Here is a 288358-nt window from a genome sequence, read left to right on the forward strand (position 1 = left end):
ATTTTTAATCAAATAAGAAATAAATGACAATGCCCTATATCCATAAAGTTTTCTAGTTGCTTCCGTGGGGAATTAAGTGTTAAGTCTGGCTGCACAGTGCACAGTCTCACAGTAGGAAATGGATTAGGGCTGATACTTAATATTGATCCTGGTTAGTTAATGCCAGTGTAAAAATAACAGCACCAAACTGACCACTTTTTAGCTTACCTACTGAATAAAGTCTATTTAAAAAATACTTTAGGACTGTATTGAAAAAAAAAACAGACTTATCATTATATTTTTATTCATATTCCCAAACCTATATTGCTCCAGAAAGGACATTTTGATTCAAATATAGATTCTTGTTAGCTGTTATTCCAGAGACGCATACCTAAAAGGTTATTGATTTGGCTCTGAAGGACACAGTTTTTATTATGTGCAAAAACGTAGCTGGGTGCAAGCGTGAGAAATTAATGATGGCTTTGTAAGTGTCCATGCTGTGGTGTTGAATCAGTGGGGCAACTGTCAATCTATATGATAATACATCCCAACACTTCATAAAATCAGCGATGTGAAAAAACATTGATTTTGTTCAGCCACACAGAATTCGGCGGCTAGAAAGAGCAAGAACTGCACCGCAGTTAACACCTCGGCTTGTCTAATAGACATATTACATTTGTTTAAATATTTTATATCACAGCTTCATTTTCATAAATGCCACAATAATAAAAGTGCCAGCTTGTTTGACAGGCACATTATATTTTTAGAAGCTATCTTGTTGTACTGTCTTCATTCCAGGCAGTTACTGTATAGTATTTGCACCTTCAAGTTCAGTAATTATTTTCCTGGGCGACCTTGTTCAGTCACTTTGACTTTTAATTCCAGTGCCAGTATGTTAAATGACAGGCACACAATTTATTAACAAGGCATAGCAAAATAGTAAATCAATGTTTACTAATAAGTCCTTGCTTAAAGGTGCTGCTAAATAGTTTCAGTTCCTGTGACAGGGCATAAGCAAGCACATGGCTTGATTTTGAAAAACAGTAGGATTTGTGATATAGGAAAGCTTTATAAGCGCAGGGGCTGCATGACAAGGGATCCAAATGACCAGCAGCCAGATTACACTGGTTTATGTTTAGAGATTGGCATAATCAGATGCAACTGTGATTGGGTGAGAAGGAAAGAGTTAAGACAGGAGTAAGCTTGGCTTGGGGCTGAGAAAGAGAGGGATGTGATGTCAGTAAAAGAAGCACTCACTTCCTTATCTTCTGAGCAGGTAGAAATGTCCCACCCACGCTCCCTTTTTTACATAGTTTACAAAAATGTCAGGAGTTTTTTTTCTCTGTGTTCTCATGTTTTCTATAAATTATTGAATGTGGATGTTTTGCTGAATGCATTGTCACATTTATGTCACTGACTCTCACATAAATGTGAGAGTTAGCATTGTATTAATTTATGTTAATTCCAAATGCTTGATTCAGGGAATGTTTTACCATTAGAGTCAGGAGCACATTTTTTCCCTCTTGAAGCATAATTGGCACTGGCCTCAAGCAGGGCTGCTGAACGTCTCTCATGGTGAGGTATTTAGCTCCTGCTGGTAGCAGAGTTTGGGGCCATCCTCTCTGTAAGTGGAGGCAGCCTAATACTCAGTGGTGGATATAATGACATAGTCTTTAGGAACAAGGAACAGCAGAGCATAGTAGTGATGCTTAAAGAATTCTGGCTTTAGAATATTGCCTTGGGATAGGCTGAATAATAAGCAGAAACGGTGTCAATGAGGGCATTTTGTGACTCTGTCTTGCTTTTCCATACTTGAAACTGAAAGATATTGCTATTAAATGGATACTGTTATTTTTATTATATAATTGCCTTAGATTGTTTAACATAAACAATAAGAACACAGGGGCCATATTTTCGCATCAGAATGTAGATTGTATAGAAGAAGTCAAGCATGTCAACATGTCAACAAACAGGGTTGGATTGGGCCACCCAGACCCGACCCTTGCCGGCGCTCCCCCTGCCCGACTGTTCCTCCCCCTAAGTGTTAAATTTACCCGCTCGGGGGAGGACGTTGGGTGAGGGGCCCTGCAAGGGGGGGTTAGGGAGGCCCATGCGGGGTGGGGGCCCGGTGTGGGCAACTGCAGGGCCCCTGGGTGCCTTCACCCCCCAGTCCGACCCTGTCAACAAACTACAACCTTGTAGCCTGGTATATTGGCAGGGGTGGGAGCTGGTAACTGTTAAGGGCAACAGTTGTGCTCAGTGCATCCATCCTGCCTTCTGTTCCCAATCACATGCATTTGTGCACTGATGCTGAGGAACCCTGGAGCTACTCACACAGTGTCCAAAGTCAGTATGTGCATGGAATCTGTTCCTTAAGGACCACAAATACTAAATTATGTCACTGAGCAATCACTGGCATAACATTTGCAGGGTTCTATTTGCAATGAAGCACAAGCCAAGTTTCATGTTTTGACACATAAGCCACAATTTCATTAAGTGCATCATGGCCACAATTTAGTTGGAATTATGGAAAAAAAATTGTTCTTTGTACACTGTTTGTAAATTAACCCTTTAATGTCCCCTGTTCAAATTACCTTTCTAATGCTTAGTTTGTGTAATCCTAATTTCAAAATGGATGAGCATCCATTCCGTGTCCCTGTTCTCAATGAACAGTGTCAGATGCCCCAATGCCACTATAGAAGCTTCTACTGGTACAAAATCAAATAACAGTTAATCCCAGCAATCAATCCTAGTTCAGTCACATCTTACATAATAGAGCATTGAGAGGTATATAAGGAGATTCAATTGCATTATAAGAAGTAATGGGTTATTGCCTTAACAAGGACAAAACATTGATACAGTCTAAGCACCATATTTTAGAGGTTATGGATTTGTTTACATGTACAGCTACAATGCTGAAATCTTCTTCATCCTTCAGGAAACCTGCTTTCTCGAAGGCTAAGGGGTCTGGAATGTCAGGAATCATTGCCTCTCTTTGTACTGTATGTAAAATATCCCCCCCCCCCCCCACCATTGATTGTAGTCTTTAATTTTGATGAAAGAAAACATATTTTTGCTTATTGTTGTAATTAGAAAATAATTATGTATGTATGTATATCTTTATGAAGCGCTACTTATGTAAGCAGTGCTTTACAGTAGAATATATTAATACAAACAGGGGGTTAAAGATAATAATAGATAAATACAAAGCATAACAATTATGTTTTCACTATTTCTTGCACTACACAGAAAATGAAACTAAGAGGCCCATTTACTAAAATCCGAATTTTTGGGGCTAAAAATCACGATAAGTCGGAGTAACCACAATTATTTCTGATGTTCTAAAATGTCACGAAAATGCTTTTATCGATTGTACAAAAATATCTAAATTGTCTTCCGAAAATCACAAAATTTTCGGATCTGAACGTTCGTAAACGGCACGAAAGCCTTTCTGGCTTTGAAACCTTCAATGTATGATTTTGAAAGCCTTCCATAGGACTCAATGGCACTCGACAGATCCAACCTGGTGAAAAGTTAGTCACGATACCGAAGCTTGAATGAATTCCGAAATGCTTGTAGTCTTTGTGAAAAGTACAACTTTTTCGTGGAACTTAACGAAAACCACAAAAAAGTTGTGAAATTTTAATGAAATATTGTGGACATTCCGATATGTTCAATAAGTTAGAAAAAATATGATTTTATCTCATAAATACTTAATCGAGTTTTTGTAAATTGGCCCCTAAGTCTCTACTTTCTGTCTTGCTGAACAAGGTAAAAACAAATCAGCAGAATGTGACTTTATTCTCAATTTTAGATTTTGCCATGTTTGGGAAAAAAACATATAGAAATGGCAAGGTTAAACAGCCAGATAGCGCAGCGCATTTGTGGGCACTTTTGCAGTGGTGGCGGAATAAATACTCGGACTTTACTTTTGTTATATTTTGAGATATGAATAGCCCTTCACATCTTTACACGAGATATCACCAAAACAAACAGCAAAAATTCATGAAGCACGCCCTTGACATTTTCATTACATACTGGAAACTGTACAAAGTTTCCAAATTTCCATCTGTACAAAAACATATATATATATAATTTTAATCTACCATAGAGTTTGCAGACAGAGCTCGGTTAGCTATAATCTTTATCATTATTTTCTTATAAACATTGCCCACTTTGTCAGTTTGGTCACATGACACATGAAAATGCAGGTTTGTATAAGGTTACACATATGTAATATTTGTAAAAACTGCATGTACAAAAAGTATATCATCATATGAAAACACATTGAAGTCTGGTGCCATTTGAGAAATCCTCTTCATAAATGATGCCCTTATAAAGGTATGGGATCCGTTATCAGGAAACCTGAGATCCAGAAAGCTCTGAACTATAGAAAGCCTGTCTCCCATAGACTACATTTTAATAAAAAAAAATTCAGATTTTTCAAATTGATTTCCTTTTTCTTTATAATAATAAAACAGTACCTTGTACTTGATTCCAACTAAGATATAATTAATCCTTAATGGAGGCAAAACAATCCTATTGGGTTTAATTAATGTTTTATTGATTTTTAGCAGACTTAAGGTATGAAGATCCAAATTACGGAAAGACCCCTTATCCGGAATACCTTATCCGGAATACCCTTGGGTCCTATACTGTACTTTCCTTGAAAAATGCTTACACTTGTTCCTTAATTTTAGTGTTCCCTGTTATCATTCATCATTTTGAAGTCACATCTCATGAAGAAATCAACAATAACTTAGATGGACTTTATGTTAAAATTCAGTTTTTAAGTATAGCTATGGGACCTGTTATCCATAATGCTCAGGACTTGGGGTCTTCCAGATTAGGGATCTTTCCGTAAGTTTACTAAAAAAATCATCAAGTTTAATCAAGTTTAAACTTAATCAAGTTTAAAAAGTTATTGTTTAGTCTCCAATAAGAATTAATTATATCTTAGTTGGGATAAAGCACAAGGTACTGTTTTATTATTACAGAGAAAAAGGAAATCACTTTTAAAAATTAGAATAATTTGCTCAAAATGGAGTCTATGGGAGATGGCCTTCCCGTACGGGTTTACGGGATAACAGGTTTCTGGATAACGGACCCTATACCAGTAAAACCTTTTGCTACCTCTTTATAATAATTTGATATTCTCTACAGCACAAATATTCTACCCATTTTCTAGCCATTTCATATGATGTGTTGGAATGAAAATATTATATTTCCAAATGCATTTCAATACGTTTACAATATTTTTAAGCTGCATATATATTAGCATAATATTATATATTTAGCGCTAGTAAAAATGTTTACTGCCACGACTGATCTGAGTGAAAAAATCACGAAGAGCAAAAGGAAAGCATAGAAACTATCACAATAATATGCTGCTGTATATAAAACAAACCGCACAAATACTGCAATAAATACTCTTTAGTTATGTCTGACAGCAATTAGCTCTGGCTCATCTGCATTGTACAGTTACTCCATAAAAAAAATCCAAGGGATGTTTCACAGGTACATTAACTTTTTATATATAAAACCAATAGGTGTTATAAATAATATCTTATAGCCAGATGCTTTATTGGGAAGCTAATCAGGTTTGTAATAGCACATTGTCTAAGACAGTGTTGGTAAGAGGATAATTAATTTCTTCTATAGAACATTTTTCAGTTTATACACCTCAAGATAAATCTTTGTGAAGGAAAAAAACCCTACCGTTCTCTTCATCGGATTTATTTTCATTCTCCGAATCAGTCAGAGTGAGAGCTGAGTTTTCGCGGCTTGAGAGGCCAGAGCTGCGCCTTGATTTTATGCTTCTGCCCCATAATCGTATAGCATGCTCTGGAGACAGTCCTCCTTCTGTATCCGAATCAGCATCAGATGGTGCACTTAGGGCATAGCCTTGATGTAGTATTCCAATATCTGAGCAATAGCCACTTCTGTGGGGAGAAGGCTCACAGATTCCCAGCTCTGCCAGGGTAAAATTATTCCCTGCATGATAAACATAGCACGCATTAGAAAGAGATTCAAACGAATTAATGTTTAAAGACTACCAACTGGATTCCACCAGTTATGTACAAAAGATGTAAAATTAATTACTGGTATGATTACTGAAGCAACCTTCTCTAGGCTTGTAGTCTACACAAAACTGATATGAAGATACTTAAGGGCACATTTATGACAGATACATTGTGCAGAGTATAAGTGCAAGGACTGTCTTTGGACACAAGTACCTGTAAAGAATGGCATCAATGTGCAAGTTGCATTCATTTTTGTATGACTGCAGTAGCCATTAGTGATGGGCGAAACATTTCGCCAGGCATGGATTCACAGCAAATTTCTGTGTTTCGCCATTGGCAGATTGTTTTGCGAAACGGATGAAAAAATTTGCCGCGGAAATATTCGGCGCGCGTTCAAAAATTGTTGCGGGCAACACAAGTATAGCCGTGCGACAAAACAAAAGCCGCGAGACAAAACAAAAGCCGCGAGACAAAACAATAGCCGGGCAACAAAACAATAGCCGGGTGACAAAACAATAGCTGGGCGGCAAAACAATAGCCACGGCGACAATTTTTTTTGACGCGCGACATTTTCACCGTTTTGCGAATTTTTCACCGATTTGCGAATCTTTTGAAAGGTTCGCTAATTTTTCTGCGAAACGAAACGGGACAGATTCGCTCATCACTAGTACGGTGTAAGGTATAACACTATAATAAATGAAATTTTCTGCATTTAGGTTTGCTTTGACTTTAAAATTACAAAAAAAATAAATAAAAGTGCAATGCTAGATGATTCAATATATTAAACCTTGAGGCAGTTTGCCTAGGACTACAGCACATGAAGCCCAATTTAGTGAAGGTACATATAAGTGTAAGTCCACATGACTCAATAGCATGTTCTATTAGTTAACTGTGCAACTGTATCAAAATACTGTCATTGAACAAATCAGAACCCCACTGGCTCCCTAAAAGAAAGCAATGCACGCCAGTCAAGTGTACAGACATTGAACCAGTGTTGTTAGTCAAGTATCACAAGGGATTGTTCATAAATGAAGCTGATGTTTAAAGTCCTATGCTGGATGTTGCCACTTGACATCAAATTAGAAAAATAGATTCAGTGTTGACAAATGCAAGCTTTTTCACTTGAACAAAAATAACATTTTAAATGCTAGTTATAATTTTGGAAGCCTTCCTAATTTAGAATGATTAGGGGATTTTTGTGGACAATAGACTGTGCAACTGTAGATAGGGCTATAGTGATCTACAGATGGAGGCACATTTATCATTCTGATTTTAGTGGTTTTAGGGGCAGATTTACTAAAACTCTATAATTTCTCATTTATTAAAAAACTTTACTGAAATAATTTCCTCAAATGTCTAACATTTACTAGAAAAGTCTGTAGGGTTGATCCACTAAGGTGCCTTAAAATGAGCGTTATTTTTAGCATGCGTTAAATTTTATTGCATCTTATTTTTAGCAACTTAACGCACGATTCACTAAAAGGGTACTTGCATTCATTTAGACGTGATGCTGTTTGTGTTATTTAAGTCACGCGGACTATTTTCTCACACGGTATTTGATGCAACGCATGCTAATTAACGCACGCCCTATTAGCCATACACGCCATTACTTTCGGAAAACTACTGTTCTGAAAGTGACCATTTCCCTGCAAACTGGAGGCTGCATCACTCTAGGGCCAACACAGACTTGAATAAATCACACTGCAAAGTCCATATTTTATTGCCAAAAGCTCATTAACTGTATTTTTCTATAATTATCGCCTGCCCCAAGTAGGTGTTAATTTTCGCACAGACTAATGCAATATTTAGTGCGTCTAAGTGTTTGTGAATCATGTTTTAGTATTATTTCTGAGTGAGAATTAACGCAATGCGTTAAAATTAATGCCTTGCGATCATGTGTTTTTAGCGCATGTGATATGTGACTTAACGCATGTGATAATACTTTAGCAAATCGTGTGGTTTTTTGCATCAATTTTAACGCAAAAAAGCATGCGATAACGCTTAACGACCTTTAGTGAATCAACCCTTGTGTGAGAAAAAGTCTCAGCAATTGTGAGTTTTTCGGATTTCTTGCTGTGAAAATTTGAAATATCAGAGTTGTCGCACCAAAACCTCTACTGCAGTGAATTTTTGCACAAAAAAATCAAAAAACCTCTAAAGAGACAAAAGAAGGATCCTCAAGGAAAGGAAAGGGGCTTCTGCCATTAACTTCTACGTGATCTTGCTATGATTTAGCTGGCGATTTTTATCCATTCTGACACATAGTAAATCTCGAAAAAATTGCAACTTTTTTCTGCGGCTTTTAGCACCAAAAATTCGAATCGAGAAAAAAAAATCAGATGTTTAGTAAATGGTCCCCTTAGAGTTTTTTTGTAAAGAATTATGAATAAACTCATTTCCACTAAAACTATGAATGTCTAGTCATTTATTAAAAGATCTGAATATAAAAAGCACAAGTGAATTAAAATGCAGAAAATGCAGATCTTAAAAAAATAAATATTGAGAATAAAGTCTCTGCCTTTTGCTGTTAAGACCAACTACATATCTTTGGTAACTTGGATTGTAGTGTGATTTTATTTGATATAAAATGGAAGCATGATCCCAACTAGTTAATGCTGAAGCCCAATTATAACCAAATTATGAGTGCTCAAAGTAATAATAACATATGTTACATCAGCTGCAATGTGACCACTTGTCAGAACTTAATAAGAGCCTATCAAAATGTTCCTGATAGACAGTATAAGTGGAAAAGCTAAACTTTAATTCTGAATGAGTGAAATAAACACTGCCATGCTGGAACAAATCATTATAGAACAAATCATGCATGAAAAAGAGTTACATGGAAGAGAATTGCAAAACAGTAATTTTAATATTTTATTTGGTATTAAACACAATTTTGGTAAACACTAATGATCTTAGGGTATTAATAGAGCTGCTATTATAGAGAGGAGATTAAGCAGAAAATTTAGGCATAGTGACCAATATCTAATGTTGTTTCTTTTTCTTTTTTTTTTTGAACCTATAACTCTTTGAAAAGAAGGCAGTTTTGGAATTCTGAAGGTCAGTGACGATTTTATTGAGCCATCCCTATATGTTTCAGTTAACACAATGACCTTTAGCAAGGCAGCAGGATTATTAAGTATTATATACACTTCTGAGAACATCTGTAAAGAGGGTCAAAAATAAGGTCAGTGCCAGCAAGGACAGAGAATAAATGTGTGCATTTATGTAATTTATGATTATAAAAAAGAGCCAGAGAGAAATTTTACCACATAAAAACTTGTAGGGCATGAGGTCAGGTAGGAAGGCAAAATCCTAGGGTTATTACAATATAATTGCAAATTGAATGTCAAATCAAACCTTGAATATATGAGGGCAAAATGTGTGTGTGTCTAAATAAAAATTTGAATAAACTCATTTCCATGAATGTCTGACATTTACTAAAAAGTCTGAAATTAAAAAGTATGTGCGGGAAAAAGTCGCCAAAAGGTTTTCAATTTGTTGCACAAAAAACACCATAAAAAATCCAAAAACCTCTAAAGTTTCAAAGCAAAGGGAATCCTCCAGGTAAGGGAAGGAACGTGACATCTGCCACTGGATTCTACATGATCCCCACAAATTTTAGCTGGTGAATAGTCGTATTCGGATTTTTAGTAGTTTTGGTGCATAGTAAATCTCAAAAAAATTGCAACTCTTTTTGCACTAAGAAATAATCTGAATTGGAAAAAAATAAATATCTGACCATTAGTAAATAGCCCCCCTTTTGGAAATTACAAACAAGAAAGTCCATACACTCACGATTCACCTATTGGAAATGGCACTGCTATATTTGGGACCCTTCTGGAAAATGGGTGTCAAATAATAATAGTATTAATAATAATAATAATAATAATAAACCAAGGGGCACATTCATCAAAGTACGAGTTCGAGTCCCGAAGCTCAAACCTGGCCCAAGGAAAGTCACAATACTTAAGATTGAATGAATCTGAAACTTTTGTACTCAGCACGACAATACGATTTTTTGTCACAAAGTACAAACAAATCGCGCAAATCTACGAAAAGGTTGCAGAAAATAAGCACATATATATTAATAAGACTTCAGTACACCCATTAGGTGCCTACATGTCTCCAAGAAAACTCTGTATATGAAGGGCAACCTATACCAAAGAGCCTCAAGCAAAACCAAAAAGAGCTATGGGAAACTTGTGAGTCCTGAATAATCACTTTGATAAGACAACTGTACTCCAAGCTGGTACAATAAAAGCATATTATTTCTAACCAATATTTGAGTTTAGTTGACTCTTAACCTTATACAGTAGGTTCTTCAGCTATTCAAACAAACCCCTATGCCACAGTGCTGTATAACACAACATAGAATATTAACACAGATTGACTTTAAAAAAAAAATAGAGAGGCCCCTATATACCAAGAAATACACTCCTTTATGCAACCTCAAGAATGATTAAAAAATGCACTCCATTTAATATAGAAATGGTAAATAAGTTGTAGGCATTTTAAAATGCCAGTAGCAAAGAGTAGATGAAATTAAGTTTTATGTAGTTTTGTGTTGAACTTTGAAAAATAGGGTACTTGGGATGTATTTGTTTAAAGTGATGGGTTGCAGTATAAAATATCTAGTTTTGGGTTGTGAGGAATATAAATGCACAGTAATTTGGCCAGGGACTTTTCTCAGTCCTCTAAAATGTCATACCTGACTGCCCTCTTTGAGTATCATGAATATAAAGATGAAGATGGCTTTCAGTGAGGGTGCGTCCAGGAAGACTGAAAGTGAAATAAGAAGTACTGTATAGCACATTTAACACTATTTGGTCTGACAGGTTAAGACCCTCCTCTGGTTTAATGAGGCTGCTACATGAAAATCATTTGATAAAGGTAATTGGACATGTAATCATTTATGTTAGGTATGGAATCCAGCATCCTTAGCTCTTCTGTGCAAGTACATCATCCACTTTATAAATCTGATTTGATTTTATGATGCCATTCACAGCACTCAATAAAAGTCGGGGAAAATCCTACTCCTTTGATACTCTCATCACAACTGTTCCAGCAGAATGAGGTCTCTGATCATTTCATGCACATTCCTTCTGTTTTATAGGGTATATTTTATACCGCTTCACTTTCTGATACCTTCTCTAAGCCACAAACTGCCTGCTTTATTTTTTGTGCAACATCAAACCACCTCTTGGAAGATTCCCACGTTACAATTAATTACAGTTTCTGAGAGTTTTGTTCATCATTACTATAACAATTCTATTCTGAAGCCACCAAAACAAACCATTTATTTATTTGCCTCCGTTTTTACACTGCATGCACAGATGAACTAGCCTGCTCAGTAAGCATTTAACAGATTAGACACTCGAACATGGTTGCAGGCAAAGCTCTCTCATGTTTCTGCGTATTGCCTGATAAACACTTCAAAGTAAACTGCTCATAAATATGAAATGAAAAGGCGAGAAGTCGTTATGCACAGCTTTGAGATACAAATCTCTTTATTCCCCTCTGAAGTGGGGTTTGATTGACATAATGAGTTATAGATCCTGTCCAGGGACACATCGCCTTATCCCCTTTTCCTCAGGAGACTACAAGACTTGAAAGGAAACTATTTCTGAACTTCATGAGACAGAGCAAAAGAGAAAAAAAAGTTGAGCCTGACACATTTTCTGGTCCTCTATTTTTTAATAAAATGTTGTATTTTCCTAATATATGGCAAACATTAGGACCAGATCCATTAAAACAAATAATATGACTAATTTCCCCAGAGAGAAAGTTAGATTTTAATATGTAATATTACATTTCAATCACAAATGAAGCCGCACATCAGAACATCAAGGGGTCACTCATAACAGTCTGTATTTCTTCCAGCAAAACTGTAAAAAACTGTGGGGTGGTTTATTTATATAAAATGAATGGTGCAAAATTCTGCCAATTCCAAAGTAATGTAATTATTTATTCAAATAAAGAATTACTGGCACAAGGAGAATAATGTACCTAATTAAAACATTCATACATTTAAAATGTATCAGAATTCAAGATTCAAATTGTCTGTAGTGATGTAGGCATGGATTTGTGGCAAATTTCTGCGTTTAGCCACTGGTGAATTGTCTCACAAAACAGGCGTCACTGTGCAACAAAAAATGGCCGTCCGCGTAAAGAAAAAAAAGTTGAGCACGCCATCAGAAAAATGGCTCACATGACATTTTCGCAGTTTTGCAAATTTTTCGCCGTTTCACAAATCTTTTAAAAGATTTGCATATTTTTCGCAAAGAAAAACGGGACACATTCGCTCATCACTACTACTATTTTTGCAGAAAAAAACATTCTCTTTAATATAGGTTTGCAAACTTGAATTTCTGAGATTTAGGGGCAGATTTAAAGTGCATTGAAAGTGCATTTATTAAATAATAAACTCTAAATTTCTAAAAAGTCTCATAGGAATAAATAGAAAGTGGGAGAGTTTTTATATATTAAACTCTAAACTCACATTTTGATAAATCTGTCAATATAGATTGCCTTTGAAGCATTCAGTTGGTGTAAGTGATTAAGCACTATATAAAGAAAAGTAAACAAAATGCAAAATTAAAGGGTAAATAAACCCCCCAGAATTATTTCTTTGCATCATTTCCCCTGGATCAACAAATCAAGATAAAATCTAGATCAGAACCACAGGCTCTGGAAGAGGAAAAAAAATAATACTGGAATTGGTACTGATATGCTGTTTGGATATCAGAAACCTTGTAAATTGCTAATCCCATCAGAGATTGGGAAGTCCACGTATGAGTTTTATGATTGAAGAAAGCACTATAGCACCTTGTTTTATCTTATTTTTGCCCTACAGCACTTTATAAGAATCGCCACAGCACTTTGGAAACACAGAAAAATCTGTACATAGACTTCCTATGGTTCTGGACACAAATTTGTTTTGTAACATTCTGGTGTTTGTACTGAATGTTGTGCTTTGTTCTGTTATTTTGTTGTTTCTTTCCATAGCCTGTGGCGCTGATATAAATTTTATCTTGACTCAAAGCAATGCTATTAGTGATGAGTGAATCTGTCCCGAAAAAATCAGCAAAACACATTGTGCAACTTTTTTATTGTGCACGTCTTTTTTGTTGCGCGCAACATTCTTGACACAACCATGCCCATTTTTACGCAACCACTCCTATTTTGACATGGGTATGACTTTTTTTTGCCATGAAACTAATTTTGCAGTGTATTTCTGCAGAAGTTTTTCGAAAAAATTTGCCAATGGCAAAATGCGAAAATACGCTGCAAATCCATGCCTGCCGAAAAAATTTACTCATCACTAAATACTATTTGTCACTGGTGCCCTACCTGACCAACCCCCACCCAGTCATACCACCACAAATGCGACCATCTTTCCCCCCCTATCTTCCTATGCACAATGCATTGCCACTAGACTTCCTCACCAATCACTTTCCTCTGCTGCTCTCTGCTGACTCCCACCCAGCTGCTAACTCCCCCTGTACGTGTGACTCCACCTAGTTGCACCTACCCTTGCAGTCTTCCCCTTGTTTTTAGAAGCAAAACCTTAATGTGATAAAGCTCAACTCAAGTCCCAGTACATTTCTAACTTTTACATTTGGTTTGATGTAAAAACTAACAAACTGACATGATCATGGGACTTTTTAAAGTATTTAGTTGCAGGAACAGCACAAAGCATACACATATGATTTATCTTATTTATATTTTTCTTTGCCCTTTTTTTTAGTATTAGTAGTAGTAGTAGTAGTCATAGTAGTACTTAAAAGAACTTAAAAGATCCACAATAATGTTTTCTTTTTTTTTTTCATCTCAGGGATTAGGCTGTGACATTTGTTATTTTGTCATTCTCATCAAAAGCTGAACCAAAATGTTAACACTCCGAGTCAGTAGTGTTGAAGTGATTGACTACAGGAAATGACCAAGTACACAAATTTAAATGCGTCTCTGTTTTCCAAACCACACAAGCGGTGCTAATTAACCTGTCAGTGGTTTGTCTGCTCGCAGCTTTCTTTCGATGCATCCACATAACTACTCTCTATAAAACCTTGTGTGTCGCCGTTCCTCTTGTCATATGAATAGGTCATGGCACATGCTGTCCTTGCTTCTGTGCATTCTTGGTTTCAAGCTTGACTTTGTTGTGACCAAGATATTCTGACACTTATCATGCCAAAACTTGTTTGAGCATGATTCTCTTTTCCTTTCTCGAAAATAAAATGACATTTAATGCTTGGCAAAATTAAGCAAAACACTGAATATTCTAACTCATCAAGATATTTAGAAGATGTTTATATGTTGTTCACTTTTTTTGGCATCTGACTACCATGGGCAAAAATATCATACCTGATAAGCCATCTGTGTAAAGCACTGAGTAACATGTTGACGTTATATAAAATATAAAAATAATATTGAGGGACAGATGGTCGAATACTTAAAATTAAAATGCAACCAAGTGTTGATACTGGCATCTCCTAACTGCACCCTTTTATTATAATAAAATAGCATTATTATTTTCTGTCAGGCTAGGATAATGGTGCATAACACATACTGCAGCAGAGTTTTCAGGGAGAAACACAGAATTCAAAATCCCCCTGCTTGGGAATACCAAAGCAATTATTGCTGATGGATCAACATCAGTGTTTCTTTTAGGTTCGGCGGTACCATTAAAGTTGGAAGAAGGACATCGAGCACTTTCGGACGCTAGGGATCTGTTAAAATCCGAGCTTTATTTCATCATGTTTAAAAACAAAGAGTGCCTGACACGTTTCGTGCGTTTGGAGCACTTATTCATAGGCAGACATCAGTAAGTATCATGGAACTTTAAATAGTAAAAGTGATATGACGTAAGGGTAAGGGTGATGACCAAAGGCCACACCCACCCCCAATATTTAAAAAGACAGAAATGAGAAATACATTTTAGCAAGTTTCTTCTAACAGATTCCATCAAGGCTAGAAACCCATAAGAGGTTTAATAAATTAAATAAATCAAGAAACACATTAAGTATACAGTAGGTACCATTGGCAAGTCCCATGAAGGGAGAAGAGTAGTGATGAGTGAATCTGTACTGTTTCGCTTTGCCGAAAAAAATTGTGAATCTTTCAAAAGATTTGCGAAACGGTGAAAAATTTGAGGAACGTTGAAAATGTTGTGCGTCCAAAAAAACTAAATTGTTGCCCGCGACAATTCTTTTGATGCCTGCAACAATTCTTTTGACAATTTTTGGAGTGTGGCTAATTTTTCTGTGGCAAACTTTTTCATTTGTTTAGCGAAAAAGTCCGCTAATGGTGACACGGAAATTTGCCACGTATCCATGCCTGACAAAATATTTTGCCCATCACTATAGAAGAAGTCTTATATATACAACTATCAAATGCTTTAAAAATCCTTTCTAGTGTGCCTATTATAGCCAAGATAACCTCTGATGAAGAATCTTTACCCCCATGGCAAACATTCCATAATTATTGTTGAAATGTTTGTGTTATAATCATAATAAGACTGTCTAAATATAACAACCTTAAATCCCCCTCCTTCGAGCCAAACCTGTAAACAGAGAAGATCTGGTGGGAAAACAGAGCCAGATTTTCAGTTTGTCTTGCAGGACCAAAATAAAATCTTCACCAGAAGAGGACCTACCTTGATTCATTCTACTGCAAGGAGTTTGTATGGATCTATACAGTGTAGCAGTCAGAGGTGGAGGAAGATGTCTCAGCATATTGAAAATAAACATTACAAGGTACAGAAAGGGTAAACAAGGGTCATCCAGACTTTACAAACTGCTTATTTGAAGTCAAATTAATTTTTAATACATTTAAGAGCTTACAAGAATGTTCAGTTGCTGAAATACAGCAGCAGATGCAGCTTTTGTTGTTATTTTAATAACTGCAATGCCTTTTAGGTTAATTCATATGTCAACAATAAAATGACGAAACTGCTCAGTAATTAATATTTGTCAATCATTGTTGTTCATGATACCTGAAGTATTTATCCCTTTTACCGACGGTGACATCTAGTTGTTGTCAATGTCACCTAGTCTGGACATGTTTGTTGGTAATAAGATGTTTTAGTGGTGTAAGAGAAGAGCGTGGGGAGGTCTGACCATGCTGTGACAGATCAGTATAAACACAAAGTTTTGGAGTTGTGAAACTACAGTTATTTGTAGGATTTGTTAAATGCAATGCTGCCAAAGCATAAAACTTTTCCTATGACAGTTATTGGATTTTAAATGATTCAATACGGATCATCAAATGTATAGACCATTTGTTCCTGTTAATTTTGCTGATTTTGCGTCCTGCGCAGCAGTTTGCATTATTAACAAAGTGATATTAAAAAATATAATCATACAGTATTATAGAAACATACAGTAGATTCTACTGCACTTACATATATGTTATGTGATTTTGGAACCATGGCATTTGACCCTTTGCATAACAAGCATTTATGTCCTTCACATTGGCAAACAACTGAATTGCCAAAACACTTCTTCTGCAAAGCAACCTAGGCAATGGAAAAAGATGGTTCTGCAGACTATCCTATGATTTAAGGAATCATCTTTAACCTCATTCACTGCTAAACAGTTCATCTGTCCTCCTGCTGGTACCTGCAATTTGCCTGCAATCTGGTGATCCACAAAATCCACATATACTTGAGTTCCAGTTTTTATATACTGACAGATTGTCAGTTCTAGGTCCAAGTGAAAAATGTCCAGGGTATTCAGTTTGAGGATGTTCAATAGCAATGACTAAGTTTTTCTTTGCTTTCTTCCTGTATCAGCATCTCTTAAACAAAATAATTATAAAATAAAAATAATGTGCTGATGGGCACCATTTTAGCATGCTCCTCTCTCTTCATTAAAGGACAATGAAAGGTTAATCTAAATTAAAAGTAAGTCTAAAGGCATTCTTTTTAAGTACTTACTGCATATCTAAATTCCCAGATCCCTGCTTGCTTCTCTGAGATATGGTGCTGGCAGCCTACAGCAGTGTGAAGCCTACAGTGACATCACTGAAATCTCTCTCCCCTTCCTGTAGGTGCCAGCGGCAGCCTTCCTATTCTCTGAGCATGTGTGTAACTTGATCCTATCTCCTGTTCTGAGCTACACATGCCCACCAGCCAATCAGAAGCGGATCTGGCAGAGGGGAGGGGGGGAGGGAATGAAACACATGTGCAGTATGAAGCAAGGAGGGAAAGGAAGGGAGAATACCTTAGAGATGGCTGCCTGTTCTAGAAAATGTGAAGTAAGTGTGACTGAGTAAATATTTGATTAGGTGAGCCAAAAGTGTGGCGTTTTTACTAAACAATAGGAGGACTATTGGGCAGTATGCTTTTTACATTTTGACTTGCATTCTCCTTTAAGCCGTTATACACATGTAACATAATATATAACAATGAAGCATCATTACCGTAATTAAATTTTTTTTGACCCGTGTTCTTCCCAACTTTACATAGACAAACAAAAAAAAATACAAATATTAAATATAATAAAAGTGTGCAATAAAGTATTTACAATAAAAAAAATGCAATGAAATATTTGGAATTGTGCAGTGACCTTGTTTGGAGACCTGCACAGTGTAAGCATTTCTTACATGCCAGACCGAGGATTAAGAGCAGTAGTGGTGTGCCAGCAGAAAGTTTGTAGGGGGCAGCCAGGGTCACATAAGGGAACTTCAGCTTTAATTTCCCATATAAAACACCATCACAGGATAATGTGGTGGCAGCACCAAAGTGACAGGACACTGGGCAGTTGTGCTTCCTGTCCACCTTCTCCTCCTATTCCTCAGGGGATGGGGAGCTAGCAAGTGAGGAGCTGAGGCAGTCACTCTACAGCTCTACTTCTTCTGCAGCCCCCTCTGCCTAATCCTCTACATTGTCATCTCCTGTGAGGCCCCTGTCACGCCAGGTTACCCTCCCACAGTTCTTTGCCCACAAGGAATCTCTCTCCCTCAGCCACCTCCAAGTACAGAGGCTCAGTAGCTGCTGGCAAAGCTACTGGCTGTGCAGCTGCTGCCCTATCAGCTGGTCAACACAACCCCATTCTTCCAGCTGATGGCTTGCACTGTCCCTAGCTGGTGGATCCCCAACCACCATTATTTTGCCAGGAAGTCTGTCCCTGCCCTCCCCCAGCAGGGGGTGGATAATGAGTCCCTCTCACTGGACCACACTGTCGGCAGCAGGATGTACTGTACCACGGACACATGGACCAGCAGTCATGCCTGGTACATCTTATACTGCAGAATGGCTTACCCTGATAAGAGCTGGCCAGGGTGCAAGCAGGAGAGCTCCCCTAAGGGCTAGAGGTGCCTTCTCACAACCCCTTTCAGCTTCTGCTTCCTCCTCCTCTGCTGCTGTGCTGCCAGGGCAAGGTAGTAATGAGCCACCCCTGAAGCATATCCCTGCTTCCAGGCTCAGGTCCAGCAGTAGTTCATTCCTGCCATCTCTGAGCAAGAAATGTTGTGTGTGACAACCTGCTGGGTGCCCTCCACTTATGCCAACTGACCCATGTGCCTTGCTTTGCGCACATTCTCAATTTCATGGTGCAGAACATTCTGAAGAGCTACCCGGGGTTGGGTAATGTGCTGGAGAAGGCAGTAATGTATGTGGCCACTTTCGAAGGTCCCCCACCGCCAGCACTATAACGAGTTCTAAAATGCCCCTAAGCTGTTGTCATCACAGGCCTACAGATAATTATTATCAGGTCCAGCTTTACATCTCTTTAATTGGGCACCTCAACCAAGTGACAATTCAATCCCATGTGAGACAAATTCACGCTACACATCTTAATGAAATGCAGAAGAATTTAGAGAAAGGAATTATCCTGATTCACTATTAGATATAGGGAGATATAGTGGAGAGGTAAGTTCCTAGAGGAACCAATGACATCTGCTAGATATGGGTCAGTCAATACATGCATAACTTTTGTCACTTGCTATACAAAATCCAAATGCCAAAATCATTCAGAAGCCCTGGAACCTATTGAAATAAGCTTATCCAGATAAATGTCAATCATTTCCAGCTATGTCATATAAAAGTGCACCAAATGTACCTATATTGTAATTTTGTTATGCAACCCCAGTTTTATTACTAATGCTAGGTTGGATGTAAAAACATAATACATGTTCCACCAAAGTTTGTGTGAATGCTTTGGTTTGCCCATGTGCACATATTTATTAAAGAAGAAATAGGTTTTTGGATAATGAAATTACAAACCTTTTGGTCGAAGAGATTAAATATAGATAATTAGATTTAGATCATTTTTATTTATTTGTAATGAAATTGTACTATGCATTGTGAAGGTGATTATTAGGGTTTTAAACCCTTACACTGCATAAACTAACTGCCATTGCAAGATGATGCTTCTTGTTTAGATAACCGATCATGAAATATGTGTTCTGTTTTTAAAAGGGTTATGAGTGTGTAGAAGACTGACAGTGCAGTTGGTCAAGGAGGGCCTTGCTTTATCTGCAGGTACATACAGGCATGTTGACTGGTACTGATTAAATTGACCACAATGTGTGAGAATGTTGTAAGGCCCTTAGCTTTATGCAGGGTCAGGGACTAATGTGAATCAATCTTTTAGAAGGCATTTCCAGGAATTGGTGAAAAAATGTTTAGGCTTGGTATTTTAATAGTATTATTGTACAAAGTACTTTAGAGAACCTGGTTTTCATTTGAAGCTACTGTATGTTTTAAAATTTATGATTCTTAGGTACAGTAACAAATAATATAGTGTGCTGTTAGAATAGGGCTATCTGGGTCTGTGGTAGGCAGAGGGCTGTAGCATTTTTATTTTATTTTTTTGCTCACTTAATGGCTTTTGTTCAGAAGGTCACACAAAACATTATGGTGTGCTGGTAACTTGGGGCTGTTTTAATTTGTTTTTAGCATAGCCATTGTTGGAGAGTATTTAGTCTTGTGTTGAGGACATAGATAGCTGAACAACAGGACCCTTTGATTAAACATGAGGTCTGTGATCAATCCATAAAACAATTTTATCTGAAATGCTGGTTAGTGATGAGTGAATCTGTCGTGCTTTGCTTCGCCGAAAAATGTGTGAATCTTTCAAAAGATTTGTGAAACAGTGAAAATTTTGCAAAGCAGGGAAAATAGCACTCATCAAAAAAAAAAATTGTTGCATGCATCATTTTTTTTGCCACGCAATAAATTTTTTTCCTCAGTAAATTTTGACATCTGTTTTGCAAAACAATTCGCCAATGGCAAAATGCCGAAATTTGCAGCGAATCCATGCCTGACGAATTATTTCGCCCATCACTATGCTGATGCTATAAGTAGTGATGAGCGAATCTGTCCTGTTTTGTTAAAAAAAAATTGTGAAACGGCAAAAATATTTTGTCTAAAAAGTCTTGTTTCATGAATTTGTTTTGCCGCACATGATCTTTTTTTGCCGCTTGGCAGATTTTTTCCGCAACAAATTTGTGTGCCCATCTGGTGGACAAAATCCACCAATGGTAAAAAGCAGAAATTCGCCACAAATCCATGACTGGCGAAAAATTTTGCTCATCACTAGCTATAAGAAGTGAATTTGTCTTGGTGGTATAAGATTAACATACTGTATCTATAATCCCAACTATTCATGAGCAAATTTTTCAGCAGGCATTGATTCACAGCGAATTTCCGCGTTTCGCCATTGGAGGATTCTTTCGCAAACCAGCCTCAAAAAATTGCTGCAGAAAAATTAGACGTGCAACAAGTCTTTTTTCATGTTTCATTCATTTTTTGCTGTTTCCCTTATTTTTTTTAGTTTTGCTAATTTTTCGGTGAAGAGAAATTGGACAGATTCGCTCATCACTAATCCCAACAACTGGCCAACAACATTTTAGTAAATATTTTTGGAATGAGAACCTTAACTTAAGGGATTTTGTGGCTGTGTAGATATTTTTTGTTACTATTCATCAATATTTTCAGAAATCTCGCACAGATTTTGTAATTTCAGTTGTAGTAGAAAGCAAAAAGGTAGTGTTGGGTGAGGATACACAACAGCAGCACAGTTGGATCTAAAAGCACCAGTGATGCTCAACTAAACCAAAAAAAGGTAAATTGACTCACTATACTGTATAATTTGTATGTTTTGGGGTAAAATTACCTTAGTTAGAATATTATAGAATAACAGCCCACATTTTTGTATGCATGGTTTATATATTGGATTGAAACTTCTTTATTTTCTTTTATGCTGATGTTAATGGTTTCAGACATTCTTTTCATGTTGTACCAATAATATTGTTTACATCTGATTATAAACTATATATATACATATATACATACATACACACATTTTAATACACACATATATACACATATATATAACACACACATTTATCATTTATATCCTTTATTACCAGATTAAAAACCTTATTTAATCTAATAATATGTATGAAATTGTTAGGCAATTTGGTTGGTGGAAAATCAGTTGACCGTTAAATGGCTAATGTTGTAATTTGTTTCAATACCCAGCAGTTAAGGAACTTGTGACTTGAGAAGAATAAATACTCTGTAAGGCATGATATTTGCAAAGATTTGTATGATTAAGGCCAAAGTCACATTAAGGGTTTGTAGGCAGGTAGACAGATGCAAATCCGCTCTCATCTACAGCTCTCTATAGTTGCAGTAACAGACCTGTAATAGTAAGATTTGGCCTGAGTGCTGCTACATGGAGTGGAGAACAGTCCGTAAAAGGCAAAAGCAGGATTTTTTGGGACAATCTCTCCTTAAATGTAGATTCACTCAGGCTGAAGTTTGGCCTGTCAGTGCAGCTACATGGAGCTGCAGAAGAGAGCGGATCCACTTCTCTATGCCTGCCTACACATGCATGATATAGGCATGACATGAATGATAGTTATGACTTGTTTTTACTACAAAAGTTATGTTGTAAGACCATTGTAGTAATTTACTTGTTGATATTTTGAAAAGTAAACATAATTTGAAGGGTTTCTGTGTTGTGCTCTTTAATGGAAAACTATACCCCCAAAATGAATACGTAACCAACAGATTATATCATGTTAAGTGACCTATTAAAGAATCTTGCCAAACCAAAATATATATATATATATATATATATATATATATATATATGAAAAAAATAGTAAAGCAATCACAGGGCTTGTACAAAAAAATAAAATATTTTTATTTAAAATTATTAAATTAAAATACATTCTTTTTGATTTATATACAAGCCCTGTGATGAGTATGATAGTATGATACTATTTTTTCCAGTGTTCACTAGACTTAATCAGCACCCAGGCAGCTGTTACATTTGACTGCTCCTCTTGTTGTTGATAAAATATATATATATATCAATCAGTAAAATTTCCCTTTTACATCCTTTCCATTGATCCACCATTTAGTGATGGGCTGGGTGCTCCCTCAAAGATCACCTGAAAGGAAATAATGCAGCTCTAACTGTAACTGGAAGTAGTGTGGGAGCAATAGACATAACTCTGTTCATTAATTGGCTGATGGGGCCTAGCATGTATGTGTGCCTTGGCTTGTTTGTGTGCATTGTGAATCCTATTATCCCAGGGGGTGGCCCTTAATTCTTAAAATGGCAATTTTCTATTTAGGATTACCCAATGGCACATACTACTAAAAAAGTAGATTTATTCGAAAATGGTTTATTAACATGAAGCAGGGTTTTACATATGAGCTTGTTTAAGCAATATATTTTTTATAGAGACCTACATTGTTCGGGGGTATAGTTTTCCAACTAAAATTAACAAATTTGGGTTTAGAAGCCAGAGTTACCCTTTATGATTTATTAAAAACTGTGGAAAATGGCCCAGCTTGTGCCAAACAAAAAAGTAAAATAAAAAAAATGTAAATTACACTACTTAAAACCCATTGAGATGCTATAGAAGTCAAAGGAAATTGTGCCGGGACTTTTATTAAAAATGTGACTCACGGCTTTTCCGTCGTTTGTTGACACAACTTTATGAAATCTAATTGACCCTCTCTAGATTTTTGAATAATATTCCCAACGTGGCAGGAAAATAAAAAGAATTGAAAATGAATTGTGGGGAAAGTTTCGATTAGACAAAAACATGTTTTTCTGATCATGACATTTCCTACAATTTTTAACTAACGTGCCCCTTACTGGTGTGTCTTACAACCTGTGGGACAAATACCGTAGTATGATTTTTTTTTTAATATTTATAAAATATTGTAGTTTGTCCCCTGTTGGGCCCTCTGTACTCTCCCATCTCTGTACTACAGTGAAAACACTTTCTACACCAACACCAAGGGGCTGATTTACTAACCCACGAATCCGACCCGAATTGGAAAAGTTCCGACTTGAAAACGAACATTTTGCGACTTTTTCGTATGTTTTGCGATTTTTTCGGATTCTGTACGAATTTTTCGTTACCAATACGATTTTTGCGTAAAAACGCGAGTTTTTCGTATCCATTACGAAAGTTGCGTAAAAAGTTGCGCATTTTGCGTAGCGTTAAAACTTACGCGAAAAGTTGCGCATTTTTCGTAGCGTTAAAACTTAACGCTACGAAAAATGCGCAACTTTTCGCGTAAGTTTTGACGCTACGCAAAATGCGCAACTTTTTACGCAACTTTCGTAATGGATAGGAAAACTCGCGTTTTTACGCAAAAATCGTATTGGATCCGAAAAATTCGTAAAGAATCCGAAAAAATCGCAAAACATACGAAAAAATCGCAAAGTACCGATCATTACGAAAAAAACGCAATCGGACTCCATTCGACCCGTTCGTGGGTAAGTAAATCAGCCCCCAAGAGTTGCCATGATGGTTAAATTTATCTATGCACTCCTTGCCTCTTACCATCGTTAGGTCAATTAAAACATCTAATTTAACCAATAGAGATTAGTTTGACTGGAATCAGAAGCCTTTGTCCTAACGCTCATCTCCCCATAGAGCATTACATTATGATGTGTTAATTTCTCCATTATAAAAAGACATGTACATATTTAGCAGTGATAGGTCAATTCATTTAAAGAGCAATGCCTTTTGAGTTGTAATGATTGGTACCACTGCAATTAGCTTGAAATCTATTAAGCAATCAGGAGCAATTAAGCAAATACTTTCAAAAGTACTGCAAGAACTTGTCTTAAATGTGTTAACCTTCACATTATAATGAGAAAAACACTTTGTATTATGATGTTAACATTTTGGCTTTTCAGGGTCTGGGTGCAGAATTAACACAAGTCTACTATAGGAAATAATAATTAGTCAATGTACATAAATCTAACACTTTAGAAGATTACTTTTTTTCTTCTTTTACTGAACTAGGCTATTAAAATGATAACAATCCTTACAAGGACCTTATTAATAATAAAAAACAATAGTCATCTGTTAACCAGGCTACAAGAGTTGAAATGGATTCAATACAGTCAATTCAGATTTTCATCTGGATAAATATCTTTGGACAGATTCAGAAGCTAAAACATTTAATCATGTCTTGAATTTACCAAACAGGCATTTATTACCTCTACAAAAAAAAAAATTGGTGCACAAAACCAGCTTACACCTTAATCCTACAACCTCAACTAAAACAAAAAAATAGTTTCCATTGGTCAGTTATGCTAATTACATAGCACACACATACAAGACCCCGTTGGGGAAATTTTATATTATATATACAACAAGCCAGTATACAGAGTTGTTTTAATATGCTGTACCTTTCACTTGGACATAGACAGAAGATTTAATTTCATGTGATGGTAATGTTAGCAAGCAGGTAAACCAATAAAATAAACCAACAGGTAAACCAATAGAATGCTTTATTCTGTATGCAGAGATAGTACAAAGATCAAATGGTCATATACTGTAGGTGAGCCTCAATATGTGTGCTTTATTCTATTCAGGACACTACATTATCATTAAGATGACAATCGTGACCTTTGGTGAAGGAATGGTAGACTTAATTGTTTCACACAATTCCATGGCCGTTTGAAAATATGTTTATAAAAAATGGTAGTATGTTTGTTAACATACAGTAGTGTAGTATTAAAGGAAGGTAATCACACAACTGCAAGAGAACTTTCTAGCTTATTATGCCTAATAACATTAACATCTGACTGATGCTTGGTTATGTATAAAATACTACTAAAAGTGGAGTATTTTTAATAGAGTAGCAATTATTACTGAAACAGCATAATCAGGGACTGGGCTTTTAGAAACTTTTGCTTCAGTAGGGGTGTGTGTAGGATTTAGAAACGTCATGTGGCAGTGGGCTCATTCTGGGAAGAATTAGCAGATCTGGTTATTGACTATTGGGATTTTACAGCCCAAATGATATCTCAATAAACCCCCAACTGTGGACACTGCTTCTAAATAGACAGTTGTATAGTATGTGGCATTTCCAACAATGGTGACTGGAGAAAAAACTCCCTAAATAGCATACATGAACCACAGGAGTAATAATACTATGTTAATATCACCAAGAAGAAAGATGGATACATAGAGGAAAAACATATTTTTCCTTCAACTGCCAGTACAAATAGTCTTTTTGATATTGGCATCTCTAGTTTAACATTTTGATTGCTAACTTTTCTGCCATGCTGAGATTAATTTTCACACTGGCACAAGTTTCTCTAGGGACTTTACGATAATTTTATTTTAAATCCAATGGTATTTTCTTGCTTGTGTTTGACTCAAGAACATGGAGAAAATGTTTAAATCCAAAAATCTTACTATAAATTGTTACCTGTAATTGTATGTAACAAGATTAAAACTATGTGTTTAACAATAAATATAATAACTTGAAATTTGATGAAATTGCTCCAATAGCAGAAGCACTTCAAATATGTATCTAATATTATGTTAATTGTCTAATACTTTGGTTAATAGGGGAAGCCTAAACACTGAAAATATTAAATGCATCCTGCCATAAAAATATGTGTACATTGTATCTATTACAAATCTATTCTATTAAGGTCCATTTTTGTCTCATTATTTTCCACTTTCTGAACTGAAGTTATGTAAAATAAATATAGTACCAGTACAGTCAGATTCGAGGAAAATTAAGATTAGTGTATCAATAGGCACAAGGGGGATTACTCAACATTATATATGATATCATCAAATACACCAACATATTTTTTTTTATAAAAGGAAACAAATAAAATAAAAAAACTAGGTATTGAACTTTCAGAATGAATACTTAACCAAGACATACCTGTAAGTTATAATAAGTGACCTGTTAAATAATCTTACCATATTTATATAGCACAGATATAGAAAGCACTCACGGCAATAGGTATATAAACAGTTCGATTTTTTGCAGACTATATATATATATATATATATAATTCACAATCGGTCCGCACTCCCTCCTCGTTCACGTGTCTGGTAGTCTTAATGGGTGCTGCATCTGGTTGTTCCATGTATAAAATACTCCATGAGTTATGCGCACTCCAATTTTCAATACTTTATTGTAGATAGTTACATATTTATTACATCAACGTTTCGGTCCTGGTCTTGGACCTTGTTCACGATGTTATAACATCGTGAACAAGGTCCAAGACCAGGACCGAAACGTTGATGTAATAAATATGTAACTATCTACAATAAAGTATTGAAAATTGGAGTGCGCATAACTCATGGAGTATTTTATATATATATATATATATACATCCCTGACGAAAGTTTCTGTGTGGAACTGAAACGTTGGTTCAAATAACCTCTGATTATTTTTTCTGCAAAATTCTTCAACTGTGTGTGTAAATCCTGTGTGTGTCGTCACTTCTATGCCTATATATATATATATACATACACACCATTTTGTACTTTTATTTGTGCTTCCTCACTGATCACCTGACAGGAAATAACACAAGTACAACTCATTTATTGACTGATGTAACCTTTAGCTCCATGGTTTCTATATGAGATTATCCAGCGGCACTTACTATTACAAAAGTATTAATGAAGAGGCCTTATTTATACCAAAATACTGTTTTAAATATGAACTGTTTTACATGTTATATTTCATAAAAACCTGCAATGTTCAAAGAAATAGTTCCCTAAATTGTAATTACAGAAACAACTACTACATTTTGTAGTACGTTTTGCTTATTAAGTTCAAGTAATTACCAAAGGTGGCATAGATTTTATTTATTGGTCAATTTTCACCCTTTACAGACAATAATAAATATGACCTACATGACTTACAACACTGTATATAGATCTATCCATACCATACATATGACAGTTACCTTTGTGTGTGCAGTGACGGCCCATGGTTAGAATGGAGCCCTAAATACAGTAAGTTTTGTTTAGAAAAGTGAAGCTAGTAAAGCCTAGAATAGTTTTCTAGTTTCTTAAAATAGGAAAAAGGCATATTTAGCCCAAACACGTCAGGGTAATCCTTATATAAAAACTAGGCAGCAATACCACTTGTAAAAAATAAATAAAAAATGGTAATAAAGTGGCAAACATAATAAGACTTTAAAGTAAACCATTTAGGTTGAATAGGAGACTGGATACTTAGTTTAAAGGAATATTGAGTGTCCTTATACCAAGTGAGAGATTGATTTTTAATAAATATCTCCTTATTGTGTGGAAACACCATTAGCAAGCAAAATATTAGGTACAAGTGAGTGAGTGTATAGGGGAACATGTAAATGGGGCCCATCAAGGAAAAACCTCCATAAGGCCCCTTTGTGCTCTTATGCCCTGTAACTTATTTAGAAAAGTAGATGTAACCAGGTATTTGGCGCAAGTTAAAACTAGAGAGTGGTGTGTATTAGCATTTGGATGGATGCCATTTTGGACACAACATAATATTGCTTGGACACAACTTTGTACTGAATCTTCTGTTAAATGATCAATATATTATAAAATAGTTTTAAGAAGGATTACTTGTCCTAGTGGCTGATATGAATTGTAGACAGCTTTATATGGTCTTTGTTAATGTTTGGATCAAATCAGTATCAAGTAGAAGCTATGCAGGTATTAAGTGAAGCCTAGAGTTGAAGTATTGATCACCTCAGCCACTTTAATTATCTGCATAGTATCATGTTTAGGTAATACAGATTTTTTTTGGCATTTTGTTAAACAGCAGAAAAGTGTAGTGTTAATTCAACAACTGAGTTGTTTAGCAAAGTCTCAGACTTGCAGCAGCACAAAACTTTGAGAACAAATCATTGCGTGCGCCTTGCCTCATCTTACTGTCCAAAAGGGTATTAAAATAACACACTGTTTTTATTGCTATCCTGAACCATAAATAAATGTCATTTTAACAGTGGTGGTAAAGCACATAGAAATAACCTGAATTATTTCAGAAACGTGTGTTCTTTAAATAACCTCTTTCTATTGCCAGATAGCTATTCATGGTTATTATAGTTATTTTACAGCAGAAAATTCTTTATAAATAATATATTAACATTCCAGACATGAGAGAAAACACAGTTGGGCTCAGGCTCTAACATTCTTACAAAAATGTAGTCTTAGGGCTAACCCCCACAGTTAAAAAATACAGTTCAAAGGAATTATTTCTTCATGGTACATTTTTGTTCATCCCCGTATGTATATGGAAAACAAATAAATGCACTACCAATTTAAGGTCAAATAATAAAAGAAACCCATAACTTATTTAAACGATGTATTCTGTCTTTAAATGTAGCACTCTCTTACAAACACTGTCCCAACACTCTTCTACATGAGACTCTTTAATTAGAATTTGGAAAAAAGAATATGCAGATACTAATGACAAAGAACCAACATTCCACAAGGCAAAAACATTTTAGAAAACCAAACTTTGTTGAAATACACCAAATAGCTGAAGGGAAAGGTGTCTTTGGGAGTTTAATTTCAACAACATCCATCAGTTGTCTAACCAGGTTCAAGGTCTGGTTTACTGGTGCCTCTTGGACAACTGCAATTCTGGAAACTTATACAATCTTATAAAAACAACTTATGTTGTGTTAATATTAAAAATCATGGAATATAAGTCAACCTAATTCTGATAAAAGCTTATTATATCTATACTGGCATGACTGATCCAGATAAGACTAGCCCAAATCACAGCAAAGTACACCTGGGGGCCCATTCATTAAAATACGAATCCAAATCATGAAATACGATTCTTTTCATTTCAATATGAAAAGTTTGGAACTTTCATAGTGGACAAATACTATTTTGTCGCACAAATTGTCGCAAATCATGAAAAAGTTGCGGAAATTAACAAAATAATAGCAGAAAATATGCACAGTTCTAAAAGTTAGAAAAAATATGAATTTTTTGTAATCGTAACCAATCGCACATTGATAAATGTGCCACCTGGTCTTCAGCAGCATGTGTGTAAAGTCTAAGCTGTAGAAACACCAGAAATTCTTTAAGAATGATTGTGGAAAATGAAAATATTATGGACACTTTCTTACTTTTTGGCAATTTCGAAGACTTATTAATAAAAATACAAGGTAATATTTACCCCTAGAAAGATAAAGAATTAAAATGCATCCTGTATTAATAAAGATTCCTTTTCAAGTTGATATCAAATTTTAAAAATGCCCATTTCACTACCGCATTAATAAAAGTTTATTTAGCGCTACTATTGACTTGGTGATGTCCAATGAAATCAGTAGGACCAACTGAAAAAAAATGGTAGTTTAACACTATCAATAATGTAGGATTTATACAGGTTTCACAACAATATTATTTTTTTTCCCACAAGCTCAGGTTTTAGGAAGTATATAATTAATGACATGTTTAGGTGATATATTGGCAAACGAGGAAGCTCCTTCACTTCCTGCACTTAGATTATTCAGGCCAAATGAACACAGCAATAGAAAGCTGTCCAATGTGAGGGCCATCGAATTACAGTATCCTCAGTTCTGCCCACAGGCTAATCGGTCCAATATTGTGTAGAATTGGCCAATGTATGTCAACCTTTACCTCCAAGGAAAGCCATTAACTAAAGTGACCCATTTAGTTTTAGCTTTTTATAGTGCAGCACCTACATGTATATTAACAGATTTTATAAGCATTTAGGAAGTTAAAAAATAGACATAGCAGTATGAAAAGAGATGATTTCTTTTATAGCGTTAAAGCATGTTTCCTGCTGTACTGCATACAGAAGCTTTGCTGCATTTTCTTACTCAAGATAATATATTGCTTAACGGGACTACCACATTATTATTTCTTACAGTAAAAAAAAAGTCAAAGGTCTACTTACTTACATAAGAAAACTGATATCCTCTGGAGATTTGCTATACAATATTTCTGATCTAAAATACAAGTGATACATGCTGCAAGCTGATATTCAAACCTCTGCAGAGATTTCCTATTTTTTTTTCTATGAAAAACTATAAATGTGTGTAAGTTTATATAAGTCTCATAAAATTCTTAAATTTCACAAGTGGAGTAACCATGTTTCAAAGGCACTCTCTTGACAACATCTGTGTATAATTTTTATGCTTGGTCAATAAAATGCAGAACAAATAGCAAAGAGCACAGTCCCACGTGGTGATACATATTGTTGAAGAAGGAGCATACAGCATTATAAATAAAGGAATGTGCTGCTAGGAAAAATCAAACTGATATTTAACCTAGTTAAAAATAAGGTTTCTCTACCATAAATTTCCTTAAATAAATAAGTACAAGGAAATATTGCATGTCTACATGTAACATTTATCAGCATTCAACATGCCTTAGGAAGTCTCTAGATAGAGATCTATCCTGTCACTAAGCAGAAACAAAGAATGCCGCTGAGCCAAACAAAATGGTCACTATCACTATAAAGTATAGTATACAGTACATGGAAACACCAAAACAAAAGTAGAGAAGACACAGACCATATGAAATGGTCTAAATTCTCCAAAGAAGAGCTCTAGAAAAAGGCTGTGCCATCCAATACAAGAGGAGTTGGCCATTCAGAGGGTGTAAATCAGATTAAAACTTAACTTTAATTAGCAAATTTAAAATTACGACAATCTGAAACTGTCTATAGTTTTTTGTGCGTATTGTATATTTTTCAACAAAAGAGGGAAGCAGAGAGCTTTGCTGCTAATTTTATAGGGTGTAGTTAATTTAGGTCACCACTGGAGGAATCTGAAGAAAAGGGGACTTCCTGGAAGAATCTAGAAAAGTGGAAGAGGCCCAAAGGGTATTTTAAAGAAAGACATAAAGGGGCATGGTTCTTTTTGGCAATGTAAAAAAAGAAGGGAGGCAATCTAGGAGCCTGAGGCACCAGAAGCTGTCATGTTTAGGCTGTACAGGTATAGGACCCGTTATCCAAGGGTATTCCAGATTCTCCATACCTTATTTATACTAAAAAATCAATAAAACATTAACTAAACCCAAGGTTTAGGTTTGTTTTGTCTCCAATAAGAATTAAGTATAATCTTAGTTGGGACCAAATAAAAGGTACTGTTTTATTACTACAGAGAAAAAGGAAGTCAGTTTTAAAAATCTGAATTATTTGATTTAAATGGAGTCTATGGGAGAAAGGCTTTACGTAATTTGGAGTTTTCTGGATAATGGGTTTCCAGATAACAGATCCCATACCTGTACAGGAATAGACTGAGTCATAGCTCATCCTAGGGATGAGAGGCAGAGAGAACAGCTAGCAAGGGCAGTCTGTGTCTTGCCAAGGATTGAGAAGGGGGTTGTACCCTGATGTGTACCCTGCAAGTTAGGGCCCAAGTTCCTAAAGCGTAATGCCCAAGAAGGTATTCAGAGGGATCCAATATAAAGCACCTGGCACAGCTGGTACCATTGGGTTAAGTCCTGTAAAAGGAGATGTGAGAGTTTCCCTGAGGAAAAGTATTGGATGCTGAAGGCAGAGGTAGGTAAATGAATGAACAGAAGGAAAGGTGAAATATTTGTGACGAACTATAATTTGTAAAAGTGACAATTTAACCAGTGTGAATAATAACTTAACAACTACTGTATATACTAAAGATGTAAATGCTTCCCTGTTTAAAGAATGTGACCAGAATAAATGTAGATGCTTGTATAAAAGCTGAATAAAAGTTTGTGCGTGATGCAACTCCTGGCATTTTGTATGATAACTGCCCAAACAGGTAAAACTTTTGTTTATGTGGGCCCAGTTTATCTAAGTGCTTATATACTGTGGCCTACATACCACATTTTACACATAATTTGTCCCCATTGACTATGGTACATGGTCTTATTCTTTGCTAATTATATGCTGTTATACATAATAAGAAGACATTGAATGTTATGTACAAGTAATATACAATGCCCTTATCCATTTCTGTCAACATTATTGTTCCTTCATAGTTTGGACATAATAAGAAATGTTAACTTAGCAATGCACCTTCAAATCTTAGAGGCGATTCAAAAAAGAAAGGGTTTTTCAAATCTTGTTTTTTTACGGTTTCCCGCTTTTTTATTTCAGATCAGAACATAGTGTGTCTCTGCAAACCTACAATCTCCCACGCTCAAGAGAGTACTGATTGTTCATCGCAGAGCTGTTAATTCCATAGATCTCAGGGACAATGAATCTCTGTGGATATAGACATTCTATGATGTCCTTGGAAAATAGTTTTTCAAAAACAGATTAAAATAAATGTCTACGGAAGGAAGATAAGTAAACACAGCAATTTGGAGAGCTGAATACAAAATGCATCAGTCAAGAACACTGATCTTAACATGAACTTCTATTCAAATGCAACAGAAACTTACAAAATATTGTTTAGAAGGATGTTCTGTAATTTTGCTGTTCAGCATCAAACTCATGGTTTTTATGCTGTAACTCTCTGTCATGGGTGTCATGTTTTACAAAAGCAGTAGCGCTTAACAGGTAATAAACAGTTTGGGGGTCACATGAGGTTGGAGCCACATTCAAGTGTAAGTCTACAAATATGATGGAAGAGCTGCACACCATGAGGTAGTGTTGATACCTGGGTGCCTGTGCAAAAAATAAGTATACAGGCTGGAGTGACGGCACAAGTGTAAGTCTATGTAGGGCAGAGGGTCACAAAATAGGATAGAGATGAGTGCATACAATTCCAAAATGCCAGTTTTACATGTCAGGTGTAAATTAAGTTTGTAGAATAAAAGTAAATTCATATTACATTAACAGTATCAAAAGTTAAGTTTAACCTCACTGGATGCATCTGGAAAATACATTTTTCTTAGTTTTTAGTTCATAGCCCACAGTTCAAAATGAGCTCAAACATCATTGACTATACCCTCTCCCAAACACCACAACAGCTTCACTTCCATATGTTCCAGTGTTTCACTTTTTTAGCTAACCCTTTCTGGTAGGGAAAGTAATAGTCAATCTTATGGCTTACATGACTGGTTAAGTCAGGTGTGTATGCATTAAGATGCTGAAAATGCTAGGTAGGAATAGTGCATTTCTGGTGCTACCATATATATACAAATGCATAAGGGAAAACATTTGAGACTTTATTGAACTTTATAAAGTGAAAAAATGTGACTGTTGCTTAGATAAAGTCTTTATATATATCTATATGTTATTAACCAAAACAAATACCTATCCTTTCTGCTTTTTTTATTGGACTTCTCCAATATTTCCATTCCCAGTATCAATTAACTTCATTAACTGTACAGGATAGAAATATAACACATGCTACAAACATACCTTGTCTTGGAAATTCATCAGACTCCCTGTGAACAAGTTCTGAGACACGATTCCCATAATGCATTCTGTTTTCATGATCAAATGCCTTTAATGTTTCACTGGAGCTGTAAGACTTTTGAGTAGGCACTCTGCATTCTTCCCCATCCAATGAAGAGCTGGTGTATCGACATTCTTTCCCACAACGCCCTCTTGTCAGAGATCTGTGTCTACGATCTTTTATATCCATTTTGGATTCAGTGACTTAAGTTAGAAGTTTCTTGAAAACAAACTTGAACCTAAAAATGAACAGTTAGATATCAATATCTACCCAATGTTATCTAGATAGTATTTAACATAGTTTAGAATGGAACTTAAGAGTCTAACATATGTAGTCTATAGAAACTGGAGTCAAAACTTTTTAATGAATGCAGTGTTCTTACCATAATGGATCAAATGGATAATGTCACAGATGTTATAAGCAGAATATCTATTGCAATTATTCATCACAAAATAGGAAACAAAGACGACAGAAGGCTAATTTGCTTTACATTAAAAAAAATTAACTGAATTACTAAGAGGAAAGGTGTAGGTGTGAGTTTGAAGGTTAAAAACAAGCTGAAGGAAGAGTACTAACAGCACCAATTAATTCAATATATAAAAAGCATGAATGACATAAATACATTGAATAACATATAAACCAACAATATACTGGTATGCTGCAGTTACATAATCATATTGACTCCCTTCCCCACAGCTTACTTACTCTGCCCCCTCCTTTGTAAATCTTCTCATGACTCCTTTCTTATAACCAACCGCATTGGTTCCCACAATAACATGATAAGTGTTTAGACTTGCTGTTGGCTGAGCTTGTGAATCTTACTGCTGGCTTCAGCAAGAGAACACATTTACTATTGTGCTGAATGCAAAAAGGTTCTTTTATTAAATGTAAGGTCTGCCTGCATCCATTATTTTGTGCCCTTTACCTTGAGAGAAGGGTCAGTGTGCTGCGCTGAGCAGGATCATTTAATTAATGATGCAGGGGGGAAGATGGCAGCTGGGTAAAAGCTTATATTCAGTTTTAAAAAAAAGTTGTGCTGCTGTCAAACCCCTCTCATTTTTGTATTCAAAATAATGCAGTTCAGGTGGTGGAGCTGTGCCCTACTTATGAACATTGTCTGTTAATTTGGGTTTTACATGTTCATTAAGGAAACCTTTTATAGTATTGATAAACATATGTGAAGTCTGTCAATAACGGCCAGTCAACTTTAACAAGGTAAAGGAAATTTCCAGTACATAATATAATATGTCACCCTATATAAACTGTGTAGCAACTGCTAGTTTCATATAGTGTATATAAAAGAAGGGAAGGTTCAAATTCTAAACATTCCATAAAGTGCTAATATAGATTATATGTAACAGGTAGCTAGAAAAATATTAAAAAAAATTTTAATTCTATTTATTTTATTTCATTTCATTTACAAAGGAGGTTTCCAGGCATGAGCAAAAGAGGCCCAGTTATGGGTTTTATTTATTGGAAGCAGATGAAAAGATAGATATCTGCTACTGTACACCTAGTTATTCCAGATACTGTATTAGTTGTATGGTCCAGTTTGGTAATTTGAAATTTTGATCCTTGGTAGATGCTGTCAATATCTCAGGAGCCCAAATTCTGCAAAGAAGCGTGTCTATTGACATTTAACTGTATGAACTTGATTAAATGCTTTCATCCAGAAAAAGGATATTTTTAAAATCTTCCACCAAATGTGGAAAACTTGTTGGAATGATCATTTCTCCAGTGATTATATGTTTTTTTTTGTGAATCTTTTTTAATTTATACACTAAAGTACCATCTTTACAATATCTTTCTATTTTTATCAGCAATGTAAGATGCTTATGGAAATAGAAGGGTGCCACTATGAATTTTTTCCCTCTCCCATTTGGTAATGCATTCAATCAAAGCACTGGTTGTGATCTGCACGAAATGTGTGTGTACTAGAGAAATGGCATATTTATCACAATATTACTCATGTTGAAAACTCATGAAATGTGCTGCACTGGTTATATATTTTTGATACTAATGAGTGAATTTTCTTGCCAGGAATGGATTTGCTGTAAAATTGTGCATTTCACTATTGGCAATTTTTTTCATAAAACGGCCACAAAAATTCTCTGTGACTAAAATTTGCAGAGTAAGGAAAGTCGCAGTCATGTCGAATACGTCGTGGTCATGTTAAAAATTCATGGATGCATTAAAAAAGTTGCATGTGTCAAAAAAGGAGTCCAATAGCACATTCTATATGGATAGCTCATCCATATAGAAATAAGGCTCTAGTAATTAGATCTGTGGTACTTATGAGCTATACAGGGCAATAACAATTCACAATTTCTAAGCTGTTCCAGTGGAATTTTGTGTTGATACAGCAGTTATCCAAAATTTTAAATTAATTAATTAGCTTAGGAATTGATCATACTGTAAGTAGGCAGTGAGTTTTTCAATGTAACATATTGCATCTACAATTTTGTCCCAATCTTCAATATTTGGTTGGCTGGGATTCCTCCAGTCTAATGAAATTTGACTTTTGCCTCTACTAAGAGTGGAAGAAAATGTTCTCATGTGGAATGTCGGATCCCTTTGATAATGTAAAATATTAAACTGTATCTCTGTAAATTCATCATTTACATATCAATCCTGCTTGTTGGGCAGTCAAGTCTCAATATAGTCATATAGTCAGTATAGTCACAATATAATTAATTCCCATGTGTGTGTATTTCCCCTTTTCATTCATTTTTAATACCAGTACATAATATGAAGTAAAAGTAATTCATTAGATTTTATTCATTAGTCAGTCATTTTTGCTCACCTCCAAAGAAACATTCAAATTAGCTAGATGCCTGATAAAGTCACTTTATATGGCATAATTAAATAAAATCCTGGGCTATTCATTGTCTGTGAAGTTAAAATATTGTCAGTTCAAAAGATGCACACTGCATTCTTAAGTATGTAATGTTAATTACAAGTCTTTTGTATCAGTTTTGCTTTTAGCAGTAAGGAGAGCGAGTGAGATTAGCAAATGAGCCAAATACTTAGTATTAGATGAGCTCTTAATTTGCAGTATTAGTAGATTAAAACTGCTGGAGTCACATTTGATCTTCACTGGAGTGCCCAGCAAGGTTGTATATTGAAAGTCTCCCAATGCATTTTATCTCTTTTTAATGAGTACTTGAGAAGTTCTCAATATATTTTTGCTGCTAAGCACATCGTTATGCATTATATAACTGGAATATTTTTTGTTGAAAAGATACAGTACAGTGATGTGACAGATTAAAAAAAAATTCTTTTATTTCACTTTAAGCTTTAAATGGGCAGCTACAAATAGTAATGCTCTTTCATGACATTGTTTTCAGCAAGATTCACCAAGCTTGATATGCATGAGAAAATAAAAAGGTCCAACAGTCATTGTTGAGCTCTCTTGAACACACTAATTCACTTTGCTACGAAGCATTACACCTTCTCTATCCTTAGAAGAGTTCCATAAAGATGTTCAGCTCTGTAAGTTTAGCTTTTTGTATATAACAATGTTATGTACAGTATTAGCTCATAGACCTGGCTTATATATAAAGCATACAAATGATGCCATAAAATGTATGAAAATTTCAATTTAGACTATAGCAGTAGTAGCAAAAGATACGAAAAAATCGCAAAAGATACGAAAAAATCGCAAAATTACTGATCATTATGAAAAAAACGCAATCGGACGCATTCGGCCCGTTCGTGGGTTAGTAAATGTGCCCCTAAAGCTGACCATAGACGCACCAATATTATTGTACGAAACCTCGTTTTGCACGATATTCAGTGCATTTATGGTAGTTCGAAGAGGCGACCCATATCGCAGAAGGCTGCGGATATCGTCGACTCGTCGATCAGCCAGATTAAAAGATTTTGATCGGGCACCATTGCAGGCGACCAAGCAAAAATCTATGTTCAGGGCTGAATCACCAGGTGGAGGTAGAATTTTTATTCTTTCTACCTCCATATCTGATGATTCAGCCCTAAACGTCAGTTGAAGGTGGGAGCAATCTTTTGCACGAAAGATTGGAATTGTTATGTGTATGGACACTTTTTAGACATGGTAGCTAGAACTGGTGAGATCCTAAGTTCAACCTGATAACCTTATCTGATCTCACCAGTTCTAGCTACCATGCCCAAAATGTGTATAGTGTATGCAAGGAGCTTGTATGTTCTCCCCATTTCTATGTAGGTTTTCCCCTGGGTTTTCCAGTTTCATCCCAACTTTAAAAGGAAACAGGTAAGTTCATGGACTCTTGATTACACATTAGTGTGTGTAAATGCAACAGGACCTTTGATGGTATGGTCCTCCAGGGAAGGGACTGATGTCAATTATGAACATTCTTTTTAAATCACTAAATAAAATATTGCAGATACTGGGCCCAGTGGCATTTTTGTTTTGACATGGTATGAGCTCTAATTTCTAGGCTTAATGCCAGTTTATTTTTATATAAAGAGGTGTCATGCTGTTGCCATTATCATTACTGTAGATTTGCAATTTTAATTATGGGAACAAGTCCCTACTTCCCCTTTCATGTTGCTTTATCTGCTTTTATGATCACTGGGGTGTTTTTCTCTCACACAGATTTTGGCACTAGATATTTTCTTTTAAGATTTGTTATTTATCACTCTACCTCTTTATCATTTTCAGTAATTATTATTTTTTTTTTATCTTTTATTGACACATATTGCTATCTTCTTATTTACAAGTCATTTATTTATTTTGGCTGAAGTGAGTGGGTTTACCTTTGTGATGTGCTCTTTATTGGTGGGTCATTGGTCCGCCTTAGGTACTGTATATTTTTCTGCCATTGTTTATACTGAATTAGTCCCATAGGTGTAGCTTAACCTCTGCTCATCATATGTTTTATAAATGCTTGAGAAAACGAATTCCCAAACTGTAGATGTATTACACTAAGGGGAAGATTTATCTAAACGTGCGTTTAGAGTTTAATACATAAAAACTCACCCATGTTCTATTCATTTCTATGGGATTATTCCAAGCATATTTATCAAATGGTGAGTTCTAACTTTCATTGATAAGTATGCTTCTAAAAATCCCATAAAAATGAATAGTTTTTATGTATTAAGCTCTAAACTCACATTTTGATAAATCTGTCCCTTAAATGTCAACTTTCTGCCAACTAATAGAAATTATTTACTTAATAAGTATTACCATTGCGAAATTGCTTTTACCAAGGTCATGTGCATTTTGCAAGACTATACATAGTTGTGTCCACAGGGGTTTATGGGGGAGTGGCAAAAATGGGAAATGGGAAAGTTATTTTGTGTAAAACTGCAATTAAATGTGCATACATTTGGACTGATGAATGTTATTAAAGTTAACATAATAAAACAACAGGTTTCAAAAGAAATCCACATGTTGCTTTATTACATTTTTAAAGGATATTTATTTTTATTCTGAAAGGTTAATTGTGGGAAACTTTAAGATTGTTTTGACAGGATTTTTTTATTTAGAATTATGACTTTTGGAAAATGTTCACAAAGGGGCAGATTTATCAAAACACGAGTTCAAATCCCGAATGGGAAAAATTCGGATTGGAAACGAAAATTTCTGAAGATCGCAAATATCATGAAAATGCTTATAAAAAAATTGTATTAGTCACGATAATATGGTATTGGTGATCCTAAAGTCACAAAATTTTCATACCGAATTACTGTAAACAGCGGCAGAGCCTTTACTAATTTTTCGCGCAAGCGTCCGAAAAAGTTGCGCGGGCGCGGAAAAATCGGCGTAAACACGCTCGGAGCATTCGGATGAACGCTCTGAGCATTCGTGTCTTGATAAATCTTTCCCTTAATGTTCACTAAATACAGGTTTGTCTGGTTGGGCTGGAATCAGAACCACACTTGGGTGTTCAACAAATCAAAGAAGGAATTATACACCAGCGTTTTATATTCCAAAATTGAACTGTTTTGGTATCTTATTTAATTGTATGTTAATAATGCAAAGACAAAAGCCATCACACATTCAACCCTTCCAAATGATTCCCAGGGTATATCTGCAAACTTAGATTTATAGTTTTCAGGTTGCGAATGCCTTTAGCCATTTGCCAGTCTCAAAATAATGATCTGTACCCCTGAAGCTGAATCTCACCAATTTTATTTCTTGATAAACCCACTTGTTGGAGCCTTACAAGATGATGTCATGGGAAAGCAGTTCTTTACAAAATACATCAGTCAATAGCACTACTCCAGCAAAATCCTGCATTGAAATCTGTTTTTCAAAACAGCAAACATTTTTTTTTTTGGTATATTAAAGTTTTAATTTTGATGTGTGGCTTGTTTTTAGTTGACCAGGTGCCCATGTGACTTGTGCTCTGATCAACTTCAGTCACTCTTTGCTGCACTGCAATTTGGAGTGATATCACCCCTCCCTTTCCCCTTAGCAGCCTATCAGAACAGCATTTAATATTAAAACACTAAAGTCCGGCCATGACTCCTCCAGTTACACTGAGTAGGAGAAACAATTATTTATTTGAAAGCAGTTGCATTGTTAAGTGCTGGCTCTTTCTGAAAGCATGGGATGTAGGCACACTGAGATGGTGCCTACACACCAATATTACAACCAAAAACAACATTTATTGATTCAAGAATACAATTTTAAAAGCTTAAGGAATTATTTGCAATGTACACAATGTCATTTAGTAATAAAAATTACACCATAAAAATCATGACTAAGGGGTCTTTGGTGCTTAATGTAAGGTAAAACTAGAGAATGCATGTAAAGCCGAGGTCTACTGTGCTAAACTAGTCACTAAATGAATGGGGGCTTGCATGAGAAAATATATACCTTTACATGCTACTGTAAAAAAAATTATACTGTAAAACTGTTGTGACTTGGCTAAAAATAATAATTTGTCAAAAAAACAAACAGCTTTATCCAAGGGCAAGTGAATGGCTGGCAAAGAAGAGTAAAATTAATTAAACCCAATTGATTTACAGCATTCTAAACCCCAAATCTTGAACATTTAGGAGGAATAAAATCAGTTAAATTCAGAATTATGTGCCTGCTTTCTGGTATTTGTAATGGTTCCTTTAAAGCATGTTATTGTATATTTTATACATAGACACCCTGCTAGTCCAGCAAAACACACTGCTGGCAATCATTTCAAACCCCAAAAATCCAAATGACCTAATCTTATCAATTACTGTCCCTTCTGGTATTCTGATGTATAATACTGGATTAAAACACTGCAACAATACATCTGCAGTATACCTCATATTAAATTAATCACCTGCATTTATAAATTATTGTACTTCATTCGGCTCATACTGTATGCAAAATCAAAGTGCTTAAATGCCTCCTGATTATAAAACCTTGAGTGCCATAAACTATTGCAAAAAGAAATATTTCTTCCTTGAAAAATGCCATATATTTTTGACACATGAAAAAATATGTTAAAAAAATATAAAAAGAAAAAAATAAGTAATATAGTTTGATAATTTATACATAATTGTTACAAAATGAGTCTCATTGACTAAATTTTCTAAAATTTGCTAAAATTTCACCATGTTTTTTGACAAAAAAAACACATTTTTTTATGCAGGTTTGAGAAGAAAATATAAGAAAAAACAATAATTTATTCCAGTGCATTTAGAGTGATAAAATCCCCCTTTGACTTAATGCTTTGGCGCAACAAGAAACAGGGAAAAACGTCTATTGACACCAATGTGTTTGGCAACATTTTACAAATGTTTCAGCAAACAGGGCAGTTTCACTCATCCCTATTTGGAGCAAAAAAACAACACTTTTATGATAAAGGCAAACTCTTAACATAAATGAAACATATTGGACCCTATGATTTCCAAATCACAGAAACACAAATGGCAACATTTGAATAAGGTCACTTGACTAGACATAAAGTTTGCCATTAACACTGAAGGGATTTCTCAAGGTCTGGGGGTCTTACTGAGACCTAAACAAGGTATCCACAAAACTTGGTAGTTTTAAAAGCAGCCAATAGTCAGTCAGCTCTGGTAAGACCCTAATAAGAAAAAGAAAAGTAAGAATTTGGTTTCAGTGGGTCACTTGAGAGTCAATTGTATGTAGGGATGTAGCGAACCTAAAAAAAAAGTTCGTGAACTTACGAAAAAAGCGCGAATATTCGCGAACCCCATAGACTTCAATGGGAAGGCGAACTTTAAAACCTAGAAAAGCCATTTCTGGCCAGAAAACTGATTTTAAATTTGTTTAAAGGGTGCCACGACCTGGACAGGGGCATGCAGGAGGGGGATCAAGGGCAAAAATTTCTCTAAAAAATACTTTGTTGAAAAAGCGTTGCGTAAAAACGGGCAGACCTAGCGGAAATACGCGGCGTTTTTTGCTATTTCGCGCTATTTGCACCATGGAAACGGGATTTGCTTACACCAGTATTAGGCTGAAAAACGCCATGTGTGGTTGTGCGGAGTTTTTTAGGCTGAGAAAAAACACAGAGAAAAAACGCAGCGAACCCAAATTGCGGACATAATTGTATGTCTGTTTTTTTAATTTGTACCAAGGGGGACAATATATTAAGGTTAAGCAAGATTTAAATAAAGAAAAATAATGGCATAAAAAAAAACTTCATCTTCATCAAAAGCCTACCTCCAGTTTTGTGAAGACACATTGCTATTGAATTGTCATGATACACTTAAATTTGGAATATTATCTGTGAATTAATTACACAAACATTTTTATGAATAGTTTAAGACTAAAATTGGTATACAATTTTTGGATTATTAACATCATATTGATGATTATATCATATTAAGAAATTGTAAAGATGGAGACAAATTGCTGGAATGCTTTGGTTAAAACATCTTATAGTGTGTTTTAGTACTGTAATAAAAGATATTGGTGTATTTGCAGGTGCACATAATTTTTTACCATAAACATATTTTACTATTTCGTATGTAAACTGCAATTTCAAGTTTATGCCAGTTTAATCAATACCCCCATGGGAGCATTCTTTAACAAGAAACAGTACATTCTTCTTTAACATGAGTAAACAAAACACAAAATCACACTAATATACTATAAGAGTAGGGTTGCCATTTACTTTAAATATGAATGCAACTAATTCAAAATTAGTTGATGTACACAGCATGGCTGCGTATACTGTAATCTAAATTCTAGATATAATCCAATATTCCAGTATACATATGAATGATTTACCAATGTAATATCCATCCTATTTTAGCGGTTAGCTGTAGCCGCTTTATACATATACAGTATTTTCACAGCTCTGCATCAATAGACAACTGTTATTGATTTGTTAGACATGGGACTGTGCTACTAATTTGCCATTTTTATTTCCTAAAACAAAGATAGTAAGCTGATCAATGCATTTTTTTAAATAAAGGACTCATACCTATAATGTCTACTTTTCCTTATTTTTTTTTACTATAATATAACACTCCAATAATTTCTCGTCTTCAGTTTACCTACACACAGAGAGCGCGTGCAGATGGGATACACGGATGGATTGTGCTTGATGAACAGTAGTGATGTAGCGAACATCGCCGAAAATGTTCGCGAACCCGTTCGCGGACTTTCGCCAAAACTCGCGAATATTCGCGAACTTTGCGAACCCCATAGACTTCAATGGGAAGGCGAATTTTAAAACCTAGAAAAGCCATTTCTGGCCAGAAAACTGATTTTAAAGTTGTTTAAAGGGTGCCACGACCTGGACAGTGGCATGCAGGAGGGGGATCAAGGGCAAAAACTTCTCTGAAAAATACTTTGTAAAAAAATGCCAAAAAAAAACGCCAAAAAAAACGCCAAAAAATAACGCCAAAAAAACCCGCAAGCTATTCCTATGTATATACATAGGCGATAAAACAAAGCGAAAAAACGCGGCGGAAAAACCAAGGCGAAAAAACACGGCGCCAAAAAAAACCGCGGCGAACATCGGCAAAAGTCCGCGAATTTGCGCGAACGCGAACACCCGATGTTTGCGCGAATTAGTTCGCCGGCGAACAGTTCGCTACATCTCTAATGAACAGTTGTCTTTTTTCAACCCAAATTAAGATGTAACTACAGTACAGAGCAAACAAACTCTATTCAGAAAGCTCCCCAGTTGGATTGAAACCCCATACCCTGGTGGTATGAGTCAGCAAATTCCTTTTTTGAAATGGTATTGTTTATGCGTTGCAAAAATATTTTTTTTCTAAAATGTTTTTCTCTCTCTTATTCCCCCTTTTTCTGTTCCTTCTCCTTCATTAGACTGGTACTAGAGGGGATTCTATTTGTCTTCTCTGTTGTTTTAATATACTAAAATTACATTTAGAAAATATATACCTTTTTTTCTTGAGATAAATCTTAAGAATAATGTGTGAGTGAAGCAAGTGTTTGTAATATGAGAGACTCCGAGAAGCACTTTAAACACCTTACATTTTATTAGGGAGACTCTTGGTTTTTACAGCTTATGCTGTACCTTGAAACAACTGCAATAATTATATGTTGTTCCAAGAGAATGAATTACAATCTGTGAGCTGCGGTATTTGGTAGAAAATCAATGGTAAATATGAATGTACCAAATAAAAATACAATTACATCTTCACCCTAGGCTTATATCTGCTTGTTGTAACATGAATCTATAAACAACCATGCAGTTCATATAACTGATTTTGCTACAATAACTGTTATCTCTCTTTAGAAAATAGTAATAATACATAGCATTGCCTATGTTTACTAGTTCCAACCAAAACGGTATAAAATGATTGGCAATCAAGACTTTGTAGTGCTCACAGAACACATTTTATAAAAACAAAAACATACATGCACACATAAAAAACACATGTCCAATTTGCTTATCTTTAAAAGTACCAAAACATGCAACATTTTTAGTAGTGATGAGCGAATCTGACCCGATTCGCCGAAAAATTTGTGAATCTTTCAAAACATTCTCAAAACAACGAAAATGTTGCAGGTCAAAAAAATTGTATGAGTGATATGCGACAATTTTTTTGACAAGCGACAATTCTTTTCATGAACGAGATAATTCTTCTTGACATGTGACAATTCTTTTGATGCGCTTAGTTTGGTCAACCAGGACCAGTAAGTATCGACCACTGAAAGTTTAAAAGGGAACTAGACCTTGTATTTATTGTGTATTCATGTTTTTATTACAAATAGACATGACTAATAAATCTATTTATGCTATTTTGATTTTTTTGTTCTAATAGACTGAAGAGCCTTATATTAGCTGAACAAGTACACTGGGCTCCTAGAACACTAGTGTCTAAATATATTTTATTTGTGCACATTTTGCTAAACAGAATCTGTAAAGGTAATAAGATGTTTTCAATGGAATTCTATTTTAATACAAACTCCATAGCATCATTTTTTTCCTGTAAAGTAGTCAAACTTAATTCCAATAAATCGCTAGCTAACAAAATCCAGATATATTAATACTTCAGGGCTCCTCCCAAATCCACTAACTGGCACCACTTCAGGTAAACTTTGAGAGCAGCATGGGAAATACTGCATAATAATTTTCACTAGAAGTACAAGCTGGAAGAAACATAAAAGCATCAACCTCATTATTAGGCAGTTTTCTACCTATAGTGAAGGCTAAATATATCAGAAATAACAAAATCCTGCAGAGATGCTTTCTTTAAAATGTTTGAGGAGAGCTCTGTAAACAAGGTTATTATTTAAAAAGTGGAAAAAGAAGTAAAAATGGATGGCTACAAAACTTTTTTAGAAACACTTTGTAGAGGTAATTTATGATTTATGCTAGAGCACCAAGAAATGCAAAATGATACCCCTTAGTCCATTCAAGAACCACTTGCATCAGGGGCCTTGCTGCACTTTGCACCTCACATTGACTTCAGTATAGTGCTTCCAAACCCTGCCTTTTAATTTATAAATGGCCCCTTGGATCTTTTGGATTGAAAAAAAAATTGTCAACAGATGAAAAAATATAGCTTTGACAGTACCTAACTAACAGGTTGCGCTAGGGTTGCCACCTCTGCCAGCTAAGAAAGCCAGGCAGGGGACAGGGGTAACGTCCAGGGGGGTGGTGAGGAGGCGGGGTTGTGACATCATGGGTCAGAACCATGACATCATGGGGGTGGGGAAAGTTTTCCTAAAACCTGGCAGGAGGTTTTGACCTGGACAGCCCTTGCAAAAACCAGGCTGTCCTGGTCAAAACTGGACATGTGGCAACCCGTGGCTCAACATGTCCTCAATTTTCAATGTAAAAAATTGCAGTGTAAAAAAATGTTGATGTAAAAATGTGATCATTTAAATTGAGTGATATAAAGTGCACCATCTGGATCAAATACCTATATTAAGCAGTTTATCAATTTCCAAGTTTGTGAATTTGACACTCTTTTTCTAAATTAATAAACTTGCAGAAATTCAAATTTGAAACTACGGCTTGAATTTACCTATGACAACTCCCATTGACTTCTATTGAAGTCGCCAGCTTTTAGATGGTAAATATCAGGTCCAAAAAAACCTCAAGTTTTTGAACCATTTAAAGTTTTTGAACCATAACTCAAATTGGAGTATTTTAAGTGCAAAAAAAATTGAATCAAGAAAAAAAAATTAAACTCGACCCTTGATAAATCACCCCAGAAGTGTTCTGCATCCATCATCTTGTGCTGGTTGTTTTGCCACATGGCTTATTTTTATGTAACTTTTTCCAAGAGATACAGATGACCCCCTTCTTATTGGGTTCAGAAAAGGGAGATCTAGAGAATGTTCCTTAATGTACCTTTATTGGCTGAAGAGTATTAAGATCAAAAAAATATTAAAGTTCTTTCTGACATCTATAAACAATCATATGTATTTTAACTTTTTTCTCAACTTTCCCTTAACTACTCTTACCTGTGGACCAGGTATTGCATCACAAAGTATACTGTTTATATTAGTGAGATAATACCAGATCCATGAAAGAGGCAGAATAACACATTTTGTGCTTGTGTTTATATAAACATTGCATTTTCTGTGTAGACAATCATCCCCTAAAACCAGATTCGTGCCTTCTAAGGTAAATCCTTAATAACATCCATAGTTAGTTTTTTAAGGAAAATGCAGAAGCCCTAATAACCATTGAGCTCTAGTTTTTAAACCTTGCCTTTGAGACCTATTAAATTATCACAAACTCAAACTAAAAAATCTGCCATTTAAAACCTGCTGAGAAGCTTTAGCGGTTAGTATAAAGGGAATCGTCAGCATTCAAGAAGGTTAATGCTTGATTATTTTTCCCAAGATTTTTAAAATGTTGAGATTTTACAACCTTATGAAAAAAATAAATGGAACAATGCTATCTTTGTTTACATTCATCTCCCCCCCCCCAAAAAAAAATGCAAACTAAAGGAAAACAAGTCAAGTTTAGTCCTTTTTTTTTTTTTTTTAATGCATTTTGTCCTATGTGTTAGTGGGAACAAAGCATCTATTAATTTTGTTACCTCTTTTTATTCTATTTGTTTTTTTTTTTTTAAGTATTCCCACCTAAGAATAACATAGCGGCCCCTTTCTTTATCTTTTGTTCCTTGGCAATCTGTGTCAAATATTGTTCAACTGGAAGATCTTTCTTTGCTTCGTGGTTTTTGATGTTTCCGTGTTTTTTAATGCTTTTATTTGTACGACAATTCAAAAAAGTTTCATTTTTTGTGTTTTTTCCACATCTTTTTTTTGTTCGTGCTTTTTCAATTTCGGTCTTTTAATAAATGATTAGAAATTTGTGGTTTCATAAAACTCTCAAAATCCTAATGTTGATAAACCTGCCCATAAAAAACTATGACTGAGTGGTTTTCAGAATATGCCAAGAAACACTGAATAGTACCTAAGTTCTCCTGAGCATTAATAAGTCAAACTATGTGTGATATATGCATGGACAAACAAAAAAGGCAGATAGATAGATGTAAGTTAACTGTTCTTAGAACACACCAAAGTATGCCCTATCATTAGTGATAAGCGAATCTGTCCTGTTCCCCCCCACTTCGGCTAAACATTTCCAAAACGACAGCTAAATTCGCGAAACAGCAAAAAATTTGCGAGTTTGTTGCCTGATTTTTTTGTAGCCTGTGTCCTTTTTTCTTTGCCTGCGCTCATTCTTACATGACCGCGCCCTTTTTTGCTCAAACAAGCCTATTTTGACGCGCCCCATCCCTTTTTGATGTAGCCGCGGCTATTTTACCGCGCAACAAATTTTTCGGCTGCAAATTTTCTCAGAAGTTTTGCGAAACAATTTGCCAATTCGCTGCAAATCTATGCCTGCCAAAAAAATACGCTCATCACTACCTATCATATTTGTTAACGCATAGTATCTTTGTTAAGCTGATCCAATTCTCATCCATTATCTTTAGACGTTAAATGGTCCACGTGATAACAGTGACTAATATTTTGGCACAGAGGGATAACCAGATTGTGCAGATCAGATATTCCCTGGTTAGAAATTATAGCCTTTATATAGGTAGGTGGAGTCTGTGTCCTTTATTGATTTCTGTTAATGTGTGATCTGATGTGTGCCTGCAAGGGCCATGATTCAGGATATAATAACTGTCAATAATCATCTAGCAAAACAATGAATTCAGGGATGTTGTAAAACAGGATTTGTGAAAGGTTCAGTTTTTTTCAAACCATCTGTGCCAAATTTAACATAACTGTATTATTTTTACTGGTAAACCAAATAAATTGATATCAGAAGTAGGGATGTTTAAATGACAATTCACACAAAAAAATTCAAAATGTATCAAAATACTTAATAAAATCTTCTGCTGCCCTTCACCAACCAATGTTGCCTAATTAATGCTAACATGTTACATGCGACAATATTGTGTTATGGCACAACTGATAAGATAAAAAATCTAATGCTAATGAATACACACTGGAATTTTCTTTACATTTGTAAATGGCCTTAAAAGAATAGATAGACTTAAAGGAGAACTAAAGTACAATGAAGCAGGGTAGACATGTTGTATATTATGTTTTGGGCTCCTGTACCAGCCCAGGGCCCCCCATAGCCTTTTAGCAGTAAAGATCTGTGCCTCCATAGATGCCCCAGTAGCCCCCCATCTTCCTTCTGCTGATTCCCTGCACATGCTCTGTGCTGCTGGCACTTACCTGAGCTTAGGGACCCACTCACAATATACTGTATATATATAGAATATAAATGTCACAATATAAGGTTGATAAGTAATGAATTAATTAATCAATAGCATCAGAATTTAATAATCATCCCTGTAGCATCAGCCTATATGACAGGCCAACCTAACTTTCTGTGTGATAATTTGGGACAATCCCTAAATTTAGTTTTTCCCTGAAACCCCTAACAATATCCACATATATGTCAACTTTGAAGGCCCGAATCATTACTACTATTGAGATTCAGAACTGGTGCAATAAGTTCAGTTGATAAAATATGACTAGACTTATTTATTTTTAGGGTTTAGTTCTCCTTTAAGAGGTCACACCAGTCCATAGTTCTGGATTTTTTTTTTAGATATACATTTTCAGAAGCATATCTGTGATTTCAGTGTTTCTCATGCATAGTGATGAGCGCATTTCTTCGCCAGGCATGGTTTTGCAGCGAATTTCTGCATTTCGCCATTGTCGAATTGTTTTGTGAAATGAAAAAAAATTTGTCGCACATCAAAAGAAGTTGCGGTCACGTCAAAAATAGGTGCAGTTGTGGCAAAAATAGGCGTGGTTGTGGCAAGAAAAGAAACGCACAACGAAAAATTTGTGCAACAAATGCGTTTCGCAGGTTCTTACTTTGTTTCGTGAATTTTCCTGTTGTTTTGCGAATTTTTCGGTGAAGCAAAATCGGACAGCTTCGCTCATCCCTATGCCCCAATACTCTATTTTTAGATGGAGCATAAGTGGCTCTAGCCTCCATGCAGGGATTTCTCATTACATTTTACTGTGTATTGGTGCTTCCTGCTAAACTCAGCCAACAATGGCTGTAAATTGTTTAGTTCAGAAACTATTTCTTGAAGCATGATAAAGGTTGGAGATAAACAGCAATGACTAACAACTGACACTTGTTTTCAAACCTGACCTTGATACCAGCTAATAATGTCCGAAAGATGACATAGCTGTATAAGCTAGTGGATGGAAAATACCTAACGGATCTACTTGGTACTTGTACTGCAGACTGACCCACTTACTCTCATTTCCAAGATATCTAGAAAAAATAAGCTGCTAGAGTATGAGTGATACACTGGCATAACTGTACATCATGTGTGCCAACATCATCATTATATTTAATTAAATTTACTAAAGTAAGATGGGAAGCTTATTTACTGAAGTCTTGCATTTCCCTTGTCTATCTTTAAATATTCCTTTACTTGACGGCACTATTATAAAAACGCTTTTTAGCTGTATAACTCATTGACATTCGTTTAAATAATCAATGTCTGGCTCAAATCCAATTCATAAAAATTCCCCTTATATGCATTTTATATAACAAACAACCATTTTGTAGTGAAATTTTGATGTTGGCTGGCTACGTAAGTCATAATGAATCTGTGAAGAAAATTTTAGTCCAGGCGGCAACAACAGGAAATTGTCTGTAATAAATTTGCTGCATTTGCCATTCCAGATATATCATATAATTTGTTTATAATATAAATGTGCTCAGTATCCTTCTACTTTATTGTACCTTAAGACAGTTATGATTTCCATTAAGTTATAATCTTTTAGAAGCTCGGAGTATATCAAGCAGGCAGAAAAGCATGCATTAAGCTCTCGAAAAGAAATATGGAGAAATTATTCATTCCTAGCTGCAGTAATTTTAGGGTGATAAATAAACTTGTTCTTTCAGTAGTCTTTTAATTAATAGGCTTCAAACTTAGATGGACTACACCAAGAAACAAAGGATTAATAACTACCATTGAATTCTAAGGATTTCACCATCTCAGTGCTATAGAACAGCTGATATGGCAAAAACTAAGAAAAATGTATTTTCTAGAACATAAAGTCTGTAGCATCTTTATCTTTTTGTACAACTGTAAAGCTTCAAATCCTTTAGTTGTTAACACTTTAGTCATACTGTATATCTGGGTAAAAGGACATTGTTACTCTCCCCTGTATGTTAATGTTCAATAAGTACAGAAACCTTAATACCATTCCATTAAATTTGGCATTGGGTATAGTTTTTGGTGAGCAATAACATGGAAGAGGCTTTTTTGCTGCTCTGTATTAATGATCGTTTTCATGTTGCAGAGATATCAGTTCTTTGTATGGTGAAAACTGTGTGTTGAACAGCAAAAAACAAAAAAGTTTCTCTCACTAGGGGATCTTAAAATCCCCTAGTTAATAGGTTACTCCTGCCTATTCGTCTTTCCCATGATGTAGGGATTTTTTTTTTAACACATGTTAGGGGACTTCTAAAGTATAACACTTAATTAAAGAAGGCAATTTGAATTACTTGCTCTGTGGTACTACTCGCTTTATATGACTAAGGATTATGTTCACTAGTGATGAGCGAATCTGTCCCGTTTCGCCTCGCCATAAAATTTGCGAAACAGCAAGGAAATTCATGAAACAGCGAAAAATTTGCGGAACACATTTGTCGCACAATTTTTTAGTCGCCTGCATCTTTTTTGTCGCCCGCGTCTATTTTTTGTCGCCCGTGCTTTCTTGACATGACCACGCCCATTTTTGCCGCACCCGCGCTCAACTTGACGCGAATGAGCCCTGTTTTAATGCACCCAATTTGACGTGCAACATAAAAAATTCTGTGCAACGAATTTTTCCGTGACAAATTTTTCTGGAACTTTCGCAAAACAATGGCGAAATGTGGAAATTCACTGCCACCATATTTTAAAAATAGTATAAAGTACAAGCAAACATGACCCAAGTACTGGGGCGGGCATTTACTAGCATTCAGATTTTTTTCACGGTTCATATTATTTCTCAAAAATACAATTTTGGGCAAAAAACATGATTTTTTTTTTGTCCATTTATTATGGATCAAACATATCCAAAAATAAAAATACGCCATCTAAAAGCTGTGAAGGTCATGTAGAAGTCAATGACAGGTGTCTTATGTACAACTGTAAGATTTTTATTTACAACTGTAAGATCTTTCTTTGTTTCGTGGTTTTGGGGGTTTTGATACTTTAATTTGTGTGACAAAATGAAAAATTCATTTTCCCTAGTTTTTTTTTTCTTCTTTTTTTTTAAAGCTGTGTTATTAAATCCCTTGGCATTTGTAGTTATAAAAAAAATTGTTTATGGTTTCAAATAATAATTTATTTAGTGATGAAACTGACCTATTTTGCTTTGCTATAAAAAAGTTTGTGAAACAAAGATAATATACACAAAAATGTTGAAATATAAATTTTGTCAGGTGAATCGTAGTCAGTATGAGGGTTTCCCACTCCAAATCCATTAAAGTCAATGGGTGTCAAGTTCAGCTGCAGCATTGATAGGGTTTTAACTAACCTGGAAGTGACCCACCAATCAACTATTGGAGGAGGCTTTTTATAGACCTTGACCCTATCTGCTCGTTGTCTGAGCAAACAGGTTCTGTTATGTCAGTGCTGCAATTGTCCTAACCCTTTGTGTATGGCTCAGGTATTTTCTAGTTCCTGTCTACAGCTAAACCCCTGGTACTCCACAAACTCATGTCCATGCATGACCTTGACTAGCCATTCAAATCTGTCATTCTCCAGCCTCTCCCTCCAGCATTCCCAGAGACATTGCTATTTCCTGCCACTGGTGTTTAAGACTGCTGTCTTTGTCTCCAGTAGAGTGACCACTTCATCACTAGCTGCTGCTTCACTATCTGTTTCTGCCCCTTGGCCTGCACACTGTTATTACAGCAGGGAAGGAGCTGGGATACTTTGTAGACACTACCAAAGGACTCTGGTGTGGGGGTCCAGTACTCACAAGTGTAATTACTCCTTACACTGGCCATTTTTTTCTCTGACCAAATGCAAATGTTGCTGTATGATTTACTCATCCCTCATATCATTCCTATAAAAACAAACATCATTTTAATATGGTGGCTGGGCAAGAAACTATAAACTATACTATCTATAAATTAAAGCTAGATTATATAACTTCCTCAAAATAGTATTGTAATTCATAAATCATTCCTTTTGCCTACCTTGGTGACCTATGTAGTGATGAGCAAATTTTTTCTCCAGGCATGGATTCGCAGCGAATTTCCGCATTTCGTCGAATTGTTTTGTGAAACTTCTGTGAAAATTCAGTGTTGAAGTGCAGAATTTTTTTTGTCACACGGCAAAAAAGGGCATGGTTGTGGCAAAAATGGGCATGGTCATGCCAAAAAAGCGCAGACGACAAAATATAGCGGTGACAAAAAATAGATGCGGGCGACAATAAAATAGCTGCGGGTAACAAAAAAGATGCGGGTGACAAAAAAAAATAGCGCGACAAATGCATTTTGCAAATTTTCCAAACAGATTCGCTCATCACTAGACCTATGTTATTGTGCCTATCCCATTTTTGGCTTTTATATGCAAATAAATTAGGTTGAGGAGACTGCCTCATACAGACAAAAGCAAACAAAAGGAATTCTGGGAGTGAATTCCAAACTCTTAAAAAAATCCCATTTACATGGGTTTATCCTATAGGCTAAAGCTCACCCACTGTGTTTGAAGCTGAAGCCAGGACAATAGCTGATCAGATTCCCAATTACAGACCGGTTTCGCCCTTATTGGGGGCTCATCAGTGTAGTGTAGGGTTTTCTGATCAGCTTAGGTAGAGTCACCATGTGGTTCTACAAACAAATAAATTAGGTTGAGGAGACTGCCTCATACAGACAAAAGCAAACAAAAGGAATTCTGGGAATGAATTCCAAACTCTTAAAAAAATCCCATTTACATGGGTTTATCCTACAGGCTACAGCTCACCCACTGGGTTTGAAGCTGAAGCCAGGACAATAGCTGATCAGATTCCCAACTACAGACCGGTTTCGCCCTTTCTGGGGCTCATCAGTGTAGTGCAGGGTTTTCTGATCAGCTTAGGTAGAGTCACCATGTGGTTCTACAAACAAATAAATTAGGTTGAGGAGACAAACAAAAGCTTTTATATGGATTTCCATTCCCATTGCTAAGTATCTGGTGAACCTGGACTACATTTTACATATGGTGAGTCTGTTGCCGTTAACCTTATTTATCGGTGATTTACAGATCATTTTCTTTGAATGTCTCTATCAATATCAAATGACTAACAATTTAATTTGCAATCTTATACTTCTTGGGTACAAATGTGCAAATGTAATAAAATGTATTAACAGGAAAATAATTATCCCCATCTGTGAAAAAGACAATGAATTTGAATCACCAAGTTGGTTCAGATCAGTACATTGATGATTGGTATTTGCTTGTGGTAATTTTGGGGTTGTAGCCATACACATATTAAAAGTCCTACACATTAGTAAAAATAAAAATATGAATAGGTAAGAGACCAGGCCCTCTAGCAGTGGGTGAGACCACTCCATTTAGGTCACAGTAATCATAGCATAGTCTTATTTGAGATTATGTTGCAGAGGCAGCTGTAATAAAAATATAACAGTGCATTTTTAAAAAAAAATGAAACTAAGCAAAGCCTGTATGTTTTTTATCTAAATGTTAGTCTGAGATTTGAAAAAAAAAATAAAAAAAAAAACAACAACAACAAAAATATGCATTAGATTAGTTAGTCAAGTTAGCTGAAACTTCTGAAACTATTCTAAAAGAAATTCTTAAAAGCAATCAGGCAAGCAAAAACTGAGAATGAAAAGGACATTGCTGGGAAGATTAATAGAAATCCATAATTATCTTTAGCTATATTAATAGTATAAAATGAAGCAGGAGGGTGTAACACCATTGGTATTCGATTCTTTTGGAATGAGCTTCTTTTATTTCATTTACACCCCTGAAAAAAACATTTAATAATAGTTTTCTTTTTATTAGACAAAATTCTACAAGTTTAAGAGGTAAAGGGTTGATTGGTGTAGTGATGAGCAGAATTCTTTGCCAGGTTTCGCCGTGAAAAAAACACACATATACATCAATGGGAGCAAAAAAGTTGTGTAGTATGGAAAATGTTGTGGAAAAAAATGCCCATTGACTTCAATATGTTTTTGCTCATTTTTGCTGTTTCACAAATTTTTCTACAAAGCTAAAAAGGGACAGATTTGCTCATCGCTAGACATTAGGACATTATGCCTCTTGCCGCGACCATGCCCGTTTTGACGTGACCGCAACTTTTTTCTGACACATGTCAATTTTTTTCTCGACGAATCTTCACTGGGGAATATATTTTATACATACGTACAAGAATAAGAATCCAATCATTTAAACTGGAGGAATAGTTTAGTTTCACCATAAAAAAAAATTTGGGAAACGGCGAAACATCCGCTAAATGCATTTGTTGCTCAATTTTTTGTCGTCTGCATCTTTTTTTCACCCCCATATATTTTTTGTCGCCGGCCTTTTTTTTACATGACTGCACATGATTCTGATGCAACCACGCCCAATTTTGATGCATCCGCACCCAATTTTGATGCGCCCGTGCCTTTTTTTGAGGAGCAGTGAATTTTTCTGCTATGAATGTTCACAGAAGTTTCGTGAAACAATTCGCCAATGGCGAAATGCAGAAATTCGCTGCAAATCCATGCCTGCCGAAAAAATTTACTCATCCCTAGTCACATATAACTAGTGTTGGTGAAATACACTAACCTTTTTTTTAACCATTATACAGAACCTGGAAAAGCATTCCATGGGTTAAAAGCTGCTTTGTATAAACGTAAACCTTTATTAACCCTCTCTAACTTCAAGACATTTTGTTTAGTACACACAGATGCCTCCGATGTGGGGTCAGGGGGTTGGGGTATGTGCCGCTGTAGCCAGTGAAACTCTAAAAAGAATATATTTCTCACAGATTGTTTTTGTGGAGAAAAACAGGGGCTGTGTTCACTGAGGCTGGAAAAGAAAGTACAGATGTTATAAGTTATAACCTATGAATGTGAAATATGAATTCTCATTTACTGTAAATTAACAAATTAAGAAGACAAAAGTGCTAGGTAAGATAGGCAGCTTGAGAAAAATGACGTTTAACCATAATTATTTTTTAGTTTAAAATAGAAAAATGTCCTCTTGCAGGCATTTTTTCAGCGACATTTTTCTGACCACAAACAACTTGCATGTCTGGTATAAAATGGCATTTATACGGTATATATGAATTCATCATTTCTCACCAACAGAGTAAAATTATAGTGCTATAATTTGATGTATAGTGTAGGAGCAATTTACCTTTTTTTTTAAAGCAAGGCACAGAACTTATAACAAAGACTATATGCCCTCATATAAACCTTCACATAACTGTACTTCAGAAGTTGTTACTTTAATTCTACCTAGTTCTAAAAACTTTACAAAAAACAGATCAACCCAAATATTATGATTATTTGAATATAATGAAATTGTTTCCGTTAAGGAATTATTTTATTATACTTACATTATATTATAGATTTATAGACAGATTATAGTGCATCTGTGAAATACTCAACACACACTGTTATGTTATGGGAATGAGGTGTTGGGTATTGTACAACAGAGAAATAAAGTCTTATACTAGGAAATATTCCAGAAATGAGTGGGTCCCCTCCCCTGTTTTAACTTAGGAATAGTAACTATGTAACAATTAATACTTCTAATTTATTATGCATATGAAATATGTGATATAACGAGAGTTCTACACATTTCTGAAATAGAGTCAACATTTTGTGGTAGTTGCCCTGGTATAGTGCTTTTCAGGCTCCTCAAAATAATCCGAAAATATGTATTTGCTGGTAAAGAATTATTTGAGATGGTAAAGCTACTCTAGATGCTAATCAGTCATTAAAATGAGTGGTCACAAATACACAAAGTACAGGCCATTTACTAATGGTCAGAATTTTTTAAGCACTAAAAATCACAGAAAAAAATTCTACTTTTTCAAGTTTTACTTCTTTTCTTTCCTTGCTTCAAATTGTTAGTGGTTTTTTGGATTTTTGACACTGGTTTTCATGCGACACTTCGAAAAAGTAAAGGTTATCATGTGACAACTCAAAAAAGTTTCCATTTTTGCGACTGTTTACCGTGCATACTTTTTCCGTCCAGACTTTGTAGTAAATGTCAGACATTCATGGAATTAGTTTATTAAAATTTTAAAAACAAAAGAAAGTTACAGTTTTAGTAAATCTTCCCTTAGAGTTTTTAAAACAAAGCCACAGCCACTTAGATTAAGAGGGTCAAATTCATGTTCTCCAGGTGTTTTTTTTTTCATTAGAGGGTTAATTAAAATTAGTGTTAATTCATTTAGAGAAAACATTATCAGCCAAGTCTATATGAGTAGTGATGAGCGAATCTGTCCGATGAAAAATTCGCGAAACGCATTTGTCGGGTTTTTTTGTTGCCCGCGGCTATTTTTTTGTCGCAAAATTCCATGCAACAAATTTTTCTGTGGCCAATTTTGACGGAAGTTTCGCAAAACAATTCGCCAATGGCAAAATGCGGAAATTCACTGCGAATCCATGCCTGGCAAAAAAATTTGCTCATCACTATATATGAGAGTATCTCAGCAAATTATTTTGTGATTATCTGTGCATTCACATTTTATAGGTGCCTTGTTACAGATGCAAATCTGTCACATGAGAGTTCTACAGTAGGGCCTGTACACAAGCCATTTCTTATTTTAGGAACCAAACCTTGATCTCATTACTAAGTAATGTTCATTCTTTCTTGAGATACTAACCCCCATAATAAAAGGCACTAAGTTTGCCTGGTAGCAGTAACCCATAGCAGCCAATAAGGTGCTTGATTTTAAACAGGTTACCAGTAAATCCTGCCTTCTAATTGGCTGCTATGGCATACTGCTCCTGGGCAAACTTTTATTACATAATCTCCTAAGATTTTTTCCTAACTGATCTCTGCTACTGACCTTGGCTTTTACGTGTTCTTGCATTTGTGTCCTGATATCAGACTGAGCTTTAATTTTAACCTTTTCCGCTCCCTATAATTTTGGAATAGCCCTGTTGTTCTTTGATATGTGAAATCCTAGTTGTGCTAAGCATGCCTACCCCACTCCTACTGTTCTTTGGGTTCAGGTTCAACTAGTGTGGGCTGTAGGGGCAGCTAAACTTAATCTATCAGGAATTACCCATCTCTGGTGAGAACAGCCCTCCTTTTGAAATGTTGACCAGAATTCTTTAGCTTTCACTAAATCCATGGAAGCAATGAAGAGATGAAGTGCCTACCCCAGCCTCTCTGCTGCCCCTGATGTTTCCTCTCCTCCAGCACCAGCTATGAAACCTAACATCTCCTTACCAAAGGAGTAAAGAAGATAAATAAGGCTAAGTCTGCATCAGTTGTTTAAAGTGGACCTGTCACCCAGACATGAAAAGCTGTATAATGAAAGTCCTTTTCAAATTAAACATGAAACCAAAATTCATTTTTATTATGAACACATTCAAACCCATTATAAATGCAGTTAAAAATCCCAGCTGTCAATCATATGCTGCCTGCCCCGCCTCTATGCCTAAGGCAAGTTTAATTACTTAAACTTTCCATTCAGCACTCATATTCTCCATACCTTCTCACCATCTAATTGTGTAGCCAGTGCATGGGCATCAGGTCCCCCATTCTGGCACATACACAATATTTTGGGGTGATACAAAGCTTGCCTTAATAACAGTGTCCACAAAATGGCAGCTGCCTGCTGGCTGTGATTGCATATTCCCAACACTGAAGGAAACAAGATTTCTATAGTATGTGAAGTTAATTTTGCTTAACAAACACAATAGAAAAGAAATTGGAATTATTTCTTAGGGTGACATGTCCCCTTTAATGGAACAGAATATCCTATAGCTTGCATATATCAATGGTTTCTTTCATGCTACACTTTACAAAGAACCTAAGCAGAAACACTGCTTTAAACCACCAGCTTTGCATAAGTTTATTTGATATCCATAAAGATGAGCTGACCTGGGTTGGGAGTTCCTGATAGCCCACACAATTTAATTTTCATGGTAATCTGTCCAGTCTCCCTCTCCTTCTTAATCTCATAAAACCAAAACAGGACTTTATTTATTTCTTCTGAGAATTATCTTAGAAGTATAAGAAAGTTTCTCTACTGTAGGTATGCCTCCAGATAATTCTTCCTTAGACACTAGCCTTAAACACTACTTGTCTAACATCATTTATTTTCTGGATCCAAGGTAGGGCAATTAAAATCTCTACAATTGTGAGTCCCAATCTCAATTTGTTGAACATCATGGACTACCATTTTTAAATAAAACCAATCCCCTAGTCCCATTATTTCTCAGATGTTTTCACTAGTGGTTTCTTTTTCACAAAATCATTCTGAAACATTTAAGACATAATGCCATTACCAATGCTTTCTGTAAATCTGGGCTTCAACTAGGTACAAATACAAGCAATTATAAAGTTTCATTGATTCTTATTTTTGCAAAAAAAACATTGTTTTACAGCAACTTCTTTATTTTATAGTAAGCATTTTAGTGCTGTGTAGTAAGAAACTAAAAATGTTTTTGACAAAAAGAGTAAGCATCTTTACCCTCATCACATTTATAATTGTTCTAATGACTTACCATTGCCACTTGCCTGTCAAATTCCTATGCACTGACCAAACCTGACACATACTTACATATATTATAACTTGTTAAAGGGCCTTATTCTTCCTTTTTGTATACTGATAATACATATTTTATTAATTTAGAGCATAATCAAAGCTTCTAAAAACATTTAAATTGTTGAAAAAAGCCCCCATATGTAAAAAAAGGCAAGTTTGCCCTTGTGCAGTAATTCATAGCAACTAATCAGGCTTTTGTTTTTAAACAGGTGACCAGAAGTGATGGGCGAAATAATTCACCAGGTATGAATTTGCAGGGAATTTCGACATTCGCGGATTTCTCGCAAAAGGGCTGACCATATTCACTGTGCAACAAACAATTGTCACTGGTGTAAAAAAAAAGCTGTGCCATGCCGTTGTTTCTTATGTGCACGGCAAACAAAAAATTACTCACGCAACAATTTTTTTTACACACATTTTAGTTGTTTTTTTAATTTTTTGCTGTTTCGCGAATCTTTTCAAAGATTTTTGTATTTTTTGACAAAGCAAAACAGGACAGATTCGCTCATCACTAGTGATCAGTCCCATTGCTTCAGCATAAAATTTGTGAAATGGTGAAAAATTCATAAAGTGCTTGTTTTTGTGCAATTTTTTTTGTCTCCCGTGTCTTTTTTGGTCGCCCACGTCTTTTTTTTTGTCACCCGCACTTTTTTGATGCAACCCTGTGCCAATTTGACACAAGTGCACCCTTTTTTGCCACGTCTGCACCCAATTTGACGCACGACAAAAAAAAATTTACGCTCAGTGAATTTTCACAGAAGTTTAATGAAACAATTCGCCAGTGGCAAAATGAGGAGACTCGCTGCGAATCCATGCCTGGCGAAAAAAAATTTGCTCATCACTACTCATCACTAGTGACCAGTAAAATGTTACCTACTGATTGGTTGCTATGGCTTACTGCTTCTGTGCAAATGCATTGCTTTTTATTACATATAGATTAGGAATTGTTAGCCCACTAGCATAGGTTTATTGTAGTTTAGATATTAAGTACAAAGTACAGAGAGAAAAAATAGGTCACTTTGCAATGTTCTGCCTGATACTATGATCTTCTCTCTTACCTTGGAACAGCAAGAAAGCTCTTGTTTTGGCACTTATGCTGTTTATGCTAAGTTTGAAAAAGATGGGACTTGTTAAACAAATGTTTAAAAGCAAATTTGTATCTTCTGCTCTTAAAAAGGAGCTAATACAAATGCAAAGTATCACTATGAATAAAAAGAAAATATTTTACAATGTAAAAACTGAACAGTTTATGTACACATATACAAAATAAAATTGAGATTGTTTTGCTGCTATTATATTTTTCTCTGTCTCCCATAGTTTCTCCCTTAGGCAAATATGAATTGATGACTAAGGCATTTAACTTTCTCAGCATTTTCATTTACAGAAAGCTAAAAGAGGACTTGATATAAAAGGAAGTGCTTTTCATAAAAAAATCAAAATAAGCAGAGTAAAGGTGGCCCATACACGGGCTGATTCTAGCTGCCGATATCTGTTCCTTAGACCGATTTGGCAGCTTATTGGCACACATTATAGGCACAACTGACAGGTGCCTATACTCGCCCCAGGGCCAAACAATCTAATTAGCCCGATATCGGCCACCCGTAGGTGGGGATTTAGGGAGAAGATCTGCTCACTTGGCAACCTCGCGGTGGAACTTACGTGTATGGCCGCCTTAACTGTTGGGAGATCAGAGCTATAAAAAGTGCAAAGTCATTAGGTTTATACTTCAAAAATAGATTAAACAGTAAATAATCTACTTAAAAAATGTATATAAAATATATTTTTTTTAGCCAAAATCTTAAAATGGACCTTGTAAAAAAATCAAAACATTATGGTGCACATTTATCAAAGTACGATTGTATCCAAATACAAAAAATTCATATATTTTTTTTAAGTTTTCGTACTGTGCATATTTGTTGCGATTTTTTTGTTAATTTTCACAACTTTTCCGTACTTTGCGACAATTTGTACAACAAAATCCTATTTGTCGCACTGAGTACGAAAGTTTCAGATTCATTGAAGCTCCGGTATCGTGACTTTCCTTGGGCCAGGTTGGAGCTGCAGAGTGCCATTGAGCCCTATGGGAGACTTTCCTTGGGCCAGGTTGGAGCTGCAGGGTGCCATTGAGCCCTATGGGAGACTTTCCTTGGGCCAGGTTGGAGCTGCAGAGTGCCATTGAGCCCTATGGGAGACTTTCCTTGGGCCGGGTTGGAGCAGCAGAGTGCCATTGAGCCCTATGGGAGACTTTCCTTGGGCCAGGTTGGAGCTGCAGAGTGCCATTGAGCCCTATGGGAGGCTTTCCTTGGGCCAGGTTGGAGCTGCAGAGTGCCATTGAGTTCTATGGGAGACTTTCCTTGGGCCAGGTTGGAGCTGCAGAGTGCCATTGAGCCCTATGGGAGACTTTCCTTGGGCCAGGTTGGAGCTGCAGAGTGCCATTGAGCCCTATGGGAGACTTTCCTTGGGCCAGGTTGGAGCTGCAGAGTGCCATTGAGCCCTATGGGAGACTTTCCTTGGGCCGGGTTGGAGCTGCAGAGTGCCATTGAGCCCTGTGGGAGACTTTCCTTGGGCCAGGTTGGAGCTGCAGAGTGCCATTGAGCCCTATGGGAGACTTTCCTTGGGCCGGGTTGGAGCTGCAGAGTGCCATTGAGCCCTATGGGAGGCTTCCAAAATCATGCACAGAAGGATCAAAGTCAGAAAGGTTTTTTCCACCGTTTACAAGTGGTTGGATATGAAAATTTTGTGACTTTTGGATCTCCAATACGATATTATCGTGACTATTACAATTTTTCCGTAAGCATATTCGTGACATTTCCAATCATCAGAAACTCATACTTTGATGAATCTGCCCCAATGTACTTGTTCTTTAAAAAGTTGTAAATACAACATTACATACTTCTTTAACAATAAAGGTAAATAACATCAACCTCAAGGTTATTACAGGAATTTAACCATTGCCAAAGTATTTGTATCTTGCAGTAAAAAAAAGAAATACACCAATAACAAAAATGAAATCGTTGTTAACGCGGCACTGAGTTTAATTAGTGTAGATAATAGTTTAACCTTGAAAAATGATATAGCATTGTATTGTAGCATTTAAGAATTAGACAAGGATTATTCAATGTTCTACTCAGATTAAGAACTGTATATATTGAATGAATCAAACATTAAATAATAAGCTTTTCTACATCTGAGTTCTGGGTGTTGCGTAGACTAAGTACTTACATGGACAATGCACTTCTCTTCTAATACAGATACCTCAGAACAAACAATGTCATCAAAAATGACAAAAGGTCATTTAAAAGGTCAGCGATTGTATGGAGTGCTGCAATTCCGGCAAACGAATGCTTTTCTATCATTTCATCTATAAAATATACTTTTGTATAACTTATGAAATATGGTAGCAGCGGATTCAATTTTGCTGGGAAACACTAATTCGCGTCAATAGAATTTTTTGGGTGAAAGCGCTGAACCTGCATTATTGTATTTTATTAAACTATCGAACAAAATTACAAGAGAACCATCTATTTCAAGTTACATGGCATAATTGCAAAACTTTGGCAGTGAATTTAATAAAGTCATAGAATGTTATCATTCTGTTCTAGTGTTTAATTGCTTAATATTCGCTACCAGTACAGCGAGAATTAACTTCACATGTCTATAAATAAAGATGTACACATATTAGCTTTAAAATTCAAAGGCATATTATTTTGCTTCACTCTAAATTAAACAATAATTAAAACAATTACTCCATTTTAGAAGGTTCTAAATTAGTTTGGCATGCTAATTTTTTTGGTGATGAGTCCTAATTTAAATAGGCATAATGACACTTTAAGTGGCTGCATTTTGTGACAAATAGAAGGACCTAACTCTTTATGCATGTAATTTACTGGTTTACTTTTAAATACTCGTAAATACTTTCATGACCTGAAGTTTAGCAGGTCATGCAATGTCTTCAAAACAAAAATCAAATCCTACTTCTGATTCTCTGAAAGCCTTAGGAAGCTTTCCCTGGAGTCCGTGACTTTATTTTAAGATCTGTTAGGTGCTTTCTAACAGCTATCATTACAGAAAAAAACACCTTTCCACTCACTATGGGAATTTCTGTGCAGAACTCTTGGAAAAAAAAAAAAGAAAGAAAGATAAAGAATGACTGATTACAAGAAAAAAAACACCTTATTTAACCACTTATTAAAGGCCAATGCAAATTATTAAGAAATGCAACTAAACTAAAGGCCAATGAAACTATTTTTGGAAATAGTTTAAATCAAATGTATAAATTGTATAAATCAAAAGTGTACTAATATGGATTACTACCAATCTATGTAAGCTATGCTATATTTCAATAGTAAACTATACTTTTGAGTTTGAGGGCACGGCCGCATCAAAAAAACACGAACAAAAAAGACGCGGGCGACAAAAAAAAAACCATTGCGCGACAAATGCGTTTCGAGAATTTTTCACAGATTCACTCATCGCTATGGGCTACATTCATCAAATCACGAGTTCGAATCCCGAAATGGGTAAAATTCGGATTGGATATGATCCAATGATCTGATGATTCAAATATCACAAAAATGCTTACGAAAGAATCGGAATAGTCACGATAATATCATATTGGCACACCAAAAGTCACAAATTTTTCGCACTGAACGATTATAAACAGCGGGAAAACCTTTCCGACTTTGATCCTTCTGTGCATGATTTTGGAAGCCTCCCATAGGAATCAATGGCACTCTGCAGCTCCAACCTGGCCCAAGGAAAGTCTCCCATAGGGCTCAATGGCACTCTGCAGCTCCAACCCGGCCCAAGGAAAGTCTCCCATAGGGCTCAATGGCACTCTGCAGCTCCAACCCGGCCCAAGGAAATTCTCCCATAGGGCTCAATGGCACTCTGCAGCTCCAACCTGGCCCAAGGAAAGTCTCCCATAGGGCTCAATGGCACTCTGCAGCTCCAACCTGGCCCAAGGAAAGTCTCCCATAGGGCTCAATGGCACTCTGCAGCTCCAACCTGGCCCAAGGAAAGTCTCCCATAGGGCTCAATGGCACTCTGCAGCTCCACGATAATGAAGCTTGAATGAATCCAAAACTTACGTACTTGGCGCAACAATACGATTTTGTCGCACAAATTTTGTTGCACAAGGTACGAAATTGTAGCAGAAAATACGCTCAGAGCGTTCGTACATTAATAAATGTCCCCCCATGTGTGACTTTTTACAGGCTTGCGTCTAAGAAAAGCATAGGAACCAGGGGATGGTGGCTTCATGTTACTATTTGCATCCCAAAAGCAAAAGTAGTCAATCCTGATGGAACTCATATCTTTAAAGCAACCAGTACCAATATTTCCATTAAGCACGTCATGAGCCATGAAAAAAACAAGAAATACATACAATGAATAAAGGTTTTATATTCCCAGATAAAAAACAGTTATACTTGTTGTTTCTAAGACCAAAAAGGGACCAAGAGTAGCCACTCAGCTTTAGAATCTTAGACTTTAGACAGAAAAGTGCTTATTGGAATATATAACATGAACATGAAGTGGACTGAAATAAGGCAAAACATAAGTTAAGTATTACACATAAGAATCATAGCTCTTAATGGTTTTGTGTGCAGTTAGAGCCCAGGTGGTGCAAAAGGATAGAACATGGAGACAGTGTCTGTCTCTTGGAGGGAAAGTATCTTTTTCTTCTACCAAGAAGGTGGAGGATAATGGTGCACAGAAAGCGGGCATGTTAATAGTTTTGTTACAGTGGCTCTGAATGAAGTAGGCATTACTCAGAATATGATGAGGGGATAGGTGAGTGGATGTGAGGTGTAGTGATGGGCGAAAAGTTTCGCCAGGCATGGATTCGCGGCGAATTTCTGTGTTTCGCCATTGGCAGATTGTTTCGCGAAACGGATGAAAAATTTTGCCGCGGAAAAATTCGCCGCATGTCCAAAAATTGTAATAGCCGCGCAACAAAACAATAGCCGCGGGCGACGGAACAATAGCCGCGTGACAAAATAATAGCCGCGGGCGATGAAACAATAGCCGTGCAACAAAATAATAGCCACGGGCGACTAAACAATAGCCGCGCGACAAAATAATAGCCGCGGGCGACGAAACAATAGCCTCGCGACAAAATAATAGCCGCGGGCGACAAAACAATAGCCGCGCGACAAAGTAATAGCCGCGGGCGACAATTCGCTCATCACTAGTGATGAGCATTTTTTTTTACCGGGTATGGATTAGTTGTAAACATTTCCCTGTAAAAAATACATGAGAAAAATGTTTCCACTGTTACACTCTTCACTTGTGAGGTGCCCAAGGAGTGAGTAAAAGTAGACAATAAAAGTCAAAACGCATATGTATTATTTGCTTTCTATTATCTATGTGTTTGTCTACGTGCAGTGTTTTTGTTATAAAACTTTTAGTACAGCAGTACAGTACTTTAGTATTTAACCTACTGTCTAAGTACTAGAGTTACATTTACCCAACTGGTGGAAAATACACTAAACAGTATATCTCTCACAACCCCTAGACTCCCGCCACCTTGCTAATGTTTTTTCGTGGCACAGTATTATACATAATTAAAATACTGTCAATTTTACATCATAATGTTGATTATAAAATGTTTTTGTGGTGATTTTCTCTAATAAACTCCCTTGGACTGGAATTTTTTTTTATTATATTTAGAGAAGTTTTAATGCCATGACAGAAAACTAAATACAATATTCATTCTGCCTGACACCATGGTAAAAGTGATCTGCAGGGTAAAGAGATTTGTTTTCATTTTTACTTTTTTAGATTCATCAACAGCCAATCAAAGTTTAGCACAGCACAGCACAGCAACTAGCAGTTAAACAGGCTTCACTGTCTTTTTTCAACCTAAACTACATGTTAGAAATTAGAATAACAGTGAGACATTTGTGTTCATCTCAAAAACTTGAATATTTTTCTGATAAAGCAAAAAATATAACAATAAAACTATTTTCTATACTTTTTTATTTTAGTAATGAAATTATGTATATTAATAAACAAATCATTTGAATTAAAAGTGAAAAAAGAAGAATAACTTTCCCTACCAACGTCACTTAGCAACAGACTGACACACATGTTTGGCACATTGACAATGCATTGATTGATTGATTCCTTTTGTTACAGATATCAAGCCTTGTTTTTTGTTTCTTTTTTCTTAAAGAAAAATATTGAATCTATTGCACAGAATTCTAACATCCAACAGAATGAGTTCCAAATGCAATTTCTCTTTATCTCAGGCATAACCCTTCTTAAGAGGTCATTACTGTCATTACAATTTTAATAAGCAAATATACCCAAAAGCTATTATCTATGTATCAGTTAGCCACAATTTTAGTTAATGGGGAAATTAAATTCTTCCATTTGCTCATTTTCTCTTATCTTTCACATTCCTTTAATAAGGAGAGGTAGGTCTATTGATACTCTGGCAAAATTTAATATTCTTTAACATACACTGAATAAAGTCAATATTACACTCGGTCTGTATTTTAAAATGAACATGCTGCATGTGATTCAGGAGTAAAACAAGGATACTCCATTCTCAGAGACAAAATGATTTTAGAAAACACCAGTGGATATGCGGGTATACATGGATGTTATGTATTAGCATATTTTACATTAACACAAAGATTCCAGCCACATCGTGTAGAACATGACATATGCTTGGCAAGTGTTGAAATTAATATTTCATTGTAAAAATATCCTTATTTCATCAACAGAGTATAACAGAAATGGTCTAAAATAATTTAAAAACACTGTACCTTGCAACATTTTCTGTGTAACATTTGCAGAATACACAGATTACCAAAGTCCTAGCAGTCCAACAAGTAAAAAAAAAAAAAAAAAAAAAAAATATATATATATATATTATCATATGATATATATATATATATATCATAGCTGGAGAGTAATGAAATTAATACTGCACCAAGCCAATACAATCACATGTACACAGCAGTAAATCAGCCAAAAAAGATAAACTTAATCCTCTGTGCTCAATCAGCAGGAAAACATATGTGTCATTTGTGCTTTCAAAAGTCCCCAGAAGTTTCCTCTTGAGGCAACCTTGAAAAGCTGAAGCGACAAATAAGCGACACCCTGCAGGTGCCCCCAGCCAGGCACGTCCCCTAACCCCCCCCTCCCCCTGCAGGGGCCCCCCTAACCCCCCTCGCTGGGCCCCCCACCCGATGTCCTCCTCCAAGCGCGTAAATTTGACGCGTCAGGGGAGGAGCGGTTGAGAGGGGGAGCACTGGCAAGGGTCGGGTCTGGCCCAGTCCGAGCCTGGATAACTTTGATGTAGTTGGCCAGCTTGAAGTATATTGCAATATATGGACATACGATCCCTGTTTTGCTTAAAGTGGAGAGCATTTCTTGGTAGCTTAATGCACAGAATGTCTTAATGTCCTATATTTCTCTTGTTGATGTTGCTGTCTATATGTACTTTGTTCCCAGTCCTATAAATAAAAATATGAAAAAGAAATAGGCTACATGCACAAAGCATTTTGGCATAACAAAAAATCTTTTAAAAAAATGTATCAAACTGTATAATGTGGGAAATATTATGCATATCTGTCACCCACAGACTTAACTTTGTTAGCAAATGTTCAAATGTATTCCATAAATTCTGCACAACCTTGCTACGCCTTCTGCTATAACACAACTGCTTTAACTTGGCAAATACTGGACTGATGAAAAAAACTTCTGAGAGTCAGGGAAGTGTTGATACATGAGACAGAATTCAAACTAATTGCTTAGGAGTCCCCAGCTTGATAAACTCCTTCCTCTACTCTTTTTTCTTTTAATGCTTAGTGCACTTTGCCTAAATTATGGTACAGGTACGCGACCTGTTATCCAGAATGCTATAAACCTGGGGATTTTATGCTAGACACCTGGGGGTTTCTGGATAAGGGTTCTTTCCGTAATTTGGATCACCATACTTTAGGTCTACCAAAAGTAAACCCTCAAATAAACCCAATAGGATAGTTTTGCCACCATTAATGATTAACTATATCTTAGTTGTACAAGGTACCATTTTATAACCACAGAAAAAAGAAAATCTTAAATTCTTGAAACTTGAGTAATTTTTGTAATATGGAGCTTTCTGGTAATGGGTTTCCGGATAATGGGTCACATCTCTGTACTTTCTAAGCACAAGAAGCACTGAATACTGTAAACATGTGACTATAATATTTTAGCTTCAAACTCATGCAAACTTTCCCTGGGAATGGATGCATCTAATAAATGCCATTACCCTTATCATTATGGCGAGTACATATAAACTGTGTAATAAAATTATGTATTTAAATAGAGAGCTGGAAACCCAACTACTTTTGGTTCTATGAGTTACTCCATGAATTTACTGTATAATGACAATTTTTTTATAAGTGGTCACTATTTGAGCTTTTGTTCTCCATGTAAGCTAGAACAAGCTGCACATTTGGTAAGGCCATCTAACATGTAGAGAGGGAAACCAGAATATCAGCTGCAAAGCAGTTACTCTTAAATAGGTGAAGCCCAAAGAAAGCTCTTGTAAGGTAAAAAAAATAATAATAATGGAATATGATATTCAATACTTAATAAAAAATGCCAAGCTTATTTCATACCCATGTAAGAGCTCTTATTAGGTCATTTTGCTACAATACTAATTATACCAACCACTTTGATTCATTTCCTACTAATTTCAATACATATTTGACTATAATGTAGAAGCAACCCACAAGGGTATTTTATGTTAGGAAAATAATCATTAAATTATTATATAAAATCTTAACTTTGCAACCAAGCCTTCTAGCAATGAATCACAAGTATTCAGAGCTGTCACTCAGCACAAGTCAATAGATGTAATAAGAATTACATTTAACATCAAATACTGTAGAGTGTATTGGAAGCAGCTCTGCTGTGTTTATCGATTAACGTTTGCTATTAACCCTCATAAACAGCCCATCTCTCTTTGCCTCAACCCTATTCAAATCCTTTTTGTGGCTCTTTAAAATAAGCAAACTGTTGTCCTGCTGGCTTTATGTGGAAAACACGTTACTTATACTTGGTGGTTGGCTGACCTGATGCCTTTACACACATGCCAATGAAAATCATAAAGAGAAGGCTTTTTACATTGAGAAAAGGAGGGGGATAACTAAACAACAATACCTCACCACATTGGCAGTCAAAAAGATTAGTAACGCCAGAAATTAAATATTCATTTCACTTTAAGACAATTACATAGTTAATTTAGATTGAAAAACAACAAATGTCTATCAAGTTCTACCCCTCCAAATGACTCCCACTGCATATACAGTATATTATATATACAGTACCTATGATCTATTCACTCCCATGCTTTATATAAAAATATAATATATATATATATATATACAGGCTGGAGTGACGGCACGCACAGGATTTTCACAAAGGACTCACAGGATCAAAAAAAAAAATGGAATAAATCAGAGGTTTATTGTGACCAACGTTTCAGCTCCACACAGGAGCTTTCGTCAGGGATACAACACCATGTGAGGAACAAACAATTATAGCCCCAAAAAGGCGCCAAATGTTGTTGCTAGGCAACCCATACACAAAAACAGAGTGACCAAAGTGAACAATAAACAACTTAAGTCAAGGCTATAAAATACCTATAGCGTGCTTGTGACAACTTGTGTATAGTATACAAGTAAAATGATATCAGTATAACTGGGCATATGTATGCATGGACCCCCCAAAGTAGTACCTACCCACCCCAGACACGAAAGTGCCTCATTGCCTCATGGTGTGCAGCTCTTCCAGGATTTTTGTGTATATATATATATATATATATATATATATACATACATACATACATACATACATATATATATACATACACACATACATATATATATATATACCGTATATATATACATACATACATACATGCATACATATATATGTGGTTTGTCCCTGAGGAAGAGCACAGTTTGGTGCTCGAAACGTCGGATTTTTCCAATAAACCTTTTTTGTTTTCATAAAGTCCCTTTGTGTGCGGTACTCTGCTTGTCTATTGAATTGTTTGACCAGCACCGAGGGCAGTTGTTTTTTGCTCAGAGGGTGTGCTCCTCTCTGTTTTTGTACATACATATATATATATATATATATACATACATATATATATATATATTCCCGTATGTGGATGCATAAAGTCATTACCTTTTAAAACATTTGGGCATTGTGTGCAATTCAAACATCGATGCATACCCTTAGGGGCTGATTTACTAACCCACGAATCTGACCCGAATTGGAAAAGTTCCGACTTGAAAACGAACATTTTGCGACTTTTTCGTATGTTTTGCGATTTTTTCGGATTCTTTACGAATTTTTCGTTACCAATACGATTTTTGCGTAAAAACGTGAGTTTTTCGTATCCATTATGAAAGTTGCGTAAAAAGTTGCGCATTTTTCGTAGCGTTAAAACTTACGCGAAAAGTTGCGCATTTTTCGTAGCGTTAAAACTTAAAAGGTGCAAAGTTTCGCGTAAGTTTTAACGCTACGAAAAATCGCCAGATTTTACGCAACTTTCGTAATGGCTACGAAAAACTCGCGTTTTTACGCAAAAATCGTATTGGTAACGAAAAATTCGTAAAGAATCCGAAAAAATCGCAAAACATACGAAAAAATCGCAAAATACCGATCATTACGAAAAAAACGCAATCGGACTCATTTCGACCCGTTCGTGGGTAAGTAAATCAGCCCCTTAGTCTTAACTCCGAAAAATGTATGACCTTGTTTATTTTTAGTTTTAAGAACAGTAGAGGTGACTGAAGTACCAATAGTTCTACCTCTACGATATGAAATCAAAGGGGGTGCCTCAAATTCTTGTATAGATGGATATGCCCTTTAAGAATATATCAGTGTTTACGTAATATTTAGGCAATGGATTCACTATGATCAGAATCTCCTATCTTCCTGTATCTCTCGCTCCTGCGTTTCACTTACCAACCTCTTGACCCTAGAAAGTTGACTTACAGGGATTTAATTTTTTGTATGTGGTGGATGTTGGCTTTTAAAATGTAGAATTTGATTTCAATCCGTTGATTTAGTGAATAAGGAAGTACAAAAACGACCTTCAACATTTCTGTAAATTCGCACATCAAAAAAATGAATTTATTGGAGATCATAGGTCAGTGACAAAGTGATAGAAGGATGTATAACATTCAGTCTACTGTGGAACCACTTCAGGGAATCAATGTCACCCCATCATAGTACAAAGACATCATCAATGTATCTCCACCAAGCCAAACAATGTTCAGTGAAGTCCACATCGTGATATATGTACTGATCTTCCAACCTAGCCATAAAAGCATTGGCATATGACGGAGCTACGTTAGATCCCACCGCGGTTCCATGTAGCTGAAGGTAAAACTGATCCTTGAAAGTGAAATAGTTACATCTCAATATAATCTTCAAAGCTTGGACAAAAAAGGAAATTTGCTCATCAGAATAATGTGCCTGTTTCCTAAGTATCCACTCACATGCTTGGATTCCATCTTGGTGCTGGATCGAGGTGTAAAGACTGGCCACATCAAGTGTCACCAGAATGTGACACTTCAAGTGTCAAGTGTCTCCCTCACACCATCAAAGGAACTTGAGCGTTGTAAAACATGTTCAGTATCTTTTATGTACAAAGGTACCATTTGTATCAAAGGACTCAATACCTTATCCAGCATAATAGCTAAGGGTATATATATATATATATATTTATTGATACCTATTCCATAACAACTCTATACCTTGCAATCACTTTAATAAGATCGCAAGATGACACAACCCCACTATGAAAAACCACCTACTGTACACTGCTCCAAATTAAAGTTTAATTCTTCAAGTCTAAAGGGTTAGACTATGGTTCTCTGGTCTTTTCTATGTAAAAAGGATCCCTTGCCAGTTATAGTCTGTTATTCATATCCTGCATATGTAAAATGTTTTCTTTAAAGCACAAATTCAGTTTTCAGTTAGACAGTCTAGGACACATTTGCCACACCTTTATGATTCACCCGAGAAAAACCTTTAGGTGTTAGGAAAATTAAAACCAATCCATGGCTATATATAACATTGCAAGGACACTTGAAATGACTTTATTTTATAAGGTAATGTTTGTTTTTGTTTTTTTTTTACTATCAGGGCATCACAAAGTATGTTTGTAAAGTACAGAATACATTTATAGCATAACCATTTTAATGGAGTATAGACATTTTAGGTTAAAAGACCACCATAGAACCCCTCTAGACGTATCTAGAAGGTACTCAGAGGAATGTGTTGCTTATGGCAAAATGGTTTATAGGTGAAACACAAATGCAAATTGAGTTTTGTTCTATTTTACTCCCTTTGTTATATGTGGCCCCATCCATTTCATAGAAGTCAATAGTGCCATTTTCTACTGTCAAATCGTGGCAAACTTTTTTTTACTGTTTGATAAATATTCACCTCTGTGTGAGATTCACTTTATAAGCCACTTGGTGATGAGTTAAGTATATGCACATCTCCTGCTTGATTCAAATTGTTTCAGTACTTTGCCTGCCTATTTTTGTAATGTATTTGTGTCTGATTGCAACAGATATACACGGCTGAATCAGCATGTTTTATTTCTGATGTGATGACACTGATTAATGGCCTATTGCAAAAGGGTTTAAATATAGTATTAGGGCATTACTTAGTCACAACAGTCTCTTTTATAGATGCGGATACCACTGCAAAAAAAATCAGTAAAGTTATAAAAAAAAACAAGTTAAGACAGTGAATCCAAGAAGAGATTTTAATTACACCGGCATGGGACCTAATATCTAGAATGCTCTGGACCTGGTGTTTTCCAGATAAGAAATTGTTGTACAATTTAGATCACCATTAGTGATGAGTAAATTTTTTTGGCAGGCATGGATTCCCCGCAAATTTTTGCATTTCATCACTGGCGAATTGTTTTGCGAAAACAATTTTTTGTCACTTGGCAACAAAAAGCCATGGCTATGTCCAAATAGGCACAATTGCCTAAAAATGGGAGTGGTTGCATCAAGAAAAGCAGCGGGCGTAAAAAAAAAATAATACGTAGGCGACAAAAAAATTGCACTGCAAGTGCATTTCGCAAATTTTTCCGGACAGGACAGATTCACTCATCACTATACTTTAAGTCTATTTAAACATTAAATAATCCCAATAAGGTTGTTTTGCCTCCAATAAGGATTAAGGATATTTTAGTTGGGATCAAGTACATGCTACTGTTTCATAGTTACAAAGAAAATCTTTTTTTAAAAATGGGAATTGCATTATAATACATTATAATGGAGTCTATGGGAGATGACCTTCCTGTAATTTGGAGATTTCTGGATAATGGTTTCCAGATAATAGATCCTATACCTGTATTGAATTCTTTTCTATAATTCTCAATAGATCATGTTTTCATTTTCAAAAAATTATTTTCCACTTTGGAATGAATCATCAGAAAACAACTTTCTTGAATCATTAATGTCTAAGTGCGATTTGCATTGAGAATTACCAATTCAAATGAGTGTTATTGTTGGGCGTTGCTGCTGAGCTTCTCTGAGTGCTAACACCTGATAGAAAATGAATGCGTGCAACTGTCAGTCAAACTCATTTAGACAACCTAATCCATTCTTATATGTGCTAAAAAATATTTCTGTATTCTAAAGTTTGATCTTTTGTAAATCTGTCAATAATAAGAAAGTCCTACATTGCTCACCTTTATACGATGTTCTCTGTACATAAGTGGTAAAACTAATAACTAGACCCTTTATTCAGAGAGTTGCAGCACAGAAGTATAAATTCCTAATTCTCTGTTTCTGAACAGAAACTGTAAGAAGAGAATTTGACTTTGTTGATGCTAGGTGGCAGTGCAGCTCACAAAAATACCAACATCACCAGTGATTCGGTTTGCAAGAAGGTCTTTTGATGTTCAGCACAATACACAAAATCAAAGCAGCAAACCCATTAATAGATTTTGTGATAATCGTGGCTAGTTTCTAGGTCATCGAGTCAGTTAATTGAAACAATTATGACAATAATAATATTGTCATTGCTTACCAGCTGTAAAGTAGATGTTTTTATTAGGCTGTATTTGACATTTACTAATATGGTTTGTTGGACAGAAGCAGTTAAAAGCCTTTTTGATACAGACTAGGGTGATTCGTTCATTAACTATTTTTAGGTGTATATGTATAAGAACTCACATACACAAAACCCCCTTATTTTGCAATCCTTGGTGTATTAGTCTACAGAAGTAACCCAGGGGCTTAGACACTAAGGAGGCAATTTACCTTAAGGTGAATTTAAAATGGACATCAGTATTCTAATTTTGTTGTATATAATGAAAAGTGTTCTCTAGTTCTAGGAGCTCAAATTGACAAAGCAGTAGATACCATTCATTTTTTTTTTTTGAAGACCCACAGTTAGAGTTGGCACCTGTCCAGTTTTGACCCAGACAACCCAGTTTTTGGAAATGCTGTCCGGGTCAAAACTTCTTGCAGGACTCACAAGCATTACTACACTAATTGTGGCCCACTAGCCACATTTGCTTCAGACACCCTTAGAATCCGAATCCCAAATGGGAAAAAATCGGATTGGAAACGAAAATTTCTGAAGATCGCAAGTATCACGAAAATGCTTACGAAAAAATCGTATTAGTCACGATAATATCGTATTGGTGATCCAAAAGTCATGAAATTTTCGTACCGAACAATTGTAAACAGCGGTAAAACCTTTCCGATTTTTTTGTGGAAACGTCCGAAAAAGTCGTGCGGCATACGAAAAAGTCCTGCGTACGCCCGAAAAAATCGGCGAAAATACGCTCGAGCGTTCGTGCTTTTGTAAATGTGCCCCTTAAGGTCACAATCTCTATGGTGAAAATGCTACAATTCTGGTAAAATGGCAAAATTGCCCACCACACCAGGGTCACCATCTCACATCTCACCCCTTTAAAGTAGGACATTTATTAAATACACATGCTGCAAGTCAGATGTATGGATCAAGGATTTGCCCTCATTTACTACACTCTTTATAGGCAAATAGCATCCTAAAAACTGTCAACCTTGGTATATATGCTTTATAGGCTATACTTAAATCTTTATGTTGAACTGCTTTGTAATTTGATTGTGGCTCCATCTCTCTCTATGTTTCTTTGTTCACATTTGTATTTTAGTCTATGCAGTGTCTCACTCTCCTTCTCAATCTGTCTTATCATTTTCCCATTCCTCACTCTCATCTTTCCCCTTTGTGATTCCCTATCCCCTCTTCCTTCTCTCTCATTCTTTCTTTAATTGTTTTTTTCTTCTTTTCTTAATGTTCCCTGTAATGGATTTTTTGTACTAATATTCTATTTTACTATGCTTTCAGTATTGAATAGATGATGCTTGAAGACTTGTGTCCATGAGTCAAGGCAATGTGTCCCATAATTCAGAACTTTCTGGATAACGGGTTTCCGGATAACAGATATCATGCATGTACCTATATATGAAAAGGACTTACGAGATGCACTTTTCACTGATAGCTAGACAATTTAATTAAGTTTGCTGTACCCCTGCTGATACTGCATTTTATTCAGCTGTCTTTCTCTAGTTGCATCATATGCTAAGTCAGCTGATGAACAATTCCAACAATTCTGCATTGTGCAGCCTATCTAATAAAACCATCTAAAGAAAAATATATTCAAAGGTAGAAAAGAAGATTGTTTATGCCCCATGTTTCCAACTGTTATAGTAGAAGCTTGAAACATGCCCTCAAGAAATGCAAACATTTAAGATACAAGGGTAGTAAATAAATAGCAATCCAAAGCATTCAAGCAAAATATCAACTATTGTTACTAAGAATCCCCTTGGGACCTCTGCTGCTGCAGCTGCTGCTTCAATAATGGAATGGATTATGAAAAGAGTTGGATATAAAGTTTCATATTCATCAAGTTCAATTGACATCAGTTTTAAATAAGAAGAAAAAAGTCACAAATATAGTTGACCATACAAATGAAGTTGCTTTCATACACACCAGAAGGCGCTAGTGAGTTTAAACAAAATAGCCACTCCTTCAGGTAGGAGCGCATTATTTAATTTTCCTTCTATTATTCCCATAGAATCTTTCCATATGTCAAAAGCTAGAATGCCTCTGAAATGTATTAACTGATAGATATCAGACATTTGTTGGATTTTTGATCTCTCTCTCTGAGCTGGAATTTTGTATTAAGTTTCAATCAGTATATTTTGTTACACAGACATGGCAAATCATATAATACCCCTTCAATGTCTTCTGGCTATTCTAATAGATAACCTGGGGTCCCGGGGGTTTATCATCTACATGTTTGCATTAACTGGATCAGTATATGTACCAATGTTTATGTAATATACAGAAGTCCACTGATTACTCTAGGCACCAACAAAGTGTACAGTATCAACATTCTGTTTGTTATCAAGTGCAACTCTCCATAATATGCTATGTTATATATTCTTGTGGTCCAAGGTAATCTCATACAGGTACGGAACCTGTTATCCAGAATGCTCGGGACCTTGGATAAGGGGTCTTTCCCAAATTTGTATCTCCATACCTTAAATCTATTAAAACATCATTTAACCATTACATAAACTCAATACCACTCAAAATTGTTGAAGTGGAGATTGAGAAATGTCCACCTTTCAGCATTAAAAGTATGATTTCCATGTGATTCTTTAGGTGAAAGTCTGCTGTGCCTATTGACAGCTTGCAGTAGGAACCCAGTTTTTTACTGTGTAAGCAGGTATAGTAGACTTGCGTGTCATTCATCGGAACAGACTGGGTATCTACAATAGTTCTTGGATTAATATTAGATTCAAGTACCTTTAAAGGAACAGTAACATCAAAAAATTCAAGTGTATAAAAGAAATTCCAATATAATGTACTGTTGCCCTGCACTGGTACAACTACTATGGTTTATATAAAGAATGCAGCTGTGTAGCCATGGGGAGAAAAGGAGAAAAGGCACAGGCACATAGCAGATAACAGATAAAACACTATTGTATTCTACAGAGCTTATCCGTTATCTGCTATGTAACCTGTGCCTTTTCTCCTTTTTTCCAGCTTGAATGGCTGCCCCCGGGGCTACACAGCAGCTTATTATATATAAACTATAGTAGAGTTACTGTAGCAAACAAACAACTTTTACCAGTGCAGGGCAACAGTACATTATATTTAATTTACTTTAAAACTCTTTAATTTTTTGGTGTTACTGTTCCTTTAATGCCTTCGATACACTTACACTTAACACTTAAGTGCATTCGTTCTTACACAACTGCACGTGCTCATGCATTCCATCCTACCATCATGTGCAACCTTTTTAAATAGTCAGGGGCCACATGGGAAGCTCTTAAAACTTGCATGTCACCTAGTACTGTCTGTAATGAATTTTTGGACAACCTTAGTTTAGTCCAATATGGTAGCATTCCCCTACATAAAAATGCAATATGTAGGGTCTTGTTGAAATATATAAAGCATTACAGCAACTAATTTATTACTCCCACAGTCCTTCCTCTTACCAAGGGGAATCAGGACTATGATGAGCGAATCTGCCCCGTTTTGCTTAGCTGAAAAACTTGCGAATCTACAGAAAAATATTTAAAACAACAAAAAATTTGTGATACGCAGGTGTTGTGTGACTTTTTTTGACGTGGCCACACCCATTTTAATATGACTGCACCAATTTTGATGTGTGGTGAATTTTTCCGTGGCAAATTGTTGCTGAAGTTTCATAAACAATTCGCAATTTGCTGCAAAGCCATGCCTGGCGAAAAAATGTGCCCATCACTAATCAAGACAAATTTCCATAATAAATGCCTTGACACAGCCAAGCCAAAAGTAAATTTGTGCCAAGAAATCTCACAAAAAAACCTGTAATAAACTATTACAAGCCAGGAAAAATAATTAAACAATAAAGTAACAATGGAAACATACAGGCAACAAGTGTCAGATTTATTTTAAAAGCAGTTAGACCTAGTACTAGTCTGATGTTAAACACAGGTAATATAATAATAATCATCAGGTGTTTGTTTGGATAAATCTTTAAGTAAAATTCCTTTACTTAAGTATCTTAAAGACCCTTACATTGGCTAAATATTAGAAATGTTTATTTGTTTAAGTCACGCTAGCTGTGGAAACTAGGGCCTTAATTGCTACTTCCTTTTGAAAATATTACTGCAAGCATTTCCTCAAGTAATATTGACTGTATAATTGTAAACCCTCTGCAGCCCTGTTTCTATCGCATTATGGGCTGTATATGTTTTCATCTGAGATAATAATAAATAAACTTGATTATCATTGGCAATCCATACTATTGACTGACTGCAAAACTGTTTGAACATTGCTCACTTGAGGCCAGGTTGAATGTTCCCTGTGGAATTTGAACAATTAAATTGTAGAATTTATCAAGCCTGTATTGCCAGAGCCAGCACTTTTCCCAAGCTATTTATTTTTTTATTACTGCACCCAGAGACCTTTGTCCCCATAGGGTAAAACAATTCAATTGTGAATATGTGTGTATGTGTTACAAAGATCAGTGACATAAGATCAATGATACAGGTGCTTGCTTTCTTAGTCCAGTCTATGTTAGATATGGAAATTTAAATTAACATTTTTAAACAGTTAAGAGTAGTGGATGTTCTTCATCATAAATTTGTGAAGATGCATTTAATTAAGTGCCCTTTCATGCACAGGGTGCTTCATTGTCTGGCAGGCAATCTTATATCCCCTGGGTAATGAAGTGTACAACAATACCTGCCCCTTCCACCCCACATGTAAAACATATACATACGGCGATCCAAGGTAATCTCTCAAAATGCCTCAATGAGATTCCCACAAAATGAAATGGGCATGTACCGTTGTGTTCTTCATCGCCCATGGGAGAGGAATTTTCCTGCCAGCCTGTCAACCATATGGGCCCAAATAGTTTTTTGTTTTTGTTTTAAGAGGGATTCTTATTTGCACAAGATTTGCCATCTGTGTTTTAACAAGTGGAGGGAAATATGACTACAGTTCCTTTATGTTTCCATATTCTCAATAGGGGGTTGGAGAAAGGTACTAACATTGGTTACAACTTTTTTAGGAATAGTAAGTAGAAATGTTGGTTTTAAATGACTCTGTGTTAAGCAGTAAATATGCAAAACCCTAATATGAAAGATACTATATAGTAGTAAAAGTAAGTAGTATGGATGAATGTTGAGTGTTATTGGTCGGGTGAATGTATTTGTCCACTAACGGTTAACCTTAATGCCATGGGGTTAACCCTAGTACAACTGACACATGGACTGAGCATTAGTGATGAGCGAATTTTTTCGCCAGGCATCGATTCGCAGCAAATTTTCATTCGCGAAACTTCGGTGAAAATTTGCGCCAAATTTTTTTTTGTTGTGCGTCAAATTGGGTGGGGTTGCATCAAAATTGGGCGCAGTCACCTCAAAATGGGCGCGTAAAAAAAACGCGGGTGACAAAAAATAGATGCGGGCGACAAAAAAAAATTGTGCGACAAATGCAATTTGCGAATTTTCCGCCGTTGCGCAAATTTTCTTGCCGAATTTTATGGCAAAGTGAAACGGGACAGATTCACTTATCACTACTGAGAATCAGTTATCATAGTTACCCTGTAAAATACAAACTCAAATGCTCATAGACCCCTAGAAGTTAAGCTGCTGTTAGCTAATGGTCATGGATGTAAAAAGCAACTTGTCTGATTAAACAGCTCCATAGGCAGCCAGGTCTGTATTTTTGGACTGTTGTATTGCTGAAATGAAAGCTCTTTACACATGTCACCGAAGCATAGTGGGCTCAACAACATGAAGCTTCTGTATTATTTCAAAATGGTGGTGTCAATAATTATTTAACCACTTCAAGCATTATAAATTGTAGGATTCTCATATTTTTCTTTGTTCTGTCTGAATTGGATGTTGCCAATAATGTGCAATTCAGCAGCAAAAAAGACTCCCTTCTACCTGCCTGAGATTAGGAATGCTGCCTCCAACTGGGTCAAGTTTTCCTAAAGCAAAAAAATGAATCAGGGGCATGGTTTTAATGTATGTATGTATATATGTATGTATATCTGTATTTATAAAGCGCTACTTATGTACGCAGAGCTGTACAGTAGAATACATTAATACAAACAGGGAGTTATTAAGATAATAATAGATAAATACAAAGTATAACAATAAATACAAACAAATACAAGATACAGTTGCAAGAAGTTAAGAGTCAAAGACACAGAGGATGGAGGTCCCTGCCCCATAGAGCTTATTCTGTGGATACTAACTGACCCATGTTTTATAATAATATAGTATAATAAAAATCAAAATTATTGGAACATATTTAATTGTGTCTAAAGAGGGGGGTGTAATATGGAAGAACTGTTGCAACTACCTTTAAATGTAGTGGAAATCATAAGCAAAGATAAACTGTATAGTAGTTTCAAAGCAGGGAAATCATCTTTCTTAGTGTACACTGCTACAACTGTTCCACGGTCAGACATTTTTAAACGATGGACATTAAGCTTGCCACAGTTCAATAAAACAGCTGTTGGTTCACATGTAGTGATAAGCGAATCTGTCCCGTTTTTCTTTGCCAAAAAGTTTGCGAAACAGCGAAAATTTGCAAAATATATTAAAGTCAATGGGAGACAATTATTTTTTTTTTTAAAGCAAAATATGGGCATTTTTTTGAGGCGAAACCTGGCAAAAAATAAGGCTCATCACTATTCAAATGTATAGAATGTTTTTAGTAATTTGATATATATATATACAGGTATGGGACCTGTTATCCAGAATGCTCAGGGACCTGGGGTTTTCCGGATAAGGGATCTTTCTGTAATTTGGATCTCCATAACTTATGTCTGCTAAAAAGAATTTAAATATTGAATAAACCCAATAGGCTTGTTTTGCCCCCAATAAGGATTAATTATATCTTAGTTGGGATCAAGTTGGGATACATACATACAGGTATGGGATCCCTTATCCGGAAACTCGTTATTTTTTTGTATATATATATATATATATATATACAGTATATGATTAAAAAAAATGCCCATATGTGAGTGATTTCACCTTTGGTGAACTCTTAGATAAATATGTCCCTATATAGTTATATAGCTAATTAATTATTAGATGTATTCTACATATTTCTTTTAGTTCTATATGTAGCCATTTGATACACTTGATTTGCCATTCTACATTTTGGCAGAACAAAACGCTTTGTATAAAATAAGGTAACTTACATAACATTTTATGCAAAGGCTTGTCATGTTGAAATTGTTTGCTTCAGGACTGTTGTTTGTATTCAGAAATTTCTTTTACAATAGCAAATGGAAAAAGTACAATAAAGCAAAAGAAAAAAAGCAGTAGCGTTTCATCATGCCGTGTTGACGGTGGGCCATTCAGTTAAAATGCTACATGTAATTTTATGCTAATTATTTTACTGGGATTATTACAAATTCAATAAACATAAAAAGTTCCCTTGAAGACGCATATACTTAAATTTCCTTTATGGTTTTGTGCCAGTTGTTTCACGGCAATAGAAATGATGTAAAAGTGCTCACAAAATCTGACTTGTAATCGGCAGGAATGCTCGTAGTAAAACAACATTTTTCATTTTCTCACTTCATGTGAGAGCACAGAGAATTAATGGCAATTCGCTTAGGAATTTATTACACCTGCACCACGTTTACTCAAAGTGGGTCAGCAACTGCCTCGTATCATTAAGATGGAGACAAGGGAGTAAAAACTGACAAGTTAAAAATGAAAAGGCATTGTCCAACAGCTGGGACACAGTAAGGTCATTTTTGCTGTGTGCTTGGTTGGCAGTATGTATAGAGACAGTGTTTCGGTTATTTTCTCAGATATGAAAGTTTGGCTATTAACAGAAAATATTTAAGTAGAAAATTAGGTAAAATATTCTTTCATATACACGTACAAGAAAACTAAAAGCTACTAATAAGGTAAATAGTTGCAACTTGGATTTATATTTTTACAGTGGAAATCAAGAGAAGAATTAAACATCATAAGAATGTTTAGTAACAATACCTGACTTTAGGATATTCATAAACAAGACAATTCGATAAAATCTGGATTTTTGGGGTGACAATCATTTGAGTTGGTTGTAGCTCTAGGATTACCCAGAATCATCGACTCATCTGAACCGTTTAGTGGGATGCACTGGTGTTTGTGGTAAAAACACAAAAGTGTTTTTTTTGGCTTGTACGAAAGCAAGGGAGTTAAATAATTACGTAATTACATGGGGTTGACAAAAGACCAGAGTCCATCAAGTTCATTCCTTCCAAGTAAACCCAGCACACACAAACCCATACTGACCTATCTATACGCTCACATACATAGACCATATATACCAACATTGATACTAACTGTAGATTTTAGCATCACAATAGCCTTGGATACTATGCTCATCCAGGCCCCTCTTAAAAATATTAACAGAATCTGTCATCATATCATCACTCAGAAGGGCATTCCCCAACCTCACTGCCCTCAACGCGAAAAACCACCTACGCTGCTTCATATGAAAGTTCTGTTCCTCTAATCTAAAGGGGTGGCCTCTGATGTGTGGTCTTTTTAATGGGAAAAAAGAACATCCCCCATCTGCCTATAATCCCCTCTAATGTACTTGTATAGAGTAATCATGTCCCCTTGCAAGTGCTTTTTTCCAGAGAAAACAACCCCAACTTTGACAGTCTAACCTCATAGCTTAAATCTTCCATCCCCTTTACCAGTTTAGTTGCATGTTTCTGCACTCTCTCCAGCTCATTAATATCCTTAAGGACTGGAGCCCAAAACTGCACTGCATACTCATGGTGAGGCCTTACCAGAGACTTATAAAGAGGCAAAAATTTGTTTTCATCCCTTTGAATTTTTCAACACTGAACCTCATGTTCCATTCTGCTGCCCAGTTTTCCAATTTTATCAAATCGCTCTGCAAAGTGGAAGAACCTGGCATGGAACTTATAGTTTTGCACAATTTATTATCATCAGCAAAAATTGAAACAGTACTTTTCTATGTCCAGGTCATTAATAAACAAGTTAAAAAGCAAAGGACCAAGGAATGACCCCTGCAGTACTCAATTGCCCAATTAAAAAATGTTCCATTTACCACCACTCTTTGTAATCTATCCTTCAGCCAGTTTTCTATGCAATAACAAATATTATGTTCCAAGCCAATATTCCTTAATTATATCATTAACTTTCTGTAAAGTACTGTATCAAATGCTTCAGCAATATGTAAGCAGATGACATCCACTGCCATTCTAGCATCGAGCTTCCTTCTCACCTCCTCATAAAAGGCAATTAAGGGAGTATAGGAAGGCTAATCATTAATAAAAACAGATAGTTATATAAAGAAAAATATATTGCAAAAATAATTTGCATGGTTGCGTAATTTAAATATATAAAAATGCTGATGCACACCATCTAATTTTATCAAAAAAAGATACTCATTTTATTTGGATCAATGTTTCGTTCTTCAACCGGGACTTTTTTCAAGATACCTTGATAAAGGTCCCGGGTGAGGACTGAAACGTCGGCACATAATTAAGTTTTGAATGAAATGTTGGTTGGCAAGGGTAGATAAAGGGGTTGGTTTACATTCAGTTTGCATCAGTGAATACTAACCAAATGCCACATTAAGGGATAAATTTGGATTGGATACGATAATTTCTTAACATCGCAAATATCACGAATATGTTTACGAAAAAATCGTAAGCATGTGTGAAAAAAAGTTTTTCTCATTACTACTCGTCTTGTATGGGCAAATTTGTTTTGCTTGTATGTTGTAAAACCAGCCTGATCTCATCCTAAGAATGGTTACAAATGATTAATCTACTCAGTTAAGAAGAAGTACTAATGAAAACATATAACTTATTCAAGTTTAAAAAATGCAAATTCACAAGGCAGAAACATATTCCTGTAATACAGGCAAGACAATGCTGAAATCTCTCTCAAAGTGGATCATTGCCATTAAGCAAACATTCAAGAAAGGACTCAACATGCCTTCGGGGCAAGCAATATTTTGTTATAACTGAAGCAGATGCATCAAAGATTTAGTTCATTTTTGCCATCATGCAAAAAACATTGACTTTGGCATTTGTCTTTCTGAAAAAAGTAGGATGTTTTATTAATAAATGCTAGTCTCATTTACCCCATTGCAAAGCAGGATTTATCTGTGGCTCCTCTTTCCATATTTTCTGTCATTTATCATTATCATTATTTTCAGTAAATATAACAGGAATAGAATACTAAGCTGTTTTAACAACCTTCTCTCCAATTATCACTCGTGGTTGACTTTCTTGCTGTTCATACACAGAATTTGAATAAAAGATATCAAAGTTGGCATAAGCTTTAAACATGATCCTTGTATCTTTTGTCCTTCTGTAGAAGGAAAAAAAAAGGGAAAAAAAAGGGAAAAACAAACCAGCAGAATTATAGATACATGTCTCCAAATGCTGGAAATGATGATTTTAAAAAGTAGCAAAACTAAATAATTTCTATGGGATTATTTTTTTTGCACTGTGTTAAAGGGATACTGTCATGGATTTTATTTTATACACTGTTTACATAGCAAATAATTCAGAAAATGTTGTTGTGAGGGACCCTGTGATTTCTGATTCACAAAACAGTGAAAAATTAGTGAAACGCGGGTGTCACACATCTTTTTTTGACCATTTAGATGTGACCACATCTATTTTGATGCAACGGGACTCATTTTTGATGCGCAAAAAAATTTTTGAGCTAATTTTCAACTAAATTTTGCGAAACAATTCGCCAATGGCAAATTCGCTGCAAATTCATGCCTGGTGAAAAAATTTGCTCATCACTAATTGTGAGTATCTGTAGCAGAATTCAGGTATTCAAGGGCGCTGCTACCATGAGATGAGTTGAGAAATTTGCCTCAGAAGGCAGTGCCCCCCAACTTTAAGAGACAAATTTCTGTTTTTTAAAACAGAAATTTGACTCTGCTAGTTTCGAGAGCGTAACTAGCGATACGGCCCTCAGTGGACCCCCCATCGGCACTGTAAATATAAGCACTGGGGGTCGAGGGAGGCGGCATTGGAAAAGCCGCCTCGGGCAGCTTAGGGGCCAAAAACGCCCTTGCAAGTACTTATTTACAATATGGTGCAATGATTCTGGTTCCTGGGCCTATATGGCGAGATAAAAGGTAAACCTCATACCTGTAAACTAGGAATGCCAAAAGAACTTTGTGGTACTTGTTGCCGAGGAAACAGAACTATGATTTTGTTAATAAAACTAGTTACAAATATATTTACTGTATATTTAAACAAAGTATTGATGTAAAGTGATATTTCACCTATAAAGATATAAACATTTGTTTAAGATGGAAAAATCTAATTGTATAACTTATGTATTTCTTTATATTGTGCCCATTTTTTCTAAAGTACATCCTTGCCAGCAATACTCCAGATAATATAATGTGTAAAAATAAAATATTTTTCCTGTACCCAGCATTAATCCAACATTCTTGGTTACAAGCAGTGATTGCCCAATAATTTTTTGTACATAGCGTGTAGAAAAATAAGAACATTCAGGTTATTTTGGAAAAAAAACAAAACAAAGAAGTAAAAAGATTCAATTTTTTTCACATGCTATGATTTTCTTTTTAATAAACGGTCTTGCAGGAGAGAATTTAAAACCCAGTGGGGCAAAGCAAAGTAATACTGCACAAATTCTCACTTTAGTGTCAGTCAATTATCTCAGTTTGCTGCCTTATTTTGCAGCAAGACAATTTTCTCTGTGTTTTCAGTACAAAGAAATATATAAATAAACACCTTTTCCAGCCACTTTTCTTTGATCGTTAAAGAGGGGAGCTTAACGTATTTTACATATCTTAATATATTTATTAAATTCAAACAGAGTTTTTGTACACATGTGGAAAAATCAGTGTTCTATTTAAAGCTTTCCAGGGCATTAAGCTACCATGTTCTTTATAATCGGTCATTTTACTTACTGTAAATATACAGTTTGATAAATGTAACTATAACGCAATAATGCACTTGGTTATACATCATAATTAGAGAACATAAAAGGGAAAGCGTTAAATTTACTTCTATGAATAGGATCATTTTCTGCTCTTTATATCTGTGTTTATGCAAATAGAATAATACTAATATATTCTTCATGTTCTTGGCTTATATCAAGATACCCTCTAAAGCTTCATGTAATGTATTTCACTTTCATAAAGTTTACTGTGCTTTATAAATCTTAATCTATAGTGCTTTCCTACTTTATGATCTGTAGATTATTACATGATATATTGCCTATCAGTTATTTCAGATTTTTTTTAATGATTTTGTAATGAAATCTTTGCATAAAGAATCACATATGCTTTTTACCCCCTTTACCACTGTTTTATATCTCCCAATATCTTTATTTATTTGCTTATAATTCCCTTCAACATGTACATTATACAAATGAGCTAATATATATAAAGTTTCTTAAATTTCAGTCCCTTGAGTTGTGCTGCACAGGCACTCTGACCTTCAAAAATGGATTGAAATTGAGAAAAAAAAAATTTAAAATAGAAAAAACTCAAATACTTGAATGTGTGCTTATTTATTAAAAATAAAGTGCATTTTAAAAAGAGAATTGCTTAAAAATGTAGGAAAAAATGCAGTGAAATCACATTCTACCCTGCATTTTCAGTGAGTTTGCCAAATTCTTCAACCAACTACAATTATTCCAAATCTGCTCTTAGTCAATCAGCGAATTAAACCAAATTTAAAACAGCCAGTCTCAATCAGCATTCGCTCACTACTTCACAAAATTGGTCCAGGTGCCTTGCCCCAGGCCCGTCACTCAGGGAAGATTTTTTCACTACTAATTCTTCTTAAAAAATGACATAAATCAAGGTTTTTTTTATGGACAATCACCCCACTGATCCAATGGTCTGGGTGCAGCGCAAAGGGAGACCCAGCAGTCACAAGCACAATTTCTCCAATGGGTTCACACTCCAAACACAAGTGGACGTGGTTAAGAAACAAAGCTTTATTTCACACCAATCCTGACACATTTGATGTCTTTCAACTCGTAGTCATATTATGAGCAAATCCAGTTTTTTTTTTGCCAAAAAATTCGCAAATCTACCACACAAAATTTGTGAAACAGCAAAAATTTGCGGCATGACATGAATTGTCACCCGCATCAAAAAATTGGTGCCCACGTAAAAAGATTTCCATTTTTTTAGCCGCAAATCCATGCCTGGTGAATTATTTCGCCCATCACTAATTATATCTTTGATAATATGCATATGATTAGGTGTTGAAAGACAAGAAATGCGTCAGGATTGATGTAAAAATAAAGCTTTGTTTCTTAACCACTTCACTTGTGTTTGGAGCGCGCACCCATCTGAGAAATAGTGCTTGTGATTGGCAAATTCATCTCAAATTGGAAAATAGCTTTAATTTTCCCAATACAACCCCCAGACTTTGGTACTCAAGTTTTTTAGTTCATTGTGCTTATATAATTAATCTTGAAACTTATTTAGAATTTGAAATTTTGCTGCAAAAAAAAAAAACCTAAATTGCAGTTAAAAGATAAATTTGAATGTTGTTGAATCTACTCCTGAGCCTCGCATTTCTTTTTGTCCCTCTTGCCATTTTTCAAATGTTGGGAGGTATGCACTACTGGGTTCATCAGAGGCATGCCATGCCCTCTGCCATATAGTTTGTGGACTATTGATTTAAATTTCAGTAGGACAGTAATTTAATGAAGCTATACTATTTGAAATCAAGTTAAAGAGCAAGGATCATACCAATAACATCTAAAGAATTGAAATATATTGTAGTACAGGTATAGAACCCATTATCCCAAATGCTCGGGACCAAGGGTATTTCGGATAAGGGATCTTTCTGTAATTTGGATCTCCATACTTATTAGTCTACTAAAAAAATCAATAAAACATGAATTAAACCCAATAGGACTGTTCTGACCCCCAATAAGGATTAATTATATCTTAGTTGGGATCAGTTACAAGGTACTGTTTTATTTCTACAGAGAAAAAAGAAATAATTTGTAAAATTTGAACTTATTTGATTAAAATGGAGTCTATGGGCCCTCTGTAATTTGGAGCTTTCTGAATAACGGGTTTCCGAGTAAGGGATCCTATACCTGTATTACAAAAATCAGTTTGAGATGTTCTAAAAAAGGTTGAACAATATGGATTCTTAGATCAACACCCAATACTGTGAAATTCTGTTTACTTGTTGACTTACATAAAATAGGACTTACATAAATATCATTTTAGTAAGAACCTTTTTTTTCCTTTGTAAAAGTGATAAAATAAACACATTTCTTTGCAATGATCGTAGACTTTCTCTATTGTGTAAAAAAGGTGCTTCCATCATTCTTTTACAAAAATCTAAAACTTTAGTAACATAACTGTGACCTTCACATTTTATTATTACACAGTTTAAACCGATGACTTAGACCAGACATTGAAATAGTTTCTTTCATTCTGAACTTTCAAAAATCCTATTTGTAAGCGTCTTTGTTGAATTTCAGTTCAGTTTGTCATGTAAAATGTTTGGGGTTTCAAAACCTTTATAAACACATACACATTGTGTTAAATATTTGCAATAGACAATATAGAATCACTTTAAAGTGACATTCAGATTCTTGATATGAATTCTCTGCAGGACATTGAAAATGTGATTTAAACATCAGCACAGTTTCAATCCTTAGGGATCTCAGCAGAGAATAACAGATATATAATAAAAACAGCTGTGTGTCATAGCCATTTCTATTGAAAGAAAAAAAAAATAATGCTGGGTTTCACTGCATCATATGCTGCATGAAATGAGCATATGCTGAAATCAGCACACCATACTGAGACATTGATCGACTTTAGCTGAAAGCTATATGTTGTTATCAAACCAATGGAGGGAAATATTTGACAACAACAGCCCTTTATTACATATAAAGGGCACCAGGTAGGGACATTAAGTGCAGCACCAAACTCTCATAATCAAAGAGTGTAAAAACAGGGATGAAGCAGGCAGGGTCACTAGGGCGCTAACATGATAAACATAATAATTACACCCTATACAACTGTAAAAGGCAAAAGGTGTACCAATCGTGTGACCACGCCTACTTGGATTGTTTCTCTAGATTATCATCATTACAGTTCCTTTTTCACATTTATGCCCTATCTTTATTACTATGCTTAATTCTGAAAATACCATTCTTGTATACTGCCACAATATTAAGTTTCTTATATACGCAGCCAGCATGTTTTCACATTTTGTCTCACCATGTCCAGACACCATTTTTTGAGTGTTAAATTCTGTCTCTAGATGCAAGAGTGCAAAGCACAATAGAAAATGTCATAGACCACGCGGCACCTTTTGGCAGATTTTGGGATTTTATTTTCCTGTGTTAACTGGAAATCACATAACATAACAACATAATAGTATGAAGTAAATTGGCTGCATCTGTAGCTGCCTCAAACCACTAATGGGCTGGTGTAGGTGGTTTATCCTATTCTGCCCTTTGCATCTAAATAAATTTGTCTCTACATTGTCCCAACTAATATGGGAGAGAGATGCATGTATTAGACTTGTGGCTCTAAGCGTGATAAGAATTACAAACCTGGCAAAATATAAAAGCATCTGCCACCATCAGCGCAATTGTTATCTGCAACAGTTATCTTTAACATGTTAAAAAAAAACAAAAAAAAAAAAAACGATTGGTGTGTACAATTTCATTGTTGTTTTCTCTAATGCAAAATGGTATGGTTAATAAACTGGACGCTAGCAACCACATAGCTGCAGAAATTCCAAACTGGAAAGCTTCTGAACAAAAACCTAAATAATTAAAAAAAAAAAATTAAAAACCATAGCAAAAGTAAATGTTCTTTTACCTGGTCCTTGTGAGACAGATAATCAGTGCACTGATAACTCCCTTGCATAATGGTTTTAGTTATAATGAAGGGGGAAAGGAGGGTGTTATGCCTCCAGCATTGTTTTATTGCGCCACCTAGTGGTTTCTTAATATATAGGTTGTTATTGCTTTAAAAAAAGTCCTTTTCAGCTTACTATACTTTACCATATGCAGTTACCTCATGGCACATCTGTTCTTGCCCAGGCATCTAGGCCCTACTCCTACTCGGATGCCTCTCATCTTTTATATGTTTGTACATTATATGAATCACAATATTTGTTTACTGTACTTTATTATGCTATATAGTAAATGCTGCCATGTTTTCTGTTTCCCCAGTTTCACGCCTTCCCCTACACACTGCCCCAGGGTAATACGTAGTGTGGACAGAAGAGAGGGTAACTACATAGCCAACTCCAAAGGGGGCATTAACTAAAGCATAACTTTTAAGGGGGGGTCAGGCTTTTGGTGCCAAAAACTTGTTGTTGTTGCAGAAGAAAAAGCAATTTTTGTGTGTTTATGCAACAAAACTAAACAATTCCCACTTCAAAAATACGTCGGCTAAAACCTACTTAGATCATGTAAAAGTCAATGGCAAATATCCCTTTTATTATTGCATGATCTTTCTTTGCGTCACGGTTTTAGAGGTCTGGAGGTTTGTTGTGGTTTTGTGATATTTTTGTTTGTGTTTTTCATTACAGATCTTTTGATAAATGGAAATATTTTTTTTTTGTGGTTTCAAATATAAATCCTTAAAAAAAATCAAGAAATGAACACCATGGATTTAGACAAAAAGTATGTTTAGTACAAGCTGAATTCATTGAACTCGTGTTAAACAAAGCGATACACTGCATACTTTATATTCCAGTAAAAACTGACCTGACTGATATATACATATTCAGTTAATAAGCTAGTGCAGTGCTGTCCAACATCTGCGGTGCCGAGGGCTGGAATTTCTTGCGCATACATGGTGGAGGGCCGCTAATGGAAGCCACTCCCCCCTTTTAAACCACACCCACTTCAAACCACACCCATTTTATCACAATGGTGGTAGTGCAGCAAAAACCCAAATGCTTGGTCCTCACTGCAGGGATATCAACCATCATTCATATGTGAAAGAATTATATTATTTCATATTAAGACACACCCTAAAATCCATATGACTCTTCCCCTGTGGATAGCACAGCAGCCCCCAGTACATAATTACACACCTTAGGGACCATTTACTGGCTATTTCCAACTGCTAACAAACTCCCAGAACAAACCTCTGCCAGGTTCACCTCCCACAGGCAGCATAGGGTAGCACTCTGCCTGCCCTACCCTGCCTGTGTGTGCCATACTCTGCCCTACCCTGCCTGTGTGTGCCATACTCTGCCCTACCCTGCCTGTGTGCCATACTCTGCCCTACCCTGCCTGTGTGCCATACTCTACCTGCCATATGCTGCCTGTGTGTGCCATACTCTGCCCTACCCTGTCTGTGTGTTCAATACCCTCCCTGTCCTTTACTGCCTGTTTGTGCCATACCCTCCCTGCCCCATGCTGCCTATGTGACATACTCTGCCTACCCTATGCTGCCTACACACAGGCATGAGGTGTGAACAGTTGAACAATATGGGTGATTACAGCCTGAGCCTGAGGTGTGAACACTGCAGGGGGTAAACAATGCATAGATTAAAAGGTGTGAACAGTACAGGGGATTAGATGTTTAAACAATACAGAGGGATCACAGCCTGAATCTGAGGTGAGAACCATGCAGGGGGGCTGTTAATCTCAGTACTGATACCATTTAAAGCTTATACAAGGGTAAACCATCAAAGCAGCCAGACAGGTGGGGGGCCACAAAGAGGGGGGTCGCGGGCCGCATGCGGCCCGCAGGCCGCCAGTTGGACAGCACTGAGCTAGTGGATAAAAGGCCTCAGGTTCACTCAGGGAGATATTTGTACTAGGTGGGCTTTACTATATATTTTGAGGGTTTACCATCTCAGTAGTGATGAGTGAATCTGTTCCGTTTCGCTTCGCCGAAAAATTTGCGAATCTTTCAAAAGATCTGCGAAACGGCGAAAATGTTGTGCGGCAAAAAAAATTGTCACCCGCAGCTATTATTTTGTCGCACAGCTATTATTTTGTCGCACGGCTATTATTTTGTTGCCTGCGGCTATTATTTTGTCACACGGCTATTGTTTTGTCGCCCGCAGCTATTATTTTGTCGCACAGCTATTATTTTGTCACACGGCTATTATTTTGTTGCCGTTGGCTATTATTTTGTTGCACGGCTATTGTTTTGTTGCCCGCGGCTGTTATTTAGTTGCATGGCTATTCTTTTGTCTCCCACAGCTATTATTTCGGCGCGCGGCTATTCTTTTGATGCCCGTGACTATTCTTTTTTGACGCCGGCGACAATTTTTGGTCGTGCAGCGAATTTTTCCCCTGTGAATTTTTTCATCCATTTCGCGAAACAATCCGCCAATGGCGAAACGCGGAAATTCGCCGCAAATCCATGTCTGGCGAAACATTTTGCCCATCACTACATCTCAGTAATGGACCTTCTTAAAGTTAAACGTTTATTAAAATGAAGCCTTTGGTAGCGAGACACACACCAAAGAAAAGAGAGCAATTCGCACATTTATTTCCAACTATTTAAAAATCACAACATATGAATTTTTGCAGGAGCTGCCACTTTTCCACAGCAAGGAGTGCCTCATTAGCTTGTTGATTAGATGAGGGTAGGCACCGTGATGTGTGTCAGTGTAGCAGCCAGGCATTCTGCATGTTGAGCTAATTTGTTTGGGAACTTATTTTTGAACATTTAACTTAATCTCAACTTTATTTAGCCAAAAGCGATTGTGTGGATGCTTGTATGGTGATGGCAGTTCATTTTAATATTCATTTTGCAAAGTGTTAGCAGATAAAACAACCTATTTACAAGATTTTTATACAAAGATTACTTACTGACAACAGATGTGTCGGTGGAATTGTGAGCCAGATCATTTACTGGGAGATTGCAAGGAATCATAATGGTTTATAAACAATCAGTCCAATTTGACAGAATCAGATAAAATTACAATAATATGGATTACACTACAGTTATAAAACTAATTTTCTGCAATCACCGAATGTATTCAAGTATGCCAAGTGTTGGCCTTTATCGATTCTAAATAAAACATTTTAGCCAAATATCTTTTGAATTACTGTATAAATAAAAAAAATAAAATAAACAGCTGTACATATAGTTTCATGGATCTGCTGCCAATAATTTCCAAAAACAAAATCATTTTAAGGGTATATTATCTTTAAATGCTACATTGTCTGTGTATTGAAGTGCTGCCAGACGCTATTGCTAACTACTGTAGTATGAATAGATTTTAACTAGATAAGGAAGATTATTGCAGTTCATTATTACTCACTGGACTTTTTTAAATAAGGGCAGGACTCTACTGTGGCAAATTCTACTGATATTGCATCAGCAACAGGAGTTTCTCCAAAGCCTGACAGAAGTGAAGCTAGATGCGTTTCTCTGTAATAATAAAACAGTACCTTGTACTTGATCCCAACTAAGATATAATTAACCCTTATTGGAAGCAAAACAATCCTATTGGGTTTAATTAATTTTTAAATGGTTTTTAGTAGACTTTAGTTATGGCGATCCAAATTACGGAAAGATCCCTTATCCAGAAAACCCCAGGTCCCGAGCATTCTGGCTAACAGGTCCCAAACCTGTGCATTAGCCAAACCAAAATGTGTACATTTTACTACCTTCCCGCCACCATCTTCTTAAAGGGGTTGTTTGCCTTTAAATTAACTTGTATGATGTAGAAAATGCTATTCTTAAACAAATTGCAGGTATTTGCATTATTTAGCTTTTTGTTCAGCAGCTCTCCAGTTTGAAATTTCAGCAGCTTTCTGGTAGGTAGGGTCCAATTTAACCTAGTAACCAGGCAGTGGTTTGAAAAAGTGACAGGCATATGAATAGAGTAGGGTCTAAATAGAAAAATAAGTAATAAAAAGTAACAATAAAACTGTAACTTCACAGAGTCAGTGACCCCACATTTGAAAGGTGCCAAGGCAAATAATTCAAAAACGATAAAAAATGACCTATTGAAAAGTTGCTAAGAATAGACCATTCCATAACATACTAAAAGTTAACCTGAAGGTGAACATCACTTTAAAACCATACTGACCTGACGGGAATAGAACTGACTTAAGTAGTTTAGGGGTAATGTGACTGATGAGGCTATTTGATTTGATGTTAAGGACTGGAAACAATCCTGCAACATTCACCCATTAATAGGTTCCTAAAGAGAAGGGATAACATCCCTTCCAAGAAGAAATTAGCTGTTTATCACATGCAGTTTTGACAAATTCCTGCATAAGCCCAATGAACATCTTCACATTTGATAGTACTGCCAGATTAATGTAAAGTGAGCCTAATTCAAATATAATAGATAGAAGGAAACATTCAAAGCGTTTTTATTGATGTTGCCAAATAAGCAGATCATGGCCCAGATACAATGCCCAGATAGTGTATTCCTGGACCAATGACCAGATGACAATTGGGGCTCATGCAGACCCTTCAGCAGAGGACCCTGACAACAGCCCAAGCCAGCCCTCAAACCTACAGTTTTAACAATTTGTTTGAACCCATAACTGTGTGAGTACTGTATTCTGCCTATTGGGTCTTGAGTTGGCAAATCAACAGGCAGTGTTGTCCTGTATATGACTAGCTTGAATTAGATGGACTAAAGCCTAACTAAAGAAGTAGGCTAGAAATGCTGTACATTATGTTTAGGCCTCTCTACCAGCCCAAGGCAAACACAGCCATTTAGCAGGGAAGATCTGTGCCCCCAAAGATGCCCCAGTAGCTCCCCATTTTCCTTTCTGCTGATTCCCTGCACATGCTCTTTGCTGCTGTCACTTACGTGAGCTTAAGGACCCACTCACACTATACTGTATATATACAATATAAATGTCATAATATAAGGCTGATTAGTAATTTATTCAGATTCTCAACACATGACAGCTTCAAAACCAGCACAATTAGAATCAGAATTTAATAATCAGCCCTGTAGCATCAGCTTCTATGACAGACCAACCTAATTGTCTCCTTGATAATTTGCTACAACCCCTAAGCTAGCTTCTCATTAGCTGCCGAGGGCTCACTGAGCATGTGCAGTGTCACTGACACTTCTAACAGAATCCAAGATGGGGCATCTCTAAAGATGCTAAAACTTTAGGCTGGTGCAGTAGGCTTCTTATATAAAATATGGCATTTCTAGCCATATTCATTTTAAGGGTCTAATTCTACCTTTAGAATAGAAAACATTTTCTGGAAAAGTATTGCAACATCTCCCTTTCTAAAGTGTTGTTGAGCATACCTTTAAGCAAATGAAAAGGTAAATGGCAGTTTAATAAAACATAATAGGGTCTCACACTGCATCACAGGCTTCTATTGTCAAACAGAAGTTACATGAAGTATTTTGAAAGTACTTTATCTCAAAACTAAAAACAATAATAATCAAGTGTTTTTAATCCTTCCAAATCTATATTTTAATGAAACGGAATAAAAGTCGCCTTCGAAAATACATGCTCCAATAATTGCCTCTTTTGCAAAAGTATTTGCAAAATCCATCGGTGACATGCATGTCAAAGAAACAGATTAACTCTGACATAGTGGATTCAAGGATATTATCTCTAGGAGACATAGGGAAACAATAATCCATTTTATTTGCTTCCAAATGTTCATTTTCATTTTAGAATGAAAAGCAGTGTTTTATTTGCTCACTATCACATTGTATGTTAACCTTCATTCAAGTTTAGGATTTTACTGTTGTCATAGAGGTATGCAGATACTGCACACATAGCTGCCATAGACCAAGTAAGGCACCAGTGTGTCCATGCCAACTCTTCTGAATTGCAACTACACATAGATGCTATAGAATAAGTTACTCACTTTAGACAAGTAAGGCACCAGTGTGTCCATTCCACCACCTTCTGAATTGCAAAAGAATACAGGGAACCATGAAGTTATCCCTACCTTCAAGCTGGCAGTTCCCTCATGGTTCCCTCTGCTGGCTTTGTCAATAGGGGCAGCGGACATCAAAATAAACCCGAAAATGTGTTGGTTCTAACTCATCGGGCACAACTGCAGACACAACACTACTCTCATATGAAATTATTCTGGAATTTTGGGAAAAATTCTCCATGGTGGGTAAAAACTTTGCACACTGTGCTTGCATTCACAAATGTGCCAAATAAGGGCATTAAATACACACCTTTCTGTATTTGCCTTTTGTTCACACTGTTTTTCTGGGTAAAAATAATTATACACGGCATTATAAAGAGGCAAATATTGCAAATATTTTATTTTTTAACCACTTTTATTACACCCCTTCCTATGAATTTAGGAGCCAGGGTGGCTTTTCTAAGTCATGGTATAACTATGGTATACACCCTGCTCCTACTAGGGGACCTCACACCCAAGTTGGCCAGCTACACACACTGTCTATTCATTTATCCAGAGCCTGCAACAATTACACCCCATTGCTGCAATTTTGTTTTTGATTTATTCGCTCAACCACTAACCCCCACATCATATTAACCACCCTTCAATTCCTTCACATCTTGGTCTTATATAAGAGCCCTTGGTTTATTACCCCTTTAATTCTAACTTGACCACTCCCACCATGCAGGAGGTCCCGTAGTGATATCACCACACTCCACCACCTGATCTGTACCACCACATGCCCTCCCTCCTGCACTTGCATGCCTCATACCCCCTTCTGCCCAGAGAGGCTCTTCCTTTAATTTAAACATAATGATAGGTATCTCATAACTGCTGGACCACATTTTGATATTTTGTATTGATAAATCTGTAGTTCTGTTGTAACAGGTTTCCTGTAAATGTTCTGGTTCTGGTATTGTTTTATTTTCAGTATTAACAGATTTAATTGACATTTTGCAAATGCTCTGTTTTAATGATCTACAGAGGCACAAAGAAAAATATAACCATGCACTTTTATCTCTTGATTTCCATCATATATGATTTAGTTTGATCAAAACACTGTCCTATGACTTAATGTAATCTTTTGATTTTATTGTGCTCTTAATAATTAAATAAACTGGGACAGGAAATTAACAGTGGCAAAAAAAATGAAGCACTAATAAAATGGAATGTTTAATGTAGCTATCAACCTTCATGTCTTCATCTGCATTGTGAAATCTTTGTCAATCTTTGTGTCTTTCAATTCGTATTACTATAAATACGTAATTAGCTAGACAAAAACTATAACTTTTTATGAAATATTTCAAAGTTTGCAGATTTCTCCAACTTTTTAACCATCTATCCATTGCCTATTTATCCATCTAAATATTTAATTCCCTTTTGAAGTTTTATAATATCTGTATTTTTACTGGGACAGCTGGATGGAACCTCTCAGAGCTAGTCAAAGTAGTAAAAACTACTAGTTCAAATGATATATACAAACGAAAATATGTGTTGTTTATTTATTGACAGACAGATCAGAGTGTCGCTCGCCTATATACATGAGTCGCTTTATGGGGATTTTGTGTTCTCAGCAGCTTCTATTCATTTGAATGGTAAGGTAACTCCGGTGTCTTTTCAGACTGAAAGCACTCGCTTTTTCAGACCACAAAGCATTCACATTCAAGTGTGTTATGAGGTAAAATATAAACATGTGTCATTATAAATATCTTGGCAATATTTAATTTGTCAAGCAGGTAGCAACAAACCTTAAGGTTGGTCCCAGGGAATTTTCCCCCATATAAGCCTGTATAAGAAGTACACAAGCCAGGAACTGGCCTAGAAAGGCCAGACTTAGGGGCACATTTACTAACCCACGAACGGGTCGAAATGAGTCCGATTGCGTTTTTTTCGTAAAGATCGGTATTTTGCGATTTTTTCGTATTTTTTGCTATTTTTTCGGCGTCTTTACGAATTTTTCGTTACCAATACGATTTTTGCGTAAAAACGCGAGTTTTTCGTAGCCAAAACTCGCGTTTTTATGCAAAAATCGTATTGGTAACGAAAAATTCGTAAAGACGCCGAAAAAATCGCAAAACATACGAAAAAGTCGCAAAATGTTCGTTTTCAAGTCGGAACTTTTTCAATTCGGGTCGGATTCGTGGGTTAGTAAATCAGCCCCATAGTGTAGACGCCAAAGCAGGTGGGAGTCTGACACTTGTTAGGACTAATAAATAGCTAGGAGGTTTGGCGCTCTCGTCCCAGAGGGAAGAGGCAACTAGGGTAGTCAGCAAGGGCAGCCTGTGGCCCCAACAGCTATTAGGGAAGACCCAGGCAATGATGCAGCAGTTAGGGGATAAGTTGTTCAGGTGTAGGTTTGTACCTATTGGTACTGCAGTGAGGCAGTCCAAGAAGTTTGTGCAGTGTAGTGCTGTATACAAGTGGAAGGAATATTGACTGAATAGCACTAGCAGTGGCTAAGAGTATTATGCTAGTGCATTTACACATTGAAGAGTTGGAGACCTTGTGAGAAGAGAAGAAAAATGAGTGTGATACTTGTGAGAGAGAAGGAGAAGTATTCCTAAGATTTAAGTATATAGGAAGTTGGGTGTGACCATCCATGGTGCTTTACATTGCAGTTATTGGGAAGAAACCAAGATTCCATACATTTTGACAAATTCCAGTCTATACAATACTGACAAGTGTCATTCATTTCTATACAATTCTATTATTTAACATATCGAAGAAGAAACAGGTGGAAAAAAGGAGAGGTTACCATTCAAATCTCTACTCATATTTGCTCACTTGTTTTACAAATATAGGCACAAATACAAATGGAGCAAAATGCAGCCCAAATAGGTGAAGCTGCTTTAGAATGAGAACATGTGCAGTAAGTCTTTTTTGTATTGGGGTTAAGAATGGATGTATCTGTATAATCTTACTAGACTATAACCAAGTACTTTAAGCATGTTCATGGGAGAGACAGAAGAGAGAGACAGAGACAAACAGTGAGACAGAACGAGAGGATATCTGCGGGATGAATCTTGTTTTGCTTGTGGCAAGTTTCATTTCAACAAACAATCTAAATATTTATTTGGTTTAGCTAGAAAAAGACTCTCGATATATAACACAAAGCATGCAGAATACAATCATACGTTTTCTTATACAAAACGGTGCTCAGTAAAAGAACAATCAGATGAATGTGTCTAGAATAAGATACAACAAGAAACAGCAGAGAATTAGACTGGTGCCATCATGTATTCATATGCAAATAGCTTCCAAGCAAACCTAAATCAGATCAATTAAATCAAGCACTTGAACAATTAATGAACCTCTCATCAGGCAAATTAATTACAATTTCCTTTCATCGCTCAAGGTAATTGTACACAAAGAAATCAAGTTCAAAGACACAAATGCATTATGTGTTTTAGATGTGCTTTGATCATTTGATATTATTTTTCAAATTAAAAGGAAGGAGGTTATCAATTATATACTGATAAAAAAGTGTTTTTCTTTTCATAATGACGTACACAGCATTTCTAATACATGGTACGTTGCTGAGCTGTCGTTGGACCAATTAAAAAAAAATGCAAACAAAAAAAAGAGGAGAATAAGGAAACAAATTGAATTCAAATATAGCAGGTTTGTCTTGACAAGAGCAATATATGGATGGAAACAGGTATTTAATAGACATACCAGTTTTATAAACACCTATACTTGTCCAGGTAGATCTAAAAAAATCTATGGCTATTAGCAAGGAAAGATACATATTAATGGGTGAACTTGGTAAGTGCTGGCATTAGTCATTAATAGTTTATTTTTTACTTGATTATTTTAACATGATAATTAGTGTTAAACTATTCAGTGGCACCCCATAATTACTTGGGATGATGTCACGGAAAGCATTTAATATTTTAATACCTGTAATATGTAATACTCATTATACATTTTAAAAATGTATAGGGATCTGTGCTGTAATACACACCTAATATATATAAGTATAGTTTTTACACATGTGCATTTTTTTAAAAACTAGATATTTGTATATACCTCTAGTAAGGCTGACCTCAAGCTGCCTTTTGGTATTCATCAGCTCACTCTAAATAAACTCTTTATAGGAAAACTTGCCAATGTTGCATGGCACATGGAGTGAAAATAAATCAATGCAATCAACAAGTTAAACACAGAGTTAGCACAAAAGAATTCTTACTGTTGTATTAAATCAATCATTGTTTTTGACAAATGAGTCAGTCTTCTACAAATATTCTGAAAAGGGTCAAAAGTGATTTAAAAAAAAAAGTACTTCTATATCAAGAAGTCCAAAAGCTACGCACAGCATTTTATTATATGCTTTAAAACTTTGTGAAGATATGAAAAGAAAAAAAAGAATGCTCACAAAATAGCATGCACAATAGCAGTATAGCTTGTAGATGTTGAAGTATATTAAAGAATTTCCCCATATACAGTGTGAATTTAATATATAACAAATATATAAAATTCCAGCTTATACTACACACACTTTTCCTATTATGTGTTGGGGGTGATCCTTACAATAGGTGGGGAGTATCCTAAGGTGAATGACCTTGATGTATACTTTAAAGAAGAACTAAAGTTTAACAAAGGAAAATTCTTACAATAGGTGGTGAGTATCCTAAGTATGAGTGACCTTGCTGTATATACTTCAAAGAAGAACTGAAGCTTAACAAAGATGAAATTAACTAAAGATTAACAAAGAAGTATGGTAGACATGTTGCAGATAAGTTTTTGGCATCTGTACCAGCTCAAAGCAACCGCTGCCCTTTTGAAGGGAAGATTTGTGCCTCCAAAATTGCCTTAGTAGCTCCTCATTCTTTTTTCCCCACTATTCACAGCACATGCTTTGTGGTGCTCTCAGCTACCTTAGTTTAGGGACGGGTGCTAGAAAAACGCCTTTCGACTCCATTTGGTAAAGTTACAGCAAAATTTTGCCATTCCTTACACTTTTCCATTTTTCAGCAAAGTGGATCAGCCCTGTAGCATCAACCTAAGTTATACAGAAACCTTATTTTCTGCTTGAATATTTCTGCCAGCTATTAACCTTAGCTGCTTATTAGCTGCCCAGAGAACGCCGAGCATGTGAGTGTCACTGACACTTCTAACAAAATCCAAGATGTGCCAACTCTAAAGTCCTGGATCATTACTACTATAGAGAGTAAGATCACTATATAATATATGTCATTACAAGCCATATTCATTTTGAGAGTTTAGTTCTCTTTTAAAAACTGCTTGGTGAGAGGACCGGGGCAAACATAACTGACTGCTTTACATTGAGTTGGCTTTTTCATGATCCTAGTACTAAGAAATGTTATAGTGTTCTACCTTTGCAAATAGAATTGTGTTTATAGTGCCATAAATGTAGAGTGCCACTGGGAAATGAGAGCTTAAGTGAGCTAAGTGAATAAGTAATAAGGAAAATACCTTTTACTTCACAGTCTGAATGTCAAAGACTAACAATAGGTTAAATATATTCATCAAGTCCTTTGGCAGTAGGACGGTAGTTTACTACAGTTCTTCAGTACGAATGTGCAAATGCATAAATGTGCTGCTAAACACACTGGCTGTGATGAAGTTACAAGGTTAGGAATACAGAAAAGTGTTTTTTTATACAATAAGTAAATGGTGAAAAGAACAGAATATGGCATGGAAAGTGATTGTTGCAAGCCTTATGTAAAATGCCGAAGGACAATGAGAGGGCAATGAGCAAAGGGAAACAAAGCAACACATCCTGTGTTTAACTGTGCATCCTGTCCTCTCACTTGACAGTAAGTGGTAGGTGGGTGACACATGGGTCTACCATGGGATGCCACCTAGCTTGCATCATTTAGACCCACAATGTAGGCAGTGCCATTGGTCTTAAAAAATAAGTAAACCTTTTTTTTTTCTATGAGTAAGATTACTCTAAACAGCCTCCAGAATTACATACCTTTGGCCCAGCATTCTCTCTGACCTTGTTCCTCAGTTAGAAGGTGTTCATTTTTCTTTGCTCCTTGTGCAGAGTGAAGCCCCGCCCCACTTCCTGTTCAGGTCTCTCGTAAAAAAAAAAAAAAACCCTGCTAATGCACAGACTGGCTCGTGCTGCCTCCAGGCATGCGCAGAAGGCTCTCCACTCCGACAACCTTGTCAAATTGAAGAGAAAACTGAACAGGAAGTGGGGGCGGGGCTTCACTCTGAACAAGGAAGCAAAGAAAAAGAACACAGGTCAGAGGAGGAACCAGGTCAGAGAGAATGCTGGAACAAAGGTAGGTAATTCTGGAGGCTGTTTAGAGTAATTTTACTCACAGAAAAAAAAAGGTTTACTTATTCTTTAAAGCTTTGGGAAGCCCTGTATAGAGCTCTGTGTGTCTGACCACTGTGCTCTGTATCTTTTCTTTAACATAGCAATTGCCAAGTTGTCTCTGTATGGGGCATTACAGGGCACATTTTGCTCCTCTTAGTGCAGTTGCAGTTGTGGTCATGGCAATGGCAAATCATGCATCCAACAACCAATTGTAAGTAATGATTGGTAAGTGACAGTGACAATGGATAGGCAACACAGACAATACAGTGATAATGATTGTGGCAATGATCAGCAAATGGTGACAATGATCATTAAGTGATAGCAACAATCGCTACATAATAACAATCAAAAAGTGACACAGACAATTGAAATGTGACAGCAAATATTGGTATGAGGGGCATCAACAATCCATACATGACAGTGACAATTGGTATGTGACAATCATTAAGTAAACACAAACTAAGGTAGGCAATGCAGAGGACTGTTGATGCTAACAACCTGTAAGTGACACAAACAAGTGGTGACGCAGATGATCTGTGACAGTGGATGAGGATTGGCAAGTGAGGATGACAGGAAAGTGATAAGATGATTGCTAAGTGATGGCAACAATGCACTGGGTAAATTACATTTGCAATTGGTAGTGACGATGGTAAGTGACAGTGATGGCTGGTAATTGGTACAATTGGTAAGTAAAGATAATTATTTATAAATAAAGACAAAGCTAATTGGTAAGTTACTACAATTATTAAGTGATGATCACAATGGGTAGGCTACTGTACATTAAGTGATGGGCACAATTGATTAATGACAATCATGACTGATAAGTGATGACAATGATTTATAAGTGACAACAGCTATTAGTAAGAGGTAATGACTTTTGGTAAGTTATGCTGATGATTGGTAAGTGAAGATTTCTATTTGCCCTCACAAATTGGTAGGTTACAACAATGATAATGGTTGATTTCTTTTAACTGACAATGATCCATAAGTTACAACAATCAGTAGAACATGATGTTGATGATTGTTAAGTGACAACGATTCATAAGTGAAGACTGTGATAGGCAAGTGGTGATGAAGGCAGGTAAATGACATGACAACCATTATGTGATAACCACAATCCAATGATTTGTAATTAATGGTGATGAAATGTTGATTAATAACATTGATTGGCAAGTGATGATGAACTGCTAAATGACTACCATTATTGGTGAATGGATGAGAAGATAAGTACATGATGACTACAATGCCGGTAATGAATGATGTGACTACAGTAAGTGACAACAGTAAGTAACATAGATAATTGTTAAGCGATGTCAACAATCGGTAAGCTACAACACTAATAGGTTAGGGAGAATGACCCAGATTAGTAAGTGATAACAATCGTTAAGTGATGTCCACAATTCGTAAGTGACAGTCAGTACAAGTACAAGTCAGTACAAGCAATAAGTTGTAAATTACAGTGATGATTGGTTAGTGATAATGATGATTGGTAAGTGATGATGATGACTGGTAACTGGCAATGGTGCGGGACAGTAATTGGCAAGCAATGCCGATTTTAAGTGACGACAACAGTGAGTGCATCAATTTGTGAGAATAAAGTGAGAACAATTTGTTCAGATGGTAATGTTAATTTCTTTTCTGTTAAGAAAACAGAAGGGTTAAATGCTCTAGCCTCCTTAATAGGCAAGAAGTAAAATTATTTTTTACTCTTAATAGCAGAAAACTGAATGGTTTAAATTCAGGGGAATGACCCCTATAGTGCATAATTAATTTACAGTAATTAGTATCACCGGGGATCATTTATCAACATTAGGAAAATTTGCACCTGGGCAGTAACCCATAGCAACCAATCAGTGATTAGTTTTTGCCAGCCAGCTGCAGTTAGAAAGATAAAAGCAAAAATGTGTAAAATCTTAATTTTATCTGTAAACTCTGACATAAGACAAAGTGGGGACGAGTAATTCTGCTGGACCTGTAATAGCACAAAGCCACCCCTTCCTGTAGAGAGTATAAGTAGTTTATGAAAGGTTAAGGTGCAAATGAAAGAGTACAAAGTCATAGGCCTTGAGGCCAATGCATACAGCCTACCATAAGCAGACATTAAGTTTAGGACTCTCTAGCACATTGCCTCTTCCACCATTGCCCATGTGCTGCCCACCCTTGCTGCATGCAACACTGCCAAACACCTTACTGTGAGACTTTATCAGAGGCATTACATATGTTCTCTACTCTGTGCACATGTGGAACACCTCCAAGCAAGCTCAGGGTGCACAGGCACATAAGTACATTGATCCAAAGGCCATCAGGGCCCATTTTATTGATACTATTTAGTCATTTTAATATCAGGGCTGCTAGTACCTCCCAAGTTTTCCTTACCGCGTATTTAAATATAAATGTCCTTATTTGCGTATTCAGATTTTTCTTTTGATCAATAATTCTGCCTCGGTTCCACATCCTCCCCTCAAATGTCATCATTGTTCCATGACATGTTAAAACTACTGCGCCCCTTTCAGTCTCTGCGTGCTTTTAAAAGTGTCTCTGTTAGACGCATAACCTCCCTTCAGCTTTTAACATTCATCATGCATTGTAATGCATAATGCTTCCATCGTAACAACAACAAGAAAAAAATCTCAAGGATAGAATGAATGGAAGCCTTGTAAATGTTTTGTTCATCAGCTTGTATTGTGCACCAGATAAACACAACTGTAAATGAGGCTTTATGGTTTTTAGAGGGAAAAGCAGCAGCATAAACAACTATAGTTCCAAACTCTTTAGCTGAAAGACAGAAAGATACAGTCATAAGGATCCGGCAGAGTTAGTTTTCTTGCATTTATGTTCTCGCACTCTCATTTTTCTAAAGTACCTTTGTTTTCCTTGAATATAAAACCATCTGGTGTAATTAGTATTTCTTCAAAAATGTGGGATACTGCGTCAGTGCACATAGGTGCGAATAGGTAATTTGGTGCGTGAAGAAGAAAAACTATATGTTTTTCACTCGACAATTACCTGAAACACAAGATTTACAATTAAATCATATGGATTTATGTTTATAAAGGCCAAAGTTCAGTCTTCATTTGCAGAGGTGCTTTCACGGCACGCACAAATCCTTGGAAGGCAACAATTAAGGACTAAAAAACAGTGTGCAAGTCACTAACTGTTAATGTCATACCTAATTCATCTTGTTGAAGATATCAATAAGGCAATTAATTCTCTGCATCACCGTGTCTATAAAAACTGCATATAAGTATGCTTCATCTCTCTTTAAGGTGGAAACTACACACACAAAGGATCCTTGTATCAGCAAAATGCCATTTTAATTACAGATGACTTGAAATTTCCCTCCCTGTGTTCTGCTCCTCTGGCATACTTATACAGGCACAGGCTACTAAGGGCACGGGAGGTGTGAAGTGTGGGTGTGTAAATTTGTTTCAGCTCATAGCATTGCTGTCTCTTGGGAGAAATTGTGGCATACATAGGCGAAAACAGAATGTCACAATAATGTAAAATGCTAAATTTCCACAATTAAAACCAATCACTGAACAGTTTGCATTTTGGTGAAGTAGCTACAAACAAAATAAAACATAGCAAAACTAAGATATTAAAGGGTCCTTCACTCACAATAATTGAGCCTTGGCACCAGCAAGTCCACATACTCCAAATACCCGATGCAGTGTTGCTGGGGCCCCATGTAAAATGTACAGTATACTGTATGCATGTGTGTGAGTGTGATATTGATGTCATCAGTTATAAATTGTGCTTGGTCATGTGATTTGTGTTTATAAAAAAATATAAACCCGCCCCCCCATTTTAACATATTGGATATTAGAATTCATTTTGGAGTTCTGTATAAAAGCAAGCGGTCAAACTTTTTTGCCTCTCATAATAGGCAGATTTTTTTTATTCATAAGGAGCATATCAGCTTTTATCACTATTTTGTTTTATGGTCATTACAGATGCAAACCTGCAAGCCTGGTAATTTGTTCCAATGGACCTGACCAGGTACTGTGGGACTCCTCACTGATTCCTAACAACCCTCTGACCTCCTCAATTTAGCTGTACTTGTGTCAAAAAAAAACCTTGCCACTAGTGATGAGCGAATCTGCCCCGTTTTGCTTCGCCATATAATTTGCGAAACAAGAAAATTTGCGAAACGGCAAAAAATTCACAAAATGCATTTGTCGCAATGTATTTTGTCACCCTTATCTTTTTTGGTTGCCCGTGTCTGCTTTTTTTGACGTGCGGCAACATTTTTTTCTGATGCAACTATGCCCAATTTGACGCCTAGCAATTTTTTTTTTTATGCGCAACAAATTTTTCCGCAGCTAATTTTCACAGAAGTTTCGCAAAACAGTTCGCCAATGGCGAAATGTGGAAAATTCGCTGCAAATCCATGCCTGCTGAAAAAATTCGCTCATCACTACTTGCCACCTGTCTTCCAGTTGGCATCAATTCCATCCCATTCATGCTGGCCTCTACTGTAACATCTGCTGACATACAGTAGTAAAGAGGACTTTCCACAAGGTAGTCGATTAGAAAGGTAAGTAATCACTTAGCATGGGGTTTCAGAACATGGAGAAGCACAGAACAACCCTATGTACAGCCACAGTCTTTTTTTTCACACTGTCTAAAATGTTGTCACACTGCTTAAAACATCATAAAGTAACAAATGTATGTTATTTAATTTTTTATTCTAGATTAATTGAATTCTTAATGATTTTTTGGCAAATGGCATGGCCATAAACCCTGCTGACAAAATTTTAATGCGTGCAACAGAGTGCCCTGCGTGCTGTTGCCTTGAAATTTTCTTTCTGAACAAAGAACAGGATATGCATTTTAACCTGTCAAAAGAAACAATTATTTGCATTTATATTTATAGCCCAATGCCATTGCAGGTCATAGCTGCTAAAGGACCAAACCCAGCATAGACACAACAATGCCCAGGTATATTACAAATATGATGCTTGACATAGGGCAGATTTATCAAAACACGAGTTCGAATCCCGAATGGGAAAAATTCGTATTGGAAACGAAAATTTCTGAAGATCACAAATATCACGAAAATGCTTACGAAAAAATCGTATTAGTCACGATAATATCGTATTGGCAATCCAAAAGTCACAAAATTTTCGTACCAAACAGGGGCAAAACCGATCCGATTTTTTCGCGCTAAAAGTACAAAAAAGTCGCACAAGCGTCGAAAAAGTTTTGAAAGCGGCGAAAAAGTCGTGCAAGTATCGGAAAAGTCGCGCAAAACCTTAAACATTATGCCAGCTGTTGAAAAGTTCAGCAGCCAACCTGTGCCTTAGCTCATCAAATTTGTATCAGAAAAATACAATTGGTAACGACCTTAAAAGCTGTATCACAGGAGTCAATAGTGAAACATATCAGTAACAAATGTCAACAAAACATTGATTATCTAATTAAAAAAAACATTAGCAAAAACTGAAGAAATAAAGAAAGGAGTGGGTGGGATGGAATCTGCATTCCCTAGGCTTGTCCATGACCAAGTTAACCAATCACTGATTGCCCGCCCACAGGCAGCCAATAAGGTTAAACCTTAATAAGACCCGGGGTTGTCCCAGCAGCCTTGGCCCACCACCATTCACCTGGAGATGGGTGCAAGCTTTCCATGCTGACTGCAGTACAGAATTATATAAGATAAAGAAACACAGCAGTGATGCCATACATAAGCATCATACATTAAGACCCGGTAATAATGACCACTGCGCCTTTAATGCGGAGAGCTATGCCGTCCACCAGAGAAATAAATGTTTGAGAGCAAAATCCTAAACAACATGACCAGCTGAATGTCAATTAAATGTCAATTGCAATATTTCTATACAAGTTATTTTTCTTGTTTGTAGGAAAGTAAAATCACACATATCCCATGGATACCTGGACCTACTCCTGCTGCTTTTGGAGGAAGCTTTACAAAGCTCCATGCAGTGACATTTAACAGAAGCTGAATTTATAGCATGTGTCAGGGTCCACCAGCTGAGCTGTGGGTAAAAGGGAAAAGCTAGGGGTGACCTATTTTTCCCTTTAAAAAAATCTCTTTATATTTTGAATTTAAGTAAGCCCTTTTCATTATAGCACATGTTTTAGCAGATGAAATGTGCCAAACATATAGCCATACTTTGGCTGGGGATCCTGGAAGCTAAAATATAAAGTAATTCACAAAAAAAACCTTTGAATTTCCATTTTTATTAAAAAAAAAAAAAAATTTGCACTGTTTGTGATTTTTCTTTTTGACACATTAATTGTTCTTTTATATAGAGGCAGAACAAAGGCAAGCCAGTAGCATGCCATATTTATTCAATAAACGTTTAGCCACAGGGGTTATAGTATTTGCTTGCTCTGACACCGGCCAAATTATCTCAGTGGCCAACTTTTAAAAGTGTGCAATAATACTTGATCATTTCAGACGGCTGGTAGGCCCCTATGCATCATTTTAACAGCATGGTGGCGGATTGTGATCATCTTCATGTTTGAAAAAAAGCAGGGGACAAGTGTCAGGCACTGTGAATCATTCTCAAGGATTCCTCTTGTACTCGGAGATCTCAAAATGAAATAAAGCTGATTTAAAGATCTCATTTCGGCTTTTTATGTTTGTTGATAAAGGTTAAATGGAGGCTTGGCTGTAATAATAAATTACACCCTATGTATGTATTTATTTTAATTTGCTGCTTTTAAAACTGGAGCTCAGATGCCAAGCAGCTCTGCTAAAGAATTCTCTTTGCCAAAAGTGTGATCAGCCATGCAGAAATAATATAGCTGACAAATGTCTCCGCCTATGAAGAGAAAGAAAGGAATAGCTGTAAACTTCTATGTTTTTATAAACGTGTATTTGGTTTATCTATCATCTATCTACCTATCTATCTGTCTATCTATCTATCTATCTATCTATCTATCTATCTACCTATCTATCTATCTATCTATCATTTATTTATCTATCTCATCTATCTATCTATCTATCTATCTATCTATCTATCTATCATCTATCTATTATACGTAATATATGGTACATAATTAATTCATTTTTTAAATTGGCCAGCCATGAATATAATTTTTAATAGCTGTAAATAAATTTATCCTGACAAATAAAAAGATTCATTTTCAAGTGTGTAATGCATTTTGCAGTGGTCTGAATTTGTAGACTGGCAGTAATTGGAAGAATGTGCCACTCTTACAGTAATAATGGTCACTGTGATTACTCCATGGCCCATGGCAGGTTTGGTTTGTGGCAGGCCTACAAACTTCCCCGCAGTCAGTTGTGTGCAAAACAACAGGTACTTGTGTCAACATGCACTTCCATATAGTTGTGCTTGGTGTCACTGTCTCCCTCTAGCCTCTTTTTCCATGCCTATTGGCACAGGGGCACCTTGGAACTGCTGCCACCTCTGAATCAGGCAATGTCTCCAGGATTCCCAAAGCTCCCAGCATTAATAGGTGCAGCACAGATAAGCAAAGGTATCAGGTGCATGAGGCACAATGTTGCATTAAGCTTAACAGACTTTTAAGCTGACAGCTACATCCTATTCACATCAAACACAAGCACAATTGCATGACAAGGGGATTCCTCAAATAACCCTTCTCCTTGAGCCAACCCACTGAACCCCTTTGATACATACCTTGATAAAACACCAGGAGACAGATTTGGGGTAAAATGGCCACATAATGTATTCACATTTTAACAAATAAATAGGACCTTGATAAGTGATCTGCCTTTCCTCGCTGAAGACTTGAATTTTACTTCCATAGTTGCCATTTGAGATCAGCACTATGTAATCATGTGCCCCGTGCTCTGATAAACTTCCATCACATTTTACTGATGAGCTGCAAGTTGGAATGATATCATCCCCCTCCCAGCAGCCGATCAGCAGAACAATTGGAAGGGAGCAAGATAGCAGCTTCCAGTAGATATCAGAATAGCACTCAATAGTAAGAAATCCAAGTCCGGCCTGGGACTCCTCCAGTTACACGGGAGTAGGAGAAACAATTTGTTACATGAAAGCAGTTCTAATGTGTAGCGCTGGCTCCTTCTGAAAGCTCAGACTTAGGCACAATGCACTGAGATGGCTGCCTACATACCAATATTACAATTAAAAAATAAATATAATAGTTAGTTCAAGAATAACATTTTAAATGAGAGAGTGAATTATTTGCACAGCATAAATTAGAAATAAAAAGTACACCATAAAAATCATGACAGAATCCCTTTAAGAATTTAACAACAGATTTATTTTACAGCATGCTGCAAGGATTTTTACAAACACAGCAGGGAGGCATCTAATAGTATTTAGATGAAGTCACAACTCATTAGGGAGGTAGAGTGAGGCTCAGCAAACTTATTTGAATAATTAGTAGGAACCCAGCATTCTAGGAGCTGTATTCTCCAAGAGCAATAATCATAGCATGATTAGAAATATTGAAATATTGTTTTCTTTTGCAGCATAGCCTGCAGGGGGGTTGTACCAATCAAGATATACTGTGTTTGCCTGGCACATGATTTAGCTCCTGTTGTAAATTCAAGAATTTCAACAAGTCTGTTTTTGACAACAGTCAGATGTTAGGGCTAAAAATATAAACCAGCGAGTCTCTAGAGGAAAATTATGCATGTATTTGCCATATGCCTTTTCTGGGTTCTACTGGGTTATTTTAATCACTGTGTTGGAGGTAACAAAATGGCATACAGATTATAATAAGCTTGAATATTTAAATTGAATTAAGAACTTAATATGGGCCAGATGACAGAGCTTCAATTATTACCTCAAAATTAAAATCCACAATTAAAGTGTGAAAGCATTCAGTGGAAAACAATGTGAAATGCTTAAATTTGCATGTGTTCTCAAAGGTCATACAGAAGCTTTGTGATCTGTATTGAAGACTATTGAAGGGCCATAGAACCCTTTATTACCAAGCACAAACTCATATTGCTTATGATACCCAGCCAAATGACCTACTGGCTAACTGGTTGGAAATTTTTCTGCACATAAGTATAAAAATAATTAGCATTATGCATATTGTCTAACAACTTTTATCACGTACCCCCTTTGAACTTCTAATACTAATTCTAATAATTTACAACAGGAGAGGACTATTTTTGGACATAGGGGCAAACAACAAAATCAACCTTTAGTAGACCAAAGTGTTCTTATAAAAATTGGACCGTCTGAAGTATAACCGCTATCACTTTATGGATGATTGATTATATCTTTTACATGCTGAGAATATTCAGCAGATTCTTTGTTTGGAATTAATGATACCAATGTGATTGCAAGGGACAATATGCTGGGGGGGGCAGGTACAGTATAGAGAGAAATTGGTGCTTAAATCACAACAAAAACAGCCTAATTGGGTGTAATGATCATGCCAATTATCCTTTTCCAACTATTTCCAATGGTCTGTGTTTGTCATATACTGCTCACTTATTCTATATATCATAGTAACATAGTAACATAGTAAGTTGGGGTGAAAAAAGACATACGTCCATCACATTCAACCATAATGCCTATATATAACCTGCCTAACTACAAGTTGATCCAGAGGAAGGCCAAAAACCCCATCTGAAGCCTCTCTAATTTGTCGCAGAGGGGAAAAAATTCCTTCCTGACTCCAAGATGGCAATCGGACTAGTCCCTGGATCAACTTGTACTAAGAGCTATCTCCCATAACCCTGTATTCCCTCACTTGTACTGAGAGCTATCTCCCATACCCCTGTATTCCCTCACTTGTACTGAGAGCTATCTCCCATACCCCTGTATTCCCTCACTTGTACTGAGAGCTATCTCCCATAACCCTGTATTCCCTCACTTGTACTGAGAGCTATCTCCCATACCCCTGTATTCCCTCACTTGCTAAGAATCCATCCAGCCCCTTCTTAAAGTTATATAATGTATCAGCCAGCACGACTGATTCAGAGAGGGAATTCCACAACTTCACAGCTCTCACAGTAAAAAATCCTTTCCGAATATTTAAACGTTTGTTCTTTGTTAGTTCTTTTATTTTCAAAATAGTGTTACTTACTTTGGCTCCTTTTAAAGATCTAGTAACATCAAAATAAAAGTTGGTTGGACTGGTTCCTTGGTAAACTGGGAAAAATTCCAGTGAGCCCCAATCCTGTTGGGCTATATGCCCACAAGCCATCCAAGTTCAGGACGCTTCAAACTAAATAAATGGGTGTGCATTCAACTGTAAATGCAGGACCATCTTTAATTTCCCCCCCCCCCCAAGTGTGCAATGTGGCAGTGGCTGGGTTGCCCTCCTTATTCGGGTACCTGGTGGGCCCCGGGTACCCCAGTCTGACTGCACTATATGTTGATTCCTAGTATAGAGTGATTGATAAACTAAAATTATACACCTGAAGCCCAGGCCAAGCAAAATAATTCATAGTGGAGAGATAGGCATATGTTCAAATCCTATTGTTGGTATTACCAACATCTTTTACTACTCACAGAGATGGAATTCTAAATTATGTACAACAAAACAGAGCTGCAAGTTTAAACTTTCAAGCAAAATTTGAAATAAATTTTGTGCCGGCTTTTGAGACTATATAAATAGGTAAGCAAGCGGATAAAGCCTAAATTATGAGCCGAACAGGAAAGTGCATGCAGAAAATGGATGCTAAAACCTATCCAGGGAACAACCATGAATAAGAAATGTATAATAATCTTTTATAAAGATAATAACTACAAATGGATTTGCTTTCTCTGACTGCATGCAATTTGTGCATCAGTATTTATCTGTTATGCCACTGTATTGTTTACTTGCATATTATTTATTTGTGGTTTGAAATGTACAGTTCATAGATTCAATTTCAGGCTGTTTAAAATGCAGAAATCCATAGTTCTTTCTAGCAAAGCCCAATTCCCTAAAAACTGAGCATATATATGAATATTCATTTGCTTTTTTGTTGTTGTTTCTGCAAACGCACAACATACAATTTAACACTCTTTTTCAATAAAGTTGTTAACTTAATTTAAAAGGAACAATTTAAATAGGAAGAAATGCATACATAAAAAAGTGGATCAACAAGAAGATGATTATGCTTTATTTTCTAGTTTGATTTACAATTACATTAACCTAATGGATCAACAAGAAGATGATTATGCTTTATTTTCTAGTCTGATTTACTATTACATCGGCCTAATGAAGACAACTCAATTAAGATTGAATGTAAAGTAAAATGACAGAATTTGCTTTATGATAAAGTATATATGCAGTATAATAATTTTAGTAATACTAAGTAATTTACGTTAAAAGGGTTGTTCACCTTTAAATTAACTCTGTATGACATAGACGATGATCATATGTGACAATTGGCAAATGGTTTTAATTTCTGATTTTATTTATTTTTTTTTTTGTTTTTCAGTTATTTCATTTTTAATTGGCACCTCTCCAGTTTGCAATTTTAGCATAGCTATATGGTTGCTAGGGTCTTGTTTACCTTAGCAATCGGCACTGGTTTCAATGAGAGACTGGAATATGAATAAGAGAGGGACTGGATAGAAAGATAAGGAATAAATATTAACAATAATAATACATTTGTAAGCTCACAGAGCAATAGTTATCTGGCTGCGGGGGTCAGTGACCCAAATTTGACAGCTGGAAAGATGTAAAAGAGGAAGGCAAATAATTGAAAAAACCTATAAAAAAAATAATGAACTGGCTCCATTACAAGCAAATACTTTTAATTTTTGAAAATTATCTCCTTTTTGTTTGTAATAATAATAACAACGGTACCTAATACGTTATCCCAGCTAAGATATAATTAATTCTTGGAGGCAAAACAATCCAATTGGGTTTATGTAATGTTTCAATGATTTTAAGATCCCTTATATAAAAAAAAAATTTAGGTCCCGGACATTCTGGATAATGGGTTCAATACATGTAATAAAACTTGGACAGTCAACTATTTGCCAAACCTACCTGTAAATAACATTCTGACATTCTGGTTGATTGCTGTGGGAACCAGCACTGGTGATATTTATCACCTATGTTAGTATGTAAGCCCACAGAGATCCCAGTTCATGGGACCACAAAATACTGTATATACTCGAGTATAAGCCTAGTTTTTCAGCACTTGAGTCGGATGCCATGGGTCCCTCCAGACTAGCACCCTTTGTCCTTTGTGTGCAAATTAGGCCACCCGCAACCAGACCCTCCAGTGCCCTGGCCCGCACCCAAATTCATCTTTACCTACCATACTTACCTGTCCCATTCTAGCACTAGGCATGGCACTTTATATTCTATATAAACTATAAACAGTTTTGAAGGATTGAGCTAAGGGGTGTAGTACTCTTAAGTTATCATTGTTGATACCATATTGTTTTTGTTGACCCTCTCCTCCACTTACAGAGCTAACTTACTGTTTTTCTTTGAAATAAATATTTAAAAACATATACCCCACTGATGCCTCATTTAATGTAATTGTATTGGTATTTATTTTGATTATTGAAACTTAGCAGTAGCGGCTGCATCTCCCACCCTAGGCTTATACTCGAGTCAATACGTTTTTCCAGTTTTCTTAGGTAAAATTAGGTACCTCGGCTTATATTCGGATCGGCTTATACTCGAGTTTATACGGTAAACCATTTTACTCACCAGTAGATCCTTCTGGCAGACATGAGGGCATAAACTGAGATTAGAAGAAATGACGCTCCATCTTAGAGGTGCAGAAAGTACAGTAAGAGGCATTAAGCTGTGGAATTCTCTTCCTAAATTGTTTGCATTAGAAGATACATTAGATAACTTCAAGAACTTACTTACAGAATTGTGCTCTTAAAGCTACAATGGACTTTTGACACCTCTGACATAAATTGGAGATGACTTCAGATGGGGTTCTTACCTTCCTCTGGATCTATTTGATCAGAGTGTTTTTTAAACTAACAGATATTATTTAAAAACATATTACAACCTGCAAATGCTATTCACCATCTATACTTAATGTCAGGATAAATCATATAAAAGTTTATACAGTAGATTTTGTGCCAACTGAAATTAGATACCAAAGAAAGGCTTCTCATAGAGATCACTTTGTAAATTAATTGTCTTTAAGTGAAAGACAAGTTTTAATCCAAAACTAGGGAAACTTACAATGAATCCCCTTATGGTGTGGGTTTAAACAAGTGGAGGGTCAGATTTAGAGTAGATCCCCTCTTCCTTTAGATTCACATCAGTGCCCCACCTTCCAGTGACATCATGGGAGCATGATTGGCTGAGTGAGGCTGAAAAAATGGTTTATATTTGGTTTTAAAATTTCCTGACCTACCCATCACTACTTCCATCTACCCTTATGGTTCATGGCTAATGCAGAAGTTACCTAACTCATTTTTTTTTTATTTACAAGACAGATACAAAAGTTTACTTTTTAGATTGGTTTTAACATATTAGTTAACATTAGTGATGAGTGAATTTTTTCGCCAGGCATGGATTTGCAGTGAACTTCCGCATTTTGCCATTGGCGAATTGTTTAGCGAAACTTCTGGAAAAATTTGCAGCGGAAAAATTTGTCGCTCAGAAATTTTTTTATCAGAAATTTTCAGAAATTGGCGCGGCCACGTAAAAAATGCGGGTGACAAGAAACAGACACAGGTGACAAAAAATAGACGCGGGCGACAAAAACAAAATTGCACAACTAATGCATTTCGCTAATCTTTAACCATTTTGCAAATTTTCTTGCCTTTTCGTGAATTTTATGGCAAAGCGAAACAGGACAGATTCGCTCATCACTAGTTAACATCCAATTTTGATACATTGAACATTGAGTGCAGGATTAAACATGGATATGTGGATGTTGTTTTTTATATTTTAGGGCATTTGCACCGCTTTTTATATCTTATCTTGCCATTGTTTTTGTATACTTTCAAGAAAGCATCAAATTATTTGAGGACCATGCATAGCTCACTTCAAATAACACTATAAGGTAAGTATTCAATGTAGTGTAGTATAGTACTTTATTAAAGGACCAGTAACACCATTTAGACACCCAAGCCCCAATCAATAAACTTACAGTTTTTACTTGAAATACACTGCTGCATGCTGGTTTGGTATAATGTATCACCAAAAAATCCAAACTGACGCTTTCTTGTGGAGTATACAGGGTGTTCGCCATCTTGCAGGGCCTGCAGGCTTCTTCTCCCCTATGTGCGCGCTGCCGACAGCTTCTTCCTGCTTTTGGTTTCAAAAATCCCGCCTCCGTGACGTCACGTCGCTTAGCAACCAGGGAAGCTACTCTGCAATCGGCTTCAGCTTTCCCCTCAGCAGCCATTCCAACAGTCTGCCTCTCCTCCCACCGGCCAGCAGCGTTTCTCTCCCTCCAGCAGCCATTCCAACAGTCTGCCTCTCCTCCCACCGGCCAGCAGCGTTTCTCTCCCTCCAGCAGCCATTCCAACAGTCTGCCTCTCCTCCCACCGGCCAGCAGCGTTTCTCTCCCTCCAGCAGCCATTCCATCAGTCTGCCTCTCCTCCCACCGGCCATCCCTTCAGCGTGTCTTCAGCAGGGCAATCCCTGCACTTCCTGGTTACAGCCGGATGTCCTGTAAAGAGGAGAGATGTCGGGGGCGCCCACACACTGAGGGACTAGTCGCCATATCGCCATTCTTCAAAACTGTATCCATACCATGGTGAGGAGATTTACTTGGGATTTTTTTGCCAAATAGAAGGTAAATAAATACAATGCAGCTGGACATGGGTATTAGTTAGAGGGAGTAGTTTTTATTTTTTTAATAAAAATTTTTACTGTTACTGTTCCTTTAACCCACTGTACTTGGTTGGGTTTAGGACAACTTTTCACAAGTCCTTTTTAATTTCACATCTCTTTATACAGTGTTTACATGTGAAATTAGAAAGCACTTGTGAAAAGTTGTTCATAACCCAACCAAGTACAGTAATCACAAGCCCTTAGTTCCATGCAGAATGCACAAAGAAGAACACTTTTTGGAGTACAAAGTGCTCATCTGTTAATACAAGTAAGTAAAATACTGGTGTACTGTCCTTGTGTGTGAAAAACACTTTATTGTACAGGTAAGCCACTTTTCATACAAGATTTTACTGTACACTAAATATTTATTTAGTACTAAAATAAATTGAGCTCTTTTGACAACATATAATTCGATGCTTTGGTGCTCACCTAAACATATTTAGCTTTCAGTCTAGATATTTTGTTGGGTACATAACCTTATGACATCATTTGCTTTGAAACAGTTTGACTTTACTCCTATTTCTATTAGCATTTTAAAAGCTCATTTCAGATATTTATGGCAGAGCTGCTTCATTGGAAAGGTAATAATGAGCAGCTCCAGAGTTTTGTAAAATGCTGCAAAACTAAATCGTTAATCAGAAAGCAAATAAAGGCAACACTGCAAAATAATCACGTTCAAAAAGTAATTCTCAAAATAAATAAATGAAACAGGGTGCTGGATATTCTACATAAAGTGATTTTGGGGTAGAGTCTGAAGCACTAAAACAGGAGGATGTGGGGAGGCCTATTTACTAAAGGAGAATGAAAGTCATTTTGGCATTTTACTGCCAAGAGATTTGCCATATTAGTGGCACCTAGAACATTATATTTATTCTGCATAAAGCTGTACCATACCTGAATAAAGAGCCCTCGAAGCTTTCTCTGTTTGCTTAAGACAGCAGATGCCATTTTAAATAGCTTCCTGTTTGCAGTCTAGACGTTATAGTTCAGATCTCACATTCTTAAGGGAGGGGGGAGGGAGTTCTTAGCATTCTTATGGGAGGGGGAGCAGGAGAGGGGAGAGAGGAGAAAACTGTGCAGACTCTGGCCACGGGAATTAAGTATTTTTTTGAAAGAGGTAGTCAGACACCGGAACAACATGTTTACAAAAAAGGAGGCAAGAAATCCTGTGTTTCTTTTGATAGAGGACTAAGTGCAGCGTTTCTGTGAGTGCTTACGGTTGTATTTTCATAGATCTTTTTTATAAAGCTTACTTAGTTTTTACCTTTCCTTCTACTTTAATATTTGGATTTTAGAGTTTTCTGAAAGCATGAATTAACTAATTTCCATTAAATCCATGTGTTATGGACTGTAGTGTGGAGGAGCCCGTAACTGCCAGGAGTACCTTTTAGGTGTAGCAGGAGAGCCCAGCCAACCGCGGTGTTCACTGACACCCTTTTGGGCATTGACTCTGTGGCAGAGTTGCCAGGGATCCTACACACAGCCAAGGTATTCCAGTGAATGCAGTACAAAAAGTCAAGTCATGCAAAAGTTAATGGGAGGCAGCGGAGATTCGTGAGTCAATATTCAGGCAAAAAGTAAAAAACCAGCAAGGCAAACAAAACTAGGCTTTAGCTAAGATCTATAGCCACAGAACCAGATTGGGCACTTAAAACAAGCAAAAACCGGAATTTAAATTTAATTTTGGTACCAAAAGTGATGTCAGCGTTTCCACTGACGTCATGATGCAGCATCGAGTGGCACCAGCGCTACTGCGCATGCGCACACACATCTATGGCCAGTGCGCACTGAAGCACGCTGAGGATGGATGCGTGCAGGAGAGTGCTTAGCCAGAGGAGATGGCGCAGATCAAGGTAGGAACACGCGCTGGCCTGTTGAAACATTTCGCCCATCACTAATCCCAAACTAATAAAAATACAGAATGAAAACAAAGATAACGCAAACTCACTTATATTCATTTATAACCTTTTTGCATTTCTGAATGGTGAGGACTTGATAGATAAATATGCCTCTTGGTGTTGCACTTACATTTATATCAAAATTCGAGTTTGCGAATTTGAGTTTTTTAAATTAAATATGAAAACATTGGTTAAAAATGTAAAAAAGAAAAACTTGAATGCAGCAAAATTGCACTTTTCTCATAATTTTTAAGGAATCTACTATCTATTATTTTTTTTAAGACTTTGAAAAAGCACTTTTTTAAAAAAAAAACAAAAAACACTTACATTTTGCAACTCCCATTGACTTCTGCATGAACTTGCCATCTTTTAGATGGAGAACGTTTACATTCGAGTTTTTTGCTCATAATATATCTCAAACCCATGTGTCATCCCCCTAAACCTCCATCGCTTTCCTTCCTTCTCACCCTTTGTCTTTCCCGGTGGCAAAGACAATACATTTGTATAATAGTAAATATTTTGAACAGTACAACTCATTTTTTAAGAGCTATCCACATAGAACAAACTCTCAAATACCGGCAGCCTTTCCAAGAATTACAATAGGAAAAGGTACCTTGTTTAACTTAATTGATCCCACTGAGAAATATATCACCAGTGCAAGAGCTGTTGTTAATCTTGCATTCTCCTCATAAGAAATTTAAAAAGTATAAACAGGACAATATGAATATCTAACATTTTAAAAAAAATAGATTTATTTGCTTTATTTGTGATTTGCTACTGACATGGGTAAAAAAAAAAAGTATACAACCCTATACACCATAAATTCAGCATACAAGCATAGGGCCAATGGGAACATTATATTAAATAAATTTATGGATTCTGACCGTATATTTTGCATTACATTTCCTTCTGAATACAAAAGGAAACTAATATAATACCTGAAAACAGGTATTTAAATAACTGAAATATATTTTAAAAAACATTCACATCATTAGTGATAAATGATAATTTTCACCAGGTTTCACCATGAAAAATGCTTCAATGGGCACAAAAAAAGGAATGCGGAATGAAAAATGATTCCCCCCAAAAACCAGCCATTGAGTTCAACGCACTTTGCAAATGTGAAACTGGACAGATTTGCTCACCACTACCTTTTACCACCACTACCATTTACCATGAATCAAGTCAGCAGCATGCTTCCCAATGAACAGGCCCCTAAACAATGACCATCCCAATCCAAAGTGGAATCAAGATGGGAGGAAAACCCACTAGTGGAGGACCACACAAGTGCAGTGCTTAACCAAACCAGATCTAATCAGCCCATTGTTACCTACCATTAGTGATGAGTGAATCTGTCCCATTTCGCTTTGCCATAAAATTCACGAAACAGCAAGAAAATTTGTGAAACACATTTGTCACGCAATTTTCTTTTTTTTGTCACCCACGGTTTTTGACGTGAGATTCCCAATTTGACGAGCAACAAATTTTTCCTCGCGAGTTTTTCGCAAAACAATTTGCCAATGGCAAAATGCGGAAATTTACTTCGAATCCATGCCTGGCGAAAAAATTCACTCATCACTACCTACCACGTTGGTGGCCAAATCAGGCGGCAAACAAAAGAAGCATGTTTTTGATTAGTATTTTAGAGAAGACCAAGGTGAATGTACTTAAATTACCAGGGGATGAATTAGTATGAGGAGATTGTGATGAAACAACCTTACTAATCTAAAAGGAAAATATGAAATATTGTTTCAATCCATAAATGTATTCCAGTAGCCCCTCCTGAACAGTTGCACCAAATGGTGTGTAAGTAATAAACTTTGCTTTATGTGTTCCTTGTTTTGTAGCCAGCCACAATTCGTATTCTGGATACTACATGCAGACTAAACTGCCATGCTCACCAAATGGCACCCCCATCAGCCAGCAGTATTAGCTGTGATTGTTGCAATCACAATTTAAGGCCAGATAGATTCCTATAAAGGCCCTCCTCAAAAGTCATGTGATTGCCCCTCTGGAAGCTGCCTTTTTGTGGCAGAATCAAACCCTGTTTTGCATTTTTTTTTCATGGATTCCAATTCATAAGTCTTTATAGACACAAGGAAGATCACAGAGACTGCTCAGCTGTAACCATCACAGCTGTACACACATGTACCAATGACTAGCAGTAGCAGTGCCCAGCCCTGGCACCTTCCCTAGGTAGAACCACTAAGTGCAGACTGGCTGCCATTGAAGTTTTGTGTGTGAGTCCTACCCTATGTCCATGTCCATTGTCCTTAGCTTGGCAGCCATTACAGAGTTAACAATCTTTCCCATATGAACTTTAATTATGTGCAAAGCTGTAAAACGAAAGCTACATGTTTGTAAAGCATGTTGTTGCATTCAATATGCACTCAATTATTATTGATTATCCTAATAATACATTAACTATAATGTATTGTTTGATGGAGAATATGATTGAAAAAGAAAACAAAATAAAAAAAAAATATTTGTTCTATGAGTCATTTTCCACTATATTCAAACGTCAAACATTGCAAAATAAGTCATGTGTGAGCGCCCATTAAGAATTTTCATTTTCACTAATTCATTAGAGACATAAGTACTGTTTGAAAACCCTGCATTGTTTAATCTACATTCTTTGTTTAAACTTTCAATAATTAGCTTTTTTTTCCGTGTATCAAAAGACTTCAGATTCCATTTATGCAATCTTATCTATTATTTTCTTGTAAAATAAAATATACACAGATTTTTTTTCCCCAAACTATACCTTTCAAGAAACCTACTTTATTTTATCTACAGAAAAAAATAATCTGTCTTTTCTGCAAAGATTGCATTTTAAATCACATATACTTGCATATTTTATTTTATGAATAAATACATGTCGTCAGCATGTTTAGCAGTTGAAAGAAAACTTTTTTTTTTTTTTTTTTTACAAAGTCTCCTTTTGTGAATAATGTATGTTTTTAGAGAATAATTAGTTTGACAAACGTAATGCAAATATTGCAAATGTGTTGAGAAGTAATGTAGCATGACAAGTCCTACAATACCTGCATAAGAAATACCACATTAATAAAAAAAATTACTCTCTCTAAAGTACAAAAGCACTGGATAAGTTAAAAAAGGGAGTTTATCCACTGTCTATCCATATTTGAAGAGTTACATTAATGACACCAACATTTACATTATGTATTGCTTGTATCTGTTTGGGTGTATGTTATATTTTTATCAGGGCATCTGTTATCTTTAACGGCAGATTGAACCCAAAAGCTATAAGCATAACGTATGGAGAAATGGATGTTGCTAACTACATGGCGCACGAATGTGTTACGACACAAGATCTTTCTCAAATGTATACATTGCTATAATCATAAGAGATGCCTGCCAATACTGTATGGAGTTGAGTGAAATGCCATCTGATCCATTTGTAACACTGCAATGAAATAAACCTGTATTCCTAGTACTTCATAGAAACCTCATTTTGACAGCCAGCCTCACCTATGGTGCATTTTCACAGAAGCTGTCAGGTCTCGACCTCTTTATATACTGCCATGAAATGACTGTTAAATAAAGAATTTTACAACAGAATTTGATCCCAAATGACTTATTTTCTGCTATATATCTACAGTGAAACACTGCATGCCAGCTGTCTAAATTATTAATCATTAAAAGTACCAGTACCTGAGACATACTTCTATCCTGTTTTTTTTAATGTGATACCATATTTTATTAAGACACTTATCCTCCTCTACTAATTACTTTACTAATTACCAGTGCTATAGGAGGGTTTATAGTTCTCAGGGACATAGGACCAGTGATCCACGGAAGGGGAGCAGGAGGTGTGTTTGAAGGGGGGCAGGAGACATGTCCAGAAGGGGAGTAGGAAGATTGTTCAGAAGGAGAGCAGGGGGCATGTCCAGAAGGGGATCAGGGGGCATATTGCTGGTCTCCCTCCCCAACAAGATGCAGGTACGTGCACTCAGGGTCAGACGGGTGGTTGGGGGAAGCCATTGGGGGTGCAGGGGCCCTTTAGGCAATATCCCTGGTGGGCCCTGCACCCCCAGTCCGACCCTGCATTTACCACAATAAAGCTTAATCGTCACCATTTTTTTCACTGAATGTATGCACAAGAAAGGCAGGAAATAATCCAGTTTGCGGTAATCAAGGATTACAAAAATTTGTAGTCATTTACAGACAGCCAGAAATGAGGCGATTAAGAAATATAGCACACCTAAAAACACTCAGAGAAGTCCTCAGCGCGTATCTACTTTGCATTGTTGTGCCAGGCGTGCCACAATGATGTCACACACCTACACATTAATGTCACTGCCCCGGAAAAGAAGCAAAAAAAAAAAGAAAAATCTTCCAGTTGTAAAAGGGACATCCTCCACTGAGTTCAACACGATCTTGATTGGTTTAAGTTGGTGTATTTTTGCTTTTGAATTTATAGCAGTTTTGTAGCATAATAAATGGTGAAAAAAATCTGTTTTATTCACCACAAAAATCGTATTTTGACGTAAAAAAAAAGTAAATGCCCCCTTAATGTTTACTTATATTTCTTCATTGCCTGTAGGGATAATTTTGTCTATTTTTCAAAATCAGTATAAAATACCATTTGTCTGAATTTGCATCATTGTATGTACAAAATGTACTGTTGTTGCTTTTTTTTCCATTGCTGATAACTCTACCACAATAGTTAGAACTCAAGTGCATGTTGTATAATATATATTTATATGTTTTAAACAAATTTAAAAAAAAATGTTTGGGCCCATAAACAAACACTGTGTTGGGAAGATGTTTGGTGCCCCATGTCTTTATCTATAGATGACATACTGTATATTCTCTGTATATTTCATTTCTTTAAGAAATCCAAGTATCTATTACACTATGGGGCTGATTTACTAATCCACGAATCTGAATCCCGAATGGGAAAAAATCAGATTGGAAACGAACATTTTTTGCGATTTTTTCCGTTGCCGTCGCGACTTTTTCGTAGCCGTTACGACTTGCGCGAATTGTCGTGACTTTTTCGTATTGAGCGCTAGTAAACCGCGGGCAAACCTTTCAGATTTTTTCACGACGGCTACGAAAAAGTCGCGACGGCGACGAAGAAAAAACGCAAAATACCGATCATTATGAAAAAAACGCATTCGGACGCTTTCGATCCATTCGTGGATTAGTAAATTGGCCCCTATAGATTCACATTATTGTATCCTTTATATAGTCAAGTCTTTGACTATTTTACTTTAACTTATGACTGCATTTTTACTTTGTCTTGCATATTTTTATCTTTGGCAGGATAAAGAAATGTTATTTTCAAGACTTTTTCCATTAAGGTGGCAAGATGAATCATGAAATTTATCTTATAAAGTTAATCAAAATATTTTCATTAAATTGAAATTAAAATGGACACCCACTGTTTGTAATTAATATACTTATCATTAAAATACCACAAAATAACATTTCTAGAGACTCATTAACCTCTTCCAAGCTTAAAAGGTATGTAAAGCATAACACATCTAAGCTTTAATGATTGCTGGAAAGGTTATTAAACGATATCAAATAGCAGAATTTTAAATTAGGAGGTAATTTGACATGGGTTATTAAAAAATAAATGACATTAGGAATAAATAAAGGCTTAAAAGGCTACTCAATGAAATATTTATCTTAAATATGTTACTTTGTTCAGTACCCTTTCATATCAATATAAGGTTCTTAAATAGCACTGAACATTCCAGGCACCATACTGTGCAGGTAGAGTGGAAAATTAGCACATAAAAAAGTTTGAAAAAGTATAGTTCTTCAGTCTCTTATTTTCTTTGGTCTAGCCAAAAAGAATTGGTAATGGGTAGAATCAACTGTCAGACAATTATAGCCTCTCCCCAGGAAAAGGCTATATAAGGCAACAAGGTCCTACTTCCTCTTTGGCTGACAGTAGGAATAAGTGAAAGGTATCAAGAAGAATTGGTAGACAGGTAAGTTAGTGGTAGGTTAAAATTGTGAGTAGGTGGTGAGTGTCAGGGGTAGGGTAGTAAGATGAGCATCTAAAGCTCCAACAAGGAGAGAGGAAGGGAACAGTGTCCTAGCAGTACCTCCCCCATATAGGGACCCAGTGGAAGAGGGACTAGGTTATATAGAGTCTAGTTTCTCAAACACACAGCCGACCCTGATGGCTAGGAAGGAGCAGGGGAGTAGGCATCAGACTGGAGCCCAGTACCCTGGGATACCTTATGCTGATTATATTGTTGGTTGGGGAGTTTGTGTGTGATAGCATTTATGTAAGAAATTGTACTATTAACTGCTGATTTAATTGGCAACATTGTGAGAACCACCTGCTTCTTTAGGTATTGCAAGTTCACTTGTGTGTGATGGTGGAGCAAGTACAAGTTCAGCAAATAACCCAAGAAGTTGGGTTTATTTAGTATAGAAACCATGAAAAACTAATATAAAATGATGCCATATGCTGGGTGTGGTCTGATCACGCACAGGATGAGCTTCCAAAACATGCAGAACTGACTCTCCACAAAGTAATGGCCTAATTTAGGTCAGCAAGCAACTTGTGCAATTATAACTGATGCTCCCATACAAAATAAAAGATCCCCGCCCCTCTTTCAATCTAGTCTGGTTAATCAAACTGGACAATCAAAAACCAGTAGAAGGTAGTATTAGTGATTTTTTATCCCTTAATCAGAAGTCAGATAGTATTCTCCTCTTTTAGGAATCTGTAAAGACATACAGTACAAAACTCCATTACTGCTGAAATTGTGGCATACAAGAAACTGACTATCTGCATTGACTGAACTTCAGAGGCAAGTTTCCCAGCTTGATACACAAGCTGCCATTTCCTTTTCTCCAGAGAACTTAAAGTTACTACATCAGGCATAGGAAAATTACTCAGAAAGCCTCAAGCAAAAGGCCCAGCGCAAACCCTATTTTTCCAAAATAAATATTTATGAATTTAGGGAGAGGCACCCCACTCGTACAGAACCAGGAGAAATCAAAGAACTATTAGTAACATTCTACAAAGAGTTCTATACCTCCAAATAACTAACCACTAAGAATGTAATTAATTCCTTTATAAACCCTCTGGCCCTCCCAACACTCCCCAAGGAATACAAAAGTTTCTGGACTCAAATCTTACTGCTATAGAAGTCCAAATAACTATTGACTCATTCCCTTTGGGTAAAGCTGCTGGCTCAGATGGCATCCCAATAGAAATTTATAAAAGACAGTCCAAGACTATGACACCACTAAAACTAACTGAATAAGCTATTGTCCCACAACCAGGCAAAGATACCCAGCTATGTTAATCATTTAGACCCATCTCAACTTGCAGCAGAAGTCAAAATCTAATGCTAAGGTACTGGCATGGAGGCCCTGACCAGATAGGTTTTATACCTACTAAAACAACAGTCCTAAATACTAGGCAGCTGTAACTTAAAGGAGAAGGAAAGGCTAATAAAGAGTTAATCTCAAGCTGCAGGCATACCTTCAGTTGTCTCAATAGTGCCCTTAAGTCTCCCCATATTTCACCTGTTCAGAAGATCAGAAGCCAAACAGGAAAAAAAATATGCTGAGCAGGGTAAAGAATATTCCCATAATGCAACACTCCTGCACTGACAATAGGACCATATCCATAGCTTTCACATGTGCACACAGTAGGAGCGTCTGGTTGCCATGGCGATGCAGCCTACAGAAGAGCGAGAAGCGAGTAGCAGTGAGCGGTGAGGGGGGGGGGTGGTGGAGGATGTTAAATTGTGTGACATGCTGACATGCACACCCGGAAGGTGACAGATTTGAGTAGCGATGAGCTGGGGGGAGGGTGCTAAACTCTGCTGTGACATGCAGACCCGCCAGGTGGGGGGAGCGGGGGGGCAGGTAAACTCTGCTACACTTTGTGACATGCAGACCCGTCAAGTGCGGGGGGGTGGTTGTGGCAGAAGGCAAATGCAAGTGTCAGGCAAACATATGAAGGGAGGGGTCTGTGAACAGGTGCGGGGATCGGAGGGAGGGCTGGCTTGTGCTTTTCAGCAATAGCCCATACAGACATGCTGGACAAGATGGCGGCGCCGTTCACTGAAACACGTATGTAGGTTCTAGTATGTGTATCTCTGTAAATCTTTCATTAGGCCACCCAGAAATATAGCGTTTTTACACAGCAATAGTAGTACTTTTTAATAGTGTGCTTAATAGATTTGACTTTCCTTGTCCTTTAACCAAACAATGACACATGACAATAAAGGAAACAGAGCTATAGCAGCCTAAAGGTGGCCATACACGGGCCGACTATAGCTGCCGATATCGGTCCCTTGGACCGATTCGGCAGCTAATCGGCCCGTGTATGGGGAGAGCAGATCGGCCTGGCCGACCGATATCTGGCCTGAAATTGGCCAGATCTCGATCGGCCAGGTTAGAAAATCTGGTCGGATCGGGGACCGCATCGGCTCGTTGATGCGGTCCCCGATCCGACTGCCCCATTGCCGCCCACATAATCCGATCGTCTGGCCCCAGGGCCAAACGATCGGATTATTATTTTTTTTACCTAAATGGTCCCCGATATCGCCCACCCGTAGGTGGGGATATCGGGGGAAGATCCGCTCGCTTGGCGACATCGCCAAGCGAGCGGATCTGCTGGTGTATGGCCAGCTTTAGACAAAGCCAAGGCATTAATACCTCTGGCGTGTTGAGTTTTGAGTTTGGGCCCAAGTTTATCCAAATGGTCCAGCTACTGTGCAAATGCCCTAGAGCAACTCTCCACATAAACTCTTTTAGTACCCCTGGTTTCTCTCTCTCATGGGTCACAAGACAGATCTGCCCCATGTCCTCCCTTTTTTTTTTTTTACTGTGGTGTGCTCCCCCCCCCCCCCATTTTACCAACTGTGGGCAGTAACCACAGGATCACAACTGCTTTGGCAGAGCACTCTCTCCACAACACTTTAACAATAGTAACTCCCCCTTTGTTTACTTCCTGCATGGAATTTGTTATTGGTTGACGAATGCCATCCCTGGGTGGGGCAACTGTAATGTCAGAACCTGCATTTTAAAATTAGACTTGGAGAGTTCGCTGGACTTGCAAAAAAAAATCTTAATTGTGAAAGCACTATTTCAGGATAGGAGGATTCTGAATTGTTGCAGTATTGTCACATAGTAAATCTCAAAAAAGTGCGCAACTATTTGTTATACCATTTACTAACCGTTGGATTCTTTTTCCTGATTCAGATTTTTAGTGCTAAAATTTGCAGAAAAAAAAGGTTGTGAGATTTACTATGCGTCAAAATGGCTATTCGTTATTATAATTCAATTATTCACCACCTAAAACTTGCAGAGATCATGTAGAAGTCAATGGCAAATGTCCGTCCCCTTCCCTGGAGGATGCTTTTTTGGTTTGAAACTTAAGTGGTTTCAGATTTTTTATGCTGGGTTTTTGTGCAACAATTCAAAAAAGTCACTGTTGAGAAATCTTCCCCTTAACGCAAAAATATCACAATTGGGAAAAAAAATAGGACTGTTAGTAAATGGCCCCCTTAGAGTTCACCATTTGATAAATACGCTTCTAAAAATCTCATACGAATGGATAGAACATGGGTAAGTTTTTATGTATTAAGCTCTAAACTCACATTGTGATAAATTTGCGTTGGGAACCCGCAGTTCAGATTTTAGTATGCCCTTAAGAAAAAAATAAATGTGGGTTGTCATTTAAATGTGACCAAAAAACAAACAAACAAAAAAAACCATACATAATAAGCCCAAACTTCATTCACCAACAGATTTTAGGTTTTGACTATCAAAAGAGCTAAGGCAAAAGAGGTCAGTTTTGTTTATTATTTTGCATTTTGAGAGGAGGTAAAATAAATGCATAACCATTTGTCTGTCAATTCAAATGCCAGTAAAACACCCACATGTTTAGTTCCATAATAAAAGCAAGATTTTGACCTTGCACCTAAAGTACTATAATGTAAAAAAGATTTGCTTCTTAAATGTAGTTATGTACCCTTTGCAGACTCTTATTTATGTGAATCATTATTGAAATTATTGTTCACAAACACAAAACACGCTCCATCTAAACTACAGTAAGTGCTTAATGGACAAAAAAGAACTTGATGGCCAAGTGCTTGCACCTGTCATATCCCGCATAAGTACTTTCACATTAGGAAATAAAATATATATTTTTTGTCAACAGTCTGATATTCAGTGTAGAGACAAAACACTGGAGAAAAAAAAGGTTGTAATTCAGAGAGGGGAATGTAATAATAGTTGTTGAAAACTATGGGCCATGCAAACTATATTTGCTATTTGTGAGCAATTTATCCTTTGTGTGAATTCAATTTTAATTTTTGCCGACCTACAACTACAGGTATTTAACAAGCCATTAACCAGAGGAGTATTACACATTTTATATTTTGCATCAGAGAGCAATGTATGCAATAAAAGTTGTTACTGGAAAAGTAATGTTTATGCCCAAAAATACACCACATGAAATCCAGTCTTTAAAAAGGTAATTAAAATTTGAAATGTAGTAACTGTCTAATTAGGAATACTACACTGCGCCATGTGGTTTTTCTTGTTTATACAAATTTGATTTCTGTTTATTATATTTAAGCACAAGAGGTTAATGACCTAGTATTGCAAGTACTACAGTCATTTTCCCATAGTACAGGTATAGGACCCATTATCCAGAATGCTCGGGACCAAGGGTATTCCGGATAAGGGGTCTTTCCGTAATTTGGATCTCAATACCTTAAGTCTACTAAAAAATCAATAAAACATTAATTAAACCCAATAGGATTGTTTTGCATCCAATAAGGATTATTAATATCTTAGTTGGGATCAAGTACAAGGTACTGTTTTATTTCTACATAGAAAAAGAAAATCAGTATTAAAATTCTGAATTATTTTATTAAAATGGAGTCTATAGGATATGGGCTTTCTGTAATTCAGAGCTTTCTGGATAACGGGTTTCCGGATAAGGGGTCCCATACCTGTATTAGCAAATTGCAACAGAGGTTGCAGATTTAGCCATATACATTTTCTTTTTCTCAGGGCTTTTTTTTGTCAAAGGAACTGTGAAAGCAAAAAAAAAAAAAAAAAGTTTTAAAGTAATTAAAATATAATGTACTGCTGCCCTGCACTGGCTGTGTATTTGCTTCACAAAGACTACAATAGTTTATATAAATAAGCAGCTGTGTAGCCATGGGGTAGCCTTCTGTAAGGAGTAGAATAATTGATGTTACATAAGGGAGTGATTTATTCAAGTTATGGTTCAAATACTCAAATGTCTGGTATTTATTAAAGGAGAAGGAAAGGCTAATAAAGAGTTAATCTCAAGCTGCAGGCATACCTTCAGTTGTCTCAATAGTGCCCTTAAGTCTCCCAATATTTCTCCTGTTCAGAAGATCAGAAGCCAAACAGAGAAAAAAAACGCTGAGCTGAGTAGAGAAGATACCCATAATGCATCGCTTCCCCCAAGACTTAAGGACTTGTTACTGCAAGTGTCGCATTCGCAGAGGGCAGAAGCGTCCGGTTGCCATGGCGACGCAGCGTTGGCGAGTTCTCTGACAAGCAGGAGGGGGAAGGGGGGGCGGGCGGCGACTGTTTGTGGCAGGAGCGAGGGTTTGTGGAGCTTGGGGGGGTTTGTGGCAGGAGCAGGGGGGTTTGTGGAGCTTGGGGGGGTTTGTGGCAGGAGCGGGGGGGTTTGTGGAGCTGCAGAAACTTTGTGACAGGAGCGGGGAGCTGGCTTGTGCTTTTCAGCCCATAGAGACACGCTGGACAAGATGGCGGCGCCGTTCACTGAAACAAGCATGTAAGTTCTAGTATGTGTATCTCTGTAATTCTTTCATTAGGCAAGCCAGGAATATAGTGTTTTTACACAGCAATAGTTGTACTTTTTAATAGTGTGCTTAATAGATTTTGCCTTTCCTTCTCCTTTAAGAGCAAAAACCAAAAATTCCTATGTAAAACTTTGCCATCTAAAAGCCTGTGAGTTTCTATAAAAGTCAATGGGAGTTGTTGTCCTAGGCAAAATCAAGCCATATTTTAGAACTAAATTTTGTAAACTTGAAAAATTCAAGGTATTTGAGTTTTATATTCAAACAAGTTTTCCTTATTAATAAATAAGCAACCATTTGATATGCAAGTTTATTTGATTCGAAAAACAAACTTGAATTCACAAACTCAAAAACAGATAAATAAGGTAGAGAGAGAGAGAGGTTAAGTAGTATAAGGGCAGCTTGGTTGAGCTTTTTGTAGACGGTTGGGTGTAGGTTGAGTAGCCTAGTACCCCTGACCCCAGACTTCGATGCTGAAAGTCTGTTAAAGGTTATGGTATCCCTGACTCAAGGAGGAGGCAGGTAAGGCAGGCAGGGATTGCCTGGGATTATGAGTTTTGGTCATACTTTGCTGGGGAAGTTTGTGAGTGGCAAGTAACACAGTGGAAGCTATGCCAGTGATTAATAAAGTGTTCCTAAGTTCAACCGTGGAACCTCCTGATTCTTGACGTCTAAGGGGCTGATTCATCAAAGTACAAGTTCAAATCCCAAACTGGGTGAAATTCGGATTCAATACGATAATTTCTGATGATCGCAAATATCACGGAAATGCTTATGAAAAAATTGGATTAGTCAGGATAATATCGTATTGGCGATCCGAAAATCACAAAATTTTCGTATCTGAACAGCGGGAATACCTTTCTGACTGTGCATGATTTTGGAAGCCTCCCATAGGGCTCAATGGCACTCTGCAGGTCCAACCTGGCCCAAGGAAAGTCTCCCATAGGGCTCAATGGCACTCTGCAACTCCAACCTGGCCCAAGGAAAGTCTCCCATAGGGCTCAATGGCACTCTGCAGGTCCAACCTGGCCCAAGGAAAGTCTCCCATAGGGCTCAATGGCACTCTGCAGCTCCAACCTGGCCCAAGGAAAGTCTCCCATAGGGCTCAATGGCACTCTGCAGCTCCAACCCGGCCCAAGGAAAGTCTCCCATAGGGCTCAATGGCACTCTGCATCTCCAACCTGGCCCAAGGAAAGTCTCCCATAGGGCTCAATGGCACTCTGCAGCTCCAACCCGGCCCAAGGAAAGTCTCCCATAGGGCTCAATGGCACTCTGCAGCTCCAACCCGGCCCAAGGAAAGTCTCCCATAGGGCTCAAAGGCACTCTGCAGGTCCAACCTGGCCCAAGGAAAGTCACGATACCAAAGCTTGAATGAATCCAAAACTTTCATACTCTGTACGATTTTGTCACACAAATTTTGTCGTAAAGTACAAAAAAGTTGCACTAAGGTAAGAAAAAGTCACGCTAAGGTATGAAAAAGTCGCAGAAAATACCGCACAGTACGAAAACATACAAATTTGTTTTATTCGGAGCGATCATACTTTAATAAATAGGCCCCTAAGTGTTTACTACAACCCCCAGTGTGGTGACAGTGGTGAGAGTGAGAGTCGTCTAGGTCTGGAGATACAGTAAGTGGCAAGACACCATATTACAAGCCATTTAAGCTGGAAACAGCAAACACACCAGTTTAACTGTGCAGGGCAACAGTACATTATACTTTAAAAAAAAGTCATGCAACAAAAACGTTTCACAAATTTTCTGGCAAAGCGAAACGGGGCAGATTCGCTCATCACTAATCCTGTGGCACCAGGCATGGATTCACATCGATTTTCCGCATTTCAACATTGGAAAATTGTTTCACGAAACTTCTGCAAAAATCGTCAAAAAAAAAATCACAGTTGCATTAAAAAGGCGCGGTCGTGTAAAAAAACACGCAGGTGACAAAAAAAAACACGGGTGACAAACACGTTTTGCCATTTTTTTGCCATTTCACAAATTTCCTGGTCGTTTCGCAAATTTTACGGCAAAGCTAAACGGATTCGCTTATCACTCCTGTTCACCCCAAGATTTAAAGCACCCAAGATTTAAAGCAGAAACAGCTGACCTGAAACACACGTAATGGACATACCACAGCATTAAGATATATTGGGCAACTGTCCGGCAACGACACTCCTAGGCAAACATCCTCCATACTGCCTCAAACTAACGCTACTGAGAATCACATCTGAGCTCCCCTCAAGTCTTAGACCCAACAGATTTCTGCTTTCTTGGGGAAAAAATTGATTACCTCCAACTGGAAGGGATCACTACCCCCTACAGCACCTCAATAGGAATATTTAATGCATGACACAAGCTATCTTGATGTACTTAAACAAAGGGAGCATAGTACACCACAAAACAAGGGATTCCTAGTTGAAGGCATACCCCAGGTTACAGCGTTGAAGTAACCCATAACATCACAATGTATCATTTTGTATGCCAACATAACTTGAGCTGGCTAAATGTAACCTAGTACTGCATGTTAGTCTCTCCTCAAATTGAGTTGTACTACATAATGGGCATCTGTATAAATATCTATTTTTGGTGTTATGTATTATGTAAAGTATCTTTTGCTTTTCAGTAAACACTCAAATTTAAAAAACAAAACAAAACAATGTTCATGTATAGCTTAGTGATATAGCTTCACAAGACCAAATGGTTATAATAGCTTGATAAAAGCAAATAAGAATGAAATCTGTCAGTTGAGGTTATATTTCCTACCATTCAGGAAGGAGTTAACAGTATTTTCATTTGATGGCACACCATTGTGAGACAGCATAATCATCCTTGGCAAAATCCGCATACGACAATTTTCATAACAAATATTCGTTGAAACATGTTATAACATTATAGCAATTAGCTTCAGTCGCAAACAATCTTAAACATTTTTGAAAAGCACTTTTCTTTTGGCAAAGCTTTCAATAATACTATTAAATGGAAATATGTTTAAGAGTTCAGACAGAAATGCATGCAAAGCCAAGCTATTCAATCTTTGTGGGCTGACAGCTGATCTAAACTCATTTTTATTTTGCTTTTGGCATGAGAAATTCTCTTAGCACTGGCGGGCAGAGAAATGTACAGTGCAATGCCTACATTTGGATAAGTCATTTGCAGCTTTCCAGCTGTGTTAGGAGGTTTTTGCAATTGGTTAATCAAGCCTCTAACAGTAGGAACTATAATGACTAAAAGTGTACAGGATGAAGCTCTTCTTTTATGGTATTGTCCTATAGGAGAGTGAACAAGCAATGTTATGCATTCCGGCATGAAAACATTTTTCATCCTCACTTTTAAAAGCAATGTGCAAAAAAAACATACGCACACACAAGCACATAGCTCAAAGGGAACATTGGCTAACCATCATTAGTGTGGAACAAAAACATGGCCGGCCATAAGCCTAAAACTGTTACTTGTGTATTTGACCTCAATGTTCTGAGAATTCACTTGTCATCAAGATAAAAGGGATTTGCCAATAAATATTGCATAAAGATTATTTTTGGTGGGTCACTTAAAATTTTAACTTGCAGAGTGTATATAATTGCTTTCTATAATTCTCTCCCTTAAATGATGGGACTAAAGCCTCACCCTTCCTTTGACTGCAAAAATAAATCAATATAGGTCACCTCTAAATAAAGAGAAAACTGTCTAGTAAATGTATACTACTTCCCATTAATATATCTCAAGCCAATCATCGCTTGGATAATAAAAGTCACCGGAAATGGGTATTCCTTATAAAAATCACATAAACATTACAGATATTAAGACTTATGGAAGAATGCACAGCATTTGTTTCCCAGAATTCCATTGTAATTGTGAGTGCATACTACCTGCCATCCCACTGGGGATCACTCATCATTAATGAGGCTCAAAGAAAATGTATTCTTACAGCAGGGGTTAAAGGAACCGTAAAACTAAGAAATCCATTGTAGTCTGCTCCATTAACAGCTATATCCTGCAGAACATGTATTATAATATTTTATTAAAAATACTGTTATAAAACTCTGTTACTTCTTAATAAGACAATATGATGACATGCAGTTGACAAGGTCCAAGGTGCATTGCTCCACATCTTCTTCTTGCCAAACTTCTGCTAAAACTGGTTAGTTCTGGCAGCTCTGCTGATTATTTAGCCCCTTGTGTATTCCTCATCTTGATTTATCTCTGTAAGCGCTAGGAGCAGTAAATGCATAGCACAGGTCAGCCATAAATCTACGAACCACAGAAGACCCCATAAAGTTAATGTGTGCATTTCTTCATCACTGGCACTCAATGGTGATGTCATTAAACCAGGGCAGCTCAATAATGCCAGCACTGACATGCTTATAACACATGCATGTGAACTAGAAGCCAGGTATTCCCTCGAATTTCCCCCAGGAATGCCGGATGTAATGCCAGCAAGCCTGGTTGGTGCAAAATTGTCTTTTAAACTTTTAAAGCATGCTGGTCTTGCCTGTAACATGTGCTCACTAACTTGCATAAACTCAGGTATCCCCCTGGTCTCCATAGCCCCCTGGTTGTAACTTAGAGGATGTGCTTGACCACTGGTCCTGAAAACATTGTAATCTTTAAGAGTGGCCCTTTTTGGATAGGTTTGTTTATTGTTTATTCATGCTTACTGCTATGCAGCATTGCTGACAATAGGAGGAACTTTCTACAGCAGGCCACGAGGAGCAGAGCTGAATGCATTTCCTCTTGTCAAATACATTCTACAATTAAATCCTTCTATATGTTTGTGGGTCAAGAATTTACAAATGTGGAACACAATGTCAGATTAATAACTTCATGATCCACTGTGGGGATATTACTAAGAAACTAAACTAAAAAACCATACTCCAATCACACCAAGCATTTCTGTTTCCTTGTAGACCAAGTGATTTTTAGTCCTGAGCATTTTGCAATGTTTTTGTTAGCTTTTTCTTTCTTGTGTTCACCAAATATATATCCTGCAGGTTTGTCTACTTTTTCTGCATTCATGTGCGTATGAATCTGTGTGTGAATCAATAAATATCACCATCCCTATGAAACCTGCAGTAGACATCCTTAGAATGTTAAATATAAATAGAAAGCTCTCCAGCAAATACAGGGTAGCTCAAATCCAAGTGCATGTAGAAGTCCTAATGAGCTATTTGAAACAAATTTATATACAGACTCCATAAGCATATAGTATGGTATGCTATAATAGGTTTTTCAAGGAGACTCCTTAACTAGTAACAATTTGTAGTAATGCCTGCTACCATGATATTTATATATATATAGGAATTATTCCATATAAAATGGCATTTTCTACCAATAACAACAGTACACTATTACCACATATTTTTGGGAAATTTTATAAACCTTTTAACAAACATAAACAAAGTTCATCTTGAGTACATTTTAAAAGGTGGTAAAAGATATGTTCACCAGATACGTTTTATGCCTCCTACATATGCAAGATTTATAGGAAAGTACTGCTGGAACATCTGATGGTTGGTTGCGGAAGCTCACAGCGTCACTCAATGGTCAATGGCAAATTTTTCCTCGGCAAATTTTGTCGCCCGTTTCCCAAAAAATTCTTCTTCTGGCCATCACTAGTCATAATGTTAATTCTTATAGTGTAATTAGGTGAGTTTCTACTTGCGCCATCGCAAAAATGTTGTGGTTCACACTTTCTGAAGTCAGTGGTTGTGAACCTCCTACCTACTGAATTGCTTATTGATAACTTCAATCACTAGCTATTTCAAATGCAACAAAACATGGCCAAGCACCTCCCGACTTTAAGTAAACAACAGATATGGCTAAATGGAACATCAAAATGTCCAACTTTTATTACCTTGTATAAAGAAAACAAACTTCCTGAAACTATAATATATAAGACAAGTGACAAAAAGAAGTTACTATGAAAAATCTCCTATCCTTATACTGCCCTGTCAGAGCTAGTAATTTCCTAGAAACTAACATTAAACTGATATGAATATGGCACAATGTTCCGGCCAAGATGGCAATAATGTTCCCTCTATTGACAAAAAGGTATGTGGGGAAACGTGGCTAAGCAGGGACATTTAAACATATTTGATGGCAATGCAGAAATGTAAAACTTTATTTGATTCAATATTTAAGTCTACTATGAAACATATTGAGTATGAAACTTTTCTATCTTTCTATTTTCCAGAGCAGTCTTAAGCCTGCTATTATCCTCTATCAAATCCAGCAAGAAATCAAGGAACATATACTGTATATTACGGCCACATTCAAGCTTTTTATAGCCAGAAACTGGAAAACACCACCCCACCATAGTGAATATGAATAGGGACAGTTTTTAACGTTAGAGACTATACGATAAGGGAGAGTTTAGGGGTGTCAAGGCAAGCCAGTTAAGGGGGCTTTTACAGCTAGGGGGGTGTAGTTCTCCTACTCTCTTCCAATCTCAAAGAATGCCTTTTCCTCTGGAATGATCTACTAGTGAATGTGGCATCAGGCAGCTTATTATGTGGTCTCCTTAAATATTTATATGTACTGTACTAATAATCTTTTAATATAATCATTAATGCCTGGCAAACCTTTCTTCATTACTAGTGCTGAGCAAATTTATTCAGCAGGCATGGATTCACAGCGAATTTCTGAATTTTTACCATTGGCGAATTGTTTCACCAAACTTCAGCAAAAATTCACGATGGAAAAATTTGTCGTGCATCAAAAAAAGTCAAGGTTGTGTCAAATTGGGTGTGGTTTCATCAAAATAGGCACGGTCGCAGCAAAATGGGCACGGTCGCGGCAAAATAGGTGCGGTTGCGGCAAAAAAGACATGTACAAAACAAAAAAGTTGGGCGACAAACATGTTTCGCTGATTTTTTTCACCATTTCACACATTTTCCTGTCGTTTCACACATTTTTCAGCAAAGCAGAATGGGACAGATTTGCCCATCACTATTCATTACTGAAGTTTATACCTCGTATTAGCCTGGTTGCTCTTCCAAGAAGACAGGCAATGTTCCTATTGTGTATCTGAAACCCCAACTGCACTGCATATTCTAGCCCTTATGTGCGCTTTGGAAAGGGGAAAAACTAACCTGTCTCCCTGTGTGATGTACACGGAAGTTGTAAAAGAGAACTTTTTTAATTTTGTTTAGCAGTTTGTTAATATTGGGCTGGGTGTTGTTAAAATTAAAAAAAAACTGCAGTATTGTAATTGCTCCAATACTTTTAAAATATTTTGAAACTATAGATGTGCCATAAAGTTTTCACGGCTCCACAGAAATTTACAACATATGGTTTAATTACGGATTATATATAGAAAGTTATTTTATTCCATAAACAAGAGTACATGCACTAAAAATGTTGTACTTTAGCTGTCCTTACCCTTTAAAATATATTAAAATAGTAAAAGAACATTTTTAAGATAATTTACAAGGATTGTTAAAGCTGCTAAATCTTTTGCCTCTCTAATTATTAAGTGGTAGCTGCTGCAGAATTTAATTATATTTACCCAATATAAAGGCCATTCCTAAGCTGTTCCGTACATGAGCGTATATACAGCACTCTGACAGCAATATCATTTAAATAAAGTGCCAGTGCAAGATAAAATGAAAATATAATAAAACTCAGTAGTTATTTCTAAAAATAATATACTCGCAACAGATTAAATCTTTCTTTGTTTTGTCTCTTGCAGGCACGAGCATGAATATGATTCGGTTTATTAAAAGGGAACCTTTATTGAGGTTACATCTATAAAAGTGAATCATTCTAGCACATTTTATATGATGGTTCCATAATTATTCGGAACCTCTCTTCTTTAGGTTAGAGAGATATACACAGGAAGATATTTTTTTTTTTTGTTGCCAAGGAAACAGTAATATAAACTTTAAACATAAAGTCAGTTAGAGAAAAAAAAAAAGTGAGTATTGATTTCATAAACCCATTAATGCACAAACCTCCAGTATGCCCAAAATTAGTTTGAGTTCATTTCCCTGCCAACCTGGATTTGTTGTATAATAAATAAATAAATAATACATTGAATAGAAAAGATTGTAAGCCTCGAGATTGTTGCTTTTCTACTCAGAAATGTGCTCATGTGTATTTGCATGCATCAAATATTTTCTCTGCAGCCGGCAAAGTACTTTCAATGAGGATTCTCTAATGCCACCGTTACTTTTATTTTACAATCCAATACAGAGAGCTGCCGCTTGATGTACTGATGGTGGATATTCTGCTGCATATTTGAATATATCTACAGTTTGAAATATGACTGCTTTTGTACCTCATTGTGAGAACAGTTTATCATAGCCCTTTTTTTCACCTACTACTGGCAGAGAATTATTCGTTCATATTATATCTTCTTCCAAGCAGAATTATCAGTCATAATTCTTCCCAACACACACCGTGGCTTTCATGACCTCATACTGATCATTGGAAATAGCTTAAATTAACAGCTGATAATTACATTAATTGAATATCTTTGAATATAATTAAGTCTTGTGACAAAATAGATAGATATAAAGATGGATAGATAGCTATAAAGATAGATAGATATAAAGATAGATAGATAGATAGATAGATAGATAGATAGATAGATAGATAGATAGATAGATAGATAGGATGTATTTATTCTATTAGCACTTTTACAAGTGGCTTGGATGACTTCTTGGACAAGCATAATATCCAATTCTATTGTGATCTCAAGATCTGCAATTGGTATAGCTTTTGGTTTATATATACAGGTATGGGACCCATTATCTGGAAAACTGTTATCCAGAAAGTTCCGAATTACGGGAAGGCCATCTCCCATAGACTCCATTATAATCAAATAATTCACATTTTTAAAAAAAGATCTCTGTAATAATAAAACCATACCTTGTACTTGATCCCAACTAAGATATAATTGATCCTTATTGGAAGCAAAACAATCCTATTGGGTTTATTTAATGTTTAAGTGATTATTTACTACACTAAGGGGCATATTTATTAAGCTGTGTAAAATGAATGCGCTTAAAAAACTGTGTTAAATAAAGGAGAAGATCGCTGTCCGAACGCCAGATTTTACACTGTTATTTTACGTATGTTCCAGCGGGAGAAAAAACGCATAAAAAATTACGCAGATTTTACACAGCAAAGCCTGGCGATATGTGGCAAATTTTCTTGCCATTTTTTACACAGCATAATAAATATGCTGTGTAAATATAAAGTTCCACATTACGGAAAGACCCCTGATCTGGAAAACCCTAGGTCCAAGCATTCTGCATAATAGGTCCCATACCTGAATAGGGATGAGCAAAATTTTTTGCCATGTGTGGATTTGCTGTGAAATTTAAAATTTCCCTATTGGCTAATTTTTGTTGCAAAACAGGCGCCAGAAAAATCGCCACAAAAAAATCTGCATAGTGAGGAAAAAGTTGTGGTCACATCAAATAAATCACAGTGTGATGGGTGAAACAATTTGCCAGGCATGGATTTGCAGCAAATTTCCACGTTTTGCCATTGGTTGATTGTCGCTCGTGCCAAAGAAATTACACAGGTCAAAAAAAATAGTTGTGTGCGTCATCTTTTTGACACTTTTGTCATTTTGCAAATTTTCTGCCGTTTTGTTGGCAAAGTGAAATGGGACAGATTCGCTCATCACTAACAATCACATCAAATAAATCACAGTCACGTCAAAAAAGTTGCAGTCGCGGCAAAGTCACGCACGTCTGAAAAGCAGGGCGGTAGCCACGTTTCACAAATTTTTTGGCGAAGCAAAATGGGACAGATTCACTCATCACTATTGAAATAGTTTATAAATGTGAGTGTGATTATATGTCTATATACTGTAGGTATGTGTATATATATATGTACACTGGGGATTACTTGAAAGGGTTTTAAACGGATGGACTTTTGTCTTTTTTCAACCCAAATTAACTATGTAAGATAGATAGAGGATATTACAATTTTCAGCATGTTTATTTATAACATTGTATTTTTCAAAGTAAGATGAAATCTCATGTGTGTTATTATTTGCACTGGAAACGATATCCTGCAGTGAGGAATATCTTTGCTGTCATTAATAAGGGTGTTTTACAGCTATCTGCTATTCTATATGACTAGATGTTTTGAGCAAAAGTCATCAAGGGTATTTTTCTGCTTTGTTTGTCTCAAAGACAAGTTATTTATATATTTAGTCAAAAATAGTATATGTATGCATAGGACATTGGTTTTTAAATCATTTAGCACAGTAAGAAATGTTATTCTAATAAGCCTTCAATTACAGTTTAAAGATATTACAATTACAGATGTTGGATTAAATGGGGTATAAGACCCTTAACATTATAAATCTCCAAAATAATACAATTGTCCCAGAATCCCCACTCTGTGACAATCTGTATTTAATAATCAAACATTTTCTCTACATGATTTATGCTGCAGAGATTACTTTATTTCTAGAACTGTTAGAAGATGGTACGATTTTTCATTAAATATGCACGATTAGCCTGTAACATTTACATTTATTGACAAATGTTGCCACAAACATGTTAAGTGTGTTATTAAGTGTTTCTAGGAATATTAATCAGACAGTCAGTCAACTGGGGCTTCTTCTTTGTTTATGCTGTCTTGACTACACTGTGCCTTAATTATCTGTTTTAGGTGCTTTATCAATCAGAAAGGCCCTCTGAGGCTAATGCAATAAAAGACATAAAGACCAGTCACATCGCCAAGCCTTTTACTCCAAAAATGAAATGCAATGTAGTTATTTTTGTTAGAGTAGTTACTTACAGAAATCCAGTTGCGTAGGACAAAAAGGGGCAGATTTATTATGCTGTGTAAAAAACGGGGACAAAATTCACCACACATTGCCAGGCTTTGCAGTGTAAATAATAGTGTAGAATTGGTGTCATTTTTTAACGAGCTTTTTCATCCACTGGAACAGCTTTTTACACCGTTTCTTCAGTGAATTTCATTTTACACAGCATAAGTCTCAACAGCCCCATAGTCTAAAAACATTTAAAAAAATACATATGCAGTGCCCTCCGTAATGTTTGGGGCAAAGACACATTTTTCTATAATTTACCCCTCTGCTTCTCTGTGTAAAATTGTAAATCAAACAATTCAGACGTGAGTAAAGTGCACATTTCAGATTTAATTTAAAGTTATTTTCCTACATTTCAGTTTCACCATGTAGAAAATTGCACTTTTTAAAAAAAATGTACACTGAGGAGTAGAAGGGTCATTCAAAGATAAATTTGTCTTTGTCCCAAACATTATGGAGGTCACTGTTTAGTGAGAAGTATGGCAGGGATCCTAGGGTGAGGTATTGAAATAAGAGATAGGAGGCAATACATGACATGTTGAAAGACTTGTTTGTAACCAATTAACCATAGAAAACTGTGTATACTTGTGCCCATCTCACTACCAACAGGATGGGGAAAAAGATTACATGAAAATGTTCTCCTTAATCAGCCTCAGAGTAAGTGAAGATGTTGGTTTATATGATTCCCTGGTTAAAAACTCCATCGATACAATGGATTTGTATGCCCCCTAGTATGCCCAAGACCTTCATAGACCTCTTTCAATTTCATCATTGTAACAATCCCGTCAAACTCTTGAATGACCAGATATTTGTTCCACAGTGTGGAAAATCATAAATTGTACTGATATTTAATTGCTTGTTTGCATGTATTCAACATCTTCAAGGTCTTAGTGGTGATCTTTAATGTGTATCCAAAGTTCATTTTTTTTTTTTTTTGCACTATTCCTCCAGACAATTGCAAAAGGCAGACAGAGGACTTGTATTCATCTGGAAATTCTTGGAATATATGCCTATTTACAAAGTAGTTGAAGTACCAATATACCCTGGTTAAATATGCCTAATAAATAAGCTGTTAAAAGTAAAAACTAAGCCTTCCATGTGCCACTATGGACAAGAACAATTTACAGTATATTCCTTACATTTTAAGGCTATGAGTGGGATGCTGGGATTGGTAGGTCAGCAACATCTGGCCACTTGATCAACCATTGGTTCGTTATTTGCACTCCATTCTTTAAGTCTAATTATTATTTAAACATGAAATAAAACCAATAGGATTATTTTGTCACCAATACATTTTCATGAAGCATAGTTAGAATCAAGCATAAGGTACTGTTTTACTATTACAGAGAAAATGAGAGATGACCTTCCCATAATTTGGAGCTTTATGGTTAACGGGTTTCCAGGTATGGGCCAAGCACTGATGATTTAATTATTACTGGTTATGTCTATATCTCTGTGTATTTGTATCCAAATACATATTAATAGCAATAAAAGGATATTTCCCACACAGACAGTCATTTTAATTTAATTAAATAATTTGGGGTTTTTTTTTGCACTTTACTTTGTTAAATGAATGCAAAACATATCAGAGCTCATTTTCTAGTTCAAGTGTAATGTTTAAAGTGCAATTTTGAAAGGAGTGTTTTTTCTCCATAACTCCAGCATCATTGTGCCCACCAGGGGAGGTTGCCATCTGTGCCCAATTTTATAGGTGCAATTTCATTTTGTATTATGTTGCTGGCTGCAGTGGAAACGCTGAAACTACAACCTTTGAGGAGTCTGATTCATCTGAACAGACTGGCAGAGCACAAGTGCAAGGAGAAACTTTGAATGAAAGTACCCTTTTATAGTTAAAACTTTTATGATTTAACCTGGCAGTTATAGGCCTGAAAGTTTGGCAAGTTATTCATTAAGAGATAACATTTAAAATAGTGTCCTTGGGGATAGCATTATAATTTACAATCAGCATGGCTTTATAAAAGGACAGATCATGTCAAATTAATGTACTTGCTTAAATATGATAAAGTAATTAGGTAACTTGGAAGTAGAGTTGTAGTAGATGTGATTTTCTTAGATTTTGCCATGTTTAATAAACACATTTTGGACTCATTGGAGATATTATTACACAGATAGAAAACCAGTGTAGAAGACTGGCTTAGGGGGGCTGGTTTACATTTATATACATAATAGCTGTCAATTATACATTTTTTAATTGGACTAGGGTTCTACAGGGTGCAGCAGATTTCTGTATTGGTCCTACTTTTATTTAATCTGTTTATGAAGGACTGATGAGTTCTTGTGTATAGTGATGAGTAGGGATGTAGCAAACATCGCCAAAAATGTTCGCGGACCCGTTCGCGGACTTTCGGCAAAAGTCGCGAATATTCGCGAACTTTGCGAACCCCATAGACTTCAATGGGAAGGCGAACTTTAAAACCTAGAAAAGCCATTTCTGGCCAGAAAACTGATTTTAAAGTTGTTTAAAGGGTGCCCGCCTTTAAACCCGCCAAAAAATAACGCCAAAAAAAAAACGCAAGCTATTCCTATGTATACGCAAAGGCGAAAAACTGAAGCGAAAAAATGCGGCGGAAAAAACCGAGGCGAAAAAACGCGGCGCAAAAAAAAAACGTGGCGAACCCAAAATGGCGAACATCGCCAAAAGTTCGCGAATTTGCGGACTTGCGAACACCCGATGTTCTCGCGAATTAGTTCGCCGGCGAACAGTTCGCTACATCTCTAGTGATGAGCAATTTTTTTTTGCCAGGCATGGATTCACAGCGAATTTCCATATTTCCGCAGTCAAAACAAAAATGGGCGTAGCCACATAAAAATGGGTACGTCACACCAAAATGGGCGCAGTTGTGCCAAAATATGCCTGGTCATGGCAAAATAGGCACGGTCGTGTAAATAAAAAAAAAAAAAGATGCGGGCGGCAAAAAATTTTTCGCGCATTTTCACGGATTTACTGGTTGTTTTGCGAATTTTGTAGCGAAGCAAAAATGAGACAGATTCACTCAGTGCTACTTGTGCATAGCAAACTTAGTTGAAGCAAGCAATGCCAGTAGGTGCAAGATAGTTCTATGTATTAAAAGGTGTACATATTCACAGAAAAGGGAGGGATTCATCTCTGGTAAAGTCAAAATGTGCAGTGAAGCTTTTTCTTTTATCTTGAGTGCTCAAAAAGGACATTATTGACATAAACAAACTCAAAATCATTACAAACTGTTATAATTAAACATGTTTGGACAGCATACTGTGGCATCAAAGTAAAGTTACATAGTGAATTTCAACTATTATTTACTGCCTTATAAAAATACCCTATAGTCTTACAGTATTTCAAGTATTAGCTGGCGTTACATACAGTATAATACATCTTTTAATAATTAATTTAATTTTTTCCCTATTGATTTTTAAAGACAGTTGAGGAAATAAAAATGTACGAGTGCCACAGGTGTATTACACAGTGTAAGGATATAGCCCTTCTGAGTTGCTGAACACTACTGCACATTTATTAGATGAGAGTTGTTCTTCTCACCAGAAATAGAATTAAAAGAAAACTAGAATTTCCAGACTATGAAACTGGCTTAAACGATAATAATGAAAAGAAAAGCCTTTCATTCTAGAAGGAACACATTATTGGGTTCTGTATTTTGAGCAACAGTGGGTCGTAACAGTTGTATCTTTTGAGTTGTCAGTGTTGCTTCATTTTAAAGTGTATTTGATTCCAAGAAAGCATCTATAAACTGATTCCCCAGTAAGTCTGAAAGAGACTTATCTCCTTTTTTTAATCCCCAAACTGGCTTACTTTACAGAAGTGGACAGTATAATTCATGAGTAGATGGATTTGAGATGGAAAAATGAATTTATTAAAGCTTTAACTTTCAAATGCATTGGAGTTCTATTAAATTCATTGTATGAATAGAATTTATACTGTAACTGAATGCTATTTTCAAATCAGATATTATACTGAAATGCTGAAAGGATATTGAGCCTATACACTACAACATTTAAGACAATATCTGCCAGAAAAATATACATCTATGAGACTATTGTTGAAATGTTATTATCAGTGAAAAGAAACATTAATAGGGCAGAAACAATTCTAGGTCTATTGCTCTTATCAGTGAGTTACTATTCACTGATAAGAACTACTGGTATGCAGGTAGTACACAAAATTAGCATTATTCATATCACCTTTTCTTCTCTTAGTAAATGTATCAGGGTTGTACATTAGCAGGATTTGAGCAATTGTATTCATTTATTTTGCATGACTTTGTAACTTACGCTGGTTGCCATCTGGTGTGAAAACAACAGGGGTTTATGTCTGTATAAATTGTGTTATGAAAGGTATAGGCTAAAATCTGCACATCTTTGAGGTACCAGTACGGGACCTTAAATGATCTGATAGAAAAAAAAACAGCAATAATAAATCCAATGCCTTTCATGTAGGACTAGTGATGAGCGAATCTGTCCTGTTTTGGTTTGGCGAAAAAGTTTGAAACTGTATAAAACTTCATGATAATGCGGCTACCACAACTTTTACCTCACTAGCTGATTATTTTTCATGGCAAATTTTGAAAAATTCCGTCAATGTCAAATCCATGCTTGGAGAGTTTTGCCAGGTTTTGTGCAAATAACATATAATATCGTAATTAAGGATTAAACATATTTATCCATTTTATGAATTGACATATTCCTAATGCTAGCAGATAGGTTCACTAAGTAATTTTTTATTCTGTAATGTTGCTATATGTTCTACAATATTTTGGAGGTCTACCATTTGTGGCTAATAATGTCTTTGATCCTAATATATTCAGTTGTTCCCAATATAATTGCCCCAAGTCTTCACATCAAACACACTAGTGTGTTAGACAGTTCTTGTCTTTAAAATGGAGTGAGCATTTGAAGCCAGAACATATTCATCAAGAAGACCCCAAAGTACTTTTCTGTACTACATTAAATATACATTAAAAAAAAGATATCTTCAGGTTTTATAAATGGCGAATAGAGAATAGTACAATATATTCTCTATTCTCAAATTATAAAACCTGAAAATATCTTTTTTTTTAATATTGTACTATACAGATAATCTCCAAATGTAATCTTTCCTTATCAAGGTATCCATGCATATGGTTTAGTATAATTAGAACAGAATTAAATTAAGTAGAATTTTAATTAAAATTAGAAATTTCTTTTTGTTTGTCAGAGCTGCCAAGATTCATTCAAACCAACTGGTACATCAGCATTTGCTTCAATGTAAATATCTGTATTCTTCTTCGTAGGGGTGAATAAACTATTTTGACCTGTACAGTTTTGCAGTGAAATTTGGGGTTTGGCCCACAGCTAATTTTTTTTATGAATCTGCGCTAGTCATAATGCAGGGGAAAAGTGGTGTGTATTAAAACAAAATATATATTATCTGCCCATTGCCTGCCACATCAACCAATGGGATTGGACCCTGCCTGTGTCTATCTAAAGCTGGCCATACACGTGGCGATCTCACGATGTTTCGTACGACCGTCGGTCGCACGAAACATCGTCAGATCCGCCACACACCATTCAGGGCTGAATCGGCAGGTAAGGAGGTAGAAACAATAGGATTTCTACCTCCTTCTGCCGATTCAGCTCTGAAGGGAGAATTTTGGTCAGGCGCCTTCTATGGCGCCCGATCAAAATTTTCTAACTTGGCCGATCGGCGAGCCGACCGATTTCAGCAGCTTCCTGCGATATCGGTCGGCTCGCTGACATGCCATACACGCACCGATTATCGTACGAAACGAGGTTTCGTACGATAATATCGGTGCGTGTATGGCCACCTTAAGAAGCAGTCCAGGCAGTGCAAGAAATTAGCAACCTGGGAACCCTTTTGTCTATGAAGAACAATTGAAGCATAATGGAAAGGAGCTTCTTTAACTAGGTAGGGCAATGTAAAGTATATCAAATGTCAGATCTAAAATGCCTTAACCACAATTTAATCTTCCTTTCCCATTGACTCCAAAGCATTTCAGTGAGGTTTTGTGAAATTGTCTAAAAAGCGTTGCAAGTTACTTGTTACTAGTTCTTAAAGTTTGATAATTGTTAATAGTTTTTTTTTATTGAAACTTTGCCTGATGCAAGAAAAATAATTCTGCTTCATGTTGACAACAATTATGCACTGTTACAAAGTCATGAGTCATTTTTGAAGCAGTCTCCCCTTCCCAGAATCCCTGGCCCCCTTGTTTGTGCCAATAACAGATATTTGGGAGTGACAGAATCAGTAAAAGCTGATTTGCTGCTGTATGCCACGAGGCCATACCCCACTCCCAATAATATGGGCACAGGAGAGGGAATAGAAAGGAGCCAGGCTGGGCTGGGTGCTGATGAGAGCTTCATTTGCACATTTGCATTTAATTATTTACTTTAAGGGTATACAGGCCTGAACTCCTCTCTGACAGCTTCCAAATTGCCAATCAAAGGGATGCTGGGAATTATTGCAGGTAACCCTATGGGGTTATGGGTACAGACTGAAAACATTATATAGGCACATGGAGAGTTTATTTGCCATAGACCAGACTGTGGTCTGGTAAAGAAAAGGCCTATAATAGTCATAGCTGTGGGTTTGAATTTGCAAATATACTGTAAAAACTGTCTTCTTATAAGTAGCATTTTCTTGAAAATGTGTTTATATAAATACATGACTGAAATTATAAACAGGTAAGAATCAGTTGATTTGTAGAAGAGAAGCAGGGAAGCAGAATAGACCGACACGGCTTGAAATAAAGCCTTATGGGGCAACAAACCAGGGCCTTACTTACTGTATCTCTTTTGTTACTTGCAATACTATTTGGCTTTTGAAGGAAAACTATACCCCCAAACAATGTAGGTCTCTATAAAAATTATATTCCATAGACAGCTCATATGTAAAACCCTGCTTCATCTAAATAGGCCATTTTCATAAAAATATACTTTTAGTAGTAAAAAAGCTGCCATTTTAAGAATTAAGGGCCGCCTCCTGGGATCATAGGATTCACAGTGCACACAAACAAGCCAAGGCACACATACATGCTAGGCCCCATCAGCCAATTAATGGGCAAAGTTCTGCCTTTTGCTTCCACACTTCTTCCTGTTACAGTTGGAGCTGCATTATTTCCTTTCAGGTGATCTCTGAGGGAACACACAGCCCATCACTAAATGGTGGATCAAGGGAAAGGATGTAAAAGGCAATATTTACTAATATATATTCCAATTTGGCAAGATTCTTTAATAGGTCACTTAACATAATATAAACTATCTGTTGGTTGAGAATTAATTCTTGGGGTATAGTTTTTTTTAGCATTTCTTTACTCTGTGCACAACAGTTTGTTAAGCTATATGGTTATGTGATATCATATCACTTCCACCTGGTACAATGTCACTTGCATGGGGATTGGTGCCCAGGCCATTATCCCAGAGGCAAAACTGTGCCAAAAAGTGTATAGACAAAACAACATGCTATGTACAGGGAAGCCTTAGCACAATCACTGTCGCATTAATGTAAGAAATAGTCTTAAATTTGCTCACATCAAGTAACCCACAGCAACCAATCAAATGTTTGATTTTGATTGGTTGCTATGGGTTATTCGACAAGAAGCAGACATAGACCATTTATAACATTAACCCCTATATTCCTTTTCAGACATGATGTTTGTGCTCCCACTATAATAAATAGGCTGTGCAGCAATGCCACTCAGCTTGTTCAGCAACCAGTAGTATCAAACGTATGTGTCTCTATGGTAGAGGTAGAAACTTTGTATTATTGGTTATATATTCCCAGTAGAGGATTTTTGTAAAGCACAATATATACCTGTGATAAGCAGTTTAGAATCCTATACTCTTTAAGTGCTATAGAAATACAATACAGTGTTTGTGTATCACTGTAGAGTTCTTTATTTCTAAACTGCCTGACGCAGGACTGTGTTTTCTTAGAAAATGTGTGTACAGCATTCTTATTAGTTTCTTGCATACATACAAATTGTGTTTACAGTGAGCACCATAATTATGTCTAAAAAAAAATACAAAGCTTTTCCAGGTTTTCTATGAGATGGGAATAGTGGGGGTGAAGATGTTAGTCAAATAATATTGGCTCACTCCTACTGATTTCCGAATACATGCTTCCCATGCCCATGGTATACCATACCCTGCTTGGTATAATAGGCCAAGCAACTCAAGCATTACCGACAACACATGGATCGCTGTGTGATCCCACAGTAGATATTGAATAAACTGGAGGTCCACATTACTGCAGTTAAACTTAAAACAATTTATTTAAAATTCTAGTACAAACTTTTCTCAATCCTTCTCACCCAACTTGACAGTCAGAGTTCCCAAGCCAGTGAGCCACAACTCTTTGCAAACTTTCATTATAAGAGGTAGCCTGGCATACTGGTAGACTAGGGCCCTACATACCCTAATCCCTGTCTGTCCTGGTCCCAAACTGGGCGAGTGTCACTGGGACACTGGTCCCTCACTTTCTTCTTGTTGGAGCCTAACTGCTCTACTCACTACACTACCACTTACTCTCATCAACTGCAGCAAGCTCCCTAAGATCTTACTAATGCTGTCTTTCCTGCTCTTTCCAGCCAGACAACTACTGAGGCAACCAACCCCAGGCTCTCTGGCGTCATATGCTGTCCCCTTTTTCATCGGCCAAAAGAGAGGAATGCACTGCCATATATAGGCTTACAGGTGTGCTTGGCACCACCTGCTGGCTGTCCCTGCACACGTGTTTAACTATTTAGACAAATCCTTTACTCCTTTACAACCTTACTTAAATCTTAGTATCCCAACCAATATACAATTAATCCTTATTGTAGACCAAACGATACAACTGAAATTATTTTTTAATTTGCAAATATGGTGATCCAAAGATCCCCATATCCAGAAAACCCCAGGTCTGAAGCATTCTTGATAATAGGTCACATACCTGTGCTCTCTGCCTAAGTAGGATTAAAAAATCCTTTGTTGTCGTAGAAGGTGCTATACAGAGTGTGCCATGCTGTTGCAAAGAGGATTTACCCCTATGTGGGCATAAAGCAATTTTATGTTTTGGTATTTGGCATAGTATTTCTCCACATAAAAAATTAATTCCAGTAGCATACTGAATACTAGATCATAAGTGAATTGAGCATATATTAAGGACAAATGCCTTGTGTGCCTTAAATTGGCTCAGACCTTCAGTTAGAGAAGAACTAATGCCCCACAATTATTTTGCTCCTGCAAAGAGCTGCCATCCACAAAGGTGTATTATACAGTGAAACAAATGCTTTTGGATTACCTTTCTACCTTCCTGGCAAAATTTACTATTCTATTTCTACCATTTAGAAAGGGAAAAAAGAAAATCAGGAAGTATAGTATGTATAGCTTTTGATTGTACAGAGGACTTTTCCTTTAAAATGTTCCGGAGAAGCACAAAGAGATCTGACAAAACTGTCAAAAAATATCCAAATACAATATAAATCATGTATTACAAGGACATGATTATTATCAGAAGGCAGATGGAAACATGTATTGCGTTAAAGAATTATGCATTACCTGCTGAAATCCTCAGAAGAATACGCTGCAGGTGAAGGACTTGTTTGGTGCATAAAACTGGGGAACAATTACTTGGACCTCTTCTGCAGCAAATGATTCATATCCACTGAAGACATAAAAAAGAAGTATAATAAAACAATAAGTAAAATGCACTGTACGCAAGTAACCATAGCTGTATAGACATTTAGCATTAATACTTAATGTAGCAGTTTATTCTGTTATATATAAAATACAAAGTAGATTCCACTTTCCTCTATTTGCATTGTCGTTAGTGGCCCTGAAATTGAAAGAAAATTTATAAGAAACGTGAATGATATACAGTATTCATGAGGAATGGATCATACATTTTATTTGCCAGTACTGAGGTAATTACCGGGATGATTTTTACAGTTCTTTGCAGTACAGAAATAAATTGTAGGGATTTTATGTTTGGTACATTCACAGTTTATTTTTGAGTGGGAAGCTGTGAACACTGGGCATTGTTATATTTTTATAGCACGCATGCCATTTGCTGCAAAGATAATGATAATAGTATTTTCTACTCCTATAAAGACTTGCTATTTTTCTGCAGTTTTACACATAGAATGTTCCAGTATTGCAGAATGCCCCACCGAGTTTATTTATATTTTGACAATTAAGATATAAATGAGACTGAATTAAAAGTCAGAAACAAATACATTAGAAAAAAATACTTATTTCATATGAGATTTGTAGCTACTAATTTTAACAGCCAATAAATACACTGTATTGTTTGCAGGATTTGCTACTAAGTGATACACATGCCAGTTTTTTACCTGTCCTACTTGGTATGCCCACATTTAATAGGATAATAGTATATAAGCCTATCAGGGTCAGACTGGGGGGTGCAGGGCCCACCGGGGCTTCTGCCTCAGGAGCCCCTGTGCCCCCCAGTGGCCCCTGCCGCCCTCACCCTCCCCCCGCAGAGGCCCCAACACCCTCCAACCCCCCCACGAGCGCTCCTAAAAGAAACTTACCTGCGGCGCATCGGGGGAGGGAGACAGTGGATTGCGGGAGCGCCCTGGGGGGTATTGGATCTGGTCTGCCGGGCCCACTAGGGCCGGGGCCCACTGGGTTTTTTCCTGGTATCCCGGCGGCCCAGTACGATGCTGAAGCCTATCACATTTCAGGTATGGGATCAGTTATCTGGAAAACCGTTATGCAGAAAGCTCCGAATTATAGGAAGGTCACATCTCCCATAGACTTCATTTTAAATCAAATTATTAAAATGTTTTTAAATGAATGGCTCTTTCTCTGTAATACATGTTTAAGTTACTTTTTGGTAGACTTAAGGTATGGTGATCCAAATTACAGAAGACCCCTTATCCAAAAGACTTCAGGTCCCCAGCATTCTGGATATTCAGGTCCCATACCTTTACATATATGGTGAATGGAATCAGACTGTCCACCTTTCCTACAGTTTTTTGGAACATAATGTTCAGTCTGTAGTACAAGTTCCCTGGGATTCACAATTGGAGAAAATAAACCTTACACTTCTAAAGGATCACGGTACCTTTGCTAGACCCCAAAGATGTTCTTTTCTGAGTCCTTTTTTGATGTTTTGTTTTCCACCCAGTTCTAAACTCAATCTCTCTCTCTCTACATGCTAATTATTCTCTAGGTAAAGGTATGCTGAGGAATTAACCCTCTCAGGACCACTGTACATTAAGCAGTATAAGATTACCTGCGGCAAAACATCTTCCTTCAAACAGTTACCAATATTTCCCAGTACCGATATTTTACATAACTAATTTTACATAACATATTACTAATGTAATATTGACCCCATTGTGTAAAAAACACAAAACAAATACAATACAATTAATAGGGGTTAATTGATTGCATTTGATAAGCAGTCAGTTTGCAATACCTGCAGCCCACTTAAATGTATTTCACTGAAGTTTCCCTTATTTGACAGACCATTAACTTACTTTAACTAACAGTGTAACTGCTCCACATATTTTGAATGAAAACAAATATTCCTTCCTGGACATTCCACAGTCTCCCCTTTAATCTTTCTCCCTTTGATTGTAAGGCTATTTAGTAGATTCCATTGGTCATTATTGAATGCATTATGGTCTTTGGGTCTTTTGCATCAAATTGGATTTCTGGTTTGTCTGCTTGCCACCCACCTTGACCTCAGCCTGATTCTGATATTCAAATTTGCTTGATCGGTGCCTGCATTTTAAATTATTTCCTGTTCCTGGATCTGCCCAAATGTATCTAGCTTACCATGTTTTTACTCTTTACACAGACTTATGGCAAGCTCAGATGTTTAATTTTTTTGCATCTCACTGCATGTCCCCTTGCTTCTTTTTCTTCACAGGTTTCCGAAATTCCTCTGTGTAAAAGCATTAATACTTTTATTCAATCTTTCTTCTTCTTTCTAGCTTAAACCTTGCCTTTCCAACCAAGACGTGATTAAACCCGTGTTAAAGTAAACATATAGCATATGTTGAAAACTAAATTGAAATTGAGACCCTCTAGTCTTGTAGACAATACTAAATACTATGATGATGCTTGTTTCACTCTGAGCTAAAAATTATAATAAACTTGAAAAATGGGCATTTTTTGAGCCTCCCAGATGAGCTGTGGGCATGTTCAAACAGTCCCTGCCAAAAGCACATTAGGAGGGTGATAGCCAATCACAGCCCTGCAGTCACAAAGACAGGCTACAGTTCCCTATCAGGTCAGCCTAGCTGTTGATTGGTTTCTATCCTATAGTGCAGTGTGCCGAGTGCCACCAGCTCCCTTGCACAGCCTGGGGAAGGAGCCAACAGGAAGTGGAAAAGATAGGCAGGGCTAGTAGGGTTTTTAAAAAAACTTCTACTCAATCAGTCTGAAAGACATCTAAAGACATCAAAGTGCATTCCTTCTATATTGTACTTATTGTACATATTAGATAATTAATGTGATCCTTGTCCCAATAGCCTGCATTTCCCTCATTGTGATCCAAGGGCCACACAATTGTATGAGCCCTATATATTGCCTCCTCAAGGTGGGTATATCAGGGAAAGATCCGCTTGTTTGATGACCTTGCCAAAGGAGCAAATCTTTCAATATATGCCCAGTTTAACTGCAGCAGAGCAGATTGGTCAGACAAGTCATGCATTTTAACCCTATTTTACCTTTTTTGATATTCAGTTTTCCAAGGTTTTAATGTTTTGATGGAGAATTAAAGTATATAAATCCTATTTTACCCCTTTTAATATTCAGTTTTCCAAGGTTTTAATGTTTTGATGGAGAATTAAAGTGTATAAATCCTTGCTCGGTGTGCAAGCCTCTTACAAACAAAAGCAGTTTTCCAAGGTTGCCACATTAACTCAAAACAGAAAATACTGTAAGATTTCAGAACATAGCTCTAACTTCTAATGAGAACTAGAAGTTTAAGTGAGAACCTAATCATTTTAGGCCCACTGCCTTGCTTATAGGCAAGAACTGTAGCATCTTAATTTAGCCCTACAAGGTTGAAGGCTAAAACTGTACTGTAAGATAAAATCCATGGATACCGCACAGTTAGTAGTTATTGCCTAAGTACAAATTGTCTCTTATCAAAGCTGGAGTCAGTTAAGTCAATTAGTGGTTTTCACCTACATCTGTGATCAAAGAAGTATGTTGTATGTATTAAGATTTTTAACCAGAATGTGAGAAAAAGAGGCCCCTAAATATACAGTATGTTGCTATAGCAATTACCTTATACGACATTTACTGTAGCTATTCTGGAATAATAATTTTATATATATATATATATATATTTATATATATAATATATTTTCAATAAATTTTTGATAAAGCATTGAAGGGTGTGCTGGCCACAGATGATTATTATTTTCTGTATATATATACATATATATACATCCTAATTGTTGTAAATACTTTCTAACCTTAAAATAAATATGAATGTATTAATTTTATATAAAGACATACCTGATTCCTTAGACTGAAAGGAACCATGATGGTCGGTTAATGCTGGAGTCGAGCTCCCTACACAGAATGATTCACCTTCTCTATCATCTTCTTTCACTCATTACTGTAATTACATTACACTGTCACTGACATGGTTTCCTTTCAGTCAAGGTATGTCTGTGTAAAAATAAAATACATGTATATTTATTATTGGAAGATCCAATAGTGTTGCTGCACCCTTTTACATGAGCCCAACTAAATGTGCTCAGTTCAAAAAAAAGGTCTTTTGGAAGGAGTGCAGAAAGGGACAGACACATAGTGGTTTCAGTGGCATTAACACATAAAAAAACAATGAAATATCCAGTGGAGGGACCTCAGGTGAAATGTGGCCCTAAATGGGATTTTTATGCCCCTGAGTTTGCTCAGTCAGGCCATAGATTTTTTTAGTAGGACACCTCGATGCTGGAATGGCAGTTGATGTCATCTACTTGGACTTTGCTAAAGCGTTTGATACAGTACCTCACAGAAGGTTAATGATCAAATTAAGGAATATTGGCCTAGAACATAATATTTGTAATTGGATAGAGAACTGGCTGAAGGATAGATTACAAAGAGTGGGGGTAAATGGAACATTTTCTAATCAGACCAGTGTTGTTAGTGGAGTACCGCAGGGGTCAGTCCTTGGTCCTTTGCTTTTTAACTTGTTTATTAATGACCTGGAGGTGGGCATAGAGAGTACTGTTTCTATTTTTGCTGATGACACAAAATTGTGCAAAACTATAAGTTCCATGCAGGATGCTGCCGTTTTGCAGAGCGATTTGACAAAATTAGATAACTGGGCAGCAAACTGGAAAATGAGGTTCAATGTTGATAAGTGCAAAGTTATGCACTTTGGTAGGAATAATATAAACGCGAACTATCTACTGAATGGTAGTGTGTTGGGGGTTTCCTTAATGGAGAAGGATCTAGGGGTTTTTGTTGATAACAAGTTGTCTAATTCCAGGCAGTGTCATTCTGTGGCTACTAAAGCAAATAAAGTGCTGTCTTGTATAAAAAAGGGCATTGACTCAAGGGATGAGAACATAATTTTGCCCCTTTATAGGTCCCTGGTAAGGCCTCACCTTGAGTATGCAGTGCAGTTTTGGGCTCCAGTCCTTAAGAAGGATATTAATGAGCTGGAGAGAGTGCAGAGACGTGAAACTAAACTGGTAAAGGGGATGGAAGATTTAAACTATGAGGTGAGACTGTCGAGGTTGGGGTTGTTTTCTCTGGAAAAGAGGCACTTGCAAGGGGACATGATTACTCTGTACAAGTACATTAGAGGGGATTATAGGCAGATGGGGGGTGTTCTTTTGTCCCATAAAAACAATCAACACAGCAGAGGTCACCCCTTTAGATTAGAGGAACGGAGCTTCCATTTGAAGCAGCGTAGGTGGTTTATCACGGTGAGGGCAGTGAGGTTGGGGAATGCCCTTCCTAGAGATGGGGTAATGGCAGATTTTGTTAATGCCTTTAAGAGGGGCCTAGATGAGTTCTTGAACAATCAGAATATCCAAGGCTATTGTGATACTAATATTTATAGTTTATGTATGTGAGTGTATAGATTGGTAGGTGTGGGTTAGGTGTGCTGGGTTTACTTGGATGGGTTGAACTTGATGGACACTGGTCTTTTTTCAACCCTATGTAACTATGTAACTATTATAAGTTTAATATATTGTCGCTCCTGAATACAAACTATAAGAATCAGCCCACCGCCTGTAAGAAGTTGCACAACACTTCTACACAATACAGCTGGGACCTAATCATTCAATGCCTTGTTTTTTATTGTTTTCAGAAGCCGTAAAAATCTATTATTTAACAAATTCCCAAGAAAATAAGTATAAAAAGATCATAATGCTTTCATGAATTATGCATATCTAGTAGAAAGATGATATAATAAAATAGTACTGATATTATCAAAAGCTACACAGTGCAAAAAATGACGGGCCATTGTTTGCTGTAGCTCAGTTCTACTTTTCATTAATAATGTCATGTGATTTAAATGATTGATTATCAGGGATCAACGATATGTGTGAGAGTTGGCATTCCAGTGGGAGAGCTGAGGCCTATGTTTGGATGTAAGTTGTCTTATATACACTGTAGACAGGGAAAGACTCTGACTTGAAGCTATAGAAACTATATCAATATACAAATTATTAAACCATTTTCCCATCGCGGGGCATATTTACTAAAGTGCAAATTTTCTCCTCATCTAACGCTGCCAAAATGTTATGTCAAGCATTCATTTGGGCTGATGCCACACGTGGCGTTTTTTTACGCTGCGTATTTTCTAATTCTCTCGGCGGCTGAAAAACGCACAATATCATCATCCATAGAAATAACTTGAAAAGACTCGAAGCAAACCACACAATTCGTAAATACGCTAGAAAACGCCTTACCACGGATTTTTCAAGTGTTTGCCGAAATACGCCAGTATTTGCACAGCAAGCTATTCCTATGTATACACAAAGGCAGCTGCCAGACCGAGCGGAAATATGCGGCGTTTTTTACTATTTCGCACTATTAGCACCATGGAAACGGGATTTTCTACGTCACTAGTACTAGGCTGAAAAACGCCATAGTCAGGGGCTGTGTGGCTTGTGCGGCGTTTTTAGGCTGAGAACGTGTGGCATCAGCCTTAATATGATATTTCTGCTAATGTGTGCAAAATTTTGCAGGTGTAAATACTTTCCAGAATTATGCTAGCATATTTTCCTATACAGGATTAATAATGAGATGCTAACGTTTCGTCTGTATCTTTTTAATGGTAGTTCACCAGCCTGGTCTTGGTTACATATTGGTGTTCTTGATAAACTGGAGTATTTTCCAAAGTTCCTCAACAACATGATAATGTCATGGCAAATTTTTATCAAAATATGACATTTTTAACTTAAAAGAAGACCAACATTTGATAAAGAGCCCAACACAACAAAGAAGTCCCCACAGGTGTGCTTATTGTAGACAACTCCTCCACGCCTCAGCAGCACTCCATAATTAAAATAGACAACACGCACAATGATGTAGTAAAATCTAAACCAGAAAAGACCAGCTTACAGTATTCTACTTACAAAGTAGACTTTTCATACATGCGCCTCATAGTAAGTAGAGACTAGAGATGTAGTGAACCTCACAAAAAAAGTTTGGGAACCCATTCGCGAACTTCCGCCAAAAAGTGCGAACTTTGCGAACCCCATAGACTTCAATGAGAAGGCGAACTTTAAAAACTAGAAAATCCATTTCTGGCCAGAAAACTGATTTTAAAGTTTTTTAAAGGGTGCCACGACCTGGACAGTGGCATGCAGGAGGGGGACCAAGGGCAAAAATTTCTCTGAAAAATACGTTGTTGACACAGCGTTGCGTTTTGTGCTGTAAAGGGCAGAAATCACACTACATTTCTAAACTTGTGTAATAAACTGCTTTAAAACGTCCGGCGTCTACATGCCAATCAAGTTGTGTAAAGGTTACAGCCGGTTCACACGCAAAGACAAAACGCCGCAGTAGTGGATACGGAATATATTATTGCTGGTGGAAAAACATCGCTCAGGTGATTTTATTGCAATGCAATGTCACTAGTATGTGTAACGTGTTTGGTGCACTACTATGAATAACAGCAAACAGCACTGGACACATTAAAGAACAGTAAGTTAAATAAAAAAATAAAAAAATTAATAATAAAAAAAAAGTGATCTCTGGTTGGTGCTGGGGGTGAACTACTAGGAGCAGCACACCAGTCCCCAACACAGCTAGACTAATAGCACTCGGCTCTATAAATTACAGTAGCAAAGTACAAAAACACAAATAAAAAAAAATTATGTGAATGTGTGGTTGGTGCTGGTGCACTACATTGAGCAGCACACCTGTCTCCAACACACACAGGCGGAGCTGCAGTACACAATGAAAAGAAGACTGGAGTAACAGTAATCAGAAAATAAAAGCAGTCCTTACAAGGACTATTGGGTTACAGCAGATGATCAGCACAGGACAGCTGCCCACAGCAGCTACATACAGAGCAGTAGAAAGTAGATTACTAGTCAGCAAAGCTACCTAAACTGTCCCTCAAACCCCTGCACAGCTCTCTCCCTATGCTAACTCATCAAGCACACACAGCCAGAATGTAAAATGGCTGCTGGGCTTCAGTTTATATATGGAAGGGAGTGGTCCAGGGGTGGTCCAGCAGGGAGAGCTGCCTGATTGGCTGCCATGTATCTGCTGGCTCTGGGGTGAGAGGTCAAAATTTGGCTCCAGCTAAGGCGAACCCAAAATTGCGAACATCGCTAAAAGTTTGCGAACTTGAGAACTTGCGAACACCCGATTTTCATGCGAATTAGTTCTCCGGCGAACAGTTCGCTACATCTCTAGTAGAGACAAGCGTGTATCACTCCTCTCCCCGTTCCAGGTCTTAAACAAAAGGCCAAGGATCGTGAAGCATGTAACGGTGATTATACAATTTCCCTGCTATTGGATCTACTCATCGGGTCTTAGATTCAAAGTCTGAGACACGGTGAGTAGATCCAATAGCAGGGAAATTGTATAATAATTGTATAATTATATAATAACAATATAATAATCACCATTACTTGCTTCACAAGCCATTTGTTTAGGAACCGGAACGGGAGAGGAGTGATACATGCCTGTCTCCACTTACAATGAGGTGCATATATGAAAAGACTACTTTGTAAGTAGAATACTGTAAGCTGCTCTGTGCTGGTTTTGTTTTTACTACACTATTGTGCGTTTTTTCTATTTTAATTTTAGAGTGCAATAAGCACACCTGTGGGGAACTTTTATTACTATGGACTATGAGATCCACGCTTTTTTGGTGCTGCTGATTTCTATTTTCATACTTCTAGTGCAGTGTTATTATTCTGTATACTTTGGCCCACACAACATAGAACCCCCTAATATTCCTATCACTATAATCTGTTCCTTCAAAAAGTATAAATAAATACCATTTTAAAGCTGAAATCCAGCTGCAAAACAGTTCTTCTCTTTCTGCATCATTTGAAATCCTGGCAGGGGAGGAGGGACTAAAACATTATTGTTACAAATTGTAACAACATCTCTACAACCTCTCCTTATAGACAGCGTGCAGGAACTATATAACCCCCAATACTGCACTGTGATGTTACTTTCCTTATTGACATCACGTGTACAGGGAATTGTGGGATTTGGAGGAAGTAGGCTAAAGGCAAGTTGAGGACAGTTGACATTACACAAATCAGTCAGTCAGATCAGGAGGAGAACAAGGGGCCAGGCTTAGGTAGCTGTTCCAAACCATATTATTCTATTAAAAATCATGAAAAGGCTGTATATGTTTGATTGATGTGTATTGCAAAGTTGTTTAAAGTTATGTTACCTTTTCATAAAGCTTAAAGGGGAAGGAAAGGCAAAGTCACTTGGGGGTGCCAAAATGTTAGGCACCCCCAAGTGACTTTAACCGCTTACCTTGTACCCCGGGCTGGTGCCCCTGTTAGGAGAAAACTGCACCAGCCCGGGGTAGCTGCCGGCACTTCCTCCTTCCGGCCTCGCTGCGCGCGCATGCGCAGTAGAGTGAAAAGCCGAACTTAAACATTTAAGTCGGCTTTTTCGCTCTACTGTGCATGCCCGGCCACCGGCAGTTTAGGAAGTGGAAGGCGGAAGGAGGAAGCGCTGCGCTCCAGGTGCCCCGGGCTGGTGCTATTTTCTCCTAACAGGGGCACCAGCCCGGGGTACAAGGTAGGCGGTTAAAGTCACTTGGGGGTGCCTAACATTTTGGCACCCCCAAGTGACTTTACCTTTCTTTTTCCTTTAAGTTGTGTTTGGTTGTGTCCCGCCCCCCCCCCCTTTAGTAAATATGCCCCAAGTTTTCAAGTTCTGTAGTTACAAATTTTGCTTCACTGAAAAATTGGTGAACTTTTTCAAAATTTCAGTGAAATTCGTTAGAGTCAATATTTTTTTCTCACACCAAATGCATCAGAATCAGTGCACCTTTTTTCTGTCAAGGCCCAACTGCCCTTATTAGGTTAGAAGTCTGGACCAAGGAGGAAGCTGAGTTCAAAGAGTCCTATAGGCTGTATCCAAAGGGATTAAGAAAGGTTGTATTCAGGCAAAAGTCGGGCAGGAGCAATCAGTCGTAGTCAGAATCAAAGCAGGAAGACAGGAAACCGGAAGATCAAGTCAGAACAGCAATTCCGGTGCACCCAGGAACTTCACAAAGAAAGACCTATATTTGGGCATTGAACCTGAGTCTTAGGCATCTATTCAGTTTAAATTTTCACTATGGAGGGTGACGTAATGATATCACTCAATGGGCATTACCCCGCAGCGCACTGACATGATGTTGCGGCCATGGGGAAATGGAGTGCTCCTTGCAGTTTCCCAAGGATTTTCTCACTTCAAACACATTAAAAACAATGGGTATTTTTCTCGCATTTTTTTTATTAACCATGAGAAAACAATATGATATTTTGCCCCAGGGAACAAAATGTATGGTGAAATTCTAGTGCAGATTTGCAAATGTTTTCACCTCTCATGTTGCTGTGAAACTATTTGCTCATCCCAAACAGTAAACAGATTGCTCATAATAATATAGCCTAAGAAGTATACTAAGAACTATAGAGAGAGTCCAAATACCTGGGCAGTATATCATTAGGCTTGTGAGATGCATCAAAATATTTGCACAGACTGGCAATGTTGAGGCTAAATAGGGATGGAATCAGCATTAAAAATCCTATAAAGGAAGAACTGTATTTTACAGGAGTATTCATAGCTTGGTAGATATTGGGTAGGGCAGCCCAATAATATAATATATATATATATATAAGCTTTATATAGATTTATAGGAAAATGGCAGGAGAAAGGTCTATGTAAATACAGCCATAAGCACTCACAGAAAAGCTGCACTGAGTTCTCTATCAAAATAAACACAGGATTTTATGTCTTTTTTTGGGTACACATGTTCTTCTGTATCAGCCTTCATCTGTCAGAAACGTCCTTCTTTCTAGGTGGCACTAATGTGGCAAATCTATTGGCAGTAAAATGCCAAAATGACTTTCCTTCTCCTTTAAGACAGATATTACTTAGTCTAAATTTTAATTTCGCAATGTTTTTGCGATGTGTTTTGAATCAGCTTTGTCCTTCAGTGTATTTGAACTGACATTTATTACACAGCAGCAAAATGACCTACGGTATATACGTAATCGGACAAGAGAGAGTTACAGTGATTCAGAGCTTTTTTTAAAAGAAAGCAGCTGGGATAGAACCAATGGAATATCATTTAAATGCCTAGAAACCTGCTGGTGGAATGTGAAAGCTTGCAAGATGAAGTGCATTTTACTAAGGATATTAAGCGAGAGGTTTATAAAATATTAAATTAGGGCATCTTTAGGGATTCCCAGCAGCTGAATAATTTCCCCTTTTATTAACACTTTTATTACTGTCAGGAAAATTATCCTTATGGTTAGGAATGGACATTGACATTTGTCAAAAAATAGAATCTGCACTGTTTGGTGTAAGAGCAAATCAGCTCAGAGCTTGACTCTAAACCCCCTCTAAATCATTAACCCCTAATGCAAACTGCAAGTAGAGGTTAACATTTTTTATCCATAATGAAATGGATTTAGCACAAAGTAATATACTAGATCTCTAATACCTGATTTTTTTTTTTAGTTTTTGTTTACCAATTGGTAACCATTAGTGATGAGAGAATTTTTTCGCCAGACTTGAATTTGCAACAAATTTCCGCATTTCTCCAATGGCGAATTGTTTCGGGAAACTTCCAGAGAAATTCGCCGCAGAAAAATTAGAAAAAATTTTAAAGGCATTGTTAACCTTTGCACAGTCCTACCAAAGTGGTACATAACTGAAGCAGAAATGGATAGTTGACACTACGGGGCTGATTTACTAAGACATGAATTCGAATCCGAATTGGAAAAATTCCGATTGGAAAATGAACATTTTGCGACTCTTTCGTATTTTTTGCGTTTTTTTCGGCGCCTTTACGACTTTTCGGGAATTATCGCAACTTTTTCGTTAGCAATACGATTTGCGCGGAAAACGCAAGTTTTTTTGTAGCCATTACGACTTGCGCGAAAAAACACGAGTTTTTCGTAGCCATTCCGAAAGTTGCACAAAATCTGGCGATTTTTTCGTAGCATTAAATCTTGCGCGAAAAGTCGCGCCTTTTTCGTAGCGTTAAAACTTAAAAGGCGCAATGTTTCGCACAAGTTTTAATTCTACGAAAAAATCGCGACTTTTTGCGCAAGTTTTTACGCTACGAAAAAATCGCCAGATTTTGCGCAACTTTCGGAATGGCTACGAAAAACTTGCGTTTCTTCGCACAAATCGTATTGGTAACAAAAAGTCAAGATAATTTCCGAAAAAATCGCAAAATACCGATCATTACGAAAAAAACGCAATTGGACGCATTCGGCCCGTTCGTGGGTTAGTAAATGTGCCCCTACATGTAAAAACAATGTCAGCTCTTGATTTCCAGATGAAGTGCAGATTTTGTCAATGTATAAAAGTCTATAGTAATTACAGAATAACTTTATTTGCTTGCTTCTATAGATCTGATTGACACTATCGACTGTTGGGCATTGAGGTAGGGACTGGGCTTGCATAGTAGCCCTTAAAGCTGTGTGGTCACAATCTACCTTCTGTAATCTCTGCATTTACAGAGGACGGGATTGGCAACCTCCTTATCCAGATGGGGAAGTCCTAAGGTCCTAAGTAAAATGATGCATTTTGGTATGATAATGTATTTGTAGAACTGCTTCTTTTGCAATTTTCTACCACTTTGGTGTGGTTGCAAGATTTCTTCCTCGAAAAACCATTAGTGGCACACAGACACTGCCAGGCACTCTGAGCCATACTGTCAAAAAACATGTTACATTTTTATTTAATGCCTTTCTCATATGGGTGTAATAAGATCCTGGGATATAATAACAACACATTGTACAGGACCCCTTATCCGGAAACCCATTATCCAGAAAGTTCTGAATTACGGAAAGGCCATCTCCTATAGACTCCATTTTAATGAAATAAGTCACATTTTTAAAAATGGTTTCCTTTTTCTCTGTAATAGTAAAACAGAACCTTGTACTTGATCCCAACTAAGATATGATTAATCCGTATTCTTATAATTAATCCCTATTGAGTTGAATTACTGTTTAAATACTTTTTTTAGTAAACTTAAGGTAGGAGATCCAAATTACGGAAAGACCCCTTATCCAGAATATCTCAGGTCCCGAGCATTCTGGATAACAGGTCCCATAACTGTATTATATTTTGTTTGTCAGTTCAGATCAAGTGTGCGGGGCCAGAACAAATCTGAACCTATTCAGCCATTCAAATACAGTTATGAGACCTGTTATCCAGAATGCTTGAGACCAGGGGTTTTCTGGATAAGGGATCTTTCCGCAATTTGGATCTCCATACCTTAAGTCTACTAAAAATCATTTAAACATTAAATGAATTCAATAGGATTGTTTGATATTAAGAATGATAAATTATATCTTAGTTGGGATCAAGTGCAAGGTACTGTGCTGTTATTACAGAGAAAAAGGGAAATTATATCATGTCCCATATTGTAAAAAGAAAAGGAAATAGCCAGTTGGAGCATTATAATATTTTCAGTTCCTATCTTAGCAGACCCAACACCATACTCCAGTAGGCACAGATACAACATATTATAACCCATAAAGCTACTTTTCTCCCTAGTACAGCTCTATCTAGTGCATCACACACACTGCCACTACTACTCATTTGGTGGTAATACTTCCAATGCTGATACAAACTGCCGTAAAACTTGCAGAGAATGACACATGAACTGCCTGAGACAGTTGATACACTGCTACCTGTGGAACAATTAATCCCGCCTGGAGGCTGATACATAATTCACAACACTAGAACAGATCCTCTGTTCATTACAGTGTCATTCTGAGTGTTACTTCCAACATCCTGTTGCAAAAGTCAAGAATGGCTTAATGATGTAAGACACACTATTCCAAAAGAAAGAAAAATATACTGAAATGAATAAAAATAGCAGCCATTACATTCAAATGCTGTTCCTGGTTCCCACTGAAGCATTTTTAATCTTAAATAAAAACATATTATTTAAGGGTATTTAGCATAAAGCTGTTGGCATCCCACTTATATTCAAGCTGAAGAGCCATCTGCTGGCCCCATGGTTGAACCATAATGATATGCTGGCAAGCTGCTGTTCTTTACGAAGCTTCCTGAAATGTAAAGGAGCTTGTGTGTTAGGATGTTTAAGTTTCCAGTCCAAAATGGAAATTGTAACATTTTCTGAATAGCAAATATGTCTTACAAATATACCTTTTTATTTAAATCTTGTATTAAAACAAATGCTGCATGTAAACCTGATTGGGCTATAACTTTCATATCAGTGCTGATTAGCTGGAGGCTCGTGGGCTAAGTTGGATTCTCTGAACAGTTTTTTTCTGTGGCTCTCAAACTGCTCAGTGGATCCACTTGCTATTTTGTATGACAGCATAATTTGTTATAATGGTGTCCCGAACATTCATGTGCAAGCAGCATCTGTGGAGCAAGGCACTATGCACAAAGCTACCTTATATCTGCCCTGTTGCACCACACGTCTTAGCATCATAATGTTGCACAAGTGCATTGTCTGTAAATAGACATTCAGCACATTCTCCCAGTGCAAAGTAGAGATGTAGCGAACCTCACAAAAAAAGTTTGCGAACCCGTTCGCGAACTTCCGCCAAAAAGTGCAAATGTTCGCGAACTTTGCGAACCTCATAGACTTCAATGGGAAGGTGAACTTTAAAACCTAGAAAAGCCGTTTCTGGCCAGAAAACTGATTTTAAAGTTGTTTAAAGGGTGCCACGACCTGGACAGTGGCATGCTGGAGGGGGACCAAGGGCAAAAATTTCTCTGAAAAATACGTTGTTGACACAGCGTTGCGTTTTGTGCTGTAAGGCTGATGCGACACGTGGCGTTTTTCCGCGGCGTTTTTTCTAATTCTCTCGGCGGCTGAAAAACACCCGATTTCATCATCCATAGAAATAGCTTGAAAAGACTCGAAGCAAACCACACAATGCGGAAATACGCTAGCTATTCCTATGTATACGCAAAGGCAGCTGCCAGACCTAGCGGAAATACGCTGCGTTTTTTGCTATTTCGCACTATTAGCACCATGGAAACGGGATTTGCTTACGTCACCAGTACTAGGCTGAAAAACGCCATAGTCAGGGGCTGTGTAGCTTGTGCAGCGTTTTTAGGCCGAGAAAAAACGCAGCGGAAAAACGCCACGTGTGGCATCAGCCTAAGGCAAACCCAAAATTGCGAACATCGCTAAAAGTTCGCGAACTTGCGAACTTGCGAACACCCAATGTTCGCGCGAATTAGTTTGCCGGCGAACAGTTCGCTACATCTCTAGTGCAAAGGTGTCTCTTTGCTGCCTGGGTGACACTGAGCCATTTCCTCACTGTCTCTGACTCACGGGCCTATTTCTGAATATCCTGTTAAACTGTTCCTATGTTTTGTCCCTGGCCTATTACATGCACAGTTCTTTCTAATCAGAACCTCTTCCCAGTCCTGTCTCTGCCTAAACATTTCTGCTGCCATTTTAAGTACAGGTATGGGATCCCTTATCCGGAAACCCGTTATCCAGAAATTACGGAAAGGCCATCTCCCATAGACTCCATTATAAGCAAATAATTCTAATGTTTAGAAATGATTGCCTTTTCTTCTGTAATAATAAGACAGTACCTTGTACTTGATGCCAACTAAGATATAATTAATCCTTATTGGAGGTCAAACAAGCCTATTGGGTTTATTCAATAGTTAAATGATTTTTAGCAGACTTAAGTTATGGAGATCCAAATTACGGAAAGATCCCATATCCGGAAAACCCCAGGTCCCGAGCATTCTGGATAACAGGTCCCTATCTCTAAGGGAGCACACAGCCCATCACAAAATGGTGACTCAAGGGAAAAGATGAAGGGCAATATTTACCAATATATATATTCTGGTTTGGCCCCTTAATATGATATAAACTATCTGTTGGTCAAGTATTCATTTTGGGGGTTTAGTTTTTTCTTTAAAAGATATTTAAACAAAATCCATGAAATAAGATGTAGTACATCTTGCGTATATAACTTTAATCTGTGTTATTTTATTTTAAATTACATTTTGCCCAGAAATCTACCTTTGAGTAAGATATACTCCTCTTAAAACTCCTCAAGTTCTCACATATATATAATGAAAAACAAGAATTCAGCATAATATAACATTTGCAAAGCTCTGCTCAAGCACGAAAGACTTTTATACAATGGTGCTCGCTAGAAATACGAACTTGTGATCTGAAAAAATAATATGATTATGACATTATACAGCAGTAAGAACTCCTAAATTACATTTTAGCATATGTATGACTGAAAGCACCTTAAATGCTAAGTGTAGCATTTAGAAAATAATATGCAAGAGGAATGGCCGTAATAGGTTAGAAAAATCCCCAGCTGAGTCATTATTTAGTCAATCATAAGTAAAGATGTAAGGTGTTATTGCTATTTATTGTCATTAAAAAATCAAAAGATGAAAAGTAATAAAAATGTTTTTACCTTGACTTTTTTTGTACTTCTTTTGCACTTTTGCACAGCAGGTTCCCATAATGACTTAGTCTTGCTCTGCTCTATCATTAGCTGTGCACTCAGCAGTCTAATCCAACAAATCAGACTGCTCGGATTTCTCTCCCAGAGCCATGTTGCTGCCCAACAACAATAAGGGTTATTCTTATTTTTTCAAATTCTATTTGAATCAGTTGTTAGTATTTTATATAATTTTGAAAAAAAAAAACTATAAATAGCAGCAAAGAGCTGTTCTTCCTTATGGTCCTGTATAATAATTACAGATTAGGATTTCACTAGCAAATCTACATTATAATCTTTCCAGGTTTTATAGCTCAGGCATTTGTGTTATATGACTTCATAAGCAAAAGTAAGTGTTAACCCAGTGAACCCAGCACACATAAACCTATACTGACATATCTATGCACTCACATACTGTGCATAAACCATACATACCAACATCAATACTAGCTGTAGATATTAGTATCTCAATAGCCTTGGATTTTATGCTTGTTCAAGAACTCATCCAGGCCCCTCTTAAAGGCATTAACAGAATCTACTATCACAACATCACTAGGAAGGGCATTCCACAGCCTCACTGCCCTCACCGTGAAAAACCCCCTACTCTGCTTCAAATTAACGTTCTGTTCTTCTAATCTAAAGGGGAGGCCTCTGGTGCACGGATCGTTATTATAGGAAAAAGAACACCCCCTATCTGCCTATAATCCCCTCTAATGTACTTGTACAGAGTAATCATGTCCCCTCGCAAGCGCCTCTTTTCCAGAGAAAACAACCCCAACCCTGACAGTCTCACCTCATAGCTTAAATCTCCCATCCCCTTTACCAGTTTAGTTGCAGTCTCTGCACTCTCTCCAGCTCATTAATATCCTTCTTAAGGACTGGAGCCCAAAACTGCACTGCATACTAAGGGGCTGATTTACTAAGACACGAATTCCGACCGAATTGGAAAAATTCCGATTGGAAAACGAACATTTTGCGACTTTTTCGTATTTTTTGCGATTTTTTCGGCGCCTTTACGACTTTTCGGAAATTATCGCGACTTTTTCGTTACCAATACGATTTGCGCGAAAAAACACGAGTTTTTCGTAGCCATTCCGAAAGTTGCAATTTTTTCGTAGCGTTAAAACTTGTGCAAAAAGTTGCGCTTTTTTTGTAGCGTTAAAACTTAAAAGGCGCGATGTTTTGCGCAAGTTTTAACACTACGAAAAAATGGCAACTTTTTGCGCAAGTTTTAACGCTACGAAAAAATCGCAACTTTCGGAATGGCTACGAAAAACTCGCATTTTTCCGCAAAAATCGTATTGGTAACGAAAAAGTCGCGATAATTTTCCGAAAAAATCGCAAAATAACGATCATTACGAAAAAAACGCAATCGGACACATTCGGCCCGTTCGTGAGTAAGTAAATGGGCCCCTAAGGGTGAGGCCTTACAAGAGACTTATAAACTTTTTTTTACACAACCAGGGCCAATAATTTTACGCACGACAAGTTTTTCCACGGTGAATTTTTTCGGAAGTTTCACAAAACCATTTGCCAATGGCAAAATGCGGAAATTCGCTGTGAATCCATGCCTGCCGAAAAAATTCACTCATCACTAATGATAGCCAGAACACTGCTTCCTCCTTAACAGCTCTCTAAGCTGTTAGTAGTCAGTAACCAATCAGTGAGTTGGGGGTAGAGATGTAGCGAACTGTTCGCCGGCGAACAAATTCGCGCGAACATCGGGTGTTCGCGAACGCGTATGTTTGCGAACTTTCAGCGTATGTTCGCAGTTTGGCTTCGCGCTGCGTTTTCCGCGGTTTTTTTATCGGTGCAAAAAATATCGCACAAATTACACATGGCGTTTTTCCACAAATCCCGTTTTCATGGTGTTTAGCGCGAAAGAAAAAAAGCCGCGTATTTTCGCTAGAATATCTTGCTTTTTTTTTTGCGCAACGCTGTGCCAATAAAGTATTTTTTAGGGAAGTTTTTGCCCTTGATCCCCCTCCTGCATGCCCCTGTCCAGGTCGTGGCACCCTTTAAACAAATTTAAAATCAGTTTTCTGGCCAGAAATGGCTTTTCTAGTTTTTAAAGTTCGCCTTCCCATTGAAGTCTATGGGGTTCGCAAAGTCCGTGAATATTCGCGAGTTTTGGCGTAAGTTCGCGAACAGGTCCGCAAATTTTTTTTTTCAGGTTCGCTACATCCCTAGTTGGGGGGGGGGGATATGGGATATAGCTTTTCAGTTAGTTTGCTTTTGAATCTGACCTTGCTCACAAACTAACTGAACAGTCATGTCCCACATGGCCCCCTCTAAAATCACTGACTAACTTAGTGGTTAGAGAGCTGAAAGCAGGAAGTAGTGTTCTGGCTATTATGTGAGACATCTGCTCACTCCAGCCTTGATAGATTACATTTTTGTCTCACTAGCTATATTAGAAATATTTTTTATTTTTATCAGACTGTTTTACCCAGTTTCATTTTTACACTGAACGGTTCCTTTAAGCTCTAAACTTACATTTTGATTAATTTTGATTAGACACAAGTGAACTTTTTACCAGTTGGCTGAGAGTTACACAAGCAAAACTTCATGGCAGGCCAACTATGTGACAAGCATCTTATTTCACTAAATGTTTTGTGCTATGATATGTTACAATGCATAGAATTTTAAAAAGGGACTGATAAGAAAGACAAATTCATAATTTTCAAGAATCAATGGAAGATAATGACTACAGCTACATAAGACAATATAAAGTTGGAGGGGAAAAAAAGAAATGAAATAGCCTTCCAGAATATATGGTAAAATCAAACACATTAGGAATTCAAACATCAATAAATGAATTTAGTCTGCTTTTGTAGAACTGAAATTCGCTTATACAACAGCATTATTTATTATATAAGAAGAGATAAAGTAATGTAACTATTATTAAAAGAAAATAAGAAGCCATTGCAGTATAAATAAAACTTTCAGGACCCAGATGAGACCTTGATTCATTATAACAAATATAAATCACAAAGAACTCAGGAGTCTAGTATCTCTTTATAAATGCATATGTGTGTATACTGTCACCTTTAAAAATATATGCCCTCCCAGTTATGTGTTAAAGGTATAGTATACACCCCTTTTCGACATACATAGGGCTATTGCTAATCATACTTTTTGTCTATTGTTTTCATTAAGAAATATCTATGGTCTTTCTTATTTATGGCACTAAACAAGAATATGAAGCCAGTTTCACTTTAGTACTTCCTGTGTCACTTCTGGTCCCAAAGAACTTCAAAGGAGCTGATAAAACTAATTACCAGTCCACTGAGACAATGAGCTGCTCACAGGCTGCTGCCAAGTTTAGGGATGGGTTTTTTTTCTTAAAGGTAGATAGGGAGCACTGAACACATTGCCCAGTTTATAAACAAAAAAAAAATCCAAGCATTAGTAAATGGCCCCCCTTAATGTGATCATTTTTAGAAACTATTGTAAACAATAGTGAAATAGAAAATTATGACTTGCAAATAAAATCAATACCGTTATAACACTGTAGTTAAAAATGCTTTTCTTCTATAGAAACTTACTAGAGATACAGTGATCTCACTGCATAAGAGGAAGATTTTGGGGAGAACTGCTATTTGTTTTAATATTATTTAATATTGCAGTACAGTTAGGGGGTGATTTATCAATCAAGCACAGTTTCCCAGCGCTGAGCAAGTCTGCTATTGACCCTCATGTCTGATTCCAGTGTAGGGGGATCTAAAAATGAATCCTGGAGGGATTCCCATAAATGATACTGGCTAAACTATCCCATTGGCATGGAGACACAAGTGTATAATGGATACAGGTACATATCAACTAGTGCTGCCCTATTATACACATTTGATTACAGCATATCATATCTGTACTTACCTCTCCAAGCTTTAGCTTGGTATTTAGATGTCATTTGTTTACAACAGATTTCCAAATGTTACCATAGCTCTATCACCCAAGAAATCAGTTTAGAAGAAAATTGTTGTATTTTATAAACAAAAAAATCTAGATTCTTTCATTCATAGTTACATAGTTACATAGGGTTGAAAAAAGACCAGAGTCCATCAAGTTCAACCCATCCAAGTAAACCCAGCACACACAACCTATACTTACCAATCTATACTATCACATACATAAACTATATATACAACCACTAATACTAACTGTAGATATTAGTATCACAATAGCCTTGGATATTCTGATTGTTCAAGAACTCATTCTACAAACAACTTACTTTGATATTTAAGTTAAACTAGGATTTATATCACAACAGAGACACTTTTCAAAGCAAGGGTTTGCTGAGCAGACTGGGGGTTTCATACACAGCCTATTTATTATAGTGAGAGCACAAACTCTGAAGTCTGCCTTAGTCACTTTGCATATTCAAATCAACATGTCTGGGAAGGAACATAGTGTTTGTGCAGAGGTTCCCCTGTACATATCATGTTGTTCTGCCTATTCACCTACTTGCACAATTTGGCATCTCCCCATGTGTAATGCACAGAAACCCCCATGCAACTGGCTTTATAAACACTTTGAAACAAGTTATTGGTTTGATGGTTTATACTGGAGAGATCATAAGGTGCACATGGGTATCAATCTATTACATACAGAAAATACTTTGCAATGTGATAACGTATTCCCAATTGGACTGTTTTGTATAAGCAAAGTGATTAAAACTTTTGTCATAGCTTCAGTTCTCCAAATAATAACTAGTCAGTGCATGAATCTCCATTGACTTTCCTTTGGACACACTAAGTTGTGGGGTTTATTTTGTTATTTTTGTATCCTATGTGGGAGCATACGCAAATCAGCATGTCTCAAATTCGTTAACTTGAAAATTGGCCATGTAAAAAATTATGTGCTGTGTGTGTGCGGCAATTTTTACCCCTTCCGGATCCTATTTAGCATATGCTAATTCGGATTCGGTTCGGTATTCAGCCGAATCGCTTGGAATGGATTCGGGGGTTCGGCCGAACCCAAAAAACTGGATTCGGTGCATCCCTACTATAATTAAGCACTAAGGGGCCTACTCTTACACCTCTTGGTGTTCCTGGACTTGCACCGCCAAAAAGGGAGTAAACAACCCCTAGTGAATTCCTATATATATATATATATATATATATATATATATATATATATATGCACATGATAATATGTAGTCATTTTAAAATATTAGTTTACATTAGTTCTCTAAACATGCAGCATTCTAACTAGATTTTAAGAGAAAACTAATTCTAATAATCATTTAAAATAAAAAAAAAACATTGGAGCTCTGAAATGTTTAATAATGCAGTATAAGATTTGCCACTGACAAAATATGGTGTGACAAGGGAATGAGGCAGGGGCCAATGGTTCATATGCATAGCCTTCTTTTTCAGCAAATGGAAATGCTATCACACACACAGGCTTTGAATGAAAACAAACTAGTGTTATCGTATTGTTCCATGCAGGGATTTTTGGTCTTTGCGCTTTATCACCGGTTTTGGACACCGCACTTTTCTCTGTCAGCACATAATGCCTTTCATTCTAGGATTTAAGTAAGTTGAAAACATTAAACCCATCACAATCATTTAGCATGAAAGAAAATGCCCCTTTGATAAATATCCCGTACATGTACTCCCTGTGCGTTACATAATAACTCCCTGTACAAGCACTGATAATACAGTATCTGTGTAAAATACAGATTTATGGTTATTAAGCCCTGGCTCACAGTAGGTGTGTATAAGTTTGGGAATGCCATATCATATATGCTGTTTTATTTTTGTTGCTGTTTTCCTTTCACTGCCATTTGCTGCATGCTTGTGACCTTGGCCACATTTTACTTACAGTATATAACATTAAAACGGTTAAAATGTGCAATCAGTTTAGATACTAGTCTAGCTTGAGCAATATTTGCATCTTCCCAACCCTATTATCAGTGCTCGCTATGGGTAGCAATGTAGTATATGCACCACAGTACTAAATTGATGGGTGTCCCAAACTGCCATCTCAATCTGTCCCATTTCTTCTTTCTCCTGGAATGTGAAGAAAGATGCAGCTGACAGGTCTGTGACATGCCATGCCTTACCGTCTGTTCTTAACTGTCCTTAGCTGTTCATTATATAGACTGCTGTTCCTGCGAGATAATGATAGCCTCCACACAAACCTGTCACACATCAACTGCAGGACTCATTTCAATTAAAACATGCAGTCGGCATTTGTTGTTGTTTAGCTATAGCAAATCTACTTCAAACCATGAGATTTTTGTTTCATTCGTTGGAAAACAAACACATGTAAAGTAACATTGTAGATTATTCTAATAACGTTCATAACTAATACAGTGCCAAATTTAGTCATGTCAGTCTGCAAATAGTGTAGAGTTATTATTTATCTGTGTTTGTATGCAGCTGTACTGTATATGCATGTGTTTGTTTCTGAATTCAGATGGTTTATATTATCTCCAGCTATAAAATATTTACAGTTTTAGAATAGAGCAGGTACTGTATGTTGTATAGAATTATGTATACTTAACTATTGAATCTGCTGCCCTAAGTATTTGACTTAATGTCCTACCTTAGTGTTATTATTGTAGTGATGTTGTTTGAAATTGTGTGCACTTATCAGTTGGATTTGCAGGTTAAATGTATGACCCAATGTCTTGCCTGTTTTTTTCTACTAGAAAAAAACAAGTAGTTTCCAAGACGTCTTTGTGTTGTAGGTATCCTTAAACGTCCTTAGCTATAAGTTATGTCAAAGTATTTATTGTTAGTGTTATCAGTGTCCTATGGCACATAAAGTATCTACCTGTAACCTAACTTTCCAAACTGGACAATTTCAAACAAAATCGATATTTAACATTGCCCAGGCCTTCAGGGATCTTCACTTTCTAGGAAGCTATTTCCTTGTTGAAATCACAATTCTAATGATATAATAACAATTATAATAAGTCTCAATTATTCCTTCTGAATCAATATAATTTGAATTTGTGATTTGGATTCATATATCTCAAAATTCTTCTGGGCAGATTAGATTAATGGTTTATAAAACTTCTTAATATTTCCATGAAGACCAAAACTCAAGTACATAATAATAATAATACTTATATAATTATTATTATTATTATTATTATTATTATTATTATTATTATTATTATTATTAACATCCAACCTTTGGTAAGGGGGTAAGGTTATTTGGTCATAGTTTCAAAAATATGCAGGACAGCATATATAATAATAATAATAATAATAATAATAATAATAATAATAATAATAATAATAATAATAATAATTAAAAACTGATATAGTGTAGAACCCTGATTTTATGTTTCCCGGGGGGGGTGTCAAAGCGGTGCATCATAACAGCATAAATAATATAAAAAAAAAATGTAAAATCCAGGTACATAAAATTAGACTTCTCCTGTAGTTACGCTAGGTAATTAAAAAATAGAGAATAATTTCTAAAATATTAGAATAAATATAAAATGTTGTAACGGAAAAATACTGTAATCTCTATTCAGACTATGAGACTATGAGAAGCTAAAATTGTGCTTGTGAAGCCACCAAAGTTTGATTGTCTCTCTTCTTTGGTGGTGTAATTGCTTCTAGTATCACCACTTACAAGTGGCCTGAGTTATGCTTACCCCAGAGGTTCCCAAACTGTGGGGTTGGGCCATCTGGGGCAACATGGAGCAGTTGCAGGGTCTCATCCTAAAAAACAGTTAGGATGGCTACTTGCTTCCTAGATAAACTGAAAACCCTGAGTATCTGCTGTCCTGCATATTTTTGAAACTATGACCAAATAACCTTACCCCCTTACCAAAGGTTGGATGTTCAATAGGAGAGCCTAGCCAAAGGTTGGACCTTTAAGTTGAAACTGAAACTTCATACACTGAAAATGTATGACAGCTACTCTCAAAGTCTTATTGAAATGTTTGGGCACTGGTATGGTAATATTTTTAATGAAACTTTATGCTACTCCATGTCGTTTTGCATAGGTGAGAAATACAGGCTAGGTATAGAACCCTTTTATGGACACAATCTAACAGTGCAGGGTAAATATTGGTTACTAATATACAGTATCAGTAATCATGACTGGAGGGTAGGCACTGTTGTTGATTGCTATGTATTTGTGTGCTTGCACTGGGTAATACCTCTGGTTCCAAGGGGACAGTAGGGCTCATTAATGAACACACATGCAACTGCAAAGTACTAAATGGATGCAAAATTGTATAGATGCTAATAGATTATTAGCTGGAAGCTAAGCTGGAATGTTGGAAAAAGATGTTATTTACACACAAATGCAAAGCAAAACATTTATGGACATGGACGATTGACATTGTTTTCCATTGCTCTGGAATTATGGAAATATAATTTACATTGCAGGTTAAAAAAAAATATTTCTGAATCTTGAAAGTTGCACTGCTTTCGTAATTAAACTGTACAGTACTGTATGCAGTATTTGTTTACCACCTCAAAATTCTTTCAGTCTGAATTATGTGTGTGCCACATTGTCCTTTTATTTTTCCTTATTTCTCCTACTTGCTCAAAGGACTGTTGTTAAAGCCTGTTCCTTATGGGGCAGATTTATCAAAATTTGCAGCTTCCATCCAATATCACAAGGCCAAAATCACAGGTCTGTCTATCTGATTGTGCCACTTAATAATATCGGAAAAGCATTGCAAATGTTTTACAATGCAGATAACTATTCTATTAGCTATGTAAAAGCTATTCAAAGAAATTCTATTATTTAAAAGATGTAGTACCAACATTTTCAGGCAATTCTGGGTACTCCAGCATTTGAAGCCCCAGAGCACGATGCTGCTACCCCCATATTCCAGTGTTGGCAGGGAGCGTGTGTAGTGTTAGATTTGCATCACACATGTTTGAACAGAAGGGAATAAAAGTTCGGTCTTTGTCTAATCTAATCACAAAACCTTTTCCCACATTGCAAATAGGTCAATATCATGCTTCTTGGCAAACTCCAGGTGTGCTTTCACCTGTTTTTTTTTGAGTAATGGCTTCATTTGTGCTACCCTTTCATACAGGTCAGTGTTATGCAGAGTTCTCACCACAGCTGAAATAAAAATATAACACCAAATATAACTGTATGATTTTGTTATTCAGTAAATTAAAGTAATGGTCAAGCATCTAAGCATTATTGCAATGCACCATATATAGTAAATGTAAGGAATGATATGTGTATGTCACTTGTAAAATTGTGTGTATTCTATGAAACTATTTACCCCCTCTTAGAAAAGCACTCAGCTCATGGCCTTATACCTTTAGGGTCATGCAACCCTATCAATCACAACCCGTGTGTGCTGTCTGTGCTGCAAATCAGAATAAAATTGCACTTAAAATCAAAAGGCTTTCCTTTTCTTTTAGCAATGCTGTATTCTGTATCTTTTTTTTACTGCAAGAAGAAGGATTTTATTTTTATTTGTCAAAACAAATGTTGCAAATCTAGGCTACAACATCCTAATTTAACAAGCTGACACATTTAGAGCATTCAAACTTTCTCTTATAATAAACAAGTTTCTGGAATGCTGTTAATTCCCTCTTTTCATGGGTTAATGCTGTGTCTATTGTTCTGGAACAAAACCATAAATCAGCAGTATATCTTGCTAATATGAGCATATAGTTATGCCATTATTGACTGAGCACTGTAAGCAATTACTCTGTGTAATGAACAAAGAAAAGCATCTCAAACCATCAAACAATGATTTGGAACACGCCAAGCATGATGTGCTCTAGTTATGTAGTTACCTATCAACTGCAAAAACAAGAAGTGCCAATGTTGAAGAGAATATGTGAACCAGCAGCCCACCATCGTCCCTTATTTACACAACACAAGATATTTTGAGATATACAGTATAACAAAATGAACCACATAATCTATGGCTTCTGCGATTTCTTGACATTTCAGCTGATGTCCACTCATGCCTAGAGGTTGGTACCATATTTAACCAGTGTAGCATGTGCTGTGTATTTGGTTTGAAAAAAGAGAGGGGGATTTATCAATGCACATTCCCTGGTCCCCTGTTTCATAAGTAAATTATCTATGCTAGTGCATGTACTGTATTTGCAATAAACAGGGGTTTTTAGTTACAAGATTGGTAAGCCACCATACCATGTCAAGGTAAACCCCGTATGGCGGTCCTATCTCAAAGGGCTTAGTCCACCCCCATGCCTTCAGCTTTAATAGAGAGAGATTGCCAAGACCACAGCATTGGTTCTACAGGCTTAATCCTCCCCTGCTTGCGGCTTGTAAAGGAGAAGACTGCCCATTAACCAACACCCAGTTTTTTAAAGGCAAGTGGGGTGTGGGGGTGCTGCAACCACATGGAAGTTTGGCCATTCTTCCTGCAGAGTAACTCTGCTAAAATACATAGATACACAGAAGGGGGTTGTATTTGGCTTGAAGCACAAAATGGTGTCTGGGGTGTAATAGAAACATATCATAGGTAGATTACCTACGCCTTGTAATTAAGGTTCAAAAACAACCTTGATTTTCCACAGAGAGTGTCTGGAACCTTATGGTTACCAACTACTTAAATCAGCCAGCAATAGAAGGGTTTCCTAGAGTGCTGAGTGAGCTTTGTAACGAATTTAAAAAGATATAGCCAACTGAGATTTGAAAGCAAGTATAAATCTGAACCCAGGCACCCAGCACAATTTAAGAATTTGGTCATTTCAAGACCCAGCCCAACTCCTTTATCATCTCAACCCCAGATATTAATGAGGCTTAATGAGGCATTATTTACTAGCTGGAGAGGATTATCTAAAACAAAAGCAGTAAAAAGGTTATGGACACAAGACAACAAGCTAAACCACATAAATGTCTTAAAGCTCAGAGTTGCTTTTATACCCGTGAGCCACATTCAAATGGAAAAAGTTTTGGAGAGCAACACAAACATGTAAAAGGTTCCTGTGGGTGCAAATAAGAGCTATAATTGGTTTTATGCAATCAACACTTGCCTCCAAGCCAGAAATTAAAAAATAAGCACCTACTTTGAGGCCACTGGGAGCAACATCCAAGAAGTTGGTGAGCAACACGTTGCTCACGAACCACTGGTTGGGGATCACTCCCTTACAACAAATAATAACTCCATCATACCCTTCCACCTTCCATCTTCAAATGGAACACACAATGGCAAAAACAAAAAAGTCTCAAACTCAAATTATCCATAGTAACTCTATACAATCACTTGTTAAGAAAATACAAGAAGTACTTGGAAAGATATAAATAGATTGTTTGCCTCTCCAACACAGTCAAAAATGTTCATATTCAGAATTTAGTGAAAGGGTGCTTTGCAAACACTAATAGGTCTTTTGCCTTTCCTCCATCAGCTATAATCCATAAAGTGTTGCTAAAATTAAGAGAAAAGAGAGACTTGTTAACTCTTTACCCAATATGACCCTCCAAAATATGAGACCCTATCCTATTAGGATTATTTTAACTCTCAGAATATTTCTAGTAAGCTGCTCCTACAAGCTGGTGCTGGATAGCAATACTTTCCCTAAAACAAATATTATTTGCAGATCATAAATACATCTAAACACTTATTTCTCTGCACTTTGATGCAGCCAAAACTCATTATGCTTTGCCAGGTAACACAGGTTTACAGATTTGCTACCTCATTACTGTAATTTGTTTACTACAAAAGGCTATTCAAAGAATACTTATTTTCTTTAGCTGCAGACATTACTATTTTATCAAATATTGTTTTAGTTGAAAGCTTTTATAATATTCAATTACATTTATGACTAGGACAAGATCACTTGCAGAACTGTAAAAGAAGAATTGAAGAATTGTCTATGAGTTTGGTTATTTGTAATGATGAGTGAATCTGTCCCGTTTCACTTCGCCAAAAGATTTACGAATCTTTCAAAAAAAGAAAAATGTTGCGCGTCAAAAAAATTCTTTCAATGGCGCGAGACAATTCTTTTGATGAGAGACAATTCTTTTTGATGCGAGAGACAATTCTTTTGATGAGAGACAATTCTTTTTGATGCAAGAGACGATTCTTTTTGATGCAAGAGACAATTCTTTTGATGAGTGAGACCATTCTTTTTGGTGCAAGACAATTCTTTTGACACATGACAATACGTTTGAAGCGCAACAATTCTTTTTAGGAGTGAGACAATTCTTTTTTTACGCTCCCAACAATTAGTTTGACGTGGGGCGACAATTTTTGGATGAGCAGCAAATTTTTCTGCTGTAAATGTCATCGTTTCTCGTTTCGAGAAAAATAATCTGCCAATGGGGAAACACAGAAATTCACCGCAAATGCACGCCTGCCGAATTTTTTCACCCATCACTAAGGCCAAATGCCTTATGTAGAAAAGGTGCATAAACGCTAGCTATTTCCAAAAATAAATACATTTTTACATAGACTTACATTATTCTACATATTAACAGGGAACCAAAATAGCCCAACTCTGCCATGTAAGAACTGTTTTCTAAATCCCCTTAAACTGGCAGAGTTATGCACCCCCCTCCATCAACTTGTTTTATTGTGGAGTGATGGATTCTGGGACTTATATAGTTTCATAGTCACAGTTAAGTTGGGTTAAAAAAGACCAAAGTCCACCAAGTTCAACCCTTCAAGGTGAACCCCAGCACACACAAACCTATACTGACCTATCTATACACTCACATACATAAACCCATACTGACCTATCTATACACTCACATACAGACCCATATTGACCTATCTATCCACTCACATACAGACCCATACTGACCTATCTATACACTCACATACAGACCCATACTGACCTATCTATACACTCACATACAGACCCACACTGACCTATCTATACACTCACATACAGACCCATACTGACCTATCTATCCACTCACATACAGACCCATACTGACCTATCTATCCACTCACATACAGACCCATACTGACCTATCTATCCACTCACATACAGACCCATACTGACCTATCTATCCACTCATATACATAAACCCATACTGACCTATCTATACACTCACATACAGACCCATACTGACCTATCTATACACTCACATACAGACCCATCCTGACCTATCTATACACTCACATACAGACCCATACTGACCTATCTATACACTCACATACAGACCCATACTGTCCTATCTATACACTCACATACAGACCCATACTGACCTATCTATACACTCACATACAGACCCATACTGACCTATCTATACACTCACATACAGACCCACACTGACCTATCTATACACTCACATACAGACCCATACTGACCTATCTCTACACTCACATACAGACCCATACTGACCTATCTATACACTCACATACATAAACCCATACTGACCTATCTATACACTCACATACATAAACCCATACTGACCTATCTATACACTCACATGCAGACCCATACTGACCTATCTATACACTCACATACAGACCCACACTGACCTATCTATATACTCACATACAGACCCATACTGACCTATCTATACACTCACATACATAAACCCATACTGACCTATCTATACACTCACATACATAAACCCATACTGACCTATCTATACACTCACATGCAGACCCATACTGACCTATCTATACACTCACATACAGACCCACACTGACCTATCTATATACTCACATACAGACCCATACTGACCTATCTATACAATCACATACAGACCCATACTGACCTATCTATACACTCACATCCAGACCCATACTGACCTATCTATCCACTCACATACAGACCCACACTGACCTATCTATACACTCACACACAGACCCATACTGACCTATCTATACACTCACATACAGTGGCTTGCAAAAGTATTCGGCCCCCTTGAACTTTTCCACATTTTGTCACATTACAGCCACAAATATGAATCAATTTTATTGGAATTCCATGTGAAAGACCAATACAAAGTGGTGTACACGTGAGAAGTGGAACGAAAATCATACATGATTCCAAACATTTTTTACAAATAAATAACTGCAAAGTGGGGTGTGCATAATTATTCAGCCCCCTGAATCAATACTTTGTAGAACCACCTTTTGCTGCAATTACAGCTGCCAGGCTTTTAGGGTATGTCTCTACCAGCTTTGCACATCTACAGACTGAAATCCTTGCCCATTCTTCTTTGCAAAACAGCGCCAGCTCAGTCAGATTAGATGGACAGCGTTTGTGAACAGCAGTTTTCAGATCTTGCCACAGATTCTCGATTGGATTTAGATCTGGACTTTGACTGGGCCATTCTAACACATGGATATGTTTTGTTTTAAACCATTCCATTGTTGCCCTGGCTTTATGTTTAGGGTCGTTGTCCTGCTGGAAGGTGAACCTCCGCCCCAGTCTCAAGTCTTTTGCAGACTCCAAGAGGTTTTCTTCCAAGATTGCCCTGTATTTGGCTCCATCCATCTTCCCATCAACTCTGACCAGCTTCCCTGTCCCTGCTGAAGAGAAGCACCCCCAGAGCATGATGCTGCCACCACCATATTTGACAGTGGGGATGATGTGTTCAGAGTGATGTGCAGTGTTAGTTTTCCGCCACACAAAGCATTCCATTTTGGTCTCATCTGACCAGAGCACCTTCTTCCACATGTTTGCTGTGTCCCCCACATGGCTTGTGGCAAACTGCAAACAGGACTTCTTATGGTTTTCTGTTAACAATGGCTTTCTTCTTGCCACTCTACCATAAAGGCCAACTTTGTGCAGTGCACGACTAATAGTTGTCCTATGGACAGATTGCCCCACCTGAGCTGTAGATCTCTGCAGCTCGTCCAGAGTCACCATGGGCCTCTTGGCTGCATTTCTGATCAGCGCTCTCCTTGTTCGGCCTGTGAGTTTAGGTGGACGGCCTTGTCTTGGTAGGTTTACAGTTGTGCCATACTCCTTCCATTTCTGAATGATCGCTTGAACAGTGCTCCGTGGAATGTTCAAGGCTTTGGAAATCTTTTTGTAGCCTAAGCCTGCTTTAAATTTCTCAATAACTTTATCTCTGACCTGTCTGGTGTGTTCTTTGGACTTCATGGTGTTGTTGCTCCCAATATTCTCTTAGACAACGTCTGAGGCCGTCACAGAGCAGCTGTATTTGTACTGACATTAGATTACACACAGGTGCACTCTATTTAGTCATTAGCACTCATCAGGCAATGTCTATGGGCAACTGACTGCACTCAGACCAAAGGGGGCTGAATAATTACGCACACCCCACTTTGCAGTTATTTATTTGTAAAAAATGTTTGGAATCATGTATGATTTTTGTTCCACTTCTCACGTGTACACCACTTTGTATTGGTCTTTCACGTGGAATACCAATAAAATTGATTCATGTTTGTGGCTGTAATGTGACAAAATGTGGAAAAGTTCAAGGGGGCCGAATACTTTTGCAAGCCACTGTACATAAACTATATATACCAACATCAATACTACTCTTTCCATAGTGGGTGGTGCACCTGGAAAGCAGAGGGACTTCACATCCCAGAATCCATCACTTTTCAAAAGAACAGGATGAGGGAGGGGTTGCATGACACTGCCTACCAGAGGAAAAAAATGGTTTAAAGTTAGAGATAGATTATGTATGTGGAATAAGGTATGTCTGTGTAAAAAATATATATAATATATAAATAAAACCCACTAGTCAGGGGTTGGGATACTGGACATTTATATGGCTCTTACAGTCCGTGCCTCATATACAGTATATAGTGCCAGAAAATTGACGTTCAGGTCTGTTTACTAAATTGCATGTGTTGCTACTTATAATAAGCCAAATCAAAAATGTTTGCTCAGTCTATGACAAGTACAGACATTTATGTTAGTGGCTGCCTCAGGCACAAACTGACACAATTTTCTAAATATGGAAACCATATACTATTGTCATACACATGCTATGGTCCTGCCCTGAAATTCTCCCCATATATAAGACAAGATCGAATTTACAAAATTTACAAAATTGTGACTCCGAACATAATTCTTTTGGGCTCAAAAAGAGGAGTATTTTTTTATTTATTTTTTTTAAAACAGCACATTTTGTAAACTTCTGGAGATCTAGTAAAAAGAGGTGCAATTTTTTAGCCAGCCACAACACAAGATAGACAGAGATACACAAATTACTCCTTCTTTGACTAAATCCCCTGTACTGGTTCTCCCTGTGGTTATAACCAACAATGGAGATTATTTAAGTAAGGGGTAAGGTTATTTTTTAAAGGAGGTTCACTGCAAAAATATGATAAACAATAATAATATATATTATATATACAGGTATAGGACCCATTATCCAGAATGCTCGGGACCAAGGGCATTCCGGATAAGGGATCTTTCCGTAATTTGGATCTTCACACCTTAAGTCTACTAAAAAATCAATAAAACATTAATTAAACCCAATAGGAATCTTTTGCATCCAATAAGGATTATTTATATCTTAGTTTGGATCAATTACAAGATACTGTTTTATTTCTACATAGAAAAAGGAAATCAGTTTTAAAATTCTGAATTATTTGATTAAAATGGAGTCTATGGGAGACGGGCTTTCCGTAATTCGGAGCTTTCTGGATAACGGGTTTCCGGATAAGGGGTCCGATACCTGTAATATATAAATAAAAATGTATTAATTTATTCCCCTTTTTTCCATAAGCACAACTGAATAAACAAAATTTATTTGATGCGTGCAACTTTTTTTTTGTTTGACGCACTCGACTTTTTTTTGTTGTGCAGCAAATTTTTACCGTGGCAAATTTTTTGCACCCGTTTTGTGAAAAAATCTGCTAATGCCGAAATTGGCCGCAAATCCATGCCTGGTGAAAAATTGTGCTCATCACTACTTTGATGATTTGGACATATTTTTGCTAAAAGGCAAAACCATATTTTAGAAACTGATGTTTCTTACTCTTATTAAAATAAAAAACGATTAAACAGTAAATGCTATACAGTTATAGGATTTATTATGCTAATTGCTTGTGACCTGGGGTTTTCCAGATACGGCATCTTTCTATAATTTAGATTTTCAAACCATAAGTCTACTAAAAATCATTTAAGCATGAAACAGACCCAAAACAAGTAGATTTTGCCACCAAATTGGGTTCATGCAGCTTAATTGGGATCAATTACAAAGCACTGTCTTATTATTAAAGTGAAAAATAAAATCATTTTTAAAAGTTAGATTTATTTGTTTATAATGGAGTCTATTGCAGACAGACTTCACGTAATTTGGAGCTTTTTGAATATTGGGTTTCTGGATAATGGATCCTATGCCTGTACAACGCAAGTCTGAATAAAACACATAACTCATGACTATATTATAGCAAAAGAGGCTGATATCGATAGATCTGTAATTTGAAAAAAATAAAAAGGTTAGTTAGACGGGTAACTCATAGATATGGGTTATTGTCCTTTCTAATATACTAAGTACAGATATCTTGATGGAAGTGTGGAGTATTGTATAACTGTCTCAGGTGGTTAATCAGTTTGCTGGTACTTCAGGAGCCGAGTTACATATGTGCTGAGTGTAATCTGTTGTGTTAGGTTAAATGGAATGGATGGTAATAGCCTGTAACTTAATTTTCATTTCCCAGTATTTCTAGGGTTTTAATCTCAGGTGTTGTGTCTCCTATGGGAAAGTTCACATTTAATAACCGGAATGTAGAAGATTGCTCTCTGCAGAAATTGTTTGCTTTCATAGACATTGCTATGAGGCATCGTCTGAGCCATTCAGCTTTAAATAGAATATCCTTGTCTCATAGCAGAGTAAAGGTGCAGCTTTTAAAGCAGCTGTCTTGCGATGAAAAGCATGACTTAACTGTTTGTCTTTTTTTTTTTAAGCCAAATATAATGCTCAGGTTTACCCTGGGTTTTATTTAGCTGACAATTAAAACTTGCGCCTTTAGATCTGGTATAAGTGACAACAATGTTATTATGTAATTACAGAGCTCATTTGTGCCTTTGGGAAATAGTTATAACTATAAGTGCTAAACACAAATATCTAATAAAAGCGAAAGACTAGTTAATGAAAAAGAAAATATACAAGAATGTAAAAAAAGAAAAAAAGGACCAAAATGTGGTCTATTAATAACATGTTACTTTCAGCCCAGATTGGTGTTGGAGTTCTTCAGCAATGCAACTTGCACACTGAGGGACCCGCAAAGGGCACATGTATGTATGTATGTATATCTTTATTTATAAAGCGCTACTTATGTACGCAGCGCTGTACAGTAGAATACATTAATACAAACAGGGGGTTATTAAGATAATAATAGATAAATACAAAGTATAACAATAAATACAAATAAATACAAGGTACAGTTGCAATAAGTTAATAGTCAAAGACACAAGAGGATGGAGGTCCCTGCCCCGTAAAGCTTACAATCTATATGGTATATATGCTATAAAAATAGAAAGGTTCTGCTTTGGTCCTCCTAATCTTTATTATACATCCCTCAATTATCCAATTATCCATATGCATACCCTAATGTGTGTCTGAATAGCTCACTAGTCAGGGGTTGGGATACTGGACACTTATATGGCTCTTCCAGCCCGTGCCTCATATATATAGTGCCAGAAAATGGACGTTCAGGTCTGTTTACTAAATTGCATGTGTTGCTACTTATAATAACCCAAATCAAAAATGTTTGCTCAGTCTATGACAAGTACAAATATTTATGTTAGTGGCTGCCTCAGGCACAAACTGACACAGTTTTCTAAATATGGAAACCATATACTACTGTCATGCACATGCTATGGTCCTGCCCTGAAATTCTCACCATATACAAGACAAGGCCGAATTTCCAAAATTTACAAAATTGTGACTCTGAACATAATTCTTTTGGGCTCAAAAAGAGGAGTATTATTTAAAAAAAAAAAAGAAACAGCACATTTTGTACCCTTCTGGAGATCTAGTAAAAAGAGGTGCATTTTTTTAGCCAGTCACAGAGGGCCACAACACTTTAGACCCTGTCTAAATAAGGTTATTGCATAAGGTTATTGCTGGAGATACACAAATTCCTTCATCTTTAACTAAATCCCCTGTACTGGTTCTCCATGTGGTTATAACCAACAATGGAGATTATTTAAGTAAGTAAGTAAATAAGTAGAGTTTTATTGTCATCCCAACAATATAATTACAAGTACACAGTGGGACGAAATATCGTCCTCCTGAATCAAAAAGGTGCAATGCATAACTATAATTACTATAATAATAGAAAAGAAAATAAAATAAAAAAAAAGTTAAAAAAAGTAGGGGTAAGGTTATTTTTTAAAAGAAGGTTCACTGCTTATACACACACAGAACTGTTTAATATGTGACTACAAATGGACTTGTTTTAAAAGGAGGCTTTTTTTAGGGAGCAGAAAAGTCTGTATGATGACATTTTCCTTGATGGTCATATTTTATTTAAATACAAATACATGAATGTATTTATTTGCGTGTTTATTTTTTGGTTATTCTAAAACAAATTTGTGTACAATATTTCCTATGCATCCAGGGTTTATCAGAATCTGATTTGCAACGCCAAGAATGAGATATCCGGAGTACAATTTATTAGAAGATGTTTCATCATTTCACTTTTTCTAGGCATCTAAACATGCTGCCAAGACAGAACTGGCACAAATCCAACTGATTAAAAAATCATTTGAAGCAGACAGAAGCAAAACATTTTCCGTGTTGTTGTTCATCTAGAAACACTTGTTAGAGGCTTGATAAATTAGGCACTAATGTATATCAAAGTAGTTTTGAAACACATTGAGGTGTGTTTAGGAAAGCTGCAACCACTTATTACACATTTGCTTTTTCTGAGATTAAAAATCATTTTTTTCTTTTAAACGCTGAAATATTTTTATATGCTTAATTCACTCAGTATCTTTATTCCACAACCGCGCACTGTTTGGCAGCCAGCGCTTACAGACAGACACACATTTACACCCTATATTCAAGTGCTGCATGTTTATAACGAGACAGTTCCTGAAAGGAATGTACACAAACTATCTTGTAATGATACAGTATAAAAATATTCTTTGAACGTAAAGACTCTTCTACTTGTAAGAACACCCAAACACCGTTCAACATCTCTTTACTCTTCTTCTACACAAATGAAAACTTTCAAAGATGGACAATGCATTCCATTCAAAACACTGTATTATACATTTTTAATGTATAATGTACCATTATTTGTTGTCATGGGTAGTGGTACAACTTTTCAAGGGTTGAGGTTGATCTCAAAGGCCAATCATCAAGGATTATTTCATCTACAGATTGGGACAGAAAAGGGGGTCTCCATGATTTTAGGGTTGGACTCTATCATCCCATTAAATATACTAGAATTTTCTTTTATGCAAATTTTTTTTTTATACGGTCAATTTGTTTAGAGCAGAAATCCCCAACCAGTGGTTTGTGATCAACATGTTGCTCGCCAACCCCTTGGATATTGCTCCAATTGGCCTCAAAGCAGGTGCTCATTTTTGAATTCCTGGCTTGGAGGCAAGTATTGATTGCATTAAACCCAGTGTAAGGCCAAACAGAGCCTCCTGTAGGTTACCAGTCCACATATGGGCTACCAATTAGCCAATTATATTTGCACCACCTGGAACTTTTTCCATGCTTGTATTGCTCCCCAACACTTTCAATGTGGCTCACGGGTATAAAAGGTTGGGGATCCTTGTTATAGGGAAATCCAAGCAGCTCTGAGCTTTTATGCAGTTTAGCTTGTTGCCTTGAGACCATAACCTTTTTACTGCTTTTTTTTAAAGAATACTCTAGAGCTAGTAAAGTACATAAGGGGAGGTCCTCCTATGACAATCTAGACCAGGGATCCCCTGGTCTAGCATGTCATAGAAGGACTTCCCCTTATGTACTGTAAGGAAGTTGTGGGGTTTTTTGGGTTAAACCCCACTGCTATAATTATGAAGGAAAGCCCTGGAGATATAAGTGCAGGGGCTGCATGACAAGGGATCCAAATAACCAGCAGCCAGATTACACTGGTTTATGTTTAGAGATTGGCAGAACCAGGTGCAACTGTGATTAGGTGAGAAGGAAAGAGTTAAGGCAGGAGAAGGCCGGCCTGGGGAGGGACGAAGAAAGAGAGGGATGTGATGTCAGTAAAGTACTCACTTCCTTATCTTCTGAGCAGGTAGGAACATCCCACCCTCCCTCTTTTTGCATATTTTGCATATTTTGCAAAATTTCAGGAGTTTATCTTCTTTTGGTTTTCATATTATCTATTAATAAGTGAATGTGGAATTTTTCCTGAATGCATTGTTATATTGTGCTTTCAGTATCTTTATATAGTATAAACTTGAGAGTCAGCTTTGTGTTTAATTCATGTTAACAATGATTTCTTGATCCAGGGAATGTTTCCCATTGCCAAGGGGGTCAGGAAGGAATTTTTTCCCTCTTGAGGCATAATTGGCACTAGCTACAGGTTGGGTTTTTTGCCTTCCTCTGGATCAAAATAGTGGATATATGATAATATACAGTATTTTAAGTTTTATTTGTCACAGCAGCAGTAGGACCTTGTTAGAGTACTGCACAGGTAATTTTAGCAGAGGAAGAAAGGAGGTTCTCTCCTGTGACTGCACGGTGGGTTGATAGATACAGACGCTACTACTGCTTGTGCTAGGTGACAGCCTGCTTGGATTTCCTATCATCGAGATAATGCAGATCCAGGACCAGCAGCAGGGCTGCTGAACTTCTCTCATGGTTGGTAATGCAGAGTTTGGGGCCATCCTCTCTGTCGGTAGAGGCAGTCTAATAGTCATTCAAGTCTTCAGCGAGGAACGGCAGAGCATAGTAGCAACCTCTTATGGAATTATGGCTTTAGAATATTGCCTTGGGTTAGGCTGGCCTCAGAGTTTGGGGCCATCTTCTCTGTAGGTAGAGGCAGTCTAATACTCATTCAAGTCTTCAGCGAGGAACGGCAGAGCATAGTAGCAACCTTTTATGGAATTATGGCTTTAGAATATTGCCTTGGGTTAGGCTGGGAAGGTCCTATTTATTTGATAATATGTTTATAAATGCTGTGGCCCTTTTCTCCACCTGTCTCCTGGTGTTTCATTAAGGTCTGTAACAAGGGGGTTCAGTGGGGTGCCTCAAGGCGAAGGGTCGATTGAGGAGTCCCCTTGTCATGTGTTTTTTTGTATTGTACAGTGTATAAGAGCATAAACAAGCACATGGTTCTGCTGGGGAAAATAATATCTGTCTTTTGAAAGAAAACAAATGAGAACAATTAGTGGATAGACCTCAAATATTGTGGATCCTTTTGCAGACATATTACTATATACTAGGGATTCACAAAATGCACGATTTTAGGATCCGGCCGAACCCTGAATCCTTTGCAAAAGATTTAACTGAATACCAAAGCAAATCAGAACCCTAACTTGTATATCCAAATTACAATAAGGAAAGAAGAAGTGAGCAGTAAATTTTTTTAACTTGCATACTGTATTTTAAGAATTCGGTTTGGCCAGAGGCATGGATTCCCCCGAATATGAATCCTGCTGAAAAAGGCTGAATCTTGGCCGAATCCTGGATTCAGTGCACCTTTACTATATACCCACAGGGTCTATTCATTAAAACACGAGTTCGAATCCCGAATGGGAAAAATTCGGATTGAATACGATAATTTCTGAAGATCGCAAATTTCACGAAAATGCTTACGAAAAAATTGTATTAGTCACGATAATATCGTATTGGCGATCCGAAAGTCACAAAATTTTCGTGCCGAACGATTATAAACAGTGGCAGAACCTTTTCTGAATTTTTCTCGCAAGCGTACGAAAAAGTTGGGCAAGCGCGAAAAAAATCGGCAACAATACGCTCAGAGCGTTCGAGTCTTAATAAATCTCCCCCTTAGTGTCAGTACAAACACAGCACTAATAATACACAAATAAAAACACATTTCTACCCATTAAGTAAACACTATGAAAACTATAGATGCAGAGACTGATTGTGTGTGAAAAACATGTGCAGTTATTAAGTGACCTGCCATAAATAAGTGTAGAAGTCAATGCAGTCTCCATCATGCACAGAACTGATTGCAACTTTCTTATAGACTTCTAGCTGCCATGAGAACTACAGAGGCTGTGTAAGTCTCTGACAGTAATGGAGAACAGGTATAAGTCATACTCTATTTTTGTCATATGCCTGACTGTAACTGAACTTAACAGACAAGTAAAAAGGTAAGTGTTCACGAGGGTACTGGCAGTTAATTGCAAACTGTCATGTTTCGCCGAGAACAACAGATTTTATCTCCAGAAAATTAAAAGATAATTAGCAAATTAACAGAATTAGTAAATTAATCAAAAAGTATGACCTTTGACTAAATAATGGATTTTATTTTGTAATAATAATAATACAATGTAAGTGTAACATCCATCTGTTTTTTTTTGGTTGGTGGGGTCAGTGACCCTGAATACCAAAAATATTTTCAGCTACTGGCTAAAAAGAACCAGATTAGGAACACTAATAATTTTAAGAACATACAAAATAAAAAAGGAATCATAACAAATCCATCTAGAACTACTCATATTTTATGTAAAGGTGAATATACCCTTTAAGGTGTATTGTCTTTCAAATGAATACTATATGAACTACCTATAAACCAAAATGGAGTTAACCAATATTAATGATATAAAGTGCTAAATAACATGTCAGTGCATATATTACTAAAAGACAATATTATCAGGCCCAGATTTGTGGAGAGGCCACAAAGGCCCAGGCCTAGGGCGGCAGAAGTTTAGTGGCGGCATGCCGCCCCGCCGCAACAAAATTTTTAAATTTGGTTCCCATACGGAGCAGTCGGGACCTCTCCCCACTGCTCCATATGGGAGTTTAAAGGAGCATATGGGTGGGGGGGGGGCGACCAACAGGGGCGGCATCGGGGCGCCCAGAAGACAAATCTGGCTCTGAATATTATACACAATAACAATATAGATTAGTGTGTTTGCGTTTTAGGGTGTTTTACAGGAGTGAAAAATAGTTGAGGGGAGAAATGTTTCACCAGGCATGGATTCGCGGCGAATTTCCGCCATTGGCGGATTGTTTTGCAAAACGGATGAAAAAATTTGCCCAGAAAAAATTTGCTGCGCGTCCAAAAAGTGTTGCAAGAATAGTCACGCGTCCAAAAATTGCTGCAAGAATAGTCACGCGTCCAAAAATTGCTGCAAGAATAGTCCCGCATCCAAAAATTGTAACAAGAATAGTTGTGCAAAAATAGTCACAGGTGTCGAAAGAATAGTCGCACATCAAAAGAATAGTTTTTTCTTGGCACGCAACATTTTTACCGTTTGGCTAATTTTTCGCCCTTTCACAAATCCTGAAAAGATTTGAAAAGATTTGCAAATTTTTCGGTGAAGCGTAGCGGGACAGATTTGCTCGTCACTAGTGAAAAACACTTTTGCTATATGTTTAGTGATTAGGTGTGTATCTCTTCTCGTCCATAACTTTAGGGGTGGAGGCGAGTCAAAGAAGGGCACAAATGGATAAACTGGGTTGCAATTCAGTGAGTAGGCAGGGTATGGTGGCATACAGTGGAGGGGAGATTGGATATTCAGCAGTTCAGAGGTGGCCAGGGTGCGAATTTTACCACATTGCAATTTGTAATACCAGCTCATTGTGGTTGTTGGAGGTGGTGAAATACCCAATAAATACACAATAGAGAAGTAAAGGATTTGGAATCCAAAAGGCTTTGAGTAACTGACATACTGACAAGCAATAAACGTGTTTGTTTATTCTAACTGGCCTTCTCACACCTCTCAGTGTTCATAACACACTGTCCTCAGCTGCTTTAACAGCAGTGATCTCAATAATTTATAAATGGAGTAGGCAGAATGGTATCAATATTTTGCTTGTTGCTACTCTTTATGAATGTCAGATGCATTATATATATATATACCAGAATCCATGAAAAGTAAGTGGATTTGCAAAACCTAGGGACATGGATTTACTGATCCTTAAACTAAGCTCTGGACAACTCTTTTAGCCTCATCCTTATTCTTTTATCATTTTTATTATGCAAAGGAGTAGAGAATGTAGAGTGAAAATCTAATCGTCCATGAACTATATTATTGTATCTTTTAAATGGCACTGAGTTCATAGCTCAGTCATAATTGTTCAATAAAGTCATATTTCAATTGATTCTACAGTTGAAGTAGAAATATATGAGACTAACTTAAAATCACTTACATTAATTCTGCAGTATATTCCTAGCTAACCTAGAGCATGATACAGAATTCAATATTTACACAACAGTGCAACAGAGACATCTGAGACCTAGTCACATGTGCCTACTGGCCCACTAGGATACGAGGAAAACTCCTAGTGGGCACAGGTGTCAATGGACTCTCTTGCTTCTATCAATTTAGCCTATTTTATGGTCATTTCCTGCTTCTGTATAGGAAGGAAGAAGAACAGCTTCTCTTAAAGGGGAACTCCGCCTAAGCATGGTTCCCTGATGATCTGGCTGAATACTTTGAGATTTAAAAAAAAAATTAGCAGTAGTCGACTGTCCCCAACCTGCCTTCAGCCTTCATCCTCCCAACCCAACAATTCCCTGCACATGCAATCTCAATAAGGAAAGGAACATCACAGTGCAATGCATTGTGGGTTATGTATGTATCAATAGTAACATGAATTCCCTGCCAGGATTTTAAATGATGCATTTAAATGATGGATTTCAGCATATACAAATTGTATTTATTTATACTTTTTCAAGGAACAGATTACAGTGATATTTGGGGTTTCTGTGTTGTGTGGGGCTCTTTGACAAATTTTAGTTTGGAAGCTACCGTAGAACTTCCATTTAAAGTGGTGTTTTCCCTAAAATATTTGCCTAAAGGTACATGAAGCTCCACAGACTTTCTGCCTGGTTTCTTTGATGTTTAATATCTGCATATCTAGTCCCGTTTCAAATTAATTTTGTAATTAACACAACCAGTTGACACATATAACTGATTTTACTCCAGTTTCTATCCTAGTGTTAAAACATATGAATAGGACATTAGCACCTTGGCTAATTAGCCACCAACACGCCAATATCATTAACATCCGACAAATATACAATTGCTTCTATATTTTCATCACAAAGTATGTCAGTGTTTCTCTACCATATGCTGCCGTTCTATTTGCTTCTTATTAACATATCTACAATGTTCATTAACAGTTGAAAAGCGCTTTTTATGATACCGTCACTGAACATTTTGTCAGACACGTTCATAAGTAGAGGAAACCCAAATATTCTTTATATAGCATGTTTGCTAGCAACTGATCTATTACAAAGGGCTTTATACAGTATTTTGCTTTTTTGAACAAGAATACGTGAAATAGTAACACATAGGAAGATAATGCCTTTCTACTTTACAGCACTGGATGCAGACTGTGGGCACTTAATTATATGAGAAACAATGCACAATACAAAAATGAAATGCATTCTTTTAGTCAAAGGTCATAGCTTCTAATGGATAATTTACTATAATTATCTTTTAATTTTCTAGAGATAATACCTATTGTTCCCCATGAAACAAATATTTGCAATAAATCACTGGCAATTTTCTGATCTTGCATGCATTAACTCATTTGTCTCAATAAAATACACTAACAAGATTTCTTTCTCTGTTTATTATTTATATATCTCCCGCAAGATTACTCTTAAATTTGTTTCTGTAAAAAAGAATCACGTGAAGCCAAGTTTTTTTTAAATATAAAAATAGAATGCAAAAACACTACACATACATACAATGAAAACCTGCTTTTTATATTCAGGCAATTTATTCAGCAGTTTTCATGATGCAGAAATAGGGTGTCATTTCAATGTACCTTGTACACTTGTACAGGTATGGGACCTGTTATCCAGAATGCTCGGGACCTGGGGTTTCCGATAGGCTTGTTTTGCGTCCAATAAGGATTAATTATATCATAGTTGGGATCACGTACAAGGTACTGTTTTATCATTATAGACTAAAAGGAAGTCATTTTTAAAAATTAGAATTATTTGCTTATAATGGAGTCTATGGGAGATGGCCTTTCCGTAATTCGGAACTTTCTGGATAAGGGGTTTCCGGATCAGGGATCCCATACCTGTACTTGTGCAGTGTGTTTTCCATAATATCACCTGTTATTTTCTTTCCTACCTCTATATTAAAGACATTATAAGCCAAGTACAATATTCTAAATCTCATAACACTAAACTCTCCTGGTAGTCACTGCCACAAACACTGTAGCTATGGGGTTACTGGTGACTTCAGATATAAAATCTATATTTCCAACCCACCGCACTAGTAAATTTCAAACATCAGGCATTTAATGCATGTGTATGTGCATATACGGCATTAGCAGGTAAACCGGGTAATAAAACAATCAGGATGCAGGTTAAAATCAAATGAGAGTAGGACCCTGTACCCTTCACATGAGCATATTGCTAGACAATACCACACAACAGGGATAGACAGACATTAGTTCTGTGAATAGGTGAATATGGCTTGTGCAATACCTTTTGCCTATTGTTTTAATGACAAAAGTAATCATAGTTTTGTTTAATATTTCTTGAGCTTTAAACAGGGCAAATGGGGTTGTGTACTAGCAATCTAATTTTCTGCCTTGTAAGGACCAAACATGGAGAACCTTCCCTGTTTGCCCTTCTTAGTTCAGTTAATAACAAAAACTATAGATAATTAAAACAAGTTCATCAAAAGTCGTGTTCTCTGAACTTCTGTTGAACAGGGCTGAATACTGCCCCATTTATGGTTTAGAAAACTCATATATACATCAAGTTTAACATGTTACCCAATTAATTCTAACATGTAAGCTAGGCGGTGATTTCTCCATTAACTAAGCTTAGGTTTAACTGTTGTGCCTCCAGCCTGATGGCAAGTAGTCATGCTTAAGTTGTGGGAACCCAACACAGATAGGTAACTGAATAGATGGGGGCAGGCAATGTTACCTGCAAGTTTCGCTTTAACACCTATTCCCCATAGGTTTCAGTAATATATGAAGTCATTTTCATCTGCACTATTTTTCAAGACTTTTGCTCCAAAATTTATAGCAATAAAAACCTTTACTTTTTATACTTCATCAAGATTATTGCTGATATAATTCATTATAATTCAATTAGATAGCTAGATAGATAAATAAATAGATAGATAGATAGATAGATAGATAGATAGATAGATATAGATAGATAGGAACATAGATAATGATCAAATAATAAGATAAGATATAGCCTACACATGCAGAATAATAATCTGCTATATTACCATTGTGCATGATACTGTTTATTTGTGAATGTTAAAACAGTTCCTTGTTAGGCCTCATACCCTGCATGGCATTTGTTATATCTGGTGATAAGGGAAAAGATTAAAGTGTACATGACTCTTTATAAACAGAGTAAATTGTGCTGACAGAATGCCCATTTCAAAGACATCTAGCAGGTGGTCACTGCAAAGAAGCTGTGATAGGAAGATTATTCCTAATCTCTTTTGAAAAACCAATGTAAGTACTGTCTCCGATACAGAATATAGAAATACTCAGGGAACAGTTGATGAAAAACAAAAGGAAAATGCATTTGTCTGTAGTCCGGATAATAAGGCAGGATAATAAAACCTCTGTGGTAGAAGGTTTGTTGCACTTCTGTACCTGGAAGATCAAAACAGAGAATACGACAAAGCTAAAAAGGTTTTAGATATGTACCCTTCTGTACAGGTAACATGTTTCTACAGTTAGGTATTAATCCCTGTGAGTGAGAGACCATACAGTATTTTTAACAGAATGTGTCATTATAAATATCAGATAGATATAAAATCACTGACAGCCAAAATATGAAAAAAAGTACCAAGAGAGCTTTCCTTCAATTCTAAAATGAGAATTAAACAAGTTTAGAAAAAGGAAACTGTCAGATAGGATCAGTTACAGCAGTGATCCCCAACCAGTGGCTCAGGGACAACATGTTGCTCACCAACCCCTTGAATGTTGCTCTCAGTGCCCCCAAACCAGGTAGTTATTTTTGAATTCCTGAAATGGCGAAAAATCTGCTAAACGCAATTGTCGCATGACTTTTTTGTCGCCCCTGTCTTTTTTTTGTCTTTCTTTTTTGCTCCCTATTTTGAGACAATCGCGCCAAATTTGATGTGACCATGACTTTTTTTCACACAAGCTTCTCTCAAACAATTTGCCAAATGCGGAAATTTGCTGCCTGCCGAACAAATTCGCTCATGACTAATTGATATTCGAAGACAATTTGGAATTGGTTTTCATTTTTTAGTTTTTGTGTTTTTACAGCTATTTTATAATACAGGTATCAGACCTGTTATCCAGAATGATCGGTACCTGGGGTTTTCCAGATAAGGGATCTTTCCGTAATTTGAACCTCCATAATTTAAGTCTGTTATAAACCATTTAAATATTGAATAAACCCAATAGGATTGTTTTGCTTCCAATAAGTATTAATTATATCTTAGTTGGGATTAAGTACAAGGTACTGTTTTATTATTAGAGAGAAAAAGGAATTGGAATTATTTGCTTATAATGGTGTCTATGGGCCTTTCCGTAATTTGGAACTTTCTGCATAAGGGGTTTCAAATCTATGTGCGGGGTCTTTTGATCTCAAATCAAGCAGGTAACCTAGATTCTTTACAAAAGACTGCTGGATTATATAAAAAAAAATTTGGAAATGTTTGTCAAATAGGCCAACCAATCAAACAGGGCCAAATATTTTTCCATTTTTTTTCTAGAAACAGAAGCGCCTTGTATAAACAGACAGGTAATGGTTTGGGAAGCAGGCAAAAATTAGAGGAGACAAAAATTAGGCTGTCCTTTACAGGGCAGAAAATTGATTTTCTGTAAGCTGTAAATGATGTACAGTTTATGGTACTAAGAAATACGGAACAGTAAAAATATATGCAACCATATTTATGATATTTGGTGTCCTTTTTCTGATGATGACAGTACTTAAAATGCTGTCAATGTGTTACATAATAAATAGATAGAATAAATAAATAGAAGGCATTGCCATCTTTCTTTCTTTTCTTTCTCTATCCTGAGGAAGAAACCTGTGAGACTTCGATAGCTTTCTGTTTTATCTATAAATAAATACAATGTTTTTTTCACCTTAAAGTTAGCAGCGATGTTTTCTCTGGGGGCGAGTCCATAGAGTTCCCTTGTAAGGGCATTGTACGGTATAGAACCATCATTTTTTTCTCTCTCTTGAAAAATATTCTTTGTTTATCTCAGTTCTCAGTCAAAAACAACATTCTGATTCTACAATATTTATCGTGTAATATTTCATGGCATGTTTCATTCACAATATCCTAAAGTAACCTTGCTTTTTTGTGTTGAAGTACATTATATGGTCAAAAGTATGGGGTTACATTTTCTAATTGCTGGAATTATCACAAATTTAGCACAAAGCTACCAACAAAAATTGGCAATAGAATGAGTTATTCTGAAAAGCTCAATAACTTTTAATGTGGCAGCATCCAGGGCTGTTTGAAGGCACTAGTGGGCCCAGGGCCCCCTGAAATTTGTCATATACATATCTTCAAGCCAGTGAGCTTTATTATAATAGTGCAGGCAATTAATAAATGGTTTCTGTTTACCGAAGTAGACGTGTGTGCTATCCTGGGCCATCACACCACAAGACATATGCTCTGATCAAAAATTAAAGTGGAAAAAAATGAAAAGGTCTTAGAGCTTTTTTCAGTTGATGAAAACCAGGGGTCGGCCATTTTGTGGCATTGCTTTTTTCATACATTAAAGCAGATGTAAAGTTGGTGGGCCCTGAGCAAATGCCCTTTTCCCATTAATTAAAATGGCCCTGTTTCCATCATGGATGTCACCTTTGTAGCCATGTATTTCAGCAAATGTCTTATCCACTAAAGCTTCCTTGGCAACTTTATTTGACAAATTTGTTATGGATCTTTAAATTTTTTTTCTCTCAATCATTATATTAATGTAGAATTATTTGTAAATAGTATTATCAGTGCAGTATTATGGAGAATACAAATTAGTCTGTGCCATATTTACTCAAAGAAGACCAGTTACTTTTTATCTAGGAAATTATTGAGTAAAACTGTTATAAAACATACTACTTATTATACATAATGTATATATGTATACTGTGACATGCTGACTGCCTGTACACGTAATTTTGGGGGAATTAGCTATGGTAGGCAGGTAGCAGAGGATCAGGAGCATAGAGACAGGGACACCACGTGTGACATCACATCTCCATAAGTTTATTGGGGCACACTCTTCACAACATAAACATAACAGTTCACAGTTCATCAGTAAACAGTTCATAAAACATGTTTGATTTGTCCCTTCTTAAGAGCTCTAACCTTCCAGCGTAACTCTCACACACTGGAACCTTTTCCCGGGGCTTCTCACCATCCCCAATGACCTTCACACATCCACGGTGACTCTCACACTCGTGAACACTCAGCCCTGCTGTCTCTTTCTTCCTGGGATACCAGCTCCCCAGCCTCACTTTCGGCTTTTTACCAAGCCTTGTCCTTCCGTCATGGATACACGTAGTCACGACTCCCTCTGCTCCTTGCAGTAGCAGGCAGCATCCCCAGACCCTCTGGGAGTTCCTCATAGAGGCAAACAACCTTCCTGCCCTGTGCCCTGTTTTGAGAGACTCCTCACTTTATGGCTCCCTCTGCTCCTTGTTTCGGCAGGCATGGATTTGTGGCGAATTTCCGCATTTCGCCATTGGCGGATTGTTTCGCGAAACGGATGAAAAAAATTGCGACTAAATAATAGCTGCGGGTGACAAAATAATAGCCACGCGACGAAATAATAGGCGCGGGCGACAAAATAATAGCCACTCGACAAAAGAATAGCCGCGTGGGGGAAAGAGTAGCCGCGGGCGACAATTTTTTTTTTGACATGCAGCATTTTCTGCGTTTCGCAAATTTTCCGCCGTTTCGCAAATCTTTTCAAACATTCGCAAATTTTTCAGCGAAGCGAAATGGGACAGATTCGCTCATCACTACTTATCTGAAAAAAACCCAGGTTCCAAGCATTCTGGAAAACAGATCCCATACCTGTACTACTAGAACTACGTAATGTTTCATTTTTGCTGTATTTTTACCCATTTATTTTGGGTAAAAATAAAATATTTTTGGGTTATTTTCCATGCATGCCAATAAACCCAGAATTTACCACCTTTATATTAAAGGCATAAGATGTCAATGAATAAACAGTGTCTTATAAAAATTCTCACTACAAACCAACATAATCTAATCTTATTCAAGTTTTTTTAATGCCAGTAAAAACAGACCTACTGTATGCCCCAAACAATGTCGGTTAGGTGATGTTGTGCTACAAAAATGATATTTCTTTCTAATAAAGAAAGAACATTAAAGAGAAAAACTTACATTATATGAAAAAGTGTAGTGTACAACATTATGAGAGCAATTCCTTTTTAGGATCTTTTATTATTAGCATCAGTATTTTTAGCATCAGATGTAAGAAAAAGATATGGCCTTATGTTGTGGCTAAATATCTTTAAATTATATATTTTTCCTGTAGAAGATAAAGTGTAGTTCTATTTTAATACAATACCTGGCAGAGGAAGATGAGTCATTGTGTAACTGTGAGGCAAACATTTTAAGTCTTTGAACCCTTTCATCCATTTGTGTACAAGCCACTAGTAATGATAAAGTGCATCTGACAAACGGTAAAACATAATGATGATACACAAGGTCATTTGCTGCCAAAAGCCTGCCAGCACAGCTACTTCACAAAGTAAAGGTGCCTCCATTGTTTTGTACTACACAATGTTTTATGATCTCACCATTTCCTGTATATATTTCTAGAATGAATACGATCTCGTTGGGTTATATAAATGTAACCCCAAAGCTTTGCAGGAATGTTAAGTAATCTATCTATCTATCTATCTATCTATCTATCTATCTATCTATCTATCTATCATCTATCTATCTATCTATCTATCTATCTATCTATCATCTATCTATCTATCATCTATCTATCTATCATCTATCTATTATCTATCTATCTATCTATTGAGATTTTTTTGTCTATATATTTAAGTTCCTTTATTAAATAACACTGTAATTGTTTTGAAAGTTGTAGTACAAAGTAATACTTTTTAATGCTTTAGGACTGAAAACTGTATATGTATAGGATCCATTACCCAGGGATAAGGGATATTTCTGTAATTTGGTCACCAGACCTTAAGTCTGCTAAAAATCATTGAATCATTAAATACAATCAATAGGATTGTTTTGCCACCAATATGGATTCATGCAGCTTTGTTATCACCAAGTACAAGGTACTGTTTTATTAATACAGAGAAAAAGAAAATCAATGTTAAAAATTACAATTATTTCCTATAAATGGAGTCTATGGGAAATGGGCTTCCCCTTATTTGGAATCCGTTTGGATAATGGGTTTCCAGATAACGTATCCTATAACTATATAAACATTGCCAAAAAAAAATGCAAAATTATTTCTAAATGTTCTGTTGTATAGTACAGTGTTATTTGATTTTTTTTCTTTAGCATTTTGTTGAGAAAAGTAACTATTGCTATTGCGAAAACATGAGCTGATGAAAACAATGTTAAAAAACCTTTTAACAAAAATCAAGATATTTGAGGATGTCAAAAGGATATCATATGAACTGAAGAGTAGTAGGCTTTCTAGATAATGGAGCTTTCTAGATAATGGGTTTCCGCACAAGAGACACCATACCTGTATTGAAACAAACTAATTATATAAACCCTTACATGTTTGTGAGAATACATGTATGTAATACATATGAACCTTACAATATCCTGCCAGTTTAGGGGCTTAAATTATGTGTAGATAACAGCGACAGCAAAACACCAAGAGTAAAAAAACACAATTGATTTTGAAATATTATAAGGCTCATTTACATCCTCAAGAGCAGTGAGCAATTTCAAGTGCAATCACCATGGGCTCTATTGCGTAGATGTAAGTGAGCTTTGCCTGTGCTGCATGGAAGGAACCCTAGAGCTGCTGCCTAGCGAGGGTTTCCCTGCTTCAACAGACACAGTAGCACTCAATTTAGAATCAAAGGCAGAAAAGTCTCAATGGTGCCAAACACAACTATGCAGGAGTGCAAGGGGGCATTTTGACACAAAATGTGGAAAACTACAACTGCCTCATATAATATATACTTTGATTACATGATGGATGCAGCTCTCTATAAGGCACTCACATTGCTTAAAATATTATACTTATTTCTTCAGCATAGATTTATTTTTCAGGTTTTACATAAAGACAAACACAGCTCCCTTCACTTTAATTCACCATCTTTCCATAAAAGGTTCTCTCCATCTAAATAGCCCAGGTCATATGCCATAATGCAATGGGCACCTTTAAACTGAGTCATACAGGAGACCTTCCTCGCACACCCTGGCCCTCCAAGGGAAGAAGCTCGACGCGCAGTGCTGGAGGGATCAGCACCCTCCCAAACAGTCCCAGGAGATAGAAAGTGAGGCCCGGAGACGGGCGCAGCGTAGGGGGAGGGCCTGCATCACAGGGCAGGCTGCGCAAGCGGGGATTGGGCAGAGCAAATCTGGGGGTCAAGGGGGGTACAAAAGGAGTGGGCAAGTGGAGGGAGGGCCACTCAGCGCGGGAAGCGGGCGCAAAAGGTCAGGCGGCAGCCACAAGAGGCCCACCCACCCTCCCTATGTTAAAATAAGGAGAAGCAAGTATATAGTTTAGGACTGGGAAAGTAAGGGGATCTTATAGGGCAAGCAGTAAGCAAGCATTAATTAGCAGTCACAGCGTTGGCGGGTCCTTTGCCAGTCTGCCGGGCATGGTGTTGGACAGTACTGGACCGTTGGGGCAACCCCTAAGGTGGGTACCCACGGTGAGGTGGGATATGGTCAGTTAATTACCCAGGGGCGTGGTCCCTTGTGGATGGTTGGTGTGGATATTAACGCTATGCGTACCCACTGAGCTAGGTACAAGCGGCTAGTGGGTATTGCTGGCATCTGGAAGGGCAGACTGGCAGAGGGCCTTAAAAGTTATAAATTGTTATAAATTGTTATAATGTTACTATACTAATAGTGGTACTAACATACAAGGTATAATGTCAAAATGTTTACTTATGACTGTTTGTCAAGTAATAAAGCTGTGGCCATATCATCCAATCAAGGTGTTGTCACGCGTTTTATTTAAAGAATGGGGGTGGTTGAAAGGGAGCGAGAGATAGGCCGTGCACCTGGTCAAGCAATGGCACTCAGAGCAGTTACAAGCAGAGCAAACCCTTGCAAATTTTATTGCAGAAGTACAATGTTTTTCTCCCCCAAAATGTTGTACTTTCGCAATAAAATTTGCAAGTGTTCGCCCTGCTTGTAACTGCTCTGAGTGCCATTGCTTTCTATCTCTTGGCACCCAAGTCCCAAAGTCCTGGATCTAGGGTAGCAAAGTTTTAGGTGTGGCATACTGCCCACTAGCTGCATTGATGGGAAGCTCTATTGGCTACTGTGCCTGCTTTCAAACCTGTCCTTGGTGCAGCTCCTCATTCTACTGTAAAGTGATACGGTGGTTAAGAGGAGGAAGGAGTGGGCACAGCTCCGTAGCAATTCACACATGAGAGGTAAATTCACATTTTTTAGCTTCTAAAAAGAGTGGTATTAGCTATTTAGCCCCCACAAAACACTGTTATATGCCCACTATAAAGTCCATTCTGCTGCTGAGCTTCAGTCAGCAGGGAACAGGGCCCATGAGGCCCAGTTGGGACCTGCTCATTAGCCATATTTCAGTTAGTGATCAGTGTATACTTATTGCTTAATGCCATTAAAAAGAAACATATTTATTCATTTTAAATACACAGAAGAAAAGATGAGGACTATAAAGCATAATTGTAGGCTTTTTCAAAAGATTCTCATTGGGGCTTATTTATAAATAATGGGAAAATTTGCACCTGGGCAGTAACATCTGAATGGTTGCCATGGGTAACTGCCCAGTAGTGATAAGTGAAATTTTTCACCAGGCATGGATTCGTGCGAATTTCACCATTGGCTGATATTAATACAAAATAATTATGCGTGTGTAAAAAAAATGGTGCAACAAATTTTTTGATTGTGTGGGACAATTTCTTTTGTCGTGCATCATTTTTGCGTTTCTCGAATTTTTGGCCGGGAATCTGGGACATAAGTAATGCCCAGGTACACATGTCCAGTGTTTATAAATTACATCCTTTGTGTGTGATAGTAGAAATACATAATAAATTGTTTCTAAAATACTTTATGACTTATTTTACAAACATTGTTTAGAGAAAAGAAATCCTACATAGATATCACTGGCTCCACTTGAATCTACACATGTAATAGCAACGTAAGAACCAGCAGCTTTGCCATCTAATTGAGAAACAAAAATGTGCTGAGATGAATACAAGTGACAGGAAAGATGAAGCTGCTTTAGACAGAGTTTCAGTAACTTTTATTTATCTGCAAACAAAACCTTGGTTTGTTAACAAAAAGAGCCCGCAGCTTAATAAACAACATGTTCCTTGGCCCTGACAGAATGGAAAAGTCAACAAATTGAGTCTGCAAGAAGTTATATAATATACAAGTGACATGGTTTATTATTTTGTACTCCTTAAAGATTGGCAAGCAAGTTTATGGCAGAAAAAAAAAGTTAACACACCTCAAGCCATTTAACTGTGCTTGGGAAAAGGCCATTGTGCACACCCTTGTTTTGTAAATGTCAGAATGGGCACTCCTGCTGCTTTTTAACTGAGCCTGCTATGTTTTCACCCTCAGGTCTCAAGTTCCGAGTTTAAAGTACAGGGAAGAGCTGGGCCCATCTAGAAGGGTGCTCAAGGCAAGCCCTCAGCCTCATCTGTCCCCCCTCCCACAAATCCACTACTCACGCATTTTATTGTCAATAGATTAGTCACAAGAGTGCCACCTAGAATGCTATATTTATTCTGTAGAAAGCTTTACCACACCTGAGAAAACAGCCCTAGAAGCTCCCTCTGTTTGATTAAGATAGCAGCTGCCATATTAGCTTAGTCTGACTTCACTTCCAGGGAGCAGATTGGAGGCAGGAAAGAGCTTTCAGCTCAGATTACAGCACAGATGGAAGAAGAGGCAGAAGAGAGGGAGGGAGAGGGGAAAGGAGCAAACTTAGCAGACTCTGCTAAGAGCAGAAAGTTCGACACAGAAGATCCTTTATGCAGAATAGAAGGAACAAAATGTGGTGTTTCTTTTCACAAAGGACTCAGAGCTTACTAAGTTTTTACTTTTCCTTATTATTTAACAACACAACCCCCAGCTGCTAGTTCCCAGACTCCCCACCACTTCCCTCCCAGCAATTCCTCTAACCTTCCATCTTCTACACTTGCTCCTTGTAATATGCAGGGTCAGAGTTATAAGAGGCAGGTGAGGTATGTGTCTTTGGTCCTAGCGCCTTCCCCCACCAATGCTCCCTAAGCAAGTGCCTCTTATGCATAACCCAGGGGCAGGCACTGGTGCAGCAGACACTGTTTACCATTGTACACAACAGTAAGGGAAGAATTTATTAAAATTGGAGACAAACATTACCAGTGATGTTGCACTTAATATACCTGTTCAGAATTGTTAATTATGTTTAATTTAGTTTAGTTTAGAGCGATTCCACTCTAATATACATACATACAGCTAATGGGGCTTTGGATGCAAGTACCTTTAATAAATAAAGTTAACTAATGCAACCACTGCATCCATTTTTGCGTGATCACAACTTTGAGGCCCGGTATCTGTGAATGATAACTGGCTTTTGAGCAAGAAGAAAATATCTAAGCAGAAACTTAAAATTGGTCTGTTACAAAAATCTTTAGTTTACCCTGAAACATGAGTTGAACACAAACAGTGATGTGGCCCATAGCAACCAAGCAGCAATTAGATTTGAACAGTCACCTAAGAGTTAGAAATAAAAAAATCTGATTGGTTGCTATGGGCAACATCAATGGTGATATTTATCTCTGATCTTAGTAAACACGCCCACAAATCTCTTTAGAGGCAAGCATCGATTAAATCCTCTATTGCAAATGAACTGATTTATACAACATACTGGCTTACAATGCATAGTGAATAGTGATAGACTATCCCTTGCTGATCACAGTTACACGTGCATTTTTGGAAAGGATGCTATAGCAAAGCTGTTCTAGCTGAGGTAGATTTTTCACGTTAACATATAACTGATCCTTTGTAAGGATCTGAATGGCCAAGGCCTGTTTTAAACCAAAGCAGGGATCAAAACACAAGGAAAAGTTGAATATGAAAGTAAACACAGGGCTTATATCCTATACCAGTGACCTGATTTTGAGAATAGATGGTATTACGAGTGCAAGTAGTCTAGCAGAGAAAAACACAGAAATTGACAGATTGCCAGTCAAGTACTGAATGAAATACGTCCCAGTGTCTGCTGCTCTCATTCGACCAATTGCACATTAAAGTGCTGTAGAAATGCTTAATTCCTGTTAGAATGAAAAATCCAAAATAAGATTTTTAAATAAGTGTATTTTGCTATTGATTGTACCTGCACGTTTTTTGTGGGGAAATTGAAAAGAAAAAGAAGAACTAAAGTAAAGATAACAAACATAGCCGGAAATGTTCTGGGTGTGTGTATTAGTGCATACAGTACTGTACCTTCCCATGAAATCTGTCAAATACATTTGACGGAATAAATCTGTAACTAGTGTTAGAGTGTTCCTTGTTTATCCTGGGTGGATTAAATGATCTTTTTTTCTAAATCTCCCCTGTAACTCATACTGTTTTGAAATATATAATGCAATCTTATCCATTCTTAATGCTGCTCAGTAAAGAAAACTAGAGAGCCCAGCATCCACAAGACATTAGCAATTTATTTTGCCCCAATGCACACAAGAAACAATATATTGTATATATAGATATATTTTTTCCCTTTGTATTACAAAGGAGGCCAATGTTATTCCATTCCACTTTAGAAATGTCTTTCACATACATATATTTATGCCATTCACCTACCTATTATTTACCCCCAAACACTTCATCTAACTACTGATTTCTTCTTTTGCATTTTTGTCATGTAAGCCTATGCATGCGGGGTCATTTTTTTTAAACTAAAGTTACTGGTGGGGTTTATTCATCAACATTGGGCAAAAAAATAGCTATAACAACCAATCAGTGTTTAGTTTTTCTAGCTGGGTGTAAAATTGCCCAATGTTATTTAATGAGCCCTGTACAATTTTGATGCAGAATTGCACATTTTTAACCACCGTCATCTGCCTAGATTTTTATTTTATGGTTTAAGCTTTTTATTGTATTGGTTCTTCCAACTGGAAACAATGAATTTCAGATGTGATTTTCTGCCATAAAGCATAACATAAACATAAAAAGAAATAAAATATCTAAGATTTATCACAAATAAATGAGGTGCTTCATAGATTCCACAATGCATTTAGTTAGGAGGGTCATTATCATCATTTTTAAAAATATTTGTCAACAGGGTGTAACTCAGCACCTCATTGTCAGTTTGTCTTTCTGCTTCTACTTCAACAATATGTCTAAACCTCCATCAGTCTCCTACATCTTCATCTGTGATTTTGCTATTTTATATTGGTACTTGTATTACAAATATTATTTATATTAAAATGTGAATTTGTTTAGATTTCATAAAACTAAGCACTGTCTTTTTTTTATTTCTTACAAAACAATTGTGCCCCTTTTCAACTATTGTGCTCTTTTTTCATCTTTGGAATTTCATGCCTCATAGCATTAAACCCATATACAGGTATGGGATCCCTTATCCGGAAACCCCTTATCCAGAAAGTTCTGTATTATGGAAAGCCAATCTCCCATAGACTCCATTATAAGCGAATAATTCTAATTTTTGAAAATGATTTCCTTTTTCTCTGTAATAATAAAACAGTACCTTGTAGTTGATCCCAACTAAGATATAATGAATCCTCATTGGAGGCAAAACAATCCTATTGGGTTTATTCAATATTTGAATGATTTTCAGCAGACTTAAGTTATGGAGATCCAAATTTCGGAAAGATTCCTTATCCGGAAAACCTCAGGTCTATAGCATTCTGGATAACAGGTCCCATACCTGTACTTCTGGTAATGCTTTAAATTCTCCAAGTTGATTTGACTCCAACTTTGTATTCCTGCAAAACTACATTTTGTACAGTAGTGAGCATCTTGTCTTAATCCATACATTGCATTTCAAGTTTTTAAAATTGAATTAAATCTCTTTTAGCATACATAGAATTTGTTAAATTCTTGTTTTGTTTTTTTTCTTTTTGGGTGTGGGTTAAAGGGGTATGCTTTGATGCAAGTTTGATAAAGGACCCAATAAGGCCCAAAACAGGGTTGTTCTGTCTACTTTTTGAGCCAATAAAATCAAGTTGAAGCAAAAGTACTTAGATTTACAGTGTGCTGCAGTATTCTGGACTTGAAGGGTTATGCACAGTCACACTTACATAGCTTTGAGACTCATTAACTTAGCCTTGTAACCACAACAAATATTTGTTTTTTGTTATTTTAACAGAAAAAGTGCTAAATTGAAGATTTTCTTATCCAGTGTTTATGCATAACTCTTTTGTGTCTGTTCTTTATCATTGCTCAAAACCCTAAGGGGGCGGGTAACAAATCTACCCAAAATGCCTGTACACTGGCAGTTAAGTAAATTGCAAGTGGAAGACATACACATCGCTTAGTTTTTCTGGTCACCTGAAGTTTCCTCATGATTAAACTTTGGCCAACTTAACAATGCAAATACCTTCCCATCAGCGATTCACATTATTGCCGGTGGAAAGGCATTTCGGGGGGATTAGTTACCGGCAGTATTAAAGATTTATAGCTGGCAACTAATTTACCTGTGGGACATAAACCTAAAAGGCAATTTTGTAGATATAACCTAGTGCTTTATAAGTGATACTATAGAGGACAATGTACCTATTTTTTAACTCCTTAGATTTCACTGAGGAGTTCTGTGACCATATAAACATACAATGCCACAAGCCTCATGTGGTTTTCCTTGTGTCCATGGAAAGCTATTCAATTGTTCCTGAGAAGGGGAAATCCCAGGGATACTGTAATGGCCAGGGGGTTTCTCACTGATGAGCAGCAGTCCAGGGACAGTCATTTTTCAATGTGCTGAAGACTGTATTTGTACATGTTTGCAGTATAGGCATCTGACATTTCCTTAAAGGTCTTGTCCCCGTTTCATGCCAGATATCTGTAAAGAGGCTGCCTTTTTCTTCTGGACATGTTGGGGCTGGGCTTCCTTTTTGTACACATGTGAAAACAAACTTTTCTCTATCAATGCAAGGCTGAATTATGGATATCCTGTTTCCAAGCACCTCAGAGTGGAAACTGAACCATATTGGTGCCCATTAGCGGATTATTAAGTCATATGCACACCAATTAAAAAAAAAGTGAGAATTAACATTGGACCCCACTGCAAGTAAATGTAGCAAATGCCTTGTTAAAATAGTGCAATAACTACAGAACTTCTTCCCCAAAATAATAAAATGAGTGAATAAGCAATGTGCATGAGAGAATGAGCTTGTACATTGCTCCCTGCAAGTGTCCTGCTGTATATCTGAGCTGTGGGAAACTGATAGAGAGACCAGCCACAGAGAACAAGCCCCCAAAATATAAACATTAATATAGTTCTATCAAATTGTAACATTTGTACAGCAGACTATCCAAGCTTTAGCATTTTAGTTTAACTATCTAGATAATTCTACTACCATGAAATGTGGAAGGACATATAAAGGTGCCTAGGATTCTGGCATCTTTCCCAGTGGAAAAAACTTTACATATCCTTTAATGTCCAAAAAACAAATAAATTAGACCTGGCAATGATACAGTTATTCTGTTTGTAGTGATTATTAAAAACAGTATGTAATAATTCACTATAAATCAACCATATTTGTTAATAAACAATGCTGAAGACTATTTCTTTTGAAATCAAGTTAAGAAGAAAAGGTTACTGCCCTTTTTTATTTCAAATGAGTCCTGGCAAAACAGAAAAACCTCTAAAGCTGTCTAAAGCCGCTGGAAATGCCAAAAGTATCTGTGACAACCTTGAAAGGCTGCTCATCTTTATATCTGCCTTCACAATCCCTAGATAAAACAAAATAACCATTTCCTATGTTGTTCTGTGGAAATACCCATATAAGAATTGCTTAAGCGGATGTGGATCAGGGTGATGAGTTTTGTAAATTTAATATGAACGAATTTTGACTATATCTCATGCCACCAATGGCAATTGGCTGAATACCCTGTATTTTATTTAATAAAAAAGAGATTTGCTTGTGTGACTGGGGATTTACCAAATACAACTACAATTGAAGTCATAAAAGCCACTCCGTTTATCCAGTATCTGTGCTTCTACTTGTTAAAATCCTTGTTTCCTGAAAGCAGTCAAGCTTGCCTATACATTTATGAATGTCAAAATGCAAAGTAACCCTATGCTGACAGTAAAGAAACCATTAAACATTAGGTATTTGCCTTGGCAACATAGTAAAAGTAATTGGTCTAGTAATGGGTGAATCAGTCCCATTTTGCTGCGCCAAAAAATTTGTGAAACTGCTGAAAAATTTGTGAAACAGCTACTGACTTCTGAGACTTATGTGTTGCAAACGCAACTTCTGCGACTTTCTCAATCTAACAAAATATCTCGCTGTAGCACACATCTTGCATGTAGAGAGACAGGATTTCTTTCAAGTTTTAAAAAACTTGAATTACTTGATTAAAATGGAGTCTATGAGAGATGGCATTCTTGTAATATAAAACTTTTTGTATAATGGGTTTCCGAATAACGGATCAGTATTAGGTTTTCATTTTCATCATAGTTTCTTTTGATTTATTGTGGGTAGAATGTATATATATATGAGTGATACAATTGGTGAGGGATGACCAGTATAAAGTAGAGATGTAGCGAACTGTTCGGCGGCGAACTAATTCGCGCAAACTTTTGGCGATGTTCGCCATTTTGGGTTCGCCGCGGTTTTTTTTGCGCCGCATTTTTTTGCCTCGGTTTTTTCCGCTGCGTTTTTTCGCTTCGGTTTTTTGCCTTTGCGTATAGATAGGAATAGCTTGCGGGGTTTTTTTGGCGTTATTTTTTGGCGTTTTTTTTTGCGGTTTTTTTTACAAAGTATTTTTCAGAGAAATTTTTGCCCTTGATCCCCCTCCTGCATGCCACTGTCCAGGTCGTGGCACCCTTTAAACAACTTTAAAATCAGTTTTCTGGCCAGAAATGGCTTTTCTAGGTTTTAAAGTTCGCCTTCCCATTGAAGTCTATGGGGTTCGCAAAGTTCGCGAATATTCGCGAGTTTTGGCGAAAGTCCGCGAACGGGTTCGCGAACATTTTTGGCGATGTTCGCTACATCCCTAGTATAAAGGTCTTAAATATGGAAAACAAGCAGCATGGATTGGATTTATTATTATTTATGAGTATACTATAGTAATCTTGTTAGTCTGAAAGAGGGCAGAATTGAGGCATGACATGAAAAATTTATAGTGGAGGAAGTCTGCTAAATTGTGATCAGCAGCATAGGAATCTTGTGTGAGAATTTAGCCAGGGATAAAGGTTATCAGCACAACTGCGCTCTAGTTGCAAATGGGAGTAGGCGTTGATATTAGAGTTCAGAATTGAGTTATATCTATTTGTAAATACACCAGCATCAATAGAACAAATGAGGGAGGGCAGACTTAGAGTGATACTGCCTCACTGCCCTCACTGTAAAAAAACCCCTACACTGCTTCAAATCTAAAGGGGTAGCCTTTGGTACGCTGATCCTTTTTATGGGAAAAAAACATCCCCTAATTATCTATAACCCCCTCTAATGTACATGTAAAGAATAATCACGTCCCCTCGCAAGCGCCTTTTTTCCGAAGAAAACAACACCAACCTTGACAGTCTCACCTCATAGTTTAAATCTTCCATCCCCTTAACCAGTTTAGTTGCAGTCTCTGCACTCTCTCCAGCTCATTAATATCCTTCTTAAGGACTGGAGCCCAAAACTGCACTGCATACTCAGGGTGAGGCCTTACCATGTTCTTATTTAATCAAGACAGCACTTTATTTGCTTTAGTAGCCACTGAATGACATTGCCAAAATTAGACAACTTGTTCCCAGATCCTTCTCCATTAAGGATACCCCCAACACATTACCATTTAGTGTATAACTCGCATTTATATTATTTCTACCAAAGTGCATAACTTTTTTTAATTTTTCATTTTGCTGCCCATTTTTCCAATTTTATCAAATCCTACATGGAACTCATAGTTTTGAACAATTTAGTATCATCAGCAAAAATAGAAACAGTTGAAGATGACCCACTCAGCTTCGGCTTTACCCTATTCTTCACTTGTTGCCTTTCTAGCCCTGTCATTCAGCTCCTCCTCATTCTTTATGCTACCTCTCAAAAACCCTTAATCTGGTTTGTCCATCAGGACTATACCTCTTTTTTTCTTATATTGCAGAATCACATGAAAATATTGTTTGCTCTAGCCTTTCCCATAAGTGGGTCTGATCATACATACATGTTCTATTTCACTTTGCCAAAAAATTTGAGAAACATTGAAAAAATTCGCAAAATGCGAAAATTATGTACATAAAAAAATTTTTTGGTTGCACATAATTTTTCGACATGTGCAACAATTTTTTTTACCCCTGTGACTTTATTTGTCAAATTTGTGGCAAATTATTCCACAACAAATTTTCGTGCCCATTTTGTGAAACAATCCGCCAATAGCGAAACATGAAAATTCGCTGCGAATCTATGCCTGGCGAAAAATTTCACTCATAACTAATAGTGATGCCATTGCTTATACTTGCATTACATGGCTTATAGGTTTTTAAAATATTACATTTTGGTTTGTTGTAATTGATCCCAGGACTGATACATCCCTTGATGCTCTGATGTCCATTATAGGGCAGTCTTTAAGTTTTCCCAGTAAGTCTTGGTATCTATATTTGCATAAAAAATTTTATTTCAGTGTTTTGCTTTACAGTTTTCCATTTTATGTTGGGTTGGTTGGTCCAATTCCTGCTTAAGTATAAAAACTGACAGGTTGGTGGCTGAGTGTTGTTTATTTAATTGAATTCGTTCAATTTCGCCAAAGATTTTGCCTTTCAGGTGCTACGTAGTAAACTTTGGTTGGGCTAAAGAGCTTACAGCAAGTTTGCCAGAAGATGAATTACTCTGCAGTTAGATTTGCCTCTGTATGTGGTGGGTGGGGTTTGATTCTGTGCACTATAACAGACTGTATAAACAGAACCCATTGGTTAGCTGCTTCGTAAGTGGAGTAACATTGGAGATTAAAACAGAAGGCATCTGGAACAAAGAATTGGTGGATGTAAGTAAGATACCACTTTATACACACAAGTGAAAGATTTTGAGTAGCAAATATTTTGCTACCTGAGCAAGACCTAGCCAGGTTAAATATTTTTTAGGGAGAACTTCAGCAGGATGATGAGGCAGTTAGCTAACAGTAAGAGTAAAAAACCCTAGTGTAGGGAAAAGGAAAATGGAGGCTGATCTTGCAACATTGTGCAAGGAAGATTGAATGATGAACTTAGAAAGTAGTTCAATGAAGGGGATGATCTCTACAACAGCTAGAAGACAAGCTTCTTTCATAATGATTGGGAGGAGAGCAGGGCTAGGCCTATACAGGTTGTGTTTATAGGGCATTCCATTATTAAGAAAGTATATAGAGTATTCTGTATTCCTGATTGCTACAAATAAATGGTTTGCTGTCTAGTGCTGGGGTGTCATGGGCTTGTTTGCTATTCTTAGGTATCTTGTATTTACAATATAGCTTAATTTCATGTGGGAGATTCAATGTATTGTGTTACAGGATATAAGGGGTTAAATCAGTCAGTTAGTCTTGCTACATCCCTTAGGAGCACTGGAGCCAATCTGTCTGGTAAATCTAACACATTTCAATATTGGATCTCTATCAACTGATAGGAGTATTTCCTCACTATATCTTGTCTATTGCTTCTCCTATAGAGCTCAGAAAGGGAATTAGAACAAAGGCATGAAATAGTATCCTATTTCTTAGGTGAGGGGTGTAGAAGGACAATGGATACGTTGGAGATAGTGATGAGAAACATTTTTGGCAGGCATTGATTTGCGGCGAGTTTTCGTATTTTACCATTGACAGATTTTTTCACGAAACAGATGCAAAAATTTGCTGTGTGCCCAAAAAAACCATTATGCAGCAAATAAAAAGTAGTGCATGGCAAAAAAAAGTCTTGCATGGCAAAAAATGTTGCACGCAAAAAAGTTGCTGAATTTTTCCCCGTTTTGCTAAATTTTCCAGTTTCACAAAGTTTTCGGCAAAACAAGACAGATTTGTTTATCACTAGTTAGAGATGTTCAAAGAAAAAGGTAAGTATTTTGGAGACAGGCGAGGAAGCAAATGGCAAAATGGGTCTAAACCATTGTTGGAATTTTAAACCACCCTAAGCAGTCCCACATTTCCCCCCCATTAATGTCCTTTGAACAAAACTGCTGAATAAAACTACTAGTTGGACTAGTTGGGCATTAGTCTTTTTTCAACCCAAATTAACTATATAACTATGAACCCCTTCATACAATATGGTCAAAGAAACTTCAGTATTTTTTTTAAGCTTTATCATACGGGATAAAATCATTTTGTGATACTTATTTTATTACTAATAACATGTTATAGACGCTTTCATGGTGATGTGATTTTTATGAGATTTTGGGTCACAGATAATGTTTCCTGTACTTTTACAGTACATTCCCTCAATAAAAGCAGAAACCTTAAGGTATCATTTATCTTTTCCAAAAATCTCTTCAGTAAAATTGCATTTTTATTTTCAGAATGAATGGTTCCGCAATTAGTTATCTGAAATACTTCTGGCATTATTCAAAAGAAACATCTACTTTCGGAAAGCTAATAATACTTTTAAAACAAAAATGTCTCGAGAAGATCTGCCGCAGATAATGTCAAAATAATATGGGCAGAAAGTGAGAGGGGTCATATAATTGTCAGAATATATCATTTCATAATTATATCCATGCCATTTTTGCAAGGTCGTTGCATCACATGGGAATTTCCACTGCCCACTGCATATTTTATTCAAACATACACTATACATGAAAAAATGTATTTAAAAAGGCAGCTGTCATGTCTCCAATCACTGAATCGCCAAGGTAAAATATATTATCATAAGAACAATGTTACAATTCGCTTGTCAGCATAAAATAGTGAAATACGTTTTTTTAAACAGAGGATTTTATAATGGTGCACTTGATAATGATAATAAAAAAAGTAAAGAATACTATCGCTTATGTGAGAACAAGTCATCTGCCTGTTACATTTGTTATCCTGTAAGCTTTTCCAAGGGCTTAACTGGATTTATTTCAAGTCTATTTCAATTCATTTTTTGATACTGTTTTACTTAGCATTTGAAAGAAGCACTTTCTTAGTATGGACCTCAGCACTTTACTAAGGTTTTTCCAATAAATGATGGTTTATATAGCATGATACTACCACATGAAGCATATTTACTGTTGTCAGGACAAAATAACATGTAGTAATAATAATAATAATGATTCCATTTGTAGATTTTTATTACATTTAATTACATTATTCACACATGTATTTATTTATTTTCCTAATTTAAACATATGTCCAATTTATGTTTTATAGCAGGGATCTTTTATATGGGTTAGCCACATTCCAATGGAAAAAGTGTTGGGGACACAAGCATTAAAAAAGTTAAATGGGTGCCAATTAAGAGATATAATTGGCTATTTGGTAGCCCCTATGTAGACTGGCAGCCTACAGGTGGCTCTGTTTGGCAGTACACCTGGTTATACAATCAAAACTTGCCTTCAAGCCAAGAAAAATAAGTACAGGTATAGGATCCATTATCCAGAATGCTCGGGACCAAGGGTATTCCGGATAAGGGGTCTTTCCGTAATTTGGATCTCCATACCTTAAGTCTACTAAAAAATCAATTAAACATTAATTAAACCCAATAGGATTGTTCTGCATCTAATAAGGATTATTTATATCTTAGTTGTGATCAATTACAAGGTACTGTTTTATTTCTACATAGAAAAAGGAAATCAGTTTTAAAATTTTGAATTATTTGATTAAAATGGAGTCTATGGGAGACAGGCTTTCCGTAATTCGGAGCTTTCTGGATAACGGGTTTCCGGATAAGGGGTCTGATACCTGTACCTGCTTTGGGGCTCACTGTTAGGGATGTAGCGAACCTCAAAAAAAAAATTGCGAATATTCGCGAACTTTGCGAACCCCATAGACTTCAATGGGAAGGCGAACTTTAAAACCTAGAAAAGCCATTTCTGCCCAGAAAACTGATTTTAAAGTTGTTTAAAGGGTGCCACGACCTGGACAGTGGCATGCAGGAGGGGGATCAAGGGCAAAAACCTCTGAAAAATTGACACACGCCGTTTTTCGAAATGATCGGTAATTTTGCGACTTTTTCGTATTTTCCGGCGCTTTCGTAAAGTTATCGTAAGTTTTGCGACTTTTTCGGAGCTTTCGTAACGTTATCGTAAGTTTTGCGACTTTTTCGGAGCTTTCGTAACGTTATCGTAAGTTTTGCGACTTTTTCGGATCATTCGTAACGTTATCGTAAGTTTTGCGACTTTTTCGGAGCTTTCGTACCGTTATCGTAAGTTTTGCAACTTTTTCGGATCATTCGTACCGTTATCGTAAGTTTTGCGACTTTTTCGGATCATTCGTACCGTTATCGTAAGTTTTGCGACTTTTTTGGATCATTCGTAACGTTATCGTAAGTTTTGCGACTTTTTCGTACCGTTATCGTAAGTTTTGCGATTTTTTCGGAGCATTCGTACCGTTATCGTAAGTTTTGCGATTTTTTCGGTGCCGGCGAACCCAAATTGCGAACATCACGAAAAGTTCGCGAATTTGCGGACTTGCGAACACCCGATGTTCGCGCGAATTAGTTCGCCGGCGAACAGTTCGCTACATCTCTACTCACTGTTTATAGTGTGAGCTACACAGATTGTTCCCTAAGAATCCATACCCCAATATGTAATAAAAAGCACTAGGTTTGCCTCGGAGCAGTAACCTTTTATTACATAATTACCCCATAGTGTGTTGCTCCTGCTGCAGTCATATGTATTGTTTTTAACCATTGCATTTAAAATGGTATCCACAGAGACTAAACTGTATAATAACTAAAGCCATAGTTTTGGCATAGCCATAACCATAAACACTTTAATGTAGGGTGGAACACATATTCCAGAAGGCACATGGCTATGGGAAATCTAAAAACTAACTAAGGAGCAGGAGAAAATGAAATAAGCTGTAACTTGGAGCCCATGGATATAAATAGTACAAAGCGACCAGAGGACTCTGCAAAGAAAACATTAGTTGGTATTAAAGTGATACTGACACAAAAAAATAATTTTCAAAATATGAATGTATATTAAAAGTTCCCTATAGGTCATGTTGATCATTTCTCGCTGATAGGGCTGCTTCTGTAAGTAACTGTTTCTTGAAGTTCCTAAACCTGACTGTTTTGCCAACCTGACTGTCCCTTCTCAGCCTGTCAGTTATAGCTTCTAATGCTAACGGGCTCCTGCTGCACAAATATGGCCGCCCCCTCATAGAGGAACATGGGGGATCAAAAAGGTAGTGTAAAAGCATAAAGAAGTACTTTTTTGGAAAAAGTATTAAACTCATGCAAAGATCATGTTATAATATATTTAAAAACATTTCAGGTGTTAGTATCGCTTTTAGAATTATCCCCTTACAGTAATCATTTGTAAAATATAATTTAAAAGAAGTTAATAGATTACCATTAGATATTTCCTTAGTATGTCTAAATGAACATTTATTACACCAAGGAAATAGGAGAATCATGTAATTAAACTTATATATAAATAGAAACAATTCTTATTACACAGTTGGTATATATATTCAGTAAATGTAAATGTAAATTATTTTATTTTCTAAAGGCACAGACATTTAGGGGCCTATTTATCAACTTTAAGGAACATTGAGCAAACAAGTAAAAATAGGTGTTTTTCTACTATTGTGATTTTTTTTCTGTCATAAGCATTTTGCATACTGTCCAAATAGCATACTCCAAAGTTAATTTGTAAATGCCTGGATGCTCAGAAAAGTAGAAAGTAAAGTTAATCACAGTACAATAAACATATTATTGCATAGGTAATAGTATTATTTACAGTATTTCAGTTTTATGACACTTGGGCACATACAGCATACTGCAATATGGCACTAAGACTAAATTCTGTTCTTCAGCTATACCATTGTATGCTGCATTTGTGCTAAATATCTTACATAATGTTCCTATTTGTCTACATTTTTAAGATACATATAATGTTTCAGGGTTGGAAAAAAGGTGTACCTAGTAGGTAGGCACTTGGATTGCACAGGCAATTATCTTTCTTCAACAGCTGTCTTGGCAGTCAGTACCTTGGGTGACTTTATTCAATTTGGTCCCATTGTGCTCTACACTCTTTTTATCTTTGGGAAGGATGCAGTGGAAGCAAAAATGCTGCAAGCAAAGGGGATTGTTCAACAGTTTTTCTTATAAAGTAAGTTTCCTACCCAATATTGTTCTACGGTGGTTATGCATACCGATAACTGTTTGCTGTGGGTTACCAGACCAAAAGAAACTTGTATCTGTAATAACAGTACCGACCTGTATTAATTAACTCGAATTAATTAAAATTACAAAAACTACATGTCAAAATGTTTCATTAATTTAACTTAATAGGCCTAAGGATTCAATCTGAGTGGTATTTTACCAGCCCCACAGGAAAATGTAATTTGATGTTATTAATATAAAATAGAATATAAATATAGAAGTGATATAGACTTGTTTATAGCAGTAGAAATGTGAATAAGAATGTGTCTGCTATAAGCAGCATTAATGAATATAAAACAATCTATCCAATAAGCTATAAAGCAGAGGTTTACCTTAAAATAAACTATTAGTTTGTATAAAATAGACCAGTTTTAGTTGGTGAACTATCACTTTATAATGGTCAGATGTAAACAAAAGCCTTAAAGGAGATGGAAAGTCATTTTGGCATTTTACTGCCAATAAACCATATTAGTGGTACCTAGAACACTATATTTATTATGCAGAAAGCCTTATCATACCTGAGTAAAGGACCCTAGAAGCTTTCTCTGTTTGTTTAAGACTGCAGCTGCCATTTAAACTTGGTCTTATTGCTTCCTGCTTGCAGCTCTAGCCTTATAGCTCAGATTACACATTCCTATGGTTGGGGGGAGTGAGTTTTATGAATTATTATGGGAGGGGGGAGCAGGAGAGGGGAGATAGGAGAGAACTGAGCAGACTCTGGCCCCAGAAATAAAGGATTTTTCTAAGAGAGAATACGTCAGATACCAAAGAACATGTTTACAAAAAAGGAGACAAGAAATCCTGTGTTTCTTTTGATAGAGCAGCTTTTCTGTGAGTGTTTATGGCTGTATTTACATAGACCTTTCTGATAAAGCTTTCTTAGTTTTTACCTTTCCTTCTCCTTTAAGATTCAGGTAGATTTTAGCTTGTCATGGAACTTTTTTCTGGTAAATGTAAATGTTAAAATGTTTAGCTTTTTTTGCTGTGCTCCTAAATATTTTTTTATAACTGAATTGTGGGTTATCACAACAATGCTGAATGTGACTTATGCGACAATATACATGTCAAATACTCGGAAACATCTGCAATAATTAACTAATAATTCTAATGAAAATATGCCCCAAGGAAGAAAAATACTTAAACCATGCTTAAATATAAAAAGAGTGATAAGGAATTAACTTTTCTATGCCTTTGTAGTGTGTCAAGCACAGGGTTAAAGTCATATTTGGATAGGATGGGTTCATCTTATTAATCTACATTTAATCACTATTTTTGTAAGTCACTGATCTGTCTTACACTGATCATTAACTGATTGATTGTCGGGCCTTTGCCTTAACAGAAACTGCTGCCAAAATAAGTACGACCAAAGCAGGAAATCATTAGGAATGTTAAATTACACAAGGCTTCAAGGTTCCCAAAGTACAACTGCTTATATAAGATAACATGTTTTAGTCTCAAAGATACCTCTTGCTGTATTTGCACAAACTTGCTTGTAATGTTTGGTTTCTTTTAATAGTCAAATTGAATAAAAAAAAGTGTGGCAAGAACTTACTTTATAATGATTTGGTAATAATTAGGTATACACCTAAATATTGCAATTTCTTAAGTGTATGTGACTCATATAAGACAAAAGCACACACACATACTTAGTAGGTTATATCAACTGATAAGGGTATATCTTTTACCACCATGTCTTACTTATAAGACCCTTACACATGGGCATTCATATCTGTGCTCTCATGCGGAGGCTTTTTTTTGTACTTTTCACCACATGAAAATGTAGGCATTGACTAGACCTATTCTTCTCTATTGGTCCTGTGCCCACAGGAGTGCACTAAAATGCAGAACACAGATAAAACAGTGCATGTCATATTTTATCTGTATTTAGCATTTGTGTGCTCCTGTGGGTACAATCAGCATAGAGAATAATGTGGCAAGTCAACTCTTTTGTGTTCTCATGTATTGTAATGCACATAAAAGTTATCACATGTTAAAAAAAATTATATTTATTCGTAAGAGCCCATGGTGTTAGAATGTGCACATTTTTTTGCAGGTTGCGGTCAGATCTTCAATGAAAGAGAAACCAGAACATTACAAAAAGCTGGCTTAAGTGAAAGCATATTAATTAAAATATTTATTGCTACATATACAAAACCGTTTTAAAGATTTTCTGATAGATCATACATTATTTGTTAGATGAGTATCATTTCAATGCATATAGATCCAATTGAAAGGGATAGTTCAGCTTTAAATTAACTTTAAGTATGATATAGACCAGTGATCCCCAACAAGTTGCTCACCACCCCCTTTGATGTTGCTCCTAGTGGCCTCAAACAAAGTAGGTGCCCAATTTTAAATCTCTGGCTCGGAGGAAAGTTTTGGAAGCCCAGAGACACAGTATTACTCCAAGCAGAGCCTCCTGCAGGCTAGAAATCCACGTAGGGCTAACAAATACCCAATCACAGCCCTTATTTGGCATACCCAAAGAACTTTTTTTATGCGTTTGTTGCTCCCCAATGCTTTTTACATTTGAGTATGGCTCACAAGTAAAAAAAAGTATTTTTTTCCCCAGCAGCTTTTCATTTTGAAATTTTAGCAGCTATCTGGTTGATAAGGTCCAATATACCCTACTAAAATGGCAGTGGTTTGAATGAGAGGTTGGAAGATAAATATGAGAGGTCCCATATTAAAAAAATAATAAAAAGCAATAACAATAACATTGTAGACTCATAGATCACCAGATTTTCTTTTTATTTTTTTTTTGGGGGGGGGGGGGGCGGTTGCTGACAGGGTCAATGACCTTAATCTAAAAGAAGGAAAGAAGAGGAAGGTAAATAAAACAGTATAAAAGATTTAAAAAAAAAAACAGAAAACTTTCTAAGAATAGAAAATACTGTAACATATAAAGAGTATTCCTTTCATTTAATGTTTTTCTAAATGTTCCTCTATTTCTCCAAATGCTTTGTTCCTGAATATTAAAATTATAGAAAGACCCTATATGGAAAATTCCAAGCCCGATCCAATACATGTATTCAGCTACTCTTAAACCAATAACAGATTGACTTCATCCTTGTTCTTAAAATATAATGGATAACAAACAGTATTGTACACTGTATGACAATCAGTGTTGGACTGGGACCCCAGTGGCCCACCAGAAAACCTTAGACCATAGGCCCACTCTCCAAACTAGTTTTCCTCCTTTCCTCACCCAACCTCTTTATTCTCCTAGTCTCTTTAATTTACATGCTAGCATCTATTCTTCCATTTATTTCTCCTCTTTGTTCATATATAACCATGAAGCAGGCCAAATAGTCAGGAGCAGGAGGGCCCACTGACACCTGGGCCCATCAGGAGTTTTCCTGGATCCTGGTAGGCCAGTCCGACACTGATGACAATAGCAAGACGCAATGGAGTGGCCAGCCATTATTCCTTTATTCTGCTACCTGTAGCCCACCTGTGAATTTCACTGGTAGATGGTCTGGATTGTAAATATGTTAACGTAAGTGCAAATCAAATGCAGTAAACATAGCCCAGGATTATACTATGGTAACTAATAATGTTGTTAACAATTTGATAGAGATACAATGAGCTACTTTCTTCTTTTTTCCTCATTGAAATCCATCCATTAATTAAAACCCCATAAATCTGCCTGCAGAGTTAAATGTTAATGTTAAACATGTTATGTGACTTTTACATAATGGGCCTTTACATGCTAACAATACAAAGTGGCTCATTTACTAGTGCAGTAACCCATGACAACCAACTAAATTTTTGCTATCATTATTCTTTCTGCAAATCACTGAACAAAGTCTATCATTGATTGTTTGCTATGGGTTGCTGCCCAGGTGCAAATTAGCCCACTTTTAATTAATGAGACCAAGAATCTTTTAATTTGCATTTGCACATATTCTCCCAATTATCAGCATCACATATTGAAACTACATTGTCATTATAGCTTTTGGTTTCAAAGAAAATCTGATGGTGAAAAGGATAAAACATGTCAAGCTTAAGAAATAGACTTGATCACACAAATGATCTAATGAATATATTAAATAAATGTAGGAAGTAAATTGATTAAAGAGCTGAATTCAGTGTAAACATTGTTGTATTTTATTGACTAAAATGGGAATACAGATGTCTGCCATACAAGGTATATTCCGAATATTATGTTCCAAATGTATATATCATATATCATTATTCTATTGAAAAAGTAAATTATTCTAGGATAGAAAACCCATGGATATCAAATCTGTGCCCTCCAGTTTTTGTTCAGCTACATTTCCCACCATCACAGTGTGACCAAATACTCACAGAAAACCATGATGAAGCACCATAATTATTTTAAGAAACTGTATAAATGCAGCATAATAAGCCCCACAATCGTGCCAATTGAGCTTAATGTATAATTACAACACAGGACTACCAGTATTAACTATTGTCTAGAATGTATAGCATTTAGTGGTTTGAGAAATGTTTTCATCTAAGATGTCAGAATTCCCTTGGTTGCTTCAGGCATTCTTTCTGTAAATTTTGTATAAGCTTCTTGTATTTTGCAGTGAGGTTTGTTTTACTTGCATGCATTTACACATACTAGTCATGTAACTATCATGTCTATTGTTGGCAGATTTGTGTGTTAATAGCTAATGTAAATTATATATATATTGAATACATAGTAACATAGTAACATAGTAAGTTTGGTTGAAAAAACACATATGTCCATCACGTTCAACCATAATGCCTATATATAACCTGCCTAACTACTGGTTGATCCAGAGGAAGGCAAAAAAACCCATCTGAAGCCTCTCTAATTTGCCGCAGAGGGGAAAAAATTCCTTCCTGACTCCAAGATGGCAATCAGACATCTACAGTAGGACTGAAAAAATAGGAAATACAGAATAATAACCTTAGATCAATATGATATCATAATAAGTCTGAAATGTATGTATACCAAACTCCGCAACTTTTATTTTTGTGGCACATAAGCTCCCCTGTTTTTATAATATAGTATGAGCTATTTAAATATTATTTATTTGTTTATTGTTATTTATTTACTTATTTGTTAAGGGGCACATTTACTAATGGTAATTTTTTTCATGATTTATATTTTTTTGCACAAAAATGTCATTTTGTTTTGCCATTTATTATGCATCAAAACTGCAACAAATCTGAAAGTAAAAATACACTGTCTAAAAGCTGTCACGGTCATGTAGAAGTCAACAGCTCCTGTCCTTTATCAATTGGCTAATCTTTTCTTTGCTAAAAATCACTAAAACCATGAAATTGAGAATGTTGATAACTGGGCCTCCTTGTATGATCAGTAAACCATTTTGACTGCAACACAGCATTTTATACATTTTTTAATCAACATGGCCACTATACACAATTAGCTACTTCAATATCAAAGAGAGATCAGCCAGGAACAAAATGCAGTGAATGGTCATGTATAGTCTTACTGACACTGATTTAAAAGGTGGCATATAAGTGGTATTTCCCTATATAAGTATCTCTTGAACTGAGCCTAATATCATTTGCAAAATGTATACTGGGCACCTATACCCACCAAAACCCCTTGTACTCATCCAGGTAGTCTGTAACAAAGGGGGTTAGCTAAAAGGGGCAGGAAGGTTTGTTCAGCAAATAGCCTTACAAATATTATTGGTACCTTTACGTTGATGTTTGGTGTGACTTTAACAGACCAAAACTGCGCATTGGCATGAACCATATTGATTTTATTCAAAAGAATATCCTTAATGATTTATTTCAAACAAACATATTTAGTAATCAGAGGAAAATCTGGATTTTTTTTTCAGGAGACAAGACTGACTTAGATATGGTAAGGTTTTCATAGCATTAATACCTGATATTCAGCTATGATTTCTGGAGAATGAACCTATTGACTTAAACTGTCTAGTCTGCCCGTGTAAGTGATATGGGGAGCACAGTAACACTGCCGTCTTGTTTTTGTTTGTTTTTTTAACCTAAAAGCTGTGCTCTGCAGTCAAAAATACTGCACGACAAAAGAGATTTGTACAAATATACTGGTGAACATTGTGTCATTCTATACATGTTAAAGTCCCTAAAGTTATGGAAACTTCAGTGAACTTGCTTCAGTATTGTAATATTGCTGTTTTTTCTTAGACCGGTGAAAACATTATGCATTATAGAGAAATCTAGGTGTGGGATTACATCTGATTACCATATTGATACCAGAGAGGCAAGCAATTAATTTAACAAAAAAGGTGTTCCAATTTAGTTCATGGTAGCAAACTGACCCTGATCTCCCCTGATAATACATGTATAAAATAGCTCTGTGCTTGAGTTATATCCCAATCCTCATACCAGTTGGGTTCTATTAGTTGTAACATAATTGTTTGGAGATGAGAGCCATATGATAGTTCTTATTTCACCAAGCTATTTGTAACCCAACATTGCCAACACTACCTCTAAAGGAAATTTGATTTTTATAAGAGCTTGATATGTTAAACTCATTAAGTTATAATATGTGCACTAGTATCATATTATTCATATCTACCTAATGGTTTCCCCTCTATCTATGAATAAATATCCCATTTATATCTGTGTATTACATTATCTCAGCAGCACACCAAAGTAGCTGTGAGTTTTATTCAAGTTACGTTTCATTTAAATGTTCCATTCATACTGACTGCACTTTCAAAAATTATATATTTCCAACCAATATCCACTAAACATTTAACACAATTAACATGAAACCTAAAATTTAATTTTACTGAAAATATGTTGTATTTCTCTTCACTAAGACAGTTAACAAGGAAATTTGAGAATTTAAATTGACCCAAACAAAGTCATAAAATAAATCTTGCTCACACTAAACAAGTAAACATAACATGGCTTATGAACTTTCGAGTGGAGGTTTGGCAGCATGTGGTGGACTTTGCTCATCCGTGTAATTTCCTTATCATTGAGATATGAAGGTTGCATTGTCATTGCAGTGTGATAAATGCATCAAGATGTATTTGTATGTAATGGTTTTTGGCCAATTAATGTTTGCTGGCAAAATCTCTTTTTATTTTTGGCGCTCAGTTGAAGGTTGCTATTAAATTAGACAGAATTCTGATTTTGGCCTGTTCCCGATCTTACCTTGCTGCTGCAGTACCTGCCTATAATCTGCCCTTGACTTCCACCTTAATCTGAATGTTCTGTTCCCTCTACTCCTGACTTTGGCTTGCTTAAGTATTCAGATTCCCCCTATTCAAACCCTCTGTTTTTTGTAATGTCTTGCAGCTTCCTATCCTTGGGGTTTGGTGCAGTCTCATAAAGCATATTTCTAGATAGTCATAAAAGTACATTCAGGCCTTTGACTCAAGTGTGTATTCAATGTAGAATCCTGTGCAGAATAATATATTCCTGTCTTGCAGAAAGTACACTTTTGAGAGTCATCAAAATTGCATTACCAAGTTCATCGGCTCTCTAGGCTTTTTTCTTCCATTCAGTGTGGCCTACATTATCTCCCATATCTAACTCGTAAGTAAGTCAGTTGATGGGAATGAAAAGGCAAGCATTAAAAACTGCAAGTTTAGGCAGGAAAATTTGAGAACACAACTGATTGCGGGGAAAGCGCATATGTAAATAAGCCCTAATATTTTCATCTTGTTTTGCATTAAAGCATAAGTAAAACAGCATGGCTTTTCCAGATTGTTTTGCTGTTGGATAAACCAGAACACTGTTCTATAACAAAATCAAGTTGCCGTGCTGACTACTACTCGCAAAGTTAAAGCATAAGTAACCCAATGAACTCATTGGTGTTAAGTAATAACATAACATAGCAACATAGTTTCCATTTAGTTAAATAAAAGACACACTTCTAGTAATGAGCAAATCTTTCACTTTTTGATTTGCTATAAAAATTTGAGAAATGGCAAAAATTCGGGAAATGCATTAACGTCAGTGGGTGTTTTCTGCTGTGTTTTTTCCTCCACTCAAAATTTATTGAAGTCAGTGAAGTAAATGGGCTTTCCTTTGCTGTGTCTTTTTTTTTTTCCCAAAAAAGACTTTAAAGTCAATGGGTGTTTTTGTTGTGTTTTTTTCATGCAAGCAAAATGCATTCAATAGTCATTTTTTTCCACCTAAAATAAATTTAATTCAGTAGTTTTTTTCTGCTTTTTCACAGAAAATGTATTGAAGTCCACAGGCATTTTTTTGGTGGGCTTTTTGTGTTTTTCTCGCAGTAAACATATTTAAGGTAAGATTTTGCTGATAGCGCTGCAAATCCATCTTTGCCAAAACATTTTGCTCATAATTAACTGTAACCTGTTCTATGTGTAAAGTAATGGCAGATTTACATAAAGACTGACAGACAGACAACCACATATCTGGATGTGTAGCTATATATAACAATCTTTAGCTAAAGGAAATGGAAATATATAAAGCAAAACAAGAATCAAAATGTTAACGTTTATTATTACAGACAGATCACCAACTTAAACTTTTCAGTTTGTCAAGGAACAATTTCGTATGATGATGCCAACACATAGACATTTGGAGATTAAATCATTGCATTCATAGTGCTCTAGATTTCCTCTATTTGATTAAATATAAACACGAAGGTAAAGCACACAGAGCGCCTAACATTCATGTAACAAGGACCTCGAAGTATCCTTTGTACATGAAAGATCTTTTAAACACTTTACTTAAAGCATTCATGAAGGAAGATTGATTTCTTGCATAATATTTAATATCTCAACTCTTATTTACTGTAGGTGGTTTGGCAGTGAACATGCACTAAACAATTACAGGATTAAATGTTTTATATTGTATAAATTGCTATCGGTATGAATTGATAAAGTAAAACAATCAAGAATAAGCCTTATGGAATTGAACTAGCAGACAACAATAAGTCATTTTTTAGCTTGTGATTAGCATTATTACAATTCTTATGTATTTGTTAGGGATGCACCGAATCCAGGATTCGGTTTGGCATTCGGCCAAGATTCGGCCTTCTTCGGCAGGATTTGGATTAGGGCGAATTTATGGCCCTGGCCGAACCAAATCCAAATCCTAAAAATCACTTGACTTTTTGCCAAGTAAACACAGATGTTGAAACTTTTTTGCTGTGCGCTTTATGCGCAATGATATTTAACCCTTCCAAAACCTAATTAGCATATGCTAGTTAGGATTCAGATTTAGTTCGGTATTCGCCCTAATCCTTTACAAAGGATTCAGGGGTTTGGCCGAATCCGAAAAATTGGATTTCGTGCATCCCTATTGTTTGTTTACCAAAATGGTTTAATTTGTTTTATATACATTTTTTATTAGATTTATTTTCCACACTGGAAAAGGTTTCCTGGCATTAACCTACTGTTGATGTTGGACTTGAAATTAGTGATGAGTGAATCTGTCCCAATTCGCTTCGCCATAAAATTCACAAAACGGCAAGAAAATCCGCGAAACGGCGAAAAATGTTTCAGAGGCAAATTTTCACGGAAGTTTCGCAAAACAATTCGGCAATGGCGAAATGCGGAAATTCGCTGGGAATCCATGCCTGGAGAAAAAATTCGCTCATCACTAGATACTTGAAATCTAAAGTGCGGAAATGCAGATTTCTAGAGTGGTGATTTGGAAATCAGTCTACTGCTGAGATTTTTGACCTATAGAATAAGGATAAGTCAAAAATCTCTAAAGAACTGTATATATATTTGGTACTGGCATGTTCAGTGAAAACAAGGATTTCAAGTTAAACCCTTAGGGGCTGATTTACTAATCCACGAATACCGAATGGGAAAAAAACGGATTGGAAATGAACATTTTGCGACTTTTTCGTATTTTTTGCGATTTTTTCGTTGCCGTTGCGAGATTTTCGTGAATTGTCGCGACTTTTTCGTAGCCGTTACAACTTGCGTGAATTGTCGCGACTTTTTCGTATTGAGTGCTAGTAAACGCCGGGCAAACCTTTCCGATTTTTTTGCGACGGCTACGAAAAAGGCGTGACAATTTACGAAAAAGTTGCGACGGCGACGAAAAAAATCGCAAAATACCGATCATTACGAAAAAACCGCATTTGGACGCTTTTGATCCGTTTGTGGATTAGTAAATCAGCCCCATAATGTAGCTATATATAACATATTCTGCATTCTAACAATAAAAGCACAGTTTGGGTCATATTTTGGGGTAGTACCATGCTACATTGCTTCTGTCAAGTTGCTATAGTATCTTGTAATCATGTTAGCTTTTTGAACCATTCTTGACTTTTGCTGACCTATAACATGATTACCTACTGTATGCATGCACGTCAAGAATGAAAAAATGCCATTTATTTCTCAAACCTAACACCAAGTTCCACCTAATTAGGGATTATAGAATAGGTGTGAAAAGCAGAATGTACTCAAAGCCATGCTTCCCAGATTCACTTTTTAAAAATGTGTTTTAAAAATGAACACCAGAGATCTATCATTGCATTTATTTACTGTATGTATATATGTAACTTGTTTTATAAATACAAATCTGGACTAGGCTTGGAAACATTTTCCTATACAGCCTGTTGAATTTTTGCCCATGCATGCTCCAGCTACATTCTACAAAAGGTTTTATTAAGCTTCTGCATTAGTCCTACACTAACCTAGTGTTTGTTTCTTGATGTTACATTTATAAAGATAGTTTCTCAAGTCATTGAGGTGTCAATACTTTCTCTGTTCTCTATACACTCAGGGTATCCATTTTTCTTTAGATCCATTTAATGTGCTTTTTTTGGTCAGCACTGGGCATATCTTTTAACCCTGGTTCAATCAATCAATGTTTAGTGAGAATTATGTTAGGTGGGTCTTCCTGTGGTGCCGCTGTCACTCCCTCCCCCTTTTTCTTCATGTGATTAACATGCCAATAGTAACAACAAGGTCAAGAGCTAAATTAGAATTCTAGATTACAAAGTCAACCTTACAGCCATTTAAACATGTTCTTGTATTTCCATTAGACTCTACAAAATGACAGTTCAGCACAGATTATCATAAGAGCTGTGTGATCAAAATTCTAAATTGGTTTGAGATTTATTATTTATGAACCAAACTGTATAGCAAAATATCTGCCAAATATTTGGCTTATTCTGTCTGCCTATGTATTTTTCTCTATGGATCTCTTTACCACACATAACTAAATATGAATAAAATGCAAGTTCATTTGCAGTCAAGGCAGTACAGTATATCATTAATATTATTATGATTTTATATTTTATTGTTACTTAGCACTTTCTGGTATCTTTAGAAATCCTACTCATTATCTGCTTGTGGACTGTCCATTAATCATACACGGATGGAACAGGCTGTGCAGTGTCCTTGAAATACCTGGTAAATCTAGCTTTAATAAACTAACAGCTTTAATAATTTTCAATATTTTTTTCATTATTTTTGGAATTTTCATACACATACACAGACTAGATTTAAACTATGTTAAAATATAGTGTAGTTGTTTGTAAACAATTAATTGCAATTAGACAGTATATTCTTTGGTGCAAGTCATAGTTTTGGTGCATTGGTGCATTGGTGCAATGTTACTTACTCATACAGTCTTAAGAATTTAGACCCTCATTTGGTAATAATAAGGCAGTTCACTTATTTCTGTTTAGCCCCCATTGACTTGCAATGTGTCCCTGCTTAATTCAGTGATCCCCAACCAGTGGCTCGGGGGCAACATGTTGCTCACCAACCCCTTGGATGTTGCTCTCAGTGCCCCCAAACCAGGTAGTTATTTTTGAATTCCTGACTTGGGGGCAAGTTTAGGTTGAATAAAACCAAAATTTACCACCAAATAAAGCCCCCTGTAAGCTGACAGTGTGCATAGAGGCCCCTAATAGCCTCCATGAACGTTTATGATGCTTGTGTTGCTCTCCAAGTCTTTTTGTATTTGATTGTGGCTCACGAGTAAGAAAGGTTGGGGATTTGTACATATTAATTGCTCTGTACATCATATTTTGATATTGTCAGAGCAGAAAAAGTATTTTTTACACTTAACTAACATTTTACATAAAATCATAAAATAATAATGCATAAAATCTATGGCACTATCATTTAGAAATAATTATAGGGAAAATATTTTACATAGTGTTGTTCTGAAAAGGTTAAACCATCATCAGAACTATATAAACCCGCTGCACTCCAGCTGTTTTATTATTCAGCTCTTTGAATCAATTGTTTTTGGGTCAGTTAGCTTTTGGACTTTATGTCTGAAGGTGATTTTTTTTTTTTGTGTTTGCTTCTTACATTTATAAAATTGAAAAAATATATCATTCTCCTGTTTACTGAACTCCTATTTAAAAAATATTAACTTTTGGTCCATCTCCTATTTGAGTTTTTTTCCTCTTTTCTGCTTAAAAAAACTTTACAATTGAGACTGTTATGTGTCAAATGTGTTAAATGTGTTACGATAAATATTGTCGTTTTAATTAAAATGTTATAAAAGTTGTTGATTGAAAATACATTTGTATAAACGGAAACTGGCACTCAGCAATATGCTATTCTTTATTTTTATTGGGATAATTCACTGTTCAATTAAATGTTTGTAAGATGTAGACAGTGATATTCTGAAAAAAAAATGCATTTTTTTTTTTATTTATGTGGTTTTTTAAAAGTTTAGCTTGTTGTTCACTAGTTATTCATTTTGGAATTCTAGCAGCTATCTAGTTGCTAGGGTCCAATTTACCTAAGTAAATTTACCCTAGAGACTGAAAGAGGAATAGAAAAGTATCTTAATAGGATGATAAGTAATAAAAAGTAGCATTCACAATGACATTTTAGCCCCAAAGGCAACAGTTTTTTTGACTGCTGGGGTTAGTGACCCTTGTGTGAATGTTGGAAAGAAAATGTAAAGTAATTAAAGAAAAATAAAAAATAACAAATGAAGACCAATGGAAAGGTTCCTATCAATATAATATTTTAAAATACATATAATATTAAATTAGTGAAGGTAATGTTATTGCCTATATGCAACCAAATGGAGGTATAGATCCCCACAATGTTCTGTAACCCTTTGTTGGCCCTGTTGGCCTTTACCAGCTGCTCTACAGCAGAACACCATTACTAGTGATGGCCAAATCTTTCCTGTTTATCTCAATTTTGTAAAATGTCAAAAATTGTCAACGTTAATGGGCATTTTCTTACAGCAACTTTTTTCAAGCTGTGTGACTTTTATTTTTTTAGAATACATTGGAGGCTATGGGCATTTTTTTGGGGGGGAGGGGTTGCACTAAACCAGGATAATTAATTTAATGAATTTCAGCACCACGGAGTTATCCACTTCTTTCTGCTTCTTTTTTTACAATACATTGGAGGCTAGGGGCATTTTTGGGGGTTTTTTTTGCACTAAGCCCAGATAATTAATTTAATGAATTTCAGCACCATGGAGTTATCCACTTCTTTCTGCTTCTTCTTTCTTATAACTCTTAATACCCCCATGCCAAAACATGCAAAAGTTTGGCTTTTCACTCTACTGTGAACGTGCAGAAAGAAGAAAGAAGAGAGAAGAGGAAAGAAGAAGCAGGAGATCCCTCTATGGTGCTCGCTGTGCAGTTTTCTGCTGACAGAAGCACAAGTATCAGGTAAGTGATTACAATCACAGATAGATTCTACCATTTGGTGCCACCCTCCCCAATGCTTTAAACTTTAAGGTAGGGGCCTGTATACCAGCAAGGCACATTTAGGTATCAGTGTGCAAAGTGCAATTTAGTTCTGAGATGCAAACTCAACTGGCTGTGGGAACCCCAACATTCCCACCACATCCAGGGTTGTGGAAGCTCCAAGGTTCCCCAGCATCAATAGGCACACTTGTACAAGATTCATCTGAAGAGACAGGACAGATGCATTGCTGCTTGTGGCAAGGGTATTTGGGATGCATCCTAATTGGCGCATCTCACTGCACCAATTTTAGCTTGACTGCATGAGATGCAGACTGCTGTTAGACAATTGAAAAAAGTGTTTGCTGAATAAGCAATGAATTGCTGAATGGGGTCCACACTTGTACCCCTTAGTGCTCATGAACATATTTCTCTAGTTGTAGTAAATGCCCCACATTGTTTTAGACATTTTATATACAGTATTTACAGGCAGAAGTAGTGGAAATATATCCTTACACACTGCATTTGGCTGCTGCAATTTATGCTCTGTACCATATGTAATTTTTATGAAGCGGTTGCTATTAAAGAGTCCATTTAGAATTCTAGAAGAAGCATGGTTTTGCACCTCTGTGGTCTGAAGAGTTCACCCAAACATATTTGCTTGATGTTTTATTGAAAAAGGTTATAGATTTCTCACATAAAATGGCCATAGAACACACAAAAGACACAGTAGCTTTCAGAAAAAGATATTATAATAAATAGAAGAGCATAGCAGTATTCTACAGAATAACACAATGCACTATTATTTGCTGGAAGAAAAGGATTGTACCTTTTAATAATGAACTGCTGCTTATGAAGCTATGGGTGTAAGTCAACCTGTGTGAATTAGAGAAAGCGGTGCTTCTGGTTTCATAGTGGGCACAAGTTCAACAGATTGAAAAAAAGCAATTCTTTGCTAAACGAGCAATGTCCTCATTTGCATGCACATTGAGTTCTTGCAAAGATAATACTGCTACAAACATTTCCTTGGAATCCTATAAAGCTGGAAATCAAATTCTTCCCAGTTTAAAAAAAAAAAAGAAGAAAAAAAACACCCAAGAATACAGTGACACCAATTTATTAGGAGAGATGAGAAGCCAAACTCTAAGATACTGCTGGGGAAAGAATAAAAATGAAGCAATGGGCAGAATAGTTTTACAAGAGGAGTTTGTAGCAGCGCAACACAATAAATCTGTTGTAGTGGCTGTTCCAGTACAATGCCATGTTTTCAAACAGAATAGAGGTTAAAAGTGTAGAAATGTTTGAGGTTTCAGAGAAATATGTTACTTCAAGGACAATCTCATTTTTATTTCCATAGCTGTGTAGCTCCAAGTTGAGCACATAAGCTTCTAGTAAAACAAACTTAAAAGATCAGAGCGGCTCTGTATTTGTATACAGATTCCCAGGATGTATTTGGGAAACAGTGGGCTGAACTACTAAAGAGTTTTGTGACAGTGAATGGTTTTTATATTTACCTTCCTACTGTATCCAATATATAATTAAAGGGGACACAGAGTGCCCTACCAAACAACTGTCTACAGAGCACATTGATTGTACAAGGCACAGTGCTAGGCAAAATGGAAGGCACAGAGAATTCTCTTTTTCAGCTCACCAGTGTACAAGAAGGAGGAGAAATGGCCACTGTGTCTTAGCTGTAGACACTCTGTTAGTAGCCATGGGTAGGAAAATGTACAGAAATGATCACATCTATTATAGTGGCTAGTTTGTGGGGGCACAAGAGTTCCCAACCCACATTTAAGTGGCTGTATATCCAGGGTTGGACTGGCCCACCAGATACCTGGAAAAATACCTGGAAAACATGGACGGTGGGGCCCACAGAGGTAGCAGCCCCAATGGGCCTTGCACACCCTAGTCCGACCCTGTGTATACCAAGAACAACAGCAAAAAATGTACTTCTTTTTCATTAAGCTTGTGCTTATGCAGAATTTAAACTTAATATCTGTATTTCAAACTACATTGTGTGTGAACATCCTGCAGTTGCAGAATAGGTGACAATTTCTTTGTTAGATTAAAAATGCCATTTGGTCTAGTTTTATGTAGGTCAGAGAGTGTAATATTTTCATGGAGCACACAGCAGTCATAAGGGGTTATGTAATAATAGGCTCCAAGTTTGACCAGGAGAAGTAACCCATAGCAACCAATCAGCAGGTAGAATTTACCGATCACCTGTTGAAAAGCAAACACCTTATTGGCTGCTATGGTATACTCAGAGTTTTCTTCTTTGACACTATGGGGCTGATTTACTAAGACACGATTTCGAATCCCAATTGGAAAAATTCCGATGGGAAACGAACATTTTGCGATTTTTTCGTATTTTTTGTGATTTTTTCGACGTCTTTACGATTTTTGCGCAAAAACGCGAGTTTTCGTAGCCATTACGAAAGTTGCGCAAAGTCGCGATTTTTTCGTAGCGTTAAAACTTGCGCGAAACGTTGCGCCTTTTAAGTTTTAACACTACGAAAAAGGCGCGACTTTGCGCGCAAGTGTTAACGCTACGAAAAAATCGCGACTTTGCGCAACTTTCGTAATGGCTACGAAAAACTCGCGTTTTTACGCAAAAATCGTAAAGACGCCGAAAAACTCGCGTTTTTACGCAAAAATCGTAAAGATGCCGAAAAACTCGCGTTTTTACGCAAAAATCGTAAAGACGCCGAACAAAAACGCAAAATTACCGATCATTACGAAAAAAACGCAATCGGACGCATTCGGCCCGTTCGTGGGTTAGTAAATGTGCCCCTATGGATGACTAATGAATATTACATGTTTCCAAGCCTTGCGCACTAAATTTAGAGCAAGGTGCGAAAAACAGACCCACTTTCTACACTTTTTACTGTCCTCCAAAGTTTCCAACCTGAGACACAGTGCTTTGTGTTCCTAGAATTAGGCACAAAGAGCTGCAATCTATTGTTAATGTAGTGATATCTGTGTTGAGAATCGCTGCCTTTTGCATATAATTGCTCTATTTACTATTTTTTTTAAATTCCACTATTAGTTTATTCTCCAAATAGCCAATATTCCAATTATAAAATTCCATAAAAATACCCATCGTACTGGTTTTGGGTCACTAACAGCTAGTATTTATTGATTAGGGATGCCTGTTCCTTTACAAATGAACACATTTTGTTTCTATACATCCCTATTTTGCTTCTTTCTGTCTCCTTCCTAAATGATTGCAAGCACTTTGGGACAGGGACCCCATTATAAGTGTGTATGGAAACCCATAGAACTTAAGTTTTTATTTTCACTGCGTAGTTCATAATAACTATACCACTGCTGGTGTTTAAGCATTGTAAAGCACTGTGTACATTGTGTACACTGTGTACATTTGTCTTAATGTCCTACTGTATATATTTACAATGAGTGAGTGCATGTTGTTGTGTATATAAACTAAGTCATGCACAGTCCTGAGTGAGTTAATTCCCCTGGATAGTCTCACCTGGGGCATAATTAGCAGATAGAGATGCTAAGCAGCCCAGGAAGGCAAAAAAGACCAGTGTGAGCTGATTGCTAACAAAGAGTAGAGAGCTGTATGGAAAGCGGGTAGCAGTGTTGGATACTGTTGGTTCCCAAAAGTGGAGGACTTTACCGTGACTGTGAATTATTCTTTGTTTTGTTACCAGTATGGGACTTGCCCTATAAAGGGAAATACCTTGTGCTATAGTTAGTGCTCAAGCTTGGAAAGGGTTTTGTTTAGTTTTAATTTATGCATTTTATGTAATAAAGTGAAATATTTCATGCCAGCACTATTTCAGGGCTCAGTGCCAGGTCGATGCTGCACCACAACACCCCCCCAATTTTTTTTTTGCGTTAGAGTGGGAGTGCTCTCTGCACTAGAAGAGCTGAAATTCTTAATTTAAAAAATTTAATTTTCAGCTCTTAAAGTTGCCAGGAGCAGATTTTTGCAACCCCTGAGATGAGTTTTTTAACTTGCCTCGTGTCATCAGCACCCTTGTTTCATGCTAAAGAACTGTCTGCCTTATTGATCTTTCTCACAATACACACACACATACTGTAAATGGAGCAGCACTTCCAAATAAAGAATTTTCCTCTTCATGCTGACAAAACTTCCAGTGGAAAAGTGCATTTCTCTTAGTTTTATCCTGTAATCAAAGGAAAAAAACAAAACCAAATTCTATAACAGATATAGAACACTGCAATACATTTCATTGCCAAGTGCATAAGATGAAACAGAAGGACCTTTCAAAACCTTAAGAATTGTTCATTTTAAAAGGTAATCCAGTGTTAAAAGTTACAAACTGCAGTGTAATATAGCATATAGCGCAATATAACATTCCCGCATGCGGTAACTATTAAGAATGAAACAAAAACAGTAGAAAACTTTTAGGACAGTATGTTAATGCATGAAAATGAATCGACCTGCATCAAACACAACTATACGGAAGTCCAAAGAGTCCAAAGTATTTTTAATTAAGGGGTTTTACATACAACTGACTGCAGCAAAAATTTGCATGGCCACAAGTGTGGTAGCTGACGTAAATGGCTCCTCGGAAATGATGGTTGCAACTTTTGGGTATTTCAATTGTGTTGAAAGCAAGCTTGTGGCTGCTTTTATTATGGGGAATTATCCACCATTGTGTGAAAAAAAGGGTGATTTGGATCTATAAAAAGAATTGCACTGCATTCGTGAATGAGCCATAGCTCACTCATTTTTTGTTAAAATTAAGACAAAGTTGTGGCTTCTATTTTTGCATTGGTTTCTAACCCAAATTCTTTGCATGAATTCTTTATTTAAAACCTTTCTATAATGGTGAAGTAGTACTAAAGGTGGTGCAAAATTTAAATTTCCCAACTTTTGCCCTCAGAACAGCCTTAGCTCTTCAGGGTACAGTCTTTACTGTATACAGTATCCTCAGGTACTCCACTGAGATGTTGATTTATGCTGGCAGCAGTTCTACCAGTTGTTGTACTAAGGTGATTGAGGGGGAACATTTGCTTCAAATATCCTAGTCTATATGAGTTCCACATGTTGGAACTGAACTGATAGCTGATGAATGGACTTCACCCTGGATTAAGCTGAGTTCATATTCATGGAACCAATGCAGAGCAATTTTCGTCTTATGGAGCAGGACTTTTCCTTGATGTAAAAATTGTACATTTGCAGATGGTTACAGATTTATGCCACCACTAGCAAACTGCAATGCTGACACAAGGAAGAATGGTTGTGCTGACTTGTTTGGTTTTCTTGAAACTCTAGTCCTCCCATCAATGTCAAAGAAAGACAGATCAGGCAATCCTTTTGTTTTGTAATGTTAGCCAAGTTAAGCCATGTTTGACAACTTTGAGGTCATCTGATGAAATCCCCCATTCCTGTCAAGGATTTTTTTTTTTTTGCAGAAATTCTGTACTGGGTAGTTAGTTGACTATAGACAATCTGATTATCTGCAAACCTGACATCCTCCTTTCTTCTCTTCTACCAACTATTGCCATGATATTGACTGTGTTTCTTTAGTTTCTTTAGTGTTTAGTGGAGTAAGCAGGCCACCATGATAGCTAGAAAAATCCAACAAATCTTCACACCTAAATCATCATGCCTTATTCCTGCCATAATGAAGAGGCAGCTAAAACAGCAATATGTATCTACAATATATTTTGTCTTATCACATATGGCTTTGACCTTCTGTATGTAGTGACTAAACATTTTTTTAAAAAAAGGAAATTATGGTGACATCTGCAAAATATTGCTGGAAGACCTAAAGGTCAGACGTGGGCATATTTGTGCTTCCCATTCAAGTCCTTCAGAACGACTGCCCATATACCTGCCAATTTAATTTGATTGTTTGGCCCAGGCAACGCACCATGTATGGCCACCTTAAACCTGGCCCCTGTTCTCTTGCTGATCCAGCTGACTACTTTGAGAACAAAAAAACAAACATCACAGTGCAATGCATTGTGGGTATGGTGTGCTTAAGAAGCCAACGTTCCTCTTTAACCTTTAGTTTGGACAATACTTCTATAATAGCATCCAGTTAAATATAAAAAGGGAATACAGATCCTTTATAATTTTTATTGTAATGATATTACAATAAAGACAAATGTTAAGAGCAAAACATAATTCACAGGACGTGACTTTAGACACGAATTTAGCAAATTGAAGGGGATATTTCTCCATACTAATGGGAAAATTACCTCCTGGGCTGACTTCCTGTGGGACTGCAGTAACTTATAAAGCTAACAATAAAATGTGGGTGCTTTATTGCAGCCTGTTTTCCTTCTAAGAAGCGTAGGAAACATCAAAATTAATGGCACATATCCTCTGCTGCTATCACAGCCAGCGATGAAAATAGAATCCCATAAAAGCTACTGAGAGAAAGTTTTAGTTTCAGTTAATGTATGGAGAACTGGAAAATGTTATGTTGTGAAGAAATACACTAGGTGGAGCACAGGAACCAATAATAATAGCACAGACACAAGCGGAAAAAAAAATAGAAAGCAATGACGGAAATAACAACTGAACATCAATGTCTGTGAGGCTTTTCATATTTAAATCTATATAGCATATTGAAAACAATGTAATAAGCAGTCATTTGATTTGTAACAATGGATTCAATTACAGACTTCATTTATTTCTTTATTGATATAGCCTTTTTTTTTCTCTTTCTTCAGCATCAGAGATAGCAGAAATCACTTAGTACAGTCTTGGCACGGTGAATGGAAATAAGGGGATGCTTGGGATGCAGATACAGTACTGAGGCTTCTGTGGATATTAATGTACTATGTGTGTGATGAATATAATTGCTTTGCTCCGCACTGAGGCTGCAGAGACGCGCAAACATTTGCATTCATTCACAAATACTCTGGGTTTAGTTATTGAATTTATACTCTTATTTGATCCTGAAAGCTAAAAATAAAATAGTTCTAATACAGATTAATTCAAAAACAAACCAGGAAAAAAAACATTTTTTTTTTCCCCAAAACATTTTTGGGTTTTTTTTTCTTATAACATCAGCAGCCACACTTGAAGGGTTATTTTGATGTCTCCAAGTAATAGTGATAATGGCAGCCCTGCTGCTCCTAGCATCAGATTGGCAATTCAGTCCTATGTACAAAGCACATAGGTGTTCAGCCTAAGACATCCAAGTCTTGCTCTGCCAAAGTCTCTGCTTCTCTGGAAGCAAGGGCAGAAAACATAGCAGATTGCGCCCCTTTTATGCACTTTGAACCATGCCCTGCACTATGTAAATTAACCCCTTATGTATTTGTGTGATATTAAAAAGGATTCTTAAATTTAAATTCTAACTTGCCCATAAAATGTTTCAAAGAAAAGACTTCAAAGATATTCCCTGTGGTTTTCTTAAAAGATTAAAACATGACTATAACACTATTGCAAACAGTGTCTTAAGCCTATTGCATCTTCAGTACACACCCAAGCCCAGGAAGATGGCTGCATGCTTACTGCAGCACTTAAGGCTAATGCCACACGTGGTGTTTTTACGCTGTGTTTTTTTTCAGCCTAAAAACGCAGCACAAGCCACACAGCCCCTGACTATGGCGTTTTTCAGCCTAGTACTGGTGACATAGCAAATCCAGTTTCCCATGGTGCTAATAGTGCAAAATAGTAAAAAATGCTGCGTAGTTCAGCTAGGTCTGGCATCTGCCTTTGTGTATACATAGGAATAGCTTGCTTTGCAAATACTGGCGTATTTCAGCCAACGCTTGAAAAATCTGAGGTAAGGCGCTTTCTAGCGTATTTACGCATAGTGTGGTTTGCTTCGAGTCTTTTCAAGTTATTTCTATGGATGATGATATCAGGCGTTTTTCAGCCGCTGAGAGAATTAGAAAATATGCAGCGGAAAAACGCCACGTGTGGCATCAGCCTAAGAATTAAAGTTTGTGTCAGCTCACACCAACTATTTTCCATGTTTGGTCTATCTATTCTTTCTGTTTTTCTCCCCCTCTCTCTCTCTCATTATGTATATATATATATATATAAACAGGTATGGTACCTGCTATTCAGAATGCATGGAACCTGGGGGATTCCGGATAAGGAATCCGTAATTTGGATGTCCACAATTTAAGTCTGCTAAAAATAATTTAAACATTGAATAAACTCAATAGACTTGTTTTGCCCCAAATAAGGATTCAATATATCTTAGTTGGGATCAAGTATAAGCAAAATTATTTGCTTATAATGTAGAGTCTATGGGAGATGGCCTTTCCATAATTCAGAATATAGACTCAGAAAACAAACTCAGAAAATAAAACCATTAATACCTGCAAATTATATCCTTATCTACAGAGTTTAGTGAGGCCATTAGTTATAATTGGTACTTAGTCATATGATTTGTTTCACATGACTCAAAAAATGCACCTCCTGTGGTAAAATTTGAGGATAATTTTCTTAGATTTCAACAACCTGGAACAAAGACAAATACATTTGTTCATGGCAGTGAACTAAGTCTGTGACTGGTACTGGTGCTCCACTCCTTTTGTGGGCATATATGTGTATATAAGAGAGAGATATCTTCAGAAGAAGAGAAAGCAATGCAAATACAGAGAGATTTTGAGGCAAAGAGTGAATAAAGCTTGGCATTGATCAAGCCTTTGTCACAAACTGCCAACCTGTTGATACACCTGTGGAAGTAAAATGGAATTAAATTACTATGGTTACAAATCTGGAAACCAGAAAAAAAGTTTATGGAATAACATAATGCTGAAAATAATGACTATATAAGTACAGTATATGAATTCATCCACAAACATACATGAAAAGTATTTAATATAACAAAAGCAGGATAGAAAGAGGCATGGTTTGCAATGTTTGTGAGAAGGTGAAAGCCACTGGTAGCTGATATAAAGATAAGATAATGTAAATATGTTGGAAAGTATGAAAAATGATATCGCTTTTATGACAGCATGCAAAAATATTATCTAACCTCTAGTGCTAAGCTGGAGAGTACTGCTGGGGGCACATTCATCAAAGTACGATTGTTTCTGAATACAAAAAATTAGTATCTTTTCTAAGTCTATGAAGATTTTCATTCATCCAGGTCATGGTATATCTAGTATAAATAAATTTGAAGCAACTGGACTTGTTTAGTAATCATTGAAGACGTTTCACTACTCATCCGAGCAGCTTCTTCAGTTCAACAGCAGAACGAAACTCAGTCCCAACCAAGTATGTTTATTGTTAGATTTGTGCCTGAACACCACATACTTCAAATACAAGGACCAATTTTACAGGCAAAAACATGGCTGTGCAATGGGTTCACCAGTTTCTCCCATTGTAGCAAACTTGTATATGGAAGAAGTGGAAAGGAAGGCCCTACTCACATTCAATGGAACTACACCAAGTCACTGGTTCAGGTATGTAGATGACACATGGGTTAAAATCAGATCCAACGAAGTGGCGGCCTTTTCAGAACACATTAACTCAGTGGACAACAACATCAAGTTCACAAGGGAGGATGTCCATGAGAACAAACTTGCTTTTTTGGACTGTTTGATATCCATTCAAGAGGGGGGTATCTTGAAAACAGAAGTATACAGGAAACCCACTCACACGGATCAATATCTGTTGTTCGATTCCCACCATCCGCTGGAACACAAACTGGGTGTCATTAGAATTCTACACCACAGGGCGGAAAGTGTAACAACTGATACAGAGTCCAAGGACAAGGAATGTAAACATCTCAGAGGAGCACTGAAAGCTTGTGGCTACCCAGACTGGGCCTTTGTCAAAACAAGAGCAACTAAGCCCAACAGGAACACAAAAAGGAATAACCGTCCTGAGGCAGAGAGAAGGCGCAATATAGTCATCCCCTATGTAGCAGGAGTGTCGGAGAAACTCAGGAGAATTTTCAACAAACACCACATCCCTGTGTTTTTCAAACCTAGCAACACACTGAGACAAAAACTTGTACACCCAAAGGATCCAACACCAAAGGAAAAACAAAGCAATGTTGTATACGCAGTCCAGTGTAGCGAGGAGTGCACAGACCTTTACATTGGTGAGACAAAGCAACTGCTCTCTAAGCGAATGGCTCAGCATAGGAGGGCGAACACTACAGGCCAGGACTCTGCTGTCTTTCTACACCTAAAAGACAAGGGACACTCCTTTGAAAATAGCAATGTCCAAATTTTGGACAAAGAAGACCGCTGGTTTGAAAGAGGTGTAAAAGAGGCCATTCATGTCAAAGTGGAGAAACCATCCCTTAACAGAGGCGGGGGACTTCGACACCATCTGTCTGCTACATACAATGCTGTTCTAACATCTGTACCCCGGCAGTTTCAGAACTCTTCACACATCCATTCATGCAAATCTAACAAGTAACACCTGTTTGAAGAGTCGCATGATACTTGGGTAATCCTTTCAAAGTAACTCCACAGCATTCACACCTCTGTGAGTTTCAGATGTCACCTTTCTGAAGAGTTACATAGTGCCATTGTGATTGGATTAGTGGAAGAGTATACAGGTCCTTCTCAAAAAATTAGCATATTGTGATAAAGTTCATTATTTTCTGTAATGTACTGATTAGACTTTCATATATTTCATATATTTTAGATTCATCACACACAACTGAAGTAGTTTAAGCCTTTTATTGTTTTAATATTGATGACTTTGGCATACAGCTCATGAAAACCCAAAATTCCTATCTCAAAAAATTAGCACATTTCATCCGACCAATAAAAGAAAAGTGTTTTTAATACAAAAAAAGTCAACCTTCAAATAATTATGTTCAGTTATGCACTCAATACTTGGTCGGGAATCCTTTTGCAGAAATGACTGCTTCAATGCGGCGTGGCATGGAGGCAATCAGCCTGTGGCACTGCTGAGGTGTTATGGAGGCCCAGGATGCTTCGATAGCGGCCTTAAGCTCATCCAGAGTGTTGGGTCTTGTGTCACTCAACTTTCTCTTCACAATATCCCACAGATTCTCTATGGGGTTCAGGTCAGGAGAGTTGGCAGGCCAATTGAGCACAGTAATACCATGGTCAGTAAACCATTTCCCAGTGGTTTTGGCACTGTGAGCAGGTGCCAGGTTGTGCTGAAAAATGAAATCTTCATCTCCATAAAGCTTTTCAGCAGATGGAAGCATGAAGTGCTCCAAAATCTCCTGATAGCTAGCTGCATTGACCCTGCCCTTGATAAAACACAGTGGACCAACACCAGCAGCTGACATGGCACCCCAGACCATCACTGACTGTGGATACTTGACACTGGACTGCAGGCATTTTGGCATTTCCCTCTCCCCAGTCTTCCTCCAGACTCTGGCACCTTGATTTCCAAATGACATGCAAAATTTGCTTTCATCCGAAAAAAGTACTTTGGACCACTGAGCACCAGTCCAGTGCTGCTTCTCTGTAGCCCAGGTCAGGCGCTTCTGCCGCTGTTTCTGGTTCAGAAGTGGCTTGACCTGGGGAATGCGGCACCTGTAGCCCATTTCCTGCACACGCCATTTCAGTCCACTGCTTCCGCAGGTCCCCAAGGTCTGGAATCGGTCCTTCTCCACAATCTTCCTCAGGGCCTGGTCACCTCTTCTCGTTGCGCAGCGTTTTCTGCCACACTTTTTCCTTCCCACAGACTTCCCACTAAGGTGCCTTGATACAGCACTCTGGGAACAGTCTATTCGTTCAGAAATTTCTTTCTGTGTCTTACCCTCTTGCTTGAGGGTGTCAATGATGGCCTTCTGGGCAGCAGTCAGTTCGGCAGTCTTACTCATGATTGCGGTTTTGAGTAATGAACCAGACTGGGAGTTTTTAAAAGCCTCAGGAATCTTTTGCAGGTGTTTAGAGTTAATTAGTTGATTCAGATGATTAGGTTAATAGCTCGTTTAGAGAACCTTTTCATGATATGCTAATTTTTTGAGATAGGAATTTTGGGTTTTCATGAGCTGTATGCCACAATCATCAATATTAAAACAATAAAAGGCTTGAACTACTTCAGTTGTGTGTAGTGAATCTAAAATATATGAAAGTCTAATGTTTATCAGTACATTACAGAAAATAATGAACTTTATCACAATATGCTAATTTTTTGAGAAGGACCTGTATATGCTAGGACTTCCCATACCAGTCAGTTGAACTGAAGAAGCTGCTCGGATGAGTAGTGAAACGTCTTCAATGATTACTAAACAAGTCCAGTTGCTTCAAATTTATTTATACTAGATATCTTTTCTAAGTTTTCATACTGTTCGTATTTTTTGCAACTTTTTTGTTAATTTGCGCAACTTTTTTTTATATTATTTTTTTTTACCAAAATCTAAAAGTGATCAGAGTAGAAAAACTGTAGAAAACTGGACTATAGTTATTGCTTGGGGTAAAGAAATACCATTGTTTATCAGCTATTAATTTGTGGCTTATGTGGTGCAAGGTTTAGAGTGAGAATCAATTGCATTTAGTTTTCCAGATTCAGTACAATAATATTTAATTATCATTTCATCAACCGCTTATTTCTAAATAGTTCTAGGCAGTTCATACTATTCCATATCTTTGGTTACTAACTACAGTTATTATATACAGTTTAATATTTACATAGTAGAGAGACTTCAGTAACAATTAAAGAACAAGGAAAGCCTATTCACCAGGGTTAGGAAAACGTTAGGCACCCCTAGGGGCTGATTTACTAACCCACGAATTCGAATCCGAATTGGAAAAATTCCGATTGGAAAACGAACATTTTGCGACTTTTTCGTATTTTTTGCGATTTTTTCGGCGCCTTTACGACTTTTCGGAAATTATCGCGACTTTTTCGTTACCAATACGATTTGCGCGAAAAAACGCGAGTTTTTCGTAGCCATTCCGAAAGTTGCGATTTTTTCGTAGCGTTAAAACTTAAAAGGCGCGACGTTTTGCCCAAGTTTTAACACTACGAAAAAAATCGCAACTTTTTGCGGAATGGCTACGAAAAACTCGCGTTTTTCCGCAAAAATCGTATTGGTAACGAAAAAGTCGCGATAATTTTCTGAAAAAATCGCAAAATACCGATCATTACGAAAAAAACGCAATCGGACGCATTCGGCCCGTTCGTGAGTAAGTAAATGGGCCCCCTAGTGAATAGAATCCTTACGGTTTTTCTAACAGAACTGGTGCTAGCGAATCTGTCCCATTTTGCTTTGCTGAAAAATTTGCAAAACGGGCGAAAGATTTTGCTCATCACTAGATGATGCACCTGTTGGGGAAACATTGCACCGTGCAAGGGAAGATTGAATCGCAGTGCCACAAAGCCTTATTACCTTGTTTTCACAGTTGTCCCTCAGTTCACAATTTTAGGTCTTTGCACAACTGTACATGCTCAAGTCTAATGGGGAAGCCAGGTAAGCAAGGTAAGATGGCAATGTGGCCCCGCAATTCAAATTTCCTGGCCCTGCAAAGTTTTTTCCTAACAGGAGCACCAGTCTGGGGAATAAACCTGTACATTGTGAAGAGTCTAACATTTTGACAACCATAAGTGAATAGGACTTTCCTTGCCGTTAAGGGCTATGTTTCTGCAGCAATGGGGAAATACAACCAAAGGCGAAAAATGGAGCAATGCACACAAAAACAGAAATAAAGCAAAAGTTTGTAAACAGTTTGAGCCCTGTTTATTACATATTTAGTTAGTTACATAGCATAATGTTTTGTTGTATTTAATTGCATGATATTTTATATTGCTGATATAATTTTGTTCACAATTCCAATTATGTTTTCTGTTTCATGCAATTATTGCATCTCTGCAATGTCCATTAACTGCCAAAGTCTGTGATTTTATGTCAACGTTTTGTTGTTGTTACCTTGAATTTGGCTAAAACAGTGCCTATAGTGAGCCAGAGCTAAGCTCCTGACACTAATTTGGGTTTTAATGAATAGAAACTTAATGAAAAGGAACTTCCAGAGAGATACACACCTTGCATATGTATATATAAGACTTATCCAGAGCTACAGTAGGGTTGCAACCTTTAGGTGGCTGTAACTTCAGATGGGGGACTGGAATGTAATGTCACTGGGTGGGGACATGATGTTATGGGGGCGGACTGGTGACATCACATGGGGAGGGCTATGATGTGACAATTGGCCAATTGCCTTGTCAATTTTGTAGAGTCTTCCCTAATTTTCCAAATTGGGAAAACCAGGCAGGTGGTTTTGACCCAGACAGCCCTTCTGAAAATCGGGCTGTCTGGGTCAAAACCAGGTGCATTTATATATTTTACCCTAACAGCCAGTCATAGATTTAAATTAGAGACTGCAATATATTAGGAGAGGGTCTAAAAGGAATGGCAAGAAACCTGTAAAAGAAAACTAAGAAACCTGGAAAGAAACAGAAAAGAAAGGCAAATAATTCAAAAACTTTATAAAATCAAATAAAAGACCAATTAAAAATGAGCTAAGAATAGGGCATTCTATAACATACTAGAAGTTAATGTACAGGTGAACTTAAAAAAAAAATTGTTGCTTTTGGTGCCTAAAGCTTAAACTGAATTCTATATAGATGTGCCCAAATAACCTGCTGCCTCCTTCTTTAGAACAACTACCAAACCAACCAACCAATCAACCAACCCTTGTGGCAAGGTGCACTGGGCATTGCAAACATTGGGGGCTTCTTTGTCCAAGATTGAGCTTCAACTTGTGCCTAAAGACAAAAAGTTACATAAATATTTACCTAGTAGGGAAATCAGGGGTAAATTATTTTATGACTTGAGGTAACTGTAAATTGGAATTTCTAGAACAGTTCTATACATTGCTGACACTTGTTTTCTATGTAAAAAGGCCTAAAAGTTTTTTTATTTGTCGTTATGGGTAATTGCATTTTGTGACGTAGAGCATATGTTAGTAAATAACTCATTGATGGTATGTTGAAATTCAAAACATCATTTTTTTGTATATATTACCAATATACTGTAGATGTAATATACTGTATCTAAATTCAGCAGAAAGACAGATTTCATTTAGACAAAAAAGGTTAAACTCAACATATTTATGTTTTTTAACCTAAATGACTATGTTACTTGTCTTTCCATGTACCAAAGTAAACATTTAATGTTAAGCTGAATGAATTTAATATTCTTATGCTATAAATAGTGATGAGCGAATCTGTTCCGTTTCGCTTCGCCGGAAAATTCGCGAATCTTTAAAAAGATCCGCGAAAAGGCGAAAAATTCGCGAAACAGCGAAAATGTCGTGCGACAAAAAAAATGTGTCGCCTGCGGCTATTATTTTGTCGCGCGGCTATTGTTTCGTCGGCCGCGGCTATTATTTTGACGCGCGATTATTGTTTCGTCGCACGCGGCTATTATTTTGTCGCGCGGCTATTGTTTCATCGCACGCGGCTATTATTTTGTCGCGCGGCTATTATTTCGTCGAACGCGGCTATTATTTTGTCGCACGCGGCTATTATTTTGTCGCCCGCGACAATTCTTTTTTGACGCCGGCGACAATTTTTGGCCGTGCGGCGAATTTTTCCGCAGCGAATTTTTTCATCTGTTTCGCGAAACAATCCGCCAATGGCGAAACACGGAAATTTGCCGCGAATCCATGCCTGGCGAAACATTTCGCCCATCACTAGCTATAAAATAAGATTTCATGCAAGACAATAAAAGTACTGCAAAACAAATGACTGTAGAGCTCTGCAGAATCTATAGACCTTGATATGTGCTACTGTGTATCAATAGACATTTTATCCAGAAATGAGAACTTTACAGCGTACTGACAATGTGTTTGAAATAGTCTAAATTGAATGACCCTCTGTAAACTGCTATACTAGGGGAAGATGTACTACATTTTGTGTAGAGAAATCCTTGAGAATTCCTGGCAGTTAAAATTTTAGCACATTAGCAAAACAATATCAGGAAAATAACAAACTGGCTTGTTAATCAGATAAATGTGTAAATTAAACAGTATAGTTTTTACTGCTATGTGCTGTCGACAGTGGCGGGGGGCTGCTTCCTCTGAAAATTTGTGCACCCACTGCAGGCGTGGGGGTAGGATTCAGTGTGCACCAGGCCCCTCCAGAGATGGAGTTCAATTACACCACTGGCTGTCACCACTTTTACTAGTAATCCTCCTCTGAACTGTTAATCCCCTATGAAATTGCATGTGAATGAAACCAATAATTTCAGAGCAGACACCAAATAGTTAAATATAAAATATGTATTATGGTGAGCTATAGTAAACTGGACCTTAGATAGACTGAAGATCTATAATTGACACAGGGGTACTGAAAAGCCCATTTACACTCTGTAAATTTTACCCATGGACAATGATGTATATACAGAGTATGGATATCTTCCTTATGCCATTTTTTAGTAAGTGCAGATCACTTCTTCAATGCTATAATTACTATATTATGTGGTTATGTGGTTATTCTACCACAAATTTCTTGGGCCCGCTGGTACCTTAAAGCAGCCCTGCTTTCCACCACTAATATCAACCTCTGAACTAAAAAAAACCCAAGCACCACTTTTTATGGGTGGAAAAGAGGACAGCCAAGTTTATTAACCATAAGTTAACCCTCATATAACATTTTTACTAACATAATAAACTTAATAATAAACCAACTGGATCTCCACCACTAGCTGGTGAAGGCTGCTTTTCTGGAGATCCCCTGTTCCCTATGATATCTGAAACCCCGAGGCTAGCCTGTTTTTATTTAACCCCTCTCCTTTAAACTAAAATCCGGAACCGCTAGCCTTAGACCTAAACAATTTCTGCCCTCGGCTGCAACTATTAACCACACTGCCTGTTTCAACACCTCAGATAGGGGAGAAAGCATGGACTTCAAAGGTAGAATGATGACTGACTTCTTCTGTTCTGTACACTTCACTCTCTTCTTATTTTTCCCAACTAATCACCAGTACCCTTCCTAGCCCTGTCATGGCCCTGTTCCATTCACGTCCTTATGGGGCCCCCGGGGGCCCCCATTTAATCTGCTCTTCTACATTTTTGGTACAGAAAGGATTTGCCCTTTGAAATCCTGTGTTTAAATTACAACATTGCATTTTCTTTTTAAACATGTATTAACACCTGTCATATAGCTCCTTGAATAAGTCTCTTTCAAGAATGACCAGAGATTGCTGCCTTGACTTGAGTGAGGCACTTTAAATCTGTTACGAAAAGAGCAATAATACATAAGTAAAAAAGGAGCTATATGTGTTATTGCTGCTGTAAAATGTCTTGTAGAAAAATATAAGCTTTACCGACCATTTGTATGGTTAAAGATCAAGATTTCAAAGCATAAAACTGCTATTAGCGGAAAAGTGAGAGTTTCACTGGCGTCCTTTTATTTCACTGATATGTAGCACATTGATGGTTACGGTAGTTCCATTTTCAAACACAATTCGCTGCCACTCAAAAAAACTGGTAATATGCAGAAAAAAAGATTGATGAAAAAAGATTGAGAGTTGAAATTGCATCTATGCCACATTTCCTTCATAAGATTATATAAACATTTTCTGCACCTTCACAACACATTGCACTGACTATATGTCCTCTGAGATGCTCAATCATGCTGCAAAAGAGCACTTTTTCCCTTTAAAATTATAGCATGCTACAGTTACAACAATGTGTTCTCTCCGAATTGCTGGTTCTAATGTCACGGGGCTGAATTGTCATAGATCAAACTGGAGAATCCAGAAGGATTCCCAGCAGTCCAATCCATTATATAATTTATCAATACTTTCCTGAGTGTCAGGAAAATTGTAATGAATTGACACATTTATCAAGCTGATACCTGTGTCAATTCGGCAGAATGCATTCGACTGCTTTAGGAGGTGAAACACCATTGTGCTGTATTTCATGGTCTCACCCATCTGAACCCTTGCTCCTTGGTGTGTATTACATGCAGGAAGAAAGGAGTAAGACAATTGCTTTGTGTGTTGAAATGAATTTTAAATGCATAGAAAATTAATTGTTAAACAGTAATTCATTCCTGTCCTTTTTAACAGTGGAATGTGTTGGTGCAAAAGGTAGTAATTCATAAATCAGCCTTCAAAATGAAATCATAGCAATACTCAGCCCAATATTTGATGTACTGATATGAATTAGCAAAAACAAAACATCATCATATTTTTTGAATGGTGCTCCTACATGAAGCAGAGCTTTAGGGAAAGGAGCTTTGACTAGGTTAGGAAGGGATCACCCGCAATGCACAAAAATTTGCTTTTCTAGGGATGCCACTGGGTAGGAATGTTTGCTGGGAGTTGGGGTAAATCACCTGCATAAAAAGCACAAGGGTGCTGATGCTAGTTATTGGCATAGGGGCCTGGAAGATGTGTGTTCTATTTGGTTGCCTGCCTTTATTTGTTTACCTATTGCAATGGCAGGTTGGTGGCATAGTGTAGTGCCGCTAGCACTGCCAAAAGAGGTGTTTACTCTATATACTATAGAATGTGGCATTTCACCTAGTTTGTATATTTTAAAATAATCTTTGTGCTGTTTTTTTGCAATAAAACTGTGGCCCATTTAACATCCAAACATGGTTCTCCTAGCTCTTGCCTCTTGGGTGATGCTGCTCAGGGTCATGTAAAAGAGGTGTTTGCCATCATATAGAGTTAGGGGATAATTAGTGATGAGTGAATTTTTTCACCAGGCATGGATTTGCAGTGAATTTCCATGAAAATTTGCTGTGGAAAAAGTTGCGGTCATGTCAAAATTGGGTGCGGTCACATCAAAAAGACGTGGGCAAAAAAAAAAACACGGGTGACCCAAAAAATCACACGATGAATGCGTTTTGCAAATTTTTCGCCATTTCACAAATTTTCTTGACGTTTCGTGAATTTTATGGAGAAGCAAAATGGGACAGATTAATTCGCTCATCACTAAGGATAATTCATTGGGCACAGAGTGGGCCTGCTCCTTGATGCTGCCCTAGTCAAATCTATAATGAAGTTCAACACCCTGTTGAGCAAGGTTAATACTTGTAATTCTACTTTCCAAATTCAATATCACTGCCTAAAATCTCACTACATTCCTCAAAGTATTAGTTGAAATATTCCCATGTTGCCCAGTCACTGCCCTGGTCCAGCAACCCACACTTTCCAGCATGTTATAAGGACTGATTACAATGAGAACACTTGATGGTTATGGAAAGGGTTGGGACCAGTGGCAAAATTACAGAGGAAGCAGACCCCACATGGGGGGGCCGGGTCTGTTTTCTATATAGGATGCCCATGGGTGACCTGCAGCACACAAAATCATCTGATTCGCTTAATTATTTTTTGCATGTGACTGCCAATTCCACGCACCCCGTGGGTTACCCACTATTTCAGCTAGGGGGTGGGGGCCAGGGGAAACATTTTTGCTGGGGGACATGGTCCCCATAGTTACTTGATTATTTGAGATATCTTATTGATATGAATTGCTTATCTTATCTATATTTTTGCTTAATTCTTTAAATTTATTAATAATTCTGGTTAAAGATAGGGGCCTCTTTTACAAAGGCCCTGGATGTTTATGCTAGAGCAGTAAGCACTTGGGTTCAGGCCTTGCTACAATCTACTATTATATACTGTAGTAATATGACTGAATGCTTGTATTGCACATAATGATAAATAATAAAATAAAAATGCTGTATATATTATATCCTGTATTCAAAAGCACAAAGCAGTTTATATTTTCATATATTTATATATTTAACAGTTTATCTCTTGTAATAAAGTGGCCTTGAACATGGAATAATTAATCACAGACCCAGTCCTTAAATACAGACCTGAGGGGCAAGGTAATTGCTGCAGCAGAAGTACTCGTCTTAGCCTTTAAGAATGATTCCATTCTTGGAAGAAGGTCTTCTCCCACTACACAGGTAGCAGTATGGGAAAGGTACTGATCATCTGTGATTGTACTCATTTTTTTTTTTTGTCAAGCTAGATTTGGGAAAGCCACCCAACTGTAGTTAGGCTGCCAACTGTGTTCAGCCAGCACTCTGGCGCAAGGGTTTATTTTCTTGTTTCAATTTTTGTGCTTGTTACCAAAGGCTTTGTAATAGGCTAAACTGCAGGCACTTGTCTTTAGGAGATCAACCTCTGATAAAAAAAACCTCTGTGGTAAAAGGCCCTATGACACCGAGCCAGATGCCCCTGTAGGCCCAGGTGACATCTCTGTAACAGTAAAACAGTACCTTGTAATTGATGGTACTTGATGGTAACTAAGCTGCTTGAATCCATATTGATGGCAAAACTATTCCTATTGGGTTTATTTAATGTTTAAATTATTTTTAGCAGACTTAAGTTATGGAGATTCAGATTATGGAAAGACCCTTTATCCCAAAATAGCCAAGTCTTAAACAATCTGATAATAAATCCTATACCCGTGTTACATATTTAGTGCTGGTTATTTATAATGTAGAGTTACATGCAGGACTAAGGTAATACTCTTTCTGTTATTAGTTTTTTTGTGAGTGGATTGTTTAATTAGTGTTTTTTTGTCTGAAAGAATTAATAATAATGAGAAGAAAGTGTATACAGAGCATATTGTTTTATCAGTTATTTTCTTAAGAACATGCATGGGGCTCACATATTATAGGCCCCATAGAGCTGATGTGACAGGTCCAGACTGGGCCTTGGCATACTATTTACACAGAGGCCCATATAGCCCCCACATTCCCACTAAATAGTGACTGTTTATGGCATCTTACAGCAGCCCCTCTGGCAATTGCCAGAATCCAAAATTTGCAGAATTTGCTGCAACCCAGTTGGGCCCAGTTCTTAGGTTGAGGGCACACAGAGAGTTTGATCTGCTTTTCCCAGCTCTGTGTTTTTCCTTTAGTCTGCAAGAAGTGGATCCACTTCCCATGCTCCATGTTCCTGCACTGAAACCCACAATATACACCTGAGTGCAGGTCGGCATGAAAAACTCAAAAGCAGGGGTTTCAGGCCAACCTACACTTTGGATAGTGTAGTTTTCAGTGCAGGCACATGGAGCAGCATAGGAAAGCTGATCCACTTCTCTCTGCCTGAAGGAAAAACACAGGACTGAGAGAAGTAAGCTCTATGTGCCTAGGCCCTTAGATTTCTCAGGCAAACTGACAATGTTATAGATATTTCTAAGCCCTGTGTTTGGCCTAGGCATTCCCACTGGGGCTAAATAAACATGTAAGTTAATAAGATATCTTGTCCTGCAACAAATCCTTATTATACAAAGTGCGATGTTTAGCAGAACTACTGCTTCTATGGTTTGATTAAAGGAACACTTCATGGCATCATACAGTATATCTAAATGACAGGGTTGAGTCCAATAATATGCACAATTTTTCTTCCAATTTCACCTTATTGAAATTCCATTCCATCGTAGGGAGTGGATTTAGGAACCATTTTCTGTCTTTCCTAGATTACATTAAACATAAATTAGCTTTTAATTGCTATGCATTTTACCCACTGACATTTAAACTTTTGTATAAATTAACACTAACAATGACTAATAGAGCTGAGTTTCTGCGTGTATCTTATCTTATCGTTCTTTTTTTTCACCTTTCCTCACGCCAGGTTTTGTTCCATATTACTTTCTAAAATGCTCTTTTTAGTATGCCCTCAAAAAAAGTCAACAAGTGTTTTATCTTTTATAATGTAAATGCTTTAACTTAGCCAATGAATAAAAACCATCTTTGCTTCTTGTTTGAACTTGCATGTTCCTCACTGGCGAACCCCTAGTGGTCATAAACACAAATTCCACACAAAAACAGCACCAATTTAAATTTCCATTAAGCCACCATTATTGACAATCAAGGGCACAGCGTCTGTACATAAATGTTTCAGGCACCAAATGGCCTTTTAATAAGCTGATAAAGGATCTTTGGTGGTGTTATAGAAATGAAAATAGGTGCTGTTCTAGTATGGAGTTCAAATTATAAATAAATGCCACACCAATGTTTTAGCTTCTTTTTGAGGCCTTTTCAGATCCTGAAAAAAGGCTACAAAGTGCGACATAATCACATTGGAAATAATAGGCAGGCACTTGTCCAGAACACTGAGAAGTAGTAGACTTGAAAAGTAGTATGCATCTTGTCCTTGCAAAACTGCATGAAAAATTTGCCATTGCATGGCAAAAAGGTTGTTGTTGCGTCAAAAAAAGATGTGTGTATCAAAAAAGTCATGGGGTAGCCACATTTCACAATTTTTTGCCCCATTTTGCAAATTTTCCCACAAAGCGAAATGGGACAAATTCGCTCATCACTATGGAACAGTTTTTTAGTGTAAAATATCCCTAAAGATTTAAGTTGCTAGTTTTGCATGTTTCATTTCTCCTACTGGCACTTAATCATAGGCAGTTGCTCCAAGGTGACGATTGCTCCAGGGTTTCACAGTATCAATAGGTACACTTATGGGTATATTTATCATGCTATGTAAAAAAATGGAGAGAAACATTACTGGTGATGTTGCTCATAGCAGCCAATCAGATGCTTTGGTTTTCTAACTGTTGAAATCTAGCTGCTGATTGTTTGCCCTGGTCAACATCACCGGTAATGCTTCACTCCACTTTTTACACAGCATGATAAATATACCCCCAAAAAAGTGGAGTAAAACATTACTGGTGATGTTGCTCATAGCAGCCAATCAGATGCTTTGCTTTGGTTTTCTAACTGTTGAAATCTAATTGCTGATTGGTTGCCCTGGTCAACATCGCCGGTAATGCTTCACTCCACTTTTTACACAGCATGATAAATATATAAGTAGAAGAGGCAAGATGAACACTGGGACTAAAAGCAAGTAAACACATGTTCAAGGAGTGTGTTTGGACAATAGTACCTTAAATAAATGCAAAATAAGTGCAACATTTATATATATTTTGCCCCATTTACATTTGCAGTTGTAAATGAGTGTGCATGTGCAGGTAGATAACTGAGAGCTAAGTGCAAAAGGAGTGTGTTTTGTTCTGGTTATTGTGAAAAAGAATGACAATGTCATGGTGAAAACAAAAAAATTCTTGCATCATTTGCTTGTCTTTAATATCTGTTTATTCCCTTTTTTTCCTGTTCACTGTTTATGAGAAAAATATTGTGTGTGCAGATGAATTACAAGGTAAACTCCCCTCCGCTAGGATGCTTCTAATGTGAAAATCGCTTCACGTAAGACCTTCATCCATTGTTGATAATGAAATAGCGCTTGGTCTGTCTTGAGGTAGGCTTGCTGTTAGTTGGACAGTAAAATGGCAGCTCTTTCATTTATCCCTCTCTAGTAGGCAGTGTGCCTGTCAATCAGTCCACACAGGCAACGGGGGGTTCCTCCACAAAAGTAACAAGCAGAAAGAACAACACCATGTCCTGCAAAATACGTGATCAGCTTTAAAATAGGGAGATGGTGGAATACTTTCAGACAGCAATGAACAAACAAAAACACAATAAATACAAGCTATAGACCAACACATAGGGATTGCTGGCAACAGTATGTGCTATTGGCCTTACACAGCAGAATGTAAATCAATATCTTGTACAGATTCAATCTAATCAATCAAAGGAGTCAGCTGAGCTACATAGAATTAACACTTTAGCTATTGTGGTACTATGAAGCAAGGACTCTGACTGTATGTTATGGGGAATCTGACTGGCACTGTGTTTATACCTATATTTCCCCAATCCTGCTACTGGGCACCCTTCCCTCTCTTTTCTGGGTAGTTTAGCAATATGTTATAACAGCATCCTCAAAGAATATTCATGCTCCTAGGTTTGTTTTCTTATTGGAGTTTACCTAAATGAAACGCAGAGAGTGGAGTTAAACATTTTGGCCATTCCCACTTTGTAGCCACCTCCCAAAAATACCAGCCCAGTTAACAAAAATATCATATCTTTACAGCATTCCCTGCAAATAACACCATAAGCAGTCAAGTCTGCATTCAGTCATATAACTGATCCCCTAGCTACTGTGATCTCATTCATGTGAAGTACAGGTATGGAATCTGTTATCCAGAATGCTCAGTACCTGGGTTCTTTGGGATAAGGGATCTTTCTGTAGATCTCCATTAGTGATGGGCGAAATAATTTGGCAGGCATGTATTCACAGCAAATTTCTGTGTTTCACCATTGGTGGATTTGGTCAAAATTGACAAAATTTGTCACTGAAAAATTCACATGCAACAAATAATTGTCGCCCATGTCAAAAACAATTTAATGCGCGTGTTAAAAAAATGATGTGCGTCAAAAAAGCGAAACGGGGCAGATTGGCTCATCTCTAATCTCCATACTAAGGGGCACATTTACTAATCCACGAATCCGAATCACGAATGGGAAAAAATCGTATTGGAAACGAAAATTTCGGAAGATCGCAAATATCACGAAAATGCTTACGAAAAAATCGTATTAGTCACGATAATATCGTATTGGTGATCCGAAAGTCACTACATTTTCGGACCAAACAATTGTAAACAGCGGTAAAACCTTTCCAATTTTTTCGTGCAAACGTCCGAAAAAGTCGTGTGGCGTACGAAAAAGTCGTGCGCCGTGCGAAAAAGTCGTGCGGATGCCCGAAAAAAACGGCGAAAATACGCTCGGAGTGTTCGCATGAACGCTCGAGCGTTCGTGCTTTAGTAAATGTGCCCCTAAGTAAACATTAATACACTCAATAGGATTGTGTTGCCTCCAATAAGGATTTATTATAGCTTAGTTGGGATCAAGTACAGGTACTGTTTTATTATTACAGAGAGAAAGGAAACAATTTCTAAAAATTAGAATTATTTGTTTAAAATGAAGTCTATGGGAGATGTCTAGTATAAATGATTTATTTATACTAGATATACCATGACCTGGATGAATGAAAATCTTCATAGTCTATGGGAGATGGACTTCGTGTAATTCAGAGCTTTCTGTATAATGTGTTTCTTGATACCGGGTCCTACACCTGTAGTTTGTATTATTTAGAAATATACTTTTATGACAGTGTGTCCTCTAGGAATACCCTGCACATTCGAGGTTTCTTTTTATTCTAGTAAATGTAAATAATTCCAGGAGAAACTTTCATGCTTATAATATTGCTAACAAGTTACAGCTGCAAAGTCACTCCCACTATACAGGAGATTGAAAAAAATACAGATAAATACTTAATATTTGGAGGACAAAGCTGGATAAAATAAAGTATTTACTTGCCCAAATATCAGCATTTTACCTTTTGGGTTGACATTCCCTTTAATTGTCTTATTTACACAACAATCCCTCAGTTTCAGTCAAAATTCTCTTTGAAGGAAAAGGTGTCTTAAGTTATTAAAAGCCCCCCTGTGTGAATTAGAAGAGAGTCTGTTCAGTAGAAGAAATGAGCATATTCCAGGCACAAAGAACCAGCCATTTCCAGCACAGCACAGATAAAACATTTCAATCTGCACCTTGAAATTGTGCTAGTGCCCTTACACTGCAAAAGTTAAGCCAATCAATATCTTGTATGGAAATGCAATGATGTCCTAAGCTGTGCCGTTGTCTATGCAATTAAAATAAGGTTCAGTTGGCATGGAGTAATCGGACTAAAAGCAATCAAGTGCTATTTACCTTCCATAAAATTCCTAGATTTTTCTAGAGATAGACTAGCATAGCCCAGCATTTAAGTAATTGTTAATATAATGAAACCTGTTTTTGCTTATCACAGCTGTTAATTGTTTCAGTAGTGTCGGGCAGGGGTGGACTGGCCATCAGGATACCAAGGGAATATCGGGTGGGGGAATATCTGGTGCTCTGGGCCTGCTGCCTGCTTGGCATGTTTGGGGGGTGGAGGGTTTTAGTGGTGGTCAGAAGCTCTTAGCGGTGGGGGTTGTGGCACCTGAGGTGGTGGGTGAAATTTTCCGATGGGTCCCATGTACTCCAGAAAAATGAAAAATTAGAAAGCGTGGCACCCATTGGCCACTGTTTAGGCACTGCAGGGGTCATTAATAAAGACTAGGCAAATTTGCGCCTGGGCAGTAACCTATAGAAAACAATCATTGCATAGCCTTTTTCTTTCAGCTGCAGGTTGTGCAGTGAAAGCAAATACCAAATTGGTTGTGATGGGCTGGTGCCCAGGTGCAAATTTGCCAAGTCTTTATATATGACCCCCAATGAGTTCAAAAAGACTAAATTGAAGAGGATATCTTAGTTCTTTCCCTCTGTCTTTCCCTGTAAAGAATATGGATCCTGGACCCTCCGTCGAACATATGTTCACAGTCTGCTCTACATATGCTATCTGAACTTCATACTAATGAAATTGACTAAAAATAAATCTCAACCATTTACAATTTCCCATAACTAGAAAATATTTAAACCATTTTTAAATATTACTGTTTCCTATATACCTAGTAGATTTATAATAAAATGCTAATAATTAAATCCCAAAAATAAATATTTTTTTTAATGTCATAAACTTCAAGTTATATTTCACTTGGTTCTGGTCTATTCTCCTGCTTGAGTCTGAGAACAGGAGACATAAGGGTTGATTCACTAAAGTGCGTTAATTTTTATTGCACGCTTTTTTGCGTTAAAAAAGACGCGATAATTAGCACGCGATTCACTACAGTATTATCGCATGCATTAATTAGCGTGCAGAAAAGATAACTAACGCATGATTCACAAACACTTAGACGCGCTAAATATCGCATTAGACTATGCGAAAATTAACACCTACTTGAGGCAGGCGGTAATTATAGAAAAGTACAGTTAATGAGCTTTTGGCAATAAAATATGGACTTTGCAGTGTTATTTATTCAAGTCTGTGTTGGTCCTAGAGTGATGCAGCCTCCAGTTTGCCGCATATAAATAGTAGCCACATATAAATAGTAGCATATAGATATTTATATGTGGCTACTATTTATATGCACTATTTATATGTGGCTACTATTTATATGCTACTATTTATACGCGGCGACTATTAGCGCACATAATAATAGGCGTTAATTAGCGCGCATGCGGTAAATGCTGCACGTTTTAACGCACTTTAGTGAATCAGCCCTAAATTGTGTAAAAACAATGTGTCAGTGCATTATACTCTCTTTAATATAGAAGGAATGTACAGTAGCATTTTGGGTTGATTTGTTGAAAATTTCTGTCCTGCCCATCTGTTCCACTTCCTGCTGCCTCCTTTTCCAAACTGTGTAGGGGGCCAGCGGCATTCAGTCAGCACTCTGCTCTGTAAGATAGGAACCAATCAGCAGCTAGGCTGACCTGATAGGGAACTGATGACTCTTTGCTTGTGTGACTACAGAGTCGTGATTGGCTATCCCCCTCCTACTGTGCTTCTGGCAAGGACTATTGGAACATACACACACTTCATGTTAAATACAAACAGAGCCTGTAGCAGATCTATGGGGAGCTCCAATAAAGGGACCATTATTAAAGATAATAATTTTTAGCCCAGCACCATTTATTATTTCCTACAAGATTGGAGGGGTTTTTATTTATGCTATATGTCTCCTTTCAATAATTTAAGTTCAAGGTACCTACCCCTGCATATGCAGATCAGAGCGAGTACGTACACACTTGCCCATGTCCCGGGGTAAGTATGTTTATTGAATACTTTACATAATAATTTAAAATATTGTGGTTGGACTACCCTGGTCGGACTACGAAAGTGATTACACAAATGTCACAACAGAGAAAATGGTACATGAACAAAATAAATGAAACTGGTGCAGTATCTCTAATCAAAGGAAAAATAAGGTTTCCTTTTAAAATACATTTTTGCAGAGGATAAGTCCCCATAATCATAGTCATCAGCAGAAGAACTGTTTCCTTCAGCAAATTTCTGTGAGCCTCCGTTTCATAGCAGAATTTTACACTTGCTACAGATACAACATACATTATTGCCTAGCGCACAGCAATGAATCTTTTGCTCTGACTTGCAAAAAGTATTAAAAATGTATGCTCTCTCAAGCAAACTGATCTGATACATATACGCATAAACTATTTTGGATGCCACATATTTTCTTTGTTTTCTTTTTAATTGCTGCAAACACATTCCTCCATAAATGTGAAACAGATTGCAAATTGTTACTAAATGCCATTCCTTTTTTTTCTATTGATAAATGCAATTGCATTTGCTTTTTATGTTTAATATTAACACACAAAAAAATTAGTAGATAGCATTAGGTTTGAAAACATAAAAGTGTCTCTAGCTCCAACAACATAGCACAGCCTTGATATGACCAATCTCTGCTAGTTCCGCCTGTATTAAGTGGGTGGATTACACAGTTTCAGATTTTTGTGCTTTAAAATAAATAACGTTTTATTCCATTTGCATCAACTGCTGCCAGTTATAGTGGATTAGTAACACAGTCTAATAAACACAAAAGAAAACTATTAATTACCATCTGACCTACTATGTCAATCTGTTTTACCGCAAGTACCCATTAAATGACTATTACATTTCTTTCTCCGACATTAATTTCTAATCATAATTCAAAAGTATATTTTTGTACAATAGTCCAAAAGTGCAATTGCTGCCTACACAATGAGCAGAAGAACAGAATGAAACAGGCTCATGCTTATTAGGACTAAACGTAGACCAGATAATTAGAGGGAATTATTTTGTTATCGGGCGCTTTGGTGTTGATTTGCTCAGCTATACAGCAAGGTCTGTGCATATGTAAAAATCAAATATTGATTCAAATTGCACAAACTACAGCGAGTGTGGCTAATGCATTTACTGATGCTGTTTTTAACAACTGACAAATATAGCTTTATATTAACTTATATAGTGTAATTGCATGAGATCCCACATCAAAGGATGATCACTTTACCCCTAGGCCAACTCCTGTATGTGTTTTGGAGGTCCAGTATTTAATTAGCTTATTGATAATAAACTTCAAATTTTATTTTACATAGTTATTTTGAACTGACAAAAGACAAACAAACCCCACTGCACATACTTATACAGCCCTAACTATACTAACTTACTACGGGCTTACTAACAGGATGGTGGCTGGTTAAAGCAACTTCATCAACTCAACGAAAAAGGATAAGTTTGATTAACTTTAGTGGGGTTTATTTAACTGTTTTTTTTTTAATTTAAGTTTTTGCTGTTTTGAGTGCTTAATAACAAAGTTTGGTGAACTTATAAGCCTTACATCAAGTTTGCCAGTAGTTGCACTACTTTGTAGTTACATTCCCACATTTAATTTAAGGTGGGTTGGGATTGATTAGTTGCACCTGAACAGACCGCATAAACAGAACCCTTGGGACTCCAGTAAAGCTTGTCCTAGTGGTTAGCTACTCTTTAAGTGGGGGCTCTGTAAGTGGAGTTATAAACACAGGAGTTCATAACAGGAGTTATAAACACAGCCGTTTACACTTACACTTACACTAGTGGCCCACATTAGAGCCCTACAGGAACAAATTACAACACTGCGCTCTATTGACAATCTTGACTGAAGTCTCTTGCTCGGTGAGCAGGAGCTAGCGGGGTCAGATAATTTGAGAGGAAGAAAACAGCAGCAGGATGATGAGGCAGTCAGCTTGGTAACAGTAAGAAAATCTAGTGTGGAAAAAAAGAAAGGGGAGACCAATCCAGGGCTTGTGCATCCCAACAGATTTTCCAGATTGCGAGAAGAAGATGGTAGAGTGAACTCTAGACTGGCACTTCTAGATGGGACTGATCTCTTTAACAAGCGGGAGACCAGTTTCTCTAGTAGTGGTGGGGAGGAAAGCAGAGCTAGGCCTAAACAGATTCTGGTTATAGGGGATTCAATAATAAGGAAGGTGTATAGGGTAATCTGCTGTCCAAATCATTACAATCCTGGTGCCAGGGTTTGGAAAGTGGTTGATGGGGTTGACAAATTATTGAGTGGGGCTGGGCACGACCCAACTGTCTTGGTACATATTCGTACTAATAACAGAATTAAAAGGTCCTTCAATGTCAGTTTCTCTGAAGTTTTGCCTGTGCCACGTGCAAGTTTAGGAAGATGGCGGGAGCTTAGTGAGCTAAATGTTTAGATAAAGTCTTGGTGTAGGAAGGAAAGGTTTGGGTTCCTAGAGCACTGGACTGACTTTTTCTTGGGGTACAATCTATATAGCGATGACAAATTACACCTTAATGGAAGGGGGTCTGCAGTGCTAGGTGAAAGAATGGTTAAGAGGCTGGAGGAGTGTTTAAACTAGGAAATGGTGCATGAACTAGAGTATTATGGGAAAGCTAGTGTAGACCTGGCAGTGGGAAACATAAGGGGTCATGGGGGAGTGAGCGGGGCATACAGTTTACCAGCTAAGGAGATCCCTAAAAGCAAGCTAAAATAAACGTGAAAAGGAAATTGCAGCAAGGAGTAAAAAGAATCCAAAATTATTTTTTAAATATATAAATAGTAAAAAAATGGAGCAAGAAGGGGTGGGGCCCTTATTATCACAGAGAGGTCAGTTGGTTGATGAGAACAGGGAAAAAGGAGAAATTCTGAGTTTAGAAGTTCCCTTTTCATTCTTTATTTCAGTTATTCATTCTTTTTTAAGCTTTTGCATGTTTTATTGACCTCTTTGTACCTTAAAAAAGTTTAATCTGCCCCAACTAACTTGAACTCTTTAATGCCCCAATTACTGTAACTTGAACAGTAACGCTTGTATGAAATTATCAGCAAATGACAATTATAGGACATTAGTCTTATTATATAGAGTCTATAATCTATCATTAAATTAAAGGTAGCCATACACTGGTTATATACCTCTTTATAAACTCTTTACTGAATTTGGCTACTCAAGGAATCTGGTAATTTAGTGGGAAAAGCAATCCAGGGGTCCTCCCCCAATTGTGTAGCCTCTCTGTCAGATGAAGGAACCCCAATGAAATATTGATTAAGGGAGACCATAATTTAACTAATCTGTCAGATTAACTAATCTGACACTGAGGTTTACACATATCATTCTGTACAAAGATGCCTGCAAATATTGACTGATACAAAATGGATAGAGGGCCCTGCTCAGAATTTAAATGTAATCAATGGTGAATTCTTTTTTTTTATATGTTTTGGAGATTCCAAATCCACAGCACCCTATGAAAATATATTCTTTGTTAACGAATTTAGCACATTTTCCGTTGTTTCTTAATAAGGCCCTTAATCTCTACAACTGTGATTCCCCTCTCTGAATTATTACTGTATTATAAATATGTACTCTGCTGTAAATATTGGCAAATATATATATACACACATACAGATTAGTATGTTTTTCTACTTAGCAAAACAAGTATTTTACATTTTTAATGTAATATATTCTTCTAATAGCCTGACATATTTATTTATACATATCCTGTAAATATATATATATATATATATATATATATATATATATATAAGCTTCTTTTAAATAAACCTGAGGTCTGTTAATTCCTCTTAAATGTTTAGTGCAAAGTCTGTCACTTCAATTCATCCTAATTAATTGGTGGAGGGTGCTTGAAGTCTATCCATCTTCCTCAGTCCAGCAAACGACCAATATGTGTGATCTATGCATGTCTGATGCAGATGAAAACCATGTAAAGCAGTGCTGAATATAAATCACATATGTGAGCCTGTCATTATGGTCAACTTTAAGCAGAATATTTATTTGCAATAAAGCTAATTTATATGCTATAACAGAAGAAACATAGCATATTACTTGTAGAATTTTTTTTTGGGCAGGGCTCTCTTCACCTCTTGTATAGGTTATTGATTGCTTTATATGTTACTCTGTATGTCCAATGTATGAAACCAACTTATTGTACAGCGCTGCGGAATATGCTGGCGCTTTATAAATAAACGTTATTAATAATAATAATACAATATACTGCATATGACAAAAGACTAAAACAGTTTACCGTGCTTTGGGTACTGTCCAGCAAGTGGATGACTACCTAAATTGCCCAAGGTACCCAGTTTTCTCAGATTGGTTTGTCCTAGACTATTTACTGGTGCGTAATACACAATTTACTGAACACAATAAAACCTCTTTCAAGTCAGAAATCAAAATAAAAATGCCCACTCTGCTCAACTGCCAACTTTACACTTAAGGCTTTGAAATTAGGATAAAAGACCACAGTGGTAAAAGGAACAAAAGTTTTCACCAGATATAGTAACCCATAGATTTGGATGCTTGCTCTCAAACAGGCTATGCCAACATTTGTTAGGAATAACACTAAGGGGCTGATTTACTAAGACACGAATTGGAATCCGAAAAATTCCGATTGGAAAACGAAAATTTTGCGACTTTTTCGTATTTTTTGCGATTTTTTCGGCACCTTTACGACTTTTCGGAAATTATCGCGACTTTTCCGTTACCAATACGATTTGCGCGAAAAAACGTGAGTTTTTCGTAGCCATTACGACTTGCGCGAAAAAACGCGAGTTTTTCGTAGCCATTCCGAAAGTTGCGCAAAATCTGGCGATTTTTTCGTAGCGTTAAAACTTGCGCGAAAAGTCGCGCCTTTTTCGTAGCGTTAAAACTTAAAAGGCGCAATGTTTCGCGCAAATCACGACTTTTCGCTACAAAAAAATCGCCAGATTTTGTGCAACTTTCGGAATGGCTACGAAAAACTCGTGTTTTTTCGCGCAAATCGTATTGGTAACGAAAAAGTCGCGATAATTTCCGAAAAACTCACAAAATACCGATCATTACGAAAAAAACGCAATCGGACGCATTCGGCCCGTTCGTGGGTTAGTAAATGTGCCCCTAACTGTTTTGTTTTAACTTACTCTCAACAAAAAAGGAAAAAGCAGGTCCATTGTTATAGTTGCTCTGCCCAACATGTAATGGGCTAGTAACCAATAGAATGGCAGCTTTAGAAAGGACATGAGAATTCTGAAACATTCATATGATTATGGCATTATAATATAAAATAAAAGAGATTTTTAAAAACCTGTCCTGTAGAACTGGCTATACTGTATGTTTGTTAGCACAACTGCCTTGCATCCTTTCAAAAAGTGTTTTATGACAATAGTGAATGTGCTGGAACTGTTAATATACTAGTAACCAATAGCAATCAGTCAGCATGTAGTTCCTACTGATTACCTTTTTAGAAGAAAACATCTAATTGCTTAGTATGGGTCGCTATACCTAGCTCAGCAACTTTGATTACATTACCCCTAAGGAGTATTCGAACAGCAGTGAATCTTGAGGCACTAAAGTTTATAACTTGATTCCATTTCTAGGAATGCATCTAAAAACTCATGAGGGGGTGGAAGATATTGACAAAAACATTTCAGACATTGTGGTGAATCTTTTGACTGTCAGGGCCAGTATGGGGGTTGTGGAATTTTTTTTTTGACCTTTAAAACCTACAAAACCTACTCTACTATTATTTTACCAGACATCTCTTAAAGTCTATACTATTTATTAGTGAATAACATGTTCCTATATCATGCAGTATAATTGCTTGTAACAGTGATTTAGGCAGCATCAATAAAATCCATGGCAAATAAAATTTATCAGAAAATGCTAGTATTTATGAACTGTTGTTAATAAGTGAAGATAATTAGATTTCCTAAATGAAACCTGTCACTTGGGCAGGTACCAAGTTGCAAGGCAGTCGCCACCATGCAGTAATTATAGTCACTGATGTGTTACCCTGAGCTGGTGCAGCTCTACTTCAAAAAATGCACCAACCTGGAGAACTGCTTGCTGAGCACCTTGCCACCATATTCTTTCATCTTCAAGGCATACTCTGCGACAATTCTGTGGCATGCATAGTTACCCAGTACAGAAATCTCTTGAATAAGTTCTGTGCTGTGAATGTGCTGTCCCTAACTTAGGAGAATGCACAGAGATAAGCAAGCAGCTTGCAGTGTGGTGCAGTATCACAGGCTGGATACCAGTTAAGTGACTGGAATAACTGGGGTAGCCTAGCAGCTTGCCCCCCTAGGGCTTGCCCCTCAGTGATTTTACATTTCCTTGTTCTTTTAAATGAGAAATGATGAAGGAAGTATTTAAAAGGACAAGATATAACATTGAAGTAGAGACTCAAAAATTATACTTAACAATGTCATATTACTAAAATTGTGATGGGAAATTTACTGTTTACTGGAAAGGCTTTCCACTAGATGTTGGAACATTGTTGGTGGGATATGCTGCCATTCTTATGTAAAAAGTTGAGCACTGATGTTGGGCGATCAAGCCTAGTATGATTTGGCATTCCATTTCATCCCCTAGGTGTTCATTTGGGTTGAGATCAGGGTTCTGTACAAGCCAATCAGGTTCTACCTCTCCCATCTCTGCAACCCATTTCAGAGTAGACCATATTTTTGGCATGTTGATATTAGAGATGCACCGAATCCACAATTTTGGGATTCAACCAAACCCTTTGTGAAACATTTAGCAGGATACCAAACCAAATCTGAACCCTTATTTCCCCATGCAAATTAGGCTATGGAAGGGTTAAAGAGAACTGGGCACGCAGCATGTGGTTGAAAATGTTCAACTTCTGTGTTGAAACACTCTCACTCAGCAGAATGAAAATGAGTTGATGCAGAAAGATGCATCACACTTACACTTGAAATAGACTCATTTAGTGCAAATTAAAGGTATGATGCAAAATAAGTATTATTTAAAGAGACACTAATTAACTGTCAATAATAGTGAGTGACTTTACTGCTGGTGTGAAATACATCCTTGTTACACACATTGAAACATAAAGCTCTGGCCTGTGTACCTAATTAAACATATATAATACAATAAAACAAAATATATAAATTAATTGATAAAAAAACATATTTATAATTTATTTTCTATAATTTTATAAATAAATATAAATAAGTAAACATATACGTCTGTAAAGGTATTATACCCGTAGTTTAAAGATTCACATATATCAGCTCACTGTCACCTGCCAAGAATCACAAATATATTTGTCACCCACTATTCAGACCAGTACTGCTGGGATTTCATTCCCATAGCCTTAGGTTCTTGGTCTATGTTGTAGTTTTATTTGAAGGATCCAATCCCTTAAATGGTTGTGATAGATAAAAACTTAATCTAAGCCCTTTGTAGACTGGTGTGTCAAACGGGAAAGAGAAAGCACAAGGTGTTTTGAGGGATATTGGTAACTACAAGCCTCTGCAGATTCCCAATTGAATCTAGGAAGCACTGTGATTAAAAGATCAGCAGCTAGCTTTTACTGATCTAGCTCAGTTAGATTCATAAAAAAAACTGATATAACATGAAATAGTTATTTATTTTTTATTGTGTTCTCTTTTTTTAACGGTTTGGAATTGTACTTGGTGAAGGTAGCACCTGGGCAATAGATCTATGCTTTACTACTGTAACCATCTCTTGATATAGTGAGGGGAAGGTGCTAAAAAGTCATACATGGGGGAAAAGTCAGGGGAAGGTGCTAAAAAGTCATACACGGGGGAAAAGTCAACCATGCAATGCTTCACATTTAAGCATTTAAGACCAAAATGGCTTTAAGACCAAACAGCCAAACACAGATATCTGAAATAGAGATGTAGCGAACTGTTCGCCGGAGAACTAATTCGCACGAAAATCGGGTGTTCGCAAGTTCGCAAGTTCGCAAACTTTTAGCGAAGTTTGCAATTTTGGGTTCGCCTTAGCTGGAGCCAAATTTTGACCTCTCACCCCAGAGCCAGCAGATACATGGCAGCCAATCAGGCAGCTCTCCCTCCTGGACCACCCCCAGACCACTCCCTTCCATATATAAACCGAAGCCCAGCAGCCATTTTACATTCTGCCTGTGTGTGCTTGATGAGTTAGCATAGGGAGAGAGCTGTGCAGGGGTTTGAGGGACAGTTTAGGTAGCTTTGCTGACTAGTAATCTACTTTCTACTGCTCTGTATGTAGCTGCTGGGGACAGCTGTCCTGCTGATCTCATCTGCTGTAACCCAATACGTTACACATAGTAGTGACATTGCATTGCAAAAAAATCACCTGAGCAACGCTTTTCCACCAGCAATAATATATTCCGTATCCACTACTGCGGCGGACGTTTTAAAGCAGTTTATTACACAAGTTTAGAAATGTAGTGTGATTTCTGCCCTTTACAGCACAAAACGCAACGCTGTGTCAACAACGTATTTTTCAGATAAATTTTTGCCCTTGATCCCCCTCCTGCATGCCACTGTCCAGGTCGTGGCACCCTTTAAACAACTTTAAAATCAGTTTTCTGGCCAGAAATGGCTTTTCTAGGTTTTAAAGTTCGCCTTCTCATTGAAGTCTATGGGGTTCGCAAAGTTCGCAAAAGTTCGCACCTTTTGGCAGAAGTTCGCGAACGGGTTCGCGAACTTTTTTTGTGAGGTTCGCTACATCCCTAATCTGAAAGAAGACACATTAAGGGGCAGATTTATCAAAATTTTAGTTTGTGAAAAAAAAACAAAACGCAAACTCGAATTTTAATAAAGCAATTCCAAAGACTGTGATGGAGGAAGAAAGGTCCCAGCTTAATAAAACCATAAAATTACACATTGTGCCAGCTGCTGAACAAAGTAGGAGACATGAAGTAAAAACCTGATTCTCAAGAGTCTCTGCTTCAAAGAGCTGTATAAATCCACCTAGTGCCACTAAACTCACCAAATATGCCTTAAATGAATACTACTGTTGGCAGTGCAACCCCCCCCCCAACAGCTATATTAAACATAAAATACAATAATATTACTATTATAAAGGTAAATATAAAGTAAGCAAAAATACCTAAGCTGCATAAATGGAAGGGAGCTGCTTCCCCCAGGAAAAGAAAAAAACTGTCCCTGCTACCAAGCCACACCAATCAGCCAGCCAATACAAATGAAAGGGAGTTGGACAAGCTTTCTTGGACTTTTTTGCTGTATAATTTCCGAATTAAAGATATGATTAGGTCAAGTGAGAATTTGTAGGTTTAGATTAACAATTTGCAGAATAACATTATAAAAGGATACAGAAACAACCTAAATGCAGGTCATGAAACTCCGTAACTAAAAATATCCTTTATATTTTACAATAGGAGGTACATTACTCAATCATATTTAATTATTCAATCTTATTTAATTTTATAAGTAGTATAAGATGGTAGGATGGATGGTGCAAGTAATGAATAATAATATAAGAAAAGGGAAATTTAAAGATAGAGGGAGAAAGGAAATGTTCCTTATTCTTTTCTTTTCTAAATTGCTTAAAGGGCATACTTCTTATTTTGTAGGTACTCCTAAAAGAAGACATGGGGGGACGTCAACAGTAAGTAAAGAAAATATTATTTTTCTATGCCTTATACATATGCAGCCGGCAAGTGTTCACATTTTGTTTCACCGTGTCCAGGCACCATTTTTTGAATGCTAAATCCTGCTGCTAGATGGTGCTAGAGTGCAAAGAAAAACACTTTAGAAAATGCCATAGACCATGTGCCACCTGGTGGCGAATTTTGGTATTTTTTTCTCTGCGTTGATTAGAAGTGACATAATGCATTTGTATATAAAATTGCTCATAATCACTGTGTCATCGCCTCCATATCTTTAATTTTTTTTTTTTTTTTACAAATAGTGACCCTAGCCAGCTCTGCTTGTACTATAGATTGCAGCTATAAGTGCACAACATATGTTCTACACTATATTGGTGATTATTTATTTATTTATTATACTAGAACCCTATTATGCTGTTGAGCCACTGTGGTGACTGACTCTCCTCTTATGTCTTCCACTATCGTTATATTTACTTATGGTATTATCCTTCAGCACAATAGCATAAAAACATATTCCACTATTCCATTCTATTAATTCCTCCAATTCCTCTAGCAATTCTTCTATTGTACAAGGGTTAGTGTGATTCTACCTCTGAGGATTTAACACTTTAGCTGCTTGTAGTCTCTTACTATGCCAGTCATAATTAAGTGTAAAAAGACAGTTCAAAATTCTCCTTCTGAATTATAGGTATCACTTAGTGACTCCTCTCCAAAACTTTCACATGAATATCAAACATGAATAAATGTTCTTATTGCTGCATTACATCTCCACCGCATACCCTTGGCAAGACATTTTAGATATTGTTCCTGGGGTATAGCACTAAATATATATTTATCAATCTAATATCAATTTATATCTTTGGTAATCTTGTCTAATAGATGTAAAGTTTGGAATTGTCTTTGTATGTTCCCCCAACCAATATCTGTCTGAAAATCGAGCAAATGTCTATTGGCAGGTTAGATTTTCCTGTTTGATCAAACACAACATCAGCGGTGAAGAGTTTTGGTTTTGTGGCAACCACTTGCTCTCTGCTTCATGCTAATATTTCCAGTCTGTCAGTGGGTTCTATAAAGCATTTTTTTAATTACACTTTATATCTTACAATACATGGCCCTATAAAATACAATTAGATCTAAATTTTTTTAAAAATAGGTTCCCATACAGCAAAATACAGTGTATATAATCTATGTTTTACATTAAAATAGCTGGTGAAAAAAATCCTAATTTGAAAGGGGAAGCAGTGCTGTGCCAAGAGCTAATTGTGCCCGAGGCAAGTGCCTCTTGTCCTGTCTCACACACCAGCTGACCACTGACCCACCACCCTCCTGCGGCAACAAGACAAGACAGGCAGTTGCGGCATCATAGAGACCCTATGGTAACAATAATTATCTTTTTTTATATTAGGGCCCCCCAGAAGCTGTGCCAAAGACAGCTGCCTACCCCAGTTCCATCACTAAGAGGTAGTAAAATTCCCTGGCATATGACTACTTGCCATCCCAAGTACATCATTGCCACTTTCCCCAAATTAAGTGTCCCTCTTTACATGTCCAAAGCTGCAGAGCTGCATAACAGTGTTCATGGCCACCAGCTATAACCAAATGACCAAGTCCAGTTTGGAGTATGGATTTCAGTCAGTGTGTATGCTGCAACACAACTGTGCACATCTGTAGTTCCCTTGTAAATAGCATGATTTTAAAATACATTCTACCATTCCCATAATATTGAGTCTGGAGATGTCACTACTACAGTTAGGGGCAGATTAATCAATGTATGAAACTATTGCTCACCACAGCAAAATTCACTGACTTTCTATTCATTTCTATGTGATTTTTAGAAGCACATTTATCAAATGGGGAGTTCTTACTTTGACCCATTGATAAATACATTTCTAAAAACCCTACAGAAATGAAACAAAAAGTGCATACATTTTTCCGTGGTGAGCTCTAACTCACATGTTGATATATCTGCCCCTTAGAGTTAGTATTAACTGTTATAGGTTTTATTTATTTAGAACACTCTAGTTTTTTGATTAATTGAAAGAGCAGATAAAATTGATATACAGTCAAATCCAGAGAGGTAAAAAAACAGCTTAATAAAAAAATGTGTGATTTGATTTATCTTGTTCTTCATGAAATAAAGTAGCAGACATTTTTTTTTTCTCTCATTATATTATGAAATCGAACAACCATGAGAATATTTAACACTGGTCATAATTCAGTCATTTCGAGAACAGCAGTGACTTTTATGCCAACTTTCCATCTAGATGTGGGTTGGTATAATAAAATGTTCATTTAGGATCAGCAAAGCAAGAAATCATGAATCTGTTTTATTTCATCAAGCTCTGCATAGTTTTCACAGAACAGCTAAAAGACAAGCCAAAAGGCTTCTATGTCGGTATGTAATCATAAGAACACAAATCACGCATTAGCGGCAAATTTTGATAATGATTTAGCTTCTCTTAACTCCCCCTACAGAAAGAACCCAATAGACAATATTTAGACTTTACACTGATGCATCACAAAGAAATGTTGCTGAGGGATATACATTCCAGTCGGCCTTACAGGCTACAGTATGTATAGAATTTTGATATAAATTCCAAGGCTTTGTATGCTGGACTAATTTGCAAGGCTCTGAAATATAAGGAATCATTCATCACTGTATGTCAAACAAAATTAGGTTATACCATAAGAAACTTTATCACATTGAAACAAATGTTGAGGCCTGATGTTTAACAACACCTTTGTTGACAACTCATATTAGTCTATCATTAAATGTTAGGATCATATTATAGTATGGCTTGACACTCACTCTGTTTGTGGCACCTGATCCAGATTCTGATACCTTAACTGATTTTGAAATCTGACACAACTGATATCTCATTCACCCTTTGGTAAAAATAGTGTGTATCTGTAAGGAAGTGAAATTAAAGTTTATTGCAGAATGTATAAAGTTAAAACTATATTGGGTTTATCCACTAGCTGGCACCAACCACCGGGGTTGAGCACTGCCTCTTGGGCCTATTAACACCTATAGGCTTTTAAGAAGCATATTTATCAGCTGGTAAACTCTAATTTTCACCCAGTGATAAATACACTTCTTCAAATCACATAGGACTGAATAGAACATGGGTAAGATTTTATGTTTTAAACTCTAAACTCACATTTTGATAAATCTACCCCATATTGAGTCAGACCAGAAGGGAGCAGGGCCTTGTCAGAATTGCTAGATATGGGAGCCGAGTATTAGGAGCTCACTGTAGGGGTAAAAGTTAGGGTAGATAGAAAGGACAGCCCAAGTCCCAATGTAAAGTAAGATTTTTGGGTAGAGTCCAGGGCAATTGTGTGCCAGGTAGGAATCTGTTATCAGGTGTAAGTTAGGAGAACCTACAGGGGTTTGCAGAGAGGCAACTCGACTGAAGCTTGGACACTGTAAGGAGACAGGGGACCTGGAGGCTTGAGTGAGGAATGCTGTGTATAAAAGAGGAGAGAGGAAACATGGTGAGCTTGACTTGTGTAACTTGTGCACTGCTGTTTAATTGTCTCCAGTCTGCGTCTGTACTACCTGTGAGAAGCCTACAATAATATCTGCTGTTGTTCAGTGCAACATTTGTGTCATGACGACATGACTACAGTAAAGGCCTGGGTTGGTCCCAGGCTGAAATCATTAAAGTCATAGGTACGAACTTTACTTGTCAACTGTGTGGGCTAGGGGTAAAAAAAAACAAACAAACTTGTATGGGTAACTGTATGTGAGCCTCATTCTATTAACTAAGCATGACCATTATGAGTAAAACCATGAGACACACTGAAGACAAGAAGATCTTTGAATCTAATTGGGTTGACCCACAAGCAGGACCTGCAACCATGGTGGAAGCCTGAAAGTAAGGCTGATTTGACAGAAGCACACTCTTCCAGATCCAACCAACTTGAGAACCCCTCATGATAGGTACCCTACTCCCACCTGCATTTAACTATCTGCTTCCCATTAGCTACTTGCATTGCACTGCAGGTATCTGTAGGAATCCAATGCCACACAGGCCTCTTATTGTCCTAACTTAACCTGACACAATCAACTCTCAGACTCATGTAATAAAAAAAATTAAAAAGTTTATTACTAATTAAAGGAAGTCACTCAGATATTAGGTGTGTTTTTTAGGCCATTTTTTCTCTTGGGAGAATCAATGTAATTAGTTATGTAAATGGTTCAGGAGTCCAACTTAAACTCCCATCATCCTGATGGATATTCAGAGCAGATCCACATACTTATAAAGTGATATACAGGCATAGGTTCTGTTATTCAGGTCTTTTCATAAAACGTTCTAATTCTAAACTCAGAATTAAACTGATAAAAAAGTTCATATGATAACTGACTCTAATCTCAAAAACCCAAATATTGGCAATGTTACTCTCTGACGGCAGCCAAAGTGCTCTCCTAAACGCCTATGGAATTTGCTTAATTATTATAATTAAATTTTTCATTCATTCATGAATGTTTCATATACATTTATGCATTTTTATCTAATTGAGTGCTGTGCAGTATATCCATCAGACTTATAGTCCATCGGTTATAGTTGGAATTCAAAGTCCTTTATATTATAACCAACTCCTGTCCTCCTTAAATAAAATAAATGTGCCCAGAACACATTCCACGTATTCGAGTGACTGCTTCAGTCAGAAACAGTTTTTTGTATTCTAAGTTCAGAATGGTAGTTTGTCATATCGGGATCAGTCATGAGGATGAAGCATTTGAATATCAGGATCAGCCTCAGAATCAGGACCAGGTATCAGGATCAGAGTGAGGATTTATTGCAGTTTTCAGAGTGAGTCTGATGATGTTTGATGCTGACACCCGATGGAGCCCTAATATGAACACTGTACAACTGTTGATGACATTATGATACTTTCTGTGATACTGCAGTGTTTCTGGCAGACTGCTCTTGCAACTCCTAACTTTTTTCCAGCAAATACAGCAAAAAACACTCTTTCTTAGTGTATCAGTCAGCAAGCTGTCTAAAACTGTTTATTTGTTTGGGCAGTTTGTGTAAAAGCTGGTTCCCACAATCGATATTGCTTTGGTTAACAGAAATTTTACAACTGTAAACAGAATTGATTTGTTTTTAACTTTACCATCCTGTCATTATATATTGACTTCTGTGATTTCCCTTCAACTAAGCTGTGCACAAAGAAGCTTCCAACTTTATCTCATTAACGTCAGTTAAGTTTATATATATATATATGCAAAAAAGTTCTGTATTCATGGGTCTTTGTCAAATAAATAAATAAATAAATGAAGAACGAACGCTATATAAATATACACATATACATATACAATATTGTACAATTCCAGATCAACCTATTATTTCACTTTGGACCTTGACCATTTTCAATGTGTTTATAGCAGCAAGCTCAGTCATTGCAGACAAGACAGTGTGAAAGACACTAAAGCTCTTATATGTGTATCTTTTTAAAACAGCACGGCACAAGTAATGCTGTCCATTATTGCCTCCTGCTGCAATGATGCTAAACAGCATCCCTTTTTCTACTTAGAATACAGATGACTTCCAAAAAAAAAATCCTTATCTGTTTGATCACATACACACCCCCACCATTTTAATCTGAAACCTGTAAGAAATCCCAGGAGGGTCTTACATCAAGAAGACTTCAGAATTACAGTGACCACAGCGAAGGGCAATTCACCCGGCAGTGAAAATTGTAGGCAACATAAACGACAGCATTATTCAGAACCCCGGCACAGAACTCTGCACTTCCTAAAGTGCTCACATCGCTAGCCCCTTCCCACTCATTGAAGATAACTATGCACTGACACTCATAGTAAACGCACATGGAGCTGAAACCAGAAAAAAAAAAAACTGCATAAATGTCAATAAACCTGAATAGAGAAATCAATCGTTGCAAGAGCTCTAAGCCAAGTAACAAATGGCAGATATGTGGATTATAGCTGAACAATCCATGGGAAGAATATGATTTTATTACCATTTCTTCCTGCCTGCTCTGTACAGCAATCCAAAGCGGTAACTTCAATTTTGCGGCTCTGTCTCTCCACCAAAATGGTCCAGGAGTATAAACACCACATGGATATCCCACAGTGCCCAGTGAGACGTGTCAGCTTGAGCCCCCTCCGAGCAGCTAACCTTGGAACGGATCTCCCTTGCTTACTATGCAGTGCCAGGCAAGCAAGAGAAGCACCCGCTGCAGTTCTGTGTAATGTCCAACCTGCTTCTGAATCGAGCCAGGGCGAGGGCTGAATGAGAAGGATGTCCAATCCCCAGGCTTGCAGCTTCAGTGCTCACTTACATGGGAGATTGAGAGCTACCACTTGGCTTCCAGGCCAGGGGAAAAAAAGAGCCCAGACGTACACGGATCACCCTGGATAGCTCCTTCCCTGGACAGCTCCTTCTGCGTTCCAGTGATTCACCACTTGTGTTCCAGATCTCTGATAATATTCTATTCACCCTAACCTCCACCCCCCCCCCTCCATCCTGCATAGAAGCAATCACGTACTACTGGCATTTACACATCAGGAGGGATGAAAATGAGTCCTATAATGATTATTTAATAATAGAAAAAAAATGTTTGTTGGAATGGAAAAAAAGGAGGCGTTTAACTTGGCATTGGCTGGGAAATGGAAAAACACCTTAATGCTTATTTGTATTCTAGTAATTGGTTTTGTACCCTTGTCATTTCTGTGTACTTTCATTAAATTAGGCCTACGCATCTATATTGAGAAAACATGCATTGGAAGTGCCCCCCCCCACCCCAAGGTTTTCCTTTCAAGCAGGGCAAGATAAGGGGCCCCTGGTCCCCACAATAATGTTTAAAGGGTTGCAGCATCTGCTGATCCTCTGCCTCTCTCCTGATAACAATGCAGGCTTTCTCAGACAGGCAGCAAGCAGTCTGCTCCTTGTTACTTTCTTTCTTTTCATCCAGAGACAGCCTGGGACACAGCCTGCTCACATGATCAGTATAGCCAGGAGAAGGGAGGGGAGAGCAAGGCAAACTGCTGGCTAGGGAGGGATGCAGCATGGTGAGGGTGAGAGTGTGAATGATTGTGCTTGTTTGTTTCAGGCTGTTCTGATAGAGTGTCAATAAACATATTGAATCTGCTAGACTTTAAGTGCACTAAGTGGGGAGCAAGCCTACCTATGACTACCTATATATTGAGTGGGGGAGCATGGCTACCTGTATTTTGAGTGGGGAAACATGGCTACCTGTTTACTAAGTGAGGAGCATGGCTACCTGTATATTGAGTGGAGGAACATGGCTACCTGTTTACTAAGTGAGGAGCATGACTACCTGTTAACTTAATGGGGGAGCATGGCTACCTATGCACTGAGTAGCATGGCTACCTGTATATCGAGTTGGGGAGCATGACTACCTGTTAACTTAGTGGAGGAACATGACTACCTGTGCGCTTGGTGAGGAGCATGGCTACCTATGCACTAAGTGAGGAGCATGGCTACCTGTGCACTAAGTGAGGAGCACGGCTACCTGTGCACTAAGTGAGGAGCACGGCTACCTGTATATCGAGTGGGGGAACATGGCTACCTGTTTACTAAGTGAGGAGCATGTCTACCTGCCCACTTAGTGGAGGAACATGACTATCTTTGCGTTTAGGAAGGAGAATGGCTACTTGAGTATTGAGTGTGGGAGTATGAATACCTGTTCACTAAGTGGGGAGCACAGCTACCTGGGTATCGAGTGGGGGAGCATGGCTACTTGTGCACTAAGTGAGGAGCATGACTACTTGTTAACTTAGGGGGGGAGCATGACTACCTGTGCACTTGGTGAGGAGCATGGCTACCTAGATATCGAGTGTGGGAGCATGGCTACCTGTACACAGACATACCTAAATTAACAGATTAAAAGGAAAACATGATAGTCCGTCTCTGCTCTTAGGGACCATTTAGTCCCCCCTCAGACTCACAGTATAATTTAACCCCACCCTCACTTTTTTATCATTGTTAAATGATGGATTATGGGGCTTGAAATTCCTTTACTTTCCAGAGAATTTGTGCACCACCCACTATGAAAAGAAGAGGGACTTAAAGTCCCACAATTTATCACATTCATTCATTATTGAACACGGTGAGGTAGGGGGTTACATGACACTATGAGCCTAAGAAGGGTTTGAAAATGGTTCCTAAAATTTTGCCAGATCACTTGCTGGGCCCCACTAAATGCAAAAATGAGTGCTCTAAAATTTCTTAAAAAAAGATTTCCCATAGAAATGCTGCTTAAGCTCTGACTATGTGTCAGAGGGAAAATGGCCACTGGGTGAAAGCTGCTATTTTATTTAGGATAATTTGATAGTGCTGCTGAACGGAGGCGAAATATGAAGTACAAATGATATCTTTTGAGTCCGAAGCATGTGCCCAACTTATATACATGGTAGGAAAATTTAGGGTTTACATGCCATTATCCCTAGTAGTTATAAGTGGTTTTAGCCGCAAATTTGTCAGTGGTTAAGATGTATTTATTACATTTTCTCACCTCTACACTGGAGTATTCTAAAACATTTCAGAAGCCCTGATGACCCACTATTCATTGATATAAATGGGCAAATCAGCATGGGCTTGAAATTTTAATATCATCCCATTTACCCAGGAGTTCTTGAGTTGTGCTACCATAGAAATCTAAGGAAACATGATGAGCGGAATGCGGCTACCCAATGACTTTTTTAATGCGTGAAAATGTTTTATGACGCAACAGCGACTTCATTGACATGACCATGACTTTTTTATGTGATTATTATTTTCCTAATTTGACAATTTTTTTGTCGCTGTGACTTTTTGCGATTTTGTTTCACAAAAAAATTTACCAATAGCAAAATGCAGAATTTCGTGGCAAATCCATGCCTGTTAAAAAAAAATATGCACAACACTAGTCTTTTTCATGCTTTTGTAAATTTTAATGGATGAAATTTAAGAACTTATAGCTAGCAAAAAATGGAGGAACAGAATCAGGAACTCTTACTGGTGAGACCAGATGAGAAAATCAAGAAAGTTCCTCAAATATTGATAAATCTGCCAACTTCCATTATCAAAATGTGAGTTTAGAGCTTAATACATAAAACTCATGTTCTATTCATTCCTATGGGATTTTTAGAGGCATATTTATCAATGGGTGAAAGTTATAACTCACCATTTAATAACTATTCTTCTAAAAATCCCATAGGAATGAATAGAACATGGGTGAGTTTTTATGTATTAAGCTCTAAACTCACATTTTAATAAATCTGCCCCTAAGTCAAGGGTAAAAGCATAGCACTGGTGTAATTATGGTTATGGGCTCTGATCCCTCAGAATATTTTCGAAAAATGCCACTGACTTATATTACTTGTGTCATTGCTTCAACTTCTGAACAAGAAATAAAGAAAGGAATAATAAGGAAGGAGTAATATCAGCTCAGATCTAATGGACAGAGAAATGTTTGACTTTTTAATGAAGTAACACATTAATTTCTAATGCATAATTATACAGCAGAGAGAAAATACAGTATATGTCTACAATTGAATCCACTAAAGCGCTCAAATAAAGTTCAATAGATGTCATGCATTTTTTATTTTTTTTTTTTGCTTTTTTTATTGACAATGTGAGTCTAGTAAATAAATTGTATGGATTAAAGTTCAGAATAAAAGTGAGACAATAAAAAAAATAGTGGGCGATAAATATTATTGTTCCCATGTTTTCATTATGCAATATATTTAATTGTGTTTGGACTAATTATAGATACCCCTCCCCTGATATTTAAAATAGGTTTACACTATATATATTTTGTACCAGGTACGGCAGTTATAAATATCAAACAAATGTTAAAGGAATTATCTCACTGGTTACTTTAGGCCAATATAACCTCATGACTTTAGATTCCAATTATCTGTGAAGCTGTCAAAGGCACCAGAGAGCACATTAGAATTGCTCAGTAATACAGTACATGCCTTAGTTATACATTTTCCCATGGACAAGATAGACTAATTATGTATGGCTTATGAGCATGCACTGTGTTATTGCAAATAAGTTATCAGAAATTAGCTGTCGTATAAAGTAATATTATATAACTGCAGACTGATGTAAAACAAGGTGTTTATTTCATATTATCATTGTCTTAACAATGCTGCTGCATTTGAGCCATATTTAATTGTGATGGCACCTAGTAGGGTGAAGGAGGAAAGGGGCTTTAAGTGATTTACTGGAAGCTTTCTGGAGACTTTGATAGATTTGTTATTTTTTAGCCTCGCAACATAACTGCTTTATGCCTTCTAAATAATATTGACCTTGTCCATCTTAGCTAATATGTGTCTATAAGGCTAGGGAACAGTGATGAGCGTGTCTGTCCTATTTTGCTTCACCAAAAGATGCTCAAATCATTGAAGAGATTCGCGAAATAACGAAAAATGAGTGAAACGGCGAAAATTTCACACGTCAAAAAAAATTATACGCACAACGCTTTTTTGACGCACATCATTTTTTTTTGCCACGGGTGATTATTTTTTTTTACATGGGTGACCATTTTTTTATCTGTCTGACAATTTTTTGATGTGGCTGACACATCAAAAATTTTTTGGCTCGCATCGAATTTTATCGCCCGTTTAGCGAAAAAATATGCCAATGGCGAAATCTGCAAATTCACTGGGAATTGATATTCTAATACAAGTTGTATTTCTTTAGTGCCATTCATTTACCTGTATAGATGTCACAGGAAGGCCCAAAGTCCTAGACACATTTGTAATTTATCAATATATATATATATTTTATTTATTTATTTTTTTAATACAACTTTCAAAGTTTTAGGGATTATTGTTCCATGCAAATACCATCAAGGATGTAGATCAAAGAACAGCCCACAGCTGACATCAGTGAGTTTTCAAGTTTTTTCCCTTATGCCCCCATCTCACATGCTGCTGTAACATAATAAAAGAAAGGAGAGAAAGAATGAGAACTTGGAGCTCTGATTGATAATGGTTTTGAGAATGAAAGAAGCTAAAAGAAGACTAATGTGCTATGGAGCTGCTCTTATAGAGGTATTACCAAATTATAAAAGGTAATGCACCTCTTGTTGAGAATTATAAAGATATATTATTAGTCAACTCAGTTCCATGTTAAGCATAGTGCAACATAATCTGCTGTGTCATGAATATTCATGGTATTGCCATGCCTCACTGAATTCTAATATCCTTATGCCCTTACTGTAAGAGACACATTACCCTATATTATCATTATTGCTGCTACATCATTTTCTACTAATATAGGAGCAGTGGAGAATGAGCCAGATGAAGAAAGTCCCTGGATAAGAGGCCTGGTTTAATGATCCTGCTTGACAGCAGTGTTACAAACTAACTTTATAGCCTCTGAGTCTTAACTTCCATCTCCTCATCTCCTCGTCCAGCTCACCGTCCATTGCTGACCTCATAAATAATAGGTACAGTGCTTTTTTACCCAGGCCAGAACTGGCAGTCTGTGGATTTTGGCAAATTCCTGAGGCAATGCTGTAAGATGCCATAGACAGTTAATCTATTAAGGGCTGGTGGGGGCTGTTTGAACAGAATGACCAGTGAAGCAGATGTTCACTGTTTTAGAGGGATAAACCCACCCTTTTTTCAACCCTCCTTCCTGACGAAGGGAGGTATTGTCCAACCACAACACTGAATATTTTACTATGGTCGTTCTGTAGCAAAATAAATCTTCAAAGTTCCTTAATAATCCAAATTAGTGTAGTTCCTATCTTTGCTGTAAATTCTGGTATTTCCAGAGCTCCCACAGTGGGCTGGGTCAATAGGCGCCACAGACTTGCATCCAAAAAGCTACATGCTTATGCTATTCTAACACCATATGCCAAAAGTAATGCCATCCAATTAACCCAGTTATCCCGATTAACCAACAACTACAAAAAAAAAAAAGAGTTTGTCTTGATGAACTGGACAAAATTGTGGTGAACACAGCACTGCACTTGGATTCTGGAATTGTGGGAAATAATGCTACATTGTGGGTAAAAATATAAGAAGGTCTGTGTTCCAAATTGCACTTTGCATACTGTAGCTGCTGTCATAAATAAGTCCTAAAGAGTGAAGTGCCAAGAAAGAGTGTATGACATATAATATAGCCATGCACCCTTATGCATCCAGTCTAGATGGGTGAATGCCAAACACAGTCTCTTAACTTAACAAGGTAAAATAACAAAATATCAAGTAGAAACTAAAAAAGGAAGTTTGAGAACAAACTTCATGTTGGTTTGAAAAATGTGAAGTCACTGAATCAAATCTGATTCTGTTGTTGGCTCCACCCAGTTGTTCTAACCTCGGACCATAGTTATATAGTAAAATCACAATTTTGGGGACCACTCTCCCCACTTTTCCCAACCTGCAGTCACCAAGTGACCAACTGTGATGTGTTTGGGGACCCTGGCTTTAATACTGTGAGAATGGCAGCAGGTTCAATTTCCCCATTGAAAGTCAAAAGGTAAAATCTGATTGGCTACTTGTGGCTCCTCCCATTTTTTTTCCAACCTCGAACCACAGTTACCTGGTGACTAACTCTGTAAAGTTTGGGGACCCTGGTATTAATATTTAAAAAGCGGCAGCAGTTTAAATATACACCAATGAAAGCCTATAGGTAAAATCTGATTGGCTGTTGTCAAACCAACAGAACAAAAAGTTCAGTGTTCCTTTGATAAAAAATAAATTGATGTATATTACATAAGATAAGCTTTAAGTGTTTTTTTTTTTGTACAATTTCTGTAAAAAAAAATCTTGGGCAAATGTCAATATACACGTAAAGAAAAAAAAATCTCTTTATATCTTTAGACTTAATTATATAGTGTGGCTTATAACCGAGAGCTGGAAGCTACATGCTAGGAGAGTAGTAAGTGGAGATAAATGAGTCTGCCTTTCATTTTAGAACCTAAAAGAATATATCTGAGAAGACAATTTAACACAGACAGCTGCAATATCAGCTCATGCTCTCACATTGGACTTGATTAGGTTGGTAGCTTAGTGGGAGTGTAATAAACACACATCAACATCCTCATTCATTAAATGTTGTTCTTACATATAGTATCTGTACAGCCCCAGGGAACCTTCTAGGAGATAATGCTTGACTGCCCCTGATCCTAGACTCCAACCTCTGGATAATCAGATTCTTTGATTTCATCCATTTATTCTACTTAGCCTTGTAACACTATCCTTCTCACAATATGCATTACGTCGCTATGGTTCTTTACAAGCTTCAGTAGGTTATACCATTTAAGACATCATTTTTAAAAATTGGTTTCATGTTGTATTTAAATAAACTTTGACATATACATTAATTATTCACATCTTTAAGCTGTAAATTATATATTCTCCATGTTTAAAGGTCATGTCGTTTGTATTTCCTGTACACCCTGTATGTTTTAACTCATACCATGCAGTGTCCCACACTGGTTTGTTTGTTTTTTAACCATTTTTACATATCTTGGCTGAATTTTAACAATTGCATGATCGTTACAAATATTGGAAGACAATTTAAAGTAGAGTACTTTGCTTGTTTTCTCCTTGAAACCGATCACTGAACGGACAACAGGCAAAAACTTGGACTTAAGGTTCAAGTCAATAAAAAACAGAACTAACTCTTCTAAGGGTGAAGACACACAGAGCTACTAGTAACAGCTAGGGGCACACTTACTAATCCATGAACGTTCAAATGCATTTTTTCCGTAATGATCGGTATTTTTTGCGATTTTTTTTTCCTCGCCTTCGCGACTTTTTCGTCGCCATCGCAACTTTTTCGCGAATTGTCGTGACTTTTCCATCGCCGTCGCGAAAAAATCGGATTGGTTTTTCCGCCGTTTATAATTGCTCAATACGAAAAAAAAAAGTCGCAAAATTTTCGTTTCCAATACGATTTTTTCCCATTCGGGATTCGGATTCAGGGATAAATAAATGTGCCCCCTAGTGATGAGTGAATTTTATCACCAGGCATGGTGATTCGTAGCGAATTTCCGCATTTCACCATTGGCAAATTGTTTCGCAAAACTTCTGCGAAAATTTGGCACAGAAAAATTAGTGGTGCATCAAAAAATAATTTGCTGTGTCAAATTGGGTGCAGTTGCATCAAAATAGGCGCTGAAAAATTCATGACAAGTGAAAATTTGTGAAATGCATTGACATCAACGGGCATTTTACTTTGCAACTTTTTTAATTTCAAAACTGTTTGCTTATCATTAATCAAGTTGCATTCCACCTGTGTTTACATCACAATAAGTACAAACTGATATGAAATACAGGACTGCGTTTACCCCTGCAGTAAATATACATCAAAGAACCAGCATGGGGAAACGTGGGAAAAAATGTTTAAATAGGGGAGAATTAAAAGTGGCAGCAACTAAAAGTAAACCGCTCAAACAAAGGAAAGAAAAAAAAAACTAGAAAAGACAAAATCCCTCTATTAAAACTACTTCAGATACACATAATTAGACACTTAGCCCAATATGTTATAAAAGGTGTCAGGAGCAGTAACACATAGCAGCCAATAAGATCTTTCTTGATAGTGGGTTTCTAAATAGTGGATCCTATACCGGTAGTGTTTTTTAATTTAAACATAATTTTTAAAATGTGATTGAAGATATTTTCGATGTTTCTGTGTTATTTCCAATAGCTGTTACTTAACTATATCTTAATATTGTTTTAGCCCAAACAATGTGGTTTTTCCCTTGGACTGTATCTCTGTAAATCCATTTGGCAACGTCTTTGTGCTGTTTATTTCACACATCATTGCAAGATGATTCAGAAGGAATATTGGTTTGCAGCCATTTTATTTTATTTGGCTGTCCTGTTTCAGCAGATCTAGGCAAATTCTTTCTAAATAGGTCTCATTGACAAAACAGAGAACACGCTCTCAAAATCAATATCTCAAAGAAAGCAAATAAAATGGCTAGTGCTAGGATATTGCTTCCCCTATGGTGCTGGAATTGTGCAAACATCTTCAGAATGGCCTGACATGAGCTATCACCAGAATTACAAAATAATCATTGTCATGATGCTACAGGGAGCATTTTGTTCTTTTACGTCTAGTCAATTTATTATACTCAAAACTGTACTGGTTTAGATACAACTTTGTCTTTTAATGCTGCTCTATTTAAAATAATAATCCCAATTTGCTGTGTATTTGCTAACTATTTCACATACCATATTTGACATTTCTCTAAATGCCACAAAGAGCTGCAGTGAGGAAGCCAAGCAGAAGATAGGAGCATTAGATAGTTTCTTTATCAACGTGTAATTTGTTGTTACCATTGCTTAGTGTCTTAAATGTTTGTGTCTCTTTCTAAAAACACTTTAATGTTGAATCTATTTTTCTTTTTTTCTTTCTTGAAGGGTCTGACCCTTCAACCTTTGAGTTCAGCGTCAGTGTGAAATAGCGATCTTAATACTGAGGTTGAGAAATCATTTATAAGATTCATGAACAGCCAGTGAAAATGTTCAACAATTAAATGTCAGAGAGAGGTTTCTAAGAAATATCCTTCAGCTAGCGGCTATTAAAATAGTTATATAGTAATATATATAGATATTAACAGGGTTTCTTGATTGTAACATTGCAAAAAGCTGTTGAAGGTGCAATGATGTATAACAAATTGTGCTAAAATGTATTCTTTGTATCATTTTATTTATTATTTTTAATTGTATAACACTAATGAATCATCAGTTTTACTCATCATTTCCTCTCTCTCTCTCTCTCTAATTGGGGGGGGGGGTGTTTATATAATATATAATAAGGTTGATTTATTATGTGCAGAATACAAGTCCTGACTTGCTTAGTGGCACAAAATGTCACCCCCTTATAGGGATGTGTAGCAGAGTGCTACAAAAATACAAAAAGAAGTTGACCACAAATAAAAATCACAAATATGACTATGAAGATTTTCAGTCATCCAGGTCATGGTATATGTAGCATAAGTAAATCTAAAGTAACTGGACTTGCTAAGTAATCATTGAAGACGTTTCACTACTCATCCGAGCAGCTTCTTCAGTTCTTCAGTTGAACTGAAGAAGATGCTCGGATGAGTAGTGAAACATCTTCAATGAATACTTAGCAAGTCCAGTTGCTTTAGATTTACTTATACAGGTATGGGATCCCTTATCCGGAAACCCGTTATCCAGAAAGCTCTGAATTACAGAAAACCCATCTCCCATAGACTCCATTTTAATCAAATAATTCAGAATTTTAAAACTGATTTGCTTTATCTCTGTAGTAATAAAACAGTACCTTGTAAATGATCCCAACTAAGATATACAGCAAATAATCCTTTCTGAATGTAAAACAATCCTATTGGGTTTAATGAATGTTTTATTGATCTTTTAGTAGACTTAAGGTATGGAGATCCAAATTAAGGAAAGACCCATTATCCGGAATACCCTTGGTCCCGAGCATTTTGGATAATGGATCCTATACCTGTACTAGATAAAAAAAATCACAAAGTTTCACTAATTTTATTGAGACTGTAATATCTCTACAACAACTTATAATAAAAAAACTGTTAAATACAGTTACTTTCCCATTGTATGTTATAGCTAGACTTCATTACTAAATATAACTAAAAAGTTCACATTTCAAGTTAACTTTTAATATTTTTAATAATTTCAAGAGAATTTCCTGTTCCTAGTAATTTTGCTATTGGTCTTCATTATTATTTTTTTTATTTTTTCATTTTTTTTCAGTAAAGAGAGACACTGAAGTTTATCAGAGCTTAAGGCACACGGCTGAGGGCACCTGGGAAACTAGTCTAGTCCCATGACAAAGTTCCAAACTAAATATAAAAAAAAAAACAAATCTGTCTGGTCTGTTGGAAAACATTCCAATGCAGGATTCTGTAAAAAAAAAAAAACATGTTTTCCCATTTCCAAGAAAAAAAATATTTAATAATGAGGGCCAGGAAAAGACTAATAAGAAACTAAGCTAGAATAGAACATAAAGAGATAATTAAACAGAGCTGTATAATCATCAGTACTGTAGAGCAATAAATGCACTTGATATAAATAAAATACAGAATCAGCATAATTTATGATCACTACTTGGCACAGCCAAAAAGATCAATAGAGCTGGTTCATCATTGTATAAGTCAATGAAAGATACCAATGTAAAATATATAGTGATATAATTTGTCAGATATCTTGCATAATTAGGTCTGTGCTGGTTGAATAATCTTACAAGCTATTATTATTATTATCATCCAGTTGATTGAGAAACATGATGTCATGATAAAAAAATCTGAGCAAACTCATGTACTGAATGAACGCAAGCATTCATTTTTTTGAAGAAAAACAATATTAAGCTTATTGTTTGCTATTGCAGTTACACAATTATACCTTGACCACACCGGACAATTGAACTCATTTTTATGACCAACACAAGTGACACATTTTCAGTTCCATTCCCTATATGCAGTGTTTGCTGCCATGAGGAAAATTTGGTCTCTATAAACTGAGCATTTTTGTATATAACAGGGATATCACTGTATTCCTTTTGCATCTTTATAAAAAAACAAATAGCATTACATGGAATAAATTCACATTAGACAAAGCTTATTTAACATATGCATTAATTTCAATAATAAGGGATCAATAAAAATATTAATATATCGATCAAACAGTGGACTAATAAAAGAATGCCCTCAGCAATAGTGATGAGCAAATCTGTCCCATTTCGCTTCGCCTAAAAATTTGGTTGTAAGGTTGGCTTCCAAGTGTAAGTAAAATTGTACCTCCTTACAAGAAGTACAGTAAATACCGATGCTAAACTAGGATAACCATAGCTCCTGCCTAAAACCATCAGTACTTATGATACATAGATACATACAATTTCTGTTTTTAAAAATGCTGTATGTACCTATGTACGCACCTATAGGGTAATACTGAATTTATGATCTTCAGTCTTCAGTTTTCTAGCACTTGGTACAAATTGTACCCCTGAGCTCTCCCATCATTGACAACTGGCTTGGATCATTTAATTGACATTGAACAAGACTAAAAAAACATTTATTCACGTGTTTGGGGGTATATTTGTGCCTGGATTCATACATATCCATTCATCAGTCAATTTTGTAGCAGAGGATGCCGTGTATAAAGTTCCCCTTAATAGGCCAGTTAAACATACAATAACATATATAATGCCAGAATCTTGGGCTATGTTGAAGCTATCAGTATGGTATGATGGTAAACATGATATATGACTAATAGGATTTATAGTGGTGCAGTTTTAATAATCAGACATGCTATCCAGTAATTGGATTTTTATATATTCATATCACTTGTCCTATTTTAACTTATATGTCAGACAGTAGCATATTTAAATATTATCCCCACCAACAAGACAACAAACATTATGGCACAAGATATATTAGTATTGAGATTTATAGGTGTTCCAATGATCCAAGATCATTTGCTTGAATTTTTCACTATACAAGTAGGTTTAGTGACAGTAAGTTCATAATAGTTGTGTTCCAAGAATGCCATAGGCCCCTAGATATTGAAAATGCACATAATACAGCTACAATACTATGTGGACATATTATGTAGGCAAATTTTTTTTTTTAAAAAAAGCCTTTTTTAAAATCATGTTGTCGGTTAAAATATTTACTGCTTAATTGTAAGTTGTGTTTAGATAAAATGTCAGCACTTAAAGGAACAGTAACACTAAAAAATAAACATGTTTTAAAATAATTAAAATATAATGTACTGTTGCCCTGCACTGGTAAAAGTTGTGTGTTTGCTTCAGAAAGACTACTGTAGTTAACAGAAATAGCTGTTGTGTTGCCATGGGGGCAGCCATTTAAATTGAAAAAAGGAGAAAAGGCACAGGTTACATAAGAAGATAACAGATAACTGTGTAGAATACAATGGGAATCTATGCTACTTATCTGTTATCTGCTTAGTAACCTGTGCCTTTTCTCCTTTTTTCAATTTAAATGGCTGCCCCATGGCTACACTTGACTGACCTATCAGAAGCTTGACCTCAACCCTATTACCATCCCCCGGAACACTTGTGGAATGAACTTGAACATGGACTCCGAGCAAGGTCTAAAACACAGAATTTTCTTTTTACTTAATGGAAGCAAATTCCACCAACAATGTCATAAAGTGGTTAGACCTCCTAGAAGAGGAAGAAGCAAAGGAGGACAAACAATCATGTTAATATTCTTGGTTTCAAACAGATGTTGAATAGACAGATGTCCCAATAATGTTGGTAATATTGGGCATTTCCTTTTAAGAACTGTTGTGATCTTGAGTTTTCAGCATTCACTACTGAGAATGAAGGCTTACTTAAAGAGCATCATTAAGACTACAACTGGAGTTGTAATTACATTACTTCTATAAAACCATTTTCAATTATAACA

General features: G+C 36.8%; 1 protein-coding gene across 1 annotated transcript; it reads right to left on the reverse strand.

Moving 5' to 3' along the window:
* Positions 1-5497: 5497 nt before the first annotated feature.
* LOC116409708 (teneurin-2-like) lies at positions 5498-151320 on the reverse strand. The gene is made up of 3 exons (XM_031898792.1): positions 151215-151320; positions 33574-33848; positions 5498-5973 (listed from the first exon to the last, which is right to left on the reverse strand). Exons 2-3 carry the CDS (start codon positions 33797-33799, stop codon positions 5663-5665), a joined length of 537 nt encoding a protein of 178 aa, XP_031754652.1. The 5' UTR covers positions 33800-33848; positions 151215-151320; the 3' UTR covers positions 5498-5662.
* Positions 151321-288358: the final 137038 nt, after the last annotated feature.

The sequence above is a fragment of the Xenopus tropicalis genome, chromosome 3, assembly GCF_000004195.4.
Source record: "Xenopus tropicalis strain Nigerian chromosome 3, UCB_Xtro_10.0, whole genome shotgun sequence".
Taxonomy (NCBI): Eukaryota; Metazoa; Chordata; class Amphibia; order Anura; family Pipidae; genus Xenopus; species Xenopus tropicalis.

Excerpts from the sequence above, each read along its gene's own strand:
- LOC116409708 (XM_031898792.1), bottom strand. The coding sequence starts at position 33,799 with ATGGATATAAAAGATCGTAGACACAGATCTCTGACAAGAGGGCGTTGT. Across the intron at positions 5,974-33,573 it reads TGATGAATTTCCAAGACAAG|GGAATAATTTTACCCTGGCA; the intron begins GTATGTTTGTAG and ends TTTATCATGCAG.